The following is a 224,554-nucleotide window of genomic DNA, read 5'->3' as shown; positions in this document are numbered from 1 at the left end:
GCCTAAAATCTGAACGCTGAAATGGGAAAGGGCAAGTTATTCAACATATAAGGTTGCCTAGTTAGATAGAAAATTGCTTTTCAAGCCCCTCAACATTGTGCGCTTAAGGCAAAGGCTAAAAATGAGAAATACAGAGATAAGACTCATACTGTTGACTGCTTGAAAAAAAGTGTTAAAGCATCATCTTTTGTTTATGATTTTTATCATGCAATACACTACCCTATCGCTACAAAAGCCTATGCTTGCATTTTTTTACCACCTTACTTACTTGATAAAGTAGATTTAAGGACATTGAGAAAAGCTATGCTTATCAAGCAGTGTCCTAGTCCTTTCTCTCGATATGTTCCAAGTTTTTTAAGTCTGCAGTTATAGTGTGCTGACGACTTCCCTCACTCAAATTGAAAATTTTTTCATATCTGTGACTCAAGCCACAAACTCTTGGATTTGTAGTCCGCAACCCTAACCACCTAATTACCAACTTTGAACCATAAAAAACTACAAAGTCCTCGACAACTCTTAAAAGCAGATAGAAATTCGATTTGGAAACATCCATCATTTTAATAGGAAACCTTGGAGGCATCCGAGACTTCTCTGAAGCCAAATAATGTAGGGCTTTTGGCCCAAATTTCGTTATAAAACTTCCTAAAAAAGTTATTGAATTTGCCCAGCAAAGTCAGCTATGTTTTATTCATGGCAATGAAAATTTTTGCAGACAACATATAAATATTCTCCCGGACTAAACTTAAAGATTCTTAAGATTTTTGGACCAATGATAATATCGGAACATATCTAAAGTGGAAACGAAATCGACAGAAAGAAATTTTTAGTTTTCTTTCTGAAATTGGTTACGTATAATAGTTTGTCGAGTCAGGAGGCATAATTTCAAGACTTTGTTGAAATATACGTATTTGTTCATGCCAGTGTCCAAAAGTACTTTTATAACTCTTCTTCACTTATTATATTATTAAAATATTACAAAACAAGCTTGTAAAAAGCTGCTCAAATATGCACAAAGGGTGCGATATATTCCTCACTGACCAAAATAATATAAAAAAAACATCAATCTTTCTACCATAAATTAAATCAAGTTATTTTCTAGCTAATTTCTCATCAAATGACTAGACTGTACCCTGGCTTTTAAAGATTTTGAGTAAAATGTTTGGTTGACCACAATCAAACGAAACAGTGGAAGCCTGGTGTGACTAAAACTTGAAATCAAGAGATCTGTTTCTAGATCCAAATTTATATATTTATTGTAGCTCAAGAAAATTAATTTCCAACCTCCATTCGTTTAGCTATTAAATTATTCTTTTAATCCGGATCCATACCAAAGCGCAAATAACTTTGCTACGAACTGGATCTTTATCATGGTTTATACTATATGTCTTCTAAGACCAAAAGCACCGCAAAGAATAGCCCAAATAAAAATATTAAGGATTTGATCAAGCATTAATTATTGAATAGAAACTCACATTTTTAGCATCCCTATTCTTTGACGAATTTTTGCTTTGACAGCTTATCTCCAACCATGATTCAAAATATAACAGTATCTTACTTGGAACCCGAAAAACACAGAATATGTTATCTCAAGGTTGTATCTTGCTGTGTCCTTATTTACAAAAAGTAGCACCTATTCAAATTCAAAACAAGATTTTTGGAAAAACAATATGATTATTATTAGTGGGCAGGATTCGTGGATGAGTCGAATTCGCTGCCAAATGATACGTAGCTTTTGATACTATGCATATATTGGCTACCATTAATTATTTATGGTCTCTTTTTAAGGCAAATTATAATTACCTAGATTTGAATGATATAACGATTTACTGAATTCACAATAGTAGAAATAATTTTCATGGATAGAAGGCTAAGTGGAAATGAATGCCTGGTTGTTTATAAATAAAAAACAAATGTATCTCTCATATTTTGCTTTTTTTTGTATATAACTTTGGGGGGTGCAGTGGTCAGGGGGAAGAGTGGGCTATTGCCGGCCTTACGTAGCCTTGTTGTTGGAAAATCAGAAAATTTACATTTTTTATATTTATTGCAGTATTTTGGAGAAAATTTCTTCGGAAAGAAGACAGATGCTAGATGGGACTTGTCCAAGGAAAAGGTTACTCGAGGGGGGAGAGGAGGGGGCTTAAAAGCTCAAGTTGCCAAACAAAGCTCATTTCGTAGCTTTTTCTCTATGTTCAATTTCATTTGATTTGCAATTTTGCTTTTTATTCTTTCTTAGATATCAAACAAAAGTATAATTCAAATCACAGAAAACACCAGGCAGAAATACATTGGCGCAGACTAAGGGGGCTCAGCCCTTCCTTCAAATAGGGCAGTGACTAATTTTTCACATTCTTGGTTTCACGCATAAAAATCATCTCAAGATATTTAATCAAGATCAAATAATAACGGTATTGAAAAATGTAAAAGAGAAAAGGAAAATCACCTTAGAAACCCCAGCTAGGCCTCTTTCTACCCTCTGCCGTCGGCAGTCTCCATTAGCAATTGTAAATGATTTTTCAGCCCTCCTAGAAAAAATATGAGTCTGCGCCTATGCCACAATGTTTGAATTTTTATTGTATTCAGCAGTCTATTTGTCACTGACTCTTTCTTAGCTTTTTTCATTCACTGCTGAAACTGCTATCGATTTTAGACTTAAATAGTAGATTTTTGTAGTATCTCGATTAAGCCCCCAAGAGGCTTATTAAATTCGCAAGAGTTTGATGTTAGGATGGGGCTTCATTTAAAAGAAGGGGTGATTAATAAAATTTTATCTTCAGGGTAATGGCTAATTCAAGGGGGGGGGGCTGATACGAGGGATAAGGGGCGCCAAAACTGTTTGCTTGTAATATTTGGCTAGGAACATCAAAAATGATCGTGCACGGGTAGAACACTTCGCTGTAACTTGCTGTGAACAATCTAATAAAACGTGTGATTCTACAATCGAAGCACGTTGCGTTGCCATGACCCAATCAACATTTGTGTCGTATGTTTTCGTGTTAACTATGTACGGGGCTTCATGTTTATCACGCCAACTAACGAAGATTTTACGCATGCCAAAACTTTTTTCTACTAGTTTGTACTTGGAACGCCAAAAAGCCTTAGTGTACGCCAAAGATCTTCGGGCCAAAGGAAATGGAATGCACCCTGGCAATCAATACAGCAGCAAGGTCACCCTTTTTTCTTTATCCAACGCACGAACCTCCCCTCCCAGATTTTTTCTGAAAATCAAAAATAAATGTTTTTCTGAGCATCGTCGAACTGTCTATTCTGAGCGGTGTAGTAATCTGTTAAATTTTAGTCTGGGAGATGCATCTTTAGCCATTCTAGAAGGATTGATTTCAAAAATTTTCTTGCGCGTCGGACCCAACCATCGTCGGTCCTCCTTTGTCACTAAACGTGATCCTTAGCCCAACCCCAGATTCAATTTTGTGGCGCCGCCTCTGTCCGATTCAATAGTGCGATTCAATGCCCGAAACTTTCAAGTCTTTGAAAGAACTACTACTTAATAACTACTAAAGAATAACAAATTTGAACCATGTTTGTATATCATACATCATATATGCGATGACACTAGGCAGGTAAAATCGCCCATAAGCAGAGGCGAAATGAACTAAGGTTGCCTTTAGTTAAAAAATTAAGGAGCCCGAAACAAAAATTTGCTCTACGTCATTTTACTCTGAAGATTGTTTTCTGGATATAATAAACGAGTAGCCTGTATGAAACATCAGTGTAACTGAATAAAATGTCTTTTGATTAGTATTTTATGTTTTGCCTACCGTATTTCCTTGAAAATAGGCCGACTCTCGAAAATAAGCCAATTCAAAATAGCTTGATATTTTACCGAACCACGATCGAGAAGGTCAAATGTTTGGATTACATAACTTTTCCATTCATATTCGCATTCTTAGTCAAAATTTATTCATGAAATTTTGGATTCAAGTTGCAAAAATCGATTTCCCTTTTAGAAACATATGCTTTTATATAACCACGATATATAGATAGGGCGCAAAAATTGACTTGGCCACCCCATGGAAAACATAGCCACCCCGCCACTGATCAAAGTACTTCGTCGAGTTGCCAAAAAAGGACAAAAACAAATAATACTGGATATCTCCCTAACGCCACATGTACAAAGCGATTGTTGCTTACGGTTGATTAAAGTTTTTCATAAATTGTTGATTGTCTATTACATAGACAATTTATCAGCCTGTTTTACCAGTGGTGAAGTGGCATAGGATGTTGGGATACAAACTCGTCCCGGGGACCGCACTTCAAAGTCGGAAATTTTAGAGAAATTGGAAAATCTAATTCGCCATTCTAATGCTTATGTACGTCAGAAAATTATGCAAACTAACAGTTTCAAAAAGCAGGTTCTGGTTTTTAGTACATTATGTCCAAAAATTTTCTACAGTTTTAAAATTTCGAGCAAGTAAACTTTCTTTCAGCGAAATTTCTTTCACAAATTTATTTTCACATTTCAGACGAATAAATTTTCGGCCAAATGTTCAATAGCCATTTGGACATTTAAAGCAAAGCTACGTCAGGTTATTGATTCACATACATTTAAAAGATTTCTGTTGAACTTATGAGAATTTTATAACAAATTCCGAGAACTGAAAAAGGGATAATGCTGAGAAACTTTATTTCCGAACTTTCAGTTATAGTCAGGACATGTAGCCTGACAATCTGACATTCACCTGGCTCAAAAAAGTCACCTGGCAGATTATGAAAGCCTGTACGCCCTTCTACAATAATTTGACGAGAATATAAACATTGATGTCAGGCTATATGTCCTGTCTATGACGGTGACTTTTGATAAAAGATGAGAACGATGAAAACATTTCCTTGGTCTGATATTTGTGATATTTCCATTAGCATAGAAGCAGAACTGTTTTCAAAAATCTTAGAGACCTATTCATGTTTCAAGATTGTTTCGTTTTGTTTTGTAATGGGAATACAAATTCAGAAGTCACTTGATTTATGTTGCTTAGTCAATTTACATTGCGCATGCTCAGTTGATAAGAAAGATTTTGGTGTGACAAACTTTCGGACAGCTCTAAACTCCGTACAAGCAAATTTTCGAACAAATTTTTGTCAGAAAGTTTGTTAAGGTTGAAAATTACCGTTCATCCCTTCCCTATTTCTCCGCGGAGAGAGGATCAGAACGAGGTCAGATCATAAGGCCTCCACTCTTCACTTTCGAAAATGGCGTTTAAATTGACCGTAACAAACGTTTTAAAAGGAATAACAACACAGATAACAAACAAACATAGTTTTGTTGCATGTTTTATAACAAGTAAAAAATTCTTGGCAAAAGCAACAATCACTACTTCCAGCTATAACCGGTATGTATTTGGAAAAATCGGAAATAAACTTAATCGGTTCGGTGTGATGTATATGGTGTAGTGTATTATATATACGAATGAAGGCTTTTTATTCCAGAATATGAGACTGGAGCTGTGTCACCCGGACTTGGTGCATTTACAATAAAAGACGAGTGTCTGTCTCCCGTAACAAAAATTCAAAAATAGCTAATTTTAACAGGTTTTAAAACTGTGATTCTTTGTAAATCAAGGCTGACCAGCACCTGTGCAACTTTTTTAATGCAGTGGGTGAGTTTATGCTCTGAAATTGTTGTATCATTACCTTTGTGTCGTGTCCTGTTTTTTATGACAACATGTTTTTTATTCCATGAAACTTTCATAGCATGAATTCAATGCCATGAAATTTCCCCCAGAATGAATTTAGTTGCATAAATATTTGCGTTGAGAGCAGTCTGCAGGGCATGGCAGTTTTCGAATAGAACTTCTGTGCAATGTGTGCAAACTATTCAGTTCAGTGTAATCCCTGCATAATCACTTTCAAATGTGATTGTAATTTAGCATGGGTTCATTTATATACTTTGACTATTCTGGACCAAATCCCCTTGAATTTTTGCAACCGTTTAACAGGGGGGTAGCAACAGTTGTGTGGGGTCTAAGTGGGGGACTAGTGAGAATCCCAGTCAGTCAATTTAAACTCAATTTGGTCAACATAATGAGCTTTATGGGATAAATTTTTGTTTCTTCTATCATAGATCTTGTTAAGGTTATGGTTAACGTTTTCTGGATCAAAACATTCATTTTTTTAATTATTTCACTCACATTTAAGTAGCCAAAATTTCACAATGACACACAATGATACCAAATTTGAAACCAACAGAAATTTTGAAAATGGAAAAAATCCCATGTAAACGAAGGTTTCCATAATTTCTTTATCAAAAAAACTTTTAGGTGAGGTCTGACAATCTCTTGACCTGTTGAGCCAATTGTTGTCAACCATATTGGTAATGTTTCCCCCAGTATAGGGCGAGAAGCCGCTGTGTCTTGAAAAAACTTCTATCTATCATCGCGACAACAACGCACCGAAACGGCTTTGGCGGCGCTTTGGAACTTAATTTTGATTGACAATCCCTATACTGGGGCTTGACCGTATACTGGGGCACCTTATACTGGGGGAAACGTTACCAACATTGTTGTTGCTTTTTGGTTGTGGTGGCATGTCTCATTTACAGTATTGCATGGCACATACATCTATCCCATGTAGGGGTGTGTTAATTTAAACAGGCTTATTGATCTTAAAGCTTAAAATGACTTGACCAGGATTGCACTGTGGTTTACGAGTGTAACCTTAACTACACAAGCACTGTGGTTACAGTAAAATCCCATTTTCTCCGGATTTACAATTCCTCTACATACAGGTATGAAAAAGCTTTTTTGTACCCAAGGATCAAATGGCCGTGTATCATTGTATCAATATTTAGTACCGTGTATCAAATGGCTAAAAAATTTGCACACGGCCAGGACTGTTGTCAAGTAAGCAAAGGGTATCTCAGGCCTGGCCGTTTGTATTTTTATAGGTGAGCCGTGAATCGCTCCCCTCATTTGCTGAGGCGAGCTAAATCAGTAACATATAGAATGTACTTTAAAGACAATCGACAGATGACTTAATAAGCCCCTTTAGTATCTATCAGTTGCCTTTAAACAGTCTTGAAGTCAAGGAGTATGCTGTTTTACTTCTTTCAATTTGTATTTGCTTTAACCGTGACTTTGGCACCCCCTTTACTTGAAGTATTTAAAAGAGCAGGCTCTTTCAGTTTTATGTAAAACTGGCACAACACAAATGAAAATGGCTTTAAAAAACAAATTTTGAAACAAACTTAATTATACGTCTAGCACTCTTCAGAGAATAAAACATCAGAACATAGATGGAAAACTCTACGCTAAAATACCCAGTTTTGGATCGAAATAGGCCATCAGGAAACGCGAGGACATGACTGTTGAGGGTTTCCAATAAATGCCGCTTTCCTATTGGAAATGTTACCAACGGAGTCCTAAGGTGAAAACAAACTTACTTATGTCTACTCAAAAGCAGTCGGCCATGTTTATATAGTAGATGGATTCACAAACTGCTAGATGGAACAATGATCAGGCTTTGCCAATAATGCAAAACATGTCGCCGTTATAGTTTTTCACCCAATCTGGGTTTTTCAGTAAATGCTGCTGGATAGTGGAATTCTTTGTTTTGGTTGTTGTTTTTGATCTACAAGACAGAGTACCCTGTTCTCTTTGAGGGATAGTTTTGTTTCTATTGCTGGAAGGGACCTGGTGTTTTATTATATTCCCAATCTACAATTCCTACCAATTTCTTCGACATTCCTTCCAAAAATATTCCTGTTTTCTTAAGATTGAAAGGTTCTAATCACTACAAACGTACCTTTCGGTTAAATATCCTTTTCCAAATAGATCGAAGTTTATGCCTATCATAACAAAAACCGCCCAACAAGCAAAAAGTTAATTGCAAAAAAATGCAATGACGGGAGAAATCACTGTTACAAAAATAAACCAATTAACCCTTGTATGTTTTCAGGGTTCTCTGCATAGGAAAAAGGCAAATGAATGGAAATTTTAGGGGAGCGATTCTCCCTTCATGTTCTGTTTAGGAGAGCAATTCATAGCTCGCCTCAGGTTGCGAGGGGAGCGTGGAGGCGAGCGCGAGCTATCGCTCGCCTCAAACGGCCAGGCCTGGTATCTCAAAATTTTTGTATTTGCTCTTGTCCATCTATTTTAGCCAAATATATCTATGAGAGGGAAGAAAAATTGTTTGCTAATTTTTGATAGGGTATAGTTTGAAGGGGAGGAAGAATTCAAAAAGTCTGACACACACTTTGGTAGCTTGGAATCTGCATTTCCTGCTGATATGAGTCAGATTTTGATACCTCAAACGCAAAGGTACAAAATAGCTTTTGAAGGTGGTATACTCTTTTAAGCAATAAATTTGCCTGGAAAGTATCATTTTACAATATTTGCCAGTTATTTTGATATGGTTGGAATCACCACATTCTTATGCAATGATTGATGTTAATCCAATTCCATGAATAGTTTGGCTTTTAGGGATAGAAAACCAAATATTGTGTCAAAAATGTTTACCGTCACCTTAACTACACAAGGAGTTTATTATTGTTCAAAATTTAAGGCTTGATAACTTGCACATATACCCCCAGTTTCAAGCAAGTTCAAATATACAAGATCACAGCCTCAATTTTCTTTACTGGCCTCTCATGAAAATCTAGCTTTTTGCAGACAATAACCAAAAAAGTATAGGCAGATCCAGAATATTGTGAGTGATGCTTGAACATAAGTCAGATTATGTGAATTCCTGAAAGGTCTTATTTTCTTTTATTAAGAACTTTTTATGTTTCTTGTTATCAATGGCCTAGACCTCTCTTGACCAGTCCTTCCTTAGGAAACTGGCATAAAACTCAGGCTAGTGTTTCCAGAGAACTGGATGGAATTATCACCAATGGTCTTTACATGAGCATGGGTCATGATTTCAAGATATCGAATCAAAATATTCAGATATAAAATGATTCCAGGGCTATTCTATGGCGATCTATAAGGTGTGGTCCTTAAAAATATTTCTGTGAGGCCCCAATTTTCATTCCTAATGTACTTCGGGTATTTTTCTGATCCACTGCTGAAAAAAAGTGCCTTGCATTTTTCATACTTTTGGATGGCATAGCCTCAAAACAATGTGTTTTTGCTCCACACCAACAAATAAATTTAAGCTGTTTGGTCTACATAGTAGTCTTTCAAGCAGAAGTAACCTTACATCATAATCAATTCTGTGTACCAAATTCTGTTAATTTAACAAACTATCTTTTATCTTTATGTTACAGTAACACTAAAAAGAATGCTGTATAGATGGTTTATTTCAAATTCTGGCACTATTTCTGGATAAAGAAATTTTATCCAGAAATAAAACTTTATCCAGAATTTTTTGTATTTTGCAGTTTAAAACAAAAGTGTCAACATGCATACATCAATCAAAAATATGTGTTGTAAGTTGTGTTGTGAGCAGGCGTTTTATAAATATGTGAAGAATTGCAACAATTTATCTCATTGTATCTCCACCTGAAAAGTCATAACCAAAATATAATATGGGATTGGACAATGATTAGCAACAGAGTATGAAAATGTTCACCTGGTGCGATTCTTGCCTTCAAATCCTTTATAAATTCTAAAACTGTATACGGCCATAAAACTTACAATAAAATAATAAACAGTGTGAGAATTTAGTACTGAAACTGAAGTATGGTGATGAATTTTAAAATGAGCTCAAAAATTGGTGTCCAGTTTTTAAAAAAATTTCGAAGATGAAATTGGTGTGTGCAGATGGAACTGTGAGGATTTGAAGGACTCTGCAAACACTGCAATTTGCAGACAAAATAATTCACTTTTTTCATGTACCTCCTTTATACCATAAAGACTGAGATGAATTGCTTTTGTGAATATATTCATTTTCCCCATGATTTCAAATCTGGATTTTTACAAAAAGATGCTTGGCCGTTTTGCCAGAATCAAATTCAACTGTCTCCTGGTTGTTGACATTTTAATTAGATCAGCAAACAAAGCAAGGAAAACCAATTCCTACTTGAAGTATTTCTTATACCCACCTATCATTCATGTATCAGTTAGTTAATTAACTTTGTTGGCTGTAGTTGGCAAAATTTCCATATCATCGTTGCAAGTAATATACTTTTTGTTTTTTAGTGTTTTTTTCAGATTAAAATAACATGCCATCTTGTCCATCAAATAAACCAATGTGTAAATGACAATCTTCATGTTCTGTATTATAACGGAATTGACAGGATGTTCATTGCAGTCTTTTGTGCTATGGAAAATGTTTCTTTTTTGCATTTCAAAGAATTTGTTGAAAAGCCCTAACTCTGAAGTATGGATTACAGCACGTAACTCAGAAACTCAAAACTTTTGCTGCAAAGGGCAGAAAAAAGTGTATCCATTTCCCTTCTGTTTTAAAACTGGTATTGCTTCCTGAAGTTTTATCAAACTAAGCCACAATGCCTGCCAAAAGTACTTGGAACACCCACCAATTTACGCTGCATTTGATATCTTTCATTCCTTTCAAAAAAAACTTGCTACTTCCGCCCCTTCCCCCTGAAACAATGTTGATGATTTAGAGAAATATCATAAAAGAAGGGAAAAAGAAAGTGCTTCCTAAAATCCTAACCCGTTTGATAGTAAACCAACATTGTTCCGTGGGGGAGAGGGGGATGATTGGTTTTAACCTTGGAAATTGATGTCAGTGTCCCAAGACTTTCGGCAGGCATTACAGCTCTAAATTGCTCATATTAAAACGTGTATTTGCACTGGGATTGAAATTATGTTCTATTCAAGTACATTATCTTTGAAACATTCTCGTTTCCAAAGCAATCGAAAACAATTTACAATTATGCTGAAGCTATATTTAAAGCGACCACACAGACTTCAATATACTTAACCAGATGCCAGTTTTAGATAAAGGAAATTTTTCTTGTGGCAGGTGGTTAACCTCCTTCCAAAGTCGCATGCACACGAAAATTGTCGCTTAAATCGATTATAATGTGTAGGCCCAAGTAATTATTTAATAAGTATTAAATTAAGCCATCGTTTATTGTAGGTATTTAATTTCCAGTATTTGTTACTTATCATTATCGTTTTTTCTTGCCAGCGCTCCTAGTTTTGCTGACCCAGATGGGGCAAACAAGGAAAGACAGCCTGTATCCCAACAGTTGAACCTCCCAAGTAGTTATCTTGGCTCGTTTCCATATTTATCAGAAGCAGAGCTTGAAGGTATCCTGTTTTAATTTATCCATTTTAATATCCGGTAGTGATATGCATGAACAGGAATTGTCATCCAGCGTTTTAAGGGGGGAGGGTGGCCCTTAAACATGTTTGTAGTTTGTATAGAACTGGGGACCCGGTTTTTCAGTGAAAGATTCTATTTCTCTTTCCATGAATCAAGAAAGAGCGATCAATAAATGGTTTTTTCTATTCATGTTTTTTCTATTCTGGATCCCGATTGTTCTGACTCTGTGCCGCCTCTTTGATCGTTTTGCTCGTGGTATGAGGCAGGAAACATAAACCAGCAGAAGGAGAAAACCCTTGAGGATGGCTTGCAGAGAAGAGATTTGTGTTACAGAGGCTTTCTGTTTGCAGTTGATGCCAACAGACTTAGACCCCGTTTACACTCAGCCGAAAAAAATTTATCCGCAAAAAAGTTGTTCGGATTGATTTGCGTTTACATTGTGCCGCACAAATTTGGGCTTGATTGGGAAACAGTGAAATTAAATTGTATGAAATAGCCAATCGCTTTCGAGCAAGATACGATGTGGATAAAATTTATCCGGATAAAAGCGTTTACACTGTACCACATAGTTATCCGAACTAATTTAATTCACTTTTCTTGGTGAACCTATTTTTTTCGGATGGCGCTCTCAAATTCGTGCGGATAGCGTGGGTCTAGTGTAAACGCGACGCCAATCTGAACTAATTTTGATGCGGATAATATTTATCCGGCACAGTGTAAACGGGTCTTAATCTTTGTCTGAATGACCAATGCTAGTTGCAAGTGACAGTCATTGTGAATTTTGGTGTTCGAAAAAGTTCTATAATAAAAAATTATTATAGCATAGACAAAAGCAAGAGTAATAGAGCACGATATCAATTTTCAACTTGATATTGAATCAATATTTCATACTGCTTTCATCACGCAAATTTAATGCATTCTTGAACTACAATATCGCATGGTGTTTGGGTATTTGGTAGGATAGTTAAGGTGTGCCATATATGCAGCTTCTAGGCTACTGTTGTTAGCAGTCGCTGATTAGTAAAAGAAGGACCAATCAAATGGGTCGTCCTTCTTCTTACGTTTCCGTTCTGCATTTGAATTCAATTTTCTGCTATTATCCTATGTTGGATGTATAGTGCTTAAGTTAGCTTTGTTTCCTCTGTTCTGTGCTCTCTTCAGATTACCTGGTTGTTTAATTGTGTAATATGATAACCAGATTAATTCCAATTCATTATTAGGCGTCCGGCCTAGAGTGCAGGCTACCTACGGGTACTATTAAAGTAAATATAATTTTAAAAGGAAGATTCTTACTTTCAGAACCACCACCACGAGTATCCGCTCCTGTGCGAAGAATTCTAGAAAACAGCAAAGTAAGGCGCGTCGATGGTCAGGTTATAAAACCTAAATACAACGCACGAAAATTCGCACAGCTGCGTAAGAAGTACATTGCAGCTGGTTACTACTGGCCAGATAAGCCGATGAGAGACAGGAACCTGGACCGAGCTCCGGCTGGCGGAATAAGGGAGAAAAGGCGCGAAGAAAGGTAACAATTAGACTTAATGTAGATAACGGGAGGTGCTGTAAAGGAGGCTAGTAACAATTAGACTTAATCTAGATAACGGGAGGTGCTGTAAAGGAGGCTAGTAACAATTAGACTTAATGTAGATAACGGGAGGTGCTGTAAAGGAGGCTAGTAACAATTAGACTTAATCTAGATAACGGGAGGCGCTGTAATAATAGAAACTTAGATTCAGATCACCTAGTAGGTATAGAACATTACAGGTGCCTTGACTAGGGAATGATGCTCAACATCGAGAAACGCTACTCTATGTATGAGAAGGTCAATTCCTACAAATATAATAGTATTTACATTACGGGAACACGTTTTTTAGTAATTTGACTAAATTCCTCGACAGTTGAACCGGAATTCCCTTTAAACACCTGGGTTGCTTTTTCGACTGAAATTTGTACATAACTGTAGCAATTTTACTCAGATAGATCTGAAAGAAGTTCCGCCTCAGTAAAGATCGCTATAAGGTTTTGCAGTTATGATGCTGTTAAGTTCTGTTGGAATTATTTAACAAACCATAAAGTGTATCTGGCTGATTCTTATACCTCTTCATTTAAGTATCTCTGCGGAAATTAATGTTGCTTTGTTTATAGAAAAATCCCTTTTATGATGATTTCCGACTTGCTCATTTGTAACAAAAAACAAAAAGGTTGAAGAAGTTCTTAGTTTGGCAGTTCTGTCTTTTGTTATTGTAACCATAAAAATTAATTGTTTTGTAGGAAAAAGAAAATCGAAGAAGCAATGCTGAATATGCCAGAAATCGTGGCTGAATACAGAAAAAGAATCAATGCACTAAGAGACAAACGAAAAGAAGAACGCGAGAAGAATAAAACAAAAACAGCAAAAATTCGTGCATTGGGACTCCATCCTAACGACCCACGTGCAAAGCAAATTCTCCATGAAGGGACTCAATTTGAGGCGAAAACTAAAGAAAAGACGAAAAGTAAAAAGAAGTTTCAAGGGAAGTCGAAATAATGTTGCAATTGGTCAAAACGTCCATTTTCTATCACCAACCTACGAGAAATGAAACTAGATAGCACTGTTTGTTCTGTATAATAAGAGGCTTCTGCGTTTGCTTTTATAGTATGTAATTACCCGTATGTCTTTCTGTAGATGTTATGTCTCCTAGTCCTTGAAACAGCTCGTATTTTGTCGTGCTTTGAAAGCTACGCGTACGAAAATTACCGACTGAGCAACTATTGTCCAGAGTCAACTTTTCTCCGGCCAGGAAAATCTTACTCTTAAACCTTACTTAAATTTAATGCTTTTAAAATGGGTGTGGACACGAAATTAGGGTACTCAACGAGTCTTAATCCCCTCTCCTTCCTTAGTTGCAAGTCAATGTTTTTTAAGACATTTTTTTCAAAACTTTTTGCTTGTATCCATCGATTTTTTTGAGACAGACGTAAAGTTGCATCGATTAATAAATATAATAATTTGAGTATATAAATTATAAAATTTTTACAGTGCAACGCAATTCTGCAAACGCCTTCATGATAAAAAACAGGAGATCTGTAAATATTATTTGGCTTTCTAATTTTTTTCCTAATTGTATTTCATAAACAAAAGTTGTACTATTTCTTCAAAATTTCAAATTGGCAATGATTCAAATGAACCAAGATACAAACAAAAATAGATCAAGAGAATGAAAGCAATAAATGTATGACGAGAATATAGACCAACTTTTATTCAACAACAGCAAATAACTATGGTGAAAATGAAGAATGAATCAACAGAAAAAGGATTTTCTTTATCCGTTTGTTAAATAGCTAATTTCTGAATATTGTTTGATTATTTTCTTTTCCAATCGTCATAAAACCTCCCAGTACACATGCAAGGGCAGGTTTAAAAGGTCCATTAATTGATCGAACCAGCAAATCGCAGTTAACTTTTGTGATGATTATAAAAACGCTTAAATTGGGCCGAATTTGACTGCAAGAAGCACAGCACAATTTTCCCTCAACAAGTTGTTAAGTATTATTTTTTTACCCTTATGTTTGAAACATTGGGTAACGATAGAGGAAAAATTCCTATTCAAAAAGTTCCTTTAGAAAAGGAAGACGATCTATTTAAAGATTTAGTTTTCCGACAACTTTTGTGTCAGTAATAAACTGTGAAAGCTCATGATGAAAGGCAGAGCGGGGGTGGGGGTAGGTAGAAAAACTGAAGAAAGAAGGCTGAGAAAATCTGCAAAGAAAACCAGACATCTTTTGAAATTTAGGACGAACAGACTCTACAATTAGCAAGAAGCAGCCTATTTATTACATTTTCTCTGGCTATACCAACTCTTACCGAGGTGATCAGCGTACACGTCAATATATGAGGGCTGCATGTAGCATGTTTTCAGAACGACCAGATTTGAAAGTGGCCAAAAGTACTTTGATTGAAGTAAGCTCGTAAAGAAAGATACATAATAGAAGAGAATTTTTAGAAAAGAAAGTGAATTTTTAGCATAATAGAAGCATTAATTGACATAGTAAAGGTACTTAGTGATGTGCCACAAGCAAGAGTATACTGTACTGACTTCTAGTCAAGTTAATACCCTGGAGAGGCAGGAGGGACAGAGGGGGCAAGTAGCGCCGTTGAATATTCACTCCTAAGAAAATTAAATAAAGTTTTGTAGATAAATGATGACCAGCTTTGCCATTCTCATTATGTTGATTTCCATTAGAAATACAAAATATGGAAAAATCTCCTTTTTGCTGTCGGTCATCGATTACGGCAAATTTTTTTTCAGAAGAGGATAATAAACTTCAAACAGACAATCGAAGTCTTGTAGCCAGCCCCTTCTATTTATAACTGCCATGATATTTATAAAACCAAAAATTTCGAATAATGACAAGGCGATTTAATATCAACTTGCATGGACAATTTTGTCAACAGTATGCCTATGTTTGGAAGAGCTTTTGATTGCAAAAAACCCCAGCAGTATGGGTCGATGCAATGTTTGTACAGATCCCCCCCCCCCTGTCAGCCCCGCAGCCCTAACAATTATTCGATTATGGTAGTGGAAAAATTTTTTGCAGCCGCCTCTGGCCAAGGGTGTAAGTCGTATTTGAGAGTACTGGTCTAGGGAACTGCCTTTTAAAGTAGGAATTCCATCCTGACAACAACCCATTTTTGTTGAAAATAAGCTAGTAAATGAAACTAACCGACCTTTCACATTCCTGAGTTCAAACCAACAATACTGAGATATCTGCTAAATCGAACATTCATTGGTTTGGTATAAGCTTATGGCCGGACAAATTGAAACTTGAATAATTAGAATGAAAACTTCAAAACTTTATATTATATATAAACTTTATATATCTAATATATCTGACAAAAGATACATAGCTTTTTGAGAAAATAGCTCTGTCTTTATTATTTTTACTTATAATATTTTCCATTTTTCATGCAAAATTTCTGAGGTAAAATTTAATAAACACCACATTAAAAAAGGACTAAATCAGAGATAACTATTGAAAGTCCACAATTGTAAAAAAACAAAGGAGAAAATTCATAATACATATTCCAAATAGAATGCATATTGAAAAGAAAACTTTCATAAACGCTCACCAGGAGTAATAAGCATTCACTGGCAGTGTTTTTAATATGGGCCTACTCGTTGGTGTAAGCCCGGGACAGGGGACTTGTGGGGGTATTCTAAATGTTATCGAAAAATGAGATATTTGGCAGATCGGATGGTGAAAAAAAAACTGCGAAAGGGATGTTTGGTTTATCTGAGTTTCGAATTTCCAATGAACAAATAGCATTTGCCATTGATTGGAATCATGCATTGAAAAATATTGCAGCATGTTAGGCTGGGGGTTCATTCTATTTGGCGGGGCTTTCACCATATTGGAATCCAATGTGGGGGGGGGGGGTTATTCGTGGCTTTACTGTTCATGAAAAACCAAGAGCCAATGTTAACAAATGACTGTTGAATGTAGAATATTTTAAGAAAATGTTTCATATTTGATATTTTCAGGAAATATTTCATATTTTGAAGGATGTCTTCAAAGAGATGTATTTTTTGAATATTTACCTACAGAGTTCGTAAATTTTTTAAATGTGATACTGGTTGAGGGGATGCTGATGAAAATGAGACTCCAACATGCATTAGCCTAAATGGTTTTAAAACTGGATAACTCGGTTGAATAAATAAGCACAGTGCTTATCGTGTGTGTCAAAGGTTTGGGCAACGAGATTGGTAAATTTGGTAGCTTTTAAAAAAGCTGTTTGTTTTCTGGTTGTAGACGACGAGCGAGGATTGTCGTGTTCGTGCGTCCAGCAGTTTACTTGCTGCTTGTGTACTTGGTGACGGCTTTGGTGCCCTCGCTGACAGCATGCTTGGCAAGTTCACCGGGGAGGAGAAGCCTGACGGCAGTCTGGATTTCCCTCGAAGTGATCGTTGCCTTCTTGTTGTAGTGGGCGAGACGCGAGGCTTCTTGAGCAATCCTTTCGAAGATGTCGTTGACAAACGAGTTCATGATGCTCATGGCCTTGCTTGAAACGCCGGTATCGGGATGGACTTGCTTAAGTACCTTGTAGATGTAAATCGAGTAGCTCTCCTTGCGCTTTTTCGACCTCTTCTTATCTCCAGAGGCAGCCTTGCCCCCTTTCTTGCTAACTCCTGCTTTCTTCTCCCCCTTCTTGGCAACCTTTGGGGCCTGTTTTCCTCCTTTTGCTGGGGCGTCAGACATCTTGAAGAATGATTTTAAATTTGACTTTTCGAATTTCGAAAGGACCTTCGCTAGATAGAGCAGCAACACTGACTGATCTAGTCTGTTGTTGGTTGGCGCCAATGCAAGTTTTTACTATATTTGTGGGCAACTGGGTCGATTAGCTCGAAGGCCATGTGACACACGTCGATTCGCTGTCTCGTGTTCGCTTATTGTTCGCGGTCGATAGCGGGGGTGTTGATTGGTAGATCTCGAGTAAATGCCCTTTACAAATCGACCACTTTGGCGGGCAATCAGGCAGTTGCGAACAAAGTTGTTCATTCTGCGGCAAGGCTTCATTTCGTTTTTCAATTTGAGTTAAACATGTCTGGACGCGGAAAAGGTGGAAAAGCTAAGGCCAAGGCAAGGTCGAGGACATCCAGAGCTGGTCTTCAGTTCCCAGTCGGACGTATCCATAGATTGTTGAGAAAGGGAAACTACGCTGAACGAGTTGGATCGGGGGCTCCCGTCTATCTTGCAGCCGTACTCGAGTATCTCTCGGCAGAAATCTTGGAGTTGGCTGGCAATGCCGCCAGGGACAACAAGAAGTCAAGAATCATCCCTCGACACTTGCAGCTTGCAATCAGAAACGACGAGGAGCTGAACAAATTGCTGAGTGGAGTGACCATTGCTCAAGGTGGTGTCCTGCCCAACATTCAGGCAGTACTCTTACCAAAGAAGACCGAGCAGAAGGCTCCAAAATCATAAAGCCTTGCTGGCTAGTGTTGTTGGCTGGCTTTACCAGTTCGTCGAACGAAAAACGGTTTTTTTAAAAACCACCACGAAAACTAACTTGGTGTACCTGCTTGTGACGCACACGATACCTACCCACACCACACACTCTATATTGTTTATAGTATAGGCCCACTGCATTATGATGCTTTGAATTCATTCAAAGCTACTCACTGTTTAAGCAAGTAGTTTTAATCATTTTATCAATTAGTTTATGTTTCTTTTCGAGTGGTAGGGGTACCCTAGCATCTCAATTAATCATGCTCAACAGATGAGCACAAAGAAACCATACCAAACATTCAATAACAATAATCAAGCAGTCAATCAATTGAACCAGCAGCAAGTAATCAATCTAGGGTTGATTGGTCCTAAGAAGCTATCCTTAAACAGGCTATCCTTACACAGTTGAACCAAGATGCAAGCAACAATTGATCAAGGTGAAACAACTTTTATTTAAGGGCAAATAATTATGGTTGAATATGAAAAAAGAATAGACAGAAAAGGAATTCTTTTCTTCAATTGATCAAGGTGGAACAACTGTTATTTAAGGGCAAATGATTATGGTTGAAAATGAAAATGAATAGAGAGAAAAGGAATTATTTTCTTCAATTGATCAAGGTGAAACAACTTTTATTTAAGGGCAAATAATTATGGTTGAAAATGAAAATGAATAGACAGAAAAGGAATTATTTTCTTCAATTGATCAAGGTGAAACAACTTTTATTTAAGGGCAAATAATTATGGTTGAAAATAAAAAAAGAATAGACAGAAAAGGAATTAATTTCTTCAATTGATCAAGGTGAAACAACTTTTATTTAAGGGCAAATAATTATAGTTGAAAATAAAAAAAGAATAGACAGAAAAGGAATTAATTTCTTCAATTGATCAAGGTGGAACAACTTTTATTTAGGGGCAAATAATTATGGTTGAAAATGAAAAAGAATAGACAGAAAAGGAATTATTTTCTTCAATTGATCAAGGTGAAACAACTTTTATTTAAGGGCAAATAATCAAAGTTGAAAATAAAAAAGAATAGACAGAATTGGAATTCTTTTCTTGGCCTGTTGGTAATCTTCCTGGTTATATTTCTTGCTGATGGTCATTAAAACTGAATTGACCAAAGGGCTGGGCTATTTGTTGATGGTAGTAAGGTGAAGATGTATGAATCTTTTGCTTGGTTTTATAATGATGATAATGTATCTCATATGTCAACATTTGTCAATGATCCACAAACACATCAATTATGAGAGAGGGATATGCACATTACTACTGTATGTCAAGTCAACGAGGGGTTCATCATCTATTTGTGTTCATGAAATGGAGATGTTTGGAACCTACCTTTCTGGTGAGGACATCTTGTAGACTTATTATTATTAATTTGGAGATGAGTTTGTTGGCATGCTCTTTCAAAAATCAACTTGATTGAGCTAGCTGCATCAATAGCATTTTACAAAGTCCTATTATTATTTAGTAAACATATTCCTGTTGGACTTCAGTGCATTTTTGTGCGACTTGACATTATACCGGTCGATTTATTTAGTGGGATATTAATTTATTGATTCAGTACATTCAATTATGACTCGCTGTTAATCGTGTGCTGTCACAAGGCTTAAAACATTGGGCAACTTTGGCATTTTTGGTAGCTTTTAAAAAAGCTGTTTGTGTTGTTGGTGAGGACGAGTCACTCCAGTTGTCTATCCTGTAAACAGGACGACGCAACTTAACCGCCAAATCCGTACAGTGTTCGACCCTGTCTCTTCAAAGCGTAGACGACATCCATGGCAGTGACAGTCTTTCGCTTGGCATGTTCTGTGTACGTGACTGCATCACGAATGACGTTCTCGAGGAAAACCTTGAGAACACCTCGTGTCTCTTCGTAAATGAGGCCAGAGATTCTCTTTACTCCTCCACGACGAGCCAATCGGCGAATGGCTGGCTTGGTGATGCCTTGAATGTTGTCACGAAGAATCTTTCGATGACGTTTAGCACCTCCTTTGCCAAGACCCTTTCCTCCTTTTCCTCTTCCAGACATGATTGTTGAAAGTTGTGTTGTACGACAGCGAGCGACAATGCACGAGGCGACTGATTTCAATCTGACTCAACCGGCAAATACATACAGGAGCAACTGCGGACCTATTAGGAGCACTCTCTTTATACTGCCATCTTTCTTGATGGCGCTTTTACTGCATAAGCAAACTATGTCCTAGCAGAAAAGGCGAGGGAAGGTACACTTACAAGACAATTTGCCTCTTGAAATATGTCAATTCAGTGTTTTATTTGACTGACTGCCAAAGAGAACTGGAAAACAGCCACTAAAAACAAACATTATTTACGTAAACTCTTGCTATTGTTGCCATCAACCAGGATAACAAACCTCCCCAAGTCAAAGAGACAGGAATTTGCAATTGCTTGAATCCCTTTGAATTTGCTTTTTCTGCTTCCCTTTAGTTTTAAGAAATGGTATTAATCTTGTTCAGAAGATGCAATTGCAGCTCGCTCGAAACTTGGGATAATAAAGCAGCCAATGGGCGATGCATTCTTTATCATTTCGCTTCTCCCGGCATGTCACGTGGCTTGCTCAAACATTTCAAATTGACCTCAAATGGCGCCGATTCGCAGATTGATTCGTTGTTCCTAGCTGGAAGGTAGTACCGTCATCGCTCAGTCACCTTATTTCGTTCGCCCTTACTGAAATTTCTTCGTAGTGTCAAAATGGCTCGTACAAAGCAAACTGCAAGGAAATCAACTGGAGGAAAAGCTCCTCGCAAACAACTGGCCACCAAGGCTGCACGAAAGAGTGCCCCAGCAACTGGAGGTGTAAAGAAGCCACACAGATACAGGCCCGGAACAGTTGCTCTGAGAGAAATTCGTAGATACCAGAAGTCGACCGAGTTGTTGATCAGGAAACTGCCCTTCCAAAGACTCGTCCGAGAAATTGCCCAAGACTTCAAGACAGATCTGCGCTTTCAGAGCTCGGCGGTGATGGCCCTCCAAGAGGCATCTGAAGCTTACCTAGTTGGACTGTTTGAAGACACCAACTTGTGCGCCATTCATGCCAAACGTGTTACCATTATGCCAAAGGACATACAACTGGCCAGAAGGATTCGTGGAGAGAGAGCTTAATTCAACAAGCAAATTTCATCTTTGTCGATGAATTCTTTGAAAAAAACGGTTTTTTTAAAAACCACCATAAACACCAGAGATTATATTTCCCCATCCTTAATACACACGACATGGTTGACTCAGATCAGTTCAGTTCATATTTACATGTACTTTTAAAACTAACATGTAATATTAAGTTACATTGGTACATGCAAATAAATTACATTAGTAGTTCACTTACAAATAATTTACATTTACAAATAATTTTATCTACTGGTAGTTACATTGTCACAAATTACCAGTAGTTAGTTGGTCATGTACTCTGTAGAATGGGAAAAATGAATCACTTTTTCATAGTGCTAGACTGAATTCAAGAGCATACAATTTATATCATGTGCACAATATTTTCAATTTGTGCTAGGCCCACAATGTAATACATATGTATGTATTTAAAATGTTGAGGTCACAATAAATATGACATATCATTTACTCTATCTTATTCTGAATTTAAAAACCATTAGGAATTATTATACAACTGCTGGCAAATTTATTTCATGACAATCTTTTTAGTCACCAAATATATGGTTTTTTCAGTCTTACCAAAATACCCCAATATATTGTGGGTTTGCCCCAAATGTTCAGCCACTGCAAGTGTCGGTACTGGATTTCAACATGTGTAAGGGAAAAACATTAGTTATAAAGTATCATTTGCTCATTTCCAGGCAATTTTTATTACAGTGTGCCAATCATAGAAATCTTAGCTACATCAACCATTAAATGTTTACATTGTATGACACACTCCTATACTCTCTACTTGATTCATATCACAATCAACCTCAAAATTTCAGCAATTTAGGGCACTGAACATATTGCTTGTTTGTAAATTGTAAATAAACTCTGATTGTAAAAGTAAGCTTTAAAATTTTCTTCAAAAGCAACCCAACAGGTAACCACAAGCTGGCTTCACAAGAATAGACTAAATCTTCAATCAACATGCTTATGATTAAGGTCATTACCCATCAAGAACCCCTTCTGTCTAACAATTCTTGATATAAGTTTGGCTGCAAAGAGGGCAATTGTTATTTCAGTTTTAATTTCTCTAGACAGTGTAAGATAAGATGATAAATTCGATTTCTGCTACCTTCATGATACTGTGTATTTTCAACTTTGTTCTCAATATAATTTACTAACAATGAAATGATGAATCCTTAGATCGACTTTGTAAATATTGAAGCTTGCATACTTCATCACCAAAAATATGTGATATATCCATGTGTTGTCTTTATTCTTTTTTATGCTGATCATAGTCACATAGCACATCAAGGACCTATACTGTCAAACTAGTCTTGAAATTACTTTGGATGTAAACTGGCAATTGTTATTACAATTGGCATTCTTAAAAGCTACTAATAATACTGTAAAAATATGAGTTGCTCCAGACTTTGCAGAAAAAATGTGTATCTTCTGCTAATTTTATGATAGTGTACAGTGGCAATTGTGCTTTCAAAATAGTTTACTATGCACATAACTTTAGGTGAAATGATAAATCCTGCTACCTGTTTTGTAAATCATTTTGATGAAGGTACATCATAAAGAAAAAAGTGACAAATGCAGGTGACTGTGGGCCCACCAGCCTTGAAAACTCTACATTTAATTTCATGATATCAATGCAGCCGTCAAGGCTAATCAAGAACCGATGACCGACTTTTTGGTAGCTTTTAAAAAAGCTGTTTGTTTATATGGTAAACCAGGTGGTAAGTGGGAATCATGGCCCTCCTCCACTGATGCCATCTACTTCTTTGACTTTGCAGCCTTTACTTTCTTCCCAGCCGGTGACTTTGCTGTCTTTTTGCTAGCAGCCTTTTTGGGTTTGCTCTTACCAGCAGCTGATGCCTTCTTACCAGCAGCTACTTTAGGCTTCTTTGCCACTTTGGCCTTGGGCTTCTTTGGTGACTTATTGGCTCCGCTGGCTTTCTTTGGTGTCGAGGCCTTCTTTTTTGCAGGGCTTTTCTTGACTGAAGTTGCAGCCTTCTTAGCAGTAGCCTTTTTCGCCGCTGCTGGCTTTTTCGCAACCTTCTTTGCTGCTGCTGGCTTTTTCACTGCTGCAGGCTTCTTGGCAGCGGCAGGCAGCTTGAACGAACCTGAAGCCCCTACCCCTTTCGTTTGGATGAGAGAGCCAGAAGCGACCAGTTTTTTCAAGGAGGCTTTCAGGTTTCTCTTCAGAGCGCTCTCATCACCGAGACCTTTGTAATTAGATTGTAAATACTTGGCAATTTTCTGTCGCGATGACCCATTTCGCTCCTTCAGAATTCTGATTGCTTCCGCGATCATGTCCTTATACGCAGGATGTGCGGCAGGCTTCTTGGGTGCTGCTGTCTTCTTCGCTTTCTTTGGTGATGTAGCAGACGAATCCATATCACTTTCGAACTAGTGCTCCAACAATAAAATGGTGTGCTACCTTCACAAAGATTCAAATTCAAAACAGCCTACCTTCCGTACGAACCTTTAAAGCACTTGCAGTTAGGCGCCAAAACACACGTGACCATCAAAATATTAGGCCAACATGGCTGTCAATTTTGTGCTTCTTGTCAAAACCTATTTGCCCGTCTACACCTAGCCGTGGCAAATACGATCTTGGCCGCATTCAAATCAGCAATATTATGGTATTTAGTTTCATTATTATTCTTTGCCAAGGAGACTTTGGTGCCTATTGCAGCAAAATATTCGATATCAACTTGAATAGCTCAACATGCCATCAAACATTGTTTGATTATTTTCTTTTCCAATCGTCATAAAACCTCCCAGTACACATGCAAGGGCAGGTTTAAAAGGTCCATTAATTGATCGAACCAGCAAATCGCAGTTAACTTTTGTGATGACTATAAAAACGCTTAAATTGGGCCGAATTTGACTGCAAGAAGCACAGTACAATTTTCCCTCAACAAGTTGTTAAGTATTATTTTTTTACCCTTATGTTTGAAACATTGGGTAACGATGGAGGAAAAATTCCTATTCAAAAACTTCCTTTAGAAAAGGAAGACGATTTATTTAAAGATTTAGTTTTCCGGCAACTTTTGTGTCAGTAATAAACTGTGAAAGCTCATGATGAAAGGCAGAGCGGGGGTGGGGGTAGGTAGAAAAACTGAAGAAAGAAGGCTGAGAAAATCTGCAAAGAAAACCAGACATCTTTTGAAATTTAGGACGAACAGACTCTACAATTAGCAAGAAGTAGCCTATTTATTACATTTTCTCTGGCTATACCAACTCTTACCGAGGTGATCAGCGTACACGTCAATATATGAGGGCTGCATGTAGCATGTTTTCAGAACGACCAGATTTGAAAGTGGCCAAAAATACGTTGATTGAAGTTAGCTCGTAAAGAAAGATACGTAATAGAAGAGAATTTTTAGAAGAGAAAGATAATTTTTAGCATAATAGAAGCATTAATTGACATAGTAAAGGTACTTGGTGATGTGCCACAAGCAAGAGTATACTGCACTGACTTCTAGTCAAGTTGATACTGTGGAGTGGCTGGAGGGACAGAGGGGGCAAGTAGCGCCGTTGAATATTTACTCCTAAGAAAATGAATTAAAGTTTTGTAGATAAATGATGACCAGCTTTGCCATTCTCATTGTGTTGATTTCAATTAGAAATACAAACTATGGAAAAATCTCCTTTTTGCTGTTGGTCATCGATTACGGCAAATTTTTTTTCAGAAGAGGATAATAAACTTCAAACAGACAATCGAAGTCTTGCAGCCAGCCCCTTCTATTTATAACTGCCATGATTTTTGTACAACCAAAAATATGAATAATGACAAGGCGATTCAATATCAACTTGCATGGACAATTTTGTCAACAGTATGCCTATGTGTGGAAGAGCTTTTGATTGCAAAAAACCCCAGCTGTATGGGTCGATGCAATGTTTGTACAGATCCGTGCCAATATTTTAATTTTGCACCCCCCCCCTGCCACCCCCTCAGCCCTAACAATTAATCGATTATGGTAGTGGAAAAATTCAACTATTTGCCTCAGCACCAACACTGCCCCTCCTGCCTTAATTTTTTGCAGCCGCCTCTGGCCAAGGGTGTAAGTCGTATTTGAGAGTACTGGTCTAGGGAACTGCCTTTGAAAGTAGGAATTCCATCCTGACAACAACCCATTTTTGCTGAAAATAAACTAGTAAATGAAAGTAACCGACCTTTCACATTCCTGAGCTCAAACCAACAATACTGAGATATCTGCTAAATCGAATATTCATTGGTTTGGTATAAGCTTATGGCCGGACAAATTGAAACTTGAATAATTAGAATGATAACTTCAAAACTTTATATTATATATGAACTTTATATATGTAATAGATCTGACAAAAGATACAAAACTTTTTGAGAAAATAGCTCTGGCTTTATTATTTTTACTTATAATATTTTCCATTTTTCATGCAAAAATTTCTGAGGTTTAATAAGATTTAATAAACACCACATTAAAAAGGGCTAAATCAGAGATAACTATTGAAAGCCCACAACTGTAAAAAGCAAAGGAGAAAATTTAAAATGCATATTCAAAATAGAATGCATATTGAAAAGAAAACTTTCATAAACGCTCACCAGGAGTAATAAGCATTCACTGGCAGTGTTTTTAATATGGGCCTACTCGTTGGTGTAAGCCCGGGACAGGGGACTCGTGGGGGTATTCTAAATGTTATCGAAAAATGATATATTTGGCAGATCGGATGGTGAAAAAAAAATTGCGAAAGGGATGTTTGGTTTATCTGAGTTTCGAATTTCCAATGAATAAATAGCATTTGCCATTGATTGGAATCATGTATTGAAAAATATTGCAGCATGTTAGGCTGGGTGTGCATTCTTTTTGGCGGGGCTTTCGCCATTTTGGAATCCAATGTGGGGTGGGGGGTTAATTCGTGGCTTTACTGTTCATGAAAAACCAAGAGCCAATGTTAACAAACGACTGTTGAATGTAGAATATTTTCGTGAAAGATTTAATTTTTTTTCAGATGTAGATATTTTAAGAGAATGTCTCATATTTGATATTTTCAGGAAATATTTCATATTTTGAAGGATGTCTTCAAAGAGATGTATTTTTTGAATATTTACCTACAGAGTTCGTAAATTTTTTAAATGTGATACTGGTTGAGGGGATGCTGATGAAAATGAGACTCCAACATGCATTAGCCTAAATGGTTTTAAAACTGGATAACTCGGTTGAATAAATAAGCACAGTGCTTATCGTGTGTGTCAAAGGTTTGGGCAACGAGATTGGTAAATTTGGTAGCTTTTAAAAAAGCTGTTTGTTTTCTGGTTGTAGACGACGAGCGAGGATTGTCGTGTCCGTGCGTCCAGCAGTTTACTTGCTGCTTGTGTACTTGGTGACGGCTTTGGTGCCCTCGCTGACAGCATGCTTGGCAAGTTCACCGGGGAGGAGAAGCCTGACGGCAGTCTGGATTTCCCTCGAAGTGATCGTTGCCTTCTTGTTGTAGTGGGCAAGACGCGAGGCTTCTTGAGCAATCCTTTCGAAGATGTCGTTGACAAACGAGTTCATGATGCTCATGGCCTTGCTTGAAACGCCGGTATCGGGATGGACTTGCTTAAGTACCTTGTAGATGTAAATCGAGTAGCTCTCCTTGCGCTTTTTCGACCTCTTCTTATCTCCAGAGGCAGCCTTGCCCCCTTTCTTGCCAACTCCTGCTTTCTTCTCCCCCTTCTTGGCAACCTTTGGGGCCTGTTTTCCTCCTTTTGCTGGGGCGTCAGACATCTTGAAGAATGATTTTAAATTTGACTTTTCGAATTTCGAAAGGACCTTCGCTAGATAAAGCAGCAACACTGACTGTGACTAATCTAGTCTGTTGTTGGTTGGCGCCAATGTAAGTTTTTACTATATTTGTGGGCAACTGGGTCGATTAGCTCGAAGGCCATGTGACACACGTCGATTCGCTGTCTCGTGTTCGCTTATTGTTCGCGGTCGATAGCGGGGGTGTTGATTGGTAGATCTCGAGTAAATGCCCTTTACAAATCGACCACTTTGGCGGGCAATCAGGCAGTTGCGAACAAAGTTGTTCATTCTACGGCAAGGCTTCATTTCGTTTTTCAATTTGAGTTAAACATGTCTGGACGCGGAAAAGGTGGAAAAGCTAAGGCCAAGGCAAGGTCGAGGACATCCAGAGCTGGTCTTCAGTTCCCAGTCGGACGTATCCATAGATTGTTGAGAAAGGGAAACTACGCTGAACGAGTTGGATCGGGGGCTCCCGTCTATCTTGCAGCCGTACTCGAGTATCTCTCGGCAGAAATCTTGGAGTTGGCTGGCAATGCCGCCAGGGACAACAAGAAGTCAAGAATCATCCCTCGACACTTGCAGCTTGCAATCAGAAACGACGAGGAGCTGAACAAATTGCTGAGTGGAGTGACCATTGCTCAAGGTGGTGTCCTGCCCAACATTCAGGCAGTACTCTTACCAAAGAAGACCGAGCAGAAGGCTCCAAAATCATAAAGCCTGGCTGGCTAGTGTTGTTGGCTGGCTTTACCAGTTCGTCGAACGAAAAACGGTTTTTTTAAAAACCACCACGAAAACTAACTTGGTGTACCTGCTTGTGACACACACGATACCTACCCACACCACACACTCTATATTGTTTATAGTATAGGCCCACTGCATTATGATGCTTTGAATTCATTCAAAGCTACTCACTGTTTAAGCAAGTAGTTTTAATCATTTTATCAATTAGTTTATGTTTCTTTTCGAGTGGTGGTAGGGGTACACTGGCATCTCAATTAATCATGCTCAACAGATGAGCACAAAGAAACCATACCAAACATTCAATAACAATAATCAAGCAGTCAATCAATTGAACCAGCAGCAAGTAATCAATCTAGGGTTGATTGGTCCTAAGAAGCTATCCTTAAACAGGCTATCCTTACACAGTTGAACCAAGATGCAAGCAACAATTGATCAAGGTGAAACAACTTTTATTTAAGGGCAAATAATTATGGTTGAATATGAAAAAAGAATAGACAGAAAAGGAATTCTTTTCTTCAATTGATCAAGGTGGAACAACTGTTATTTAAGGGCAAATGATTATGGTTGAAAATGAAAATGAATAGACAGAAAAGGAATTAATTTCTTCAATTGATCAAGGTGAAACAACTTTTATTTAAGGGCAAATAATCAAAGTTGAAAATAAAAAAGAATAGACAGAATTGGAATTCTTTTCTTGGCCTGTTGGTAATCTTCCTGGTTATATTTCTTGCTGATGGTCATTAAAACTGAATTGACCAAAGGGCTGGGCTATTTGTTGATGGTAGTAAGGTGAAGATGTATGAATCTTTTGCTTGGTTTTATAATGATGATAATGTATCTCATATGTCAACATTTGTCAATGATCCACAAACACAACAATTATGAGAGAGGGATATGCACATTACTACTGTATGTCAAGTCAACGAGGGGTTCATCATCTATTTGTGTTCATGAAATGGAGATGTTTGGAACCTACCTTTCTGGTGAGGACATCTTGTAGACTTATTATTATTAATTTGGAGATGAGTTTGTTGGCATGCTCTTTCAAAAATCAACTTGATTGAGCTAGCTGCATCAATAGCATTTTACAAAGTCCTATTATTATTTGGTAAACATATTCCTGTTGGACTTCAGTGCATTTTTGTGCGACTTGACATTATACCGGTCGATTTATTTAGTGGGATATTAATTTATTGATTCAGTACATTCAATTATGACTCGCTGTTAATCGTGTGCTGTCACAAGGCTTAAAACATTGGGCAACTTTGGCATTTTTGGTAGCTTTTAAAAAAGCTGTTTGTGTTGTTGGTGAGGACGAGTCACTCCAGTTGTCTATCCTGTAAACAGGACGACGCAACTTAACCGCCAAATCCGTACAGTGTTCGACCCTGTCTCTTCAAAGCGTAGACGACATCCATGGCAGTGACAGTCTTTCGCTTGGCATGTTCTGTGTATGTGACTGCATCGCGAATGACGTTCTCGAGGAAAACCTTGAGAACACCTCGTGTCTCTTCGTAAATGAGGCCAGAGATTCTCTTTACTCCTCCACGACGAGCCAATCGGCGAATGGCTGGCTTGGTGATGCCTTGAATGTTGTCACGAAGAATCTTTCGATGACGTTTAGCACCTCCTTTGCCAAGACCCTTTCCTCCTTTTCCTCTTCCAGACATGATTGTTGAAAGTTGTGTTGTACGACAGCGAGCGACAATGCACGAGGCGACTGATTTCAATCTGACTCAACCGGCAAATACATACAGGAGCAACTGCGGACCTATTAGGAGCACTCTCTTTATACTGCCATCTTTCTTGATGGCGCCTTTACTGCATAAGCAAACTATGTCCTAGCAGAAAAGGCGAGGGAAGGTACACTTACAAGACAATTTGCCTCTTGAAATATGTCAATTCAGTGTTTTATTTGACTGACTGCCAAAGAGAACTGGAAAACAGCCACTAAAAACAAACATTATTTACGTAAACTCTTGCTATTGTTGCCATCAACCAGGATAACAAACCTCCCCAAGTCAAAGAGAAAGGAATTTGCAATTGCTTGAATCCCTTTGAATTTGCTTTTTCTGCTTCCCTTTAGTTTTAAGAAATGGTATTAATCTTGTTCAGAAGATGCAATTGCAGCTCGCTCGAAACTTGGGATAATAAAGCAGCCAATGGGCGATGCATTCTTTGTCATTTCGCTTCTCCCGGCATGTCACGTGGCTTGCTCAAACATTTCAAATTGACCTCAAATGGCGCCGATTCGCAGATTGATTCGTTGTTCCTAGCTGGAAGGTAGTACCGTCATCGCTCAGTCACCTTATTTCGTTCGCCCTTATTGAAATTTCTTCGTAGTGTCAAAATGGCTCGTACAAAGCAAACTGCAAGGAAATCAACTGGAGGAAAAGCTCCTCGCAAACAACTGGCCACCAAGGCTGCACGAAAGAGTGCCCCAGCAACTGGAGGTGTAAAGAAGCCACACAGATACAGGCCCGGAACAGTTGCTCTGAGAGAAATTCGTAGATACCAGAAGTCGACCGAGTTGTTGATCAGGAAACTGCCCTTCCAAAGACTCGTCCGAGAAATTGCCCAAGACTTCAAGACAGATCTGCGCTTTCAGAGCTCGGCGGTGATGGCCCTCCAAGAGGCATCTGAAGCTTACCTAGTTGGACTGTTTGAAGACACCAACTTGTGCGCCATTCATGCCAAACGTGTTACCATTATGCCAAAGGACATACAACTGGCCAGAAGGATTCGTGGAGAGAGAGCTTAATTCAACAAGCAAATTTCATCTTTGTCGATGAATTCTTTGAAAAAACGGTTTTTTTAAAAACCACCATAGACACCAGAGATTATATTTCCCCAACCATAATACACACGACATGGTCGACTCAGATCAGTTCAGTTCATATCTACATGTACTTTTAAAACTAACATGTAATATTAAGTTACATTGGTACATGCAAATAAATTACATTAGTAGTTTACTTACAAATAATTTACATTTACAAATAATTTAATCTACTGGTAGTTACGTTGTCACAAACTACCAGTAGTTAGTTGGTCATGTACTCTGTAGAATGGGAAAAATGAATCACTTTTTCATAGTGCTAGACTGAATTCAAGAGCATACAATTTATATCATGTGCACAATATTTTCAATTTGTGCTAAGCCCACAATGTAATACATATGTATGTATTTAAAATGTTGAGGTCACAATAAATATGACATATCATTTACTCTATCTTATTCTGAATTTAAAAACCATTAGGAATTATTATACAACTGCTGGCAAATTTATTTCATGACAATCTTTTTAGTCACCAAATATAATATATGGTTTTTTCAGTCTTACCAAAATACCCCAATATATTGTGGGTTTGCCCCAAATGTTCAGCCACTGCAAGTGTCAGTATTGGATTTCAACATGTGTAAGGGAAAAACATTAGTTATAAAGTATCATTTGCTCATTTCCAGGCAATTTTTATTACAGTGTGCCAATCATAGAAATCTTAGCTACATCAACCATTAAATGTTTACATTGTATGACACACTCCTATACTCTCTACTTGATTCATATCACAATCAACCTCAAAATTTCAGCAATTTAGGGCACTGAACATATTGCTTGCATTCAAAAAATAAACTCTGATTGTAAAAGTAAGCTTTAAAATTTTCTTCAAAAGCAACCCAACAGGTAACCACAAGCTGGCTTCACAAGAATAGACTAAATCTCCAATCAACATGCTTATGATTAAGGTCATTACCCATCAAGAACCCCTTCTGTCTAACAATTCTTGATATAAGTTTGGCTGCAAAGAGGGCAATTGTTATTTCAGTTTTAATTTCTCTAGACAGTGTAAGATAAGATGATAAATTCGATTTCTGCTAACCTACATGATACTGTGTACTTGCAATTTTGTTCTCAATATAATTTACTAATAATGAGATGATGAATCCTTAGATCTACTTTGTAAATATTGAAGCTTGCATACTTCATCACCAAAAATATTTGATATATTCATGTGTTGTCTTTATTCTTTTTTATGCTGATCATAGTCACATAGCACATCAAGGACCTATACTGTCAAACTAGTCTTGAAATTTCTTTGGATGTAAACTGGCAATTGTTATTACAATTGGCATTCTTAAAAGCTACTAATAATACTGTAAAAATATGAGTTGCTCCAGACTTTGCAGAAAAAATGTGTATCTTCTGCTAATTTTATGATAGTGTACAGTGGCAATTGTGCTTTCAAAATAGTTTACTATGCACATAACTTTAGCTGAAATGATAAATCCTGCTACCTATTTTGTAAATCATTTTGATGAAGGTACATCATAAAAAAAAAGTGACAAATGCAGGTGACTGTGGGCCCACCAGCCTTGAAAACTCTACATTTAATTTCATGATATCAATACAGCCGTCAAGGCTAATCAAGAACCGATGACCGACTTTTTGGTAGCTTTTAAAAAAGCTGTTTGTTTATATGGTAAACCAGGTGGTAAGTGGGAATCATGGCCCTCCTCCACTGATGCCATCTACTTCTTTGACTTTGCAGCCTTTACTTTCTTCCCAGCCGGTGACTTTGCTGTCTTTTTGCTGGCAGCCTTTTTGGGTTTGCTCTTACCAGCAGCTGATGCCTTCTTACCAGCAGCTACTTTAGGCTTCTTTGCCACTTTGGCCTTGGGCTTCTTTGGTGACTTATTGGCTCCGCTGGCTTTCTTTGGTGTCGAGGCCTTCTTTTTTGCAGGGCTTTTCTTGACTGAAGTTGCAGCCTTCTTAGCAGTAGCCTTTTTCGCCGCTGCTGGCTTTTTCGCAACCTTCTTTGCTGCTGCTGGCTTTTTCACTGCTGCAGGCTTCTTGGCAGCGGCAGGCAGCTTGAACGAACCTGAAGCCCCTACCCCTTTCGTTTGGATGAGAGAGCCAGAAGCGACCAGTTTTTTCAAGGAGGCTTTCAGGTTTCTCTTCAGAGCGCTCTCATCACCGAGACCTTTGTAATTAGATTGTAAATACTTGGCAATTTTCTGTCGCGATGACCCATTTCGCTCCTTCAGAATTCTGATTGCTTCCGCGATCATGTCCTTATACGCAGGATGTGCGGCAGGCTTCTTGGGTGCTGCTGTCTTCTTCGCCTTCTTTGGTGATGTAGCAGACGAATCCATATCACTTTCGAACTAGTGCTCCAACAATAAAATGGTGTGCGACCTTCACAAAGATTCAAATTCAAAACAGCCTACCTTCCGTACGAACCTTTAAAGCACTTGCAGTTAGGCGCCAAAACACACGTGACCTTCAAAATATTAGGCCAACATGGCTGTCAATTTTGTGCTTCTTGTCAAAACCTATTTGCCCGTCTACACCTAGCAGTGGCAAATACGATCTTGGCCGCATTCAAATCAGCAATATTATGGTATTTAGTTTCATTATTATTCTTTGCCAAGGAGACTTTGGTGCCTATTGCAGCAAAATATTCGATATCAACTTGAATAGCTCAACATGCCATCAAACATTGTTTGATTATTTTCTTTTCCAATCGTCATAAAACCTCCCAGTACACATGCAAGGGCAGGTTTAAAAGGTCCATTAATTGATCGAACAAGCAAATCGCAGTTAACTTTTGTGATGACTATAAAAACGCTTAAATTGGGCCGAATTTGACTGCAAGAAGCACAGCACAATTTTCCCTCAACAAGTTGTTAAGTATTATTTTTTTACCCTTATGTTTGAAACATTGGGTAACGATAGAGGAAAAATTCCTATTCAAAAAGTTCCTTTAGAAAAGGAAGACGATTTATTTAAATATTTAGTTTTCCGGCAATATTTGTGTCAGTAATAAACTGTGAAAGCTCATGATGAAAGGCAGAGCGGGGGTGGGGGTAGGTAGAAAAACTGAAGAAAGAAGGCTTAGAAAATCTGCAAAGAAAACCAGACATCTTTTGGAACTTAGGACGAACAGACTCTATAATTAGCAAGAAGCAGCCTATTTATTACATTTTCTCTGGCTATACCAACTCTTACCGAGGTGATCAGCGTACACGTCAATATATGAGGGCTGCATGTAGCATGTTTTCAGAACGACCAGATTTGAAAGTGGCCAAAAGTACTTTGATTGAAGTAAGCTCGTAAAGAAAGATACATAATAGAAGAGAATTTTTAGAAAAGAAAGATAATTTTTAGCATAATAGAAGCATTAATTGACATAGTAAAGGTACTTAGTGATGTGACACAAGCAAGAGTATACTGTACTGACTTCCAGTCAAGTTAATACCCTGGAGAGGCAGGAGGGACAGAGGGGGCAAGTAGCGCCGTTGAATATTCACTCCTAAGAAAATTAAATAAAGTTTTGTAGATAAATGATGACCAGCTTTGCCATTCTCATTATGTTGATTTCCATTAGAAATACAAAATGTGGAAAAATCTCCTTTTTGCTGTCGGTCATCGATTACGGCAAATTTTTTTTCAGAAGAGGATAATAAACTTCAAACAGACAATCGAAGTCTTGCAGCCAGCCCCTTCTATTTATAACTGCCATGATATTTATAAAACCAAAAATTTCGAATAATGACAAGGCGATTTAATATCAACTTGCATGGACAATTTTGTCAACAGTATGCCTGTGTTTGGAAGAGCTTTTGATTGCAAAAAACCCCAGCTGTATGGGTCGATGCAATGTTTGTACAGATCCACCCCCCCCCCCCTGTCACCCCCTCAGCCCTAACAATTATTCGATTATGGTAGTGGAAAAAATTTTTGCAGCCGCCTCTGGCCAAGGGTGTAAGTCGTATTTGAGAGTACTGGTCTAGGGAACTGCCTTTGAAAGTAGGAATTCCATCCTGACAACAACCCATTTTTGTTGAAAATAAACTAGTAAATGAAACTAACCGACCTTTCACATTCCTGAGTTCAAACCAACAATACTGAGATATCTGCTAAATCGAACATTCATTGGTTTGGTATAAGCTTATGGCCGGACAAATTGAAACTTGAATAATTAGAATGAAAACTTCAAAACTTTATATTATATTTAAACTTTATATATCTAATAGATCTGACAAAAGATACATAGCTTTTTGAGAAAATAGCTCTGTCTTTATTATTTTTACTTATAATATTTTCCATTTTTCATGCAAAAATTTCTGAGGTAAAATTTAATAAACACCACATTAAAAAGGGCTAAATCAGAGATAACTATTGAAAGTCCACAATTGTAAAAAAACAAAGGAGAAAATTCATAATGCATATTCAAAATAGAATGCATATTGAAAAGAAAACTTTCATAAACGCTCACCAGGAGTAATAAGCATTCACTGGCAGTGATTTTAATATGGCCCTACTCGTTGGTGTAAGCCCGGGACAGGGGACTTGTGGGGGTATTCTAAATGTTATCGAAAAATGAGATATTTGGCAGATCGGATGGTGAAAAAAAAATTGCGAAAGGGATGTTTGGTTTATCTGAGTTTCGAATTTCCAATGAACAAATAGCATTTGCCATTGATTGGAATCATGCATTGAAAAATATTGCAGCATGTTAGGCTGGGGGTTCATTCTATTTGGCGGGGCTTTCACCATATTGGAATCCAATGTGGGGGGTTTATTCGTGACTTTACTGTTCATGAAAAACCAAGAGCCAATGTTAACAAATGACTGTTGAATGTAGAATATTTTAAGAAAATGTTTCATATTTGATATTTTCAGGAAATATTTCATATTTTGAAGGATGTCTTCAAAGAGATGTATTTTTTGAATGTTTACCTACAGAGTTGTTAACTTTTTAAATGTGATACTGGTTGAGGGGATGCTGATGAAAATAAGACTCCAACATGCATTAGCCTAAATGTTTTTAAAACTGGATAACTCGGTTGAATAAATAAGCACAATGCTTATCGTGTGTGTCAGAGGTTTGGGCAACGAGATTGGTAAATTTGGTAGCTTTTAAAAAAGCTGTTTGTTTTCTGGTTGTAGACGACGAGCGAAGATTGTCGTGTTCGTGCGTCCAGCAGTTTACTTGCTGCTTGTGTACTTGGTGACGGCTTTGGTGCCCTCGCTGACAGCATGCTTGGCAAGTTCACCGGGGAGGAGAAGCCTGACGGCAGTCTGGATTTCCCTCGAAGTGATCGTTGCCTTCTTGTTGTAGTGGGCGAGACGCGAGGCTTCTTGAGCAATCCTTTCGAAGATGTCGTTGACAAACGAGTTCATGATGCTCATGGCCTTGCTTGAAACGCCGGTATCGGGATGGACTTGCTTAAGTACCTTGTAGATGTAAATCGAGTAGCTCTCCTTGCGCTTTTTCGACCTCTTCTTATCTCCAGAGGCAGCCTTGCCCCCTTTCTTGCCAACTCCTGCTTTCTTCTCCCCCTTCTTGGCAACCTTTGGGGCCTGTTTTCCTCCTTTTGCTGGGGCGTCAGACATCTTGAAGAATGATTTTAAATTTGACTTTTCGAATTTCGAAAGGACCTTCGCTAGATAAAGCAGCAACACTGACTGTGACTGATCTAGTCTGATGTTTGTTGGCGCCAATGCAAGTTTTTACTATATTTGTGGGCAACTGGGTCGATTAGCTCGAAGGCCATGTGACACACGTCGATTCGCTGTCTCGTGTTCGCTTATTGTTCGCGGTCGATAGCGGGGGTGTTGATTGGTAGATCTCGAGTAAATGCCCTTTACAAATCGACCACTTCGGCGGGCAATCAGGCAGTTGCGAACAAAGTTGTTCATTCTACGGCAAGGCTTCATTTCGTTTTTCAATTTGAGTTAAACATGTCTGGACGCGGAAAAGGTGGAAAAGCTAAGGCCAAGGCAAGGTCGAGGACATCCAGAGCTGGTCTTCAGTTCCCAGTCGGACGTATCCATAGATTGTTGAGAAAGGGAAACTACGCTGAACGAGTTGGATCGGGGGCTCCCGTCTATCTTGCAGCCGTACTCGAGTATCTCTCGGCAGAAATCTTGGAGTTGGCTGGCAATGCCGCCAGGGACAACAAGAAGTCAAGAATCATCCCTCGACACTTGCAGCTTGCAATCAGAAACGACGAGGAGCTGAACAAATTGCTGAGTGGAGTGACCATTGCTCAAGGTGGTGTCCTGCCCAACATTCAGGCAGTACTCTTACCAAAGAAGACCGAGCAGAAGGCTCCAAAATCATAAAGCCTGGCTGGCTAGTGTTGTTGGCTGGCTTTACCAGTTCGTCGAACGAAAAACGGTTTTTTTAAAAACCACCACGAAAACTAACTTGGTGTACCTGCTTGTGACACACACGATACCTACCCACACCACACACTCTATATTGTTTATAGTATAGGCCCACTGCATTATCATGCTTTGAATTCATTCAAAGCTACTCACTGTTTAAGCAAGTAGTTTTAATCATTTTATCAATTAGTTTATGTTTCTTTTCGAGTGGTGGTAGGGGTACACTAGCATCTCAATTAATCATGCTCAACAGATGAGCACAAAGAAACCATACCAAACATTCAATAACAATAATCAAGCAGTCAATCAATTGAACCAGCAGCAAGTAATCAATCTAGGGTTGATTGGTCCTAAGAAGCTATCCTTAAACAGGCTATCCTTACACAGTTGAACCAAGATGCAAGCAACAATTGATCAAGGTGAAACAACTTTTATTTAAGGGCAAATAATTATGGTTGAATATGAAAAAAGAATAGACAGAAAAGGAATTCTTTTCTTCAATTGATCAAGGTGAAACAACTTTTATTTAAGGGCAAATAATTATGGTTGAATATGAAAAAAGAATAGACAGAAAAGGAATTCTTTTCTTCAATTGATCAAGCTGGAACAACTGTTATTTAAGGGCAAATAATTATGGTTGAAAATGAAAATGAATAGACAGAAAAGGAATTATTTTCTTCAATTGATCAAGGTGAAACAACTTTTATTTAAGGGCAAATAATTATGGTTGAAAATAAAAAAGAATAGACAGAAAAGGAATTAATTTCTTCAATTGATCAAGGTGAAACAACTTTTATTAAAGGGCAAATAATTATAGTTGAAAATAAAAAAAGAATAGACAGAAAAGGAATTAATTTCTTCAATTGATCAAGGTGGAACAACTTTTATTTAGGGGCAAATAATTATGGTTGAAAATGAAAAAGAATAGACAGAAAAGGAATTATTTTCTTCAATTGATCAAGGTGAAACAACTTTTATTTAAGGGCAAATAATCAAAGTTGAAAATAAAAAAGAATAGACAGAATTGGAATTCTTTTCTTGGCCTGTTGGTAATCTTCCTGGTTATATTTCTTGCTGATGGTCATTAAAACTGAATTGACCAAAGGGCTGGGCTATTTGTTGATGGTAGTAAGGTGAAGATGTATGAATCTTTTGCTTGGTTTTATAATGATGATAATGTATCTCATATGTCAACATTTGTCAATGATCCACAAACACAACAATTATGAGAGAGGGATATGCACATTACTACTGTATGTCAAGTCAACGAGGGGTTCATCATCTATTTGTGTTCATGAAATGGAGATGTTTGGAACCTACCTTTCTGGTGAGGACATCTTGTAGACTTATTATTATTAATTTGGAGATGAGTTTGTTGGCATGCTCTTTCAAAAATCAACTTGATTGAGCTAGCTGCATCAATAGCATTTTACAAAGTCCTATTATTATTTGGTAAACATATTCCTGTTGGACTTCAGTGCATTTTTGTGCGACTTGACATTATACCGGTCGATTTATTTAGTGGGATATTAATTTATTGATTCAGTACATTCAATTATGACTCGCTGTTAATCGTGTGCTGTCACAAGGCTTAAAACATTGGGCAACTTTGGCATTTTTGGTAGCTTTTAAAAAAGCTGTTTGTGTTGTTGGTGAGGACGAGTCACTCCAGTTGTCTATCCTGTAAACAGGACGACGCAACTTAACCGCCAAATCCGTACAGTGTTCGACCCTGTCTCTTCAAAGCGTAGACGACATCCATGGCAGTGACAGTCTTTCGCTTGGCATGTTCTGTGTATGTGACTGCATCGCGAATGACGTTCTCGAGGAAAACCTTGAGAACACCTCGTGTCTCTTCGTAAATGAGGCCAGAGATTCTCTTTACTCCTCCACGACGAGCCAATCGGCGAATGGCTGGCTTGGTGATGCCTTGAATGTTGTCACGAAGAATCTTTCGATGACGTTTAGCACCTCCTTTGCCAAGACCCTTTCCTCCTTTTCCTCTTCCAGACATGATTGTTGAAAGTTGTGTTGTACGACAGCGAGCGACAATGCACGAGGCGACTGATTTCAATCTGACTCAACCGGCAAATACATACAGGAGCAACTGCGGACCTATTAGGAGCACTCTCTTTATACTGCCATCTTTCTTGATGGCGCCTTTACTGCATAAGCAAACTATGTCCTAGCAGAAAAGGCGAGGGAAGGTACACTTACAAGACAATTTGCCTCTTGAAATATGTCAATTCAGTGTTTTATTTGACTGACTGCCAAAGAGAACTGGAAAACAGCCACTAAAAACAAACATTATTTACGTAAACTCTTGCTATTGTTGCCATCAACCAGGATAACAAACCTCCCCAAGTCAAAGAGAAAGGAATTTGCAATTGCTTGAATCCCTTTGAATTTGCTTTTTCTGCTTCCCTTTAGTTTTAAGAAATGGTATTAATCTTGTTCAGAAGATGCAATAGACCTCTTTCCTGTTGTTGCCGCCATCTTTTTTCGCAATGCAATCTGGGATGTCTAGGGGGCAAACAAACCTTAGTTTTTTGACTACTACGAAAATAGCGTGTTTACTGCCGTCCTGTGACCGGTTTCTTCGATTATACCTCTCTAAAAATGGTTTTTACTGAAGAAGAATTGCGAGTTTGGAAGGTAGAAGATCTTAAGAAGTATCTGTCAGACAGAGGTGTGCCCTTGAACACTAAGAACTGCAGAAAACCACAGCTTATTGAAAAAGTTATTTTTGCTGAAAAGCTCGAACTTCCAACATTGCCTTCTCAAGCTGTTCGAAAATCTGAAATTGACCTCAACCGGAGCAAAATTTTATTCGTTGATGGCGTGCAGTTACCCTTTCCTGAGACAATTGGCTCCCACTGGCTCGAAGGAAGTGAATACTATCCTGACCTTACATTTGATGTTATCAAAAAATATGCAGAAGCAATGGAATCCTTGAAAGCCTCCAAGGAAGGACAGAACCTTCAGACATCTGGACATGTAAAGTCAGTGTTTTTTAATAGAATTACAGATTGTATTAAATATTGCTTTATAAAAGCATTGGTTGTGCCTCAGACACGTATATCTGATGCTCCTTATACTGTTTGGGTTAGTCTACGGACAGATGCCTCTTCCATTTTGGCTAGTGAATGTGGATGCGTGGCTGGTTACAGTAACTCATGCAAGCATGTATTTGCTTTGCTATATTACATCCTTGCAGAAGTTAGACTTGGCAACAACAGGTCTTGTACTGGCAAGAAACAGCAATGGAGTGTAAGAACATACAAGAAGAATGAAAAAATCCACGAGCCTAGTCAAATGTCTTCTGTTAAAATTTTGCATCATCATCCAGAAAATGATGACTGCATTCAAACCCCATCAAGAAGTGAATATGAGCCCCGTTCCATCCAAGATTTAAATGTTGCCTTTACCAAAGCTGACTGGGAAGCTGTTGCAGAGGCTACTGATGGAAAAGCAAGTGTTCTCCAATTTGTTAAAACAACAATGAAGAGTTCCTCAAAATCCTCTTCCCAAACTGTTCTGCCCCCTTCTACATTGCCTGAGATTGCTTCTAAGTGTCAAGCTGATAGTTTTCATGCAGCATTGAAATTACACCGGTCTGCTGCTGAATTGAAAAGAATAAATGCAATCACTGCTAATCAAGCATCCTCAGAAAAATGGTTCCAGTATCGTCATGGTGTAATAACAGCATCTTCTGCACATGAAGTTTTGGTAAAAGTTGATGACAACCATCAAATTTTAAATTTATCATCATCCCAAAATCTATGTGCAAAAATTTGCATGTATAATCCTTCTGTTCATAGTGCATCATTAAACTGGGGGAAGAATAATGAAAAGTTTGCCTTCAAAAGGTACACCAGAAAGAACAGAACAAAGCACAAACACTTTTCAAGTAAAACTACTGGTTTGTTCATTTCTGAACAGTTGCCTTTTCTGGGAGCCAGCCCTGATGGAGTTATAAGCTGCAAATGCTGTGGATTCGGTGTTTTAGAAATAAAATGCCCATGGAAGAGCCGTGATTTAAATATTGCAGACTATCTCATGCAGCCAGAGTCATGCTTGTCAAAGAATGCTGATGAAATATTTTTGAAGCCTGCACATAAATACTACACACAAGTTCAACATCAGATGTTTGTCACTGGTGCAGAATATTGTGATTTTGAAGTTTTTTTGCCCAAAGAGTCATTGACTGTAAGAATTCCAAGAAATCCGCAGTATGAAATAAAACAGGTTCCAAAACTTGTCCATTTTTTTAAAAGCATTGTGCTACCTGAGCTATTTTCAGGGACAATAGAAAATGTTGTTGCATGCAGAAATGTAATGAAAGGACTTTTGCGAAAGGTTGAAGATAGACTGGATAGTGAAGAAGCACAAAAGGAACTTCAAAAGTTAGACTCAAGATTATTACTAATATAACTAAACATATGCTTTAAGTTGTAGTTCTTTTCAGTTTTATTGGAGATAGGAGACTCGTTACTATTAGAATATATGATTATTATTATCTTATGCTTGCTGTAGTCACGTGTTACGTTATGTTGAAGCTTATTGGACAATGGACTCTTAGATAACTCGCTTACCACGCTGTTTTACTCTCGAATATGTTAGTCGTTGTATTAGGCCTGATTTTGTTCTATTAACGTTATATATTCATGTTTGTTCATATTCATGCCTGGTCACAGCTCCGGATAAATTTAACAGTTACAGTAAAACCCTGCATAGAAATAACTTCAAAATAAGCAATTAAGAACTACTTTAAACTTGAGGCTAGTCACGAGGCTGTCCTTTTACAAGTGGTGGCTGCAAATTGGTAATAGCAGCTGCAATTAACCAGACCTCATCAATTATATCTAACAAGGTTAGAGGTAAAGTATGATCCAGTAGTCTAAATTCCTTCAGTCTTCCCATAACACGCTCAATGTGAATTCTTGCTCTTGCAATTCGTTTACATTCAGATATTTCTGAGGGTGTAAACTGTCTTTTGCTTCGAACGAAGGGTGGCACTTTAACTTTAACTTGCCTGGGAAGAAATATATCCTGAACTGTGAAACCCTTGTCAAACATAGCAATAAACCCAGGATGAAATTTCTGCACAACATTGGAGTCTTCTGTGATAAAACGATCTGAAGCAGAGCCAGAATAGGACCTTGACACAAAACTAATTGATCCTCCTTTTGTACAAAATATTAATTTCTTTTGGGTATTTCTGCTCTTATATGTGCTGTATGTTTGGTACTGAGCCTTGGAATTTGCAGGCTTTTGAATAACTTGTTCAGTGCAATCACCAATGCCTTCAACCTTGTTAAAGTCCCCAGAAAAGTGGGGGTGCTTGAATGCTAGAGTTTCTTCTGGTGTTGGCCAATAGATGAGTGGCTCCAGCTCTCGTGCCAACAACACAAAAAAGGTTGTACATATTTTTGATGCATGGCTAGCAGAAATTTTAAATCGAAAAGCAAGGTCTTCAATTGGAGGGTCCAGACGAATGCGCATCAGGGTTAAAAGAATTTCATCTTCCAGTTTGAGTTGGCGGGATGGTCCAGTCTTTTTTCTTGACAAAGGCTTTGATGGGCTGTGCTGGTAGTTTTTAACCTGGAATGAATTCTTGCCTTTAAAATAAGAGATCTTGCCATGCTTTGATCTGACACGATCCACAATGAACAAAAAAACTTTGGCAGTGGGGCAACCTGTATATAATTTTATGATGGGGTTGTTACCAGAAATAGAATCCCAAGACAATCGATGTGCACGACGTTCTTTGGAAGTGTCCAAGCCACTTTGAGGGATATCAACAGATTCATGAACAGGATGGTTATCAGCATTTTCTTCAGCAATGACTTCTGACACGTGAAAATTATCAATTTCTACAGTTTCACTGATGTTAACAGGTGTTGCTTCACTGTGTGTCGGCTTGAAAAGATCTGAACGATCCAGTCGCCTTCTTTTTGGTTGACTAGGCCCATCATACCCCTTCAAAAATAATGTGGGGTGCGGACAGGAATCTGTTGGCTTTCCGTATTGAAAGTGGTTGGAACATACCTTTGTTGATTTCCCAACTTTCAAAAGAGTTTTTTTGCCAGATGTTTTGTCGATAACCTCCCTGTTGATGAGCTTTGACCACGTACGGAAGAATTTCTCTTTGCATGACCAAAAACGAATGTGCTTGCATCCATCAAATGCTGAAATGTGTTCTTTAATTACATACTTGTCAGGATATCTGCGATCATTATCACAGCCCCAAACAGCACAATGATCAGATTTACCCATAACGTCGAAGTAAAATAAGGAAAGCGAGCAAAATTTGAGTAAACTTTAACAAATCTTGAAGCGAAGCACTTATTTACCTGCGGAGCAAGAAAACTGCAGTGCAGATTGTTTGCCCCCTGGCAATCCCACAATGCATTGCGCGGAAAGATGATGGCCGCAACAGGAAAAAGGTCTATTGCAGCTCGCTCGAAACTTGGGATAATAAAGCAGCCAATGGGCGATGCATTCTTTGTCATTTCGCTTCTCCCGGCATGTCACGTGGCTTGCTCAAACATTTCAAATTGACCTCAAATGGCGCCGATTCGCAGATTGATTCGTTGTTCCTAGCTGGAAGGTAGTACCGTCATCGCTCAGTCACCTTATTTCGTTCGCCCTTATTGAAATTTCTTCGTAGTGTCAAAATGGCTCGTACAAAGCAAACTGCAAGGAAATCAACTGGAGGAAAAGCTCCTCGCAAACAACTGGCCACCAAGGCTGCACGAAAGAGTGCCCCAGCAACTGGAGGTGTAAAGAAGCCACACAGATACAGGCCCGGAACAGTTGCTCTGAGAGAAATTCGTAGATACCAGAAGTCGACCGAGTTGTTGATCAGGAAACTGCCCTTCCAAAGACTCGTCCGAGAAATTGCCCAAGACTTCAAGACAGATCTGCGCTTTCAGAGCTCGGCGGTGATGGCCCTCCAAGAGGCATCTGAAGCTTACCTAGTTGGACTGTTTGAAGACACCAACTTGTGCGCCATTCATGCCAAACGTGTTACCATTATGCCAAAGGACATACAACTGGCCAGAAGGATTCGTGGAGAGAGAGCTTAATTCAACAAGCAAATTTCATCTTTGTCGATGAATTCTTTGAAAAAACGGTTTTTTTAAAAACCACCATAGACACCAGAGATTATATTTCCCCAACCATAATACACACGACATGGTCGACTCAGATCAGTTCAGTTCATATCTACATGTACTTTTAAAACTAACATGTAATATTAAGTTACATTGGTACATGCAAATAAATTACATTAGTAGTTTACTTACAAATAATTTACATTTACAAATAATTTAATCTACTGGTAGTTACGTTGTCACAAACTACCAGTAGTTAGTTGGTCATGTACTCTGTAGAATGGGAAAAATGAATCACTTTTTCATAGTGCTAGACTGAATTCAAGAGCATACAATTTATATCATGTGCACAATATTTTCAATTTGTGCTAAGCCCACAATGTAATACATATGTATGTATTTAAAATGTTGAGGTCACAATAAATATGACATATCATTTACTCTATCTTATTCTGAATTTAAAAACCATTAGGAATTATTATACAACTGCTGGCAAATTTATTTCATGACAATCTTTTTAGTCACCAAATATAATATATGGTTTTTTCAGTCTTACCAAAATACCCCAATATATTGTGGGTTTGCCCCAAATGTTCAGCCACTGCAAGTGTCAGTATTGGATTTCAACATGTGTAAGGGAAAAACATTAGTTATAAAGTATCATTTGCTCATTTCCAGGCAATTTTTATTACAGTGTGCCAATCATAGAAATCTTAGCTACATCAACCATTAAATGTTTACATTGTATGACACACTCCTATACTCTCTACTTGATTCATATCACAATCAACCTCAAAATTTCAGCAATTTAGGGCACTGAACATATTGCTTGCATTCAAAAAATAAACTCTGATTGTAAAAGTAAGCTTTAAAATTTTCTTCAAAAGCAACCCAACAGGTAACCACAAGCTGGCTTCACAAGAATAGACTAAATCTCCAATCAACATGCTTATGATTAAGGTCATTACCCATCAAGAACCCCTTCTGTCTAACAATTCTTGATATAAGTTTGGCTGCAAAGAGGGCAATTGTTATTTCAGTTTTAATTTCTCTAGACAGTGTAAGATAAGATGATAAATTCGATTTCTGCTAACCTACATGATACTGTGTACTTGCAATTTTGTTCTCAATATAATTTACTAATAATGAGATGATGAATCCTTAGATCTACTTTGTAAATATTGAAGCTTGCATACTTCATCACCAAAAATATTTGATATATTCATGTGTTGTCTTTATTCTTTTTTATGCTGATCATAGTCACATAGCACATCAAGGACCTATACTGTCAAACTAGTCTTGAAATTTCTTTGGATGTAAACTGGCAATTGTTATTACAATTGGCATTCTTAAAAGCTACTAATAATACTGTAAAAATATGAGTTGCTCCAGACTTTGCAGAAAAAATGTGTATCTTCTGCTAATTTTATGATAGTGTACAGTGGCAATTGTGCTTTCAAAATAGTTTACTATGCACATAACTTTAGCTGAAATGATAAATCCTGCTACCTATTTTGTAAATCATTTTGATGAAGGTACATCATAAAAAAAAAGTGACAAATGCAGGTGACTGTGGGCCCACCAGCCTTGAAAACTCTACATTTAATTTCATGATATCAATACAGCCGTCAAGGCTAATCAAGAACCGATGACCGACTTTTTGGTAGCTTTTAAAAAAGCTGTTTGTTTATATGGTAAACCAGGTGGTAAGTGGGAATCATGGCCCTCCTCCACTGATGCCATCTACTTCTTTGACTTTGCAGCCTTTACTTTCTTCCCAGCCGGTGACTTTGCTGTCTTTTTGCTGGCAGCCTTTTTGGGTTTGCTCTTACCAGCAGCTGATGCCTTCTTACCAGCAGCTACTTTAGGCTTCTTTGCCACTTTGGCCTTGGGCTTCTTTGGTGACTTATTGGCTCCGCTGGCTTTCTTTGGTGTCGAGGCCTTCTTTTTTGCAGGGCTTTTCTTGACTGAAGTTGCAGCCTTCTTAGCAGTAGCCTTTTTCGCCGCTGCTGGCTTTTTCGCAACCTTCTTTGCTGCTGCTGGCTTTTTCACTGCTGCAGGCTTCTTGGCAGCGGCAGGCAGCTTGAACGAACCTGAAGCCCCTACCCCTTTCGTTTGGATGAGAGAGCCAGAAGCGACCAGTTTTTTCAAGGAGGCTTTCAGGTTTCTCTTCAGAGCGCTCTCATCACCGAGACCTTTGTAATTAGATTGTAAATACTTGGCAATTTTCTGTCGCGATGACCCATTTCGCTCCTTCAGAATTCTGATTGCTTCCGCGATCATGTCCTTATACGCAGGATGTGCGGCAGGCTTCTTGGGCGCTGCTGTCTTCTTCGCCTTCTTTGGTGATGTAGCAGACGAATCCATATCACTTTCGAACTAGTGCTCCAACAATAAAATGGTGTGCGACCTTCACAAAGATTCAAATTCAAAACAGCCTACCTTCCGTACGAACCTTTAAAGCACTTGCAGTTAGGCGCCAAAACACACGTGACCTTCAAAATATTAGGCCAACATGGCTGTCAATTTTGTGCTTCTTGTCAAAACCTATTTGCCCGTCTACACCTAGCAGTGGCAAATACGATCTTGGCCGCATTCAAATCAGCAATATTATGGTATTTAGTTTCATTATTATTCTTTGCCAAGGAGACTTTGGTGCCTATTGCAGCAAAATATTCGATATCAACTTGAATAGCTCAACATGCCATCAAACATTGTTTGATTATTTTCTTTTCCAATCGTCATAAAACCTCCCAGTACACATGCAAGGGCAGGTTTAAAAGGTCCATTAATTGATCGAACAAGCAAATCGCAGTTAACTTTTGTGATGACTATAAAAACGCTTAAATTGGGCCGAATTTGACTGCAAGAAGCACAGCACAATTTTCCCTCAACAAGTTGTTAAGTATTATTTTTTTACCCTTATGTTTGAAACATTGGGTAACGATAGAGGAAAAATTCCTATTCAAAAAGTTCCTTTAGAAAAGGAAGACGATTTATTTAAATATTTAGTTTTCCGGCAATATTTGTGTCAGTAATAAACTGTGAAAGCTCATGATGAAAGGCAGAGCGGGGGTGGGGGTAGGTAGAAAAACTGAAGAAAGAAGGCTTAGAAAATCTGCAAAGAAAACCAGACATCTTTTGGAACTTAGGACGAACAGACTCTATAATTAGCAAGAAGCAGCCTATTTATTACATTTTCTCTGGCTATACCAACTCTTACCGAGGTGATCAGCGTACACGTCAATATATGAGGGCTGCATGTAGCATGTTTTCAGAACGACCAGATTTGAAAGTGGCCAAAAGTACTTTGATTGAAGTAAGCTCGTAAAGAAAGATACATAATAGAAGAGAATTTTTAGAAAAGAAAGATAATTTTTAGCATAATAGAAGCATTAATTGACATAGTAAAGGTACTTAGTGATGTGACACAAGCAAGAGTATACTGTACTGACTTCCAGTCAAGTTAATACCCTGGAGAGGCAGGAGGGACAGAGGGGGCAAGTAGCGCCGTTGAATATTCACTCCTAAGAAAATTAAATAAAGTTTTGTAGATAAATGATGACCAGCTTTGCCATTCTCATTATGTTGATTTCCATTAGAAATACAAAATGTGGAAAAATCTCCTTTTTGCTGTCGGTCATCGATTACGGCAAATTTTTTTTCAGAAGAGGATAATAAACTTCAAACAGACAATCGAAGTCTTGCAGCCAGCCCCTTCTATTTATAACTGCCATGATATTTATAAAACCAAAAATTTCGAATAATGACAAGGCGATTTAATATCAACTTGCATGGACAATTTTGTCAACAGTATGCCTATGTTTGGAAGAGCTTTTGATTGCAAAAAACCCCAGCTGTATGGGTCGATGCAATGTTTGTACAGATCCCCCCCCTGTCACCCCCTCAGCCCTAACAATTATTCGATTATGGTAGTGGAAAAAATTTTTGCAGCCGCCTCTGGCCAAGGGTGTAAGTCGTATTTGAGAGTACTGGTCTAGGGAACTGCCTTTGAAAGTAGGAATTCCATCCTGACAACAACCCATTTTTGTTGAAAATAAACTAGTAAATGAAACTAACCGACCTTTCACATTCCTGAGTTCAAACCAACAATACTGAGATATCTGCTAAATCGAATATTCATTGGTTTTGGTATAAGCTTATGGCCGGACAAATTGAAACTTGAATAATTAGAATGAAAACTTCAAAACTTTATATTATATATAAACTTTATATATCTAATAGATCTGATAGAAGATACATAGCTTTTTGAGAAGATAGCTCTGTCTTTATTATTTTTACTTATAATATTTTCCATTTTTCATGCAAAAATTTCTGAGGTAAGATTTAGTAAACACCACATTAAAAAAGGCTAAATCAGAGATGACTATTGAAAGTCCACAATTGTAAAAAAACAAAGGAGAAAATTCATAATGCATATTCAAAATAGAATGCATATTGAAAAGAAAACTTTCATAAACGCTCACCAGGAGTAATAAGCATTCACTGGCAGTGATTTTAATATGGCCCTACTCATTGGTGTAAGCCCGGGACAGGGGACTTGTGGGGGTATTCTAAATGTTATCGAAAAATGATATATTTGGCAGATCGGATGGTGAAAAAAAAATTGCGAAAGGGATGTTTGGTTTATCTGAGTTTCGAATTTCCAATGAACAAATAGCATTTGCCATTGATTGGAATCATGCATTGAAAAATATTGCAGCATGTTAGGCTGGGGGTTCATTCTATTTGGCGGGGCTTTCACCATATTGGAATCCAATGTGGGGGGGGGGGTTTATTCGTGGCTTTACTGTTCATGAAAAACCAAGAGCCAATGTTAACAAATGACTGTTGAATGTAGAATATTTTAAGAAAATGTTTCATATTTGATATTTTCAGGAAATATTTCATATTTTGAAGGATGTCTTCAAAGAGATGTATTTTTTGAATGTTTACCTACAGAGTTGTTAACTTTTTAAATGTGATACTGGTTGAGGGGATGCTGATGAAAATAAGACTCCAACATGCATTAGCCTAAATGTTTTTAAAACTGGATAACTCGGTTGAATAAATAAGCACAATGCTTATCGTGTGTGTCAGAGGTTTGGGCAACGAGATTGGTAAATTTGGTAGCTTTTAAAAAAGCTGTTTGTTTTCTGGTTGTAGACGACGAGCGAAGATTGTCGTGTTCGTGCGTCCAGCAGTTTACTTGCTGCTTGTGTACTTGGTGACGGCTTTGGTGCCCTCGCTGACAGCATGCTTGGCAAGTTCACCGGGGAGGAGAAGCCTGACGGCAGTCTGGATTTCCCTCGAAGTGATCGTTGCCTTCTTGTTGTAGTGGGCGAGACGCGAGGCTTCTTGAGCAATCCTTTCGAAGATGTCGTTGACAAACGAGTTCATGATGCTCATGGCCTTGCTTGAAACGCCGGTATCGGGATGGACTTGCTTAAGTACCTTGTAGATGTAAATCGAGTAGCTCTCCTTGCGCTTTTTCGACCTCTTCTTATCTCCAGAGGCAGCCTTGCCCCCTTTCTTGCCAACTCCTGCTTTCTTCTCCCCCTTCTTGGCAACCTTTGGGGCCTGTTTTCCTCCTTTTGCTGGGGCGTCAGACATCTTGAAATCTTGAAATGAAGAAAATTCAATTTCGACTTGCGACTTGCGAAATAGACAGAGCAACACTGATCTGGTCTTTTGGCGCCAATGCAAGTTTTTACTATATTTGTGGGCAACTGGGTCGATTAGCTCGAAGGCCATGTGACACACGTCGATTCGCTGTCTCGTGTTCGCTTATTGTTCGCGGTCGATAGCGGGGGTGTTGATTGGTAGATCTCGAGTAAATGCCCTTTACAAATCGACCACTTTGGCGGGCAATCAGGCAGTTGCGAACAAAGTTGTTCATTCTACGGCAAGGCTTCATTTCGTTTTTCAATTTGAGTTAAACATGTCTGGACGCGGAAAAGGTGGAAAAGCTAAGGCCAAGGCAAGGTCGAGGACATCCAGAGCTGGTCTTCAGTTCCCAGTCGGACGTATCCATAGATTGTTGAGAAAGGGAAACTACGCTGAACGAGTTGGATCGGGGGCTCCCGTCTATCTTGCAGCCGTACTCGAGTATCTCTCGGCAGAAATCTTGGAGTTGGCTGGCAATGCCGCCAGGGACAACAAGAAGTCAAGAATCATCCCTCGACACTTGCAGCTTGCAATCAGAAACGACGAGGAGCTGAACAAATTGCTGAGTGGAGTGACCATTGCTCAAGGTGGTGTCCTGCCCAACATTCAGGCAGTACTCTTACCAAAGAAGACCGAGCAGAAGGCTCCAAAATCATAAAGCCTGGCTGGCTAGTGTTGTTGGCTGGCTTTACCAGTTCGTCGAACGAAAAACGGTTTTTTTAAAAACCACCACGAAAACTAACTTGGTGTACCTGCTTGTGACACACACGATACCTACCCACACCACACACTCTATATTGTTTATAGTATAGGCCCACTGCATTATGATGCTTTGAATTCATTCAAAGCTACTCACTGTTTAAGCAAGTAGTTTTAATCATTTTATCAATTAGTTTATGTTTCTTTTCGAGTGGTGGTAGGGGTACACTAGCATCTCAATTAATCATGCTCAACAGATGAGCACAAAGAAACCATAACAAACATTCAATAACAATAATCAAGCAGTCAATCGAACCAGCAGCAAGTAATCAATCTAGGGTTGATTGGTCCTAAGAAGCTATCCTTAAACAGGCTATCCTTACACAGTTGAACCAAGATGCAAGCAACAATTGATCAAGGTGAAACAACTTTTATTTAGGGGCAAATAATTATGGTTGAAAATGAAAAAGAATAGACAGAAAAGGAATTATTTTCTTCAATTGATCAAGGTGAAACAACTTTTATTTAAGGGCAAATAATCAAAGTTGAAAATAAAAAAGAATAGACAGAATTGGAATTCTTTTCTTGGCCTGTTGGTAATCTTCCTGGTTATATTTCTTGCTGATGGTCATTAAAACTGAATTGACCAAAGGGCTGGGCTATTTGTTGATGGTAGTAAGGTGAAGATGTATGAATCTTTCGCTTGGTTTTATAATGATGATAATGTATCTCATATGTCAACATTTGTCAATGATCCACAAACACAACAATTATGAGAGAGGGATATGCACATTACTACTGTATGTCAAGTCAACGAGGGGTTCATCATCTATTTGTGTTCATGAAATGGAGATGTTTGGAACCTACCTTTCTGGTGAGGACATCTTGTAGACTTATTATTATTAATTTGGAGATGAGTTTGTTGGCATGCTCTTTCAAAAATCAACTTGATTGAGCTAGCTGCATCAATAGCATTTTACAAAGTCCTATTATTATTTAGTAAACATATTCCTGTTGGACTTCAGTGCATTTTTGTGCGACTTGACATTATACCGGTCGATTTATTTAGTGGGATATTAATTTATTGATTCAGTACATTCAATTATGACTCGCTGTTAATCGTGTGCTGTCACAAGGCTTAAAACATTGGGCAACTTTGGCATTTTTGGTAGCTTTTAAAAAAGCTGTTTGTGTTGTTGGTGAGGACGAGTCACTCCAGTTGTCTATCCTGTAAACAGGACGACGCAACTTAACCGCCAAATCCGTACAGTGTTCGACCCTGTCTCTTCAAAGCGTAGACGACATCCATGGCAGTGACAGTCTTTCGCTTGGCATGTTCTGTGTATGTGACTGCATCGCGAATGACGTTCTCGAGGAAAACCTTGAGAACACCTCGTGTCTCTTCGTAAATGAGGCCAGAGATTCTCTTTACTCCTCCACGACGAGCCAATCGGCGAATGGCTGGCTTGGTGATGCCTTGAATGTTGTCACGAAGAATCTTTCGATGACGTTTAGCACCTCCTTTGCCAAGACCCTTTCCTCCTTTTCCTCTTCCAGACATGATTGTTGGAAGTTGTGTTGTACGACAGCGAGCGACAATGCACGAGGCGACTGATTTCAATCTGACTCAACCGGCAAATACATACAGGAGCAACTGCGGACCTATTAGGAGCACTCTCTTTATACTGCCATCTTTCTTGATGGCGCCTTTACTGCATAAGCAAACTATGTCCTAGCAGAAAAGGCGAGGGAAGGTACACTTACAAGACAATTTGCCTCTTGAAATATGTCAATTCAGTGTTTTATTTGACTGACTGCCAAAGAGAACTGGAAAACAGCCACTAAAAACAAACATTATTTACGTAAACTCTTGCTATTGTTGCCATCAACCAGGATAACAAACCTCCCCAAGTCAAAGAGACAGGAATTTGCAATTGCTTGAATCCCTTTGAATTTGCTTTTTCTGCTTCCCTTTAGTTTTAAGAAATGGTATGAATCTTGTTCAGAAGATGCAATTGCAGCTCGCTCGAAACTTGGGATAATAAAGCAGCCAATGGGCGATGCATTCTTTGTCATTTCGCTTCTCCCGGCATGTCACGTGGCTTGCTCAAACATTTCAAATTGACCTCAAATGGCGCCGATTCGCAGATTGATTCGTTGTTCCTAGCTGGAAGGTAGTACCGTCATCGCTCAGTCACCTTATTTCGTCCGCCCTTATTGAAATTTCTTCGTAGTGTCAAAATGGCTCGTACAAAGCAAACTGCAAGGAAATCAACTGGAGGAAAAGCTCCTCGCAAACAACTGGCCACCAAGGCTGCACGAAAGAGTGCCCCAGCAACTGGAGGTGTAAAAAAGCCACACAGATACAGGCCCGGAACAGTTGCTCTGAGAGAAATTCGTAGATACCAGAAGTCGACCGAGTTGTTGATCAGGAAACTGCCCTTCCAAAGACTCGTCCGAGAAATTGCCCAAGACTTCAAGACAGATCTGCGCTTTCAGAGCTCGGCGGTGATGGCCCTCCAAGAGGCATCTGAAGCTTACCTAGTTGGACTGTTTGAAGACACCAACTTGTGCGCCATTCATGCCAAACGTGTTACCATTATGCCAAAGGACATACAACTGGCCAGAAGGATTCGTGGAGAGAGAGCTTAATTCAACAAGCAAATTTCATCTTTGTCGATGAATTCTTTGAAAAAACGGTTTTTTTAAAAACCACCATAGACACCAGAGATTATATTTCCCCAACCATAATACACACGACGTGGTCGACTCAGATCAGTTCAGTTCATATCTACATGTACTTTTAAAACTAACATGTAATATTAAGTTACATTGGTACATGCAAATAAATTACATTAGTAGTTTACTTACAAATAATTTACATTTACAAATAATTTAATCTACTGGTAGTTACGTTGTCACAAACTACCAGTAGTTAGTTGGTCATGTACTCTGTAGAATGGGAAAAATGAATCACTTTTTCATAGTGCTAGACTGAATTCAAGAGCATACAATTTATATCATGTGCACAATATTTTCAATTTGTGCTAAGCCCACAATGTAATACATATGTATGTATTTAAAATGTTGAGGTCACAATAAATATGACATATCATTTACTCTATCTTATTCTGAATTTAAAAACCATTAGGAATTATTATACAACTGCTGGCAAATTTATTTCATGACAATCTTTTTAGTCACCAAATATATGGTTTTTTCAGTCTTACCAAAATACCCCAATATATTGTGGGTTTGCCCCAAATGTTCAGCCACTGCAAGTGTCAGTATTGGATTTCAACATGTGTAAGGGAAAAACATTAGTTATAAAGTATCATTTGCTCATTTCCAGGCAATTTTTATTACAGTGTGCCAATCATAGAAATCTTAGCTACATCAACCATTAAATGTTTACATTGTATGACACACTCCTATACTCTCTACTTGATTCATATCACAATCAACCTCAAAATTTCAGCAATTTAGGGTACTGAACATATTGCTTGTTTGTAAATTGTAAATAAACTCTGATTGTAAAAGTAAGCTTTCAAATTTTCTTCAAAAGCAACCCAACAGGTAACCACAAGCTGGTTTCACAAGAATAGACTAAATCTTCAATCAACATGCTTATGATTAAGGTCATTACCCATCAAGAACCCCTTCTGTCTAACAATTCTTGATATAAGTTTGGCTGCAAAGAGGGCAATTGTTATTTCAGTTTTAATTTCTCTAGACAGTGTAAGATAAGATGATAAATTCGATTTCTGCTAACCTACATGATACTGTGTACTTGCAATTTTGTTCTCAATATAATTTACTAATAATGAGATGATGAATCCTTAGACCTACTTTGTAAATATTGAAGCTTGCATACTTCATCACCAAAAATATTTGATATATTCATGTGTTGTCTTTATTCTTTTTTATGCTGATCATAGTCACATAGCACATCAAGGACCTATACTGTCAAACTAGTCTTGAAATTACTTTGGATGTAAACTGGCAATTGTTATTACAAATGGCATTCTTAAAAGCTACTAATAATACTGTAAAAATATGAGTTGCTCCAGACTTTGCAGAAAAATTTTGTATCTTCTGCTAATTTTATGATAGTGTACAGTGGCAATTGTGCTTTCAAAATAGTTTACTATGCACATAACTTTAGGTGAAATGATAAATCCTGCTACCTATTTTGTAAATCATTTTGATGAAGGTACATCATAAAGAAAAAAGTGACAAATGCAGGTGACTGTGGGCCCACCAGCCTTGAAAACTCTACATTTAATTTCATGATATCAATGCAGCCGTCGTCAAGGCTAATCAAGAACCGATGACCGACTTTTTGGTAGCTTTTAAAAAAGCTGTTTGTTTATATGGTAAACCAGGTGGTAAGTGGGAATCATGGCCCTCCTCCACTGATGCCATCTACTTCTTTGACTTTGCAGCCTTTACTTTCTTCCCAGCCGGTGACTTTGCTGTCTTTTTGCTAGCAGCCTTTTTGGGTTTGCTCTTACCAGCAGCTGATGCCTTCTTACCAGCAGCTACTTTAGGCTTCTTTGCCACTTTGGCCTTGGGCTTCTTTGGTGACTTATTGGCTCCGCTGGCTTTCTTTGGTGTCGAGGCCTTCTTTTTTGCAGGGCTTTTCTTGACTGAAGTTGCAGCCTTCTTAGCAGTAGCCTTTTTCGCCGCTGCTGGCTTTTTCGCAACCTTCTTTGCTGCTGCTGGCTTTTTCACTGCTGCAGGCTTCTTGGCAGCGGCAGGCAGCTTGAACGAACCTGAAGCCCCTACCCCTTTCGTTTGGATGAGAGAGCCAGAAGCGACCAGTTTTTTCAAGGAGGCTTTCAGGTTTCTCTTCAGAGCGCTCTCATCACCGAGACCTTTGTAATTAGATTGTAAATACTTGGCAATTTTCTGTCGCGATGACCCATTTCGCTCCTTCAGAATTCTGATTGCTTCCGCGATCATGTCCTTATACGCAGGATGTGCGGCAGGCTTCTTGGGCGCTGCTGTCTTCTTCGCTTTCTTTGGTGATGTAGCAGACGAATCCATATCACTTTCGAACTAGTGCTCCAACAATAAAATGGTGTGCTACCTTCACAAAGATTCAAATTCAAAACAGCCTACCTTCCGTACGAACCTTTAAAGCACTTGCAGTTAGGCGCCAAAACACACGTGACCATCAAAATATTAGGCCAACATGGCTGTCAATTTTGTGCTTCTTGTCAAAACCTATTTGCCCGTCTACACCTAGCCGTGGCAAATACGATCTTGGCCGCATTCAAATCAGCAATATTATGGTATTTAGTTTTATTATTATTCTTTACCAAGGAGACTTTGGTGCCTATTGCAGCAAAATATTCGATATAAACTTGTATAGCTCAACATGCCATCAAACATTGTTTGATTATTTTCTTTTCCAGTCGTCATAAAACCTCCCAGTACACATGCAAGGGCAGGTTCAAAAGGTCCATTAATTGATCGAACCAGCAAATCGCCGTTACCTTTTGTGATGACTATAAAAACGCTTAAATTGGGCCGAATTTGACTGCAAGAAGCACAGCACAATTTTCCCTCAACAAGTTAAGTATTAATTTTTTAACCTTATGTTTGAAACATTGGGTAACGATGGAGGAAAAATTCCTATTCAAAAAGTTCCTTTAGAAAAGGAAGATGATTTATTTAAAGATTTAGTTTTCCGGCAATTTTTGTGTCAGTAATAAACTGTGAAAGCTCATGATGAAGGGCAGAGCGGGGGTGGGGGTAGGTAGAAAAACTGAAGAAAGAAGGCTTAGAAAATCTGCAAAGAAAACCAGACATCTTTTGAAATTTAGGACGAACAGACTCTATAATTCGCAAGAAGCAGCCTATTTATTACATTTTCTCTGGCTATACCAACTCTTACCGAGGTGATCAGCGTACACGTCAATATATGAGGGCTGCATGTAGCATGTTTTCAGAACGACCAGATTTGAAAGTGGCCAAAAGTACTTTGATTGAAGTAAGCTCGTAAAGAAAGATACATAATAGAAGATAATTTTTAGAAAAGAAAGAGAATTTTTAGCATAATAGAAGCATTAATTGACATAGTAAAGGTACTTAGTGATGTGCCACAAGCAAGAGTATACTGTACTGACTTCTAGTCAAGTTAATACCCTGGAGAGGCAGGAGGGACAGAGGGGGCAAGTAGCGCCGTTGAATATTCACTCCTAAGAAAATTAAATAAAGTTTTGTAGATAAATGATGACCAGCTTTGCCATTCTCATTATGTTGATTTCCATTAGAAATACAAAATATGGAAAAATCTCCTTTTTGCTGTCGGTCATCGATTACGGCAAATTTTTTTTCAGAAGAGGATAATAAACTTCAAACAGACAATCGAAGTCTTGCAGCCAGCCCCTTCTATTTATAACTGCCATGATATTTATAAAACCAAAAATTTCGAATAATGACAAGGCGATTTAATATCAACTTGCATGGACAATTTTGTCAACAGTATGCCTATGTTTGGAAGAGCTTTTGATTGCAAAAAACCCCAGCTGTATGGGTCGATGCAATGTTTGTACAGATCCCCCCGCCCTGTCAGCCCCGCAGCCCTAACAATTATTCGATTATGGTAGTGGAAAAAATTTTTGCAGCCGCCTCTGGCCAAGGGTGTAAGTCGTTTTTGAGAGTACTGGTCTAGGGAACTGCCTTTGAAAGTAGGAATTCCATCCTGACAACAACCCATTTTTGTTGAAAATAAACTAGTAAATGAAACTAACCGACCTTTCACATTCCTGAGTTCAAACCAACAATACTGAGATATCTGCTAAATCGAACATTCATTGGTTTGGTATAAGCTTATGGCCGGACAAATTGAAACTTGAATAATTAGAATGAAAACTTCAAAACTTTATATTATATTTAAACTTTATATATCTAATAGATCTGACAAAAGATACATAGCTTTTTGAGAAAATAGCTCTGTCTTTATTATTTTTACTTATAATATTTTCCATTTTTCATGCAAAATTTCTGAGGTAAAATTTAATAAACACCACATTAAAAAAGGACTAAATCAGAGATAACTATTGAAAGTCCACAATTGTAAAGAAACAAAGGAGAAAATTCATAATACATATTCAAAATAGAATGCATATTGAAAAGAAAACTTTCATAAACGCGCACCAGGAGTAATAAGCATTCACTGGCAGTGTTTTTAATATGGGCCTACTCGTTGGTGTAAGCCCGGGACAGGGGACTTGTGGGGGTATTCTAAATGTTATCGAAAAATAAGATATTTGGCAGATCGGATGGTGAAAAAAAAATTGCGAAAGGGATGTTTGGTTTATCTGAGTTTCGAATTTCCAATGAATAAATAGCATTTGCCATTGATTGGAATCATGCATTGAAAAATATTGCAGCATGTTAGGCTGGGGGTTCGTTCTATTTGGCGGGGCTTTCACCATATTGGAAACCAATGTGGGGGGTTTATTCGTGGCTTTACTGTTCATGAAAAACCAAGAGCCAATGTTAACAAATGACTGTTGAATGTAGAATATTTTAAGAAAATGTTTCATATTTGATATTTTCAGGAAATATTTCATATTTTGAAGGATGTCTTCAAAGAGATGTATTTTTTGAATGTTTACCTACAGAGTTATTAACTTTTTAAATGTGATACTGGATGAGGGGATGCTGATGAAAATGAGACTCCAACATGCATTAGCCTAAATGTTTTTAAAACTGGATAACTCGGTTGAATAAAGAAGCACAATGCTTATCGTGTGTGTCAAAGGTTTGGGCAACGAGATTGGTAAATTTGGTAGCATTTAAAAAAGCTGTTTGTTTTCTGGTTGTAGACGACGAGCGAGGATTGTCGTGTTCGTGCGTCCAGCAGTTTACTTGCTGCTTGTGTACTTGGTGACGGCTTTGGTGCCCTCGCTGACAGCATGCTTGGCAAGTTCACCGGGGAGGAGAAGCCTGACGGCGGTCTGGATTTCCCTCGAAGTGATCGTTGCCTTCTTGTTGTAGTGGGCGAGACGCGAGGCTTCTTGAGCAATCCTTTCGAAGATGTCGTTGACAAACGAGTTCATGATGCTCATGGCCTTGCTTGAAACGCCGGTATCGGGATGGACTTGCTTAAGTACCTTGTAGATGTAAATCGAGTAGCTCTCCTTGCGCTTTTTCGACCTCTTCTTATCTCCAGAGGCAGCCTTGCCCCCTTTCTTGCCAACTCCTGCTTTCTTCTCCCCCTTCTTGGCAACCTTTGGGGCCTGTTTTCCTCCTTTTGCTGGGGCGTCAGACATCTTGAAGAATGATTTTAAATTTGACTTTTCGAATTTCGAAAGGACCTTCGCTAGATAAAGCAGCAACACTGACTGTGACTGATCTAGTCTGATGTTTGTTGGCGCCAATGCAAGTTTTTACTATATTTGTGGGCAACTGGGTCGATTAGCTCGAAGGCCATGTGACACACGTCGATTCGCTGTCTCGTGTTCGCTTATTGTTCGCGGTCGATAGCGGGGGTGTTGATTGGTAGATCTCGAGTAAATGCCCTTTACAAATCGACCACTTCGGCGGGCAATCAGGCAGTTGCGAACAAAGTTGTTCATTCTACGGCAAGGCTTCATTTCGTTTTTCAATTTGAGTTAAACATGTCTGGACGCGGAAAAGGTGGAAAAGCTAAGGCCAAGGCAAGGTCGAGGACATCCAGAGCTGGTCTTCAGTTCCCAGTCGGACGTATCCATAGATTGTTGAGAAAGGGAAACTACGCTGAACGAGTTGGATCGGGGGCTCCCGTCTATCTTGCAGCCGTACTCGAGTATCTCTCGGCAGAAATCTTGGAGTTGGCTGGCAATGCCGCCAGGGACAACAAGAAGTCAAGAATCATCCCTCGACACTTGCAGCTTGCAATCAGAAACGACGAGGAGCTGAACAAATTGCTGAGTGGAGTGACCATTGCTCAAGGTGGTGTCCTGCCCAACATTCAGGCAGTACTCTTACCAAAGAAGACCGAGCAGAAGGCTCCAAAATCATAAAGCCTTGCTGGCTAGTGTTGTTGGCTGGCTTTACCAGTTCGTCGAACGAAAAACGGTTTTTTTAAAAACCACCACGAAAACTAACTTGGTGTACCTGCTTGTGACACACACGATACCTACCCACACCACACACTCTATATTGTTTATAGTATAGGCCCACTGCATTATGATGCTTTGAATTCATTCAAAGCTACTGACTGTTTAAGCAAGTAGTTTTAATCATTTTATCAATTAGTTTATGTTTCTTTTCTAGTGGTAGGGGTACACTAGCATCTCAATTAATCATGCTCAACAGATGAGCACAAAGAAACCATACCAAACATTCAATAACAATAATCAAGCAGTCAATCAATTGAACCAGCAGCAAGTAATCAATCTAGGGTTGATTGGTCCTAAGAAGCTATCCTTAAACAGGCTATCCTTACACAGTTGAACCAAGATGCAAGCAACAATTGATCAAGGTGAAACAACTTTTATTTAAGGGCAAATAATTATGGTTGAATATGAAAAAAGAATAGACAGAAAAGGAATTCTTTTCTTCAATTGATCAAGGTGAAACAACTTTTATTTAAGGGCAAATAATTATGGTTGAATATGAAAAAAGAATAGACAGAAAAGGAATTCTTTTCTTCAATTGATCAAGGTGAAAAAACTGTTATTTAGGGCAAATAATTATGGTTGAAAATGAAAATGAATAGACAGAAAAGGAATTCTTTTCTTCAATTGATCAAGGTGGAACAACTTTTATTTAGGGGCAAATAATTATGGTTGAAAATGAAAAAGAATAGACAGAAAAGGAATTATTTTCTTCAATTGATCAAGGTGAAACAGCTTTTATTTAAGGGCAAATAATTAAAGTTGAAAATAAAAAAAGAATAGGCAGAATTGGATCTCTTTTCTTGGCCTGTTGGTAATCTTCCTGGTTATATTTCTTGCTGATGGTCATTAAAACTGAATTGACAAAGGGCTGGGTTGATGGTAGTAAGGTAAAGATGTATGAATCTTTCGCTTGGTTTTATAATGATGATAATGTATCTCATATGTCAACATTTGTCAATGATCCACAAACACAACAATTATGAGAGAGGGATATGCACATTTTTACGGTGTCAAGTCAACGGGGGGTTTATCATTTATTTGTGTTCATGAAATGGAGATGTTTGGAACCTACCTTTCTGGTGAGGACATCTTGTAGACTTATTATTATTAATTTGGAGATGAGTTTGTTGGCATGCTCTTTCAAAAATCAACTTGATTGAGCTAGCTGCATCAATAGCATTTTACAAAGTCCTATTATTATTTAGTAAACATATTCCTGTTGGAGTTCAGTGCATTTTTGTGCGACTTGACATTATACCGGTCGATTTATTTAGTGGGATATTAATTTATTGATTCAGTACATTCAATTATGACTCGCTGTTAATCGTGTGCTGTCACAAGGCTTAAAACATTGGGCAACTTTGGCATTTTTGGTAGCTTTTAAAAAAGCTGTTTGTGTTGTTGGTGAGGACGAGTCACTCCAGTTGTCTATCCTGTAAACAGGACGACGACTTAACCGCCAAATCCGTACAGTGTTCGGCCCTGTCTCTTCAAAGCGTAGACGACATCCATGGCGGTGACAGTCTTTCGCTTGGCATGTTCTGTGTATGTGACTGCATCGCGAATGACGTTCTCGAGGAAAACCTTGAGAACACCTCGTGTCTCTTCGTAAATGAGGCCAGAGATTCTCTTTACTCCTCCACGACGAGCCAGTCGGCGAATGGCTGGCTTGGTGATGCCTTGAATGTTGTCACGAAGAATCTTTCGATGACGTTTAGCACCTCCTTTGCCAAGACCCTTTCCTCCTTTTCCTCTTCCAGACATGATTGTTGAAAGTTGTGTTGTACGACAGCGAGCGACAATGCACGAGGCGACTGATTTCAATCTGACTCAACCGGCAAATACATCCAGGAGCAACTGCGGACCTATTAGGAGCACTCTCTTTATACTGCCATCTTTCTTGATGGCGCCTTTTACTGCATAGGCAAACTATGTCCTAGCAGAAAAGGCGAGGAAAGGTACACTTACAAGACAATTTGCCTCTTGAAATATGTCAATTCAGTGTTTCATTTGACTGACTGCCAAAGAGAACTGGAAAACAGCCACTAAAAACAAACATTATTTACGTAAACTCTTGCTATTGTTGCCATCAACCAGGATAACAAACCTCCCCAAGTCAAAGAGACAGTAATTTGCAATTGCTTGAATCCCTTTTAATTTGCTTTTTCTGCTACCCTTTAGTTTTAAGAAATGGTATGAATCTTGTTCAGAAGATGCAATTGCAGCTCGCTCGAAACTTGGGATAATAAAGCAGCCAATGGGCGATGCATTCTTTGTCATTTCGCTTCTCCCGGGATGTCACGTGGCTTGCTCAAACATTTCAAATTGACCTCAAATGGCGCCGATTCGCAGCAGGGTTGCCAGTTTGGATTTTTCTAATCCAAATTCCAGAAATTTGGATTTATGAAAATTTGTTTGGCTTTCAAAATATGATTTGGATTTGGCCCAAAATTTGGCTTATTTTGGATTTATATGAAAAATTCTCAAAATTTTTCCGAACATTTGAATTTTTAAAAAATATTTCGGTTAACATCTGTTTCAATTTAATTGGATAACACCTTTTAGTCCATTTCTCTGAGACTTTCAGGTTTCTTTTTTAAGGTAGAACATGATGTGTGAAGTGATATAACATGTTTATCCCTGGTGCGATGAAATTATGTAAATGTGAATACTTTTATCGTCGCTGTTAAACAAGCTTCTGATGGATCACAAAACGCTTTTTGCAAGTTATGTCACTAAGCAATTGCTCCAAAAGCATCTAATCTGTCGAACCACGAGAAATCAGAAAGACATGCAAAGAATATGAATTCTATTAATTATACCTTATTTTTGAGAGCAATTCTCGGATAATTTTAAATTAACATTAATTTGCAAAATCTTTAGATGCCTCGTTTTCATTTCTTCGATTCTATTGTTCTAAAACCTCGTTTTCATATTTTGCTTAATTTGGATTTTTGACACACAAGATTTGGCTTTGGCCAATTTTGAGACCTGGCAACCCTGATTCGCAGATCGATTCGTTGTTCCTAGCTGGAAGGTAGTACCGTCATCGCTCAGTCACCTTATTTCGTTCGCCCTTATTGAAATTTCTTCGTAGTGTCAAAATGGCTCGTACAAAGCAAACTGCAAGGAAATCAACTGGAGGAAAAGCTCCTCGCAAACAACTGGCAACCAAGGCTGCACGAAAGAGTGCCCCAGCAACTGGAGGTGTAAAAAAGCCACACAGATACAGGCCCGGAACAGTTGCTCTGAGAGAAATTCGTAGATACCAGAAGTCGACCGAGTTGTTGATCAGGAAACTGCCCTTCCAAAGGCTCGTCCGAGAAATAGCACAAGACTTCAAGACAGATCTGCGCTTTCAGAGCTCGGCGGTGATGGCCCTCCAAGAGGCATCTGAAGCTTACCTAGTTGGACTGTTTGAAGACACCAACTTGTGCGCCATTCATGCCAAACGTGTTACCATTATGCCAAAGGACATACAACTGGCCAGAAGGATTCGTGGAGAGAGAGCTTAATTCAACAAGCAAATTTCATCTTTGTCGATGAATTCTTTGAAAAAAACGGTTTTTTTAAAAACCACCATAAACACCAGAGATTATATTTCCCCAACCTTAATACACACGACATGGTCGACTCAGATCAGTTCAGTTCATATTTACATGTACTTTTAAAACTAACATGTAATATTAAGTTACATTGGTACATGCAAATAAATTACATTAGTAGTTTACTTACAAATAATTTACATTTACAAATAATTTAATCTACTGGTAGTTACATTGTCACAAACTACCAGTAGTTAGTTGGTCATGTACTCTGTAGAATGGGAAAAATGAATCACTTTTTTATAGTGCTAGACTGAATTCAAGAGCATACAATTTATATCATGTGCACAATATCTTCAATTTGTGCCAAGCCCACAATGTAATACATATGTATGTATTTAAAATGTTGAGGTCACAATAAATATGACATATCATTTACTCTATCTTATTCTGAATTTAAAAACCATTAGGAATTATTATACAACTGCTGGCAAATTTATTTCATGACAATCTTTTTAGTCACCAAATATATGGTTTTTTCAGTGTTACCAAAATACCCCAATATATTGTGGGTTTGCCCCAAATGTTCAGCCACTGCAAGTGTCGGTATTGGATTTCAACATGTGTAAGGGAAAAACATTAGTTATAAAGTATCATTTGCTCATTTCCAGGCAATTTTTATTACAGTGTGCCAATCATAGAAATCTTAGCTACATCAACCATTAAATGTTTACATTGTATGACACACTCCTATACTCTCTACTTGATTCATATCACAATCAACCTCAAAATTTCAGCAATTTAGGGCACTGAACATATTGCTTGTTTGTAAATTGTAAATAAACTCTGATTGTAAAAGTAAGCTTTCAAATTTTCTTCAAAAGCAACCCAACAGGTAACCACAAGCTGGTTTCACAAGAATAGACTAAATCTTCAATCAACATGCTTATGATTAAGGTCATTACCCATCAAGAACCCCTTCTGTCTAACAATTCTTGATATAAGTTTGGCTGCAAAGAGGGCATTGTTATTTCAGTTTTAATTTCTCTAGACAGTGTAAGATAAGATGATAAATTCGATTTCTGCTAACCTACATGATACTGTGTACTTGCAATTTTGTTCTCAATATAATTTACTAATAATGAGATGATGAATCCTTAGACCTACTTTGTAAATATTGAAGCTTGCATACTTCATCACCAAAAATATTTGATATATTCATGTGTTGTCTTTATTCTTTTTTATGCTGATCATAGTCACATAGCACATCAAGGACCTATACTGTCAAACTAGTCTTGAAATTACTTTGGATGTAAACTGGCAATTGTTATTACAAATGGCATTCTTAAAAGCTACTAATAATACTGTAAAAATATGAGTTGCTCCAGACTTTGCAGAAAAATTTTGTATCTTCTGCTAATTTTATGATAGTGTACAGTGGCAATTGTGCTTTCAAAATAGTTTACTATGCACATAACTTTAGGTGAAATGATAAATCCTGCTACCTATTTTGTAAATCATTTTGATGAAGGTACATCATAAAGAAAAAAGTGACAAATGCAGGTGACTGTGGGCCCACCAGCCTTGAAAACTCTACATTTAATTTCATGATATCAATGCAGCCGTCGTCAAGGCTAATCAAGAACCGATGACCGACTTTTTGGTAGCTTTTAAAAAAGCTGTTTGTTTATATGGTAAACCAGGTGGTAAGTGGGAATCATGGCCCTCCTCCACTGATGCCATCTACTTCTTTGACTTTGCAGCCTTTACTTTCTTCCCAGCCGGTGACTTTGCTGTCTTTTTGCTAGCAGCCTTTTTGGGTTTGCTCTTACCAGCAGCTGATGCCTTCTTACCAGCAGCTACTTTAGGCTTCTTTGCCACTTTGGCCTTGGGCTTCTTTGGTGACTTATTGGCTCCGCTGGCTTTCTTTGGTGTCGAGGCCTTCTTTTTTGCAGGGCTTTTCTTGACTGAAGTTGCAGCCTTCTTAGCAGTAGCCTTTTTCGCCGCTGCTGGCTTTTTCGCAACCTTCTTTGCTGCTGCTGGCTTTTTCACTGCTGCAGGCTTCTTGGCAGCGGCAGGCAGCTTGAACGAACCTGAAGCCCCTACCCCTTTCGTTTGGATGAGAGAGCCAGAAGCGACCAGTTTTTTCAAGGAGGCTTTCAGGTTTCTCTTCAGAGCGCTCTCATCACCGAGACCTTTGTAATTAGATTGTAAATACTTGGCAATTTTCTGTCGCGATGACCCATTTCGCTCCTTCAGAATTCTGATTGCTTCCGCGATCATGTCCTTATACGCAGGATGTGCGGCAGGCTTCTTGGGCGCTGCTGTCTTCTTCGCTTTCTTTGGTGATGTAGCAGACGAATCCATATCACTTTCGAACTAGTGCTCCAACAATAAAATGGTGTGCTACCTTCACAAAGATTCAAATTCAAAACAGCCTACCTTCCGTACGAACCTTTAAAGCACTTGCAGTTAGGCGCCAAAACACACGTGACCATCAAAATATTAGGCCAACATGGCTGTCAATTTTGTGCTTCTTGTCAAAACCTATTTGCCCGTCTACACCTAGCCGTGGCAAATACGATCTTGGCCGCATTCAAATCAGCAATATTATGGTATTTAGTTTTATTATTATTCTTTACCAAGGAGACTTTGGTGCCTATTGCAGCAAAATATTCGATATAAACTTGTATAGCTCAACATGCCATCAAACATTGTTTGATTATTTTCTTTTCCAGTCGTCATAAAACCTCCCAGTACACATGCAAGGGCAGGTTCAAAAGGTCCATTAATTGATCGAACCAGCAAATCGCCGTTACCTTTTGTGATGACTATAAAAACGCTTAAATTGGGCCGAATTTGACTGCAAGAAGCACAGCACAATTTTCCCTCAACAAGTTAAGTATTAATTTTTTAACCTTATGTTTGAAACATTGGGTAACGATGGAGGAAAAATTCCTATTCAAAAAGTTCCTTTAGAAAAGGAAGATGATTTATTTAAAGATTTAGTTTTCCGGCAATTTTTGTGTCAGTAATAAACTGTGAAAGCTCATGATGAAGGGCAGAGCGGGGGTGGGGGTAGGTAGAAAAACTGAAGAAAGAAGGCTTAGAAAATCTGCAAAGAAAACCAGACATCTTTTGAAATTTAGGACGAACAGACTCTATAATTCGCAAGAAGCAGCCTATTTATTACATTTTCTCTGGCTATACCAACTCTTACCGAGGTGATCAGCGTACACGTCAATATATGAGGGCTGCATGTAGCATGTTTTCAGAACGACCAGATTTGAAAGTGGCCAAAAGTACTTTGATTGAAGTAAGCTCGTAAAGAAAGATACATAATAGAAGATAATTTTTAGAAAAGAAAGAGAATTTTTAGCATAATAGAAGCATTAATTGACATAGTAAAGGTACTTAGTGATGTGCCACAAGCAAGAGTATACTGTACTGACTTCTAGTCAAGTTAATACCCTGGAGAGGCAGGAGGGACAGAGGGGGCAAGTAGCGCCGTTGAATATTCACTCCTAAGAAAATTAAATAAAGTTTTGTAGATAAATGATGACCAGCTTTGCCATTCTCATTATGTTGATTTCCATTAGAAATACAAAATATGGAAAAATCTCCTTTTTGCTGTCGGTCATCGATTACGGCAAATTTTTTTTCAGAAGAGGATAATAAACTTCAAACAGACAATCGAAGTCTTGCAGCCAGCCCCTTCTATTTATAACTGCCATGATATTTATAAAACCAAAAATTTCGAATAACGACAAGGCGATTTAATATCAACTTGCATGGACAATTTTGTCAACAGTATGCCTATGTTTGGAAGAGCTTTTGATTGCAAAAAACCCCAGCTGTATGGGTCGATGCAATGTTTGTACAGATCCCCCCGCCCTGTCAGCCCCGCAGCCCTAACAATTATTCGATTATGGTAGTGGAAAAAATTTTTGCAGCCGCCTCTGGCCAAGGGTGTAAGTCGTTTTTGAGAGTACTGGTCTAGGGAACTGCCTTTGAAAGTAGGAATTCCATCCTGACAACAACCCATTTTTGTTGAAAATAAACTAGTAAATGAAACTAACCGACCTTTCACATTCCTGAGTTCAAACCAACAATACTGAGATATCTGCTAAATCGAACATTCATTGGTTTGGTATAAGCTTATGGCCGGACAAATTGAAACTTGAATAATTAGAATGAAAACTTCAAAACTTTATATTATATTTAAACTTTATATATCTAATAGATCTGACAAAAGATACATAGCTTTTTGAGAAAATAGCTCTGTCTTTATTATTTTTACTTATAATATTTTCCATTTTTCATGCAAAATTTCTGAGGTAAAATTTAATAAACACCACATTAAAAAAGGACTAAATCAGAGATAACTATTGAAAGTCCACAATTGTAAAGAAACAAAGGAGAAAATTCATAATACATATTCAAAATAGAATGCATATTGAAAAGAAAACTTTCATAAACGCGCACCAGGAGTAATAAGCATTCACTGGCAGTGTTTTTAATATGGGCCTACTCGTTGGTGTAAGCCCGGGACAGGGGACTTGTGGGGGTATTCTAAATGTTATCGAAAAATAAGATATTTGGCAGATCGGATGGTGAAAAAAAAATTGCGAAAGGGATGTTTGGTTTATCTGAGTTTCGAATTTCCAATGAATAAATAGCATTTGCCATTGATTGGAATCATGCATTGAAAAATATTGCAGCATGTTAGGCTGGGGGTTCGTTCTATTTGGCGGGGCTTTCACCATATTGGAAACCAATGTGGGGGGTTTATTCGTGGCTTTACTGTTCATGAAAAACCAAGAGCCAATGTTAACAAATGACTGTTGAATGTAGAATATTTTAAGAAAATGTTTCATATTTGATATTTTCAGGAAATATTTCATATTTTGAAGGATGTCTTCAAAGAGATGTATTTTTTGAATGTTTACCTACAGAGTTATTAACTTTTTAAATGTGATACTGGATGAGGGGATGCTGATGAAAATGAGACTCCAACATGCATTAGCCTAAATGTTTTTAAAACTGGATAACTCGGTTGAATAAAGAAGCACAATGCTTATCGTGTGTGTCAAAGGTTTGGGCAACGAGATTGGTAAATTTGGTAGCATTTAAAAAAGCTGTTTGTTTTCTGGTTGTAGACGACGAGCGAGGATTGTCGTGTTCGTGCGTCCAGCAGTTTACTTGCTGCTTGTGTACTTGGTGACGGCTTTGGTGCCCTCGCTGACAGCATGCTTGGCAAGTTCACCGGGGAGGAGAAGCCTGACGGCGGTCTGGATTTCCCTCGAAGTGATCGTTGCCTTCTTGTTGTAGTGGGCGAGACGCGAGGCTTCTTGAGCAATCCTTTCGAAGATGTCGTTGACAAACGAGTTCATGATGCTCATGGCCTTGCTTGAAACGCCGGTATCGGGATGGACTTGCTTAAGTACCTTGTAGATGTAAATCGAGTAGCTCTCCTTGCGCTTTTTCGACCTCTTCTTATCTCCAGAGGCAGCCTTGCCCCCTTTCTTGCCAACTCCTGCTTTCTTCTCCCCCTTCTTGGCAACCTTTGGGGCCTGTTTTCCTCCTTTTGCTGGGGCGTCAGACATCTTGAAGAATGATTTTAAATTTGACTTTTCGAATTTCGAAAGGACCTTCGCTAGATAAAGCAGCAACACTGACTGTGACTGATCTAGTCTGATGTTTGTTGGCGCCAATGCAAGTTTTTACTATATTTGTGGGCAACTGGGTCGATTAGCTCGAAGGCCATGTGACACACGTCGATTCGCTGTCTCGTGTTCGCTTATTGTTCGCGGTCGATAGCGGGGGTGTTGATTGGTAGATCTCGAGTAAATGCCCTTTACAAATCGACCACTTCGGCGGGCAATCAGGCAGTTGCGAACAAAGTTGTTCATTCTACGGCAAGGCTTCATTTCGTTTTTCAATTTGAGTTAAACATGTCTGGACGCGGAAAAGGTGGAAAAGCTAAGGCCAAGGCAAGGTCGAGGACATCCAGAGCTGGTCTTCAGTTCCCAGTCGGACGTATCCATAGATTGTTGAGAAAGGGAAACTACGCTGAACGAGTTGGATCGGGGGCTCCCGTCTATCTTGCAGCCGTACTCGAGTATCTCTCGGCAGAAATCTTGGAGTTGGCTGGCAATGCCGCCAGGGACAACAAGAAGTCAAGAATCATCCCTCGACACTTGCAGCTTGCAATCAGAAACGACGAGGAGCTGAACAAATTGCTGAGTGGAGTGACCATTGCTCAAGGTGGTGTCCTGCCCAACATTCAGGCAGTACTCTTACCAAAGAAGACCGAGCAGAAGGCTCCAAAATCATAAAGCCTTGCTGGCTAGTGTTGTTGGCTGGCTTTACCAGTTCGTCGAACGAAAAACGGTTTTTTTAAAAACCACCACGAAAACTAACTTGGTGTACCTGCTTGTGACACACACGATACCTACCCACACCACACACTCTATATTGTTTATAGTATAGGCCCACTGCATTATGATGCTTTGAATTCATTCAAAGCTACTGACTGTTTAAGCAAGTAGTTTTAATCATTTTATCAATTAGTTTATGTTTCTTTTCTAGTGGTAGGGGTACACTAGCATCTCAATTAATCATGCTCAACAGATGAGCACAAAGAAACCATACCAAACATTCAATAACAATAATCAAGCAGTCAATCAATTGAACCAGCAGCAAGTAATCAATCTAGGGTTGATTGGTCCTAAGAAGCTATCCTTAAACAGGCTATCCTTACACAGTTGAACCAAGATGCAAGCAACAATTGATCAAGGTGAAACAACTTTTATTTAAGGGCAAATAATTATGGTTGAATATGAAAAAAGAATAGACAGAAAAGGAATTCTTTTCTTCAATTGATCAAGGTGGAACAACTGTTATTTAAGGGCAAATATTTATGGTTGAAAATGAAAATGAATAGACAGAAAAGGATTATTTTCTTCAATTGATCAAGGTGAAACAACTTTTATTTAAGGGCAAATAATTATGGTTGAAAATGAAAATGAATAGACAGAAAAGGAATTATTTTCTTCAATTGATCAAGGTGAAACAACTTTTATTTAAGGGCAAATAATTATGGTTGAAAATAAAAATGAATAGACAGAAAAGGAATTATTTTCTTCAATTGATCAAGGTGAAACAACTTTTATTTAAGGGCAAATAATTATAGTTGAAAATAAAAAAAGTATAGACAGAAAAGGAATTAATTTCTTCAATTGATCAAGGTGGAACAACTTTTATTTAGGGGCAAATAATTATGGTTGAAAATGAAAAAGAATAGACAGAAAAGGAATTATTTTCTTCAATTGATCAAGGTGAAACAACTTTTATTTAAGGGCAAATAATTAAAGTTGAAAATAAAAAAAGAATAGACAGAATTGGATCTCTTTTCGTGGCCTGTTGGTAATCTTCCTGGTTATATTTCTTGCTGATGGTCATTAAAACTGAATTGACAAAGGGCTGGGTTGATGGTAGTAAGGTAAAGATGTATGAATCTTTCGCTTGGTTTTATAATGATGATAATGTATATGTCAACATTTGTCAATGATCCACAAACACAACAATTATGAGAGAGGGATATGCACATTACTACTGTATGTCAAGTCAACGAGGGGTTCATCATCTATTTGTGTTCATGAAATGGAGATGTTTGGAACCTACCTTTCTGGTGAGGACATCTTGTAGACTTATTATTATTAATTTGGAGATGAGTTTGTTGGCATGCTCTTTCAAAAATCAACTTGATTGAGCTAGCTGCATCAATAGCATTTTACAAAGTCCTATTATTATTTAGTAAACATATTCCTGTTGGACTTCAGTGCATTTTTGTGCGACTTGACATTATACCGGTCGATTTATTTAGTGGGATATTAATTTATTGATTCAGTACATTCAATTATGACTCGCTGTTAATCGTGTGCTGTCACAAGGCTTAAAACAATGGGCAACTTTGGCATTTTTGGTAGCTTTTAAAAAAGCTGTTTGTGTTGTTGGTGAGGACGAGTCACTCCAGTTGTCTATCCTGTAAACAGGACGACGCAACTTAACCGCCAAATCCGTACAGTGTTCGACCCTGTCTCTTCAAAGCGTAGACGACATCCATGGCAGTGACAGTCTTTCGCTTGGCATGTTCTGTGTATGTGACTGCATCGCGAATGACGTTCTCGAGGAAAACCTTGAGAACACCTCGTGTCTCTTCGTAAATGAGGCCAGAGATTCTCTTTACTCCTCCACGACGAGCCAATCGGCGAATGGCTGGCTTGGTGATGCCTTGAATGTTGTCACGAAGAATCTTTCGATGACGTTTAGCACCTCCTTTGCCAAGACCCTTTCCTCCTTTTCCTCTTCCAGACATGATTGTTGAAAGTTGTGTTGTACGACAGCGAGCGACAATGCACGAGGCGACTGATTTCAATCTGACTCAACCGGCAAATACATACAGGAGCAACTGCGGACCTATTAGGAGCACGCTCTTTATACTGCCATCTTTCTTGATGGCGCCTTTACTGCATAAGCAAACTATGTCCTAGCAGAAAAGGCGAGGGCAGGTACACTTACAAGACAATTTGCCTCTTGAAATATGTCAATTCAGTGTTTTATTTGACTGACTGCCAAAGAGAACTGGAAAACAGCCACTAAAAACAAACATTATTTACGTAAACTCTTGCTATTGTTGCCATCAACCAGGATAACAAACCTCCCCAAGTCAAAGAGATAGGAATTTGCAATTGCTTGAATCCCTTTGAATTTGCTTTTTCTGCTTCCCTTTAGTTTTAAGAAATGGTATGAATCTTGTTCAGAAGATGCAATTGCAGCTCGCTCGAAACTTGGGATAATAAAGCAGCCAATGGGCGATGCATTCTTTGTCATTTCGCTTCTCCCGGCATGTCACGTGGCTTGCTCAAACATTTCAAATTGACCTCAAATGGCGCCGATTCGCAGATTGATTCGTTGTTCCTAGCTGGAAGGTAGTACCGTCATCGCTCAGTCACCTTATTTCGTTCGCCCTTATTGAAATTTCTTCGTAGTGTCAAAATGGCTCGTACAAAGCAAACTGCAAGGAAATCAACTGGAGGAAAAGCTCCTCGCAAACAACTGGCCACCAAGGCTGCACGAAAGAGTGCCCCAGCAACTGGAGGTGTAAAAAAGCCACACAGATACAGGCCCGGAACAGTTGCTCTGAGAGAAATTCGTAGATACCAGAAGTCGACCGAGTTGTTGATCAGGAAACTGCCCTTCCAAAGACTCGTCCGAGAAATTGCCCAAGACTTCAAGACAGATCTGCGCTTTCAGAGCTCGGCGGTGATGGCCCTCCAAGAGGCATCTGAAGCTTACCTAGTTGGACTGTTTGAAGACACCAACTTGTGCGCCATTCATGCCAAACGTGTTACCATTATGCCAAAGGACATACAACTGGCCAGAAGGATTCGTGGAGAGAGAGCTTAATTCAACAAGCAAATTTCATCTTTGTCGATGAATTCTTTGAAAAAACGGTTTTTTTAAAAACCACCATAGACACCAGAGATTATATTTCCCCAACCATAATACACACGACATGGTCGACTCAGATCAGTTCAGTTCATATCTACATGTACTTTTAAAACTAACATGTAATATTAAGTTACATTGGTACATGCAAATAAATTACATTAGTAGTTTACTTACAAATAATTTACATTTACAAATAATTTAATCTACTGGTAGTTACGTTGTCACAAACTACCAGTAGTTAGTTGGTCATGTACTCTGTAGAATGGGAAAAATGAATCACTTTTTCATAGTGCTAGACTGAATTCAAGAGCATACAATTTATATCATGTGCACAATATTTTCAATTTGTGCTAAGCCCACAATGTAATACATATGTATGTATTTAAAATGTTGAGGTCACAATAAATATGACATATCATTTACTCTATCTTATTCTGAATTTAAAAACCATTAGGAATTATTATACAACTGCTGGCAAATTTATTTCATGACAATCTTTTTAGTCACCAAATATATGGTTTTTTCAGTCTTACCAAAATACCCCAATATATTGTGGGTTTGCCCCAAATGTTCAGCCACTGCAAGTGTCAGTATTGGATTTCAACATGTGTAAGGGAAAAACATTAGTTATAAAGTATCATTTGCTCATTTCCAGGCAATTTTTATTACAGTGTGCCAATCATAGAAATCTTAGCTACATCAACCATTAAATGTTTACATTGTATGACACACTCCTATACTCTCTACTTGATTCATATCACAATCAACCTCAAAATTTCAGCAATTTAGGGCACTGAACATATTGCTTGCATTCAAAAAATAAACTCTGATTGTAAAAGTAAGCTTTAAAATTTTCTTCAAAAGCAACCCAACAGGTAACCACAAGCTGGCTTCACAAGAATAGACTAAATCTTCAATCAACATGCTTATGATTAAGGTCATTACCCATCAAGAACCCCTTCTGTCTAACAATTCTTGATATAAGTTTGGCTGCAAAGAGGGCAATTGTTATTTCAGTTTTAATTTCTCTAGACAGTGTAAGATAAGATGATAAATTCGATTTCTGCTAACCTACATGATACTGTGTACTTGCAATTTTGTTCTCAATATAATTTACTAATAATGAGATGATGAATCCTTAGATCTACTTTGTAAATATTGAAGCTTGCATACTTCATCACCAAAAATATTTGATATATTCATGTGTTGTCTTTATTCTTTTTTATGCTGATCATAGTCACATAGCACATCAAGGACCTATACTGTCAAACTAGTCTTGAAATTACTTTGGATGTAAACTGGCAATTGTTATTACAAATGGCATTCTTAAAAGCTACTAATAATACTGTAAAAATATGAGTTGCTCCAGACTTTGCAGAAAAAATGTGTATCTTCTGCTAATTTTATGATAGTGTACAGTGGCAATTGTGCTTTCAAAATAGTTTACTATGCACATAACTTTAGGTGAAATGATAAATCCTGTCACCTATTTTGTAAATCATTTTGATGAAGGTACATCATAAAGAAAAAAGTGACAAATGCAGGTGACTGTGGGCCCACCAGCCTTGAAAACTCTACATTTAATTTCATGATATCAATGCAGCCGTCAAGGCTAATCAAGAACCGATGACCGACTTTTTGGTAGCTTTTAAAAAAGCTGTTTGTTTATATGGTAAACCAGGTGGTAAGTGGGAATCATGGCCCTCCTCCACTGATGCCATCTACTTCTTTGACTTTGCAGCCTTTACTTTCTTCCCAGCCGGTGACTTTGCTGTCTTTTTGCTGGCAGCCTTTTTGGGTTTGCTCTTACCAGCAGCTGATGCCTTCTTACCAGCAGCTACTTTAGGCTTCTTTGCCACTTTGGCCTTGGGCTTCTTTGGTGACTTATTGGCTCCGCTGGCTTTCTTTGGTGTCGAGGCCTTCTTTTTTGCAGGGCTTTTCTTGACTGAAGTTGCAGCCTTCTTAGCAGTAGCCTTTTTCGCCGCTGCTGGCTTTTTCGCAACCTTCTTTGCTGCTGCTGGCTTTTTCACTGCTGCAGGCTTCTTGGCAGCGGCAGGCAGCTTGAACGAACCTGAAGCCCCTACCCCTTTCGTTTGGATGAGAGAGCCAGAAGCGACCAGTTTTTTCAAGGAGGCTTTCAGGTTTCTCTTCAGAGCGCTCTCATCACCGAGACCTTTGTAATTAGATTGTAAATACTTGGCAATTTTCTGTCGCGATGACCCATTTCGCTCCTTCAGAATTCTGATTGCTTCCGCGATCATGTCCTTATACGCAGGATGTGCGGCAGGCTTCTTGGGCGCTGCTGTCTTCTTCGCCTTCTTTGGTGATGTAGCAGACGAATCCATATCACTTTCGAACTAGTGCTCCAACAATAAAATGGTGTGCGACCTTCACAAAGATTCAAATTCAAAACAGCCTACCTTCCGTACGAACCTTTAAAGCACTTGCAGTTAGGCGCCAAAACACACGTGACCTTCAAAATATTAGGCCAACATGGCTGTCAATTTTGTGCTTCTTGTCAAAACCTATTTGCCCGTCTACACCTAGCAGTGGCAAATACGATCTTGGCCGCATTCAAATCAGCAATATTATGGTATTTAGTTTCATTATTATTCTTTGCCAAGGAGACTTTGGTGCCTATTGCAGCAAAATATTCGATATAAACTTGTATAGCTCAACATGCCATCAAACATTGTTTGATTATTTTATTTTCCAGTCGTCATAAAACCTCCCAGTAAACATGCAAGGGCAGGTTCAAAAGGTCCATTAATTGATCGAACCAGCAAATCGCCGTTACCTTTTGTGATGACTATAAAAACGCTTAAATTGGGCCGAATTTGACTGCAAGAAGCACAGCCACAATTTTCCCTCAACAAGTTAAGTATTAATTTTTTAACCTTATGTTTGAAACATTGGGTAACGATGGAGGAAAAATTCCTATTCAAAAAGCTCCTTTAGAAAAGGAAGACGATTTATTTAAAGATTTAGTTTTCCGGCAACTTTTGTGTCAGTAATAAACTGTGAAAGCTCATGATGAACGGCAGAGCGGGGGTGGGGGTAGGTAGAAAAACTGAAGAAAGAAGGCTGAGAAAATATGCAAAGAAAACCAGACATCTTTTGAAATTTAGGACGAACAGACTCTACAATTAGCAAGAAGCAGCCTATTTATTACATTTTCTCTGGCTATACCAACTCTCACCGAGGTGATCAGCGTACACGTCAATATATGAGGGCTGCATGTAGCATGTTTTCAGAACGACCAGATTTGAAAGTGGCCAAAAGTACTTTGATTGAAGTAAGCTCGTAAAGAAAGATACATAATAGAAGAGAATTTTTTGAAAAGAAAGAGAATTTTTAGCATAATAGAAGCATTAATTGACATAGTAAAGGTACTTAGTGATGTGCCACAAGCAAGAGTATACTGTACTGACTTCCAGTCAAGTTAATACCCTGGAGAGGCAGGAGGGACAGAGGGGGCCGTTGTAGCGCCGTTGAATATTTACTCCTAAGAAAATGAAATAAAGTTTTGTAGATAAATGATGACCAGCTTTGCCATTCTCATTATGTTGATTTCCATTAGAAATACAAAATATGGAAAAATCTCCTTTTTGCTGTCGGTCATCGATTACGGCAAATTTTTTTTCAGAAGAGGATAATAAACTTCAACAGATAATCGAAGTCTTGCAGCCAGCCCCTTCTATTTATAACTGCCATGATATATATAAAACCAAAAATTTCGAATAATGACAAGGCGATTTAATATCAACTTGCATGGACCATTTTGTCAACAGTATGCCTATGTTTGGAAGAGCTTTTGATTGCAAAAAACCCCAGCTGTATGGGTCGATGCAATGTTTGTACAGATCCCCCCCCCTGTCACCCCCTCAGCCCTAACAATTATTCGATTATGGTAGTGGAAAAAAATTTTGCAGGCGCCTCTGGCCAAGGGTGTAAGTCGTATTTGAGAGTACTGGTCTAGGGAACTGCCTTTGAAAGTAGGAATTCCATCCTGACAACAACCCATTTTTGTTGAAAATAAACTAGTAAATGAAACTAACCGACCTTTCACATTCCTGAGTTCAAACCAACAATACTGAGATATCTGCTAAATCGAACATTCATTGGTTTGGTATAAGCTTATGGCCGGACAAATTGAAACTTGAATAATTAGAATGAAAACTTCAAAACTTTATATTATATATAAACTTTATATATCTAATAGATCTGACAAAAGATACATAGCTTTTTGAGAAAATAGCTCTGTCTTTATTATTTTTACTTATAATATTTTCCATTTTTCATGCAAAATTTCTGAGGTAAAATTTAATAAACACCACATTAAAAAAGGACTAAATCAGAGATAACTATTGAAAGTCCACAATTGTAAAAAAACAAAGGAGAAAATTCATAATACATATTCAAAATAGAATGCATATTGAAAAGAAAACTTTCATAAACGCTCACCAGGAGTAATAAGCATTCACTGGCAGTGATTTTAATATGGCCCTACTCGTTGGTGTAAGCCCGGGACAGGGGACTTGTGGGGGTATTCTAAATGTTATCGAAAAATGAGATATTTGGCAGATCGGATGGTGAAAAAAAAATTGCGAAAGGGATGTTTGGTTTATCTGAGTTTCGAATTTCCAATGAACAAATAGCATTTGCCATTGATTGGAATCATGCATTGAAAAATATTGCAGCATGTTAGGCTGGGGGTTCATTCTATTTGGCGGGGCTTTCACCATATTGGAATCCAATGTGGGGGGTTTATTCGTGACTTTACTGTTCATGAAAAACCAAGAGCCAATGTTAACAAATGACTGTTGAATGTAGAATATTTTAAGAAAATGTTTCATATTTGATATTTTCAGGAAATATTTCATATTTTGAAGGATGTCTTCAAAGAGATGTATTTTTTGAATGTTTACCTACAGAGTTGTTAACTTTTTAAATGTGATACTGGTTGAGGGGATGCTGATGAAAATAGGACTCCAACATGCATTAGCCTAAATGTTTTTAAAACTGGATAACTCGGTTGAATAAATAAGCACAATGCTTATCGTGTGTGTCAAAGGTTTGGGCAACGAGATTGGTAAATTTGGTAGCTTTTAAAAAAGCTGTTTGTTTTCTGGTTGTAGACGACGAGCGAAGATTGTCGTGTTCGTGCGTCCAGCAGTTTACTTGCTGCTTGTGTACTTGGTGACGGCTTTGGTGCCCTCGCTGACAGCATGCTTGGCAAGTTCACCGGGGAGGAGAAGCCTGACGGCAGTCTGGATTTCCCTCGAAGTGATCGTTGCCTTCTTGTTGTAGTGGGCGAGACGCGAGGCTTCTTGAGCAATCCTTTCGAAGATGTCGTTGACAAACGAGTTCATGATGCTCATGGCCTTGCTTGAAACGCCGGTATCGGGATGGACTTGCTTAAGTACTTTGTAGATGTAAATCGAGTAGCTCTCCTTGCGCTTTTTCGACCTCTTCTTATCTCCAGAGGCAGCCTTGCCCCCTTTCTTGCCAACTCCTGCTTTCTTCTCCCCCTTCTTGGCAACCTTTGGGGCCTGTTTTCCTCCTTTTGCTGGGGCGTCAGACATCTTGAAGAATGATTTTAAATTTGACTTTTCGAATTTCGAAAGGACCTTCGCTAGATAGAGCAGCAACACTGACTGATCTAGTCTGTTGTTGGTTGGCGCCAATGCAAGTTTTTACTATATTTGTGGGCAACTGGGTCGATTAGCTCGAAGGCCATGTGACACACGTCGATTCGCTGTCTCGTGTTCGCTTATTGTTCGCGGTCGATAGCGGGGGTGTTGATTGGTAGATCTCGAGTAAATGCCCTTTACAAATCGACCACTTTGGCGGGCAATCAGGCAGTTGCGAACAAAGTTGTTCATTCTACGGCAAGGCTTCATTTCGTTATTCAATTTGAGTTAAACATGTCTGGACGCGGAAAAGGTGGAAAAGCTAAGGCCAAGGCAAGGTCGAGGACATCCAGAGCTGGTCTTCAGTTCCCAGTTGGACGTATCCATAGATTGTTGAGAAAGGGAAACTACGCTGAACGAGTTGGATCGGGGGCTCCCGTCTATCTTGCAGCCGTACTCGAGTATCTCTCGGCAGAAATCTTGGAGTTGGCTGGCAATGCCGCCAGGGACAACAAGAAGTCAAGAATCATCCCTCGACACTTGCAGCTTGCAATCAGAAACGACGAGGAGCTGAACAAATTGCTGAGTGGAGTGACCATTGCTCAAGGTGGTGTCCTGCCCAACATTCAGGCAGTACTCTTACCAAAGAAGACCGAGCAGAAGGCTCCAAAATCATAAAGCCTGGCTGGCTAGTGTTGTTGGCTGGCTTTACCAGTTCGTCGAACGAAAAACGGTTTTTTTAAAAACCACCACGAAAACTAACTTGGTGTACCTGCTTGTGACACACACGATACCTACCCACACCACACACTCTATATTGTTTATAGTATAGGCCCACTGCATTATGATGCTTTGAATTCATTCAAAGCTACTCACTGTTTAAGCAAGTAGTTTTAATCATTTTATCAATTAGTTTATGTTTCTTTTCCAGTGGTGGTAGGGGTACACTAGCATCTCAATTAATCATGCTCAACAGATGAGCACAAAGAAACCATACCAAACATTCAATAACAATAATCAAGCAGTCAATCAATTGAACCAGCAGCAAGTAATCAATCTAGGGTTGATTGGTCCTAAGAAGCTATCCTTAAACAGGCTATCCTTACACAGTTGAACCAAGATGCAAGCAACAATTGATCAAGGTGAAACAACTTTTATTTAAGGGCAAATAATTATGGTTGAATATGAAAAAAGAATAGACAGAAAAGGAATTATTTTCTTCAATTGATCAAGGTGAAACAACTTTTATTTAAGGGCAAATAATTATAGTTGAAAATAAAAAAAGTATAGACAGAAAAGGAATTAATTTCTTCAATTGATCATGGTGGAACAACTTTTATTTAGGGGCAAATAATTATGGTTGAAAATGAAAAAGAATAGACAGAAAAGGAATTATTTTCTTCAATTGATCAAGGTGAAACAACTTTTATTTAAGGGCAAATAATTAAAGTTGAAAATAAAAAAAGAATAGACAGAATTGGATCTCTTTTCGTGGCCTGTTGGTAATCTTCCTGGTTATATTTCTTGCTGATGGTCATTAAAACTGAATTGACAAAGGGCTGGGTTGATGGTAGTAAGGTAAAGATGTATGAATCTTTCGCTTGGTTTTATAATGATGATAATGTATATGTCAACATTTGTCAATGATCCACAAACACAACAATTATGAGAGAGGGATATGCACATTACTACTGTATGTCAAGTCAACGAGGGGTTCATCATCTATTTGTGTTCATGAAATGGAGATGTTTGGAACCTACCTTTCTGGTGAGGACATCTTGTAGACTTATTATTATTAATTTGGAGATGAGTTTGTTGGCATGCTCTTTCAAAAATCAACTTGATTGAGCTAGCTGCATCAATAGCATTTTACAAAGTCCTATTATTATTTAGTAAACATATTCCTGTTGGACTTCAGTGCATTTTTGTGCGACTTGACATTATACCGGTCGATTTATTTAGTGGGATATTAATTTATTGATTCAGTACATTCAATTATGACTCGCTGTTAATCGTGTGCTGTCACAAGGCTTAAAACAATGGGCAACTTTGGCATTTTTGGTAGCTTTTAAAAAAGCTGTTTGTGTTGTTGGTGAGGACGAGTCACTCCAGTTGTCTATCCTGTAAACAGGACGACGCAACTTAACCGCCAAATCCGTACAGTGTTCGACCCTGTCTCTTCAAAGCGTAGACGACATCCATGGCAGTGACAGTCTTTCGCTTGGCATGTTCTGTGTATGTGACTGCATCGCGAATGACGTTCTCGAGGAAAACCTTGAGAACACCTCGTGTCTCTTCGTAAATGAGGCCAGAGATTCTCTTTACTCCTCCACGACGAGCCAATCGGCGAATGGCTGGCTTGGTGATGCCTTGAATGTTGTCACGAAGAATCTTTCGATGACGTTTAGCACCTCCTTTGCCAAGACCCTTTCCTCCTTTTCCTCTTCCAGACATGATTGTTGAAAGTTGTGTTGTACGACAGCGAGCGACAATGCACGAGGCGACTGATTTCAATCTGACTCAACCGGCAAATACATACAGGAGCAACTGCGGACCTATTAGGAGCACGCTCTTTATACTGCCATCTTTCTTGATGGCGCCTTTACTGCATAAGCAAACTATGTCCTAGCAGAAAAGGCGAGGGCAGGTACACTTACAAGACAATTTGCCTCTTGAAATATGTCAATTCAGTGTTTTATTTGACTGACTGCCAAAGAGAACTGGAAAACAGCCACTAAAAACAAACATTATTTACGTAAACTCTTGCTATTGTTGCCATCAACCAGGATAACAAACCTCCCCAAGTCAAAGAGATAGGAATTTGCAATTGCTTGAATCCCTTTGAATTTGCTTTTTCTGCTTCCCTTTAGTTTTAAGAAATGGTATGAATCTTGTTCAGAAGATGCAATTGCAGCTCGCTCGAAACTTGGGATAATAAAGCAGCCAATGGGCGATGCATTCTTTGTCATTTCGCTTCTCCCGGCATGTCACGTGGCTTGCTCAAACATTTCAAATTGACCTCAAATGGCGCCGATTCGCAGATTGATTCGTTGTTCCTAGCTGGAAGGTAGTACCGTCATCGCTCAGTCACCTTATTTCGTTCGCCCTTATTGAAATTTCTTCGTAGTGTCAAAATGGCTCGTACAAAGCAAACTGCAAGGAAATCAACTGGAGGAAAAGCTCCTCGCAAACAACTGGCCACCAAGGCTGCACGAAAGAGTGCCCCAGCAACTGGAGGTGTAAAAAAGCCACACAGATACAGGCCCGGAACAGTTGCTCTGAGAGAAATTCGTAGATACCAGAAGTCGACCGAGTTGTTGATCAGGAAACTGCCCTTCCAAAGACTCGTCCGAGAAATTGCCCAAGACTTCAAGACAGATCTGCGCTTTCAGAGCTCGGCGGTGATGGCCCTCCAAGAGGCATCTGAAGCTTACCTAGTTGGACTGTTTGAAGACACCAACTTGTGCGCCATTCATGCCAAACGTGTTACCATTATGCCAAAGGACATACAACTGGCCAGAAGGATTCGTGGAGAGAGAGCTTAATTCAACAAGCAAATTTCATCTTTGTCGATGAATTCTTTGAAAAAACGGTTTTTTTAAAAACCACCATAGACACCAGAGATTATATTTCCCCAACCATAATACACACGACATGGTCGACTCAGATCAGTTCAGTTCATATCTACATGTACTTTTAAAACTAACATGTAATATTAAGTTACATTGGTACATGCAAATAAATTACATTAGTAGTTTACTTACAAATAATTTACATTTACAAATAATTTAATCTACTGGTAGTTACGTTGTCACAAACTACCAGTAGTTAGTTGGTCATGTACTCTGTAGAATGGGAAAAATGAATCACTTTTTCATAGTGCTAGACTGAATTCAAGAGCATACAATTTATATCATGTGCACAATATTTTCAATTTGTGCTAAGCCCACAATGTAATACATATGTATGTATTTAAAATGTTGAGGTCACAATAAATATGACATATCATTTACTCTATCTTATTCTGAATTTAAAAACCATTAGGAATTATTATACAACTGCTGGCAAATTTATTTCATGACAATCTTTTTAGTCACCAAATATATGGTTTTTTCAGTCTTACCAAAATACCCCAATATATTGTGGGTTTGCCCCAAATGTTCAGCCACTGCAAGTGTCAGTATTGGATTTCAACATGTGTAAGGGAAAAACATTAGTTATAAAGTATCATTTGCTCATTTCCAGGCAATTTTTATTACAGTGTGCCAATCATAGAAATCTTAGCTACATCAACCATTAAATGTTTACATTGTATGACACACTCCTATACTCTCTACTTGATTCATATCACAATCAACCTCAAAATTTCAGCAATTTAGGGCACTGAACATATTGCTTGCATTCAAAAAATAAACTCTGATTGTAAAAGTAAGCTTTAAAATTTTCTTCAAAAGCAACCCAACAGGTAACCACAAGCTGGCTTCACAAGAATAGACTAAATCTTCAATCAACATGCTTATGATTAAGGTCATTACCCATCAAGAACCCCTTCTGTCTAACAATTCTTGATATAAGTTTGGCTGCAAAGAGGGCAATTGTTATTTCAGTTTTAATTTCTCTAGACAGTGTAAGATAAGATGATAAATTCGATTTCTGCTAACCTACATGATACTGTGTACTTGCAATTTTGTTCTCAATATAATTTACTAATAATGAGATGATGAATCCTTAGATCTACTTTGTAAATATTGAAGCTTGCATACTTCATCACCAAAAATATTTGATATATTCATGTGTTGTCTTTATTCTTTTTTATGCTGATCATAGTCACATAGCACATCAAGGACCTATACTGTCAAACTAGTCTTGAAATTACTTTGGATGTAAACTGGCAATTGTTATTACAAATGGCATTCTTAAAAGCTACTAATAATACTGTAAAAATATGAGTTGCTCCAGACTTTGCAGAAAAAATGTGTATCTTCTGCTAATTTTATGATAGTGTACAGTGGCAATTGTGCTTTCAAAATAGTTTACTATGCACATAACTTTAGGTGAAATGATAAATCCTGTCACCTATTTTGTAAATCATTTTGATGAAGGTACATCATAAAGAAAAAAGTGACAAATGCAGGTGACTGTGGGCCCACCAGCCTTGAAAACTCTACATTTAATTTCATGATATCAATGCAGCCGTCAAGGCTAATCAAGAACCGATGACCGACTTTTTGGTAGCTTTTAAAAAAGCTGTTTGTTTATATGGTAAACCAGGTGGTAAGTGGGAATCATGGCCCTCCTCCACTGATGCCATCTACTTCTTTGACTTTGCAGCCTTTACTTTCTTCCCAGCCGGTGACTTTGCTGTCTTTTTGCTGGCAGCCTTTTTGGGTTTGCTCTTACCAGCAGCTGATGCCTTCTTACCAGCAGCTACTTTAGGCTTCTTTGCCACTTTGGCCTTGGGCTTCTTTGGTGACTTATTGGCTCCGCTGGCTTTCTTTGGTGTCGAGGCCTTCTTTTTTGCAGGGCTTTTCTTGACTGAAGTTGCAGCCTTCTTAGCAGTAGCCTTTTTCGCCGCTGCTGGCTTTTTCGCAACCTTCTTTGCTGCTGCTGGCTTTTTCACTGCTGCAGGCTTCTTGGCAGCGGCAGGCAGCTTGAACGAACCTGAAGCCCCTACCCCTTTCGTTTGGATGAGAGAGCCAGAAGCGACCAGTTTTTTCAAGGAGGCTTTCAGGTTTCTCTTCAGAGCGCTCTCATCACCGAGACCTTTGTAATTAGATTGTAAATACTTGGCAATTTTCTGTCGCGATGACCCATTTCGCTCCTTCAGAATTCTGATTGCTTCCGCGATCATGTCCTTATACGCAGGATGTGCGGCAGGCTTCTTGGGCGCTGCTGTCTTCTTCGCCTTCTTTGGTGATGTAGCAGACGAATCCATATTACTTTCGAACTAGTGCTCCAACAATAAAATGGTGTGCGACCTTCACAAAGATTCAAATTCAAAACAGCCTACCTTCCGTACGAACCTTTAAAGCACTTGCAGTTAGGCGCCAAAACACACGTGACCTTCAAAATATTAGGCCAACATGGCTGTCAATTTTGTGCTTCTTGTCAAAACCTATTTGCCCGTCTACACCTAGCAGTGGCAAATACGATCTTGGCCGCATTCAAATCAGCAATATTATGGTATTTAGTTTCATTATTATTCTTTGCCAAGGAGACTTTGGTGCCTATTGCAGCAAAATATTCGATATAAACTTGTATAGCTCAACATGCCATCAAACATTGTTTGATTATTTTATTTTCCAGTCGTCATAAAACCTCCCAGTACACATGCAAGGGCAGGTTCAAAAGGTCCATTAATTGATCGAACCAGCAAATCGCCGTTACCTTTTGTGATGACTATAAAAACGCTTAAATTGGGCCGAATTTGACTGCAAGAAGCACAGCCACAATTTTCCCTCAACAAGTTAAGTATTAATTTTTTAACCTTATGTTTGAAACATTGGGTAACGATGGAGGAAAAATTCCTATTCAAAAAGCTCCTTTAGAAAAGGAAGACGATTTATTTAAAGATTTAGTTTTCCGGCAACTTTTGTGTCAGTAATAAACTGTGAAAGCTCATGATGAACGGCAGAGCGGGGGTGGGGGTAGGTAGAAAAACTGAAGAAAGAAGGCTGAGAAAATATGCAAAGAAAACCAGACATCTTTTGAAATTTAGGACGAACAGACTCTACAATTAGCAAGAAGCAGCCTATTTATTACATTTTCTCTGGCTATACCAACTCTCACCGAGGTGATCAGCGTACACGTCAATATATGAGGGCTGCATGTAGCATGTTTTCAGAACGACCAGATTTGAAAGTGGCCAAAAGTACTTTGATTGAAGTAAGCTCGTAAAGAAAGATACATAATAGAAGAGAATTTTTTGAAAAGAAAGAGAATTTTTAGCATAATAGAAGCATTAATTGACATAGTAAAGGTACTTAGTGATGTGCCACAAGCAAGAGTATACTGTACTGACTTCCAGTCAAGTTAATACCCTGGAGAGGCAGGAGGGACAGAGGGGGCCGTTGTAGCGCCGTTGAATATTTACTCCTAAGAAAATGAAATAAAGTTTTGTAGATAAATGATGACCAGCTTTGCCATTCTCATTATGTTGATTTCCATTAGAAATACAAAATATGGAAAAATCTCCTTTTTGCTGTCGGTCATCGATTACGGCAAATTTTTTTTCAGAAGAGGATAATAAACTTCAACAGATAATCGAAGTCTTGCAGCCAGCCCCTTCTATTTATAACTGCCATGATATATATAAAACCAAAAATTTCGAATAATGACAAGGCGATTTAATATCAACTTGCATGGACCATTTTGTCAACAGTATGCCTATGTTTGGAAGAGCTTTTGATTGCAAAAAACCCCAGCTGTATGGGTCGATGCAATGTTTGTACAGATCCCCCCCCCTGTCACCCCCTCAGCCCTAACAATTATTCGATTATGGTAGTGGAAAAAAATTTTGCAGGCGCCTCTGGCCAAGGGTGTAAGTCGTATTTGAGAGTACTGGTCTAGGGAACTGCCTTTGAAAGTAGGAATTCCATCCTGACAACAACCCATTTTTGTTGAAAATAAACTAGTAAATGAAACTAACCGACCTTTCACATTCCTGAGTTCAAACCAACAATACTGAGATATCTGCTAAATCGAACATTCATTGGTTTGGTATAAGCTTATGGCCGGACAAATTGAAACTTGAATAATTAGAATGAAAACTTCAAAACTTTATATTATATATAAACTTTATATATCTAATAGATCTGACAAAAGATACATAGCTTTTTGAGAAAATAGCTCTGTCTTTATTATTTTTACTTATAATATTTTCCATTTTTCATGCAAAATTTCTGAGGTAAAATTTAATAAACACCACATTAAAAAAGGACTAAATCAGAGATAACTATTGAAAGTCCACAATTGTAAAAAAACAAAGGAGAAAATTCATAATACATATTCAAAATAGAATGCATATTGAAAAGAAAACTTTCATAAACGCTCACCAGGAGTAATAAGCATTCACTGGCAGTGATTTTAATATGGCCCTACTCGTTGGTGTAAGCCCGGGACAGGGGACTTGTGGGGGTATTCTAAATGTTATCGAAAAATGAGATATTTGGCAGATCGGATGGTGAAAAAAAAATTGCGAAAGGGATGTTTGGTTTATCTGAGTTTCGAATTTCCAATGAACAAATAGCATTTGCCATTGATTGGAATCATGCATTGAAAAATATTGCAGCATGTTAGGCTGGGGGTTCATTCTATTTGGCGGGGCTTTCACCATATTGGAATCCAATGTGGGGGGTTTATTCGTGACTTTACTGTTCATGAAAAACCAAGAGCCAATGTTAACAAATGACTGTTGAATGTAGAATATTTTAAGAAAATGTTTCATATTTGATATTTTCAGGAAATATTTCATATTTTGAAGGATGTCTTCAAAGAGATGTATTTTTTGAATGTTTACCTACAGAGTTGTTAACTTTTTAAATGTGATACTGGTTGAGGGGATGCTGATGAAAATAGGACTCCAACATGCATTAGCCTAAATGTTTTTAAAACTGGATAACTCGGTTGAATAAATAAGCACAATGCTTATCGTGTGTGTCAAAGGTTTGGGCAACGAGATTGGTAAATTTGGTAGCTTTTAAAAAAGCTGTTTGTTTTCTGGTTGTAGACGACGAGCGAAGATTGTCGTGTTCGTGCGTCCAGCAGTTTACTTGCTGCTTGTGTACTTGGTGACGGCTTTGGTGCCCTCGCTGACAGCATGCTTGGCAAGTTCACCGGGGAGGAGAAGCCTGACGGCAGTCTGGATTTCCCTCGAAGTGATCGTTGCCTTCTTGTTGTAGTGGGCGAGACGCGAGGCTTCTTGAGCAATCCTTTCGAAGATGTCGTTGACAAACGAGTTCATGATGCTCATGGCCTTGCTTGAAACGCCGGTATCGGGATGGACTTGCTTAAGTACTTTGTAGATGTAAATCGAGTAGCTCTCCTTGCGCTTTTTCGACCTCTTCTTATCTCCAGAGGCAGCCTTGCCCCCTTTCTTGCCAACTCCTGCTTTCTTCTCCCCCTTCTTGGCAACCTTTGGGGCCTGTTTTCCTCCTTTTGCTGGGGCGTCAGACATCTTGAAGAATGATTTTAAATTTGACTTTTCGAATTTCGAAAGGACCTTCGCTAGATAGAGCAGCAACACTGACTGATCTAGTCTGTTGTTGGTTGGCGCCAATGCAAGTTTTTACTATATTTGTGGGCAACTGGGTCGATTAGCTCGAAGGCCATGTGACACACGTCGATTCGCTGTCTCGTGTTCGCTTATTGTTCGCGGTCGATAGCGGGGGTGTTGATTGGTAGATCTCGAGTAAATGCCCTTTACAAATCGACCACTTTGGCGGGCAATCAGGCAGTTGCGAACAAAGTTGTTCATTCTACGGCAAGGCTTCATTTCGTTATTCAATTTGAGTTAAACATGTCTGGACGCGGAAAAGGTGGAAAAGCTAAGGCCAAGGCAAGGTCGAGGACATCCAGAGCTGGTCTTCAGTTCCCAGTTGGACGTATCCATAGATTGTTGAGAAAGGGAAACTACGCTGAACGAGTTGGATCGGGGGCTCCCGTCTATCTTGCAGCCGTACTCGAGTATCTCTCGGCAGAAATCTTGGAGTTGGCTGGCAATGCCGCCAGGGACAACAAGAAGTCAAGAATCATCCCTCGACACTTGCAGCTTGCAATCAGAAACGACGAGGAGCTGAACAAATTGCTGAGTGGAGTGACCATTGCTCAAGGTGGTGTCCTGCCCAACATTCAGGCAGTACTCTTACCAAAGAAGACCGAGCAGAAGGCTCCAAAATCATAAAGCCTGGCTGGCTAGTGTTGTTGGCTGGCTTTACCAGTTCGTCGAACGAAAAACGGTTTTTTTAAAAACCACCACGAAAACTAACTTGGTGTACCTGCTTGTGACACACACGATACCTACCCACACCACACACTCTATATTGTTTATAGTATAGGCCCACTGCATTATGATGCTTTGAATTCATTCAAAGCTACTCACTGTTTAAGCAAGTAGTTTTAATCATTTTATCAATTAGTTTATGTTTCTTTTCCAGTGGTGGTAGGGGTACACTAGCATCTCAATTAATCATGCTCAACAGATGAGCACAAAGAAACCATACCAAACATTCAATAACAATAATCAAGCAGTCAATCAATTGAACCAGCAGCAAGTAATCAATCTAGGGTTGATTGGTCCTAAGAAGCTATCCTTAAACAGGCTATCCTTACACAGTTGAACCAAGATGCAAGCAACAATTGATCAAGGTGAAACAACTTTTATTTAAGGGCAAATAATTATGGTTGAATATGAAAAAAGAATAGACAGAAAAGGAATTCTTTTCTTCAATTGATCAAGGTGGAACAACTGTTATTTAAGGGCAAATAATTAAAGTTGAAAATAAAAAAAGAATAGACAGAATTGGATCTCTTTTCGTGGCCTGTTGGTAATCTTCCTGGTTATATTTCTTGCTGATGGTCATTAAAACTGAATTGACAAAGGGCTGGGTTGATGGTAGTAAGGTAAAGATGTATGAATCTTTCGCTTGGTTTTATAATGATGATAATGTATATGTCAACATTTGTCAATGATCCACAAACACAACAATTATGAGAGAGGGATATGCACATTACTACTGTATGTCAAGTCAACGAGGGGTTCATCATCTATTTGTGTTCATGAAATGGAGATGTTTGGAACCTACCTTTCTGGTGAGGACATCTTGTAGACTTATTATTATTAATTTGGAGATGAGTTTGTTGGCATGCTCTTTCAAAAATCAACTTGATTGAGCTAGCTGCATCAATAGCATTTTACAAAGTCCTATTATTATTTAGTAAACATATTCCTGTTGGACTTCAGTGCATTTTTGTGCGACTTGACATTATACCGGTCGATTTATTTAGTGGGATATTAATTTATTGATTCAGTACATTCAATTATGACTCGCTGTTAATCGTGTGCTGTCACAAGGCTTAAAACATTGGGCAACTTTGGCATTTTTGGTAGCTTTTAAAAAAGCTGTTTGTGTTGTTGGTGAGGACGAGTCACTCCAGTTGTCTATCCTGTAAACAGGACGACGCAACTTAACCGCCAAATCCGTACAGTGTTCGACCCTGTCTCTTCAAAGCGTAGACGACATCCATGGCAGTGACAGTCTTTCGCTTGGCATGTTCTGTGTATGTGACTGCATCGCGAATGACGTTCTCGAGGAAAACCTTGAGAACACCTCGTGTCTCTTCGTAAATGAGGCCAGAGATTCTCTTTACTCCTCCACGACGAGCCAATCGGCGAATGGCTGGCTTGGTGATGCCTTGAATGTTGTCACGAAGAATCTTTCGATGACGTTTAGCACCTCCTTTGCCAAGACCCTTTCCTCCTTTTCCTCTTCCAGACATGATTGTTGAAAGTTGTGTTGTACGACAGCGAGCGACAATGCACGAGGCGACTGATTTCAATCTGACTCAACCGGCAAATACATACAGGAGCAACTGCGGACCTATTAGGAGCACGCTCTTTATACTGCCATCTTTCTTGATGGCGCCTTTACTGCATAAGCAAACTATGTCCTAGCAGAAAAGGCGAGGGCAGGTACACTTACAAGACAATTTGCCTCTTGAAATATGTCAATTCAGTGTTTTATTTGACTGACTGCCAAAGAGAACTGGAAAACAGCCACTAAAAACAAACATTATTTACGTAAACTCTTGCTATTGTTGCCATCAACCAGGATAACAAACCTCCCCAAGTCAAAGAGACAGGAATTTGCAATTGCTTGAATCCCTTTGAATTTGCTTTTTCTGCTTCCCTTTAGTTTTAAGAAATGGTATTAATCTTGTTCAGAAGATGCAATTGCAGCTCGCTCGAAACTTGGGATAATAAAGCAGCCAATGGGCGATGCATTCTTTGTCATTTCGCTTCTCCCGGCATGTCACGTGGCTTGCTCAAACATTTCAAATTGACCTCAAATGGCGCCGATTCGCAGATTGATTCGTTGTTCCTAGCTGGAAGGTAGTACCGTCATCGCTCAGTCACCTTATTTCGTTCGCCCTTATTGAAATTTCTTCGTAGTGTCAAAATGGCTCGTACAAAGCAAACTGCAAGGAAATCAACTGGAGGAAAAGCTCCTCGCAAACAACTGGCCACCAAGGCTGCACGAAAGAGTGCCCCAGCAACTGGAGGTGTAAAAAAGCCACACAGATACAGGCCCGGAACAGTTGCTCTGAGAGAAATTCGTAGATACCAGAAGTCGACCGAGTTGTTGATCAGGAAACTGCCCTTCCAAAGACTCGTCCGAGAAATTGCCCAAGACTTCAAGACAGATCTGCGCTTTCAGAGCTCGGCGGTGATGGCCCTCCAAGAGGCATCTGAAGCTTACCTAGTTGGACTGTTTGAAGACACCAACTTGTGCGCCATTCATGCCAAACGTGTTACCATTATGCCAAAGGACATACAACTGGCCAGAAGGATTCGTGGAGAGAGAGCTTAATTCAACAAGCAAATTTCATCTTTGTCGATGAATTCTTTGAAAAAACGGTTTTTTTAAAAACCACCATAGACACCAGAGATTATATTTCCCCAACCATAATACACACGACATGGTCGACTCAGATCAGTTCAGTTCATATCTACATGTACTTTTAAAACTAACATGTAATATTAAGTTACATTGGTACATGCAAATAAATTACATTAGTAGTTTACTTACAAATAATTTACATTTACAAATAATTTAATCTACTGGTAGTTACGTTGTCACAAACTACCAGTAGTTAGTTGGTCATGTACTCTGTAGAATGGGAAAAATGAATCACTTTTTCATAGTGCTAGACTGAATTCAATCAAGAGCATACAATTTATATCATGTGCACAATATTTTCAATTTGTGCTAAGCCCACAATGTAATACATATGTATGTATTTAAAATGTTGAGGTCACAATAAATATGACATATCATTTACTCTATCTTATTCTGAATTTAAAAACCATTAGGAATTATTATACAACTGCTGGCAAATTTATTTCATGACAATCTTTTTAGTCACCAAATATATGGTTTTTTCAGTCTTACCAAAATACCCCAATATATTGTGGGTTTGCCCCAAATGTTCAGCCACTGCAAGTGTCAGTATTGGATTTCAACATGTGTAAGGGAAAAACATTAGTTATAAAGTATCATTTGCTCATTTCCAGGCAATTTTTATTACAGTGTGCCAATCATAGAAATCTTAGCTACATCAACCATTAAATGTTTACATTGTATGACACACTCCTATACTCTCTACTTGATTCATATCACAATCAACCTCAAAATTTCAGCAATTTAGGGCACTGAACATATTGCTTGCATTCAAAAAATAAACTCTGATTGTAAAAGTAAGCTTTAAAATTTTCTTCAAAAGCAACCCAACAGGTAACCACAAGCTGGCTTCACAAGAATAGACTAAATCTTCAATCAACATGCTTATGATTAAGGTCATTACCCATCAAGAACCCCTTCTGTCTAACAATTCTTGATATAAGTTTGGCTGCAAAGAGGGCAATTGTTATTTCAGTTTTAATTTCTCTAGACAGTGTAAGATAAGATGATAAATTCGATTTCTGCTAACCTACATGATACTGTGTACTTGCAATTTTGTTCTCAATATAATTTACTAATAATGAGATGATGAATCCTTAGATCTACTTTGTAAATATTGAAGCTTGCATACTTCATCACCAAAAATATTTGATATATTCATGTGTTGTCTTTATTCTTTTTTATGCTGATCATAGTCACATAGCACATCAAGGACCTATACTGTCAAACTAGTCTTGAAATTACTTTGGATGTAAACTGGCAATTGTTATTACAAATGGCATTCTTAAAAGCTACTAATAATACTGTAAAAATATGAGTTGCTCCAGACTTTGCAGAAAAAATGTGTATCTTCTGCTAATTTTATGATAGTGTACAGTGGCAATTGTGCTTTCAAAATAGTTTACTATGCACATAACTTTAGGTGAAATGATAAATCCTGTTACCTATTTTGTAAATCATTTTGATGAAGGTACATCATAAAGAAAAAAGTGACAAATGCAGGTGACTGTGGGCCCACCAGCCTTGAAAACTCTACATTTAATTTCATGATATCAATGCAGCCGTCAAGGCTAATCAAGAACCGATGACCGACTTTTTGGTAGCTTTTAAAAAAGCTGTTTGTTTATATGGTAAACCAGGTGGTAAGTGGGAATCATGGCCCTCCTCCACTGATGCCATCTACTTCTTTGACTTTGCAGCCTTTACTTTCTTCCCAGCCGGTGACTTTGCTGTCTTTTTGCTGGCAGCCTTTTTGGGTTTGCTCTTACCAGCAGCTGATGCCTTCTTACCAGCAGCTACTTTAGGCTTCTTTGCCACTTTGGCCTTGGGCTTCTTTGGTGACTTATTGGCTCCGCTGGCTTTCTTTGGTGTCGAGGCCTTCTTTTTTGCAGGGCTTTTCTTGACTGAAGTTGCAGCCTTCTTAGCAGTAGCCTTTTTCGCCGCTGCTGGCTTTTTCGCAACCTTCTTTGCTGCTGCTGGCTTTTTCACTGCTGCAGGCTTCTTGGCAGCGGCAGGCAGCTTGAACGAACCTGAAGCCCCTACCCCTTTCGTTTGGATGAGAGAGCCAGAAGCGACCAGTTTTTTCAAGGAGGCTTTGAGGTTTCTCTTCAGAGCGCTCTCATCACCGAGACCTTTGTAATTAGATTGTAAATACTTGGCAATTTTCTGTCGCGATGACCCATTTCGCTCCTTCAGAATTCTGATTGCTTCCGCGATCATGTCCTTATACGCAGGATGTGCGGCAGGCTTCTTGGGCGCTGCTGTCTTCTTCGCCTTCTTTGGTGATGTAGCAGACGAATCCATATCACTTTCGAACTAGTGCTCCAACAATAAAATGGTGTGCGACCTTCACAAAGATTCAAATTCAAAACAGCCTACCTTCCGTACGAACCTTTAAAGCACTTGCAGTTAGGCGCCAAAACACACGTGACCTTCAAAATATTAGGCCAACATGGCTGTCAATTTTGTGCTTCTTGTCAAAACCTATTTGCCCGTCTACACCTAGCAGTGGCAAATACGATCTTGGCCGCATTCAAATCAGCAATATTATGGTATTTAGTTTCATTATTATTCTTTGCCAAGGAGACTTTGGTGCCTATTGCAGCAAAATATTCGATATAAACTTGTATAGCTCAACATGCCATCAAACATTGTTTGATTATTTTATTTTCCAGTCGTCATAAAACCTCCCAGTACACATGCAAGGGCAGGTTCAAAAGGTCCATTAATTGATCGAACCAGCAAATCGCCGTTACCTTTTGTGATGACTATAAAAACGCTTAAATTGGGCCGAATTTGACTGCAAGAAGCACAGCCACAATTTTCCCTCAACAAGTTAAGTATTAATTTTTTAACCTTATGTTTGAAACATTGGGTAACGATGGAGGAAAAATTCCTATTCAAAAAGCTCCTTTAGAAAAGGAAGACGATTTATTTAAAGATTTAGTTTTCCGGCAACTTTTGTGTCAGTAATAAACTGTGAAAGCTCATGATGAACGGCAGAGCGGGGGTGGGGGTAGGTAGAAAAACTGAAGAAAGAAGGCTGAGAAAATATGCAAAGAAAACCAGACATCTTTTGAAATTTAGGACGAACAGACTCTACAATTAGCAAGAAGCAGCCTATTTATTACATTTTCTCTGGCTATACCAACTCTCACCGAGGTGATCAGCGTACACGTCAATATATGAGGGCTGCATGTAGCATGTTTTCAGAACGACCAGATTTGAAAGTGGCCAAAAGTACTTTGATTGAAGTAAGCTCGTAAAGAAAGATACATAATAGAAGAGAATTTTTTCAAAAGAAAGAGAATTTTTAGCATAATAGAAGCATTAATTGACATAGTAAAGGTACTTAGTGATGTGCCACAAGCAAGAGTATACTGTACTGACTTCCAGTCAAGTTAATACCCTGGAGAGGCAGGAGGGACAGAGGGGGCCGTTGTAGCGCCGTTGAATATTTACTCCTAAGAAAATGAAATAAAGTTTTGTAGATAAATGATGACCAGCTTTGCCATTCTCATTATGTTGATTTCCATTAGAAATACAAAATATGGAAAAATCTCCTTTTTGCTGTCGGTCATCGATTACGGCAAATTTTTTTTCAGAAGAGGATAATAAACTTCAAACAGATAATCGAAGTCTTGCAGCCAGCCCCTTCTATTTATAACTGCCATGATATATATAAAACCAAAAATTTCGAATAATGACAAGGCGATTTAATATCAACTTGCATGGACCATTTTGTCAACAGTATGCCTATGTTTGGAAGAGCTTTTGATTGCAAAAAACCCCAGCTGTATGGGTCGATGCAATGTTTGTACAGATCCCCCCCCCTGTCACCCCCGCAGCCCTAACAATTATTCGATTATGGTAGTGGAAAAAATTTTTGCTGCCGCCTCTGGCCAAGGGTGTAAGTCGTTTTTGAGAGTACTGGTCTAGGGAACTGCCTTTGAAAGTAGGAATTCCATCCTGACAACAACCCATTTTTGTTGAAAATAAACTAGTAAATGAAACTAACCGACCTTTTACATTCCTGAGTTCAAACCAACAATACTGAGATATCTGCTAAATCGAACATTCATTGGTTTGGTATAAGCTTATGGCCGGACAAATTGAAACTTGAATAATTAGAATGAAAACTTCAAAACTTTATATTATATCTATAAACTTTATATATCTAATAGATGTGACAAAAGATACATAGCTTTTTGAGAAAATAGCTCTGTCTTTATTATTTTTACTTATAATATTTTCCATTTTTCATGCAAAATTTCTGAGGTAAAATTTAATAAACACCACATTAAAAAAGGACTAAATCAGAGATAACTATTGAAAGTCCACAATTGTAAAAAAACAAAGGAGAAAATTCATAATACATATTCAAAATAGAATGCATATTGAAAAGAAAACTTTCATAAACGCTCACCAGGAGTAATAAGCATTCACTGGCAGTGTTTTTAATATGGGCCTACTCGTTGGTGTAAGCCCGGGACAGGGGACTTGTGGGGGTATTCTAAATGTTATCGAAAAATGAGATATTTGGCAATTCGGATGGTGAAAAAAAAATTGCGAAAGGGATGTTTGGTTTATCTGAGTTTCGAATTTCCAATGAATAAATAGCATTTGCCATTGATTGGAATAATGCATTGAAAAAATATTGCAGCATGTTAGGCTGGGGGTTCATTCTATTTGGCGGGGCTTTCACCATATTGGAATCCAATGTGGGGGGTTTATTCGTGGCTTTACTGTTCATGAAAAACCAAGAGCCAATGTTAACAAATGACTGTTGAATGTAGAATATTTTAAGAAAATGTTTCATATTTGATATTTTCAAAGAGATGTATTTTTTGAATGTTTACCTACAGAGTTGTTAACTTTTTAAATGTGATACTGGATGAGGGGATGCTGATGAAAATGAGACTCCAACATGCATTAGCCTAAATGTTTTTAAAACTGGATAACTCGGTTGAATAAAGAAGCACAATGCTTATCGTGTGTGTCAAAGGTTCGGGCAACGAGATTGGTAAATTTGGTAGCTTTTAAAAAAGCTGTTTGTTTTCTGGTTGTAGACGACAAGCGAGGATTGCCGTGTTCGTGCGTCCAGCAGTTTACTTGCTGCTTGTGTACTTGGTGACGGCTTTGGTGCCCTCGCTGACAGCATGCTTGGCAAGTTCACCGGGGAGGAGAAGCCTGACGGCAGTCTGGATTTCCCTCGAAGTGATCGTTGCCTTCTTGTTGTAGTGGGCGAGACGCGAGGCTTCTTGAGCAATCCTTTCGAAGATGTCGTTGACAAACGAGTTCATGATGCTCATGGCCTTGCTTGAAACGCCGGTATCGGGATGGACTTGCTTAAGTACCTTGTAGATGTAAATCGAGTAGCTCTCCTTGCGCTTTTTCGACCTCTTCTTATCTCCAGAGGCAGCCTTGCCCCCTTTCTTGCCAACTCCTGCTTTCTTCTCCCCCTTCTTGGCAACCTTTGGGGCCTGTTTTCCTCCTTTTGCTGGGGCGTCAGACATCTTGAAGAATGATTTTAAATTTGACTTTTCGAATTTCGAAAGGACCTTCGCTAGATAAAGCAGCAACACTGACTGTGACTGATCTAGTCTGTTGTTGGTTGGCGCCAATGCAAGTTTTTACTATATTTGTGGGCAACTGGGTCGATTAGCTCGAAGGCCATGTGACACACGTCGATTCGCTGTCTCGTGTTCGCTTATTGTTCGCGGTCGATAGCGGGGGTGTTGATTGGTAGATCTCGAGTAAATGCCCTTTACAAATCGACCACTTTGGCGGGCAATCAGGCAGTTGCGAACAAAGTTGTTCATTCTACGGCAAGGCTTCATTTCGTTTTTCAATTTGAGTTAAACATGTCTGGACGCGGAAAAGGTGGAAAAGCTAAGGCCAAGGCAAGGTCGAGGACATCCAGAGCTGGTCTTCAGTTCCCAGTCGGACGTATCCATAGATTGTTGAGAAAGGGAAACTACGCTGAACGAGTTGGATCGGGGGCTCCCGTCTATCTTGCAGCCGTACTCGAGTATCTCTCGGCAGAAATCTTGGAGTTGGCTGGCAATGCCGCCAGGGACAACAAGAAGTCAAGAATCATCCCTCGACACTTGCAGCTTGCAATCAGAAACGACGAGGAGCTGAACAAATTGCTGAGTGGAGTGACCATTGCTCAAGGTGGTGTCCTGCCCAACATTCAGGCAGTACTCTTACCAAAGAAGACCGAGCAGAAGGCTCCAAAATCATAAAGCCTGGCTGGCTAGTGTTGTTGGCTGGCTTTACCAGTTCGTCGAACGAAAAACGGTTTTTTTAAAAACCACCACGAAAACTAACTTGGTGTACCTACTTGTGACACACACGATACCTACCCACACCACACACTCTATATTGTTTATAGTATAGGCCCACTGCATTATGATGCTTTGAATTCATTCAAAGCTACTCACTGTTTAAGCAAGTAGTTTTAATCATTTTATCAATTAGTTTATGTTTCTTTTCGAGTGGTGGTAGGGGTACACTAGCATCTCAATTAATCATGCTCAACAGATGAGCACAAAGAAACCATACCAAACATTCAATAACAATAATCAAGCAGTCAATCAATTGAACCAGCAGCAAGTAATCAATCTAGGGTTGATTGGTCCTAAGAAGCTATCCTTAAACAGGCTATCCTTACACAGTTGAACCAAGATGCAAGCAACAATTGGTCAAGGTGGAACAACTGTTATTTAAGGGCAAATATTTATGGTTGAAAATGAAAATGAATAGACAGAAAAGGATTATTTTCTTCAATTGATCAAGGTGAAACAACTTTTATTTAAGGGCAAATAATTATGGTTGAAAATGAAAATGAATAGACAGAAAAGGAATTATTTTCTTCAATTGATCAAGGTGAAACAACTTTTATTTAAGGGCAAATAATTATGGTTGAAAATGAAAAAGAATAGACAGAAAAGGAATTATTTTCTTCAATTGATCAAGGTGAAACAACTTTTATTTAAGGGCAAATAATCAAAGTTGAAAATAAAATAGAATAGACAGAATTGGAATTCTTTTCTTGGCCTGTTGGTAATCTTCCTGGTTATATTTCTTGCTGATGGTCATTAAAACTGAATTGACCAAAGGGCTGGGCTATTTGTTGATGGTAGTAAGGTGAAGATGTATGAATCTTTTGCTTGGTTTTATAATGATGATAATGTATCTCATATGTCAACATTTGTCAATGATCCACAAACACAACAATTATGAGAGAGGGATATGCACATTACTACTGTGTGTCAAGTCAACGAGGGGTTTATCATTTATTTGTGTTCATGAAATGGAGATGTTTGGAGCCTACCTTTCTGGTGAGGACATCTTGTAGACTTATTATTATTAATTTGGAGATGAGTTTGTTGGCATGCTCTTTCAAAAATCAACTTGATTGAGCTAGCTGCATCAATAGCATTTTACAAAGTCCTATTATTATTTAGTAAACATATTCCTGTTGGAGTTCAGTGCATTTTTGTGCGACTTTACATTATACCGGTCGATTTATTTAGTGGGATATTAATTTATTGATTCAGTACATTCAATTATGACTCGCTGTTAATCGTGTGCTGTCACAAGGCTTAAAACATTGGGCAACTTTGGCATTTTTGGTAGCTTTTAAAAAAGCTGTTTGTGTTGTTGGTGAGGACGAGTCACTCCAGTTGTCTATCCTGTAAACAGGACGACGCAACTTAACCGCCAAATCCGTACAGTGTTCGACCCTGTCTCTTCAAAGCGTAGACGACATCCATGGCAGTGACAGTCTTTCGCTTGGCATGTTCTGTGTATGTGACTGCATCGCGAATGACGTTCTCGAGGAAAACCTTGAGAACACCTCGTGTCTCTTCGTAAATGAGGCCAGAGATTCTCTTTACTCCTCCACGACGAGCCAATCGGCGAATGGCTGGCTTGGTGATGCCTTGAATGTTGTCACGAAGAATCTTTCGATGACGTTTAGCACCTCCTTTGCCAAGACCCTTTCCTCCTTTTCCTCTTCCAGACATGATTGTTGAAAGTTGTGTTGTACGACAGCGAGCGACAATGCACGAGGCGACTGATTTCAATCAGAGTTGCCAGATTGAAATCTATAAAAATCCCGCATCAAGACATAAAAAATCCCAGAATGCAATAGATTTTCTCAAAAAATCCCGAGATTTTTTTGTGATGTTCTGATGACGCCATTTACCACAGGGACAAAATTTTGACCTCTGTGCAACGACTTTTCAACTTCTCTATCTTGTGCAACATTGTAATTGTACGGACCAAAGCATTGACAAAGGAGTTAAAATTTTTCTTGACATTTTTATTTCAGTTGCGTGACAAGAAACAAAAGGAGACCATTTTAGACGAAAATAGCTGTCAATCCTAAGTAAACTGATGACACTGAAGATAAAAGATAAAATTTATTAAATAACATAACAATGTAACTGAATAAAGTTCGATATTTTTAGGGTATTTTAGCAGTTTCTATTCGAGAAGTCCATCACCAAGAACAAAGTCATCGTCTGCATTGACTCTATAAATTCTTTCTGTGATGAATTTCCTTTTCATAGCATGGGTGACTTTGAAATTATAGCAATCTTCACCTCTCCATTGAAGACTGCTATCCACACGGACTAATGTGTCTGTAGTGGGGCTTGCCACTAGCAAAGTGTGGATGAAATGTGCCGCTCTTATTCTCGTATGAATGCTTTGTTACTAACAAATCTATTCTGAAAAACTTTTCTAATCCATTCTCTAAAAATCCCGAGAATTTTCCCGAGATTTTTTCACCGAAAAAAATTCCCGAGAAAAATCCCAACAGCTCTGAATATTCCCGAGATCTCGGGATAAAATCCCGAACCTGGCAACCCTGATTTCAATCTGACTCAACCGGCAAATACATACAGGAGCAACTGCGGACCTATTAGGAGCACTCTCTTTATACTGCCATCTTTCTTGATGGCGCCTTTACTGCATAAGCAAACTATGTCCTAGCAGAAAAGGCGAGGGAAGGTACACTTACAAGACAATTTGCCTCTTGAAATATGTCAATTCAGTGTTTTATTTGACTGACTGCCAAAGAGAACTGGAAAACAGCCACTAAAAACAAACATTATTTACGTAAACTCTTGCTATTGTTGCCATCAACCAGGATAACAAACCTCCCCAAGTCAAAGAGACAGGAATTTGCAATTGCTTGAATCCCTTTGAATTTGCTTTTTCTGCTTCCCTTTAGTTTTAAGAAATGGTATTATATTAATCTTGTTCAGAAGATGCAATTGCAGCTCGCTCGAAACTTGGGATAATAAAGCAGCCAATGGGCGATGCATTCTTTGTCATTTCGCTTCTCCCGGCATGTCACGTGGCTTGCTCAAACATTTCAAATTGACCTCAAATGGCGCCGATTCGCAGATTGATTCGTTGTTCCTAGCTGGAAGGTAGTACCGTCATCGCTCAGTCACCTTATTTCGTTCGCCCTTATTGAAATTTCTTCGTAGTGTCAAAATGGCTCGTACAAAGCAAACTGCAAGGAAATCAACTGGAGGAAAAGCTCCTCGCAAACAACTGGCCACCAAGGCTGCACGAAAGAGTGCCCCAGCAACTGGAGGTGTAAAGAAGCCACACAGATACAGGCCCGGAACAGTTGCTCTGAGAGAAATTCGTAGATACCAGAAGTCGACCGAGTTGTTGATCAGGAAACTGCCCTTCCAAAGACTCGTCCGAGAAATTGCCCAAGACTTCAAGACAGATCTGCGCTTTCAGAGCTCGGCGGTGATGGCCCTCCAAGAGGCATCTGAAGCTTACCTAGTTGGACTGTTTGAAGACACCAACTTGTGCGCCATTCATGCCAAACGTGTTACCATTATGCCAAAGGACATACAACTGGCCAGAAGGATTCGTGGAGAGAGAGCTTAATTCAACAAGCAAATTTCATCTTTGTCGATGAATTCTTTGAAAAAAACGGTTTTTTTAAAAACCACCATAGACACCAGAGATTATATTTCCCCAACCATAATACACACGACATGGTCGACTCAGATCAGTTCAGTTCATATCTACATGTACTTTTAAAACTAACATGTAATATTAAGTTACATTGGTACATGCAAATAAATTACATTAGTAGTTTACTTACAAATAATTTACATTTACAAATAATTTAATCTACTGGTAGTTACGTTGTCACAAACTACCAGTAGTTAGTTGGTCATGTACTCTGTAGAATGGGAAAAATGAATCACTTTTTCATAGTGCTAGACTGAATTCAAGAGCATACAATTTATATCATGTGCACAATATTTTCAATTTGTGCTAAGCCCACAATGTAATACATATGTATGTATTTAAAATGTTGAGGTCACAATAAATATGACATATCATTTACTCTATCTTATTCTGAATTTAAAAACCATTAGGAATTATTATACAACTGCTGGCAAATTTATTTCATGACAATCTTTTTAGTCACCAAATATAATATATGGTTTTTTCAGTCTTACCAAAATACCCCAATATATTGTGGGTTTGCCCCAAATGTTCAGCCACTGCAAGTGTCAGTATTGGATTTCAACATGTGTAAGGGAAAAACATTAGTTATAAAGTATCATTTGCTCATTTCCAGGCAATTTTTATTACAGTGTGCCAATCATAGAAATCTTAGCTACATCAACCATTAAATGTTTACATTGTATGACACACTCCTATACTCTCTACTTGATTCATATCACAATCAACCTGAAAATTTCAGCAATTTAGGGCACTGAACATATTGCTTGCATTCAAAAAATAAACTCTGATTGTAAAAGTAAGCTTTAAAATTTTCTTCAAAAGCAACCCAACAGGTAACCACAAGCTGGCTTCACAAGAATAGACTAAATCTCCAATCAACATGCTTATGATTAAGGTCATTACCCATCAAGAACCCCTTCTGTCTAACAATTCTTGATATAAGTTTGGCTGCAAAGAGGGCAATTGTTATTTCAGTTTTAATTTCTCTAGACAGTGTAAGATAAGATGATAAATTCGATTTCTGCTAACCTACATGATACTGTGTACTTGCAATTTTGTTCTCAATATAATTTACTAATAATGAGATGATGAATCCTTAGATCTACTTTGTAAATATTGAAGCTTGCATACTTCATCACCAAAAATATTTGATATATTCATGTGTTGTCTTTATTCTTTTTTATGCTGATCATAGTCACATAGCACATCAAGGACCTATACTGTCAAACTAGTCTTGAAATTTCTTTGGATGTAAACTGGCAATTGTTATTACAATTGGCATTCTTAAAAGCTACTAATAATACTGTAAAAATATGAGTTGCTCCAGACTTTGCAGAAAAAATGTGTATCTTCTGCTAATTTTATGATAGTGTACAGTGGCAATTGTGCTTTCAAAATAGTTTACTATGCACATAACTTTAGCTGAAATGATAAATCCTGCTACCTATTTTGTAAATCATTTTGATGAAGGTACATCATAAAGAAAAAAGTGACAAATGCAGGTGACTGTGGGCCCACCAGCCTTGAAAACTCTACATTTAATTTCATGATATCAATGCAGCCGTCAAGGCTAATCAAGAACCGATGACCGACTTTTTGGTAGCTTTTAAAAAAGCTGTTTGTTTATATGGTAAACCAGGTGGTAAGTGGGAATCATGGCCCTCCTCCACTGATGCCATCTACTTCTTTGATTTTGCAGCCTTTACTTTCTTCCCAGCCGGTGACTTTGCTGTCTTTTTGCTGGCAGCCTTTTTGGGTTTGCTCTTACCAGCAGCTGATGCCTTCTTACCAGCAGCTACTTTAGGCTTCTTTGCCACTTTGGCCTTGGGCTTCTTTGGTGACTTATTGGCTCCGCTGGCTTTCTTTGGTGTCGAGGCCTTCTTTTTTGCAGGGCTTTTCTTGACTGAAGTTGCAGCCTTCTTAGCAGTAGCCTTTTTCGCCGCTGCTGGCTTTTTCGCAACCTTCTTTGCTGCTGCTGGCTTTTTCACTGCTGCAGGCTTCTTGGCAGCGGCAGGCAGCTTGAACGAACCTGAAGCCCCTACCCCTTTCGTTTGGATGAGAGAGCCAGAAGCGACCAGTTTTTTCAAGGAGGCTTTCAGGTTTCTCTTCAGAGCGCTCTCATCACCGAGACCTTTGTAATTAGATTGTAAATACTTGGCAATTTTCTGTCGCGATGACCCATTTCGCTCCTTCAGGATTCTGATTGCTTCCGCGATCATGTCCTTATACGCAGGATGTGCGGCAGGCTTCTTGGGCGCTGCTGTCTTCTTCGCCTTCTTTGGTGATGTAGCAGACGAATCCATATCACTTTCGAACTAGTGCTCCAACAATAAAATGGTGTGCGACCTTCACAAAGATTCAAATTCAAAACAGCCTACCTTCCGTACGAACCTTTAAAGCACTTGCAGTTAGGCGCCAAAACACACGTGACCATCAAAATATTAGGCCAACATGGCTGTCAATTTTGTGCTTCTTGTCAAAACCTATTTGCCCGTCTACACCTAGCCGTGGCAAATACGATCTTGGCCGCATTCAAATCAGCAATATTATGGTATTTAGTTTCATTATTATTCTTTGCCAAGGAGACTTTGGTGCCTATTGCAGCAAAATATTCGATATCAACTTGTATAGCTCAACATGCCATCAAACATTGTTTGATTATTTTCTTTTCCAGTCGTCATAAAACCTCCCAGTACACATGCAAGGGCAGGTTCAAAAGGTCCATTAATTGATCGAACCAGCAAATCGCCGTTACCTTTTGTGATGACTATAAAAACGCTTAAATTGGGCCGAATTTGACTGCAAGAAGCACAGCACAATTTTCCCTCAACAAGTTAAGTATTAATTTTTTACCCTTATGTTTGAAACATTGGGTAACGATGGAGGAAAAATTCCTATTCAAAAAGTTCCTTTAGAAAAGGAAGATGATTTATTTAAAGATTTAGTTTTCCGGCAATTTTTGTGTCAGTAATAAACTGTGAAAGCTCATGATGAAGGGCAGAGCGGGGGTGGGGGTAGGTAGAAAAACTGAAGAAAGAAGGCTTAGAAAATCTGCAAAGAAAACCAGACATCTTTTGAAATTTAGGACGAACAGACTCTATAATTAGCAAGAAGCAGCCTATTTATTACATTTTCTCTGGCTATACCAACTCTTACCGAGGTGATCAGCGTACACGTCAATATATGAGGGCTGCATGTAGCATGTTTTCAGAACGACCAGATTTGAAAGTGGCCAAAAGTACTTTGATTGAAGTAAGCTCGTAAAGAAAGATACATAATAGAAGAGAATTTTTAGAAAAGAAAGAGAATTTTTAGCATAATAGAAGCATTAATTGACATAGTAAAGGTACTTAGTGATGTGCCACAAGCAAGAGTATACTGTACTGACTTCTAGTCAAGTTAATACCCTGGAGAGGCAGGAGGGACAGAGGGGGCAAGTAGCGCCGTTGAATATTCACTCCTAAGAAAATTAAATAAAGTTTTGTAGATAAATGATGACCAGCTTTGCCATTCTCATTATGTTGATTTCCATTAGAAATACAAAATATGGAAAAATCTCCTTTTTGCTGTCGGTCATCGATTACGGCAAATTTTTTTTCAGAAGAGGATAATAAACTTCAAACAGACAATCGAAGTCTTGCAGCCAGCCCCTTCTATTTATAATTGCCATGATATTAATAAAACCAAAAATTTCGAATAATGACAAGGCGATTTAATATCAACTTGCATGGACAATTTTGTCAACAGTATGCCTATGTTTGGAAGAGCTTTTGATTGCAAAAAACCCCAGCTGTATGGGTCGATGCAATGTTTGTACAGATCCCCCCCCCCCTGTCAGCCCCGCAGCCCTAACAATTATTCGATTATGGTAGTGGAAAAAATTTTTGCTGCCGCCTCTGGCCAAGGGTGTAAGTCGTTTTTGAGAGTACTGGTCTAGGGAACTGCCTTTGAAAGTAGGAATTCCATCCTGACAACAACCCATTTTTGTTGAAAATAAACTAGTAAATGAAACTAACCGACCTTTCACATTCCTGAGTTCAAACCAACAATACTGAGATATCTGCTAAATCGAACATTCATTGGTTTGGTATAAGCTTATGGCCGGACAAATTGAAACTTGAATAATTAGAATGAAAACTTCAAAACTTTATATTATATCTATAAACTTTATATATCTAATAGATGTGACAAAAGATACATAGCTTTTTGAGAAAATAGCTCTGTCTTTATTATTTTTACTTATAATATTTTCCATTTTTCATGCAAAATTTCTGAGGTAAAATTTAATAAACACCACATTAAAAAAGGACTAAATCAGAGATAACTATTGAAAGTCCACAATTGTAAAAAAACAAAGGAGAAAATTCATAATACATATTCAAAATAGAATGCATATTGAAAAGAAAACTTTCATAAACGCTCACCAGGAGTAATAAGCATTCACTGGCAGTGTTTTTAATATGGGCCTACTCGTTGGTGTAAGCCCGGGACAGGGGACTTGTGGGGGTATTCTAAATGTTATCGAAAAATGAGATATTTGGCAATTCGGATGGTGAAAAAAAAATTGCGAAAGGGATGTTTGGTTTATCTGAGTTTCGAATTTCCAATGAATAAATAGCATTTGCCATTGATTGGAATAATGCATTGAAAAAATATTGCAGCATGTTAGGCTGGGGGTTCATTCTATTTGGCGGGGCTTTCACCATATTGGAATCCAATGTGGGGGGTTTATTCGTGGCTTTACTGTTCATGAAAAACCAAGAGCCAATGTTAACAAATGACTGTTGAATGTAGAATATTTTAAGAAAATGTTTCATATTTGATATTTTCAAAGAGATGTATTTTTTGAATGTTTACCTACAGAGTTGTTAACTTTTTAAATGTGATACTGGATGAGGGGATGCTGATGAAAATGAGACTCCAACATGCATTAGCCTAAATGTTTTTAAAACTGGATAACTCGGTTGAATAAAGAAGCACAATGCTTATCGTGTGTGTCAAAGGTTCGGGCAACGAGATTGGTAAATTTGGTAGCTTTTAAAAAAGCTGTTTGTTTTCTGGTTGTAGACGACAAGCGAGGATTGTCGTGTTCGTGCGTCCAGCAGTTTACTTGCTGCTTGTGTACTTGGTGACGGCTTTGGTGCCCTCGCTGACAGCATGCTTGGCAAGTTCACCGGGGAGGAGAAGCCTGACGGCAGTCTGGATTTCCCTCGAAGTGATCGTTGCCTTCTTGTTGTAGTGGGCGAGACGCGAGGCTTCTTGAGCAATCCTTTCGAAGATGTCGTTGACAAACGAGTTCATGATGCTCATGGCCTTGCTTGAAACGCCGGTATCGGGATGGACTTGCTTAAGTACCTTGTAGATGTAAATCGAGTAGCTCTCCTTGCGCTTTTTCGACCTCTTCTTATCTCCAGAGGCAGCCTTGCCCCCTTTCTTGCCAACTCCTGCTTTCTTCTCCCCCTTCTTGGCAACCTTTGGGGCCTGTTTTCCTCCTTTTGCTGGGGCGTCAGACATCTTGAAGAATGATTTTAAATTTGACTTTTCGAATTTCGAAAGGACCTTCGCTAGATAAAGCAGCAACACTGACTGTGACTAATCTAGTCTGTTGTTGGTTGGCGCCAATGCAAGTTTTTACTATATTTGTGGGCAACTGGGTCGATTAGCTCGAAGGCCATGTGACACACGTCGATTCGCTGTCTCGTGTTCGCTTATTGTTCGCGGTCGATAGCGGGGGTGTTGATTGGTAGATCTCGAGTAAATGCCCTTTACAAATCGACCACTTTGGCGGGCAATCAGGCAGTTGCGAACAAAGTTGTTCATTCTACGGCAAGGCTTCATTTCGTTTTTCAATTTGAGTTAAACATGTCTGGACGCGGAAAAGGTGGAAAAGCTAAGGCCAAGGCAAGGTCGAGGACATCCAGAGCTGGTCTTCAGTTCCCAGTCGGACGTATCCATAGATTGTTGAGAAAGGGAAACTACGCTGAACGAGTTGGATCGGGGGCTCCCGTCTATCTTGCAGCCGTACTCGAGTATCTCTCGGCAGAAATCTTGGAGTTGGCTGGCAATGCCGCCAGGGACAACAAGAAGTCAAGAATCATCCCTCGACACTTGCAGCTTGCAATCAGAAACGACGAGGAGCTGAACAAATTGCTGAGTGGAGTGACCATTGCTCAAGGTGGTGTCCTGCCCAACATTCAGGCAGTACTCTTACCAAAGAAGACCGAGCAGAAGGCTCCAAAATCATAAAGCCTGGCTGGCTAGTGTTGTTGGCTGGCTTTACCAGTTCGTCGAACGAAAAACGGTTTTTTTAAAAACCACCACGAAAACTAACTTGGTGTACCTACTTGTGACACACACGATACCAACCCACACCACACACTCTATATTGTTTATAGTATAGGCCCACTGCATTATGATGCTTTGAATTCATTCAAAGCTACTCACTGTTTAAGCAAGTAGTTTTAATCATTTTATCAATTAGTTTATGTTTCTTTTCGAGTGGTGGTAGGGGTACACTAGCATCTCAATTAATCATGCTCAACAGATGAGCACAAAGAAACCATACCAAACATTCAATAACAATAATCAAGCAGTCAATCAATTGAACCAGCAGCAAGTAATCAATATAGGGTTGATTGGTCCTAAGAAGCTATCCTTAAACAGGCTATCCTTACACAGTTGAACCAAGATGCAAGCAACAATTGATCAAGGTGAAACAACTTTTATTTAAGGGCAAATAATTATGGTTGAATATGAAAAAAGAATAGACAGAAAAGGAATTCTTTTCTTCAATTGATCAAGGTGGAACAACTGTTATTTAAGGGCAAATATTTATGGTTGAAAATGAAAATGAATAGACAGAAAAGGATTATTTTCTTCAATTGATCAAGGTGAAACAACTTTTATTTAAGGGCAAATAATTATAGTTGAAAATGAAAATGAATAGACAGAAAAGGAATTATTTTCTTCAATTGATCAAGGTGAAACAACTTTTATTTAAGGGCAAATAATTATGGTTGAAAATGAAAAAGAATAGACAGAAAAGGAATTATTTTCTTCAATTGATCAAGGTGAAACAACTTTTATTTAAGGGCAAATAATCAAAGTTGAAAATAAAATAGAATAGACAGAATTGGAATTCTTTTCTTGGCCTGTTGGTAATCTTCCTGGTTATATTTCTTGCTGATGGTCATTAAAACTGAATTGACCAAAGGGCTGGGCTATTTGTTGATGGTAGTAAGGTGAAGATGTATGAATCTTTTGCTTGGTTTTATAATGATGATAATGTATCTCATATGTCAACATTTGTCAATGATCCACAAACACAACACTTATGAGAGAGGGATATGCACATTACTACTGTATGTCAAGTCAACGAGGGGTTTATCATTTATTTGTGTTCATGAAATGGAGATGTTTGGAGCCTACCTTTCTGGTGAGGACATCTTGTAGACTTATTATTATTAATTTGGAGATGAGTTTGTCGGCATGCTCTTTCAAAAATCAACTTGATTGAGCTAGCTGCATCAATAGCATTTTACAAAGTCCTATTATTATTTAGTAAACATATTCCTGTTGGAGTTCAGTGCATTTTTGTGCGACTTTACATTATACCGGTCGATTTATTTAGTGGGATATTAATTTATTGATTCAGTACATTCAATTATGACTCGCTGTTAATCGTGTGCTGTCACAAGGCTTAAAACATTGGGCAACTTTGGCATTTTTGGTAGCTTTTAAAAAAGCTGTTTGTGTTGTTGGTGAGGACGAGTCACTCCAGTTGTCTATCCTGTAAACAGGACGACGCAACTTAACCGCCAAATCCGTACAGTGTTCGACCCTGTCTCTTCAAAGCGTAGACGACATCCATGGCAGTGACAGTCTTTCGCTTGGCATGTTCTGTGTATGTGACTGCATCGCGAATGACGTTCTCGAGGAAAACCTTGAGAACACCTCGTGTCTCTTCGTAAATGAGGCCAGAGATTCTCTTTACTCCTCCACGACGAGCCAATCGGCGAATGGCTGGCTTGGTGATGCCTTGAATGTTGTCACGAAGAATCTTTCGATGACGTTTAGCACCTCCTTTGCCAAGACCCTTTCCTCCTTTTCCTCTTCCAGACATGATTGTTGAAAGTTGTGTTGTACGACAGCGAGCGACAATGCACGAGGCGACTGATTTCAATCTGACTCAACCGGCAAATACATACAGGAGCAACTGCGGACCTATTAGGAGCACTCTCTTTATACTGCCATCTTTCTTGATGGCGCCTTTACTGCATAAGCAAACTATGTCCTAGCAGAAAAGGCGAGGGAAGGTACACTTACAAGACAATTTGCCTCTTGAAATATGTCAATTCAGTGTTTTATTTGACTGACTGCCAAAGAGAACTGGAAAACAGCCACTAAAAACAAACATTATTTACGTAAACTCTTGCTATTGTTGCCATCAACCAGGATAACAAACCTCCCCAAGTCAAAGAGACAGGAATTTGCAATTGCTTGAATCCCTTTGAATTTGCTTTTTCTGCTTCCCTTTAGTTTTAAGAAATGGTATTATATTAATCTTGTTCAGAAGATGCAATTGCAGCTCGCTCGAAACTTGGGATAATAAAGCAGCCAATGGGCGATGCATTCTTTGTCATTTCGCTTCTCCCGGCATGTCACGTGGCTTGCTCAAACATTTCAAATTGACCTCAAATGGCGCCGATTCGCAGATTGATTCGTTGTTCCTAGCTGGAAGGTAGTACCGTCATCGCTCAGTCACCTTATTTCGTTCGCCCTTATTGAAATTTCTTCGTAGTGTCAAAATGGCTCGTACAAAGCAAACTGCAAGGAAATCAACTGGAGGAAAAGCTCCTCGCAAACAACTGGCCACCAAGGCTGCACGAAAGAGTGCCCCAGCAACTGGAGGTGTAAAGAAGCCACACAGATACAGGCCCGGAACAGTTGCTCTGAGAGAAATTCGTAGATACCAGAAGTCGACCGAGTTGTTGATCAGGAAACTGCCCTTCCAAAGACTCGTCCGAGAAATTGCCCAAGACTTCAAGACAGATCTGCGCTTTCAGAGCTCGGCGGTGATGGCCCTCCAAGAGGCATCTGAAGCTTACCTAGTTGGACTGTTTGAAGACACCAACTTGTGCGCCATTCATGCCAAACGTGTTACCATTATGCCAAAGGACATACAACTGGCCAGAAGGATTCGTGGAGAGAGAGCTTAATTCAACAAGCAAATTTCATCTTTGTCGATGAATTCTTTGAAAAAAACGGTTTTTTTAAAAACCACCATAGACACCAGAGATTATATTTCCCCAACCATAATACACACGACATGGTCGACTCAGATCAGTTCAGTTCATATCTACATGTACTTTTAAAACTAACATGTAATATTAAGTTACATTGGTACATGCAAATAAATTACATTAGTAGTTTACTTACAAATAATTTACATTTACAAATAATTTAATCTACTGGTAGTTACGTTGTCACAAACTACCAGTAGTTAGTTGGTCATGTACTCTGTAGAATGGGAAAAATGAATCACTTTTTCATAGTGCTAGACTGAATTCAAGAGCATACAATTTATATCATGTGCACAATATTTTCAATTTGTGCTAAGCCCACAATGTAATACATATGTATGTATTTAAAATGTTGAGGTCACAATAAATATGACATATCATTTACTCTATCTTATTCTGAATTTAAAAACCATTAGGAATTATTATACAACTGCTGGCAAATTTATTTCATGACAATCTTTTTAGTCACCAAATATAATATATGGTTTTTTCAGTCTTACCAAAATACCCCAATATATTGTGGGTTTGCCCCAAATGTTCAGCCACTGCAAGTGTCAGTATTGGATTTCAACATGTGTAAGGGAAAAACATTAGTTATAAAGTATCATTTGCTCATTTCCAGGCAATTTTTATTACAGTGTGCCAATCATAGAAATCTTAGCTACATCAACCATTAAATGTTTACATTGTATGACACACTCCTATACTCTCTACTTGATTCATATCACAATCAACCTGAAAATTTCAGCAATTTAGGGCACTGAACATATTGCTTGCATTCAAAAAATAAACTCTGATTGTAAAAGTAAGCTTTAAAATTTTCTTCAAAAGCAACCCAACAGGTAACCACAAGCTGGCTTCACAAGAATAGACTAAATCTCCAATCAACATGCTTATGATTAAGGTCATTACCCATCAAGAACCCCTTCTGTCTAACAATTCTTGATATAAGTTTGGCTGCAAAGAGGGCAATTGTTATTTCAGTTTTAATTTCTCTAGACAGTGTAAGATAAGATGATAAATTCGATTTCTGCTAACCTACATGATACTGTGTACTTGCAATTTTGTTCTCAATATAATTTACTAATAATGAGATGATGAATCCTTAGATCTACTTTGTAAATATTGAAGCTTGCATACTTCATCACCAAAAATATTTGATATATTCATGTGTTGTCTTTATTCTTTTTTATGCTGATCATAGTCACATAGCACATCAAGGACCTATACTGTCAAACTAGTCTTGAAATTTCTTTGGATGTAAACTGGCAATTGTTATTACAATTGGCATTCTTAAAAGCTACTAATAATACTGTAAAAATATGAGTTGCTCCAGACTTTGCAGAAAAAATGTGTATCTTCTGCTAATTTTATGATAGTGTACAGTGGCAATTGTGCTTTCAAAATAGTTTACTATGCACATAACTTTAGCTGAAATGATAAATCCTGCTACCTATTTTGTAAATCATTTTGATGAAGGTACATCATAAAGAAAAAAGTGACAAATGCAGGTGACTGTGGGCCCACCAGCCTTGAAAACTCTACATTTAATTTCATGATATCAATGCAGCCGTCAAGGCTAATCAAGAACCGATGACCGACTTTTTGGTAGCTTTTAAAAAAGCTGTTTGTTTATATGGTAAACCAGGTGGTAAGTGGGAATCATGGCCCTCCTCCACTGATGCCATCTACTTCTTCGACTTTGCAGCCTTTACTTTCTTCCCAGCCGGTGACTTTGCTGTCTTTTTGCTGGCAGCCTTTTTGGGTTTGCTCTTACCAGCAGCTGATGCCTTCTTACCAGCAGCTACTTTAGGCTTCTTTGCCACTTTGGCCTTGGGCTTCTTTGGTGACTTATTGGCTCCGCTGGCTTTCTTTGGTGTCGAGGCCTTCTTTTTTGCAGGGCTTTTCTTGACTGAAGTTGCAGCCTTCTTAGCAGTAGCCTTTTTCGCCGCTGCTGGCTTTTTCGCAACCTTCTTTGCTGCTGCTGGCTTTTTCACTGCTGCAGGCTTCTTGGCAGCGGCAGGCAGCTTGAACGAACCTGAAGCCCCTACCCCTTTCGTTTGGATGAGAGAGCCAGAAGCGACCAGTTTTTTCAAGGAGGCTTTCAGGTTTCTCTTCAGAGCGCTCTCATCACCGAGACCTTTGTAATTAGATTGTAAATACTTGGCAATTTTCTGTCGCGATGACCCATTTCGCTCCTTCAGGATTCTGATTGCTTCCGCGATCATGTCCTTATACGCAGGATGTGCGGCAGGCTTCTTGGGCGCTGCTGTCTTCTTCGCCTTCTTTGGTGATGTAGCAGACGAATCCATATCACTTTCGAACTAGTGCTCCAACAATAAAATGGTGTGCGACCTTCACAAAGATTCAAATTCAAAACAGCCTACCTTCCGTACGAACCTTTAAAGCACTTGCAGTTAGGCGCCAAAACACACGTGACCATCAAAATATTAGGCCAACATGGCTATCAATTTTGTGCTTCTTGTCAAAACCTATTTGCCCGTCTACACCTAGCCGTGGCAAATACGATCTTGGCCGCATTCAAATCAGCAATATTATGGTATTTAGTTTCATTATTATTCTTTGCCAAGGAGACTTTGGTGCCTATTGCAGCAAAATATTCGATATCAACTTGTATAGCTCAACATGCCATCAAACATTGTTTGATTATTTTCTTTTCCAGTCGTCATAAAACCTCCCAGTACACATGCAAGGGCAGGTTCAAAAGGTCCATTAATTGATCGAACCAGCAAATCGCCGTTACCTTTTGTGATGACTATAAAAACGCTTAAATTGGGCCGAATTTGACTGCAAGAAGCACAGCACAATTTTCCCTCAACAAGTTAAGTATTAATTTTTTACCCTTATGTTTGAAACATTGGGTAACGATGGAGGAAAAATTCCTATTCAAAAAGTTCCTTTAGAAAAGGAAGATGATTTATTTAAAGATTTAGTTTTCCGGCAATTTTTGTGTCAGTAATAAACTGTGAAAGCTCATGATGAAGGGCAGAGCGGGGGTGGGGGTAGGTAGAAAAACTGAAGAAAGAAGGCTTAGAAAATCTGCAAAGAAAACCAGACATCTTTTGAAATTTAGGACGAACAGACCCTATAATTAGCAAGAAGCAGCCTATTTATTACATTTTCTCTGGCTATACCAACTCTTACCGAGGTGATCAGCGTACACGTCAATATATGAGGGCTGCATGTAGCATGTTTTCAGAACGACCAGATTTGAAAGTGGCCAAAAGTACTTTGATTGAAGTAAGCTCGTAAAGAAAGATACATAATAGAAGAGAATTTTTAGAAAAGAAAGAGAATTTTTAGCATAATAGAAGCATTAATTGACATAGTAAAGGTACTTAGTGATGTGCCACAAGCAAGAGTATACTGTACTGACTTCTAGTCAAGTTAATACCCTGGAGAGGCAGGAGGGACAGAGGGGGCAAGTAGCGCCGTTGAATATTCACTCCTAAGAAAATTAAATAAAGTTTTGTAGATAAATGATGACCAGCTTTGCCATTCTCATTATGTTGATTTCCATTAGAAATACAAAATATGGAAAAATCTCCTTTTTGCTGTCGGTCATCGATTACGGCAAATTTTTTTTCAGAAGAGGATAATAAACTTCAAACAGACAATCGAAGTCTTGCAGCCAGCCCCTTCTATTTATAATTGCCATGATATTTATAAAACCAAAAATTTCGAATAATGACAAGGCGATTTAATATCAACTTGCATGGACCATTTTGTCAACAGTATGCCTATGTTTGGAAGAGCTTTTGATTGCAAAAAACCCCAGCTGTATGGGTCGATGCAATGTTTGTACAGATCCCCCCCCCCCCCCTGTCAGCCCCGCAGCCCTAACAATTATTCGATTATGGTAGTGGAAAAAATTTTTGCTGCCGCCTCTGGCCAAGGGTGTAAGTCGTTTTTGAGAGTACTGGTCTAGGGAACTGCCTTTGAAAGTAGGAATTCCATCCTGACAACAACCCATTTTTGTTGAAAATAAACTAGTAAATGAAACTAACCGACCTTTCACATTCCTGAGTTCAAACCAACAATACTGAGATATCTGCTAAATCGAACATTCATTGGTTTGGTATAAGCTTATGGCCGGACAAATTGAAACTTGAATAATTAGAATGAAAACTTCAAAACTTTATATTATATCTATAAACTTTATATATCTAATAGATGTGACAAAAGATACATAGCTTTTTGAGAAAATAGCTCTGTCTTTATTATTTTTACTTATAATATTTTCCATTTTTCATGCAAAATTTCTGAGGTAAAATTTAATAAACACCACATTAAAAAAGGACTAAATCAGAGATAACTATTGAAAGTCCACAATTGTAAAAAAACAAAGGAGAAAATTCATAATACATATTCAAAATAGAATGCATATTGAAAAGAAAACTTTCATAAACGCTCACCAGGAGTAATAAGCATTCACTGGCAGTGTTTTTAATATGGGCCTACTCGTTGGTGTAAGCCCGGGACAGGGGACTTGTGGGGGTATTCTAAATGTTATCGAAAAATGAGATATTTGGCAATTCGGATGGTGAAAAAAAAATTGCGAAAGGGATGTTTGGTTTATCTGAGTTTCGAATTTCCAATGAATAAATAGCATTTGCCATTGATTGGAATAATGCATTGAAAAAATATTGCAGCATGTTAGGCTGGGGGTTCATTCTATTTGGCGGGGCTTTCACCATATTGGAATCCAATGTGGGGGGTTTATTCGTGGCTATACTGTTCATGAAAAACCAAGAGCCAATGTTAACAAATGACTGTTGAATGTAGAATATTTTAAGAAAATGTTTCATATTTGATATTTTCAAAGAGATGTATTTTTTGAATGTTTACCTACAGAGTTGTTAACTTTTTAAATGTGATACTGGATGAGGGGATGCTGATGAAAATGAGACTCCAACATGCATTAGCCTAAATGTTTTTAAAACTGGATAACTCGGTTGAATAAAGAAGCACAATGCTTATCGTGTGTGTCAAAGGTTCGGGCAACGAGATTGGTAAATTTGGTAGCTTTTAAAAAAGCTGTTTGTTTTCTGGTTGTAGACGACAAGCGAGGATTGTCGTGTTCGTGCGTCCAGCAGTTTACTTGCTGCTTGTGTACTTGGTGACGGCTTTGGTGCCCTCGCTGACAGCATGCTTGGCAAGTTCACCGGGGAGGAGAAGCCTGACGGCAGTCTGGATTTCCCTCGAAGTGATCGTTGCCTTCTTGTTGTAGTGGGCGAGACGCGAGGCTTCTTGAGCAATCCTTTCGAAGATGTCGTTGACAAACGAGTTCATGATGCTCATGGCCTTGCTTGAAACGCCGGTATCGGGATGGACTTGCTTAAGTACCTTGTAGATGTAAATCGAGTAGCTCTCCTTGCGCTTTTTCGACCTCTTCTTATCTCCAGAGGCAGCCTTGCCCCCTTTCTTGCCAACTCCTGCTTTCTTCTCCCCCTTCTTGGCAACCTTTGGGGCCTGTTTTCCTCCTTTTGCTGGGGCGTCAGACATCTTGAAGAATGATTTTAAATTTGACTTTTCGAATTTCGAAAGGACCTTCGCTAGATAAAGCAGCAACACTGACTGTGACTAATCTAGTCTGTTGTTGGTTGGCGCCAATGCAAGTTTTTACTATATTTGTGGGCAACTGGGTCGATTAGCTCGAAGGCCATGTGACACACGTCGATTCGCTGTCTCGTGTTCGCTTATTGTTCGCGGTCGATAGCGGGGGTGTTGATTGGTAGATCTCGAGTAAATGCCCTTTACAAATCGACCACTTTGGCGGGCAATCAGGCAGTTGCGAACAAAGTTGTTCATTCTACGGCAAGGCTTCATTTCGTTTTTCAATTTGAGTTAAACATGTCTGGACGCGGAAAAGGTGGAAAAGCTAAGGCCAAGGCAAGGTCGAGGACATCCAGAGCTGGTCTTCAGTTCCCAGTCGGACGTATCCATAGATTGTTGAGAAAGGGAAACTACGCTGAACGAGTTGGATCGGGGGCTCCCGTCTATCTTGCAGCCGTACTCGAGTATCTCTCGGCAGAAATCTTGGAGTTGGCTGGCAATGCCGCCAGGGACAACAAGAAGTCAAGAATCATCCCTCGACACTTGCAGCTTGCAATCAGAAACGACGAGGAGCTGAACAAATTGCTGAGTGGAGTGACCATTGCTCAAGGTGGTGTCCTGCCCAACATTCAGGCAGTACTCTTACCAAAGAAGACCGAGCAGAAGGCTCCAAAATCATAAAGCCTGGCTGGCTAGTGTTGTTGGCTGGCTTTACCAGTTCGTCGAACGAAAAACGGTTTTTTTAAAAACCACCACGAAAACTAACTTGGTGTACCTACTTGTGACACACACGATACCTACCCACACCACACACTCTATATTGTTTATAGTATAGGCCCACTGCATTATGATGCTTTGAATTCATTCAAAGCTACTCACTGTTTAAGCAAGTAGTTTTAATCATTTTATCAATTAGTTTATGTTTCTTTTCGAGTGGTGGTAGGGGTACACTAGCATCTCAATTAATCATGCTCAACAGATGAGCACAAAGAAACCATACCAAACATTCAATAACAATAATCAAGCAGTCAATCAATTGAACCAGCAGCAAGTAATCAATCTAGGGTTGATTGGTCCTAAGAAGCTATCCTTAAACAGGCTATCCTTACACAGTTGAACCAAGATGCAAGCAACAATTGGTCAAGGTGGAACAACTGTTATTTAAGGGCAAATATTTATGGTTGAAAATGAAAATGAATAGACAGAAAAGGATTATTTTCTTCAATTGATCAAGGTGAAACAACTTTTATTTAAGGGCAAATAATTATGGTTGAAAATGAAAATGAATAGACAGAAAAGGAATTATTTTCTTCAATTGATCAAGGTGAAACAACTTTTATTTAAGGGCAAATAATTATGGTTGAAAATGAAAAAGAATAGACAGAAAAGGAATTATTTTCTTCAATTGATCAAGGTGAAACAACTTTTATTTAAGGGCAAATAATCAAAGTTGAAAATAAAATAGAATAGACAGAATTGGAATTCTTTTCTTGGCCTGTTGGTAATCTTCCTGGTTATATTTCTTGCTGATGGTCATTAAAACTGAATTGACCAAAGGGCTGGGCTATTTGTTGATGGTAGTAAGGTGAAGATGTATGAATCTTTTGCTTGGTTTTATAATGATGATAATGTATCTCATATGTCAACATTTGTCAATGATCCACAAACACAACAATTATGAGAGAGGGATATGCACATTACTACTGTGTGTCAAGTCAACGAGGGGTTTATCATTTATTTGTGTTCATGAAATGGAGATGTTTGGAGCCTACCTTTCTGGTGAGGACATCTTGTAGACTTATTATTATTAATTTGGAGATGAGTTTGTTGGCATGCTCTTTCAAAAATCAACTTGATTGAGCTAGCTGCATCAATAGCATTTTACAAAGTCCTATTATTATTTAGTAAACATATTCCTGTTGGAGTTCAGTGCATTTTTGTGCGACTTTACATTATACCGGTCGATTTATTTAGTGGGATATTAATTTATTGATTCAGTACATTCAATTATGACTCGCTGTTAATCGTGTGCTGTCACAAGGCTTAAAACATTGGGCAACTTTGGCATTTTTGGTAGCTTTTAAAAAAGCTGTTTGTGTTGTTGGTGAGGACGAGTCACTCCAGTTGTCTATCCTGTAAACAGGACGACGCAACTTAACCGCCAAATCCGTACAGTGTTCGACCCTGTCTCTTCAAAGCGTAGACGACATCCATGGCAGTGACAGTCTTTCGCTTGGCATGTTCTGTGTATGTGACTGCATCGCGAATGACGTTCTCGAGGAAAACCTTGAGAACACCTCGTGTCTCTTCGTAAATGAGGCCAGAGATTCTCTTTACTCCTCCACGACGAGCCAATCGGCGAATGGCTGGCTTGGTGATGCCTTGAATGTTGTCACGAAGAATCTTTCGATGACGTTTAGCACCTCCTTTGCCAAGACCCTTTCCTCCTTTTCCTCTTCCAGACATGATTGTTGAAAGTTGTGTTGTACGACAGCGAGCGACAATGCACGAGGCGACTGATTTCAATCTGACTCAACCGGCAAATACATACAGGAGCAACTGCGGACCTATTAGGAGCACTCTCTTTATACTGCCATCTTTCTTGATGGCGCCTTTACTGCATAAGCAAACTATGTCCTAGCAGAAAAGGCGAGGGAAGGTACACTTACAAGACAATTTGCCTCTTGAAATATGTCAATTCAGTGTTTTATTTGACTGACTGCCAAAGAGAACTGGAAAACAGCCACTAAAAACAAACATTATTTACGTAAACTCTTGCTATTGTTGCCATCAACCAGGATAACAAACCTCCCCAAGTCAAAGAGACAGGAATTTGCAATTGCTTGAATCCCTTTGAATTTGCTTTTTCTGCTTCCCTTTAGTTTTAAGAAATGGTATTATATTAATCTTGTTCAGAAGATGCAATTGCAGCTCGCTCGAAACTTGGGATAATAAAGCAGCCAATGGGCGATGCATTCTTTGTCATTTCGCTTCTCCCGGCATGTCACGTGGCTTGCTCAAACATTTCAAATTGACCTCAAATGGCGCCGATTCGCAGATTGATTCGTTGTTCCTAGCTGGAAGGTAGTACCGTCATCGCTCAGTCACCTTATTTCGTTCGCCCTTATTGAAATTTCTTCGTAGTGTCAAAATGGCTCGTACAAAGCAAACTGCAAGGAAATCAACTGGAGGAAAAGCTCCTCGCAAACAACTGGCCACCAAGGCTGCACGAAAGAGTGCCCCAGCAACTGGAGGTGTAAAGAAGCCACACAGATACAGGCCCGGAACAGTTGCTCTCAGAGAAATTCGTAGATACCAGAAGTCGACCGAGTTGTTGATCAGGAAACTGCCCTTCCAAAGACTCGTCCGAGAAATTGCCCAAGACTTCAAGACAGATCTGCGCTTTCAGAGCTCGGCGGTGATGGCCCTCCAAGAGGCATCTGAAGCTTACCTAGTTGGACTGTTTGAAGACACCAACTTGTGCGCCATTCATGCCAAACGTGTTACCATTATGCCAAAGGACATACAACTGGCCAGAAGGATTCGTGGAGAGAGAGCTTAATTCAACAAGCAAATTTCATCTTTGTCGATGAATTCTTTGAAAAAAACGGTTTTTTTAAAAACCACCATAGACACCAGAGATTATATTTCCCCAACCATAATACACACGACATGGTCGACTCAGATCAGTTCAGTTCATATCTACATGTACTTTTAAAACTAACATGTAATATTAAGTTACATTGGTACATGCAAATAAATTACATTAGTAGTTTACTTACAAATAATTTACATTTACAAATAATTTAATCTACTGGTAGTTACGTTGTCACAAACTACCAGTAGTTAGTTGGTCATGTACTCTGTAGAATGGGAAAAATGAATCACTTTTTCATAGTGCTAGACTGAATTCAAGAGCATACAATTTATATCATGTGCACAATATTTTCAATTTGTGCTAAGCCCACAATGTAATACATATGTATGTATTTAAAATGTTGAGGTCACAATAAATATGACATATCATTTACTCTATCTTATTCTGAATTTAAAAACCATTAGGAATTATTATACAACTGCTGGCAAATTTATTTCATGACAATCTTTTTAGTCACCAAATATAATATATGGTTTTTTCAGTCTTACCAAAATACCCCAATATATTGTGGGTTTGCCCCAAATGTTCAGCCACTGCAAGTGTCAGTATTGGATTTCAACATGTGTAAGGGAAAAACATTAGTTATAAAGTATCATTTGCTCATTTCCAGGCAATTTTTATTACAGTGTGCCAATCATAGAAATCTTAGCTACATCAACCATTAAATGTTTACATTGTATGACACACTCCTATACTCTCTACTTGATTCATATCACAATCAACCTGAAAATTTCAGCAATTTAGGGCACTGAACATATTGCTTGCATTCAAAAAATAAACTCTGATTGTAAAAGTAAGCTTTAAAATTTTCTTCAAAAGCAACCCAACAGGTAACCACAAGCTGGCTTCACAAGAATAGACTAAATCTCCAATCAACATGCTTATGATTAAGGTCATTACCCATCAAGAACCCCTTCTGTCTAACAATTCTTGATATAAGTTTGGCTGCAAAGAGGGCAATTGTTATTTCAGTTTTAATTTCTCTAGACAGTGTAAGATAAGATGATAAATTCGATTTCTGCTAACCTACATGATACTGTGTACTTGCAATTTTGTTCTCAATATAATTTACTAATAATGAGATGATGAATCCTTAGATCTACTTTGTAAATATTGAAGCTTGCATACTTCATCACCAAAAATATTTGATATATTCATGTGTTGTCTTTATTCTTTTTTATGCTGATCATAGTCACATAGCACATCAAGGACCTATACTGTCAAACTAGTCTTGAAATTTCTTTGGATGTAAACTGGCAATTGTTATTACAATTGGCATTCTTAAAAGCTACTAATAATACTGTAAAAATATGAGTTGCTCCAGACTTTGCAGAAAAAATGTGTATCTTCTGCTAATTTTATGATAGTGTACAGTGGCAATTGTGCTTTCAAAATAGTTTACTATGCACATAACTTTAGCTGAAATGATAAATCCTGCTACCTATTTTGTAAATCATTTTGATGAAGGTACATCATAAAGAAAAAAGTGACAAATGCAGGTGACTGTGGGCCCACCAGCCTTGAAAACTCTACATTTAATTTCATGATATCAATGCAGCCGTCAAGGCTAATCAAGAACCGATGACCGACTTTTTGGTAGCTTTTAAAAAAGCTGTTTGTTTATATGGTAAACCAGGTGGTAAGTGGGAATCATGGCCCTCCTCCACTGATGCCATCTACTTCTTTGATTTTGCAGCCTTTACTTTCTTCCCAGCCGGTGACTTTGCTGTCTTTTTGCTGGCAGCCTTTTTGGGTTTGCTCTTACCAGCAGCTGATGCCTTCTTACCAGCAGCTACTTTAGGCTTCTTTGCCACTTTGGCCTTGGGCTTCTTTGGTGACTTATTGGCTCCGCTGGCTTTCTTTGGTGTCGAGGCCTTCTTTTTTGCAGGGCTTTTCTTGACTGAAGTTGCAGCCTTCTTAGCAGTAGCCTTTTTCGCCGCTGCTGGCTTTTTCGCAACCTTCTTTGCTGCTGCTGGCTTTTTCACTGCTGCAGGCTTCTTGGCAGCGGCAGGCAGCTTGAACGAACCTGAAGCCCCTACCCCTTTCGTTTGGATGAGAGAGCCAGAAGCGACCAGTTTTTTCAAGGAGGCTTTCAGGTTTCTCTTCAGAGCGCTCTCATCACCGAGACCTTTGTAATTAGATTGTAAATACTTGGCAATTTTCTGTCGCGATGACCCATTTCGCTCCTTCAGGATTCTGATTGCTTCCGCGATCATGTCCTTATACGCAGGATGTGCGGCAGGCTTCTTGGGCGCTGCTGTCTTCTTCGCCTTCTTTGGTGATGTAGCAGACGAATCCATATCACTTTCGAACTAGTGCTCCAACAATAAAATGGTGTGCGACCTTCACAAAGATTCAAATTCAAAACAGCCTACCTTCCGTACGAACCTTTAAAGCACTTGCAGTTAGGCGCCAAAACACACGTGACCATCAAAATATTAGGCCAACATGGCTGTCAATTTTGTGCTTCTTGTCAAAACCTATTTGCCCGTCTACACCTAGCCGTGGCAAATACGATCTTGGCCGCATTCAAATCAGCAATATTATGGTATTTAGTTTCATTATTATTCTTTGCCAAGGAGACTTTGGTGCCTATTGCAGCAAAATATTCGATATCAACTTGTATAGCTCAACATGCCATCAAACATTGTTTGATTATTTTCTTTTCCAGTCGTCATAAAACCTCCCAGTACACATGCAAGGGCAGGTTCAAAAGGTCCATTAATTGATCGAACCAGCAAATCGCCGTTACCTTTTGTGATGACTATAAAAACGCTTAAATTGGGCCGAATTTGACTGCAAGAAGCACAGCACAATTTTCCCTCAACAAGTTAAGTATTAATTTTTTACCCTTATGTTTGAAACATTGGGTAACGATGGAGGAAAAATTCCTATTCAAAAAGTTCCTTTAGAAAAGGAAGATGATTTATTTAAAGATTTAGTTTTCCGGCAATTTTTGTGTCAGTAATAAACTGTGAAAGCTCATGATGAAGGGCAGAGCGGGGGTGGGGGTAGGTAGAAAAACTGAAGAAAGAAGGCTTAGAAAATCTGCAAAGAAAACCAGACATCTTTTGAAATTTAGGACGAACAGACTCTATAATTAGCAAGAAGCAGCCTATTTATTACATTTTCTCTGGCTATACCAACTCTTACCGAGGTGATCAGCGTACACGTCAATATATGAGGGCTGCATGTAGCATGTTTTCAGAACGACCAGATTTGAAAGTGGCCAAAAGTACTTTGATTGAAGTAAGCTCGTAAAGAAAGATACATAATAGAAGAGAATTTTTAGAAAAGAAAGAGAATTTTTAGCATAATAGAAGCATTAATTGACATAGTAAAGGTACTTAGTGATGTGCCACAAGCAAGAGTATACTGTACTGACTTCTAGTCAAGTTAATACCCTGGAGAGGCAGGAGGGACAGAGGGGGCAAGTAGCGCCGTTGAATATTCACTCCTAAGAAAATTAAATAAAGTTTTGTAGATAAATGATGACCAGCTTTGCCATTCTCATTATGTTGATTTCCATTAGAAATACAAAATATGGAAAAATCTCCTTTTTGCTGTCGGTCATCGATTACGGCAAATTTTTTTTCAGAAGAGGATAATAAACTTCAAACAGACAATCGAAGTCTTGCAGCCAGCCCCTTCTATTTATAATTGCCATGATATTAATAAAACCAAAAATTTCGAATAATGACAAGGCGATTTAATATCAACTTGCATGGACAATTTTGTCAACAGTATGCCTATGTTTGGAAGAGCTTTTGATTGCAAAAAACCCCAGCTGTATGGGTCGATGCAATGTTTGTACAGATCCCCCCCCCCCTGTCAGCCCCGCAGCCCTAACAATTATTCGATTATGGTAGTGGAAAAAATTTTTGCTGCCGCCTCTGGCCAAGGGTGTAAGTCGTTTTTGAGAGTACTGGTCTAGGGAACTGCCTTTGAAAGTAGGAATTCCATCCTGACAACAACCCATTTTTGTTGAAAATAAACTAGTAAATGAAACTAACCGACCTTTCACATTCCTGAGTTCAAACCAACAATACTGAGATATCTGCTAAATCGAACATTCATTGGTTTGGTATAAGCTTATGGCCGGACAAATTGAAACTTGAATAATTAGAATGAAAACTTCAAAACTTTATATTATATCTATAAACTTTATATATCTAATAGATGTGACAAAAGATACATAGCTTTTTGAGAAAATAGCTCTGTCTTTATTATTTTTACTTATAATATTTTCCATTTTTCATGCAAAATTTCTGAGGTAAAATTTAATAAACACCACATTAAAAAAGGACTAAATCAGAGATAACTATTGAAAGTCCACAATTGTAAAAAAACAAAGGAGAAAATTCATAATACATATTCAAAATAGAATGCATATTGAAAAGAAAACTTTCATAAACGCTCACCAGGAGTAATAAGCATTCACTGGCAGTGTTTTTAATATGGGCCTACTCGTTGGTGTAAGCCCGGGACAGGGGACTTGTGGGGTATTCTAAATGTTATCGAAAAATGAGATATTTGGCAATTCGGATGGTGAAAAAAAAATTGCGAAAGGGATGTTTGGTTTATCTGAGTTTCGAATTTCCAATGAATAAATAGCATTTGCCATTGATTGGAATAATGCATTGAAAAAATATTGCAGCATGTTAGGCTGGGGGTTCATTCTATTTGGCGGGGCTTTCACCATATTGGAATCCAATGTGGGGGGTTTATTCGTGGCTTTACTGTTCATGAAAAACCAAGAGCCAATGTTAACAAATGACTGTTGAATGTAGAATATTTTAAGAAAATGTTTCATATTTGATATTTTCAAAGAGATGTATTTTTTGAATGTTTACCTACAGAGTTGTTAACTTTTTAAATGTGATACTGGATGAGGGGATGCTGATGAAAATGAGACTCCAACATGCATTAGCCTAAATGTTTTTAAAACTGGATAACTCGGTTGAATAAAGAAGCACAATGCTTATCGTGTGTGTCAAAGGTTCGGGCAACGAGATTGGTAAATTTGGTAGCTTTTAAAAAAGCTGTTTGTTTTCTGGTTGTAGACGACAAGCGAGGATTGTCGTGTTCGTGCGTCCAGCAGTTTACTTGCTGCTTGTGTACTTGGTGACGGCTTTGGTGCCCTCGCTGACAGCATGCTTGGCAAGTTCACCGGGGAGGAGAAGCCTGACGGCAGTCTGGATTTCCCTCGAAGTGATCGTTGCCTTCTTGTTGTAGTGGGCGAGACGCGAGGCTTCTTGAGCAATCCTTTCGAAGATGTCGTTGACAAACGAGTTCATGATGCTCATGGCCTTGCTTGAAACGCCGGTATCGGGATGGACTTGCTTAAGTACCTTGTAGATGTAAATCGAGTAGCTCTCCTTGCGCTTTTTCGACCTCTTCTTATCTCCAGAGGCAGCCTTGCCCCCTTTCTTGCCAACTCCTGCTTTCTTCTCCCCCTTCTTGGCAACCTTTGGGGCCTGTTTTCCTCCTTTTGCTGGGGCGTCAGACATCTTGAAGAATGATTTTAAATTTGACTTTTCGAATTTCGAAAGGACCTTCGCTAGATAAAGCAGCAACACTGACTGTGACTGATCTAGTCTGTTGTTGGTTGGCGCCAATGCAAGTTTTTACTATATTTGTGGGCAACTGGGTCGATTAGCTCGAAGGCCATGTGACACACGTCGATTCGCTGTCTCGTGTTCGCTTATTGTTCGCGGTCGATAGCGGGGGTGTTGATTGGTAGATCTCGAGTAAATGCCCTTTACAAATCGACCACTTTGGCGGGCAATCAGGCAGTTGCGAACAAAGTTGTTCATTCTACGGCAAGGCTTCATTTCGTTTTTCAATTTGAGTTAAACATGTCTGGACGCGGAAAAGGTGGAAAAGCTAAGGCCAAGGCAAGGTCGAGGACATCCAGAGCTGGTCTTCAGTTCCCAGTCGGACGTATCCATAGATTGTTGAGAAAGGGAAACTACGCTGAACGAGTTGGATCGGGGGCTCCCGTCTATCTTGCAGCCGTACTCGAGTATCTCTCGGCAGAAATCTTGGAGTTGGCTGGCAATGCCGCCAGGGACAACAAGAAGTCAAGAATCATCCCTCGACACTTGCAGCTTGCAATCAGAAACGACGAGGAGCTGAACAAATTGCTGAGTGGAGTGACCATTGCTCAAGGTGGTGTCCTGCCCAACATTCAGGCAGTACTCTTACCAAAGAAGACCGAGCAGAAGGCTCCAAAATCATAAAGCCTGGCTGGCTAGTGTTGTTGGCTGGCTTTACCAGTTCGTCGAACGAAAAACGGTTTTTTTAAAAACCACCACGAAAACTAACTTGGTGTACCTACTTGTGACACACACGATACCTACCCACACCACACACTCTATATTGTTTATAGTATAGGCCCACTGCATTATGATGCTTTGAATTCATTCAAAGCTACTCACTGTTTAAGCAAGTAGTTTTAATCATTTTATCAATTAGTTTATGTTTCTTTTCGAGTGGTGGTAGGGGTACACTAGCATCTCAATTAATCATGCTCAACAGATGAGCACAAAGAAACCATACCAAACATTCAATAACAATAATCAAGCAGTCAATCAATTGAACCAGCAGCAAGTAATCAATCTAGGGTTGATTGGTCCTAAGAAGCTATCCTTAAACAGGCTATCCTTACACAGTTGAACCAAGATGCAAGCAACAATTGATCAAGGTGAAACAACTTTTATTTAAGGGCAAATAATTATGGTTGAATATGAAAAAAGAATAGACAGAAAAGGAATTCTTTTCTTCAATTGATCAAGGTGGAACAACTGTTATTCAAGGGCAAATATTTATGGTTGAAAATGAAAATGAATAGACAGAAAAGGATTATTTTCTTCAATTGATCAAGGTGAAACAACTTTTATTTAAGGGCAAATAATTATGGTTGAAAATGAAAATGAATAGACAGAAAAGGAATTATTTTCTTCAATTGATCAAGGTGAAACAACTTTTATTTAAGGGCAAATAATTATGGTTGAAAATGAAAAAGAATAGACAGAAAAGGAATTATTTTCTTCAATTGATCAAGGTGAAACAACTTTTATTTAAGGGCAAATAATCAAAGTTGAAAATAAAATAGAATAGACAGAATTGGAATTCTTTTCTTGGCCTGTTGGTAATCTTCCTGGTTATATTTCTTGCTGATGGTCATTAAAACTGAATTGACCAAAGGGCTGGGCTATTTGTTGATGGTAGTAAGGTGAAGATGTATGAATCTTTTGCTTGGTTTTATAATGATGATAATGTATCTCATATGTCAACATTTGTCAATGATCCACAAACACAACAATTATGAGAGAGGGATATGCACATTACTACTGTGTGTCAAGTCAACGAGGGGTTTATCATTTATTTGTGTTCATGAAATGGAGATGTTTGGAGCCTACCTTTCTGGTGAGGACATCTTGTAGACTTATTATTATTAATTTGGAGATGAGTTTGTTGGCATGCTCTTTCAAAAATCAACTTGATTGAGCTAGCTGCATCAATAGCATTTTACAAAGTCCTATTATTATTTAGTAAACATATTCCTGTTGGAGTTCAGTGCATTTTTGTGCGACTTTACATTATACCGGTCGATTTATTTAGTGGGATATTAATTTATTGATTCAGTACATTCAATTATGACTCGCTGTTAATCGTGTGCTGTCACAAGGCTTAAAACATTGGGCAACTTTGGCATTTTTGGTAGCTTTTAAAAAAGCTGTTTGTGTTGTTGGTGAGGACGAGTCACTCCAGTTGTCTATCCTGTAAACAGGACGACGCAACTTAACCGCCAAATCCGTACAGTGTTCGACCCTGTCTCTTCAAAGCGTAGACGACATCCATGGCAGTGACAGTCTTTCGCTTGGCATGTTCTGTGTATGTGACTGCATCGCGAATGACGTTCTCGAGGAAAACCTTGAGAACACCTCGTGTCTCTTCGTAAATGAGGCCAGAGATTCTCTTTACTCCTCCACGACGAGCCAATCGGCGAATGGCTGGCTTGGTGATGCCTTGAATGTTGTCACGAAGAATCTTTCGATGACGTTTAGCACCTCCTTTGCCAAGACCCTTTCCTCCTTTTCCTCTTCCAGACATGATTGTTGAAAGTTGTGTTGTACGACAGCGAGCGACAATGCACGAGGCGACTGATTTCAATCTGACTCAACCGGCAAATACATACAGGAGCAACTGCGGACCTATTAGGAGCACTCTCTTTATACTGCCATCTTTCTTGATGGCGCCTTTACTGCATAAGCAAACTATGTCCTAGCAGAAAAGGCGAGGGAAGGTACACTTACAAGACAATTTGCCTCTTGAAATATGTCAATTCAGTGTTTTATTTGACTGACTGCCAAAGAGAACTGGAAAACAGCCACTAAAAACAAACATTATTTACGTAAACTCTTGCTATTGTTGCCATCAACCAGGATAACAAACCTCCCCAAGTCAAAGAGACAGGAATTTGCAATTGCTTGAATCCCTTTGAATTTGCTTTTTCTGCTTCCCTTTAGTTTTAAGAAATGGTATTAATCTTGTTCAGAAGATGCAATTGCAGCTCGCTCGAAACTTGGGATAATAAAGCAGCCAATGGGCGATGCATTCTTTGTCATTTCGCTTCTCCCGGCATGTCACGTGGCTTGCTCAAACATTTCAAATTGACCTCAAATGGCGCCGATTCGCAGATTGATTCGTTGTTCCTAGCTGGAAGGTAGTACCGTCATCGCTCAGTCACCTTATTTCGTTCGCCCTTATTGAAATTTCTTCGTAGTGTCAAAATGGCTCGTACAAAGCAAACTGCAAGGAAATCAACTGGAGGAAAAGCTCCTCGCAAACAACTGGCCACCAAGGCTGCACGAAAGAGTGCCCCAGCAACTGGAGGTGTATAGAAGCAACACAGATACATGCCCGGAACAGTTGCTCTGAAGGTCACAATAAATATGACATATCATTTACTCTATCTTATTCTGAATTTAAAAACCATTAGGAATTATTATACAACTGCTGGCAAATTTATTTCATGACAATCTTTTTAGTCACCAAATATAATATATGGTTTTTTCAGTCTTACCAAAATACCCCAATATATTGTGGGTTTGCCCCAAATGTTCAGCCACTGCAAGTGTCAGTATTGGATTTCAACATGTGTAAGGGAAAAACATTAGTTATAAAGTATCATTTGCTCATTTCCAGGCAATTTTTATTACAGTGTGCCAATCATAGAAATCTTAGCTACATCAACCATTAAATGTTTACATTGTATGACACACTCCTATACTCTCTACTTGATTCATATCACAATCAACCTGAAAATTTCAGCAATTTAGGGCACTGAACATATTGCTTGCATTCAAAAAATAAACTCTGATTGTAAAAGTAAGCTTTAAAATTTTCTTCAAAAGCAACCCAACAGGTAACCACAAGCTGGCTTCACAAGAATAGACTAAATCTCCAATCAACATGCTTATGATTAAGGTCATTACCCATCAAGAACCCCTTCTGTCTAACAATTCTTGATATAAGTTTGGCTGCAAAGAGGGCAATTGTTATTTCAGTTTTAATTTCTCTAGACAGTGTAAGATAAGATGATAAATTCGATTTCTGCTAACCTACATGATACTGTGTACTTGCAATTTTGTTCTCAATATAATTTACTAATAATGAGATGATGAATCCTTAGATCTACTTTGTAAATATTGAAGCTTGCATACTTCATCACCAAAAATATTTGATATATTCATGTGTTGTCTTTATTCTTTTTTATGCTGATCATAGTCACATAGCACATCAAGGACCTATACTGTCAAACTAGTCTTGAAATTTCTTTGGATGTAAACTGGCAATTGTTATTACAATTGGCATTCTTAAAAGCTACTAATAATACTGTAAAAATATGAGTTGCTCCAGACTTTGCAGAAAAAATGTGTATCTTCTGCTAATTTTATGATAGTGTACAGTGGCAATTGTGCTTTCAAAATAGTTTACTATGCACATAACTTTAGCTGAAATGATAAATCCTGCTACCTATTTTGTAAATCATTTTGATGAAGGTACATCATAAAGAAAAAAGTGACAAATGCAGGTGACTGTGGGCCCACCAGCCTTGAAAACTCTACATTTAATTTCATGATATCAATGCAGCCGTCAAGGCTAATCAAGAACCGATGACCGACTTTTTGGTAGCTTTTAAAAAAGCTGTTTGTTTATATGGTAAACCAGGTGGTAAGTGGGAATCATGGCCCTCCTCCACTGATGCCATCTACTTCTTCGACTTTGCAGCCTTTACTTTCTTCCCAGCCGGTGACTTTGCTGTCTTTTTGCTGGCAGCCTTTTTGGGTTTGCTCTTACCAGCAGCTGATGCCTTCTTACCAGCAGCTACTTTAGGCTTCTTTGCCACTTTGGCCTTGGGCTTCTTTGGTGACTTATTGGCTCCGCTGGCTTTCTTTGGTGTCGAGGCCTTCTTTTTTGCAGGGCTTTTCTTGACTGAAGTTGCAGCCTTCTTAGCAGTAGCCTTTTTCGCCGCTGCTGGCTTTTTCGCAACCTTCTTTGCTGCTGCTGGCTTTTTCACTGCTGCAGGCTTCTTGGCAGCGGCAGGCAGCTTGAACGAACCTGAAGCCCCTACCCCTTTCGTTTGGATGAGAGAGCCAGAAGCGACCAGTTTTTTCAAGGAGGCTTTCAGGTTTCTCTTCAGAGCGCTCTCATCACCGAGACCTTTGTAATTAGATTGTAAATACTTGGCAATTTTCTGTCGCGATGACCCATTTCGCTCCTTCAGAATTCTGATTGCTTCCGCGATCATGTCCTTATACGCAGGATGTGCGGCAGGCTTCTTGGGCGCTGCTGTCTTCTTCGCTTTCTTTGGTGATGTAGCAGACGAATCCATATCACTTTCGAACTAGTGCTCCAACAATAAAATGGTGTGCGACCTTCACAAAGATTCAAATTCAAAACAGCCTACCTTCCGTACGAACCTTTAAAGCACTTGCAGTTAGGCGCCAAAACACACGTGACCTTCAAAATATTAGGCCAACATGGCTGTCAATTTTGTGCTTCTTGTCAAAACCTATTTGCCCGTCTACACCTAGCCGTGGCAAATACGATCTTGGCCGCATTCAAATCAGCAATATTATGGTATTTAGTTTCATTATTATTCTTTGCCAAGGAGACTTTGGTGCCTATTGCAGCAAAATATTCGATATCAACTTGAATAGCTCAACATGCCATCAAACATTGTTTGATTATTTTCTTTTCCAATCGTCATAAAACCTCCCAGTACACATGCAAGGGCAGGTTTAAAAGGTCCATTAATTGATCGAACCAGCAAATCGCAGTTAACTTTTGTGATGACTATAAAAACGCTTTAATTGGGCCGAATTTGACTGCAAGAAGCACAGCACAATTTTCCCTCAACAAGTTGTTAAGTATTATTTTTTTACCCTTATGTTTGAAACATTGGGTAACGATAGAGGAAAAATTCCTATTCAAAAAGTTCCTTTAGAAAAGCAAGACGATTTATTTAAAGATTTAGTTTTCCGGCAATATTTGTGTCAGTAATAAACTGTGAAAGCTCACGATGAAAGGCAGAGCGGGGGTGGGGGTAGGTAGAAAAACTGAAGAAAGAAGGCTTAGAAAATCTGCAAAGAAAACCAGACATCTTTTGAAATTTAGGACGAACAGACTCTATAATTAGCAAGAAGCAGCCTATTTATTACATTTTCTCTGGCTATACCAACTCTTACCGAGGTGATCAGCGTACACGTCAATATATGAGGGCTGCATGTAGCATGTTTTCAGAACGACCAGATTTGAAAGTGGCCAAAAGTACTTTGATTGAAGTAAGCTCGTAAAGAAAGATACATAATAGAAGAGAATTTTTAGAAAAGAAAGAGAATTTTTAGCATAATAGAAGCATTAATTGACATAGTAAAGGTACTTAGTGATGTGCCACAAGCAAGAGTATACTGTACTGACTTCTAGTCAAGTTAATACCCTGGAGAGGCAGGAGGGACAGAGGGGGCAAGTAGCGCCGTTGAATATTCACTCCTAAGAAAATCAACACACCACTCCCTACTACTCGAAAAACCTCCCTAGGGTATAAAAAAGGGGGTGGGGGGAGTGGTGTGAACCCGCAACTGTCTTTGTGCTGTCACAAGAGAAGTGGACCCTATTATAAACCGTGTATCAGAGAGTGTTTATTTTATTCCCAAAAAGTCCTCTCCCCCCTCCCTATTAGCCCCTCCCCCCACCCCTACCCCTCATTCACCCCTCCAACAACCAATGTGCACCCCTACCCCAATCAGGAAGTAGGATTAATGAATGCCCCCTTGCAATGAGAACCCTAGAAGAACCCGCTATCTGCCTGTAAAATGGGCCTAATGTAAACAAATGGGCCTAAATGTATAGGAAAACCCTGTAGGAAATGTACCCTCTTACTCCAGATAGTAGGCAGAAGGATCGAAATTTACTTCCGTTTGTTTCCAATCATAAAAATACCTGCTATTTGCCTATTAAAGTGAGCTAAAGTAAACAAAGAAGCAAATGGGCCTAAATGTATATGAAAATCCTATAACAAATGCACTATATACTGTATATACTATATACTGTATAGGAACTTTAAAGTGGCTATATAGGACACAGTACTGAAAAGTGCCAAAACTTCAGCCGGTCATAGTGACATCATTACTAGGTGATACCTCATAACCAATACCACCAATCGATTTGTCTTGACGTCCCTATCAAAAACTCTAACAATGAGATGTTGCCCCACCTAATCTGGCTCAGACTGTTTCTATAATATATAAATAAATGTTCAAAAGTCATACAAACAAAATTGTAGTGAATGACAGTACTGCTGCCCCTGCCCCTGAAACAGTTTTTGTAGTAAACCTTTATTAATAATCATTAAGGGAAATATGAAATATCCTACAATCTTAAAATATTGATAGTTATATTATCAATGTTTGCCACATCACTGCAATGTCCAAATTGAAAGAATAAGTTCCAAGAAAATAATTATAGTTTGTCTCTTTCAGTTGAAAATCATGAACAAATTCACTTAAATTTGTATTGAAATACATATCAGAATATCAATGTGGACAAATTCTTCTACTATGTATGAATATGTATCAATAAAACAATACTCAAAACTGAATTGAAATCAAATTTTCTGGCCAACTGACAATAAAAGTCATTTCCATAGATAAAATCAGCCAAAATGAAAGAATAGCCAGACCCAAGAAAATTATTTAAGTTTTTCTTTCTCAGTGGAAAATCATGAACAAATTCACTTAAATATGTATTGAAATACGTATCAGAGTATAAATGTCAACATGTATCGAAACATTACTCGAAATTAAACTGAAATCAAATATTCTGTCCAACTGACAATAAAAGTCATTTGCATGGATAAAATCAGCCAATGGTAGAATATGTATGTCCTTGATCAGTACAATGTTCAAAACTGCATAAAATCATGGCCCAAATGACAACTAATTCTTGAAGGCATTTAGGTAGACAGACTCAGGAACACCTAAGAATAAGAAAATATAAGTTTCATAAACACAAAGCTCTCATTGAAAAATGAATATACTTAAAAAATGGCAATTAATTAACCCAAAATCTTTTATCCTTTAATAACTATAGAGAAATTATCTGCTCTATGTGTTGATATGTAGGAAATATTACTAAAGAGCCAACAGAAATCTGAAAATATTTCCAATCCACAATATATACATGTTATTTCTATGGGCAAATTCTTATATATGTATTAGGAATAGGAAGATCATAAGTGTATGTTTTTGTTCAGAAAAAATTCATTCTAAATTTGTGAAATATTTCAATTACATGAAACTGAATAAAACCACCCTCCTAATTAGCCAAAAAGCTTTTATCCTTTAATAACTAAAGAGGAATTCTCTACTCTATGTGTTGATAAGTAGGAAATATTACTAAAGAGAAAACTGAAATCTGAATAATTATATAATTAAAACTGAACGGCCCCCTTGAAAGTAGAGCAAGCATGTTTAACTGATTAGCAAGCGTGAAAAGGCAATCAACAGACAGGAGGGTCAGGGGGTGACCGATCTTGAAAGCAAACAATTGCTTCTACTACTTACAAAATGTTTAAATGTGTTAAGCAAACAAAAAGGATAAACTTACATCAATTTGTTCATCTTCCAAGTATTTCCCCCCATAGATACGAAGCCGGTCAGTCGGTTGAATGTAGAGCCGATGAACTCGCAGCCAAAAAACAAACCACGCCGTCTTGTTGCGATCCGTACATAACTGGTAATGAAATGAAATCCCATCAAACAAACGGTCGGTTTAGATGTTATAAAGAACTATCTCATTGTTCTGTGTGTCAACTACAATCATTTCCTTTGTATGAATCAAGATAAGAAAACAATTTATCTGCTGCAGTCCGAAAACCTCCTAACAACCATGTACAATCCTTGACAAAAGTCCTTGGAACACCCTGTGACCAATGAAAGATTTTGAAGAAATAAAGGTTTCCGGCTGTAAGATACAGATATATCCCCCCTCCCCCCAAAAACAATGTTGGCTGAAAAGACTATTACTTACCCTAGCTGATAAACTGACATTGGACGAATTTCAAGCTTTGAAACTGTTGTTATTCAACATTGTTTCAAGGGGGAGAGGGGGATGCTACTGAATTTATGCGAAATTTTAGCTTGGTGTACCAAGACTTTTGGCAAGGATTGTCTGAGCGCTTTTTTTTAAACCGTTAGTTGCATGAAAATCAATGTTATGGGGGTAGGGGTTCTTGGTAGCGCTGATTTCATTGGCGTCGAAAAAAATTTGATATTTAAAATGGAATTGGCCTAATTTAGCTATTTTTCGAATTTTAGAGATATTATGATTATTATTCACTTGTTTACTTGAATTCTTCAAATTCTGCTCTGTTTTTTTCGAAATTAGATATTGAAAATTCACCAGACTTGCAAGGGAAAAAACAAAAGATGAAAAACAGGAAAATTAAGTATTGCAATTGCTGTTCAAAGCACATGTACGTGTGAAAATGTCTCCAAGATAGAATTTTTGGAATGTCAATGGCGGAAACCTTCCTGTTTCTCACTGTGTCGGTGTTGTATAATTAAACGATAAGCTAAGAAATAAAAACGAAATTGACTATAGTATCAAAAGCAGTTGTTGAGTTGCTCTTTAACAAACATGGTGTTTCATAGCAAAATTAGCGACAGAGAGAGAGCGTTGGCTTGCTACTTGCGAAAGGGAAGGTCTTTGTCGTTTCGAAAAATAGCGGAACATTGCAAGATTTCTGTTTCAAGTGTGGTCCGTATTTGTAAGGAGGGGCCTTCAACTAAACAAGAGAATAAGAGGACAGGTAGACCACCACTGATGAGCAAAAGAGACAAGGCAAGGTTTCTTAGGACTTTCAAGAAGATGCGAGAAACAAATGGAAACGTCAGAGTGATGGATGTAGCAAAGGAATGCCAGATCACACATGTTAGCTACAGGACTTTGGTAAGAGCTCTGCATGATGCTGGATATAGGTTTCTGAATCCTAGAAAGAAGGGTATACTGTCAGCTAAGGATAGGAGGAAGAGAGTATCATATGCCAGGGATGCTTTAAAGAAACATGACAGAAATTTTTGGACGGACGATGTTTTGATGTATCTGGACGGAGTTTCATTCCATCACAAACAAAATCCGTATAACGACGCTTTGTGCCCAAGGGGACGAGTGTGGAGAACAAAAAAAGAGGGCCTTGTGTTTACAAGTAAAGGATCGAAGAACTTGCCTGGAGGGCGTACACTACATTTGTTGGTTGGTGTTTCCTATTCGGCAGGGGTTGTTGTTGCGGAGGAGTACGAGAAGATGAACGCCCGGTGGTTCGCAAAATTTGTGCATGAGACATTGGACAGCACTCTCAGAGAATGTGCAGCGATGAAAAAGAAGGAAAAACTGTTATTCGTTATGGACAATGACCCCAGTCAAAGGAGCAAATTGGCAAGCGATGCTTTAGAAGAAGTGGGTGCTGAACTTGTTGAGATACCAGCAAGATCACCGGACTTGAATCCTATTGAAAATTTATTTAATATTATAAAATGTAATTTGCGACAGGAGGCGTTGAGAGGAAAAATCGTGAAAGAGGACTTTCAGACTTTTAAAGGAAGAGTTTTGCAGGCATTTAGTGACTTTGATGTAACTGTTATAGATAGAACTATTCGAAGCATGCATGATCGTTTGAGCACTCTAGCCATAAATGATGGATATAGAACTAAATACTAATTCAAAAAAACTTAAAAGTGTTTTTTTGTATGAAAGTTTCTAACTTATGTATCATAAAATTTGAACTGCAGCTTTGAAATTGCTTTTGTTCTCTATGGATTTGTTTCTCTGTAGTGTTTGGCAGCTCCTCCGTAAGCTGCGTGTTTGAAGATTATTTTAAAATACTCATACTAGCAGTTCATCTGAATTTATTGCTTATTGTTTATCAGCAAAAATTTTCAAAAAGCCCTTTATAACTGACTAATTAGTATTGTTGTTCAAAGTTCTGGATAACGTCCATTGCTTACGTAATAAAAAGTGATAGAGTTGAATTGGATTGGAAAAATGCTCTTGGCCACGGTTTACCATCACGGTTTACCATTTTAAAAAAGCTTATAAAAAATAACAGGTTGCAGGTATATTTCGGTAGTTTCCGCAAAGGAGGTACATTACAACGTACCACAAGGCTGATAAGTTTCTACGAAACTGGATTGATAAATTTTGAGATTTAGCCAAAAATGTTCACGGTTTACCATTTTTGAAAAAAATGAATCTTAACTGTTCCTGTTCTTAGATGGAAAATGGTAAACCGTGGTGATTTCTTTCAATTACACTCGAATAGGCAAACGCGAGAATGGTTTTTTTTTGTCTTTAGAATGTACATCATAGTGTACCACTTTTTTCGGGGAATTATTTTAAAACTGTCATATAAACAAGAAATTCAAGGGGGAAATGCAATGGTAAACCGTTGTCGTTTGGCTGCCCGAGTACCATTTCGCTTTGTACGGGGCAGCTTCTCTAGGAAGGAGCGTCTGGAAATCATTGTTATTCCAAGAGCATTTTTGCAAAACAATGGCCACATGGGGAGACTGTCTTCTGCTCTTCCAAAGAAAACTGATGCCTGAACGTAAATATGCGCCAGCGAACAGACATCATTTCTGTTTCACGATCATCCATTACCGAGCCTTTGATAAAGGAGATGGGGGCCTTGGCAGTAGCAAACACTGGAGTGTCCCTCGTGAACTCGATGTCCTTGCTGTAGTTGGTTTTGGGTGCAGCAAAATGTACCACATGGCCTTCAAGCAACAGCAGCATGTCAGCCCAAGGAAGTATAACGGGAGACCAACGAAAATCGTTGAGGAATATAACCTACTTGTTCTCAACTCCAAGCCATGCATACGAGCAAGTAGCTGGGGACAGAAAGCTATCGTACACCACTCTAAGGGGGTCTAAGATGAAAGTCTTGCCACAGTTGGCGGGGCCAGTAATGTAAATATTACGGCCCTTGCCACGACCCATAACAAGCAGTTTGACAATGGCATTTGCAAACACAGACCTATCGATGCAATTTTTGTCAAGGATTTGGAGAGCACACTCGAGCCACTGGCCTTCACAGGTGCACCCAACGCTAAGCTGCTCCTTAAGGATGTCTATTCTAGACATAGAAGCCCTTTCTTGCTTCTCCTTGGCAGTCTCCAACTCCCATACGGTGTCCAGAAGATCATTCAGCTTTTTATCGCCTCTGTTCAGGACAAACTCGTACAACCTTCTGTCACCCTTTTCAAAACTGGACTTAGCCCGAACAAGAACATCTAAACGCGATCGCAGCTTATTTTCAACTATAATATTGGCGACATCAAAGTTTGAAAGACGCTTTGACTTCAGCTTCTTTTCCTTTGAAGGGTTTTTTGCAGCTTTTTTCCTTGTTGCCTTGCTCGTTTTTGGAGAAGAAACAGTTTCAGGGTGATTGCTGCTGGTAATGAAACTACTATCCTCCTTGACAACATAATTGAATGCTGTATGATAGCCTGTGTGACCAGAAAAATTAATGACAATACCATACTTTTGTTGGACATAATTTTTCACTTTTAGCCATCTCTGTAATTTGTCCAACAAAATGCACATGTGGAAATGGTAGCCGTTTACTTTGTGCTGCTCCATGCAACATGCCCATTGGGAAATTTTTGCTGTCGTTACTGCCTCAAAACATTTCACGATCATATCAGAGAATTTTTCTCTATCATAAACTTCAGTGTTAGCGCTACTGTATGTTATCAGATAAACTTTTCTTACGTCTCTGCCCCCAATTTTTTGAGGATCTGCGTTGCTACTGGAGTTAGCCATTTTGACTATCTGAAGACATATGTAATCATAATTAAAGAATTTCAACTTTTACTCCCTCAACCGTCAACCAAATTGGCCTCGGTTTCAAAAAGTGACCTCCCTTCTTTAGGTAGATGCAACAAATTTTCAGAATACAAATAATTTCTAATTTTGCTTTATTTTACGTATGAAACCAATATTTTTAGAGTAGATAGACAATTATGTTATGAAGTGGACTAGATATTGAAAAAAAAACACCACCACTGAAATCAGCGGCATGGAAAACCTCAGATTGGAACTAATTGCTTGATCTCAAATGCACTGCTTCAAAAATATTTGTCAGACAATCCTTGACAAAAGTCCTTGGAACACCCTGTGACCAATGAAAGATTTTGAAGAAATAAAGGTTTCCGGCTGTAAGATACAGATATATCCCCCCTCCCCCCAAAAACAATGTTGGCTGAAAAGACTATTACTTACCCTAGCTGATAAACTGACATTGGACGAATTTCAAGCTTTGAAACTGTTGTTATTCAACATTGTTTCAAGGGGGAGAGGGGGATGCTACTGAATTTATGCGAAATTTTAGCTTGGTGTACCAAGACTTTTGGCAAGGATTGTAGCTCTGCAACGGTCGCATCGAATTCCAATTGCAATTTCGAACTCCAAAACTACCTGCTGTCTGGCAATGATATTGGTAACTGATATTGTGTTAACACGTTTATTGAACGGAAAAGATTACAACTATTGTTTTAACAACAAAGGAAAGCAATTGAGCACAACATTGAAAGAATCCTTTGATTCGAGCAACAATATAGCCAGCCTGGCCACACGGATCAAGGACATTGAAGCCCTTGTCCTCGAAAACATTTCAATTTTGAGGTTTAGCGATAAATTATTTTAAATTTAGAGAAAAACTTACCAACAGAACAATATTGTTTGCAGAAAAGTCCAGGAACATCTAGAGAATAAAAAGCAGATTAATAACCTCTTTACATCTATACCAACTAGACGCACATAAAAACATACAGTGGCTTAAGATGTGACGTCATTTTGCCGAAAAGACCACACCCAACTTAAAAAATAATTAAAACCCGATGAAAAAATCCTAATAGTAAGACGTTGCCACCTTATATGGCTCAGACTTTTTCTATATTATAAGATTAAATGTTAAAGAGTCAAACAGAAAGAATTATAGTCAATCAAAATATACTGCGACCCCTGCCCCCGAAACATTTTTGTTGAAAACTTGCGATTGAAAATGATTAAGATTCATTAAGAAAAAAATGTAATATCTTACCATCACAAGACACGACTTTACACGAATCTGTACCCCAACTGTTGTTTCTAAAGAAAGGTATAAAAAATTCATGTCAAAAATATATTGGCATATTAAAGGTAGATGTTGCCGGATGCATTGGTTGAAAAGCCCAAACACCACGTCAAGGGGCATCCGTCGTTTGAGTATTCCTTTTTTCTGGAGGTTGCGATTGCCGAATCGAAAAGTTTTTCAATCAATGTAAATTTTGGATAAATTCATCGGAAAGTAATGAAACTAATTTTTAAGTGTGCAATTCTCCAGCAGAAAAGGACGACATATTTCCATAGGCAACATCGAGAAACATGCCGAAGCGTAACTGATAGTAACATATAAAGTGCAGTCATGAATGAATACATAGTTGCCGAAATGATTGAAGAGATCAATATTGAAAACAATTCATTGTTAAGCAAGTATGAAGAAAATATCATTGGAAAAAATTGAAAACTAAGGTGAAAAATCATCCAAACGCGATGATGCGGTGCTTCTGAAACAATGTCAATGGATTTCAAGATAAAATAAAGTTCATCAATGAAAAAGACAGTTGTATATAATAAATAAAGTATAAAAGCTATGAATCATTGAAACAAACCAGTCGTATTAACTTTGTATTATCATAAACATTTTCTACTTTTAGTCATCACTTCTTCCAGATTTTTCCGAAGTTCTCCTGCTTGTTCCCCCGCACAGAGCCATGAATAGAGAGAGTGGTAAGAAGTGGTAAGCTTGTTACGCCCACTGGGTAAACAGTACTGCAAAACTGCAAAAACAATCATAACTGTAGACAAGTTTCATAGTTAGTTGTTATCTCAAAATTCATCATGCAATATCTCTTTCCAGCATGCAATCCACAGTTACGTACGTATTGGTACCTTTCGCCTGCAAAATGACACAGTCACAATTTAAGCAAATAGAATGCAGAGGAATTATAGGGCCTGACCATATCATTCTACATACAACGCCGTATCATATGTAGAACGTCGTCTTTGATTGCCCTTACCGCAGTGACAGCTGAGTGCACATCTTTCATAGTTTCTCTGTTCTTTCAATTTTATAAAATGATGAATAGCTTGTTGATATCAATACCATCCAATGTTTATAATTATGAATGACTTGACAGTAACTCGCCGATACTGCCAATAAAGGATGCTCTATCATTAGTTGCTCGATTTCACGACGGCAACAAAATACAGAAAGTCATGATACATAGCTTCAGGTCTTTCAGCACAAGTTCTCCAGCCAGTTTTGCTACTTAAGGCATGCTGACACTTCATTTCACTCTCTGTTCTAGGATTGACTATTCAAAGACCCAGCCCAGTATTGTCTCTTCTTTTATGTGTTCAGCTGAGTTCATCATCACTTTAGTCACAATATATCATGGATAATTTTCATAGTTTTTCATAAGTTCAAGTATGTTTTATAAAACAACTTACATTATAATTTTCTGTTTCATATGAAAGTGTAACTCAATTTGATTTATTAAATTTTTATAAGCTCTACAGTTAAAAATATATACAATTTCATTCCTTTTTTAAATATAAATTTGTCAGAAAAGTTAAAAGCAGCATAACAGAATTAAGAATAACAATAATTATATTTATAAAAGGTGTGTCATTACATGAAGCCAAATGCATTTTGTTTTAGTAAAACCTATTTGAACGCCCATTTGAAAAATTTATACAATATAGTAACATAATAGATTGAAGTACAATAAATACCTATAAATTGTATCAAGTTTGGATGCTATACAAAAACAGCACCTTGCTTAAAGTTGTGGATTTCATGGGGATAAGGTGGTAGTAATAGGCAATCGACAGATATTTAAGAGCAATAAGTCGTTAGTCAATCACTGAAGGGATAAAGTTCATCAAGTGACTAGCGAAAATAAGATTTATTTCATAGACCATTTACCTCTAAAGTAATCAATTCTTAAATTATATAAACTGCTTATGTTTGGAAAAGTAGATTATGACATCAATTGCTTTCTATCTGTCGATTGCCTGTAATATCATTCTCTCCAATAAACATATAACATAGATAATATAACAATGAACTGCTTAAAGATTATAAAAAAGAATAAAAAAGATACTCCTGGAAGTCGAATACAATTGGCAGGGGCGGCACTAAAGGAATTAATTCGGGGGCCGGGTGTCAAGTGAAAAGTTGCAGATTATGAGATTTGCCAATAAAAATATACATGTTTAGCTTTTCATCCTTTCGAAGTTGGACCCGCCTTTTAAATCTCATAAATTCTATACTGTATGTTAAAATGACATTTCGAGCCCTCCATTTATTAGGCCGAAATAAATAAACAGCTTTTAGATGAGCGAATTCTCGATCAAAAGGAATTTGTCAATAAATCCATTATGAATAGTTGAACTCAAAATGAATCAAACCAATCATGCAAATTTGAAAAGGTCCAATCATGCAATATATCTCAACAAAAAAACCTAAGATAGGGATTCTATTCGACAACCCAGAGTATCATCATACCTTTTTCATCGTGGTTTTGGTTCAGTATATTTGATCTACGATAAGAAAATATACCTATTAGTGTTAATTATAGTTGAAAATTTGATGAAATCAAAAGGATCAAAATATCGAAAAAAAATCGAGAAAAGGATATAAAAATAGATCTTCACCTAACCTTAGCAGCAGAATTTTAATAAAAGTGGACTCACTGATCGTCAATCAGATTAAGGAAAAGGGGGTGGTGACACAAGTGAACACCACAATTTCCAATGATTGACGAGTGGACGCGTGCCCACCTTTTTAAATGTCGCACATCAATGCGGTGCAGCTCCCAAGACTTGTTCAATGTTGAACATATTGGTTGTGGGAACCAGATCCTCATGTGGCTCTGCCTTTAGTAATGCTGTGAAATGAGCATGACTAAATAAGATAGTCAACGGCGTGCGCCCCTCATAGGCATCCCTTAACGGAGGATAAAGCCAATGTTGCATCGTTCCGTGAGAATGTATGTTGAAATTGTCAACTAATTCTTCGAAACTCGCATCGTCAAAGTGATAAATTTGTGTGCCTCTCATTAGAAAAGACTGGTAATAATATATGGGCCGGTTGAGCAAGTCGGCGAGAGCAAGCAGTGCAAAATCACCACAATACTCATGCAGCCCTTTGATTTCGTTCACATATTCCTGGTATGTGCGTTCAAAGCCGAATTGATGTTGCAGCTGTCTGAAATGTTGCTCATTCTTGTAAACGTGGTACAACGTTATCTGTCTCATGAACTTCGCAATGTCAATTGTTTCGCGATGAGGGAACAGCTGCTTCCAGATGGAATAAAACAGGCAGCTTCCATCACCGACTGTCTTCACTGCTCGCAAGTACCCTTGAAGCACAGGGTGGAGTAGTACTTGTTGCTGGTAGTCAATCGGTCTGTAAGGGAGATCAATATACATTAGTACATCAATGCCACGCAGTATATCAATGATTGCATCAAACTGAGCACTGTATTGTAAATACGTGTCTACTGATGCATGTAAAGGAAAGTTTATAGCATTCCAAAGAGCTTGAAGGTTGTGGTGGTCGCCAAATATCTCAGATATTTGCCGCTCCCTTGTACCCTCATTGCCTTTTTTGGACTTCTTCGTCTTAGATGGTGGTCTGCTTGAAGTAGACTGCTCCGCCGGCTCCTTCTGACCTGCATTACAGGTTCTCGGTTTTTTAGGTGGCACTGGCGGATGTCTGTCCATCTTTTTCCAAGGCCTCTTGGAATTCTTTTTGTCTTTAGGAGATTCAGGGGGTCGCATAGGGTATTCTGGCTCCACTGAACTGTCGCCATCCCGATCAACCCGTATTTCATCCTTTTGCTTCATCCACTCCAACAGGTCCCTGTAGAACGGTTTAAGAAGCACTGCACCTGGATCGTAGTCGAGCAAGTGAAGGTTGTCTAGCGACTTGACTCTTGACAGAGCAACGTACGCCTGGCCGCTGGCAAAGAAGTTCTTGTTCAGCAATATGTATGCCTTCTCAAGCGTCATACCCTGAACTTTGTGAACGGTCAATGCCCATCCTAGAAGCAAGGGGAATTGAGTACGTACATACTGAACTGCGGATCCAGGGAATGAAAGACTCTGCTTCATCCTGGTCACCACAGTCTTCCTGCCAGTTTTGACATTTTCAATAGTAATATAGTTTTGTCGAATACTTACAACGTTGGCGATTGTACCATTCAACCAACCGTGTTCAACATCTATATTCTTGGTGAGAACAACTCTCGCACCTACCTTTAGAGCAAGGGTGTCCTCGAGTCGTTCTTTGTGATAAGAGCGTATCTTTTTTCTAACAGCTTCTGAAAGAGGATTGCCTGTTACATCTGAATCAGTAGCATCAAATGTAAAAGGTTCTGTATCAAGCTTGTCTAGAAAGATACTATTCCAATGGTTTCGCTCCCTTCTAAAGGAACAAATAATGGCTGCATTACTTAGATCAATAGCATCAATATCATCAATTGAAACAACTTTAGATCTAAGAATGTCATCAATTTCACTATTTGTCTTACCAAGACGTATAGTGGATAGCATATGTTGAAACGTCTCATCATCTTGACGCTTTATATCCTTGAGCATCACAATACTGAATTTCCTCCACAAGAAAGAATCAAATATGTCACGCTCAATGGCTGGAAGTTGTGCAGGATCACCCATCAAAATGATGTGCTTTCCTCCAAATGGCATATGCTGTTGATTGATGGTCGGTGCCATATCTCTTAGAATCTTGTCGATCACCAAAAACGGCGTCAATTCTAAGAGAGAAAATTCATCAATGATTAGTACATTGGTGTTTGAGACAAGTTCATACTCAATTGTACCTGTCTCCAAACGGCTTTTTGCTTCAATGTTCATTTTAAAGAAGTGATGCACCGTTTCTCCTCCAATAAGGTAGGCTGCTGCACCTGTTGTTGCCAGCTTCCTAGCATTCAGATGAAGCACACTGGTAGCATGTTCCATTATACCCTTGAGAAGGTATGACTTGCCAGTACCAGCTTCTCCCACAATGGCAGTCAACAGTTGTTTACCTGTCGAGAGAAACTGTGTAATATAATCATAAGCAAGCCTCTGTGAAGGTGACAGAGTCTGCTCAAATTCTGGCAGGTCAATGCGATTGTCATTGACCCTAAGGTTACCTAGATCTGCATGATCTGGATTGAAGTCAGCATCAGTGACTTCTTCTTCATCTTCGACTGCATCGGCTCGATGGGCAGTTGTTACCTCATCAATGAACGTATTGAATTCGTCTTCACCGATCCAGTCCATGTCCCGTAAGGATTGTGCCATCTTGCGCAGACGAGCGAGTGAGAACCCTCTTTGCCTGGCATCCTGGAGAGCAGTCATGGCGTCGTCTTGCTCTTCAATCAGGTTACGAATGGCACATTCTTCCATGTACGTTTTTGACACGTTGTTTGGAGAAATGACAGGCGTTTCTTTCCGCAAAGGCAGATTTAACACCAGTTTCTGCATGTAGTAGTTCTCCTGGTTTTCACCATTTGGAAGGTAGAATCTCCAGCGGGCAACAGCTTCAACCTTGCGCTGTTTCCATCTTCTACCCATTCGGTCAACGAGGACTGCCGGACGTACGTCTGACGTGTCTTCCTCATCTGAGTTGTCATCATCCTGTTGTAAATTAGAACGACGACTATTATTAGATCTGTCTAATAAATATTTTTCAGCCCAGTCAACGTATAAAACGTTTTCGAGCTGTCGAGGGCGTTCCATGTACTTATCCAACAGATTAGAATAAAAAATATCATCACTGTCTGGATTGCAAGGAAGGTCCTTCTTACGCTTGACAAAGCCGTATGCAGGTTCAAGGTCTGTAGGAAGATAAATAACCTCCCTATTTGAAGAGCATAGAAAATGACCAAGGTTGTTATGGTCAACTTCCAATCGACCTACCACCCTGGTTCGTATATACTTCTCTGTGTCAGAGGCATCCTTTGATACTTCCAGCTGAAAGGAAGGCTCACTTTTAGCAACATACTTGGCCAGGTACATTTCCCAGCCTGATGCTGTGACTTTCTGAATGTTCATATGTGCTCCCCACAGGTAAAGTATTTCCTGATTGTAGGGAACAACCAAAATGTCTTCATGGCATCTACGACGAGGTAGAAATCTGTTGCCAGCATTGTTCAACCTCTCCTCCTCCTGAACTGGGTATGGAAAACCATACTTACATTTCCTGAGGGGCTTGCCATGAGAAGTGGTGAAGCACTTGTCCTTGCGACATCTGTGTACCTGTAGACGTCGAACAAAAGACTTTAGTGAATTAACAGTAGGGTTTAATTCGCTACCCCTGGGCATTTCAGCACAAACCACGTGGTCAGGGATTGTTTTTTCCTCGCACCATACAACCATATGGTTGTGAATGGCTCCCCTGGCCTGGAACTCCTTACGATCCCACCAGTCGATGACTTTTCCTAGTGGGCCATTAGAGTTGTTGATAACCTTCTCCTTGAACAACTTAAGCCTATTGCTGTATGCAGTCACAGTTTCAATTGAATACTCCCTGCTTGGATGGATATCCCGCAGTTCGTACTCACTGTCAACGTCAATCATAGGCTGTACATGACCTGGACCATTAATGATATGGTTCTGTATTTCAGGCCAGTTGTCGTTTTGTGTCAAAGTCACAAAGAAGGTCGGTTGTCCAAGTTTTCTGCTCAAAGCAAGCAGGTCCAACGTTTTACTGTTCCAGTAACTTCTTGAACCAGTTATTGTCGCTGGAACAATTTGTCCAAGTTTGTCATAGAACGTTGACTCGTGTAGCTGTAAGCTAGTAAGTGCGTCTACTCTGTCGACACGCTTGGCCTTTCGAGCTTTTGCAATGTAGAAAAGCCTCATCTTAATCTGCCTGTCATACCAGTGAAAGGAGAAGCTTGGGTCCTTTCGCCATCTGGCATCTTTGTTCAGAAGCACATGCTTGAGGTATTCTCCAGCTTTCATACAAGTATCCTGCGACCAGCCCCCAATTCCGAAAGGAAACAGGTGTGGCCACAGTTTTGCCTCCAACTTTGGATCTGAGTAGTTGACCCTAGTAAGCTGCTTCAGTTCGTGCAGACTTTTGTTCATTTGAGCGGCAATTGGATGCTGTATTCCTGCTTGATCAGCTCCTTCGTTCAAGAAATTGGGAATTCCGCAGTCATCCAAGTTTGTAACAATACCGCTAGATTCGTCGTGCATATGACTGTCCACTGTTTTGTTGAAATTTGCAGCAAAGTCTGTAGCCTTGTGCAAGTGTAGTACCTTGTCAGGGTCAAAACGATACAATGTGTCATAATTAGCATAAAATGACTGAAACAGTGGATTATTGTTACGTAACCATATTAAAGCACGTTTAATACGCAACTGCACTTCATTGGCAATTACGTTTGTTTCACTTACAGATTCATCACGCTTAACCATGAATCCATACATACCGTAGTAGTGGGAGTCATATTTCGATCTGGTTATAACGTCACCTTGGAAGTGCTCCCAGACCTTAAACCTATCACTACGTGGCTTCACTATCTTTGATATGATACCGGCTAACGATATCTGGCCCTTTTCATAGGGAGATACCAAGTCCCTAAGAGGTTCAGGGACATACAGCTTACCTGTACCTGGGTCTGCAGCGTTGTATAACTCGATAGGCCCACTCTTGCAGGTTCTACAAGATGTCCACCTTCCCCTGTTATTCTGATAGGCTAGCTCACCTATTGTATCATAAAGATCAAGTACGGGAGGTGTTTCATAGCCTATGCCAAGTGGGTCAAAGGTGACATAATTGACATGATTTCGATGTTTCGAGTATGGTATAAGGCGACCACAGTTGTAACATATGTATTTAAAGATTGGCTGACTTGCCAGTTCCGAAGAGGCTTGGCGCATGCCTTTCAGCCTCCCAGTACAATCTGGAACATTGCAGAATTGCGGTCCATCACTGTTGCCTAAATCAGGTGGATCAGAGGAAACCCTCTTAGGTTTAACTGGCGATTTGCAAATCTTTGCTACCGTTGGAAGTGAAATTGAAGAAGAAGGGTATAATTGAAGCCAAATTTTTCTAGCTTCCTGAAATAAATACCTCTTTGACTTCCCCTTCCCTTTCTCCCTCTCTTTTACTAATTCATAAGAATTAGCAAGGTCCAACTTCATACTAGCGGATAGTTTAGTACTACCTTTATTGCTATGCCTGAAAGGACGAGGATTCGATATTTTTGCCCTGGCTCGTAGCTTTCGATTTATCTGCTCAGGATCTAGTTCCTCAGTCTCGACAACTGGGGTGGACGATTGATTATCAATGACATTTTCCTGCTTATCCTGCTTAGTTTCGGCGGGCTTATCATTATTGCTGACGGTTTCAGTTGTTGTTGATACCTTGCCTTCTGCCCCCCTAGTTAACTTACTCAGCTTGATTTTCAAGGCATTCACTGTAACCTTAGAATTTGGAAATAATTCCTGCCAGTGCTCAAGGACAATGTTCATTAATGCCCGCCCATCACCTTTTTCTTTCTTAGCTAAGGCGGTTTTCCTAACACTAAGCAGTGTTTCGGTCATGTCATTCGTCCACGTAATTTTAGGTTTTCCCATAGCTTAAGAGGGTTTCAAAGGGGGTTAATAAACTCCTGAAACAAAAGAGATAAATATTACTGATCGATCTAAGTAAAATTTTTATAAAAGAATTTCAATATATCAGACATATTGATTGGGTCAAAACATATATCCAGAATTAAATTAAAAAAACAGCATGAACACCCCCCTTTCAGTGATGTCAATAGAGATGAGTTTTGTTTTGGCTGCTCACGGAGAAACTTCAATGTTCTTTGCACCAATTAGTGTACAATATAAATCATAAGGAATGAACAATGTCACTTGAAATAAAACTTGGAAACCTCAGTTCACATGAGCTACAAATTTAAAACGTTAACAATTGCACATTTAAATGCAGAAAATAGAATAAACAATATAAATAGAGATACCAATTTGAAATCTCTCAAATTGGTAAAATGATAGGAACAAACCTCTACCAGTGAACTCACAAGCAACAAAACCTACAATACAAATAATGGCTTGATCAGTGTCTGTCTTATTGAAAGAATCTACAATTTCATATGAACAAAGAATGTTAAGAGCAGTATGCATTTTCAAACACTTCATATAAATGCCAGATCAATTTAAGTACAAACGTGTTTCCAGTTTAACACTATTAAACAGTATCATTTTAATAAGCAAGTTCAATTGATGCATATATCATTACAGTTATTAAAAAAATATTGTACACCTTTTATCCATGGTCACAAAATAATAAAGTTAATATAAATAATGAAACATATCTTTTACATTTCCTTTCCTATAAATCTTTTATAGGAAGAGCAGAAAGAGGGAAAGCAAAAAACCCCTAATTTGTTGAAATTCAAAAACCCCAAAAGCTATAAAGAGGATAAAGTATTAAGATATCATGAATTTCAAAATAGGAAGGCAGTCAAAATGGTCTTAACTAGTCACAAATTATTTAGTCAGTTTGCAAAAACATAGAAAGACAGATTTCTATTCACAAAATTTATCCAGCACTATGCAATATGATTTTAATCTCAAAGAATTGAAATGACAATAAAAGGCTGCATCATATGTTGAGAAGGTGTTATACTCATACTGGTTCATAAAATTTGAAAAATTATGATAGCATCAAGAATCAGCATATGTAACACTACACTACACAGAGCACCTTCCATAAGAATTATGTGCCTAGCTGTTTGATTGTTACAACTCATGTTGACCAGAAATATATATTTATAACACTTCATGAACATTTTAGACAGCCCAAGCACATACACTGAGAGGACAAAAGTATGGAAACGATAGTCAATAATGGCGGCTCACAGTGGCCAAGGGCCCAAGGCGATAAATCTTCGAAACAAAATTACTAGGTGAAGGGGTCTTCGTTACCAGTGACTTCGGCATGAAAACAATGCGTCATTTCAATGGCTTTGGAATAAAAACAAATTTGGAGGATTATTCAACTGTTTTGAGAACAAAAATACGGGGAAACGTTGAACCAACATTCAGAAAAATTCTAAGTAATAATTTTGTCATCGAAGCTAAGCTTGAAGTTTCTTTACCAATATTTTTACTTAAGCGTTACATCCTTTTTCAAAAAAGCTTCATTTCATTGTCACTATTTACAAATGCTTTAGAAACTTTGTAGAAAACCAATTTGAAGCAGTGCTTCAATGTTTTACTGAATTTCCTCCTTTAAGCAGCAAACTAATCGTTCAATTCTGTTTTCGACTGAAACTCTGTAAGATGACGAATGCATTTTCGCGCCATTAACTATCATCCCCAAGCCCCTTCACCTAGTAATTATTATTCGGAAATTTATCGCCTTAGGCCCTTGGCCACTGCGAGCCGCCATTTTTAACGACCGTTTCCATACTTTTGTACCCTAAGTGTACATGCTTCCAATACAACACTTACATGCATTTCAAAAGGGTAAATTGGGGGGAAATATGACCATATCATTTCAAATACACACCTTGGAACATGTAATGTATGACCAATTACTTAATAATATGAATCAACTACTGAAGTTTTAGAATAATGTAGAATTTTGGTTGTCTATTTATCCTGTATTTCGATAGACAGAAAGCAGCAAAAACAACCAATTTGATAGCAGGTATTGGATAGTAGCTTGAATCTTCCAGCATTTGGGGATTCAAATGGACTGCACTAACTCATTCTTAAAACCTCCTGGAGGATATTCTGTTTAAACAGTCAATTGAGAGGCTCAGCAAGACATTGAAATATTTTTAAATATCAACTCACCAACTGTGTAATAAAAAGAAAGCCAGATAACCAAAAGTTGGACCAAATCCAATAAGAACAAAAACCTATAAAGTAATGAGAAGCATAAGACAAGGGTATATAAAAAATAAATTCATTACATAAATAAAAGCATAACAGATGTCATGTTCTCCACTATTTGCATTTAACAACAGAATTACAAATCTTTCAAAAATAATTACAGACTGGCCTCGAATAAATATTCTATTCACCATGAGCAAATGATATCCTCTCAATTAGGCCAAGTATCCTCTCAATTAAATAAATTATTTCAAATACAAAAATTATTGTCTACTAAACACCCTTTGCTAAAAATTATTCTGTAATAAGGCTAAAATTCCATTTAAGAAAGACAAATATCAAAATATATATCAATGTTGATTGCTTATGTACTTTCATATAAGTAATGTGGAGTCATAATTCAAAATTCAAAAGATTTGAATCCATCCTATTCCTATTCATATCCCTGACTAAATTGAGACACAAAACAAAACAAATATTGTGAAATTAAAATGTAACAAACATTAATGTAGAGGTGTTGCAAGTAAATATAGTTTAGACTGTGAGAATAGTTCATGATAAAAGAAACACTGAGAAAAAGCTGAACAGTTCTAAAGTGAAAACTCACCAAATTAGTAGAACAAATGAACAAATGACACAAAAGGCAATCCAATTGAGAATCCACAACTATCGAAACAATGGAAGATTATAAGAAAAAATGTATGTAGCAAAAGCAAATCATTACTAAAATTGAAAAAGTCAGCTTATGGCATTAAAGGGCATCAACAATTCTCTAATAAGTATTGGACTTGCAGGAACTTACAACAATAATTATGGTACTGATATTAACAAAACTTATTCAACACAGTTTAACTATATTTCCATCATCCTTCAAACATACTACAATAAACTGCCTAAGTATGTACAAATAATATATATGATTAGATAATTAATTCTTTGAAATGAAAGAACAGAATCATACTACAGGTAATCCTATTCATTTTCCCCATTTAACTAAGAAGCAATCACTGGAATATTCAGGCATAGCAACTGCAAACAGTATATATATATATAACACGGGAGTGATCATTTAATATATCCATATGATAACATTGTGTTGTCAAAGGCAAAGATGAAATGAGGCAATCAGTGAAACATGAAAGAATTATAAAAATGAAAACTTACCAAATAAAGAGAACCAAATGGACCAATATTTGTCAAAGTAAAGAAACTGTAATGAAAACCTATAGAAAAAATGAAAAAGTATGACACAATTATATCTATTATATTATAATAATATGGTTTGAAATTGGAAGAATTGAAAATGATGATTCTATCTGTACAGTTTACGTTGAAAGGTGGTAATCATTCCAATTATCTTCATATTTCAATGATGGAATTTGTCAAGTAGTAGAAACATATTCCCAATGTAGCAACACTATCATGCAAATCAGCCATGCCAATGTTATGACTTTAAAAAAACTAATTTAATATATAACAGTTGACTCCTTATGTATAAAATGTTCAAACACTGGTAGCAATTGATAATAAATATTTCAAGAGAATGTAACATATTATCTTCCTATTCATGCCCATCATTAAAAAAAACAAAACTGAACACATTTTGTCAAATTAAAATGCCAGCCACAAGAATATACAGCTCTAGCAAGTTCAAATGTACTGTGAGAGTAGTCAATAAATCTCTCCATATGATAACAATGTGTTGTCAAACAGTAAAACATGAAAGAATTATTAAATGAAAACTTACCAAATAAACAGAAGAAAACCAACCAATATAAGTCAAATTAAGGAAATTGAAATGGAAACCTATAGAAAAAAGAAAGAGTATGAGAGAAATGTATGTATCAATAAGTAAATTACAGGTAACCTTAATTAAAGAATTACAGTTAGAGGACATCAATCATTCACTTGTCAACATTATATTCCAAGCAACCTTACAACATTAAATATATTATATCATGATAACTTCTAATAACTAAAAATCAACATGGTTTGAAATTGGAAGAATTGAAAATGATGATTCTATCTGTACAGTTTATGTTGAAAGGTGGTCCTAATGTAGCAACACTATGATGCAAATCAGCAATGCCAAATGTTATGACTTTACAAGAACTAATTTAGTATTCTGCAGTTGACTCCTTATGTATGAAATGTTCAAACACCGGTAGCAATTGATAATAAATATTTCAAAAGAAACAATATATCCTTTTTCTATTCATGCCGCTTATTAAAAAAACAGAACACATTTTGTAAAATTAAATACCAGTGACTAGAATATACAGCTGTAGCAAGTTCAAATAGTTTATATACTGGGAGACTAGTCAAAAAACATCTCCATACAATAACATTGTTTTGTTAAAGGTTATGATGAAATGAGCTAATCAGTGTAACATTAAAGAATTATAAAATTGAAACTCACCAAATAAATAGAACAAAATTAACCAATAATAGTTTAAAGAAATATAAACTAGAATGAAAACCTATGGAAACAATGAAAGAGTATGAGATACATGTATGCAGCAATAACAAATCAATAATTAAAGAATTATGAAAAGGATTGACTAATGAGGGCACAAACAATTTTCTGATCAACATTAGAATTGCAGCAATTTACAACTAAAATTTATACAAATATGAACAATTCACAATCAGGGCAGTCTCAATCTCAAAGAATTGAAAATGGCATTCCATATTTTAACCTTATGTCAACGAGGGCAATATGGTATAATTCATAATGATGTTGATAAAAATAACATGAAAATATGAATTTATGTTTACGTTCAGCAAGGTATAAAGTTCTGAGTTTGCATTTATGTTTTAGGAATGAGCAGAATGAAATAATTTAATCATTATACAATATCATAATTACAATTTCAGATATAAAGACATTAGCTTAAAGAGTTTCATTAAAGTAGTAATACACAATATTAACTCCTTCATTCCAATTGTATAGCAATGATAAGTGAATTCTACAGTTTAGTTCAATATGGTTGGGTGAAAGTGAAAATTTACAAATAGTGTAGCAGACAACTTACTAAAAATTATTTAATTGAAAAATGTGTTTGCCAAGGTCACTCAAATATCTGCAGAAACAATGAGACGCGTCTAAGAAACTGGGGTGAAAGTGAAGGAAAAATTATCCTGTCATCATTACAATGACATTATCTTTTGTTTAGAATGCTGCATAAAACTGTGTGCAAAGTGAACAGCCGCCGAATTATTGTTTCAAAGAAAAGCTGTCACAAATAATTCAAACAAAGGAGCAAATTTTGCAGCTGTAATCTCATGAATAAAACCGACAAAAATTTATAATTTTAGAAAGGACGAATCTTTTTAATGTCATGTTCTACAATTCGGCAATACGAATAGTATTAGGGGATACTAGCGACAGAAAGTAAATAAGTCTCCGCTAGAAAATACACAAAGTACACAAAGTAAATAAATTTCCATAAGCGCAGAGGAAGACTTTCTTCTCATATTCCATATTCAAGCAATAAAAATAATGCTTTCTTATAGTAAGAACAATTAAATTATTAGTGATACAAACATACCTTCCGACTTCTTCTCTTTTCTCCTCGAAACAATTTCAAAAGCGAAATGGCGTCAGCAAAGACCGAAACCGCGGGCCGCTGACAGGGAGACCAGAATTTGAAAAAAAGAAACCATTTCGCACGAGATGAATCTCAATGGAATTAAATGATTTACAATCCAATTATCAGCGATACCATTAAACAACTGTAGCTATATTAATCAATCCATAAAAGTCCAGTCCGATTGATAAATGTCCTTGATAAAGTCCACATACAAGTATACAAAAAATCCACAGTTAAAGGAGTCCAATTTTCCTAGTAAATAGTTAAGGCGTCGAACTCAATGCCCAAATAATCCAACCATGCGGTCTTGAAAAACCCAAACGATTTCCAAACGATCCAAGTCTGAGAAACAAAGTAATTCTTGTGACAAACCAAATGCAATTAGATTAATAATGATCGCATAAGCAATAAGCATCCATCTCCCGATTTTATCACAGCCTGTGCACGACCAACTCAACTTCATCAACGGCCGCATCGAATTTCACATGCGAATTCGAACTCCAAAAGTACCTGCTGTCTGGATAGGATATTTGATCTTTATGTAAACAATCAATCAGAACAAAAGAGACCATCATTCGTTGTTTGACAATTTTGAAGATAAAATATAAACAAAGACCCTTAATCGCATCAATTGAAATGAATGCCCCCTGTCCATTGATGTAGTTATAGGTGAAAGCAATCGATGAAGTTTTGAAAAAGAATTCTGCATAATAAACTAATTTCTTTACGCTACAGAAAAGCCAATACCACCATTCGAATCGCCTCGATGAGATCTTTCAGTTGGTGTAATTCAATTTGATCTGCAACATATATTCAATAAAATAATCCTTCAAAAGACCTGGCAATTAAAAACTATGACGTCACTATGATATCACAGTCACGCCCAATCTAGAAGGTAATTACCCAAAAATTTCCAATTGCAAAACCCTTCAAAATTAGCCTTTGGCCCCTAACATACTCCATACCGTTTGAGATTTATGACAAGAATGCCTAGAAATTGCAATGTATAATGGAGGGCCGGGCCACATGGACAAAGCATTATAAAAAAATTCAAAACATCATAAAAAACATCAATTCCTGAAGTGAAACCAAAACCGTTACCACCGTTCGAATCGCTTTGGTGAGATCTTTTATTTGGTATTATTCATTTTGATGTGCAACATGCATTGAACCAATTAATTTAAAAAAATTCCTTGAAATTCAAGAATATTCAAGACGTCACTATCACATCACAGCCCACCCAATCTAAAAAATTCCCCTTGCAAAATCCTTGCAAATGAGCCATTGGCCCCTAACATACTCAAGACCGTTTGAGAGTTATGACAATAAATCCTAGAAATTGAAACACAAAATGAGGGGCCGGGCCTCTTCGACACTGCATTACAAAAAATGGAAACATCATTCAAACATCGATTTGTAAAGTAAAACCAAAACCATTACTATCATTCGATTTGCTCCAATGATATCATTCATTTTGTGCAATGTATATTGATGTCTAACATGGGATGGGCAAATAAACCCCCATTTTTGTGAACAGTTATAATCAGTAAAGGTCATTAAACCATTTAACTTGCATAGCTCATTGAAATTATATCTTATTCCTTTTGATATAATACGAGGTCATTGAACTTGCATGAAGCATTTAAAACAGTTCTCAATCAATGTATGACAGAAACAACAATATTGCACAAGCTCATTATAGCACGGAAGACAAAAGAACATGAATGTCCACAATTTCGTTCTAACAATAATATATCAACAACACATAAAACCATCTTTAACTGTATATACAATTTACAATAAACAACAAATTTATAAAATAAACATAAACACCTAAACAAACTAGAAAACTAAACTAAACAACGAACAAAAAATGTCAACGATGAAAAACAGGTCTGCTCCCCGCAAGAAATATGTATTTTGACCCTTTTTCAGGGCTTTTTTGTGCTTTCTTTGGTCTTTCTAAAAATTTTATTATAATTGTCATCCCTGGTCTGTAGGGAGAAGAGAAACGTTACTTAGCCGACATTAATTATGCAACAGAGACATTGAAATACAATCATTTTTTGATAAGTGCTGGACAGTAAAAAATATTATGAAACTGTAGTACTCGAAGCTAAAAAATTAAGAAAATATATAATCGTGACTTGAACAACTGAGAGCAACGAAATTTTGTGAAATCCAAGAGCATTGCCCTACTATTATTCTGTTGCCCTAGAACTTAAGACCAAAACGAAAAAATACTTTGTTGCCTAGAACTTAAGACACATAACGGAAGCGAATCTATTGATGTGATAAAAAAGGTCACTCGTGACACCATAATTAAGAAACTTTTAAGAACAATGAGTATTGAAATTTCCAGAACATCAAGAAACTGGAGTAGTCAGCATCGACCTTTATTTCTCATAAATAATGAGAGTATTGTTAAGATGAAAAAGGAAATTATCTCAATAATATCACCAAAAGGTGTCTAGGTATAGAGACATAATTTGAAATCTGTGCAGATGTAGGGGCTTAATATCTTTACACGGTTTTAGTAGCTTATTATTAAATGGGCTCATAGATGAAGGGGAGCATTTCCGAACATAGATGTTTGTAAAAAAGAAACTGAATGCTTTTTTCAGAAGAGGATAATAAACTTCAAACAGACAATCGAAGTCTTGCAGCCAGCCCCTTCTATTTATAATTGCCATGATATTTATAAAACCAAAAATTTCGAATAATGACAAGGCGATTTAATATCAACTTGCATGGACAATTTTGTCAACAGTATGCCTATGTTTGGAAGAGCTTTTGATTGCAAAAAACCCCAGCTGTATGGGTCGATGCAATGTTTGTACAGATCCCCCCCCCTGTCAGCCCCGCAGCCCTAACAATTATTCGATTATGGTAGTGGAAAAATTTTTTGCAGCCGCCTCTGGCCAAGGGTGTAAGTCGTTTTTGAGAGTACTGGTCTAGGGAACTGCCTTTGAAAGTAGGAATTCCATCCTGACAACAACCCATTTTTGTTGAAAATAAACTAGTAAATGAAACTAACCGACCTTTCACATTCCTGAGTTCAAACCAACAATACTGAGATATCTGCTAAATCGAACATTCATTGGTTTGGTATAAGCTTATGGCCGGACAAATTGAAACTTGAATAATTAGAATGAAAACTTCAAAACTTTATATTATATATAAACTTTATATATCTAATAGATCTGACAAAAGATACATAGCTTTTTGAGAAAATAGCTCTGTCTTTATTATTTTTACTTATAATATTTTCCATTTTTCATGCAAAATTTCTGAGGTAAAATTTAATAAACACCACATTAAAAAAGGACTAAATCAGAGATAACTATTGAAAGTCCACAATTGTAAAAAAACAAAGGAGAAAATTCATAATACATATTCAAAATAGAATGCATATTGAAAAGAAAACTTTCATAAACGCTCACCAGGAGTAATAAGCATTCACTGGCAGTGTTTTTAATATGGGCCTACTCGTTGGTGTAAGCCCGGGACAGGGGACTTGTGGGGGTATTCTAAATGTTATCGAAAAATGAGATATTTGGCAGATCGGATGGTGAAAAAAAAATTGCGAAAGGGATGTTTGGTTTATCTGAGTTTCGAATTTCCAATGAATAAATAGCATTTGCCATTGATTGGAATCATGTATTGAAAAATATTGCAGCATGTTAGGCTGGGTGTGCATTCTATTTGGCGGGGCTTTCGCCATTTTGGAATCCAATGTGGGGTGGGGGGTTAATTCGTGGCTTTACTGTTCATGAAAAACCAAGAGCCAATGTTAACAAACGACTGTTGAATGTAGAATATTTTCGTGAAAGATTTAATTTTTTTTCAGATGTAGATATTTTAAGAAAATGTCGCATATTTGATATTTTCAGGAAATATCTCATATTTTGAAGGATGTCTTCAAAGAGATGTATTTTTTGAATGTTTACCTACAGAGTTGTTAACTTTTTAAATGTGATACTGGATGAGGGGATGCTGATGAAAATGAGACTCCAACATGCATTAGCCTAAATGTTTTTAAAACTGGATAACTCGGTTGAATAAAGAAGCACAATGCTTATCGTGTGTGTCAAAGGTTCGGGCAACGAGATTGGTAAATTTGGTAGCTTTTAAAAAAGCTGTTTGTTTTCTGGTTGTAGACGACAAGCGAGGATTGTCGTGTTCGTGCGTCCAGCAGTTTACTTGCTGCTTGTGTACTTGGTGACGGCTTTGGTGCCCTCGCTGACAGCATGCTTGGCAAGTTCACCGGGGAGGAGAAGCCTGACGGCAGTCTGGATTTCCCTCGAAGTGATCGTTGCCTTCTTGTTGTAGTGGGCGAGACGCGAGGCTTCTTGAGCAATCCTTTCGAAGATGTCGTTGACAAACGAGTTCATGATGCTCATGGCCTTGCTTGAAACGCCGGTATCGGGATGGACTTGCTTAAGTACCTTGTAGATGTAAATCGAGTAGCTCTCCTTGCGCTTTTTCGACCTCTTCTTATCTCCAGAGGCAGCCTTGCCCCCTTTCTTGCCAACTCCTGCTTTCTTCTCCCCCTTCTTGGCAACCTTTGGGGCCTGTTTTCCTCCTTTTGCTGGGGCGTCAGACATCTTGAAGAATGATTTTAAATTTGACTTTTCGAATTTCGAAAGGACCTTCGCTAGATAAAGCAGCAACACTGACTGTGACTGATCTAGTCTGTTGTTGGTTGGCGCCAATGCAAGTTTTTACTATATTTGTGGGCAACTGGGTCGATTAGCTCGAAGGCCATGTGACACACGTCGATTCGCTGTCTCGTGTTCGCTTATTGTTCGCGGTCGATAGCGGGGGTGTTGATTGGTAGATCTCGAGTAAATGCCCTTTACAAATCGACCACTTTGGCGGGCAATCAGGCAGTTGCGAACAAAGTTGTTCATTCTACGGCAAGGCTTCATTTCGTTTTTCAATTTGAGTTAAACATGTCTGGACGCGGAAAAGGTGGAAAAGCTAAGGCCAAGGCAAGGTCGAGGACATCCAGAGCTGGTCTTCAGTTCCCAGTCGGACGTATCCATAGATTGTTGAGAAAGGGAAACTACGCTGAACGAGTTGGATCGGGGGCTCCCGTCTATCTTGCAGCCGTACTCGAGTATCTCTCGGCAGAAATCTTGGAGTTGGCTGGCAATGCCGCCAGGGACAACAAGAAGTCAAGAATCATCCCTCGACACTTGCAGCTTGCAATCAGAAACGACGAGGAGCTGAACAAATTGCTGAGTGGAGTGACCATTGCTCAAGGTGGTGTCCTGCCCAACATTCAGGCAGTACTCTTACCAAAGAAGACCGAGCAGAAGGCTCCAAAATCATAAAGCCTGGCTGGCTAGTGTTGTTGGCTGGCTTTACCAGTTCGTCGAACGAAAAACGGTTTTTTTAAAAACCACCACGAAAACTAACTTGGTGTACCTGCTTGTGACACACACGATACCTACCCACACCACACACTCTATATTGTTTATAGTATAGGCCCACTGCATTATGATGCTTTGAATTCATTCAAAGCTACTGACTGTTTAAGCAAGTAGTTTTAATCATTTTATCAATTAGTTTATGTTTCTTTTCGAGTGGTGGTAGGGGTACACTAGCATCTCAATTAATCATGCTCAACAGATGAGCACAAAGAAACCATACCAAACATTCAATAACAATAATCAAGCAGTCAATCAATTGAACCAGCAGCAAGTAATCAATCTAGGGTTGATTGGTCCTAAGAAGCTATCCTTAAACAGGCTATCCTTACACAGTTGAACCAAGATGCAAGCAACAATTGATCAAGGTGAAACAACTTTTATTTAAGGGCAAATAATTATGGTTGAATATGAAAAAAGAATAGACAGAAAAGGAATTCTTTTCTTCAATTGATCAGGGTGGAACAACTGTTATTTAAGGGCAAATATTTATGGTTGAAAATGAAAATGAATAGACAGAAAAGGATTATTTTCTTCAATTGATCAAGGTGAAACAACTTTTATTTAAGGGCAAATAATTATGGTTGAAAATGAAAAAGAATAGACAGAAAAGGAATTATTTTCTTCAATTGATCAAGGTGAAACAACTTTTATTTAAGGGCAAATATTTATGGTTGAAAATGAAAATGAATAGACCGAAAAGGATTATTTTCTTCAATTGATCAAGGTGAAACAACTTTTATTTAAGGGCAAATAATTATGGTTGAAAATGAAAATGAATAGACAGAAAAGGAATTATTTTCTTCAATTGATCAAGGTGAAACAACTTTTATTTAAGGGCAAATAATTATGGTTGAAAATGAAAATGAATAGACAGAAAAGGAATTATTTTCTTCAATTGATCAAGGTGAAACAACTTTTATTTAAGGGCAAATAATTATGGTTGAAAATGAAATGAATAGACAGAAAAGGAATTATTTTCTTCAATTGATCAAGGTGAAACAACTGTTATTTAAGGGCAAATAATTATAGTTTAAAATAAAAAAAGAATAGACAGAAAAGGAATTAATTTCTCAATTGATCAAGGTGGAACAACTTTTATTTAGGGGCAAATAATTATGGTTGAAAATGAAAAAGAATAGACAGAAAAGGAATTATTTTCTTCAATTGATCAAGGTGAAACAACTTTTATTTAAGGGCAAATAATCAAAGTTGAAAATAAAAAAGAATAGACAGAATTGGAATTCTTTTCTTGGCCTGTTGGTAATCTTCCTGGTTATATTTCTTGCTGATGGTCATTAAAACTGAATTGACCAAAGGGCTGGGCTATTTGTTGATGGTAGTAAGGTGAAGATGTATGAATCTTTTGCTTGGTTTTATAATGATGATAATGTATCTCATATGTCAACATTTGTCAATGATCCACAAACACAACAATTACGAGAGAAGGATATGCACATTACTACTGTGTGTGTCAAGTCAACGAGGGGTTTATCATTTATTTGTGTTCATGAAATGGAGATGTTTGGAGCCTACCTTTCTGGTGAGGACATCTTGTAGACTTATTATTATTAATTTGGAGATGAGTTTGTTGGCATGCTCTTTCAAAAATCAACTTGATTGAGCTAGCTGCATCAATAGCATTTTACAAAGTCCTATTATTATTTAGTAAACATATTCCTGTTGGACTTCAGTGCATTTTTGTGCGACTTTACATTATACCGGTCGATTTATTTAGTGGGATATTAATTTATTGATTCAGTACATTCAATTATGACTCGCTGTTAATCGTGTGCTGTCACAAGGCTTAAAACATTGGGCAACTTTGGCATTTTTGGTAGCTTTTAAAAAAGCTGTTTGTGTTGTTAGTGAGGACGAGTCACTCCAGTTGTCTATCCTGTAAACAGGACGACGCAACTTAACCGCCAAATCCGTACAGTGTTCGACCCTGTCTCTTCAAAGCGTAGACGACATCCATGGCAGTGACAGTCTTTCGCTTGGCATGTTCTGTGTATGTGACTGCATCGCGAATGACGTTCTCGAGGAAAACCTTGAGAACACCTCGTGTCTCTTCGTAAATGAGGCCAGAGATTCTCTTTACTCCTCCACGACGAGCCAATCGGCGAATGGCTGGCTTGGTGATGCCTTGAATGTTGTCACGAAGAATCTTTCGATGACGTTTAGCACCTCCTTTGCCAAGACCCTTTCCTCCTTTGCCTCTTCCAGACATGATTGTTGAAAGTTGTGTTGTACGACAGCGAGCGACAATGCACGAGGCAACTGATTTCAATCTGACTCAACCGGCAAATACATACAGGAGCAACTGCGGACCTATTAGGAGCACTCTCTTTATACTGCCATCTTTCTTGATGGCGCCTTTACTGCATAAGCAAACTATGTCCTAGCAGAAAAGGCGAGGGAAGGTACACTTACAAGACAATTTGCCTCTTGAAATATATCAATTCAGTGTTTTATTTGACTGACTGCCAAAGAGAACTGGAAAACAGCCACTAAAAACAAACATTATTTACGTAAACTCTTGCTATTGTTGCCATCAACCAGGATAACAAACCTCCCCAAGTCAAAGAGACAGGAATTTGCAATTGCTTGAATCCCTTTGAATTTGCTTTTTCTGCTTCCCTTTAGTTTTAAGAAATGGTATTAATCTTGTTCAGAAGATGCAATTGCAGCTCGCTCGAAACTTAGGATAATAAAGCAGCCAATGGGCGATGCATTCTTTGTCATTTCGCTTCTCCCGGCATGTCACGTGGCTTGCTCAAACATTTCAAATTGACCTCAAATGGCGCCGATTCGCAGATTGATTCGTTGTTCCTAGCTGGAAGGTAGTACCGTCATCGCTCAGTCACCTTATTTCGTTCGCCCTTATTGAAATTTCTTCGTATTGTCAAAATGGCTCGTACAAAGCAAACTGCAAGGAAATCAACTGGAGGAAAAGCTCCTCGCAAACAACTGGCCACCAAGGCTGCACGAAAGAGTGCCCCAGCAACTGGAGGTGTAAAGAAGCCACACAGATACAGGCCCGGAACAGTTGCTCTGAGAGAAATTCGTAGATACCAGAAGTCGACCGAGTTGTTGATCAGGAAACTGCCCTTCCAAAGACTCGTCCGAGAAATTGCCCAAGACTTCAAGACAGATCTGCGCTTTCAGAGCTCGGCGGTGATGGCCCTCCAAGAGGCATCTGAAGCTTACCTAGTTGGACTGTTTGAAGACACCAACTTGTGCGCCATTCATGCCAAACGTGTTACCATTATGCCAAAGGACATACAACTGGCCAGAAGGATTCGTGGAGAGAGAGCTTAATTCAACAAGCAAATTTCATCTTTGTCGATGAATTCTTTGAAAAAAACGGTTTTTTTAAAAACCACCATAAACACCAGAGATTATATTTCCCCAACCTTAATACACACGACATGGTTGACTCAGATCAGTTCAGTTCATATTTACATGTACTTTTAAAACTAACATGTAATATTAAGTTACATTGGTACATGCAAATAAATTACATTAGTAGTTTACTTACAAATAATTTACATTTACAAATAATTTTATCTACTGGTAGTTACATTGTCACAAATTACCAGTAGTTAGTTGGTCATGTACTCTGTACTCTGTAGAATGGGAAAAATGAATCACTTTTTCATAGTGCTAGACTGAATTCAAGAGCATACAATTTATATCATGTGCACAATATTTTCAATTTGTGCTAGGCCCACAATGTAATACATATGTATGTATTTAAAATGTTGAGGTCATAATAAATATGACATATCATTTACTCTATCTTATTCTGAATTTAAAAACCATTAGGAATTATTATACAACTGCTGGCAAATTTATTTCATGACAATCTTTTTAGTCACCAAATATATGGTTTTTTCAGTGTTACCAAAATACCCCAATATATTGTGGGTTTGCCCCAAATGTTCAGCCACTGCAAGTGTCGGTACTGGATTTCAACATGTGTAAGGGAAAAACATTAGTTATAAAGTATCATTTGCTCATTTCCAGGCAATTTTTATTACAGTGTGCCAATCATAGAAATCTTAGCTACATCAACCATTAAATGTTTACATTGTATGACACACTCCTATACTCTCTACTTGATTCATATCACAATCAACCTCAAAATTTCAGCAATTTAGGGCACTGAACATATTGCTTGTTTGTAAATTGTAAATAAACTCTGATTGTAAAAGTAAGCTTTAAAATTTTCTTCAAAAGCAACCCAACAGGTAACCACAAGCTGGCTTCACAAGAATAGACTAAATCTCCAATCAACATGCTTATGATTAAGGTCATTACCCATCAAGAACCCCTTCTGTCTAACAATTCTTGATATAAGTTTGGCTGCAAAGAGGGCAATTGTTATTTCAGTTTTAATTTCTCTAGACAGTGTAAGATAAGATGATAAATTCGATTTCTGCTAACCTACATGATACTGTGTACTTGCAATTTTGTTCTCAATATAATTTACTAATAATGAGATGATGAATCCTTAGATCTACTTTGTAAATATTGAAGCTTGCATACTTCATCACCAAAAATATTTGATATATTCATGTGTTGTCTTTATTCTTTTTTATGCTGATCATAGTCACATAGCACATCAAGGACCTATACTGTCAAACTAGTCTTGAAATTTCTTTGGATGTAAACTGGCAATTGTTATTACAATTGGCATTCTTAAAAGCTACTAATAATACTGTAAAAATATGAGTTGCTCCAGACTTTGCAGAAAAAATGTGTATCTTCTGCTAATTTTATGATAGTGTACAGTGGCAATTGTGCTTTCAAAATAGTTTACTATGCACATAACTTTAGCTGAAATGATAAATCCTGCTACCTATTTTGTAAATCATTTTGATGAAGGTACATCATAAAGAAAAAAGTGACAAATGCAGGTGACTGTGGGCCCACCAGCCTTGAAAACTCTACATTTAATTTCATGATATCAATGCAGCCGTCAAGGCTAATCAAGAACCGATGACCGACTTTTTGGTAGCTTTTAAAAAAGCTGTTTGTTTATATGGTAAACCAGGTGGTAAGTGGGAATCATGGCCCTCCTCCACTGATGCCATCTACTTCTTTGATTTTGCAGCCTTTACTTTCTTCCCAGCCGGTGACTTTGCTGTCTTTTTGCTGGCAGCCTTTTTGGGTTTGCTCTTACCAGCAGCTGATGCCTTCTTACCAGCAGCTACTTTAGGCTTCTTTGCCACTTTGGCCTTGGGCTTCTTTGGTGACTTATTGGCTCCGCTGGCTTTCTTTGGTGTCGAGGCCTTCTTTTTTGCAGGGCTTTTCTTGACTGAAGTTGCAGCCTTCTTAGCAGTAGCCTTTTTCGCCGCTGCTGGCTTTTTCGCAACCTTCTTTGCTGCTGCTGGCTTTTTCACTGCTGCAGGCTTCTTGGCAGCGGCAGGCAGCTTGAACGAACCTGAAGCCCCTACCCCTTTCGTTTGGATGAGAGAGCCAGAAGCGACCAGTTTTTTCAAGGAGGCTTTCAGGTTTCTCTTCAGAGCGCTCTCATCACCGAGACCTTTGTAATTAGATTGTAAATACTTGGCAATTTTCTGTCGCGATGACCCATTTCGCTCCTTCAGGATTCTGATTGCTTCCGCGATCATGTCCTTATACGCAGGATGTGCGGCAGGCTTCTTGGGCGCTGCTGTCTTCTTCGCCTTCTTTGGTGATGTAGCAGACGAATCCATATCACTTTCGAACTAGTGCTCCAACAATAAAATGGTGTGCGACCTTCACAAAGATTCAAATTCAAAACAGCCTACCTTCCGTACGAACCTTTAAAGCACTTGCAGTTAGGCGCCAAAACACACGTGACCATCAAAATATTAGGCCAACATGGCTGTCAATTTTGTGCTTCTTGTCAAAACCTATTTGCCCGTCTACACCTAGCCGTGGCAAATACGATCTTGGCCGCATTCAAATCAGCAATATTATGGTATTTAGTTTCATTATTATTCTTTGCCAAGGAGACTTTGGTGCCTATTGCAGCAAAATATTCGATATCAACTTGTATAGCTCAACATGCCATCAAACATTGTTTGATTATTTTCTTTTCCAGTCGTCATAAAACCTCCCAGTACACATGCAAGGGCAGGTTCAAAAGGTCCATTAATTGATCGAACCAGCAAATCGCCGTTACCTTTTGTGATGACTATAAAAACGCTTAAATTGGGCCGAATTTGACTGCAAGAAGCACAGCACAATTTTCCCTCAACAAGTTAAGTATTAATTTTTTACCCTTATGTTTGAAACATTGGGTAACGATGGAGGAAAAATTCCTATTCAAAAAGTTCCTTTAGAAAAGGAAGATGATTTATTTAAAGATTTAGTTTTCCGGCAATTTTTGTGTCAGTAATAAACTGTGAAAGCTCATGATGAAGGGCAGAGCGGGGGTGGGGGTAGGTAGAAAAACTGAAGAAAGAAGGCTTAGAAAATCTGCAAAGAAAACCAGACATCTTTTGAAATTTAGGACGAACAGACTCTATAATTAGCAAGAAGCAGCCTATTTATTACATTTTCTCTGGCTATACCAACTCTTACCGAGGTGATCAGCGTACACGTCAATATATGAGGGCTGCATGTAGCATGTTTTCAGAACGACCAGATTTGAAAGTGGCCAAAAGTACTTTGATTGAAGTAAGCTCGTAAAGAAAGATACATAATAGAAGAGAATTTTTAGAAAAGAAAGAGAATTTTTAGCATAATAGAAGCATTAATTGACATAGTAAAGGTACTTAGTGATGTGCCACAAGCAAGAGTATACTGTACTGACTTCTAGTCAAGTTAATACCCTGGAGAGGCAGGAGGGACAGAGGGGGCAAGTAGCGCCGTTGAATATTCACTCCTAAGAAAATTAAATAAAGTTTTGTAGATAAATGATGACCAGCTTTGCCATTCTCATTATGTTGATTTCCATTAGAAATACAAAATATGGAAAAATCTCCTTTTTGCTGTCGGTCATCGATTACGGCAAATTTTTTTTCAGAAGAGGATAATAAACTTCAAACAGACAATCGAAGTCTTGCAGCCAGCCCCTTCTATTTATAATTGCCATGATATTTATAAAACCAAAAATTTCGAATAATGACAAGGCGATTTAATATCAACTTGCATGGACAATTTTGTCAACAGTATGCCTATGTTTGGAAGAGCTTTTGATTGCAAAAAACCCCAGCTGTATGGGTCGATGCAATGTTTGTACAGATCCCCCCCCCTGTCAGCCCCGCAGCCCTAACAATTATTCGATTATGGTAGTGGAAAAAATTTTTGCTGCCGCCTCTGGCCAAGGGTGTAAGTCGTTTTTGAGAGTACTGGTCTAGGGAACTGCCTTTGAAAGTAGGAATTCCATCCTGACAACAACCCATTTTTGTTGAAAATAAACTAGTAAATGAAACTAACCGACCTTTTACATTCCTGAGTTCAAACCAACAATACTGAGATATCTGCTAAATCGAACATTCATTGGTTTGGTATAAGCTTATGGCCGGACAAATTGAAACTTGAATAATTAGAATGAAAACTTCAAAACTTTATATTATATCTATAAACTTTATATATCTAATAGATGTGACAAAAGATACATAGCTTTTTGAGAAAATAGCTCTGTCTTTATTATTTTTACTTATAATATTTTCCATTTTTCATGCAAAATTTCTGAGGTAAAATTTAATAAACACCACATTAAAAAAGGACTAAATCAGAGATAACTATTGAAAGTCCACAATTGTAAAAAAACAAAGGAGAAAATTCATAATACATATTCAAAATAGAATGCATATTGAAAAGAAAACTTTCATAAACGCTCACCAGGAGTAATAAGCATTCACTGGCAGTGTTTTTAATATGGGCCTACTCGTTGGTGTAAGCCCGGGACAGGGGACTTGTGGGGGTATTCTAAATGTTATCGAAAAATGAGATATTTGGCAATTCGGATGGTGAAAAAAAAATTGCGAAAGGGATGTTTGGTTTATCTGAGTTTCGAATTTCCAATGAATAAATAGCATTTGCCATTGATTGGAATAATGCATTGAAAAAATATTGCAGCATGTTAGGCTGGGGGTTCATTCTATTTGGCGGGGCTTTCACCATATTGGAATCCAATGTGGGGGGTTTATTCGTGGCTTTACTGTTCATGAAAAACCAAGAGCCAATGTTAACAAATGACTGTTGAATGTAGAATATTTTAAGAAAATGTTTCATATTTGATATTTTCAAAGAGATGTATTTTTTGAATGTTTACCTACAGAGTTGTTAACTTTTTAAATGTGATACTGGATGAGGGGATGCTGATGAAAATGAGACTCCAACATGCATTAGCCTAAATGTTTTTAAAACTGGATAACTCGGTTGAATAAAGAAGCACAATGCTTATCGTGTGTGTCAAAGGTTCGGGCAACGAGATTGGTAAATTTGGTAGCTTTTAAAAAAGCTGTTTGTTTTCTGGTTGTAGACGACAAGCGAGGATTGTCGTGTTCGTGCGTCCAGCAGTTTACTTGCTGCTTGTGTACTTGGTGACGGCTTTGGTGCCCTCGCTGACAGCATGCTTGGCAAGTTCACCGGGGAGGAGAAGCCTGACGGCAGTCTGGATTTCCCTCGAAGTGATCGTTGCCTTCTTGTTGTAGTGGGCGAGACGCGAGGCTTCTTGAGCAATCCTTTCGAAGATGTCGTTGACAAACGAGTTCATGATGCTCATGGCCTTGCTTGAAACGCCGGTATCGGGATGGACTTGCTTAAGTACCTTGTAGATGTAAATCGAGTAGCTCTCCTTGCGCTTTTTCGACCTCTTCTTATCTCCAGAGGCAGCCTTGCCCCCTTTCTTGCCAACTCCTGCTTTCTTCTCCCCCTTCTTGGCAACCTTTGGGGCCTGTTTTCCTCCTTTTGCTGGGGCGTCAGACATCTTGAAGAATGATTTTAAATTTGACTTTTCGAATTTCGAAAGGACCTTCGCTAGATAAAGCAGCAACACTGACTGTGACTGATCTAGTCTGTTGTTGGTTGGCGCCAATGCAAGTTTTTACTATATTTGTGGGCAACTGGGTCGATTAGCTCGAAGGCCATGTGACACACGTCGATTCGCTGTCTCGTGTTCGCTTATTGTTCGCGGTCGATAGCGGGGGTGTTGATTGGTAGATCTCGAGTAAATGCCCTTTACAAATCGACCACTTTGGCGGGCAATCAGGCAGTTGCGAACAAAGTTGTTCATTCTACGGCAAGGCTTCATTTCGTTTTTCAATTTGAGTTAAACATGTCTGGACGCGGAAAAGGTGGAAAAGCTAAGGCCAAGGCAAGGTCGAGGACATCCAGAGCTGGTCTTCAGTTCCCAGTCGGACGTATCCATAGATTGTTGAGAAAGGGAAACTACGCTGAACGAGTTGGATCGGGGGCTCCCGTCTATCTTGCAGCCGTACTCGAGTATCTCTCGGCAGAAATCTTGGAGTTGGCTGGCAATGCCGCCAGGGACAACAAGAAGTCAAGAATCATCCCTCGACACTTGCAGCTTGCAATCAGAAACGACGAGGAGCTGAACAAATTGCTGAGTGGAGTGACCATTGCTCAAGGTGGTGTCCTGCCCAACATTCAGGCAGTACTCTTACCAAAGAAGACCGAGCAGAAGGCTCCAAAATCATAAAGCCTGGCTGGCTAGTGTTGTTGGCTGGCTTTACCAGTTCGTCGAACGAAAAACGGTTTTTTTAAAAACCACCACGAAAACTAACTTGGTGTACCTACTTGTGACACACACGATACCTACCCACACCACACACTCTATATTGTTTATAGTATAGGCCCACTGCATTATGATGCTTTGAATTCATTCAAAGCTACTCACTGTTTAAGCAAGTAGTTTTAATCATTTTATCAATTAGTTTATGTTTCTTTTCGAGTGGTGGTAGGGGTACACTAGCATCTCAATTAATCATGCTCAACAGATGAGCACAAAGAAACCATACCAAACATTCAATAACAATAATCAAGCAGTCAATCAATTGAACCAGCAGCAAGTAATCAATCTAGGGTTGATTGGTCCTAAGAAGCTATCCTTAAACAGGCTATCCTTGCACAGTTGAACCAAGATGCAAGCAACAATTGATCAAGGTGAAACAACTTTTATTTAAGGGCAAATAATTATGGTTGAATATGAAAAAAGAATAGACAGAAAAGGAATTCTTTTCTTCAATTGATCAAGGTGGAACAACTGTTATTTAAGGGCAAATATTTATGGTTGAAAATGAAAATGAATAGACAGAAAAGGATTATTTTCTTCAATTGATCAAGGTGAAACAACTTTTATTTAAGGGCAAATAATTATGGTTGAAAATGAAAATGAATAGACAGAAAAGGAATTATTTTCTTCAATTGATCAAGGTGAAACAACTTTTATTTAAGGGCAAATAATTATGGTTGAAAATGAAAAAGAATAGACAGAAAAGGAATTATTTTCTTCAATTGATCAAGGTGAAACAACTTTTATTTAAGGGCAAATAATCAAAGTTGAAAATAAAATAGAATAGACAGAATTGGAATTCTTTTCTTGGCCTGTTGGTAATCTTCCTGGTTATATTTCTTGCTGATGGTCATTAAAACTGAATTGACCAAAGGGCTGGGCTATTTGTTGATGGTAGTAAGGTGAAGATGTATGAATCTTTTGCTTGGTTTTATAATGATGATAATGTATCTCATATGTCAACATTTGTCAATGATCCACAAACACAACAATTATGAGAGAGGGATATGCACATTACTACTGTGTGTCAAGTCAACGAGGGGTTTATCATTTATTTGTGTTCATGAAATGGAGATGTTTGGAGCCTACCTTTCTGGTGAGGACATCTTGTAGACTTATTATTATTAATTTGGAGATGAGTTTGTTGGCATGCTCTTTCAAAAATCAACTTGATTGAGCTAGCTGCATCAATAGCATTTTACAAAGTCCTATTATTATTTAGTAAACATATTCCTGTTGGAGTTCAGTGCATTTTTGTGCGACTTTACATTATACCGGTCGATTTATTTAGTGGGATATTAATTTATTGATTCAGTACATTCAATTATGACTCGCTGTTAATCGTGTGCTGTCACAAGGCTTAAAACATTGGGCAACTTTGGCATTTTTGGTAGCTTTTAAAAAAGCTGTTTGTGTTGTTGGTGAGGACGAGTCACTCCAGTTGTCTATCCTGTAAACAGGACGACGCAACTTAACCGCCAAATCCGTACAGTGTTCGACCCTGTCTCTTCAAAGCGTAGACGACATCCATGGCAGTGACAGTCTTTCGCTTGGCATGTTCTGTGTATGTGACTGCATCGCGAATGACGTTCTCGAGGAAAACCTTGAGAACACCTCGTGTCTCTTCGTAAATGAGGCCAGAGATTCTCTTTACTCCTCCACGACGAGCCAATCGGCGAATGGCTGGCTTGGTGATGCCTTGAATGTTGTCACGAAGAATCTTTCGATGACGTTTAGCACCTCCTTTGCCAAGACCCTTTCCTCCTTTTCCTCTTCCAGACATGATTGTTGAAAGTTGTGTTGTACGACAGCGAGCGACAATGCACGAGGCGACTGATTTCAATCTGACTCAACCGGCAAATACATACAGGAGCAACTGCGGACCTATTAGGAGCACTCTCTTTATACTGCCATCTTTCTTGATGGCGCCTTTACTGCATAAGCAAACTATGTCCTAGCAGAAAAGGCGAGGGAAGGTACACTTACAAGACAATTTGCCTCTTGAAATATGTCAATTCAGTGTTTTATTTGACTGACTGCCAAAGAGAACTGGAAAACAGCCACTAAAAACAAACATTATTTACGTAAACTCTTGCTATTGTTGCCATCAACCAGGATAACAAACCTCCCCAAGTCAAAGAGACAGGAATTTGCAATTGCTTGAATCCCTTTGAATTTGCTTTTTCTGCTTCCCTTTACTTTTAAGAAATGGTATTATATTAATCTTGTTCAGAAGATGCAATTGCAGCTCGCTCGAAACTTGGGATAATAAAGCAGCCAATGGGCGATGCATTCTTTGTCATTTCGCTTCTCCCGGCATGTCACGTGGCTTGCTCAAACATTTCAAATTGACCTCAAATGGCGCCGATTCGCAGATTGATTCGTTGTTCCTAGCTGGAAGGTAGTACCGTCATCGCTCAGTCACCTTATTTCGTTCGCCCTTATTGAAATTTCTTCGTAGTGTCAAAATGGCTCGTACAAAGCAAACTGCAAGGAAATCAACTGGAGGAAAAGCTCCTCGCAAACAACTGGCCACCAAGGCTGCACGAAAGAGTGCCCCAGCAACTGGAGGTGTAAAGAAGCCACACAGATACAGGCCCGGAACAGTTGCTCTGAGAGAAATTCGTAGATACCAGAAGTCGACCGAGTTGTTGATCAGGAAACTGCCCTTCCAAAGACTCGTCCGAGAAATTGCCCAAGACTTCAAGACAGATCTGCGCTTTCAGAGCTCGGCGGTGATGGCCCTCCAAGAGGCATCTGAAGCTTACCTAGTTGGACTGTTTGAAGACACCAACTTGTGCGCCATTCATGCCAAACGTGTTACCATTATGCCAAAGGACATACAACTGGCCAGAAGGATTCGTGGAGAGAGAGCTTAATTCAACAAGCAAATTTCATCTTTGTCGATGAATTCTTTGAAAAAAACGGTTTTTTTAAAAACCACCATAGACACCAGAGATTATATTTCCCCAACCATAATACACACGACATGGTCGACTCAGATCAGTTCAGTTCATATCTACATGTACTTTTAAAACTAACATGTAATATTAAGTTACATTGGTACATGCAAATAAATTACATTAGTAGTTTACTTACAAATAATTTACATTTACAAATAATTTAATCTACTGGTAGTTACGTTGTCACAAACTACCAGTAGTTAGTTGGTCATGTACTCTGTAGAATGGGAAAAATGAATCACTTTTTCATAGTGCTAGACTGAATTCAAGAGCATACAATTTATATCATGTGCACAATATTTTCAATTTGTGCTAAGCCCACAATGTAATACATATGTATGTATTTAAAATGTTGAGGTCACAATAAATATGACATATCATTTACTCTATCTTATTCTGAATTTAAAAACCATTAGGAATTATTATACAACTGCTGGCAAATTTATTTCATGACAATCTTTTTAGTCACCAAATATAATATATGGTTTTTTCAGTCTTACCAAAATACCCCAATATATTGTGGGTTTGCCCCAAATGTTCAGCCACTGCAAGTGTCAGTATTGGATTTCAACATGTGTAAGGGAAAAACATTAGTTATAAAGTATCATTTGCTCATTTCCAGGCAATTTTTATTACAGTGTGCCAATCATAGAAATCTTAGCTACATCAACCATTAAATGTTTACATTGTATGACACACTCCTATACTCTCTACTTGATTCATATCACAATCAACCTGAAAATTTCAGCAATTTAGGGCACTGAACATATTGCTTGCATTCAAAAAATAAACTCTGATTGTAAAAGTAAGCTTTAAAATTTTCTTCAAAAGCAACCCAACAGGTAACCACAAGCTGGCTTCACAAGAATAGACTAAATCTCCAATCAACATGCTTATGATTAAGGTCATTACCCATCAAGAACCCCTTCTGTCTAACAATTCTTGATATAAGTTTGGCTGCAAAGAGGGCAATTGTTATTTCAGTTTTAATTTCTCTAGACAGTGTAAGATAAGATGATAAATTCGATTTCTGCTAACCTACATGATACTGTGTACTTGCAATTTTGTTCTCAATATAATTTACTAATAATGAGATGATGAATCCTTAGATCTACTTTGTAAATATTGAAGCTTGCATACTTCATCACCAAAAATATTTGATATATTCATGTGTTGTCTTTATTCTTTTTTATGCTGATCATAGTCACATAGCACATCAAGGACCTATACTGTCAAACTAGTCTTGAAATTTCTTTGGATGTAAACTGGCAATTGTTATTACAATTGGCATTCTTAAAAGCTACTAATAATACTGTAAAAATATGAGTTGCTCCAGACTTTGCAGAAAAAATGTGTATCTTCTGCTAATTTTATGATAGTGTACAGTGGCAATTGTGCTTTCAAAATAGTTTACTATGCACATAACTTTAGCTGAAATGATAAATCCTGCTACCTATTTTGTAAATCATTTTGATGAAGGTACATCATAAAGAAAAAAGTGACAAATGCAGGTGACTGTGGGCCCACCAGCCTTGAAAACTCTACATTTAATTTCATGATATCAATGCAGCCGTCAAGGCTAATCAAGAACCGATGACCGACTTTTTGGTAGCTTTTAAAAAAGCTGTTTGTTTATATGGTAAACCAGGTGGTAAGTGGGAATCATGGCCCTCCTCCACTGATGCCATCTACTTCTTTGATTTTGCAGCCTTTACTTTCTTCCCAGCCGGTGACTTTGCTGTCTTTTTGCTGGCAGCCTTTTTGGGTTTGCTCTTACCAGCAGCTGATGCCTTCTTACCAGCAGCTACTTTAGGCTTCTTTGCCACTTTGGCCTTGGGCTTCTTTGGTGACTTATTGGCTCCGCTGGCTTTCTTTGGTGTCGAGGCCTTCTTTTTTGCAGGGCTTTTCTTGACTGAAGTTGCAGCCTTCTTAGCAGTAGCCTTTTTCGCCGCTGCTGGCTTTTTCGCAACCTTCTTTGCTGCTGCTGGCTTTTTCACTGCTGCAGGCTTCTTGGCAGCGGCAGGCAGCTTGAACGAACCTGAAGCCCCTACCCCTTTCGTTTGGATGAGAGAGCCAGAAGCGACCAGTTTTTTCAAGGAGGCTTTCAGGTTTCTCTTCAGAGCGCTCTCATCACCGAGACCTTTGTAATTAGATTGTAAATACTTGGCAATTTTCTGTCGCGATGACCCATTTCGCTCCTTCAGGATTCTGATTGCTTCCGCGATCATGTCCTTATACGCAGGATGTGCGGCAGGCTTCTTGGGCGCTGCTGTCTTCTTCGCCTTCTTTGGTGATGTAGCAGACGAATCCATATCACTTTCGAACTAGTGCTCCAACAATAAAATGGTGTGCGACCTTCACAAAGATTCAAATTCAAAACAGCCTACCTTCCGTACGAACCTTTAAAGCACTTGCAGTTAGGCGCCAAAACACACGTGACCATCAAAATATTAGGCCAACATGGCTGTCAATTTTGTGCTTCTTGTCAAAACCTATTTGCCCGTCTACACCTAGCCGTGGCAAATACGATCTTGGCCGCATTCAAATCAGCAATATTATGGTATTTAGTTTCATTATTATTCTTTGCCAAGGAGACTTTGGTGCCTATTGCAGCAAAATATTCGATATCAACTTGTATAGCTCAACATGCCATCAAACATTGTTTGATTATTTTCTTTTCCAGTCGTCATAAAACCTCCCAGTACACATGCAAGGGCAGGTTCAAAAGGTCCATTAATTGATCGAACCAGCAAATCGCCGTTACCTTTTGTGATGACTATAAAAACGCTTAAATTGGGCCGAATTTGACTGCAAGAAGCACAGCACAATTTTCCCTCAACAAGTTAAGTATTAATTTTTTACCCTTATGTTTGAAACATTGGGTAACGATGGAGGAAAAATTCCTATTCAAAAAGTTCCTTTAGAAAAGGAAGATGATTTATTTAAAGATTTAGTTTTCCGGCAATTTTTGTGTCAGTAATAAACTGTGAAAGCTCATGATGAAGGGCAGAGCGGGGGTGGGGGTAGGTAGAAAAACTGAAGAAAGAAGGCTTAGAAAATCTGCAAAGAAAACCAGACATCTTTTGAAATTTAGGACGAACAGACTCTATAATTAGCAAGAAGCAGCCTATTTATTACATTTTCTCTGGCTATACCAACTCTTACCGAGGTGATCAGCGTACACGTCAATATATGAGGGCTGCATGTAGCATGTTTTCAGAACGACCAGATTTGAAAGTGGCCAAAAGTACTTTGATTGAAGTAAGCTCGTAAAGAAAGATACATAATAGAAGAGAATTTTTAGAAAAGAAAGAGAATTTTTAGCATAATAGAAGCATTAATTGACATAGTAAAGGTACTTAGTGATGTGCCACAAGCAAGAGTATACTGTACTGACTTCTAGTCAAGTTAATACCCTGGAGAGGCAGGAGGGACAGAGGGGGCAAGTAGCGCCGTTGAATATTCACTCCTAAGAAAATTAAATAAAGTTTTGTAGATAAATGATGACCAGCTTTGCCATTCTCATTATGTTGATTTCCATTAGAAATACAAAATATGGAAAAATCTCCTTTTTGCTGTCGGTCATCGATTACGGCAAATTTTTTTTCAGAAGAGGATAATAAACTTCAAACAGACAATCGAAGTCTTGCAGCCAGCCCCTTCTATTTATAATTGCCATGATATTAATAAAACCAAAAATTTCGAATAATGACAAGGCGATTTAATATCAACTTGCATGGACAATTTTGTCAACAGTATGCCTATGTTTGGAAGAGCTTTTGATTGCAAAAAACCCCAGCTGTATGGGTCGATGCAATGTTTGTACAGATCCCCCCCCCCCTGTCAGCCCCGCAGCCCTAACAATTATTCGATTATGGTAGTGGAAAAAATTTTTGCTGCCGCCTCTGGCCAAGGGTGTAAGTCGTTTTTGAGAGTACTGGTCTAGGGAACTGCCTTTGAAAGTAGGAATTCCATCCTGACAACAACCCATTTTTGTTGAAAATAAACTAGTAAATGAAACTAACCGACCTTTCACATTCCTGAGTTCAAACCAACAATACTGAGATATCTGCTAAATCGAACATTCATTGGTTTGGTATAAGCTTATGGCCGGACAAATTGAAACTTGAATAATTAGAATGAAAACTTCAAAACTTTATATTATATCTATAAACTTTATATATCTAATAGATGTGACAAAAGATACATAGCTTTTTGAGAAAATAGCTCTGTCTTTATTATTTTTACTTATAATATTTTCCATTTTTCATGCAAAATTTCTGAGGTAAAATTTAATAAACACCACATTAAAAAAGGACTAAATCAGAGATAACTATTGAAAGTCCACAATTGTAAAAAAACAAAGGAGAAAATTCATAATACATATTCAAAATAGAATGCATATTGAAAAGAAAACTTTCATAAACGCTCACCAGGAGTAATAAGCATTCACTGGCAGTGTTTTTAATATGGGCCTACTCGTTGGTGTAAGCCCGGGACAGGGGACTTGTGGGGGTATTCTAAATGTTATCGAAAAATGAGATATTTGGCAATTCGGATGGTGAAAAAAAAATTGCGAAAGGGATGTTTGGTTTATCTGAGTTTCGAATTTCCAATGAATAAATAGCATTTGCCATTGATTGGAATAATGCATTGAAAAAATATTGCAGCATGTTAGGCTGGGGGTTCATTCTATTTGGCGGGGCTTTCACCATATTGGAATCCAATGTGGGGGGTTTATTCGTGGCTTTACTGTTCATGAAAAACCAAGAGCCAATGTTAACAAATGACTGTTGAATGTAGAATATTTTAAGAAAATGTTTCATATTTGATATTTTCAAAGAGATGTATTTTTTGAATGTTTACCTACAGAGTTGTTAACTTTTTAAATGTGATACTGGATGAGGGGATGCTGATGAAAATGAGACTCCAACATGCATTAGCCTAAATGTTTTTAAAACTGGATAACTCGGTTGAATAAAGAAGCACAATGCTTATCGTGTGTGTCAAAGGTTCGGGCAACGAGATTGGTAAATTTGGTAGCTTTTAAAAAAGCTGTTTGTTTTCTGGTTGTAGACGACAAGCGAGGATTGTCGTGTTCGTGCGTCCAGCAGTTTACTTGCTGCTTGTGTACTTGGTGACGGCTTTGGTGCCCTCGCTGACAGCATGCTTGGCAAGTTCACCGGGGAGGAGAAGCCTGACGGCAGTCTGGATTTCCCTCGAAGTGATCGTTGCCTTCTTGTTGTAGTGGGCGAGACGCGAGGCTTCTTGAGCAATCCTTTCGAAGATGTCGTTGACAAACGAGTTCATGATGCTCATGGCCTTGCTTGAAACGCCGGTATCGGGATGGACTTGCTTAAGTACCTTGTAGATGTAAATCGAGTAGCTCTCCTTGCGCTTTTTCGACCTCTTCTTATCTCCAGAGGCAGCCTTGCCCCCTTTCTTGCCAACTCCTGCTTTCTTCTCCCCCTTCTTGGCAACCTTTGGGGCCTGTTTTCCTCCTTTTGCTGGGGCGTCAGACATCTTGAAGAATGATTTTAAATTTGACTTTTCGAATTTCGAAAGGACCTTCGCTAGATAAAGCAGCAACACTGACTGTGACTAATCTAGTCTGTTGTTGGTTGGCGCCAATGCAAGTTTTTACTATATTTGTGGGCAACTGGGTCGATTAGCTCGAAGGCCATGTGACACACGTCGATTCGCTGTCTCGTGTTCGCTTATTGTTCGCGGTCGATAGCGGGGGTGTTGATTGGTAGATCTCGAGTAAATGCCCTTTACAAATCGACCACTTTGGCGGGCAATCAGGCAGTTGCGAACAAAGTTGTTCATTCTACGGCAAGGCTTCATTTCGTTTTTCAATTTGAGTTAAACATGTCTGGACGCGGAAAAGGTGGAAAAGCTAAGGCCAAGGCAAGGTCGAGGACATCCAGAGCTGGTCTTCAGTTCCCAGTCGGACGTATCCATAGATTGTTGAGAAAGGGAAACTACGCTGAACGAGTTGGATCGGGGGCTCCCGTCTATCTTGCAGCCGTACTCGAGTATCTCTCGGCAGAAATCTTGGAGTTGGCTGGCAATGCCGCCAGGGACAACAAGAAGTCAAGAATCATCCCTCGACACTTGCAGCTTGCAATCAGAAACGACGAGGAGCTGAACAAATTGCTGAGTGGAGTGACCATTGCTCAAGGTGGTGTCCTGCCCAACATTCAGGCAGTACTCTTACCAAAGAAGACCGAGCAGAAGGCTCCAAAATCATAAAGCCTGGCTGGCTAGTGTTGTTGGCTGGCTTTACCAGTTCGTCGAACGAAAAACGGTTTTTTTAAAAACCACCACGAAAACTAACTTGGTGTACCTACTTGTGACACACACGATACCAACCCACACCACACACTCTATATTGTTTATAGTATAGGCCCACTGCATTATGATGCTTTGAATTCATTCAAAGCTACTCACTGTTTAAGCAAGTAGTTTTAATCATTTTATCAATTAGTTTATGTTTCTTTTCGAGTGGTGGTAGGGGTACACTAGCATCTCAATTAATCATGCTCAACAGATGAGCACAAAGAAACCATACCAAACATTCAATAACAATAATCAAGCAGTCAATCAATTGAACCAGCAGCAAGTAATCAATATAGGGTTGATTGGTCCTAAGAAGCTATCCTTAAACAGGCTATCCTTACACAGTTGAACCAAGATGCAAGCAACAATTGATCAAGGTGAAACAACTTTTATTTAAGGGCAAATAATTATGGTTGAATATGAAAAAAGAATAGACAGAAAAGGAATTCTTTTCTTCAATTGATCAAGGTGGAACAACTGTTATTTAAGGGCAAATATTTATGGTTGAAAATGAAAATGAATAGACAGAAAAGGATTATTTTCTTCAATTGATCAAGGTGAAACAACTTTTATTTAAGGGCAAATAATTATGGTTGAAAATGAAAATGAATAGACAGAAAAGGAATTATTTTCTTCAATTGATCAAGGTGAAACAACTTTTATTTAAGGGCAAATAATTATGGTTGAAAATGAAAAAGAATAGACAGAAAAGGAATTATTTTCTTCAATTGATCAAGGTGAAACAACTTTTATTTAAGGGCAAATAATCAAAGTTGAAAATAAAATAGAATAGACAGAATTGGAATTCTTTTCTTGGCCTGTTGGTAATCTTCCTGGTTATATTTCTTGCTGATGGTCATTAAAACTGAATTGACCAAAGGGCTGGGCTATTTGTTGATGGTAGTAAGGTGAAGATGTATGAATCTTTTGCTTGGTTTTATAATGATGATAATGTATCTCATATGTCAACATTTGTCAATGATCCACAAACACAACAATTATGAGAGAGGGATATGCACATTACTACTGTGTGTCAAGTCAACGAGGGGTTTATCATTTATTTGTGTTCATGAAATGGAGATGTTTGGAGCCTACCTTTCTGGTGAGGACATCTTGTAGACTTATTATTATTAATTTGGAGATGAGTTTGTCGGCATGCTCTTTCAAAAATCAACTTGATTGAGCTAGCTGCATCAATAGCATTTTACAAAGTCCTATTATTATTTAGTAAACATATTCCTGTTGGAGTTCAGTGCATTTTTGTGCGACTTTACATTATACCGGTCGATTTATTTAGTGGGATATTAATTTATTGATTCAGTACATTCAATTATGACTCGCTGTTAATCGTGTGCTGTCACAAGGCTTAAAACATTGGGCAACTTTGGCATTTTTGGTAGCTTTTAAAAAAGCTGTTTGTGTTGTTGGTGAGGACGAGTCACTCCAGTTGTCTATCCTGTAAACAGGACGACGCAACTTAACCGCCAAATCCGTACAGTGTTCGACCCTGTCTCTTCAAAGCGTAGACGACATCCATGGCAGTGACAGTCTTTCGCTTGGCATGTTCTGTGTATGTGACTGCATCGCGAATGACGTTCTCGAGGAAAACCTTGAGAACACCTCGTGTCTCTTCGTAAATGAGGCCAGAGATTCTCTTTACTCCTCCACGACGAGCCAATCGGCGAATGGCTGGCTTGGTGATGCCTTGAATGTTGTCACGAAGAATCTTTCGATGACGTTTAGCACCTCCTTTGCCAAGACCCTTTCCTCCTTTTCCTCTTCCAGACATGATTGTTGAAAGTTGTGTTGTACGACAGCGAGCGACAATGCACGAGGCGACTGATTTCAATCAGAGTTGCCAGATTGAAATCTATAAAAATCCCGCATCAAGACATAAAAAATCCCAGAATGCAATAGATTTTCTCAAAAAATCCCGAGATTTTTTTGTGATGTTCTGATGACGCCATTTACCACAGGGACAAAATTTTGACCTCTGTGCAACGACTTTTCAACTTCTCTATCTTGTGCAACATTGTAATTGTACGGACCAAAGCATTGACAAAGGAGTTAAAATTTTTCTTGACATTTTTATTTCAGTTGCGTGACAAGAAACAAAAGGAGACCATTTTAGACGAAAATAGCTGTCAATCCTAAGTAAACTGATGACACTGAAGATAAAAGATAAAATTTATTAAATAACATAACAATGTAACTGAATAAAGTTCGATATTTTTAGGGTATTTTAGCAGTTTCTATTCGAGAAGTCCATCACCAAGAACAAAGTCATCGTCTGCATTGACTCTATAAATTCTTTCTGTGATGAATTTCCTTTTCATAGCATGGGTGACTTTGAAATTATAGCAATCTTCACCTCTCCATTGAAGACTGCTATCCACACGGACTAATGTGTCTGTAGTGGGGCTTGCCACTAGCAAAGTGTGGATGAAATGTGCCGCTCTTATTCTCGTATGAATGCTTTGTTACTAACAAATCTATTCTGAAAAACTTTTCTAATCCATTCTCTAAAAATCCCGAGAATTTTCCCGAGATTTTTTCACCGAAAAAAATTCCCGAGAAAAATCCCAACAGCTCTGAATATTCCCGAGATCTCGGGATAAAATCCCGAACCTGGCAACCCTGATTTCAATCTGACTCAACCGGCAAATACATACAGGAGCAACTGCGGACCTATTAGGAGCACTCTCTTTATACTGCCATCTTTCTTGATGGCGCCTTTACTGCATAAGCAAACTATGTCCTAGCAGAAAAGGCGAGGGAAGGTACACTTACAAGACAATTTGCCTCTTGAAATATGTCAATTCAGTGTTTTATTTGACTGACTGCCAAAGAGAACTGGAAAACAGCCACTAAAAACAAACATTATTTACGTAAACTCTTGCTATTGTTGCCATCAACCAGGATAACAAACCTCCCCAAGTCAAAGAGACAGGAATTTGCAATTGCTTGAATCCCTTTGAATTTGCTTTTTCTGCTTCCCTTTAGTTTTAAGAAATGGTATTATATTAATCTTGTTCAGAAGATGCAATTGCAGCTCGCTCGAAACTTGGGATAATAAAGCAGCCAATGGGCGATGCATTCTTTGTCATTTCGCTTCTCCCGGCATGTCACGTGGCTTGCTCAAACATTTCAAATTGACCTCAAATGGCGCCGATTCGCAGATTGATTCGTTGTTCCTAGCTGGAAGGTAGTACCGTCATCGCTCAGTCACCTTATTTCGTTCGCCCTTATTGAAATTTCTTCGTAGTGTCAAAATGGCTCGTACAAAGCAAACTGCAAGGAAATCAACTGGAGGAAAAGCTCCTCGCAAACAACTGGCCACCAAGGCTGCACGAAAGAGTGCCCCAGCAACTGGAGGTGTAAAGAAGCCACACAGATACAGGCCCGGAACAGTTGCTCTGAGAGAAATTCGTAGATACCAGAAGTCGACCGAGTTGTTGATCAGGAAACTGCCCTTCCAAAGACTCGTCCGAGAAATTGCCCAAGACTTCAAGACAGATCTGCGCTTTCAGAGCTCGGCGGTGATGGCCCTCCAAGAGGCATCTGAAGCTTACCTAGTTGGACTGTTTGAAGACACCAACTTGTGCGCCATTCATGCCAAACGTGTTACCATTATGCCAAAGGACATACAACTGGCCAGAAGGATTCGTGGAGAGAGAGCTTAATTCAACAAGCAAATTTCATCTTTGTCGATGAATTCTTTGAAAAAAACGGTTTTTTTAAAAACCACCATAGACACCAGAGATTATATTTCCCCAACCATAATACACACGACATGGTCGACTCAGATCAGTTCAGTTCATATCTACATGTACTTTTAAAACTAACATGTAATATTAAGTTACATTGGTACATGCAAATAAATTACATTAGTAGTTTACTTACAAATAATTTACATTTACAAATAATTTAATCTACTGGTAGTTACGTTGTCACAAACTACCAGTAGTTAGTTGGTCATGTACTCTGTAGAATGGGAAAAATGAATCACTTTTTCATAGTGCTAGACTGAATTCAAGAGCATACAATTTATATCATGTGCACAATATTTTCAATTTGTGCTAAGCCCACAATGTAATACATATGTATGTATTTAAAATGTTGAGGTCACAATAAATATGACATATCATTTACTCTATCTTATTCTGAATTTAAAAACCATTAGGAATTATTATACAACTGCTGGCAAATTTATTTCATGACAATCTTTTTAGTCACCAAATATAATATATGGTTTTTTCAGTCTTACCAAAATACCCCAATATATTGTGGGTTTGCCCCAAATGTTCAGCCACTGCAAGTGTCAGTATTGGATTTCAACATGTGTAAGGGAAAAACATTAGTTATAAAGTATCATTTGCTCATTTCCAGGCAATTTTTATTACAGTGTGCCAATCATAGAAATCTTAGCTACATCAACCATTAAATGTTTACATTGTATGACACACTCCTATACTCTCTACTTGATTCATATCACAATCAACCTGAAAATTTCAGCAATTTAGGGCACTGAACATATTGCTTGCATTCAAAAAATAAACTCTGATTGTAAAAGTAAGCTTTAAAATTTTCTTCAAAAGCAACCCAACAGGTAACCACAAGCTGGCTTCACAAGAATAGACTAAATCTCCAATCAACATGCTTATGATTAAGGTCATTACCCATCAAGAACCCCTTCTGTCTAACAATTCTTGATATAAGTTTGGCTGCAAAGAGGGCAATTGTTATTTCAGTTTTAATTTCTCTAGACAGTGTAAGATAAGATGATAAATTCGATTTCTGCTAACCTACATGATACTGTGTACTTGCAATTTTGTTCTCAATATAATTTACTAATAATGAGATGATGAATCCTTAGATCTACTTTGTAAATATTGAAGCTTGCATACTTCATCACCAAAAATATTTGATATATCCATGTGTTGTCTTTATTCTTTTTTATGCTGATCATAGTCACATAGCACATCAAGGACCTATACTGTCAAACTAGTCTTGAAATTTCTTTGGATGTAAACTGGCAATTGTTATTACAATTGGCATTCTTAAAAGCTACTAATAATACTGTAAAAATATGAGTTGCTCCAGACTTTGCAGAAAAAATGTGTATCTTCTGCTAATTTTATGATAGTGTACAGTGGCAATTGTGCTTTCAAAATAGTTTACTATGCACATAACTTTAGCTGAAATGATAAATCCTGCTACCTATTTTGTAAATCATTTTGATGAAGGTACATCATAAAGAAAAAAGTGACAAATGCAGGTGACTGTGGGCCCACCAGACTTGAAAACTCTACATTTAATTTCATGATATCAATGCAGCCGTCAAGGCTAATCAAGAACCGATGACCGACTTTTTGGTAGCTTTTAAAAAAGCTGTTTGTTTATATGGTAAACCAGGTGGTAAGTGGGAATCATGGCCCTCCTCCACTGATGCCATCTACTTCTTTGATTTTGCAGCCTTTACTTTCTTCCCAGCCGGTGACTTTGCTGTCTTTTTGCTGGCAGCCTTTTTGGGTTTGCTCTTACCAGCAGCTGATGCCTTCTTACCAGCAGCTACTTTAGGCTTCTTTGCCACTTTGGCCTTGGGCTTCTTTGGTGACTTATTGGCTCCGCTGGCTTTCTTTGGTGTCGAGGCCTTCTTTTTTGCAGGGCTTTTCTTGACTGAAGTTGCAGCCTTCTTAGCAGTAGCCTTTTTCGCCGCTGCTGGCTTTTTCGCAACCTTCTTTGCTGCTGCTGGCTTTTTCACTGCTGCAGGCTTCTTGGCAGCGGCAGGCAGCTTGAACGAACCTGAAGCCCCTACCCCTTTCGTTTGGATGAGAGAGCCAGAAGCGACCAGTTTTTTCAAGGAGGCTTTCAGGTTTCTCTTCAGAGCGCTCTCATCACCGAGACCTTTGTAATTAGATTGTAAATACTTGGCAATTTTCTGTCGCGATGACCCATTTCGCTCCTTCAGGATTCTGATTGCTTCCGCGATCATGTCCTTATACGCAGGATGTGCGGCAGGCTTCTTGGGCGCTGCTGTCTTCTTCGCCTTCTTTGGTGATGTAGCAGACGAATCCATATCACTTTCGAACTAGTGCTCCAACAATAAAATGGTGTGCGACCTTCACAAAGATTCAAATTCAAAACAGCCTACCTTCCGTACGAACCTTTAAAGCACTTGCAGTTAGGCGCCAAAACACACGTGACCATCAAAATATTAGGCCAACATGGCTATCAATTTTGTGCTTCTTGTCAAAACCTATTTGCCCGTCTACACCTAGCCGTGGCAAATACGATCTTGGCCGCATTCAAATCAGCAATATTATGGTATTTAGTTTCATTATTATTCTTTGCCAAGGAGACTTTGGTGCCTATTGCAGCAAAATATTCGATATCAACTTGTATAGCTCAACATGCCATCAAACATTGTTTGATTATTTTCTTTTCCAGTCGTCATAAAACCTCCCAGTACACATGCAAGGGCAGGTTCAAAAGGTCCATTAATTGATCGAACCAGCAAATCGCCGTTACCTTTTGTGATGACTATAAAAACGCTTAAATTGGGCCGAATTTGACTGCAAGAAGCACAGCACAATTTTCCCTCAACAAGTTAAGTATTAATTTTTTACCCTTATGTTTGAAACATTGGGTAACGATGGAGGAAAAATTCCTATTCAAAAAGTTCCTTTAGAAAAGGAAGATGATTTATTTAAAGATTTAGTTTTCCGGCAATTTTTGTGTCAGTAATAAACTGTGAAAGCTCATGATGAAGGGCAGAGCGGGGGTGGGGGTAGGTAGAAAAACTGAAGAAAGAAGGCTTAGAAAATCTGCAAAGAAAACCAGACATCTTTTGAAATTTAGGACGAACAGACTCTATAATTAGCAAGAAGCAGCCTATTTATTACATTTTCTCTGGCTATACCAACTCTTACCGAGGTGATCAGCGTACACGTCAATATATGAGGGCTGCATGTAGCATGTTTTCAGAACGACCAGATTTGAAAGTGGCCAAAAGTACTTTGATTGAAGTAAGCTCGTAAAGAAAGATACATAATAGAAGAGAATTTTTAGAAAAGAAAGAGAATTTTTAGCATAATAGAAGCATTAATTGACATAGTAAAGGTACTTAGTGATGTGCCACAAGCAAGAGTATACTGTACTGACTTCTAGTCAAGTTAATACCCTGGAGAGGCAGGAGGGACAGAGGGGGCAAGTAGCGCCGTTGAATATTCACTCCTAAGAAAATTAAATAAAGTTTTGTAGATAAATGATGACCAGCTTTGCCATTCTCATTATGTTGATTTCCATTAGAAATACAAAATATGGAAAAATCTCCTTTTTGCTGTCGGTCATCGATTACGGCAAATTTTTTTTCAGAAGAGGATAATAAACTTCAAACAGACAATCGAAGTCTTGCAGCCAGCCCCTTCTATTTATAATTGCCATGATATTTATAAAACCAAAAATTTCGAATAATGACAAGGCGATTTAATATCAACTTGCATGGACAATTTTGTCAACAGTATGCCTATGTTTGGAAGAGCTTTTGATTGCAAAAAACCCCAGCTGTATGGGTCGATGCAATGTTTGTACAGATCCCCCCCCCCTGTCACCCCCTCAGCCCTAACAATTATTCGATTATGGTAGTGGAAAAAATTTTTGCTGCCGCCTCTGGCCAAGGGTGTAAGTCGTTTTTGAGAGTACTGGTCTAGGGAACTGCCTTTGAAAGTAGGAATTCCATCCTGACAACAACCCATTTTTGTTGAAAATAAACTAGTAAATGAAACTAACCGACCTTTCACATTCCTGAGTTCAAACCAACAATACTGAGATATCTGCTAAATCGAACATTCATTGGTTTGGTATAAGCTTATGGCCGGACAAATTGAAACTTGAATAATTAGAATGAAAACTTCAAAACTTTATATTATATCTATAAACTTTATATATCTAATAGATGTGACAAAAGATACATAGCTTTTTGAGAAAATAGCTCTGTCTTTATTATTTTTACTTATAATATTTTCCATTTTTCATGCAAAATTTCTGAGGTAAAATTTAATAAACACCACATTAAAAAAGGACTAAATCAGAGATAACTATTGAAAGTCCACAATTGTAAAAAAACAAAGGAGAAAATTCATAATACATATTCAAAATAGAATGCATATTGAAAAGAAAACTTTCATAAACGCTCACCAGGAGTAATAAGCATTCACTGGCAGTGTTTTTAATATGGGCCTACTCGTTGGTGTAAGCCCGGGACAGGGGACTTGTGGGGGTATTCTAAATGTTATCGAAAAATGAGATATTTGGCAATTCGGATGGTGAAAAAAAAATTGCGAAAGGGATGTTTGGTTTATCTGAGTTTCGAATTTCCAATGAATAAATAGCATTTGCCATTGATTGGAATAATGCATTGAAAAAATATTGCAGCATGTTAGGCTGGGGGTTCATTCTATTTGGCGGGGCTTTCACCATATTGGAATCCAATGTGGGGGGTTTATTCGTGGCTTTACTGTTCATGAAAAACCAAGAGCCAATGTTAACAAATGACTGTTGAATGTAGAATATTTTAAGAAAATGTTTCATATTTGATATTTTCAAAGAGATGTATTTTTTGAATGTTTACCTACAGAGTTGTTAACTTTTTAAATGTGATACTGGATGAGGGGATGCTGATGAAAATGAGACTCCAACATGCATTAGCCTAAATGTTTTTAAAACTGGATAACTCGGTTGAATAAAGAAGCACAATGCTTATCGTGTGTGTCAAAGGTTCGGGCAACGAGATTGGTAAATTTGGTAGCTTTTAAAAAAGCTGTTTGTTTTCTGGTTGTAGACGACAAGCGAGGATTGTCGTGTTCGTGCGTCCAGCAGTTTACTTGCTGCTTGTGTACTTGGTGACGGCTTTGGTGCCCTCGCTGACAGCATGCTTGGCAAGTTCACCGGGGAGGAGAAGCCTGACGGCAGTCTGGATTTCCCTCGAAGTGATCGTTGCCTTCTTGTTGTAGTGGGCGAGACGCGAGGCTTCTTGAGCAATCCTTTCGAAGATGTCGTTGACAAACGAGTTCATGATGCTCATGGCCTTGCTTGAAACGCCGGTATCGGGATGGACTTGCTTAAGTACCTTGTAGATGTAAATCGAGTAGCTCTCCTTGCGCTTTTTCGACCTCTTCTTATCTCCAGAGGCAGCCTTGCCCCCTTTCTTGCCAACTCCTGCTTTCTTCTCCCCCTTCTTGGCAACCTTTGGGGCCTGTTTTCCTCCTTTTGCTGGGGCGTCAGACATCTTGAAGAATGATTTTAAATTTGACTTTTCGAATTTCGAAAGGACCTTCGCTAGATAAAGCAGCAACACTGACTGTGACTAATCTAGTCTGTTGTTGGTTGGCGCCAATGCAAGTTTTTACTATATTTGTGGGCAACTGGGTCGATTAGCTCGAAGGCCATGTGACACACGTCGATTCGCTGTCTCGTGTTCGCTTATTGTTCGCGGTCGATAGCGGGGGTGTTGATTGGTAGATCTCGAGTAAATGCCCTTTACAAATCGACCACTTTGGCGGGCAATCAGGCAGTTGCGAACAAAGTTGTTCATTCTACGGCAAGGCTTCATTTCGTTTTTCAATTTGAGTTAAACATGTCTGGACGCGGAAAAGGTGGAAAAGCTAAGGCCAAGGCAAGGTCGAGGACATCCAGAGCTGGTCTTCAGTTCCCAGTCGGACGTATCCATAGATTGTTGAGAAAGGGAAACTACGCTGAACGAGTTGGATCGGGGGCTCCCGTCTATCTTGCAGCCGTACTCGAGTATCTCTCGGCAGAAATCTTGGAGTTGGCTGGCAATGCCGCCAGGGACAACAAGAAGTCAAGAATCATCCCTCGACACTTGCAGCTTGCAATCAGAAACGACGAGGAGCTGAACAAATTGCTGAGTGGAGTGACCATTGCTCAAGGTGGTGTCCTGCCCAACATTCAGGCAGTACTCTTACCAAAGAAGACCGAGCAGAAGGCTCCAAAATCATAAAGCCTGGCTGGCTAGTGTTGTTGGCTGGCTTTACCAGTTCGTCGAACGAAAAACGGTTTTTTTAAAAACCACCACGAAAACTAACTTGGTGTACCTACTTGTGACACACACGATACCAACCCACACCACACACTCTATATTGTTTATAGTATAGGCCCACTGCATTATGATGCTTTGAATTCATTCAAAGCTACTCACTGTTTAAGCAAGTAGTTTTAATCATTTTATCAATTAGTTTATGTTTCTTTTCGAGTGGTGGTAGGGGTACACTAGCATCTCAATTAATCATGCTCAACAGATGAGCACAAAGAAACCATACCAAACATTCAATAACAATAATCAAGCAGTCAATCAATTGAACCAGCAGCAAGTAATCAATCTAGGGTTGATTGGTCCTAAGAAGCTATCCTTAAACAGGCTATCCTTACACAGTTGAACCAAGATGCAAGCAACAATTGGTCAAGGTGGAACAACTGTTATTTAAGGGCAAATATTTATGGTTGAAAATGAAAATGAATAGACAGAAAAGGATTATTTTCTTCAATTGATCAAGGTGAAACAACTTTTATTTAAGGGCAAATAATTATGGTTGAAAATGAAAATGAATAGACAGAAAAGGAATTATTTTCTTCAATTGATCAAGGTGAAACAACTTTTATTTAAGGGCAAATAATTATGGTTGAAAATGAAAAAGAATAGACAGAAAAGGAATTATTTTCTTCAATTGATCAAGGTGAAACAACTTTTATTTAAGGGCAAATAATCAAAGTTGAAAATAAAATAGAATAGACAGAATTGGAATTCTTTTCTTGGCCTGTTGGTAATCTTCCTGGTTATATTTCTTGCTGATGGTCATTAAAACTGAATTGACCAAAGGGCTGGGCTATTTGTTGATGGTAGTAAGGTGAAGATGTATGAATCTTTTGCTTGGTTTTATAATGATGATAATGTATCTCATATGTCAACATTTGTCAATGATCCACAAACACAACAATTATGAGAGAGGGATATGCACATTACTACTGTGTGTCAAGTCAACGAGGGGTTTATCATTTATTTGTGTTCATGAAATGGAGATGTTTGGAGCCTACCTTTCTGGTGAGGACATCTTGTAGACTTATTATTATTAATTTGGAGATGAGTTTGTTGGCATGCTCTTTCAAAAATCAACTTGATTGAGCTAGCTGCATCAATAGCATTTTACAAAGTCCTATTATTATTTAGTAAACATATTCCTGTTGGAGTTCAGTGCATTTTTGTGCGACTTTACATTATACCGGTCGATTTATTTAGTGGGATATTAATTTATTGATTCAGTACATTCAATTATGACTCGCTGTTAATCGTGTGCTGTCACAAGGCTTAAAACATTGGGCAACTTTGGCATTTTTGGTAGCTTTTAAAAAAGCTGTTTGTGTTGTTGGTGAGGACGAGTCACTCCAGTTGTCTATCCTGTAAACAGGACGACGCAACTTAACCGCCAAATCCGTACAGTGTTCGACCCTGTCTCTTCAAAGCGTAGACGACATCCATGGCAGTGACAGTCTTTCGCTTGGCATGTTCTGTGTATGTGACTGCATCGCGAATGACGTTCTCGAGGAAAACCTTGAGAACACCTCGTGTCTCTTCGTAAATGAGGCCAGAGATTCTCTTTACTCCTCCACGACGAGCCAATCGGCGAATGGCTGGCTTGGTGATGCCTTGAATGTTGTCACGAAGAATCTTTCGATGACGTTTAGCACCTCCTTTGCCAAGACCCTTTCCTCCTTTTCCTCTTCCAGACATGATTGTTGAAAGTTGTGTTGTACGACAGCGAGCGACAATGCACGAGGCGACTGATTTCAATCTGACTCAACCGGCAAATACATACAGGAGCAACTGCGGACCTATTAGGAGCACTCTCTTTATACTGCCATCTTTCTTGATGGCGCCTTTACTGCATAAGCAAACTATGTCCTAGCAGAAAAGGCGAGGGAAGGTACACTTACAAGACAATTTGCCTCTTGAAATATGTCAATTCAGTGTTTTATTTGACTGACTGCCAAAGAGAACTGGAAAACAGCCACTAAAAACAAACATTATTTACGTAAACTCTTGCTATTGTTGCCATCAACCAGGATAACAAACCTCCCCAAGTCAAAGAGACAGGAATTTGCAATTGCTTGAATCCCTTTGAATTTGCTTTTTCTGCTTCCCTTTAGTTTTAAGAAATGGTATTATATTAATCTTGTTCAGAAGATGCAATTGCAGCTCGCTCGAAACTTGGGATAATAAAGCAGCCAATGGGCGATGCATTCTTTGTCATTTCGCTTCTCCCGGCATGTCACGTGGCTTGCTCAAACATTTCAAATTGACCTCAAATGGCGCCGATTCGCAGATTGATTCGTTGTTCCTAGCTGGAAGGTAGTACCGTCATCGCTCAGTCACCTTATTTCGTTCGCCCTTATTGAAATTTCTTCGTAGTGTCAAAATGGCTCGTACAAAGCAAACTGCAAGGAAATCAACTGGAGGAAAAGCTCCTCGCAAACAACTGGCCACCAAGGCTGCACGAAAGAGTGCCCCAGCAACTGGAGGTGTAAAGAAGCCACACAGATACAGGCCCGGAACAGTTGCTCTGAGAGAAATTCGTAGATACCAGAAGTCGACCGAGTTGTTGATCAGGAAACTGCCCTTCCAAAGACTCGTCCGAGAAATTGCCCAAGACTTCAAGACAGATCTGCGCTTTCAGAGCTCGGCGGTGATGGCCCTCCAAGAGGCATCTGAAGCTTACCTAGTTGGACTGTTTGAAGACACCAACTTGTGCGCCATTCATGCCAAACGTGTTACCATTATGCCAAAGGACATACAACTGGCCAGAAGGATTCGTGGAGAGAGAGCTTAATTCAACAAGCAAATTTCATCTTTGTCGATGAATTCTTTGAAAAAAACGGTTTTTTTAAAAACCACCATAGACACCAGAGATTATATTTCCCCAACCATAATACACACGACATGGTCGACTCAGATCAGTTCAGTTCATATCTACATGTACTTTTAAAACTAACATGTAATATTAAGTTACATTGGTACATGCAAATAAATTACATTAGTAGTTTACTTACAAATAATTTACATTTACAAATAATTTAATCTACTGGTAGTTACGTTGTCACAAACTACCAGTAGTTAGTTGGTCATGTACTCTGTAGAATGGGAAAAATGAATCTCTTTTTCATAGTGCTAGACTGAATTCAAGAGCATACAATTTATATCATGTGCACAATATTTTCAATTTGTGCTAAGCCCACAATGTAATACATATGTATGTATTTAAAATGTTGAGGTCACAATAAATATGACATATCATTTACTCTATCTTAATCTGAATTTAAAAACCATTAGGAATTATTATACAACTGCTGGCAAATTTATTTCATGACAATCTTTTTAGTCACCAAATATATGGTTTTTTCAGTGTTACCAAAATACCCCAATATATTGTGGGTTTGCCCCAAATGTTCAGCCACTGCAAGTGTCGGTATTGGATTTCAACATGTGTAAGGGAAAAACATTAGTTATAAAGTATCATTTGCTCATTTTCAGGCAATTTTTATTACAGTGTGCCAATCATAGAAATCTTAGCTACATCAACCATTAAATGTTTACATTGTATGACAGACTCCTATACTCTCTACTTGATTCATATCACAATCAACCTCAAAATTTCAGCAATTTAGGGCACTGAACATATTGCTTGCATTCAAAAAATAAACTCTGATTGTAAAAGTAAGCTTTAAAATTTTCTTCAAAAGCAACCCAACAGGTAACCACAAGCTGGCTTCACAAGAATAGACTAAATCTCCAATCAACATGCTTATGATTAAGGTCATTACCCATCAAGAACCCCTTCTGTCTAACAATTCTTGATATAAGTTTGGCTGCAAAGAGGGCAATTGTTATTTCAGTTTTAATTTCTCTAGACAGTGTAAGATAAGATGATAAATTTGATTTCTGCTACCTTCATGATACTGTGTATTTTCAACTTTGTTCTCGATATAATTTACTAATAATGAAATGATGAATCCTTAGATCGACTTTGTAAATATTGAAGCTTGCATACTTCATCACCAAAAATATTTGATATATCCATGTGTTGTCTTTATTCTTTTTTATGCTGATCATAGTCACATAGCACATCAAGGACCTATACTGTCAAACTAGTCTTGAAATTACTTTGGATGTAAACTGGCAATTGTTATTACAATTGGCATTCTTAAAAGCTACTAATAATACTGTAAAAATATGAGTTGCTCCAGACTTTGCAGAAAAAATGTGTATCTTCTGCTAATTTTATGATAGTGTACAGTGGCAATTGTGCTTTCAAAATAGTTTACTATGCACATAACTTTAAGTGAAATGATAAATCCTGCTACCTATTTTGTAAATCATTTTGATGAAGGTACATCATAAAGAAAAAAGTGACAAATGCAGGTGACTGTGGGCCCACCAGCCTTGAAAACTCTACATTTAATTTCATGATATCAATGCAGCCGTCAAGGCTAATCAAGAACCGATGACCGACTTTTTGGTAGCTTTTAAAAAAGCTGTTTGTTTATATGGTAAACCAGGTGGTAAGTGGGAAACATGGCCCTCCTCCACTGATGCCATCTACTTCTTTGACTTTGCAGCCTTCACTTTCTTCCCAGCCGGTGACTTTGCTGTCTTTTTGCTGGCAGCCTTTTTGGGTTTGCTCTTACCAGCAGCTGATGCCTTCTTACCAGCAGCTACTTTAGGCTTCTTTGCCACTTTGGCCTTGGGCTTCTTTGGTGACTTGTTGGCTCCGCTGGCTTTCTTTGGTGTCGAGGCCTTCTTTTTTGCAGGGCTTTTCTTGACTGAAGTTGCAGCCTTCTTAGCAGTAGCCTTTTTCGCCGCTGCTGGCTTTTTCGCAACCTTCTTTGCTGCTGCTGGCTTTTTCACTGCTGCAGGCTTCTTGGCAGCGGCAGGCAGCTTGAACGAACCTGAAGCCCCTACCCCTTTCGTTTGGATGAGAGAGCCAGAAGCGACCAGTTTTTTCAAGGAGGCTTTCAGGTTTCTCTTCAGAGCGCTCTCATCACCGAGACCTTTGTAATTAGATTGTAAATACTTGGCAATTTTCTGTCGCGATGACCCATTTCGCTCCTTCAGAATTCTGATTGCTTCCGCGATCATGTCCTTATACGCAGGATGTGCGGCAGGCTTCTTGGGCGCTGCTGTCTTCTTCGCCTTCTTTGGTGATGTAGCAGACGAATCCATATCACTTTCGAACTAGTGCTCCAACAATAAAATGGTGTGCGACCTTCACAAAGATTCAAATTCAAAACAGCCTACCTTCCGTACGAACCTTTAAAGCACTTGCAGTTAGGCGCCAAAACACACGTGACCATCAAAATATTAGGCCAACATGGCTGTCAATTTTGTGCTTCTTGTCAAAACCTATTTGCCCGTCTACACCTAGCCGTGGCAAATACGATCTTGGCCGCATTCAAATCAGCAATATTATGGTATTTAGTTTCATTATTATTGTTTGCCAAGGAGACTTTGGTGCCTATTGCAGCAAAATATTCGATATAAACTTGTATAGCTCAACATGCCATCAAACATTGTTTGATTATTTTCTTTTCCAGTCGTCATAAAACCTCCCAGTACACATGCAAGGGCAGGTTCAAAAGGTCCATTAATTGATCGAACCAGCAAATCGCCGTTACCTTTTGTGATGACTATAAAAACGCTTAAATTGGGCCGAATTTGACTGCAAGAAGCACAGCACAATTTTCCCTCAACAAGTTAAGTATTAATTTTTTACCCTTATGTTTGAAACATTGGGTAACGATGGAGGAAAAATTCCTATTCAAAAAGTTCCTTTAGAAAAGGAAGATGATTTATTTAAAGATTTAGTTTTCCGGCAATTTTTGTGTCAGTAATAAACTGTGAAAGCTCATGATGAAGGGCAGAGCGGGGGTGGGGGTAGGTAGAAAAACTGAAGAAAGAAGGCTTAGAAAATCTGCAAAGAAAACCAGACATCTTTTGAAATTTAGGACGAACAGACTCTATAATTAGCAAGAAGCAGCCTATTTATTACATTTTCTCTGGCTATACCAACTCTTACCGAGGTGATCAGCGTACACGTCAATATATGAGGGCTGCATGTAGCATGTTTTCAGAACGACCAGATTTGAAAGTGGCCAAAAGTACTTTGATTGAAGTAAGCTCGTAAAGAAAGATACATAATAGAAGAGAATTTTTAGAAAAGAAAGAGAATTTTTAGCATAATAGAAGCATTAATTGACATAGTAAAGGTACTTAGTGATGTGCCACAAGCAAGAGTATACTGTACTGACTTCTAGTCAAGTTAATACCCTGGAGAGGCAGGAGGGACAGAGGGGGCAAGTAGCGCCGTTGAATATTCACTCCTAAGAAAATTAAATAAAGTTTTGTAGATAAATGATGACCAGCTTTGCCATTCTCATTATGTTGATTTCCATTAGAAATACAAAATATGGAAAAAATCTCCTTTTTGCTGTCGGTCATCGATTACGGCAAATTGTTTTTCAGAAGAGGATAATAAACTTCAAACAGACAATCGAAGTCTTGCAGCCAGCCCCTTCTATTTATAACTGCCATGATATTTATAAAACCAAAAATTTCGAATAATGACAAGGCGATTTAATATCAACTTGCATGGACAATTTTGTCAACAGTATGCCTATGTTTGGAAGAGCTTTTGATTGCAAAAAACCCCAGCTGTATGGGTCGATGCAATGTTTGTACAGATTCCCCCCCCTGTCAGCCCCGCAGCCCTAACAATTATTCGATTATGGTAGTGGAAAAAATTTTTGCAGCCGCCTCTGGCCAAGGGTGTAAGTCGTTTTTGAGAGTACTGGTCTAGGGAACTGCCTTTGAAAGTAGGAATTCCATCCTGACAACAACCCATTTTTGTTGAAAATAAACTAGTAAATGAAACTAACCGACCTTTCACATTCCTGAGTTCAAACCAACAATACTGAGATATCTGCTAAATCGAACATTCATTGGTTTGGTATAAGCTTATGGCCGGACAAATTGAAACTTGAATAATTAGAATGAAAACTTCAAAACTTTATATTATATATAAACTTTATATATCTAATAGATCTGACAAAAGATACATAGCTTTTTGAGAAAATAGCTCTGTCTTTATTATTTTTACTTATAATATTTTCCATTTTTCATGCAAAATTTCTGAGGTAAAACTTAATAAACACCACATTAAAAAAGGACTAAATCAGAGATAACTATTGAAAGTCCACAATTGTAAAAAAACAAAGGAGAAAATTCATAATACATATTCAAAATAGAATGCATATTGAAAAGAAAACTTTCATAAACGCTCACCAGGAGTAATAAGCATTCACTGGCAGTGTTTTTAATATGGGCCTACTCGTTGGTGTAAGCCCGGGACAGGGGACTTGTGGGGGTATTCTAAATGTTATCGAAAAATGAGATATTTGGCAGATCGGATGGTGAAAAAAAAATTGCGAAAGGGATGTTTGGTTTATCTGAGTTTCGAATTTCCAATGAATAAATAGCATTTGCCATTGATTGGAATCATGCGATGAAAAATATTGCAGCATGTTAGGCTGGGGGTTCATTCTATTTGGCGGGGCTTTCACTAATTGGAATCCAATGTGGGGGGTTTATTCGTGGCTTTACTGTTCATGAAAAACCAAGAGCCAATGTTAACAAATGACTGTTGAATGTAGAATATTTTAAGAAAATGTTTCATATTTGATATTTTCAGGAAATATTTCATATTTTGAAGGATGTCTTCAAAGAGATGTATTTTTTGAATGTTTACCTACAGAGTTGTTAACTTTTTAAATGTGATACTGGATGAGGGGATGCTGATGAAAATGAGACTCCAACATGCATTAGCCTAAATGTTTTTAAAACTGGATAACTCGGTTGAATAAAGAAGCACAATGCTTATCGTGTGTGTCAAAGGTTTGGGCAACGAGATTGGTAAATTTGGTAGCTTTTAAAAAAGCTGTTTGTTTTCTGGTTGTAGACGACGAGCGAGGATTGTCGTGTTCGTGCGTCCAGCAGTTTACTTGCTGCTTGTGTACTTGGTGACGGCTTTGGTGCCCTCGCTGACAGCATGCTTGGCAAGTTCACCGGGGAGGAGAAGCCTGACGGCGGTCTGGATTTCCCTCGAAGTGATCGTTGCCTTCTTGTTGTAGTGGGCGAGACGCGAGGCTTCTTGAGCAATCCTTTCGAAGATGTCGTTGACAAACGAGTTCATGATGCTCATGGCCTTGCTTGAAACGCCGGTATCGGGATGGACTTGCTTAAGTACCTTGTAGATGTAAATCGAGTAGCTCTCCTTGCGCTTTTTCGACCTCTTCTTATCTCCAGAGGCAGCCTTGCCCCCTTTCTTGCCAACTCCTGCTTTCTTCTCCCCCTTCTTGGCAACCTTTGGGGCCTGTTTTCCTCCTTTTGCTGGGGCGTCAGACATCTTGAAGAATTATTTTAAATTTGACTTTTCGAATTTCGAAAGGACCTTCGCTAGATAAAGCAGCAACACTGACTGTGACTGATCTAGTCTGATGTTTGTTGGCGCCAATGCAAGTTTTTACTATATTTGTGGGCAACTGGGTCGATTAGCTCGAAGGCCATGTGACACACGTCGATTCGCTGTCTCGTGTTCGCTTATTGTTCGCGGTCGATAGCGGGGGTGTTGATTGGTAGATCTCGAGTAAATGCCCTTTACAAATCGACCACTTTGGCGGGCAATCAGGCAGTTGCGAACAAAGTTGTTCATTCTACGGCAAGGCTTCATTTCGTTTTTCAATTTGAGTTAAACATGTCTGGACGCGGAAAAGGTGGAAAAGCTAAGGCCAAGGCAAGGTCGAGGACATCCAGAGCTGGTCTTCAGTTCCCAGTCGGACGTATCCATAGATTGTTGAGAAAGGGAAACTACGCTGAACGAGTTGGATCGGGGGCTCCCGTCTATCTTGCAGCCGTACTCGAGTATCTCTCGGCAGAAATCTTGGAGTTGGCTGGCAATGCCGCCAGGGACAACAAGAAGTCAAGAATCATCCCTCGACACTTGCAGCTTGCAATCAGAAACGACGAGGAGCTGAACAAATTGCTGAGTGGAGTGACCATTGCTCAAGGTGGTGTCCTGCCCAACATTCAGGCAGTACTCTTACCAAAGAAGACCGAGCAGAAGGCTCCAAAATCATAAAGCCTGGCTGGCTGGCTAGTGTTGTTGGCTGGCTTTACCAGTTCGTCGAACGAAAAACGGTTTTTTTAAAAACCACCACGAAAACTAACTTGGTGTACATGCTTGTGACACACACGATACCTACCCACACCACACACTCTATTTTGTTTATAGTATAGGCCCACTGCATTATGATGCTTTGAATTCATTCAAAGCTACTCACTGTTTAAGCAAGTAGTTTTAATCATTTTATCAATTAGTTTATGTTTCTTTTCGAGTGGTGGTAGGGGTACACTAGCATCTCAATTAATCATGGAGAAAAGTGGCGCTATTGCAGTTTCGCACCTCTTGTATTTATTCTTACGAATTCCGACATGCTGAGCGGTGCGAAACTGCAATAGCACCGCAATTTTAACTACCTTAGTTTCAGTGACTGAATGAAATTTATTTTAGTCTCTGTACGTTTCAGTAACATTGAAATGGTAATAAATGTTATAGTGCCTGAGTGTCTAGTGCCTCCCTAGAAGCAGGCATGCATTGGATGGGGAAATTTTCTTCTCCATGTTAAAAGGACCAGCCCCTCCGTCAAAGTTAAAAGGGTAACAGTGCTTGTTGATTGTGGTGCTACGACACATGTTGTGAAAGACAAGTCGTATTTTATAAATATGGACTCAAACTTTGACTCAGAAAAACATTTCATTGAACTAGCTGATGGGAGCAGAATAAGAAATACTGCACAGGGAAGAGGAGATGCACGTATGTGTCTAATAGACTCTGATGGTAATGAACAAGAAGCAATTCTAAAAGATGCTCTTTTTGTACCAACATTCAAGCAAAACATCCTATCTGTACAAGCTGCTACAGAAAAGGGGGCAGAAATAAATTTCAAGAAAAATTCAGCAGAATTAATCAGTCCAAATGGCACCAAATTCAATATAAAGAAGAGTGGTAGACTATATTACCTATGCAGTACAGTCTTGACAAAGAGTACATCACATACCTTGAAAGAATGGCATGAAATAATGGGACATTGTAATTCAAGAGATATTATCAAATTGGAAGGTGTTGTAGATGGTATGAAGATTACAAGTAAAGATAGTTTCCAATGTGACATCTGTATAGAGGGTAAAATGACACAATACAGAAACAGAAGTCCAGATAAACGTGCCGATGCACCACTTGAGCTGGTACATGTTGATCTGGCTGGACCGATAGAACATGCAGACAGAAATGGCTTCAGATATGTGATGTCTATTGTAGATGATTACTCAAGTCTGATCATGGTGTACTTTCTGAAAGGAAAGAGTGATGCCATTTATGCAATGGAGAAATTTTTAGCAGATGTTGCAGTCTATGGAACAGTCAAGAGGATGAGATGTGACAATGGAGGAGAATTCACAAGTGAGAAGTTTAAACAGCTATTGATAGAGAATAAAATAAAACAGGAAATGAGTGCACCTTATTCTCCTCACCAGAATGGAACAGTGGAAAGGTCCTGGAGATCCATTTTTGATATGGCAAGGTGTCTGTTATTGGAATCTACACTGCCAAAGTCACTATGGGTATATGCTGTGATGACAGCAGTATATGTGAGGAATAGGTGCTATAATCCAAGAACAGAGAAGATAGCAGTGGAGGCATTCACAGGCCATAAACCTAACATTGGTAATATGAATACATTTGGCTCTGTGTGCTTTGCATATACACCGAACAAGACAAAGTTAGATGCCAGAAGTGAGAAAGGCATATTTATTGGGTATGACAAAAACAGTCCTGCTTACTTGATTTACTTTCCAAATAGTGGCAATATTAGGAAAGTACGATGTGTAAAATTCAGTACAAGTTCGCATGAACAGGCCATTGACACAGAAGACATAGTTATATGAAGAGATGAAAAAGTTGACTGCAACCTGACCAAGATGGAAAAGTTGAATTGCAGGAAACAGTTGAACAGTCTGCTCAGTTAGACCCTCCAGGTGAAGACAGCCAGAGAAAGGGACACGAAAGGAGATACCCAACAAGAGAACGCAAAAAGCCAAAATATTTCAAGGACTATGTGACTGAATCAGATGATACTGGTTATACAGTTGACTTTTGTTATGCTATGTTGAGTAAGGATGAAATGCCAACAACCTACGACGAGGCATTAGTTTCTAGTGAAGCAAGTCACTGGAAGACTGCTATGCAGGAAGAAATGTGTGCACTGAAAGATAATCAAACATTTGATCTTGTTAAATTGCCTGAGGAGAAAACATTATTTGGAGGAAGATGGGTTTATGCTAAGAAAATTGGCCCCAACAATGACTTAAAATATAAAGCCAGGTTATTCTCAAACTCAAGATGTAGACTACAATGAAACTGTTTCATCAACAGCTAGAATAACTTCAATAAGGATGCTAATGCAACTTGCCAGCCAAAACAATCTCATTGTACATCAGATGGATATTAAAACTGCATATTTGAATGCACCAATTGACTGTGAGGTGTATGTGGAACAACCAGAGGGATATACAGTGAATGGTGAAAAGGGTGAACGATTAGTTTGGAAATTAAACAAATCCTTATATGGGTTGAAGAAAAGTGGGAGAAATTGGAACACATTTCTTCACTCTCAGTTAATCAATGATAAGTTCACACAGTCCCTTGCAGATCCTTGTGTATACACTAAGAACACTGGGGGCACGATGATAATAATCATTGTATGGGTAGATGATATTATCATTGCCAGCAGCAACATGTCTTCACTCAATGAAGTAAAAAGTTTTCTTTGCCAAAAATTCAAGATGAAAGACCTAGGAGAAATTGGATGGTTTTTAGGCATACAGTTCAGCAGAGAAGGTAACCAAATTACAATGAATCAAACTGAATACATTAAGAGAGTGCTTGAAAGATTTCACATGACAGATTGCAAGACAAGAAGTACTCCTTGTGAAAGTTCATACAAGGCAAATGAAAATACATCTGATCCAACTGATTCCAAGTTGTATAGAAAGATAGTTGGAAGTTTGATATATATCATGACTTCAACTAGACCTGATTTGTGCTCTGTTGTCACCAATATAGCACAACACATGGCAAACCCCACTTCAGCTGATGAGACCATGGCAAAACATGTATTACGTTACCTTAAAGGAACAATGAGTCAGAAATTGATATTCCACAAATCTAAAGACGAAATGCATTTATTCGGATATTGTGATGCAGATTGGGCTAATTCTGAAGACAGAAGAAGCATTACTGGCTATGCATACCAGTTAGTAAGCAACGGAGCCATGATATCCTGGAAAAGTAGAAAACAAAGAACAGTTGCTCTATTTACCTGCGAGGCTGAGTATATGGCCTTAGCAGAAGCAACACAGGAAGCAATATTCTTAATGCAGTTATTGAAAGACACGACAAACTCTACTTTATATGACAAGTTTGTACTGCATTGTGATAACCAAAGTGCAATAGCTCTAGCTAAAAATGCTATGGTACATCAAAGATCAAAACATATAGACATAAAATATCATTTTGTTAGATCAATAGTTTCAGAAGGTATTATGGATCTGATTTATGTTCCAACAGCGAAGAACATTGCTGATGTCTTTACAAAGCCAATTGCCAGTTTCAAGCTCAAAAAATTTATTGCAGTAATGATGGGAATATAAACTTGAACTATTTGATAACATTGCGTTTTGTTGTTCTTCATATACTAGAATTTATAATTATATAATTACTACATAAAGTTTAAGATGGGGTGTTAAGTATTAAACTTAAGTTTTTAATTATAGTCACAAAATTTTGTTGTTGTTAGGAGGACTGGGTCATGTAACTTTGTAACTCTGTGATCTTACCTCGTGTTCTTGTTTTTCGTTTGCTTGATATTATAAAAATGGCGTTAAGTATCGCGTATTTATTCCTCTGCTAACTCATTTATCCACCATGATGGCTAGTTCAACAGTTACCACATAATACTATGAGAGAGACTGTCTTTGTAGAATAAATCTTATATCTTCTCTGATTTAGCCCTTTTTGATGTGGTGTTTATTAAATCTTACCTCAGAAATTTTTGCATGAAAAATGGAAAATATTATAAGAGAAAAATAATAAAGTCAGAGCTGTTTTCTCAAAATATATGTATCTTTTGTCAGATCTATTAGATATATAAAGTTTATATGTACTATGAAGTGTGAAAGTTTTTCTGTATGATCATAATTCCTTTTTATTAATGTTTCAAAGTTTTTGGTAGAACTTTCTTTTCCTCTAACCATTTCAGAGGCTTCAATGTTAGTTTAATTTTGTGGTTCTTAACTTTCATTAGCAAGACCTGTTCAAAAAAAACCTATCAATAATATTTATGATATGAATAAATGAATATAAAATGCACAAAATCAACTCTGTTAGCCACATCAAGGGTAGGTAGTACCTAGGCATTTCCCTGTTTGGCAAACAAATAACAGATTTCAATGCAAAATTGGGCATTACAAAGTCAAATATGGCCACTTAGCCTTTCATTGTATCGTATCTTTCCGAAGAAGTAAAGGAAATTGTGGTAGTTTTGAAAAAAAAATCAAGGTATGAAGCATTTTGAAGGGGCTGAAAAAGTTCACAACTGATATGTCACACAAAATCTCAATATCAAAAGATTAGATACTAACTGTAGACCATCCTGCTGTGGGAATGGGGGCTGCAAATTTTTAATTTCGCACCAGGGTCTTTGGGAGCTGTTCTGACTATCTGGAGACAAGATGTTTCAGTATTAAAGTCTATAAATTGCAATTTTCCCTCAAGTCTCAAGGGAAAGAGGAGGTTGCTTACTTTTGGTGATATCAGATGGGGTTTCGCATAGAAAATTCTCTTTTAATGCAATTCTGCAAGAAGATTTTCTTTTTACAGTGATACCAAACTTTCGAATTGAAAATTACTAAACATATCGTAGTCTAAGTTTAGATTCAGTTAAGTAAATTTCGATAAATTTCTCTATATCAAATATCATGTAAAACCTTTTTTACAACAGATACAAAACATGCATTATATTACCCCTAAATTGAAAAATTTGTAATATGTACACATTCTTCTAACCACCATGTTCAGTTCAGTTCAGTTCAGTTTTATTTTAAATTCCACTGGATACATACACTTGTTGCAAATTAGAAATAATTCAAGCTTAAAAGTATAAACAATGTAAAAGGAAGTTAAATAATATAAACGTTAAATAACATAACAAATACAGAGTAGAGGAGAAACAAGCTAGTATTGTAAACAGGGAATTATTTAAAGGAGGAAACTTTCTCAGTAGTTTATAAACTAATCGAGGAGAAAGCACCCCCTAGTAAATTAGATGCGTTCTGCTTAATTTTTTAGTTCTAAAAGTAAAAAGAATAATCTGTAAGTTGCTATCAGTCATCCACAGAAAAATATCATCTATTTATAGACTAAGTTCAAAAACCATCATTGACTACTATGTTGTTTTGTAAAAATATTTTAAGATTGTTTTTAAAAGAATATTTTGAAGGAGAATTTCTAATTTCTACTGGTAGGTCATTCCACATTTTTGCCCCCATATATCGAATAGACTTCAGGCCATACCGAAAACTGTTCCTCTGAGTCAAAAACAAATTACCGCGATTAGATTGCCTAGTAGAGTGTTGGTGAATATTTGCATTGAAAGAGAAGTAATCGTGAAAGCAAGAGGGATTTTTCTTGTTTATAGATTCATACACAAATGTTAATAGTCTTAGCTGAAAAATGTCTTGAAGTCTGAGAAGTTTAAGCTTTTTAAAAATGGGAAGAGAGGGAGAACGAAAGGGTTGATGAGAAATAGCTCTGACAGCCTTTTTTGCAGCTTGAATATTGGCTCCAGGTATGAGTCATATGTTTGTCCCCAGACAGTGATGCCATATTGTAGAAATGACATGAATAAAGCATTGTAGATACATAGATACATACATAAGATCCATGAATTAAGTTCGATATATCCCTTTTTATCAAACTATCTAGAACAAATTAATGGCGAATTGTATCTTGCGATTGCTCCATCACTCTATCAGAGACTTCTTAATGAAAGGTTGAATGCAAAGATACAACTTAAATATCAAAGACAAAGTTGAGTATCAAAGGAGAGACATAGAAAATTCTTTGACTAAAAATGACGTTTAAAGGGCCTGAAATAGCTTTCCGATCATAGTGTGGCTCTTGTATCAACCAGCCTAAGGAACTAATGTGATACAGGGCCTAAAAAAAGCGTGGATCTGACTCACTTTGTGGAGTTGTAAATTAAAATTGTGGAACTGTAATTTTTTGTGGATTTGTAAATAATGCATGTTAAAAAAAGTGCAGCATAAAATACCAATCGAAACGCCTAAGAAAGAAATAGGAACCTTTTTTTCAATTCGAAGTGAATGCCCAATCCAAACCTAATGTATTACACTCATTTGTTATAAGAAAATTGCTATAAGAAATAAGCAATGGACAATAAAGAAGAAATAAGAAACTTCAGAGCTCGAAGCTTCAGCACATGCGGAGAAAAATAAATTACGCTTTATGATATTGTTGTGTGCTGTTTTGAAGTAAGATGGACTCTGTATACAGCTTGTACTGAAGTTTGCTTTCACTCTGTATACAGCTTCAAGACATCATCTCAATTTAGTTTGCTTTTATGACTTGCTTCAAAAAAAACACTGAGGCTAAAAGACCACGGCGGAGATTATGATTTCTTGCCCGTAATGCATTTTGGGGTTTATGTGATATCTTTCAGTAGATTTTAGAGAAAGTTGTAAAACAATTCAACTAAGGTGTTTTAAATTGGAGAAGCATTGGAGAGATTCCTCTCAAGGCTACAACAGCTGCACGATGATAAGCCTCTCGGTGGTAGCTGGGAGGAACATTCAATTGGGAATGTTGCATAACAGGGACTATAGTCCTCCCCAACTTTTTTGCAATAATAGGTTAGAAAATGCGTTTAAAGTTTACGCTAACGAACGCATTAGTAGCAGTTCTGCTGGGAACACGTTTTTGTTCTTTTCCATGGTGCTTTATCTTGTATGGTCAAAGATAAATTTGTATTTTATCTAACTCGGTTTTGCATTTTTATGTTAATTGAAATCTTCTCTTAATCGTTATGTTTATGAATAAGGACAGAGAGAAACAAATATTTTTGTGAAAGGGGTGTTTTCCTGTGTTTCAAAAGGCGTGGCCGTAAAACAATGTAGGGGTAAGCCTCCTAGTCCCGTTCCAGCCACTCCCTTGTGGGCTGGTGCCAGTGTGACCTGATCTAGGCCAGTGTGACCTGGCCAAAAATCGTCATTTAGCATTAAATCTAGCATAAATTTGCTTTGTAGGTTACAGAAGTTTCACTTGCTTTTATCTAAGACTGTCTGTTATCTTTTACTTCGTTTCATCATTCATCATTTGCAATTTTGAAATTATTTTAAATTTTTTTGAATATTATCTGTGCAATGATTTTGTTTCCTTTGCATTTTCGTTGTTTTTTGCAACATGCTGCCAGAATTCAGCCAAATTTTGCTTCTTCGGCCAAATCAATTTATGACGGCCAAGAGGTTTTGAGCTACTGCCAAAATGGAGTAATTTGGCCTCAATTGCCATTTTGTTTATAGAGAATGAGTACACTGGGTTGTCAAAAAGGCCAAATTGCAACTCTGGCCACTTTTGATATTTTGAGCGTGCATTAGCCTACGTCTCTAGCAGAGTTGCCTTGATTTGAAATTTAGCATAATTTTTGCAAATCTAGCACAATCTTATGACAACTTTGACATAATTCGAAAAATTGAGATCTGGTGCTTGGTTTCTGCATTACAAACAAAGTGGGGGCAAAGATCATGTTTTCAAATTGGGAGAAAAGATTTCTGAATAAAAAATGGAACCAAGTTCTTTAAGTGCCAAAAAAAGTTTTGGAGATTTTGAGATTTTATAGGAAGAGGTTAAGCTTGACGATGGTCCGATTGAATATTTGCACACCATTGGTGTAGACCAGAGATTTTCATTTAAAATAATGAGTGAAGATGCAATGCTCACTTCTCTAAATCTAGTGAAAAATGGAAAGGCACCCGGTTCAAATGGATATCAAAGAAAAATTATAAAAGATGCTGGAAAGTTTATTGCCAAGCCTTTGATGATGGTATTCAAGGCTTTTTTGAAACAGAGAATCTTGTTCGGGTTTTCACGTAAATTTTCATTGCCTAGTCGTAATTAAGGTTTTTGGTTTAGTGTAACTAAGCCTCAACTGTATCTTGTGTCTTTCTGATGTAGTTTTTCTGTTTACCTTATTTTCTAATTGCTTCGATTATAATAATTACACTTTCGTTTGAGCCAATTGACGTAAATTGAATACAGCATCGTCATTGTTAGTTTATTTGTTTCATCGGTGATGATCCCCGATGATCGGCATCACAAGCATCGCAAGGGGGTTTTCTGGCGTTCAAATGAGTGTTACGGACCCCCAATCTTTCCTTGCTCAAATTACCTTTGCCCCCTTCACCCTACGAATCATACCACCCTGGCAATGCTTCTGTATGAAGCCATATTGGCTTTGTCTGTAATCGGAGTTCCTAGTCTAGCATCAAGAGCAGCTCGGACTACAAGATATTAGATCAGGTGTTCGTTTTACCACCTTTGTCAATCCACACATTATGCACTTCATTGAGACCCTTGTATATATAAATACAAGTAGTTGATGAGTTTGATCTAGAGATTATAAGGTCAACAAACATGTAAGGCCAAGCAGCTGGAAGAAAGCTTACCGCAAAGCTCAAGAGGCTTGCGCAAGCACAAGCTCTTTTGGGGAAGTTTATCTCTGTTATAAGATTTCAGTAATAATAATGGAAACTTTTCATTTTCAATTCAACTTAAACCACAATTACAAATCTCACTATTACAAGGTAATTTGCAATTGGCTAGCCTGGTTTTACAAGAAAAACTATAACAATCGTAAGGTAAAAGGAAAAACTGAGAAAAAAAACAACCAAAGTTAAAAAGGATGTAATTCCGGATTTGTCCATGGCGTATTTTTGCAACAAAATATGTAGTACGTAGTACGGATGGCAATGTTGGAAAGTTTAGAAATGAGATACCGTTTTTGTTGCTGATCGATGGAGAGAGGGTCACACATTTTGAAGAATGAATTGCAGAAATTGCCGAAGATGCCAAGAGAGCTCATAGAAAGATTAACAAAGGAGACACATTTGAACTGCCGCTGTAAAACAGATAAAAGAGGAGCATACTTGCTGTGTTTTCTTGTAGCATTTGTGTTAAGATTGGATTCGAAGCCAACAGTGAGCTCTGATAATAATGATAATAATAATAATAATAATGATGATAATATTTCTTTATACATGATGCAGCCCTTCAGCTATACTAAAACAATCCTAATTAAATGTAAATTTATTAGTTGAATTAGAAAAGTACAGTTACAATCTAAAATGCTATTCTTCAAGGGGATGAATCTTTATAATTCATTGCACAATTCCAAACTTTCGTTCCATATCGTTCCAAACTTTGAGAGCAGAGCATTTTTGCAAGCTATTTGGATTCACAACAAGGTCGATGTACCTAAAAGTTCGAAGCGATTACGGGTGTCCGAAGGCTTTATTACTAGATTTAAACGAAAGAATTTCGTATTTCATATCTTCGTTATAATTTTCGGAGGCTCTTATATAAAATTTTTTTAAAGGCGCGATGCGGCTCTGCATACTAAATAAAAGATTATGTGGTCAAACTGTTTCCATTTACATAAACTTCAAGTACAGTAGAAACCCACATAAAAGAACTTGTTTTTATAAGAACCTTGAGGCTGAAATTTAATCTTTTAAACCTCATAATTAAGAACCCCCAAGAGGCTGTCATTTGGAAAGGTTCTTATATGTATTTTTGAAAAGGTATTTTTACACCCTATTCACACTGTCAAAATAAACCAGCTTAGATTAAATCAGGTTATGCTATGTTACATTTTAATTGGACAATCTAACAACACAAATTCATTTGATTGGCTTGAAATTTAACATAAAAAAATGGCTGGTTTATGTGTGTCCGTTAGAATCCTTGCTGTTGAAAACATTGTTAATGTGTGCAAGACCTGTACGTATATAAGAACCTTGTTAAGAACCTTTTAGACTGGAATTTAGAATAGCAGCCTGTTAATTAAGAACCTATTCAGGCTGCCAGAAAAAAACCTAGGTTCTTTTATGCGGGTTTCTACTGTAGGAAATCATCAGAGGCGACCCCAGGGAGGAGGCTAAGCAAATCAGGCCTTTGCTATAAATATCCTGTTTTGGCAGCTGTCTATTCACTTGTGATTAGTAGCTGACAAGACAAGATGGAATCTGCAGGAAAGCGGCTAGTTGCAATATTGTTTCTTGGTGTATTGCACCATTCCCAGCAGTTTCTATTTGGACCTAGCTGTGAGTGAAATAAGATTTGTTGATCTGTATATTGTTCCTGGTTTATTTAAAAATAAAGTACATGTAACAATTCTCGCTGATGGCCAAGCATCCTGAGTATCGTGAACAACATTTTTGTGATTTTCTTGCCTATTCACTGACGCCGGGGCAACTTTTGGAGTGGGTGGGTGGACGCTATAGAAATTGGTTAACTTATTAGACGCTTAAGAAATTGGTTATTTTTGTGGTTTGCTACCAGTATATGCGATGCCTTAACTTTAATATCATACATCCGTGGGGTGCCTGCTATTCCGTAAATTTTTATACTTTTATTACTATTTCGACTTCATAATACTTGGTTAATTATCTAGCCAGCTTATTATCAAAAGTACTCTGCGAAATTTTATGTCACATGTTTGTCTTATAAATCGCCAAATATAACTTTCATATAAATTTATCAAAGCAGTAATATGTCACCTCTACTAAACTTTTACACTCTTGTCTTCTGGTTGTTCTCATTTGCGTATAATGAAGTTCTGGCTGGCTGTTTTTATTTGTTCTTAAACTTTGAGACTAGATTGTTCTTAACTTCTTCTTTAAAAGTTAGGCAAATAATTTCAAAGCTGTAATGAAAGGTGAAAGAAGCCTTGGCTCCTCACTTTCGTTAGCCTTGCTGGTTTGCTACACCCCCACCCCACAGTGCCCCACCCCCGCTTTCAAACTCGTGGCGTGACCTCTGCAGCTATGCGGATCACTGGAATAGAAACATTGCCAAGGCTACAAGTCTTGCTGTTTGCAGCTTCAAGCGCAAGGCTGAAACTCAAACTCAAAAATTTTTCAGCATGTCAATCTAATTACATGTTCGTCATTCCATAGTTGTTTAATTACTGTCGTTAACGTAAATCGGAAGATAAAGCAGGCCCGTTGCGAGAATTGTGTTTGAAGATCTTATAAGCGCAGCTTGATCTGACCATATTTCGTAAGGCAGGTATAGAAAAAGCGATATTTTTATCCAGGCCCCCCTTCCCTCAATCCAGTTTAGCTGTCTAAGGGCCTGAGTTTACTAAATTAGCTGGAGAGAACTCAAGACAGAGCTATCAAAGCCATGTGCCCAGATGACGTGGTTGGACGATAAACACATTACAAATTTTTGGTCACAAACACATTACGATCAAGTTTATTTTCGGGAGATGACTCATGCCTGTCATCAAGACATGCAATAGCCATGCAAGTCCAAGAGGTCATAGGCAGAACCGTTGTGCGAATACTGTTTGCAATGACTCTGCAACAGTTATTGGTTTAAGACAGTTTTGTTTTGAAACAAAGGACTGAAGGTTTTGTCTCCCGAACAAGTGTTAAAGTAACTCAAAAGCAAAATAAAACATAATGAGATAAAAAAGATAAAAGGAAAAAAGGGTTTATAGTACGTACGATTGTTTGCGTCAAGCTCAATTTGGTTAGGACTCTAAGGAATGGACCCTAAAAGGTAATGTTAATGGTAAGGTAGGAAAATTTCTCTTAAAATTCTAGAAATCGTTTCAGGGAGAAACCAAGGCAGAAAGACTGTCTTGTATTGAAGTGGTGACGGATTTTTGTCTTTATATATATTCTCTTTATATATTTGAAACATGACTTTTGCTGTTTCAGGCTTGTAGAGTTTGTCAAAGTTCACGAGTTTTAGACTGTTGGAAAATTGTTAGACCTTTCGACACAAGTTCTGTCGGAAGATTTCCTAGAAAGAAAAATTTAAAGTTGGACCCAAAATAACTTTTAGGGAACATCGAGGGTTGAAATTTCCTAAACCATAAAGAAACTGGAGTACTCAATGTTGATCTTTGTTTCTTATAAAATCAATGCGTGTGCGTCACAAATGAGTATGAAATCTACACGGCATCATGAAGCATTCAAGGCTGGGCTCTATTTTTTAAGGTGCTTTTATCAGTATATGCACAACTCCTTATTTGATAAAATAGTTACCTCTGACGCACTAGAGTTCTAAAGTGATGACGTCACAAAAATCTATTTTTAGAATTTTTTAATTTGGACCCCATAACCTAAAAGAGCATCAAGAAATACCTCTAAATGTGCAAAATCAGGCAAGTTTGTTATGAATTGGCAGAAATATGGCCACATGTTTATTGGTTACTTCCCCCATCAAACCTCTGTATTTTGGTCTCTGTACATAACTTTATGAACAGAGCAAAAATAACAGTGATTCGTTAGCAAACTTCAAATCTTTCATTAGCAATATCTCAACCGATTTTAGACATATTTGGCCAATTTTGCGTATTTGAAAATATTTCATGGTGATCTTTTACGCTATGTGGTTAAAATTCAAAAATTTTGAAAATAGGTTTTTGATGACGTCACAATTTGGAACTCTATCGATGCGTGAAATCTACACCATCAATCTGTCAGTTAGGGTCACTTAGGGTCTGTGGGCTTCAAGTTTGGAAAATTTCGCTCATTTAAAAGAACCCTTGATACACACCTCTAGCCGTTGTATGCTATAAATTATGTGAAATGCTTTACATCAACTAGTGATAGGCTAGAGATTTAAAGATCAAACTGTAAATCGCCTACACCTTATCTTATTTCATCAGCGTTGCGTAATCAGTAAAACACCTTTATCTCCAACTCAGCTGTTACTGAAACACGACCGTATTTTCTACATTTCATTTCTTGAGGTTTGTAGTACATTTTGCTCTCGCTAGCCATCCTATTATTAGGGGTCCGTGAGGATCATGTTATGTAGGGGTGAGAAGCAAGCGACCAATTTTCCGGTAAATTTAAGGGTAAGCGTCCGAGAAATAGTTAAGTGCCAGCGCAGACCTATCGTTTTGAAACATGTTCACCCAAGTTCTTCTACAAATCCCAAAAAAGATTAAAAACAGGAGCGGCCAACGCCCCTTTGCCCTCTTCATCACAGAATCATTGCCTGCCCTTCATTACAGCTATGGACTTCTCTTTTAGTTGGTTCTATCAAAGTCATCTTTTCAAAATGCATAGACATTAGGCCAGTAAAACGATATTGCGGGACTATAGCTGGGTTTTCTGACCAAACTCAAGAGCATGGCGATAAACACACGAAACAGAGGGGTGCTGAGAAGACATTGCTGTGCCAGTCCCGTTGGTAGGATAGAATTACTTGGGGCACCATAGTTTAAGAACAATAGGAGCAAAAAGCATTGTTAATTTTAAAAAAGGATCTTTATAAGTTTTTTAGTAAATCTCTTAGCTACTTCAATTTCTTGGCAACTTTACAGATTCCTTTCCTTTCAACTTTTTAAAGCTCGAAGGAAGTGTGTATCTGGTGAAGTATACCTGTGCGTTTTTGCTAGTCTCTGAATTCAGACATCTATCACAATGGTCACAAGCTCGACACTTAAGAACATCATAATCTTACAATCCTACAGTCCATTTCATTTATTATTTCAAATGTCCTTTCCTGTGTTTAAGATATTAAACCGTGCTATAGGTGTTACGATAAATCAGCAAAATAATTTAGATTCTTTAATCTCTACCCTTTTCTTTCTCTTAGGTCCAAATGGTTGGGACAAGCTTACAAGTAAGTCCATAATTGAAAAATTAGTAGCGAGGAAGTTGTTGAAATAGCATTGTAAGCCGATTGGATGTTTTGGTTTGTGCAGAGTCGTGTTAATTGTGTTTTTCCACGTTTTCTTACTATGTTTTGGTGTTATTATAGTGTAACGTGCTTGTTGTGTTGTGTTGCATTGCGTTGCGATGTTATGTAATGTGTTTTATTGTGTTGTTGTCATGTTGTGTTGTATTTTATTGTTGTATTGCAGAAGGAATGTTGCATGAAAGACACCAAACGTTAGATTATCATAGAAACGATTGCCAAGTAAAAAAACTAAAGAATACTGACTAAATTTATCGCAAATTACTCTTTGTCTATTCCTTTTTCTTTAACCACTTTGCACTACCCTTGCATTTTTCTAGCTGTTGTTTACGTTTGAAAGATAATCATGTTGTTAACCTTCAAGCCTGAGTCCAAAAATAGTTCCATTCCATGCTTTAGTCGGAGAAAAGCATCTAATTTGCAAATTTAGTAGGGGAAAGTTTCTAGTTTTTCATAAGTGACTAAACTTTCCCCCTACTTTATTTCACATGATTTCTTTGTAAAATAGAGAATTTTTGTGTTGCCATGGCTTATCAAACACACGCGAATAACCTGACAATCACGACAGCAAAAGTAAACATTGATGGTAACATTCCCAAAACATCTTTATTCAGCTGAAGGATATATTAATGATTATCAAATATTATTCCTCAATGTTTATTCTGGATATTTATTCAGAATTCTTCTGGAAACTTAAGTTTGAATGTCAAATTAGCTTCGAAGTTTTTACAGCTACGTGAAAACAAACATAGCGAATTGTGTTTTCCTTGCATTTTAGTTTGATCAGGTTCTAAAATATTTGCTTAATCTTTGCCCTAATTTAGTTGATTTGTTGTCGCAAATATATCAATCTCATACACAGAAAAGAGATCGAGTTCCAATACAAGTGTTTCTTTTTTTAACGTCCATCCCTTTATTACAAGAGATTGCACTCTTTTTTTTATAAGAACCAGTAAATTTAAGTTCAGGCTGACTGTTCTTAATTTTTTCGAAAATCTGAGGCTGGATTGTTCTTAACTTGTTTTTAAATTAAGAGGGTGTAAGCAGTGCTATTGCTAGCTTTTTCGCTCTAAGAAGGTGTTCAGGCCTCATTTGCCAACAGAGTAAGTGAGACAGCCTTAATTTGCTGACAAATTTGAATATTCACCGAAAAAGCACCAACACATCGCTAAAAATCCTCGATTTTGAGAAAAAACGTTGTTCAAAATTGCATTTTGCGGAAGCTCAGCCTCAGCTTGTTCTTAATTTGTTCTTAACTTTTGACCAGTTTTGAGGCTCGTGTTCTTATAAAATTGTTCTAATAAAAAAGAGTGAATATTTTATAAAACTAGCTGTAAAAAGTTGCATTCGAGAATAAATCTTATGAAAGAATTGAAAGATGGATAGAATTCAAAAAGAGTTATTGCAGAAAGGTTATTGCAGACATCGCCCATGCAACCAATATGTTGAGCTTTCAAGCTGCTCAAAGAATGTTGAAATATATTCTTCGTTGTTGCTTTGATTATGATATTCGCCCGGGATATTTTTGTCCTCGGCGAGGCTTTGACAGCAGGATAGATGTTTGAGGTCTCTCAATCACGAGGTGTCCGGCCAAGCACTAATGTACATTTAACGCCCTCCTGTTGAAACTGCATTTTACATGAGAAATATACATAAGAAATATGTCCCTTTCTTTTTGTTCTCTTTTTTTGAAGTTAAAGTTTCGAAATCACGAGGTTGACACAGGCACCGCGCAGCCATTGGGCTAGCAGGGGCTATAGCCCCTCCACTTTTTCTGCAATAATATATTGGAAAACCTTTTGGAAAGTTTGTTCTAACTATGCTCTAAAGCAACATTGGATAGTATACTCCTCTGCTCAGCAGCAGCAAGTCTTCTTGACTGGGAACCCTTTTTATTCAATTTCTAGCTGTTTTTCTTGATGGTTTATTGTCCTCAAGCTAATTTTACCTAATTTTATAGCTATTGATATCTTCCCTAAAACAGATTATTTATAAAACTCCTGTAGAAATAAGCCAGTATTTTCTAAAAGGGTCATTTTCCGGTGTTCTAGAAGGCGTGGCCTCAAAATTTTTCGGTTACGTCTATTTCAGCCCTCCCACATTTAAACTGGCGCGCGGTCCCGGGGTAACAACATTGTTAAATATCTAGTTTCAAAGCTTTTTCCCACAATAGAAAAATGACATTTCAGGAGATTTTGCTAGCTTCACATCCTTGTAATTTTTGGATACATATTAAGGGTTCCTGTAGCTGAAGTTCAACTCAGTTCATTTCGAAATGAATTCGCTGATGTTGTAGAAGACGCAAAAAGTTATTTTTTTGCCATGACTTAGAAGAGCAAAATTTTGTCGAGCGACAAATACGCAGAAAGAAAAGATGTCAGGGGAAAATTGCATGGATGAATAAGATGGGGACAGGGAATTCGTATATTATCATGATTGTAGATACAGCTTTCAGCTCAATAGAAGATTCACGTCTTTAAAGGCAATTTTGACAGATTTTGCCTTGCTCAACCCTGAATGTTTTCAAACAATTGCAGTTGTGTGCAGTGTCATTCAAAAAGGTTGCGAAGAATTACGGCTTGGATGACGAAAAATTAAGAGATGAATTCGTCAATAGTTACCGTAAATTTAGAAAAGTTAGAGAGGAGAGCAACCCTCAGCCAGCTGCAGGAGAAAGTCTTGCTTTAAACAGAGAAAATTTCCATTCAGTTTTTCAGCTGGTGATAAAGTACAACCTGCCTTTCCACAACTGGTCCTTCTTCACAAGATTCTCGTCACTTTGCCAATAGGTTCATATGAAAGAGCTTTCTCAAAGCTGAGGATTGTAAAATATTGGCTACGGTCAACGATGGGATAAGACCGCCTCTCCTCTCTGATGACAATAACGTCGAAAGTGATACTACACAGTCGATAGACTTTGGTGACATCATCGATTTGTATGCTGCCACACCTCTTTTGAGAAAGATGCTGCTTGAGTAACAGTTTATATAAGTATCATTCAAAGGAAAACTATTCTTTTGGACGCGTTATATCTATTTAAGGTTTAGCATAAATAAGTGCAAAGTAATTGTGATGCGATTTAAAACTTGCCTATAAAAAACCTTTTTGCTTTAAACACTAACGAAATAGTTTATTGTCTAAAATAGCGAGACTTGCAGGGTGTAAATCTTAAACTGGCTGTAATTTTGTTCATAGCGATTCACATTTGGTAAGTCTTGTTAGAATAAAGGCTATTGTTGAACTTGAAGGCATATGACGAAAGATTTATCATTAACAATTTACAGTTCCATTCGTGATATTGTAGTATCAAGTGTTGCAGTATATGCAGCAAGGGTAGTCTTCAAGGAATGTATTGAGAAAAATTTTATCAGAAAAATCATAGTTTTATCGGTAAATGTTCAGCTTTGCCCCCCTTCCCCCAAAGTTAACTCCCACTGCGCCCCTGGTTGAAGATACCATACTTCTGACTCCGGACTCCGGTTAAAGTCTGACGCTTGGAAAGTTGTAACTGAAATGAGAGTTATGGCTGTCCCTAAATTTCTTCTAAACTGTACTACCTTGTGGTACTAGTCGTTTCGATCATGATGTTATCTGTCCACGCAGCATCTGGATGGCACAAGATTGCTTTTGGCAATCATAATATGATTATTCTTGATTATTTGTCTACATAAGTCACAACCGAACTGAACTTCTACCTACTTCTACCATGCAGTATTTTGATATCCATCCGGCTATGACATCATTCCAGGTTTTTGAAATCCATAATAAACTAGTAAAAAACCCAAAGAACGGACTGCACAATTTAAATTTTTAGCTCTGATCACGGTTTGTATTCGATTATTTTCTTGCATAATTTTACCAAGAAACTTTTATCTGTAAAGCTCAACTTCTGAACTAGTTTTTCAAAATTATGAAAACATGGATACGCCAAATTACATTTTAGCAACGTTCATGAAGTTCAATAATGTTCCAATGACTGAGCATGGAGCGATTGCTGAAGGATGGAAGAAGACGGATACAAAGTCTTGCGATGGTGAGCTTTTTTTTGAAAAAAATTCTGCATACACTAAAATTAAATAGATTTTTACTATTTTCAATAAAGCAGGGCCCTGACGTTGTATTTTCCATTAATGTTTCATTATTCGTTATTTGTTTTCACATGCTCATTTCCATGATACATTCAAGGACTTAATGTTTATGTTAGTTTAGTAGCTCTCTATAAGAGCATTTTTCGGATTTCAGTAGACAAATGCATTACATACTTATAAACAACAATCCAAACGGACTAGTACCTCTGACCATAAACCAAATTCGATCCTAATCAAAGACTCAAATTGATCTTTACTCAGGCTCCACAAAATCCTTTTCCAGTACCCAAGTAGGTTTTTCTGCTTCTGCAGTTTTGGGTTTTTTGAGAAGGGGGCTGAAATGTTTTGGAGCTCAAAATGCCAAAAGCCAATTATGAAAAGATTCAACATTTTGGAAATTGTTAGAGAGCTAAACTCTGTCAGCCCGCGAGCTTCCACCGTACCTGATCTGAACAAAGCAGCTAGCTCGATTTAGGCCGGTGATCCAAATTCACTCAGCAATAATTCAACAGAAACAATTTCATATGATTTGTATTTCGGATTCAGCTTAATAAGTACCAAGTATTCATTTGTATCTGACACAGCACCAAAAGTCACACCAAGGACCAAACACAATACTGAACAGGATCTTTGCCAATGAATCCCGTCCAAGGCTTTTACATCATCCGAACCTAGATTCTAGTTAAACATTTGCCCAAGCTTTGTTTGAACTTAATATTGGCTACAGTAGCCGCAGCCAGTTTCCAATAACCACTTTGACAGTAGCTCTTTTTTGCATCATTATTCTATATTATCCTAAATTGTCATAAATTATCCTAGCTATATCAAATTTACGTAGTTGATGTAACAATGTGTTGATGTTAAAACCGCTCTTAAGAAGTTACTTTTTCTTTAGAGCATTCGTTCTTTGTTGGAAATCGATACATGAAGGACAACGAAAGTGGAAGGATGGCACTGTATGATAAAAATGGCGTCATTGCTGGAATTCAATCTGCGGCAAGTATTTCCATCCATTGTTTGGCAAAAACGAAATTTGTGTTCTCATTCTAATTTGATCAACTTAGCTTTAATTTTTCATTTTCTTCATTTAGTTTGTTAATATTTGCAATCTCTTTATTTTGCATCAAACCAATTTTGTTAATAGTCTAGTTTTCAAAAGGTCTGGTTTATTTGGAAACAATAGTTCATTCCCCTCGAGTAGATTAGCAACAGGATAACGTCATAAAACAGATTTTGATCACATTGCTGAAATGAACCAATGAACTACCTTTAAAGGTGCAAAATCAGTTGAAACTCTTTTATCAAATTTGCTGAGATGAGGCTTATGAAGGGCAAGATACAATGAAGGCCTGTAAGGCTCATTTCTTTCTAGAAACCTGGAATCTGGGCTAACCAAACTGCATTGTTTTCAAAGTTTAAAAATATTGCGGTGTACTTTATGTTTCTTGAAGTTCCCAGCTTTTGATTCGTTTTCTAATGTTTTCCAGTTTGGATGGGGCCTATATCTATATGATGTTTGACTTTCCTCCCTCCTCCCCCCCACCCCCCTTCTCTCGCGAAATATGCTCCATCTGATATGCATCACGTTTCTCATACTCCTTCCAGTTCCCAAGCACAGCTACCTTACCTTCAAGCTACCTTAGCATGTTCCCATTGGAAAACGGCAAACGACATGCAACTGCTTACTTCAACCACCCATCAACTATTTGCAAAGCTCCATCTATCCCTTCTGGCTGCGTTGGAAATCAGCTATACATTCAAAATGGCAGCACCCCGCAACACCTTTACCGCGTCCCTCTTCAGGAATCGGGAATGAAAGGAACAAATTGGAAGTTTGGCAAATGCTTTTATCAGATGGGTACGTTTTTGATTAACTGCTCTGAACTGTGCATTTCATGTCACTTGACAACACCCTGGCTCAAACTACAATAATGAGCCTGTTCTTTTGCATCATCAATTATTGTGTCCTTCTTTAGAGCAGTCCAACGTGAGCAATCGTGAAAAGCATCATGGGATTATTCTAAGAAATAAGTTATAAAAGAGGGACCAAAACTAATATTCAGAAGAGGGCGATATTTTGGCAATCAATACTATAGTATGTATTGCTGATCAATATTTAAAAATAACCATTTGTAATCCAGAATTGATGTCATGGCTAGCACTTAACCACACCGGCTCTTTCTTTCAGATAGTTAGAGATATAAAATATGACTGCTTCTGAAAATCGATATCTTTAATTTTGGGTTTGAGATGTAGAGCTCTTTGACTGCTTAATGCTTGAGTGGATGTTTGCATGTTAAAGTTAAATTCAAGTTTCAATCATGCATTATCGATAGCACACCAGTGTTGTTTTAAAAATCAACGAGGTGCTTTGGTTTCTGCCTGCTTTTGTACTATTGTGAAGTTTTGGGTGCGTTCCTATTTAATTAATAGGTAGTCCACCAAAAGCAACTACAGGATGAAATAAAGTCTGTCTCACCCAACTCTTCAACAGAGTTCACAGCTAGAAGTATATGTTTTGATCATCATCCCTAGATATTGTTTGTTAGGCAAATTTTCATTTTTTCTATGACAAAAAGTACTCAAACTTCCTAACGTGACCAGACTCCAAGAAAGTATCCAGATAATTTCACTTTTTTCGGACATAAGGTCTTGGAGGGTTCTCCTCTGGACAATTTTCTCATCCAGACAATTTCCTTATCTAGACTGTTTTTTCCTCGTTTCCTAATCTAGACAATTTTGTCACCCTTACGGTTTCCTCCTCAAGGCAGTTTCCTCGTACTTGCTTTCTGATATGATAATTCCTCATCCGCACAATCTCTTCTTCCGGATAGTTTATTTCTCCAGAACCTTTTTCTGCTCCAAAAAGTTTCAACTACGGACAGTTGCCTTCTCTTGATAATTTCATCGTCTGGATAATTTCCTCCTCTGGACAATTCCCTTCTCCTTACAAATTCCTCTTTCAGACAAGTTCTTCTTTCAGACAGTTTCATTATCTTGTAGTCTCCTCTTCTGAACAACTTCTTCCTCTAGATGGTTTCTTCGTCTGGATAGTTTCCTCATCGAAAAGGTTCCTCGGAAAACAAAACTTCCTTTCTTGATGGTTTCATCAAATTTCATCAGTGTATTGCTATTTGTCTTCACAGGGAATCATTATTGGCACAACATAAGCTCGAACATGGACTGCAATAATTTCTTTCCCGTCTTCCTTCTTTACAATGGTGGCAAACTCAACGCATTTGGCTGGGCTCTTGGTGGTGATGCTCAAGATAAGAACTTCGAGCACCCCGAGAGGGCATACCTTAAGGTAATACACTTTCTTATTCCATCTAACATTTCCGATTACTAAAAAGGAAAATATGAAAAGAACTAAAATGGATAACGATTGCTAATGCTGTCTGAAATTTATAAAATGAGAATTATATTCAATATGGTGAAAAAGCATACAATCCTTTGCATAAGATAAAAAATTTATCGAGCTTTTGTGAGATCACACAGTTATTTTTAAATTTTTCTGGTAAATTATCCTCGATAAACATATGAAACGTTTTTGCAAATAACCAATATATATATATATATATATATTGCTTTTGTAGTACTTTTTCCAAGACACCAACAAACCAAAGTGCTTGGAAAACTTCAGCATGAGATCGACCTTACATATCTACCTGCAATCAAGCTCACTGAAGTACTTCTGTTGAAGACGGAACAAAGAGCATGATTAAACAGTTATGATTAGAACTGAAAGTACATGATGTTGCTAATAAAAATTCAGTTCTTTGCAACAATGTTGTATCTTCATTATCCTAGAGTTTTATTTTCTTCTCGTTTCTATCAGTTTTATTTCAAGTTCATATGGAATTTCCCTCGACTCTCTGAAAGAATTTTGTTGGTATTGGCTCGCATAAAAACCCGTCCATCAAATATTTGACACATTATTTTCTTTTTTGTCGTTGCTTTTGCTCGTAAAATGGCTATAAACTGCTTTCCATTGTGACTTCCACATGTGATTTTGTAGCAAATAAACAACTGAAGCATTGCAACCTTATAACAACATATTTATTTTTCCATCAAATGAGCATTTTTTCTACGCAAACATGGATTCAAGAACAATGCTTCTGTAAATCCTGCGACAGAAAGTTCTACATAACTTATTCAAATTACAGACTTTCACCTTCCATCACACAACATCCAATTTCACTCTTTGTATCACACAACATTCTATTTCACAATATTTCAGTATCACTACTGACGGTCTTCTGTTTCATAAAAGAAAAGTCCCCACCAAACAGATGTTCGACAAGTTTTGGAGACTTAGATGGACCTTGTTTTGGAATGAACAGGCCTTGTTAAATGGCCTCTATACCACTGTGAAGCTGCTACTAAGAGAAGTTTTAGTTGTTACAAAAATTTTAAAGTTCGATTTCAGACAGAAACCACATTAGAAAGATAAGTTAGCTACCCAGGAGCTGAAAATTGTCTGGCTGAAGGGGAGGGGAGGGGGGGGGGTTTGTTGGATATTCACCAAAATTACTCGTAAAAAGCCCCTGCCCTATCGCAAAAATGCTCAAGATCTTTAGTCCAAGTAAGTGTATTCTGCAGTAAGGCTACTACTTGTGTTTTGTCAAAGCTCGGAATACACACCACTAAAGAAAAACAGTTCAATAGGAACATACATCGAACATGTGATGGTTTTTGTCAAACAAAACCCTTTATCTGAAGAAGTAAGTTCTTTTGACAAATGTTTCTGATGGCAATAACACATATGCCGAAGAAAATATACTCAAAATTATGCCTAGAATTGCGATAGTATAAAATTATATGCTTTAGATATTACGTGTTAGGCGTATAAAAATTCTAAGATGCCCCTCCAAGTTTCACTGTCATCACGGAAACTGTGGCCTATACAACATATTTTAGAGAACGCTCCAGAAGACAAAGTACCAATAAAAATACGGAAAAATAACATATCGATTACACGTTTACCAAAAACTACACAGCCTTACAGATTTTTTACAATGTATGTTAACGCAATCCATAACTAATGCAAGCTTGAAAAACTCGAGGCAACATCAAAAGTAAGGGCCAATACCAAGCGCTTGCTGGCAGCAAAATAGGGCCCGGGAAACTCGGAAAATTTCACTGTTTAGGACCCGGCTTCAAAATTCCGCCTAGTGGAAAACCGGCTTTACTGGTTCATGCAACTTCATACGTTATTGTTCTTCATCCCAGCTCCATCCATGCATGCTAAAATTACAGTATAGAAAACCCCTTCGAAAAGGTTTGTCTTTCTCAAAAAATCACAAAATTACCATTTCCATACAAACTATGTATGCGCGGCACCAAAGCCACTGCATTGACTCCCTTCACGTTCTAAATGAGAAATATGCCATAATCATCTCTAAGTTATTGGTGTGAAAAATACAAATTATTTATTTATAATTATAATTACTATTATTATTATTATTATTATTATTATTATATTTATTATTTTTTATTATTATTATTATTACTTTGTAATAAGGGTTGATAAATGTGTCACCTTTGGCATTAAGAAATACTCAACAAGATCTCTTCAGTTCCAGCCAAAGCTTTTCGTGAACAACCAAAGCGTGCCTGTTGTTAAAAATGGAGAATCTTTCAAATACCTCGGCCGCTTCTTTGACTTCGAAATGACCAACGGCAGTCATAAAGAAAAACTGCTATCAATGTTTCCCAGCCTTCTGAAAGAAATTGATGACTTGCCTCTGCATCCCAAAAATAAACTTCTATTGTACCACAGATATGTATTGTCCAAAGTTTCTTGGCACTTCACTGTTGCAGACCTATCGAAGACCTGGGTCATTGAGAACCTCGATAATCTTGTCTCTAAATACATTCGCCAGTGGCTTGATCTTCCCATAAGTGCTACTTTAACTAGTATAGTTCTTTCTAAAAATCAATTTGGTCTCGATCTTCAGCTACCTTCTGTCAAATTCACTCAATGCCAAACTGTTTCACGCAATGCCCTCCGAACTTCTCCTAACACAAACATTCAAGCTTTATGGAAAAACACCAGTAGTGGGATGAATCTGCAATACGACATTTACCGTAACACCAAAGATGTACTGAAAGCAGTAAAATCAGACAGTAGAGAGCGCTTGGCACACCAATTACTATCCCAGGGTGCTATTATTTCATTTCTGTTGGACCACTCTCTTAAAAAGCTCAATGGTCTTTGGTCTGTTGTGCAGAGCAACCTACCCACGAACATCTTCAACTTCACCATCAAGTACCTGAACAATACTCTCCCTACGCGCAAAAATCTAAGCCTTTGGAACCTAAGCCAATCATCTGATTGCGAATTCTGCCTTCTTCCCGAAACTTTACTTCATGTCGTTGCAGGCTGCAAAGTTTATCTCGAACAAGGTCGTTATACCTGGCGTCATAATTCTGCTCTAAATTTTCTTGCAACCTCCTTGAAAGCAATAGAGGGATCCTCTCTTTTTGCCGATATACCTGGCTTCTCCTCACCATCCATCATAACTGGAGACAATCTGCGCCCAGATCTACTTCTGCGTACAAAGGAAAACATTCTTTATGTTTTGGAACCAACGATAGGATTTGAAACTAACCTTAACTGCAATGCAGAAAGGAAACGTTCAAAATATGCTCGCCTTGTCTCAGATCTAAGACCAAGGTTCAAATCTGTCATATTTGTAAATCTCTCCATCAGCTCTCTTGGCATCTTCGGCGACTCATGCAGCTCATTCCTTGAAATGTGTCACTCTCTTTCCATCGATGATCAACACAAACGATATCTCATTTCTAAGCTTTCTACGATATCCATTCGTACCACCTATTACATTTTTTGCTGTAGGAACAAAACATGGACTAACCCAGAGCTACTCCCCTTTTAACGTTTTTTTTTCTTTTCTCTTTACTACGATTGTAATAGCTTATTTTGTAAAAACAGGCTAGCCAGTTACAAATTACCTTGTAATAGTTAGATTTGTAATTGTAGTTTTAACTTGAATTCAAAATGAAAAGTTTCCATTATTATGGCTAATTGAGTGATTCACAGACACCTAGATGTTAATTGGTCCGGATAATATAGGAGGGAGCAGTCAGCAACAAGCTGACAAAGGTCCCATTCTGTCATCTCAAGTTTACATAGACAATGTCTGTCTCAAAATCCTGGCTGTTACTAGCAGTGCTGTCTTTTGTATCACCTGTAACTTTACATCAATTCCGATCTTTTCCATGTGCTCTTCAAAACAATACGATATACAACCTAATGCCCCAATTACAACAGGGATGACTGTCACCTTCTTCATATTCCACAGATTTCCGATTTGCTCCTTTAATGGTTGATATTTCTCAATTTTTTCTTGTTCTTTACCTTTTACCCTATTATCACCAGGAATGGCAATATCGATTATCTTCACATACTTTTTTTCCTTGTCAACGACAACAATGTCTGGCCTTCTAGCTTCAACAACCCTATCACATTGAATCATAAAATCCCACAGTAGCTTAAACTTGTGATTCTCTAAAACTTTGTCAGGTTTCTGTTCATACCATTTTGTGGCTCTTTCAAATCCGCACTTTTCCGCTAACAACCAATGAATATACCTTGCCACATTGTCGTGTCGTCTTTTATATTCTGTCTGTGCCAGTTTAGCACATTCGCTCACCAGATGACTAACTGTTTCTCCCTTGTCACCGCACATTCTACATAAAGGCGTATCACTTGTTTTATCAATGTAGTGCTTGGTATAATTAGTGCGCAGCGCCTGCTCCTGTGCACTACACACTAATGCTTCAGTGCACCCTTTCAGATCTCCGTTCCTTAACCATGTCCAGCTTTTTTCCCAATCAATTCCGTCAGTATTCTTAGTAAGTTGCCCATACATCGGCTTATCTTTCCATCGTTTCTCCAAGCGCCTTTTTGTCTCATTCTTATGTTCATTCGGTGCTACTGCCTCCTCAGTATTCATTGCCCCAAGGTCTCTCACTTTTGACATAATATTGCCTCTAGCATGCTTCACATACCAAGCCAGGTTTTTTGTCTCATTTTCAATACAATACTCACAACTTATCAGCCCCCTACCACCCTTTTTCCTGCTAACATAAATTCTTGCTGCATCGCTTCTAGGATGAAGTTCTTTACTCATTGTCATTAATTTCCTGGTTCTTCTGTCCATACTTTCTAGCTCGTCTTTTCTCCATTTAATTATTCCTGCTCCATAGCGCATCAGGGAGATTGCCCAGGTATTTGTTGCTTTAATCTTATTCCTTCCATTGAGTTTTGACTGCATGACAAGTCTAACCCTTTTGAAATATTCTCTTTGAAATATTTTCTTCATCTCCTCTTCTTTCATTCTATCCAACTCTGTTATTCCCAGATACTTATATCCTTCTTCACCAACCTCCTTGATCTTTTCCCCATTGACAAGTTCAATCCCTGCACTTCCAGTTAATTTTCCCCTTCTTAAGGTCACAACACCACACTTTTTTATCCCAAATTCCATTCCTATATCTTGACTAATAAGGTTGACAGTAGATGTTAGACTGTCAATTTCATTCTCGTTTTTCGCGAACAACTTCAAGTCGTCCATGAACAACAGGTGATTGATCTTAACACCATCCAATGTATATCCCATTTTGACTTTTCTGAGGACTTCGGTAAGGGGTATCATGCAAATGACGAACAAAAGTGGTGATAGGCTGTCTCCTTGGAATATTCCTCTGCGAATATTTACAAGCCCTAGAGTTTCCCCACACGATGTCAGTTGTACTTTCCAGTTGGTCATCGGTCTTTCTATAAAGTTAACAACATTGTCTGATACTCTATAGAGCCTTAGACATTCTATTATCCAGCTGTGGGGAACCATGTCGTAGGCTTTCTTATAGTCAACCCACGCCATGGCTAAGTTTTTATGCCTCCTTTTACAATCAGCAAGAATCGTCTTATCCACCAGAAGCTGATCCTTTGTACCCCTGCTATTTCTTTTACAGCCTTTTTGTTCTTCAGGTAACATCTCATTCTCATCCAAGAACGTGTAGACATTT

At 38.2% G+C, this 224,554-nt stretch overlaps 70 protein-coding genes and 16 pseudogenes across 85 annotated transcripts; 35 read left to right on the top strand and 51 right to left on the bottom strand.

Annotated features, from left to right (window-relative positions):
- Positions 1–5,173: 5,173 nt before the first annotated feature.
- On the top strand, positions 5,174–14,626 carry LOC135685154 (uncharacterized). Its single transcript, XM_065200983.2, has 4 exons — positions 5,174–5,345; positions 11,050–11,171; positions 12,487–12,712; positions 13,459–14,626. Exons 1-4 carry the CDS (start codon positions 5,206–5,208, stop codon positions 13,712–13,714), a joined length of 744 nt encoding a protein of 247 aa, XP_065057055.2. The 5' UTR covers positions 5,174–5,205; the 3' UTR covers positions 13,715–14,626.
- Positions 14,627–16,268: 1,642 nt separating this feature from the next.
- Positions 16,269–17,493, bottom strand: LOC135686820 (histone H2B pseudogene; annotated as a pseudogene).
- Positions 17,494–17,707: 214 nt separating this feature from the next.
- LOC135685181 (histone H2A) lies at positions 17,708–18,165 on the top strand. The gene has a single exon (XM_065201019.2). The coding sequence runs from the start codon at positions 17,767–17,769 to the stop codon at positions 18,148–18,150; it is 384 nt and encodes a 127-aa protein (XP_065057091.1). The 5' UTR covers positions 17,708–17,766; the 3' UTR covers positions 18,151–18,165.
- A 1,260-nt stretch (positions 18,166–19,425) lies between these two features.
- Positions 19,426–20,266, bottom strand: LOC135685870 (histone H4). Its single transcript, XM_089110996.1, has one exon. The coding sequence runs from the start codon at positions 20,204–20,206 to the stop codon at positions 19,895–19,897; it is 312 nt and encodes a 103-aa protein (XP_088967122.1). The 5' UTR covers positions 20,207–20,266; the 3' UTR covers positions 19,426–19,894.
- Positions 20,267–20,869: 603 nt separating this feature from the next.
- On the top strand, positions 20,870–21,372 carry LOC148959371 (histone H3). Its single transcript, XM_089110991.1, has one exon. It carries the CDS (start codon positions 20,887–20,889, stop codon positions 21,295–21,297), a length of 411 nt encoding a protein of 136 aa, XP_088967117.1. The 5' UTR covers positions 20,870–20,886; the 3' UTR covers positions 21,298–21,372.
- Positions 21,373–21,507: 135 nt separating this feature from the next.
- On the bottom strand, positions 21,508–23,753 carry LOC148959370 (uncharacterized). The gene has a single exon (XM_089110988.1). It carries the CDS (start codon positions 23,689–23,691, stop codon positions 23,068–23,070), a length of 624 nt encoding a protein of 207 aa, XP_088967114.1. The 5' UTR covers positions 23,692–23,753; the 3' UTR covers positions 21,508–23,067.
- A 1,904-nt stretch (positions 23,754–25,657) lies between these two features.
- Positions 25,658–27,138, bottom strand: LOC148959369 (histone H2B pseudogene; annotated as a pseudogene).
- A 173-nt stretch (positions 27,139–27,311) lies between these two features.
- LOC135685056 (histone H2A) lies at positions 27,312–27,845 on the top strand. The gene has a single exon (XM_065200807.2). The coding sequence runs from the start codon at positions 27,396–27,398 to the stop codon at positions 27,777–27,779; it is 384 nt and encodes a 127-aa protein (XP_065056879.1). The 5' UTR covers positions 27,312–27,395; the 3' UTR covers positions 27,780–27,845.
- A 1,234-nt stretch (positions 27,846–29,079) lies between these two features.
- Positions 29,080–29,546, bottom strand: LOC148959368 (histone H4). Its single transcript, XM_089110995.1, has one exon. The coding sequence runs from the start codon at positions 29,474–29,476 to the stop codon at positions 29,165–29,167; it is 312 nt and encodes a 103-aa protein (XP_088967121.1). The 5' UTR covers positions 29,477–29,546; the 3' UTR covers positions 29,080–29,164.
- Positions 29,547–30,057: 511 nt separating this feature from the next.
- On the top strand, positions 30,058–31,018 carry LOC135687853 (histone H3). The gene has a single exon (XM_065204508.2). It carries the CDS (start codon positions 30,157–30,159, stop codon positions 30,565–30,567), a length of 411 nt encoding a protein of 136 aa, XP_065060580.1. The 5' UTR covers positions 30,058–30,156; the 3' UTR covers positions 30,568–31,018.
- A 1,244-nt stretch (positions 31,019–32,262) lies between these two features.
- LOC148959367 (uncharacterized) lies at positions 32,263–32,976 on the bottom strand. Its single transcript, XM_089110987.1, has one exon. It carries the CDS (start codon positions 32,959–32,961, stop codon positions 32,338–32,340), a length of 624 nt encoding a protein of 207 aa, XP_088967113.1. The 5' UTR covers positions 32,962–32,976; the 3' UTR covers positions 32,263–32,337.
- A 2,175-nt stretch (positions 32,977–35,151) lies between these two features.
- LOC148959366 (histone H2B pseudogene) lies at positions 35,152–36,299 on the bottom strand (annotated as a pseudogene).
- Positions 36,300–36,495: 196 nt separating this feature from the next.
- LOC148959365 (histone H2A) lies at positions 36,496–36,998 on the top strand. Its single transcript, XM_089110992.1, has one exon. The coding sequence runs from the start codon at positions 36,557–36,559 to the stop codon at positions 36,938–36,940; it is 384 nt and encodes a 127-aa protein (XP_088967118.1). The 5' UTR covers positions 36,496–36,556; the 3' UTR covers positions 36,941–36,998.
- A 1,604-nt stretch (positions 36,999–38,602) lies between these two features.
- On the bottom strand, positions 38,603–39,069 carry LOC148959364 (histone H4). Its single transcript, XM_089110993.1, has one exon. The coding sequence runs from the start codon at positions 38,997–38,999 to the stop codon at positions 38,688–38,690; it is 312 nt and encodes a 103-aa protein (XP_088967119.1). The 5' UTR covers positions 39,000–39,069; the 3' UTR covers positions 38,603–38,687.
- A 535-nt stretch (positions 39,070–39,604) lies between these two features.
- Positions 39,605–41,419, top strand: LOC148959363 (uncharacterized). The gene has a single exon (XM_089110981.1). The coding sequence runs from the start codon at positions 39,605–39,607 to the stop codon at positions 41,417–41,419; it is 1,815 nt and encodes a 604-aa protein (XP_088967107.1).
- A 348-nt stretch (positions 41,420–41,767) lies between these two features.
- Positions 41,768–43,264, bottom strand: LOC135694223 (uncharacterized). The gene has a single exon (XM_065212925.2). It carries the CDS (start codon positions 43,262–43,264, stop codon positions 41,768–41,770), a length of 1,497 nt encoding a protein of 498 aa, XP_065068997.2.
- A 302-nt stretch (positions 43,265–43,566) lies between these two features.
- LOC148959362 (histone H3) lies at positions 43,567–44,527 on the top strand. The gene has a single exon (XM_089110990.1). The coding sequence runs from the start codon at positions 43,666–43,668 to the stop codon at positions 44,074–44,076; it is 411 nt and encodes a 136-aa protein (XP_088967116.1). The 5' UTR covers positions 43,567–43,665; the 3' UTR covers positions 44,077–44,527.
- A 1,248-nt stretch (positions 44,528–45,775) lies between these two features.
- On the bottom strand, positions 45,776–46,569 carry LOC148959361 (uncharacterized). Its single transcript, XM_089110986.1, has one exon. It carries the CDS (start codon positions 46,468–46,470, stop codon positions 45,847–45,849), a length of 624 nt encoding a protein of 207 aa, XP_088967112.1. The 5' UTR covers positions 46,471–46,569; the 3' UTR covers positions 45,776–45,846.
- Positions 46,570–48,886: 2,317 nt separating this feature from the next.
- On the bottom strand, positions 48,887–49,767 carry LOC135695794 (histone H2B pseudogene; annotated as a pseudogene).
- Positions 49,768–49,960: 193 nt separating this feature from the next.
- Positions 49,961–50,495, top strand: LOC135695796 (histone H2A). The gene has a single exon (XM_065214976.2). The coding sequence runs from the start codon at positions 50,045–50,047 to the stop codon at positions 50,426–50,428; it is 384 nt and encodes a 127-aa protein (XP_065071048.1). The 5' UTR covers positions 49,961–50,044; the 3' UTR covers positions 50,429–50,495.
- Positions 50,496–51,633: 1,138 nt separating this feature from the next.
- On the bottom strand, positions 51,634–52,041 carry LOC148959360 (histone H4). The gene has a single exon (XM_089110695.1). It carries the CDS (start codon positions 52,028–52,030, stop codon positions 51,719–51,721), a length of 312 nt encoding a protein of 103 aa, XP_088966821.1. The 5' UTR covers positions 52,031–52,041; the 3' UTR covers positions 51,634–51,718.
- A 626-nt stretch (positions 52,042–52,667) lies between these two features.
- On the top strand, positions 52,668–53,154 carry LOC148959359 (histone H3). The gene has a single exon (XM_089110694.1). The coding sequence runs from the start codon at positions 52,711–52,713 to the stop codon at positions 53,119–53,121; it is 411 nt and encodes a 136-aa protein (XP_088966820.1). The 5' UTR covers positions 52,668–52,710; the 3' UTR covers positions 53,122–53,154.
- Positions 53,155–54,827: 1,673 nt separating this feature from the next.
- LOC148959358 (uncharacterized) lies at positions 54,828–55,585 on the bottom strand. The gene has a single exon (XM_089110693.1). It carries the CDS (start codon positions 55,516–55,518, stop codon positions 54,895–54,897), a length of 624 nt encoding a protein of 207 aa, XP_088966819.1. The 5' UTR covers positions 55,519–55,585; the 3' UTR covers positions 54,828–54,894.
- A 2,691-nt stretch (positions 55,586–58,276) lies between these two features.
- Positions 58,277–58,848, bottom strand: LOC148959357 (histone H2B pseudogene; annotated as a pseudogene).
- A 196-nt stretch (positions 58,849–59,044) lies between these two features.
- LOC148959356 (histone H2A) lies at positions 59,045–59,489 on the top strand. The gene has a single exon (XM_089110465.1). The coding sequence runs from the start codon at positions 59,106–59,108 to the stop codon at positions 59,487–59,489; it is 384 nt and encodes a 127-aa protein (XP_088966591.1). The 5' UTR covers positions 59,045–59,105.
- Positions 59,490–60,836: 1,347 nt separating this feature from the next.
- On the bottom strand, positions 60,837–61,432 carry LOC148959355 (histone H4). The gene has a single exon (XM_089110548.1). The coding sequence runs from the start codon at positions 61,350–61,352 to the stop codon at positions 61,041–61,043; it is 312 nt and encodes a 103-aa protein (XP_088966674.1). The 5' UTR covers positions 61,353–61,432; the 3' UTR covers positions 60,837–61,040.
- A 1,168-nt stretch (positions 61,433–62,600) lies between these two features.
- On the top strand, positions 62,601–63,979 carry LOC148959354 (histone H3). Its single transcript, XM_089110752.1, has one exon. The coding sequence runs from the start codon at positions 62,693–62,695 to the stop codon at positions 63,101–63,103; it is 411 nt and encodes a 136-aa protein (XP_088966878.1). The 5' UTR covers positions 62,601–62,692; the 3' UTR covers positions 63,104–63,979.
- Positions 63,980–64,809: 830 nt separating this feature from the next.
- Positions 64,810–65,567, bottom strand: LOC135687852 (uncharacterized). The gene has a single exon (XM_089110513.1). The coding sequence runs from the start codon at positions 65,498–65,500 to the stop codon at positions 64,877–64,879; it is 624 nt and encodes a 207-aa protein (XP_088966639.1). The 5' UTR covers positions 65,501–65,567; the 3' UTR covers positions 64,810–64,876.
- A 2,691-nt stretch (positions 65,568–68,258) lies between these two features.
- Positions 68,259–68,830, bottom strand: LOC148959353 (histone H2B pseudogene; annotated as a pseudogene).
- A 196-nt stretch (positions 68,831–69,026) lies between these two features.
- LOC148959352 (histone H2A) lies at positions 69,027–69,471 on the top strand. Its single transcript, XM_089110461.1, has one exon. The coding sequence runs from the start codon at positions 69,088–69,090 to the stop codon at positions 69,469–69,471; it is 384 nt and encodes a 127-aa protein (XP_088966587.1). The 5' UTR covers positions 69,027–69,087.
- A 1,646-nt stretch (positions 69,472–71,117) lies between these two features.
- LOC148959351 (histone H4) lies at positions 71,118–71,579 on the bottom strand. The gene has a single exon (XM_089110518.1). The coding sequence runs from the start codon at positions 71,511–71,513 to the stop codon at positions 71,202–71,204; it is 312 nt and encodes a 103-aa protein (XP_088966644.1). The 5' UTR covers positions 71,514–71,579; the 3' UTR covers positions 71,118–71,201.
- A 512-nt stretch (positions 71,580–72,091) lies between these two features.
- LOC148959350 (histone H3) lies at positions 72,092–73,055 on the top strand. Its single transcript, XM_089110743.1, has one exon. The coding sequence runs from the start codon at positions 72,194–72,196 to the stop codon at positions 72,602–72,604; it is 411 nt and encodes a 136-aa protein (XP_088966869.1). The 5' UTR covers positions 72,092–72,193; the 3' UTR covers positions 72,605–73,055.
- A 1,149-nt stretch (positions 73,056–74,204) lies between these two features.
- On the bottom strand, positions 74,205–75,092 carry LOC135685021 (uncharacterized). Its single transcript, XM_089110515.1, has one exon. The coding sequence runs from the start codon at positions 74,992–74,994 to the stop codon at positions 74,371–74,373; it is 624 nt and encodes a 207-aa protein (XP_088966641.1). The 5' UTR covers positions 74,995–75,092; the 3' UTR covers positions 74,205–74,370.
- A 2,657-nt stretch (positions 75,093–77,749) lies between these two features.
- On the bottom strand, positions 77,750–78,309 carry LOC135686830 (histone H2B pseudogene; annotated as a pseudogene).
- A 204-nt stretch (positions 78,310–78,513) lies between these two features.
- Positions 78,514–79,429, top strand: LOC135685188 (histone H2A). Its single transcript, XM_065201032.2, has one exon. It carries the CDS (start codon positions 78,577–78,579, stop codon positions 78,958–78,960), a length of 384 nt encoding a protein of 127 aa, XP_065057104.1. The 5' UTR covers positions 78,514–78,576; the 3' UTR covers positions 78,961–79,429.
- Positions 79,430–80,340: 911 nt separating this feature from the next.
- Positions 80,341–80,802, bottom strand: LOC148959349 (histone H4). Its single transcript, XM_089110519.1, has one exon. The coding sequence runs from the start codon at positions 80,734–80,736 to the stop codon at positions 80,425–80,427; it is 312 nt and encodes a 103-aa protein (XP_088966645.1). The 5' UTR covers positions 80,737–80,802; the 3' UTR covers positions 80,341–80,424.
- Positions 80,803–81,314: 512 nt separating this feature from the next.
- On the top strand, positions 81,315–82,278 carry LOC135685868 (histone H3). The gene has a single exon (XM_089110739.1). The coding sequence runs from the start codon at positions 81,417–81,419 to the stop codon at positions 81,825–81,827; it is 411 nt and encodes a 136-aa protein (XP_088966865.1). The 5' UTR covers positions 81,315–81,416; the 3' UTR covers positions 81,828–82,278.
- Positions 82,279–83,443: 1,165 nt separating this feature from the next.
- On the bottom strand, positions 83,444–84,252 carry LOC148959348 (uncharacterized). Its single transcript, XM_089110522.1, has one exon. The coding sequence runs from the start codon at positions 84,215–84,217 to the stop codon at positions 83,594–83,596; it is 624 nt and encodes a 207-aa protein (XP_088966648.1). The 5' UTR covers positions 84,218–84,252; the 3' UTR covers positions 83,444–83,593.
- A 2,720-nt stretch (positions 84,253–86,972) lies between these two features.
- Positions 86,973–87,532, bottom strand: LOC148959347 (histone H2B pseudogene; annotated as a pseudogene).
- A 204-nt stretch (positions 87,533–87,736) lies between these two features.
- On the top strand, positions 87,737–88,755 carry LOC148959346 (histone H2A). The gene has a single exon (XM_089110703.1). The coding sequence runs from the start codon at positions 87,800–87,802 to the stop codon at positions 88,181–88,183; it is 384 nt and encodes a 127-aa protein (XP_088966829.1). The 5' UTR covers positions 87,737–87,799; the 3' UTR covers positions 88,184–88,755.
- A 626-nt stretch (positions 88,756–89,381) lies between these two features.
- On the bottom strand, positions 89,382–89,847 carry LOC148959345 (histone H4). Its single transcript, XM_089110510.1, has one exon. The coding sequence runs from the start codon at positions 89,776–89,778 to the stop codon at positions 89,467–89,469; it is 312 nt and encodes a 103-aa protein (XP_088966636.1). The 5' UTR covers positions 89,779–89,847; the 3' UTR covers positions 89,382–89,466.
- A 509-nt stretch (positions 89,848–90,356) lies between these two features.
- On the top strand, positions 90,357–90,905 carry LOC148959344 (histone H3). Its single transcript, XM_089110718.1, has one exon. The coding sequence runs from the start codon at positions 90,459–90,461 to the stop codon at positions 90,867–90,869; it is 411 nt and encodes a 136-aa protein (XP_088966844.1). The 5' UTR covers positions 90,357–90,458; the 3' UTR covers positions 90,870–90,905.
- A 1,317-nt stretch (positions 90,906–92,222) lies between these two features.
- LOC148959343 (uncharacterized) lies at positions 92,223–93,361 on the bottom strand. The gene has a single exon (XM_089110717.1). It carries the CDS (start codon positions 93,261–93,263, stop codon positions 92,640–92,642), a length of 624 nt encoding a protein of 207 aa, XP_088966843.1. The 5' UTR covers positions 93,264–93,361; the 3' UTR covers positions 92,223–92,639.
- Positions 93,362–96,033: 2,672 nt separating this feature from the next.
- Positions 96,034–96,588, bottom strand: LOC148959342 (histone H2B pseudogene; annotated as a pseudogene).
- A 150-nt stretch (positions 96,589–96,738) lies between these two features.
- Positions 96,739–97,260, top strand: LOC148959341 (histone H2A). Its single transcript, XM_089110719.1, has one exon. The coding sequence runs from the start codon at positions 96,824–96,826 to the stop codon at positions 97,205–97,207; it is 384 nt and encodes a 127-aa protein (XP_088966845.1). The 5' UTR covers positions 96,739–96,823; the 3' UTR covers positions 97,208–97,260.
- A 1,335-nt stretch (positions 97,261–98,595) lies between these two features.
- Positions 98,596–99,047, bottom strand: LOC135685198 (histone H4). Its single transcript, XM_065201044.2, has one exon. It carries the CDS (start codon positions 98,990–98,992, stop codon positions 98,681–98,683), a length of 312 nt encoding a protein of 103 aa, XP_065057116.1. The 5' UTR covers positions 98,993–99,047; the 3' UTR covers positions 98,596–98,680.
- A 1,329-nt stretch (positions 99,048–100,376) lies between these two features.
- LOC148959340 (histone H3) lies at positions 100,377–101,338 on the top strand. Its single transcript, XM_089110700.1, has one exon. It carries the CDS (start codon positions 100,476–100,478, stop codon positions 100,884–100,886), a length of 411 nt encoding a protein of 136 aa, XP_088966826.1. The 5' UTR covers positions 100,377–100,475; the 3' UTR covers positions 100,887–101,338.
- A 408-nt stretch (positions 101,339–101,746) lies between these two features.
- LOC148959339 (uncharacterized) lies at positions 101,747–103,368 on the bottom strand. The gene has a single exon (XM_089110699.1). The coding sequence runs from the start codon at positions 103,280–103,282 to the stop codon at positions 102,659–102,661; it is 624 nt and encodes a 207-aa protein (XP_088966825.1). The 5' UTR covers positions 103,283–103,368; the 3' UTR covers positions 101,747–102,658.
- A 2,641-nt stretch (positions 103,369–106,009) lies between these two features.
- LOC148959338 (histone H2B pseudogene) lies at positions 106,010–106,584 on the bottom strand (annotated as a pseudogene).
- A 173-nt stretch (positions 106,585–106,757) lies between these two features.
- Positions 106,758–107,277, top strand: LOC148959337 (histone H2A). Its single transcript, XM_089110722.1, has one exon. It carries the CDS (start codon positions 106,842–106,844, stop codon positions 107,223–107,225), a length of 384 nt encoding a protein of 127 aa, XP_088966848.1. The 5' UTR covers positions 106,758–106,841; the 3' UTR covers positions 107,226–107,277.
- A 1,427-nt stretch (positions 107,278–108,704) lies between these two features.
- LOC148959336 (histone H4) lies at positions 108,705–109,171 on the bottom strand. Its single transcript, XM_089110511.1, has one exon. It carries the CDS (start codon positions 109,099–109,101, stop codon positions 108,790–108,792), a length of 312 nt encoding a protein of 103 aa, XP_088966637.1. The 5' UTR covers positions 109,102–109,171; the 3' UTR covers positions 108,705–108,789.
- Positions 109,172–109,687: 516 nt separating this feature from the next.
- Positions 109,688–110,649, top strand: LOC135685163 (histone H3). The gene has a single exon (XM_065200995.2). It carries the CDS (start codon positions 109,787–109,789, stop codon positions 110,195–110,197), a length of 411 nt encoding a protein of 136 aa, XP_065057067.1. The 5' UTR covers positions 109,688–109,786; the 3' UTR covers positions 110,198–110,649.
- Positions 110,650–111,055: 406 nt separating this feature from the next.
- On the bottom strand, positions 111,056–112,671 carry LOC148959335 (uncharacterized). Its single transcript, XM_089110716.1, has one exon. The coding sequence runs from the start codon at positions 112,591–112,593 to the stop codon at positions 111,970–111,972; it is 624 nt and encodes a 207-aa protein (XP_088966842.1). The 5' UTR covers positions 112,594–112,671; the 3' UTR covers positions 111,056–111,969.
- A 2,652-nt stretch (positions 112,672–115,323) lies between these two features.
- Positions 115,324–115,898, bottom strand: LOC135685867 (histone H2B). The gene has a single exon (XM_065201960.2). The coding sequence runs from the start codon at positions 115,805–115,807 to the stop codon at positions 115,400–115,402; it is 408 nt and encodes a 135-aa protein (XP_065058032.1). The 5' UTR covers positions 115,808–115,898; the 3' UTR covers positions 115,324–115,399.
- A 173-nt stretch (positions 115,899–116,071) lies between these two features.
- LOC135685869 (histone H2A) lies at positions 116,072–116,592 on the top strand. Its single transcript, XM_065201962.2, has one exon. The coding sequence runs from the start codon at positions 116,156–116,158 to the stop codon at positions 116,537–116,539; it is 384 nt and encodes a 127-aa protein (XP_065058034.1). The 5' UTR covers positions 116,072–116,155; the 3' UTR covers positions 116,540–116,592.
- A 1,335-nt stretch (positions 116,593–117,927) lies between these two features.
- LOC148959334 (histone H4) lies at positions 117,928–118,394 on the bottom strand. Its single transcript, XM_089110498.1, has one exon. It carries the CDS (start codon positions 118,322–118,324, stop codon positions 118,013–118,015), a length of 312 nt encoding a protein of 103 aa, XP_088966624.1. The 5' UTR covers positions 118,325–118,394; the 3' UTR covers positions 117,928–118,012.
- A 510-nt stretch (positions 118,395–118,904) lies between these two features.
- LOC148959333 (histone H3) lies at positions 118,905–119,872 on the top strand. Its single transcript, XM_089110709.1, has one exon. The coding sequence runs from the start codon at positions 119,010–119,012 to the stop codon at positions 119,418–119,420; it is 411 nt and encodes a 136-aa protein (XP_088966835.1). The 5' UTR covers positions 118,905–119,009; the 3' UTR covers positions 119,421–119,872.
- Positions 119,873–120,280: 408 nt separating this feature from the next.
- Positions 120,281–121,902, bottom strand: LOC148959332 (uncharacterized). Its single transcript, XM_089110708.1, has one exon. It carries the CDS (start codon positions 121,814–121,816, stop codon positions 121,193–121,195), a length of 624 nt encoding a protein of 207 aa, XP_088966834.1. The 5' UTR covers positions 121,817–121,902; the 3' UTR covers positions 120,281–121,192.
- A 2,640-nt stretch (positions 121,903–124,542) lies between these two features.
- LOC148959331 (histone H2B pseudogene) lies at positions 124,543–125,138 on the bottom strand (annotated as a pseudogene).
- Positions 125,139–125,289: 151 nt separating this feature from the next.
- LOC148959330 (histone H2A) lies at positions 125,290–125,811 on the top strand. The gene has a single exon (XM_089110671.1). It carries the CDS (start codon positions 125,375–125,377, stop codon positions 125,756–125,758), a length of 384 nt encoding a protein of 127 aa, XP_088966797.1. The 5' UTR covers positions 125,290–125,374; the 3' UTR covers positions 125,759–125,811.
- Positions 125,812–127,237: 1,426 nt separating this feature from the next.
- On the bottom strand, positions 127,238–127,704 carry LOC148959329 (histone H4). The gene has a single exon (XM_089110768.1). The coding sequence runs from the start codon at positions 127,632–127,634 to the stop codon at positions 127,323–127,325; it is 312 nt and encodes a 103-aa protein (XP_088966894.1). The 5' UTR covers positions 127,635–127,704; the 3' UTR covers positions 127,238–127,322.
- Positions 127,705–129,780: 2,076 nt separating this feature from the next.
- LOC148959328 (uncharacterized) lies at positions 129,781–130,500 on the bottom strand. Its single transcript, XM_089110670.1, has one exon. It carries the CDS (start codon positions 130,417–130,419, stop codon positions 129,796–129,798), a length of 624 nt encoding a protein of 207 aa, XP_088966796.1. The 5' UTR covers positions 130,420–130,500; the 3' UTR covers positions 129,781–129,795.
- Positions 130,501–132,859: 2,359 nt separating this feature from the next.
- Positions 132,860–154,202, bottom strand: LOC135685854 (uncharacterized). Of its 16 annotated transcripts, XM_089110493.1 has the most exons (9): positions 151,810–154,201; positions 151,227–151,285; positions 150,670–150,728; positions 150,024–150,088; positions 144,353–148,252; positions 139,189–139,235; positions 138,811–138,849; positions 133,695–133,820; positions 132,860–133,065 (listed from the first exon to the last, which is right to left on the bottom strand). In XM_089110493.1, the coding sequence occupies exons 5-9, from the start codon at positions 147,789–147,791 to the stop codon at positions 133,042–133,044; spliced, it is 3,675 nt and encodes a 1,224-aa protein (XP_088966619.1). In that variant the 5' UTR covers positions 147,792–148,252; positions 150,024–150,088; positions 150,670–150,728; positions 151,227–151,285; positions 151,810–154,201; the 3' UTR covers positions 132,860–133,041. The 16 variants fall into 16 exon arrangements, with proteins under 16 accessions (XP_088966619.1, XP_088966610.1, XP_088966609.1 ...); XM_089110484.1 differs by lacking the exons at positions 132,860–133,065; positions 133,695–133,820; positions 138,811–138,849; positions 139,189–139,235 and having other exon boundaries at positions 139,609–148,252; positions 151,810–151,868; positions 152,482–152,542; positions 153,098–153,145; positions 153,614–154,201; XM_089110483.1 differs by lacking the exons at positions 132,860–133,065; positions 133,695–133,820; positions 138,811–138,849; positions 139,189–139,235 and having other exon boundaries at positions 139,609–148,252; positions 151,810–151,868; positions 152,482–152,542; positions 153,098–154,201.
- A 3,576-nt stretch (positions 154,203–157,778) lies between these two features.
- Positions 157,779–158,374, bottom strand: LOC148959327 (histone H2B pseudogene; annotated as a pseudogene).
- A 151-nt stretch (positions 158,375–158,525) lies between these two features.
- LOC148959326 (histone H2A) lies at positions 158,526–159,054 on the top strand. The gene has a single exon (XM_089110715.1). The coding sequence runs from the start codon at positions 158,611–158,613 to the stop codon at positions 158,992–158,994; it is 384 nt and encodes a 127-aa protein (XP_088966841.1). The 5' UTR covers positions 158,526–158,610; the 3' UTR covers positions 158,995–159,054.
- Positions 159,055–160,925: 1,871 nt separating this feature from the next.
- LOC148959325 (histone H4) lies at positions 160,926–161,329 on the bottom strand. The gene has a single exon (XM_089110514.1). It carries the CDS (start codon positions 161,318–161,320, stop codon positions 161,009–161,011), a length of 312 nt encoding a protein of 103 aa, XP_088966640.1. The 5' UTR covers positions 161,321–161,329; the 3' UTR covers positions 160,926–161,008.
- Positions 161,330–161,985: 656 nt separating this feature from the next.
- Positions 161,986–162,491, top strand: LOC135685171 (histone H3). Its single transcript, XM_065201008.2, has one exon. It carries the CDS (start codon positions 162,001–162,003, stop codon positions 162,409–162,411), a length of 411 nt encoding a protein of 136 aa, XP_065057080.1. The 5' UTR covers positions 161,986–162,000; the 3' UTR covers positions 162,412–162,491.
- Positions 162,492–162,901: 410 nt separating this feature from the next.
- LOC148959324 (uncharacterized) lies at positions 162,902–164,899 on the bottom strand. Its single transcript, XM_089110714.1, has one exon. The coding sequence runs from the start codon at positions 164,811–164,813 to the stop codon at positions 164,190–164,192; it is 624 nt and encodes a 207-aa protein (XP_088966840.1). The 5' UTR covers positions 164,814–164,899; the 3' UTR covers positions 162,902–164,189.
- A 2,639-nt stretch (positions 164,900–167,538) lies between these two features.
- On the bottom strand, positions 167,539–168,134 carry LOC148959323 (histone H2B pseudogene; annotated as a pseudogene).
- Positions 168,135–168,285: 151 nt separating this feature from the next.
- On the top strand, positions 168,286–168,807 carry LOC148959322 (histone H2A). The gene has a single exon (XM_089110713.1). The coding sequence runs from the start codon at positions 168,371–168,373 to the stop codon at positions 168,752–168,754; it is 384 nt and encodes a 127-aa protein (XP_088966839.1). The 5' UTR covers positions 168,286–168,370; the 3' UTR covers positions 168,755–168,807.
- A 1,426-nt stretch (positions 168,808–170,233) lies between these two features.
- On the bottom strand, positions 170,234–170,700 carry LOC148959321 (histone H4). Its single transcript, XM_089110499.1, has one exon. The coding sequence runs from the start codon at positions 170,628–170,630 to the stop codon at positions 170,319–170,321; it is 312 nt and encodes a 103-aa protein (XP_088966625.1). The 5' UTR covers positions 170,631–170,700; the 3' UTR covers positions 170,234–170,318.
- A 516-nt stretch (positions 170,701–171,216) lies between these two features.
- Positions 171,217–172,178, top strand: LOC148959320 (histone H3). Its single transcript, XM_089110702.1, has one exon. It carries the CDS (start codon positions 171,316–171,318, stop codon positions 171,724–171,726), a length of 411 nt encoding a protein of 136 aa, XP_088966828.1. The 5' UTR covers positions 171,217–171,315; the 3' UTR covers positions 171,727–172,178.
- Positions 172,179–172,586: 408 nt separating this feature from the next.
- Positions 172,587–174,208, bottom strand: LOC148959319 (uncharacterized). Its single transcript, XM_089110701.1, has one exon. The coding sequence runs from the start codon at positions 174,120–174,122 to the stop codon at positions 173,499–173,501; it is 624 nt and encodes a 207-aa protein (XP_088966827.1). The 5' UTR covers positions 174,123–174,208; the 3' UTR covers positions 172,587–173,498.
- A 2,641-nt stretch (positions 174,209–176,849) lies between these two features.
- Positions 176,850–177,424, bottom strand: LOC148959318 (histone H2B pseudogene; annotated as a pseudogene).
- A 173-nt stretch (positions 177,425–177,597) lies between these two features.
- Positions 177,598–178,117, top strand: LOC148959317 (histone H2A). The gene has a single exon (XM_089110720.1). The coding sequence runs from the start codon at positions 177,682–177,684 to the stop codon at positions 178,063–178,065; it is 384 nt and encodes a 127-aa protein (XP_088966846.1). The 5' UTR covers positions 177,598–177,681; the 3' UTR covers positions 178,066–178,117.
- A 1,427-nt stretch (positions 178,118–179,544) lies between these two features.
- On the bottom strand, positions 179,545–179,996 carry LOC148959316 (histone H4). The gene has a single exon (XM_089110761.1). It carries the CDS (start codon positions 179,939–179,941, stop codon positions 179,630–179,632), a length of 312 nt encoding a protein of 103 aa, XP_088966887.1. The 5' UTR covers positions 179,942–179,996; the 3' UTR covers positions 179,545–179,629.
- A 1,329-nt stretch (positions 179,997–181,325) lies between these two features.
- On the top strand, positions 181,326–182,287 carry LOC148959315 (histone H3). The gene has a single exon (XM_089110724.1). It carries the CDS (start codon positions 181,425–181,427, stop codon positions 181,833–181,835), a length of 411 nt encoding a protein of 136 aa, XP_088966850.1. The 5' UTR covers positions 181,326–181,424; the 3' UTR covers positions 181,836–182,287.
- A 1,263-nt stretch (positions 182,288–183,550) lies between these two features.
- LOC148959314 (uncharacterized) lies at positions 183,551–184,308 on the bottom strand. The gene has a single exon (XM_089110723.1). It carries the CDS (start codon positions 184,229–184,231, stop codon positions 183,608–183,610), a length of 624 nt encoding a protein of 207 aa, XP_088966849.1. The 5' UTR covers positions 184,232–184,308; the 3' UTR covers positions 183,551–183,607.
- Positions 184,309–186,957: 2,649 nt separating this feature from the next.
- LOC148959313 (histone H2B pseudogene) lies at positions 186,958–187,532 on the bottom strand (annotated as a pseudogene).
- A 173-nt stretch (positions 187,533–187,705) lies between these two features.
- LOC148959312 (histone H2A) lies at positions 187,706–188,225 on the top strand. Its single transcript, XM_089110721.1, has one exon. It carries the CDS (start codon positions 187,790–187,792, stop codon positions 188,171–188,173), a length of 384 nt encoding a protein of 127 aa, XP_088966847.1. The 5' UTR covers positions 187,706–187,789; the 3' UTR covers positions 188,174–188,225.
- A 1,336-nt stretch (positions 188,226–189,561) lies between these two features.
- Positions 189,562–190,028, bottom strand: LOC148959311 (histone H4). The gene has a single exon (XM_089110495.1). The coding sequence runs from the start codon at positions 189,956–189,958 to the stop codon at positions 189,647–189,649; it is 312 nt and encodes a 103-aa protein (XP_088966621.1). The 5' UTR covers positions 189,959–190,028; the 3' UTR covers positions 189,562–189,646.
- A 516-nt stretch (positions 190,029–190,544) lies between these two features.
- Positions 190,545–191,130, top strand: LOC148959310 (histone H3). Its single transcript, XM_089110707.1, has one exon. The coding sequence runs from the start codon at positions 190,644–190,646 to the stop codon at positions 191,052–191,054; it is 411 nt and encodes a 136-aa protein (XP_088966833.1). The 5' UTR covers positions 190,545–190,643; the 3' UTR covers positions 191,055–191,130.
- Positions 191,131–192,364: 1,234 nt separating this feature from the next.
- LOC135685026 (uncharacterized) lies at positions 192,365–193,549 on the bottom strand. Its single transcript, XM_089110706.1, has one exon. It carries the CDS (start codon positions 193,442–193,444, stop codon positions 192,821–192,823), a length of 624 nt encoding a protein of 207 aa, XP_088966832.1. The 5' UTR covers positions 193,445–193,549; the 3' UTR covers positions 192,365–192,820.
- Positions 193,550–195,856: 2,307 nt separating this feature from the next.
- On the bottom strand, positions 195,857–196,683 carry LOC148959309 (histone H2B pseudogene; annotated as a pseudogene).
- Positions 196,684–196,945: 262 nt separating this feature from the next.
- Positions 196,946–197,435, top strand: LOC148959308 (histone H2A). Its single transcript, XM_089110705.1, has one exon. The coding sequence runs from the start codon at positions 197,031–197,033 to the stop codon at positions 197,412–197,414; it is 384 nt and encodes a 127-aa protein (XP_088966831.1). The 5' UTR covers positions 196,946–197,030; the 3' UTR covers positions 197,415–197,435.
- A 10,224-nt stretch (positions 197,436–207,659) lies between these two features.
- LOC135689700 (uncharacterized) lies at positions 207,660–219,304 on the top strand. Its single transcript, XM_065207021.2, has 7 exons — positions 207,660–207,790; positions 211,311–211,337; positions 215,356–215,445; positions 216,396–216,496; positions 217,106–217,358; positions 218,647–218,807; positions 219,097–219,304. Exons 1-7 carry the CDS (start codon positions 207,706–207,708, stop codon positions 219,199–219,201), a joined length of 822 nt encoding a protein of 273 aa, XP_065063093.2. The 5' UTR covers positions 207,660–207,705; the 3' UTR covers positions 219,202–219,304.
- The last annotated feature ends 5,250 nt before the right edge of the window (positions 219,305–224,554 follow it).

This window comes from Rhopilema esculentum, chromosome 10, assembly GCF_057945365.1.
Source record: "Rhopilema esculentum isolate cy_ngs chromosome 10, ASM5794536v1, whole genome shotgun sequence".
Taxonomy (NCBI): Eukaryota; Metazoa; Cnidaria; class Scyphozoa; order Rhizostomeae; family Rhizostomatidae; genus Rhopilema; species Rhopilema esculentum.
The sequence above is the reverse complement of the archived record's forward strand: the minus strand, read 5'-3'. Positions and strand labels throughout refer to the sequence as shown.

Excerpts from the sequence above, each read along its gene's own strand:
- LOC148959349 (XM_089110519.1), bottom strand. The coding sequence starts at position 80,736 with ATGTCTGGAAGAGGAAAAGGAGGAAAGGGTCTTGGCAAAGGAGGTGCT.
- LOC148959335 (XM_089110716.1), bottom strand. The coding sequence starts at position 112,593 with ATGGATTCGTCTGCTACATCACCAAAGAAGGCGAAGAAGACAGCAGCG.
- LOC148959314 (XM_089110723.1), bottom strand. The coding sequence starts at position 184,231 with ATGGATTCGTCTGCTACATCACCAAAGAAGGCGAAGAAGACAGCAGCG.
- LOC135685870 (XM_089110996.1), bottom strand. The coding sequence starts at position 20,206 with ATGTCTGGAAGAGGAAAAGGAGGAAAGGGTCTTGGCAAAGGAGGTGCT.
- LOC135685867 (XM_065201960.2), bottom strand. The coding sequence starts at position 115,807 with ATGTCTGACGCCCCAGCAAAAGGAGGAAAACAGGCCCCAAAGGTTGCC.
- LOC148959316 (XM_089110761.1), bottom strand. The coding sequence starts at position 179,941 with ATGTCTGGAAGAGGAAAAGGAGGAAAGGGTCTTGGCAAAGGAGGTGCT.
- LOC148959315 (XM_089110724.1), top strand. The coding sequence starts at position 181,425 with ATGGCTCGTACAAAGCAAACTGCAAGGAAATCAACTGGAGGAAAAGCT.
- LOC135685056 (XM_065200807.2), top strand. The coding sequence starts at position 27,396 with ATGTCTGGACGCGGAAAAGGTGGAAAAGCTAAGGCCAAGGCAAGGTCG.
- LOC148959343 (XM_089110717.1), bottom strand. The coding sequence starts at position 93,263 with ATGGATTCGTCTGCTACATCACCAAAGAAGGCGAAGAAGACAGCAGCG.
- LOC148959326 (XM_089110715.1), top strand. The coding sequence starts at position 158,611 with ATGTCTGGACGCGGAAAAGGTGGAAAAGCTAAGGCCAAGGCAAGGTCG.
- LOC135685021 (XM_089110515.1), bottom strand. The coding sequence starts at position 74,994 with ATGGATTCGTCTGCTACATCACCAAAGAAGGCGAAGAAGACAGCAGCG.
- LOC135685026 (XM_089110706.1), bottom strand. The coding sequence starts at position 193,444 with ATGGATTCGTCTGCTACATCACCAAAGAAGGCGAAGAAGACAGCAGCG.
- LOC148959345 (XM_089110510.1), bottom strand. The coding sequence starts at position 89,778 with ATGTCTGGAAGAGGAAAAGGAGGAAAGGGTCTTGGCAAAGGAGGTGCT.
- LOC148959320 (XM_089110702.1), top strand. The coding sequence starts at position 171,316 with ATGGCTCGTACAAAGCAAACTGCAAGGAAATCAACTGGAGGAAAAGCT.
- LOC148959336 (XM_089110511.1), bottom strand. The coding sequence starts at position 109,101 with ATGTCTGGAAGAGGAAAAGGAGGAAAGGGTCTTGGCAAAGGAGGTGCT.
- LOC148959358 (XM_089110693.1), bottom strand. The coding sequence starts at position 55,518 with ATGGATTCGTCTGCTACATCACCAAAGAAAGCGAAGAAGACAGCAGCG.
- LOC148959368 (XM_089110995.1), bottom strand. The coding sequence starts at position 29,476 with ATGTCTGGAAGAGGAAAAGGAGGAAAGGGTCTTGGCAAAGGAGGTGCT.
- LOC148959355 (XM_089110548.1), bottom strand. The coding sequence starts at position 61,352 with ATGTCTGGAAGAGGAAAAGGAGGAAAGGGTCTTGGCAAAGGAGGTGCT.
- LOC148959337 (XM_089110722.1), top strand. The coding sequence starts at position 106,842 with ATGTCTGGACGCGGAAAAGGTGGAAAAGCTAAGGCCAAGGCAAGGTCG.
- LOC135687852 (XM_089110513.1), bottom strand. The coding sequence starts at position 65,500 with ATGGATTCGTCTGCTACATCACCAAAGAAAGCGAAGAAGACAGCAGCG.
- LOC135689700 (XM_065207021.2), top strand. The coding sequence starts at position 207,706 with ATGGAATCTGCAGGAAAGCGGCTAGTTGCAATATTGTTTCTTGGTGTA. Across the intron at positions 215,446-216,395 it reads GGATACAAAGTCTTGCGATG|AGCATTCGTTCTTTGTTGGA; the intron begins GTGAGCTTTTTT and ends CTTTTTCTTTAG. Across the intron at positions 218,808-219,096 it reads CCGAGAGGGCATACCTTAAG|TACTTTTTCCAAGACACCAA; the intron begins GTAATACACTTT and ends TTGCTTTTGTAG.
- LOC148959333 (XM_089110709.1), top strand. The coding sequence starts at position 119,010 with ATGGCTCGTACAAAGCAAACTGCAAGGAAATCAACTGGAGGAAAAGCT.
- LOC148959361 (XM_089110986.1), bottom strand. The coding sequence starts at position 46,470 with ATGGATTCGTCTGCTACATCACCAAAGAAGGCGAAGAAGACAGCAGCG.
- LOC135685171 (XM_065201008.2), top strand. The coding sequence starts at position 162,001 with ATGGCTCGTACAAAGCAAACTGCAAGGAAATCAACTGGAGGAAAAGCT.
- LOC148959356 (XM_089110465.1), top strand. The coding sequence starts at position 59,106 with ATGTCTGGACGCGGAAAAGGTGGAAAAGCTAAGGCCAAGGCAAGGTCG.
- LOC148959354 (XM_089110752.1), top strand. The coding sequence starts at position 62,693 with ATGGCTCGTACAAAGCAAACTGCAAGGAAATCAACTGGAGGAAAAGCT.
- LOC148959350 (XM_089110743.1), top strand. The coding sequence starts at position 72,194 with ATGGCTCGTACAAAGCAAACTGCAAGGAAATCAACTGGAGGAAAAGCT.
- LOC135685198 (XM_065201044.2), bottom strand. The coding sequence starts at position 98,992 with ATGTCTGGAAGAGGAAAAGGAGGAAAGGGTCTTGGCAAAGGAGGTGCT.
- LOC148959311 (XM_089110495.1), bottom strand. The coding sequence starts at position 189,958 with ATGTCTGGAAGAGGAAAAGGAGGAAAGGGTCTTGGCAAAGGAGGTGCT.
- LOC148959351 (XM_089110518.1), bottom strand. The coding sequence starts at position 71,513 with ATGTCTGGAAGAGGAAAAGGAGGAAAGGGTCTTGGCAAAGGAGGTGCT.
- LOC148959330 (XM_089110671.1), top strand. The coding sequence starts at position 125,375 with ATGTCTGGACGCGGAAAAGGTGGAAAAGCTAAGGCCAAGGCAAGGTCG.
- LOC135685854 (XM_089110478.1), bottom strand. The coding sequence starts at position 147,791 with ATGGGAAAACCTAAAATTACGTGGACGAATGACATGACCGAAACACTG.
- LOC148959370 (XM_089110988.1), bottom strand. The coding sequence starts at position 23,691 with ATGGATTCGTCTGCTACATCACCAAAGAAAGCGAAGAAGACAGCAGCA.
- LOC148959319 (XM_089110701.1), bottom strand. The coding sequence starts at position 174,122 with ATGGATTCGTCTGCTACATCACCAAAGAAGGCGAAGAAGACAGCAGCG.
- LOC148959371 (XM_089110991.1), top strand. The coding sequence starts at position 20,887 with ATGGCTCGTACAAAGCAAACTGCAAGGAAATCAACTGGAGGAAAAGCT.
- LOC148959317 (XM_089110720.1), top strand. The coding sequence starts at position 177,682 with ATGTCTGGACGCGGAAAAGGTGGAAAAGCTAAGGCCAAGGCAAGGTCG.
- LOC135685154 (XM_065200983.2), top strand. The coding sequence starts at position 5,206 with ATGGCGTTTAAATTGACCGTAACAAACGTTTTAAAAGGAATAACAACA. Across the intron at positions 11,172-12,486 it reads ATCAGAAGCAGAGCTTGAAG|AACCACCACCACGAGTATCC; the intron begins GTATCCTGTTTT and ends TCTTACTTTCAG. Across the intron at positions 12,713-13,458 it reads GAGAAAAGGCGCGAAGAAAG|GAAAAAGAAAATCGAAGAAG; the intron begins GTAACAATTAGA and ends ATTGTTTTGTAG.
- LOC148959352 (XM_089110461.1), top strand. The coding sequence starts at position 69,088 with ATGTCTGGACGCGGAAAAGGTGGAAAAGCTAAGGCCAAGGCAAGGTCG.
- LOC148959308 (XM_089110705.1), top strand. The coding sequence starts at position 197,031 with ATGTCTGGACGCGGAAAAGGTGGAAAAGCTAAGGCCAAGGCAAGGTCG.
- LOC148959324 (XM_089110714.1), bottom strand. The coding sequence starts at position 164,813 with ATGGATTCGTCTGCTACATCACCAAAGAAGGCGAAGAAGACAGCAGCG.
- LOC148959362 (XM_089110990.1), top strand. The coding sequence starts at position 43,666 with ATGGCTCGTACAAAGCAAACTGCAAGGAAATCAACTGGAGGAAAAGCT.
- LOC148959363 (XM_089110981.1), top strand. The coding sequence starts at position 39,605 with ATGGTTTTTACTGAAGAAGAATTGCGAGTTTGGAAGGTAGAAGATCTT.
- LOC148959359 (XM_089110694.1), top strand. The coding sequence starts at position 52,711 with ATGGCTCGTACAAAGCAAACTGCAAGGAAATCAACTGGAGGAAAAGCT.
- LOC148959346 (XM_089110703.1), top strand. The coding sequence starts at position 87,800 with ATGTCTGGACGCGGAAAAGGTGGAAAAGCTAAGGCCAAGGCAAGGTCG.
- LOC148959321 (XM_089110499.1), bottom strand. The coding sequence starts at position 170,630 with ATGTCTGGAAGAGGAAAAGGAGGAAAGGGTCTTGGCAAAGGAGGTGCT.
- LOC135685868 (XM_089110739.1), top strand. The coding sequence starts at position 81,417 with ATGGCTCGTACAAAGCAAACTGCAAGGAAATCAACTGGAGGAAAAGCT.
- LOC135685188 (XM_065201032.2), top strand. The coding sequence starts at position 78,577 with ATGTCTGGACGCGGAAAAGGTGGAAAAGCTAAGGCCAAGGCAAGGTCG.
- LOC135685181 (XM_065201019.2), top strand. The coding sequence starts at position 17,767 with ATGTCTGGACGCGGAAAAGGTGGAAAAGCTAAGGCCAAGGCAAGGTCG.
- LOC148959329 (XM_089110768.1), bottom strand. The coding sequence starts at position 127,634 with ATGTCTGGAAGAGGAAAAGGAGGAAAGGGTCTTGGCAAAGGAGGTGCT.
- LOC148959365 (XM_089110992.1), top strand. The coding sequence starts at position 36,557 with ATGTCTGGACGCGGAAAAGGTGGAAAAGCTAAGGCCAAGGCAAGGTCG.
- LOC148959360 (XM_089110695.1), bottom strand. The coding sequence starts at position 52,030 with ATGTCTGGAAGAGGAAAAGGAGGAAAGGGTCTTGGCAAAGGAGGTGCT.
- LOC148959344 (XM_089110718.1), top strand. The coding sequence starts at position 90,459 with ATGGCTCGTACAAAGCAAACTGCAAGGAAATCAACTGGAGGAAAAGCT.
- LOC135694223 (XM_065212925.2), bottom strand. The coding sequence starts at position 43,264 with ATGGGTAAATCTGATCATTGTGCTGTTTGGGGCTGTGATAATGATCGC.
- LOC148959339 (XM_089110699.1), bottom strand. The coding sequence starts at position 103,282 with ATGGATTCGTCTGCTACATCACCAAAGAAGGCGAAGAAGACAGCAGCG.
- LOC148959341 (XM_089110719.1), top strand. The coding sequence starts at position 96,824 with ATGTCTGGACGCGGAAAAGGTGGAAAAGCTAAGGCCAAGGCAAGGTCG.
- LOC148959348 (XM_089110522.1), bottom strand. The coding sequence starts at position 84,217 with ATGGATTCGTCTGCTACATCACCAAAGAAGGCGAAGAAGACAGCAGCG.
- LOC135685163 (XM_065200995.2), top strand. The coding sequence starts at position 109,787 with ATGGCTCGTACAAAGCAAACTGCAAGGAAATCAACTGGAGGAAAAGCT.
- LOC148959328 (XM_089110670.1), bottom strand. The coding sequence starts at position 130,419 with ATGGATTCGTCTGCTACATCACCAAAGAAAGCGAAGAAGACAGCAGCG.
- LOC148959364 (XM_089110993.1), bottom strand. The coding sequence starts at position 38,999 with ATGTCTGGAAGAGGAAAAGGAGGAAAGGGTCTTGGCAAAGGAGGTGCT.
- LOC148959340 (XM_089110700.1), top strand. The coding sequence starts at position 100,476 with ATGGCTCGTACAAAGCAAACTGCAAGGAAATCAACTGGAGGAAAAGCT.
- LOC148959312 (XM_089110721.1), top strand. The coding sequence starts at position 187,790 with ATGTCTGGACGCGGAAAAGGTGGAAAAGCTAAGGCCAAGGCAAGGTCG.
- LOC148959367 (XM_089110987.1), bottom strand. The coding sequence starts at position 32,961 with ATGGATTCGTCTGCTACATCACCAAAGAAGGCGAAGAAGACAGCAGCA.
- LOC148959310 (XM_089110707.1), top strand. The coding sequence starts at position 190,644 with ATGGCTCGTACAAAGCAAACTGCAAGGAAATCAACTGGAGGAAAAGCT.
- LOC135695796 (XM_065214976.2), top strand. The coding sequence starts at position 50,045 with ATGTCTGGACGCGGAAAAGGTGGAAAAGCTAAGGCCAAGGCAAGGTCG.
- LOC148959322 (XM_089110713.1), top strand. The coding sequence starts at position 168,371 with ATGTCTGGACGCGGAAAAGGTGGAAAAGCTAAGGCCAAGGCAAGGTCG.
- LOC135687853 (XM_065204508.2), top strand. The coding sequence starts at position 30,157 with ATGGCTCGTACAAAGCAAACTGCAAGGAAATCAACTGGAGGAAAAGCT.
- LOC148959334 (XM_089110498.1), bottom strand. The coding sequence starts at position 118,324 with ATGTCTGGAAGAGGAAAAGGAGGAAAGGGTCTTGGCAAAGGAGGTGCT.
- LOC135685869 (XM_065201962.2), top strand. The coding sequence starts at position 116,156 with ATGTCTGGACGCGGAAAAGGTGGAAAAGCTAAGGCCAAGGCAAGGTCG.
- LOC148959325 (XM_089110514.1), bottom strand. The coding sequence starts at position 161,320 with ATGTCTGGAAGAGGCAAAGGAGGAAAGGGTCTTGGCAAAGGAGGTGCT.
- LOC148959332 (XM_089110708.1), bottom strand. The coding sequence starts at position 121,816 with ATGGATTCGTCTGCTACATCACCAAAGAAGGCGAAGAAGACAGCAGCG.